Consider the following 288,358-nt stretch of genomic DNA (forward strand, 5'->3'; position numbering starts at 1 on the left):
TATTTTTAGGATGGGAAGGCACCAATAGCCATGAACCTTCACATCCTGATAATATCGCTGTTGGTTTTCCTTGGCTGATTTTGGAGATACGGGGGCACTGCACATTGTTTTTTAAAATATTTTTTTATATAAGATTTTTGGGATTTTCATAAAATAATTTTTAAAAAGTGACGACCCTCTTGTATTTCCATAATCAGCATTTTATATTATATTTTATTTTGTAGCATAAACAGCTAATGTTTGGTTAAAAAACTTTTTCAGTTAAATTAAAAGTTTGTCTCCCCCTTTAACCACATTGTACTACACTGAGTGTTTCCTCCTTATATTGTAATTGTATCTCACACGAAGCACAAACTACACTACAAACATACAACTTCCTATTATGCAGTCTACTGTTTGCTGATAAACTAGAAATTCTGCATACTTTTATGTAAAACTTTCATTTAATGGGTACAATGTGAAAATAATGTTTTCTTAACCCCTTTCCGCTGCAGCCATTTTTCGTATTTTTACTTATATTTTTCCTCCCCACCTTCCAACAGCCAACTTTTTTATTTTTCCATCTATATAGCCATCTTAGGGCTTGTTTTTTGCGGGATGAGTTGTATATTTTCACGACACCATATATTGTACAATATAATGTACTGGGAAACTGGAAAGAAAGTCTTTGTGGGGTGGAATGGGAAAGAAAACTGTGATTCCTCGATTTTTTTGGGGGTTTCGTGAGGTAAATATGACATTTAACTTTATTCTGCGGGTTAATACAATTACGGCGACACCAAATTGATATTGTTTTTTTATATATATATTTTACTAAGTTTACAAGGAAAAAAAATATTGTTAAAAATAAAATGTGCCCTATTCTGAGAGCCATCATTTTTTTATTTTTCTGTCTATTGAGTGGTGTGAGGGTTTATTATTTGCAGGTCGAGCTGTAGTTTCTATTGGTACCACTTTGGGGTACATAAAACTTTTTGATCGCTTTTTATTTTGTTTTTTTTGTGGGAGATGAAGTGACCATAAAACAGCGATTCTGGCATTTACATTTATTTTTTGCGGCGTTCACCGTGTGGGTTAAATAATGTTATGTTGTAATACTGTAGTTCAGATTTTTATGGACGCGGTGATACCAGTTATGTGTGTAGTATTGTAAAGATATATAAAAATGCACAGTTCAAGAATAAGTGCTTTAACGCATTCAGTGCAAAATGTTCATAATGCAAAGTTGGCATGGGCGCCTGGAGTTGTGTCCGTGCCGTCACCACAGGGAGTTGTCTATGATTGACTGTTGACATCTTATAAATCAAATTCCAGCCATTTAACCTCATAGATGCTGTAGTCAAAAGCAACCACAACCAGTGACACCCATTGGTAGCCTGCAGGAGGTCACTATGGAAGCCGGGGGCCTGACACATAGGCACTAGGGCTGCCATCACTAAGTGCCTATTAGCCCTGCCTGAGGCAAGACCTAATAGGTACTAGTCAGTAGTATTTCAATGACAAGCAACAATTCGATAATACATATTTGGTTTCCCCGTAATTGTAACCACCCCTGTAATAAAACTAACATGTTATTTATGGCTACAATAAAAAATAAAAATTAAGGAAGTAGATTTTTTGGTATTCAATTACGTTATATGTTCCACAGAATGATTCCATTGAAAAATACAACTCCGTCTGCTCTCATACAGCTAAGTCAGTGCAAAATTATAGCATTTATGACTGTCGGCATGCAGCCCAATATATGGTGTGCCCTTAATGACAATGGCTGCATCCTTAAAGGGTTAAAGGGGTGTTCTGGTTTTAGCAAATAAAGCGTATTCATTGTATAATTTAAAAAAATGATATATTTTGTAATATACTTTATGTATCAATCCACCTTGTAGTCAGTGAAAGGGAACCTTCATTGTCTACTTTCAGGGGATGAAAATCTGTCCTGGTCATGTGATGATCACACAGGTGCCAGGCTCTTTACAGTTAAATCTGCGTCTGTCGCACATACAGCAGCTCTTCATTCTGCAAACACTAGATGGCGCCCTTGCTTGTAAGGTAGAACTACTGTATGATGAGTGGGATTTTCCACCTTCTGTTCTTGTCTCAGAAAACATCTAAATTTGAGCGCTACAAATCAGAAGACAAGTCTATAAACTTACGTCTCTCTGTTTTTTTTTTTTTGTTTGTTTTTTTTAAATAGTTTGTCTCCTTTGTCTAAAATGAAATGGATTGTGGTAGATCTAAAAAATGAGTTATGGCGTAGTATCTTATGATTTCTTTGAGTTATTTCCATCAGTGCTGAGAGGATAACTTTATTTACAGGACCCCGAAATACAGCTATATCAGACAGGACCTGATTATAGCCTGGGCAGAAGGGGTAATTGTCCTGGCCCACCAAGTGTCTCCATCACCTTACCAACTCTGTCGTTGCCATTCACTTTCTGCGCCATTGCCAACTATTGCTGAGTTGTCAATACACGGGTGTACTTCTGCTCTCAGCCCAATTATAGAAGTACACCGGGCAAAACTTGATATATTGTGTTATGCCTAGTGCGGGGCATGAGGATGCAGCTGTAAGGCAACCGGCTGCAGCAGGAGCCCTCCCCCATTGCTGTGTCTGCTATAACACCCAGCAAACATCAAAAACACTCCTTTTTAAGCAAATTAGCACAAATCCCATTCCTTTTGTGGTCCGGCTCACAGCACAGTCCCATGGAAATTGTGACTGTTGGCAAGTACGTTAGAAGTCACGAGGAGTTTTGTGACCATATAACAGCACAAAGCCACCAGCCCAGTGCCTTTATACAGGTTATGAGACTCCCCAATGATTTATAATATTCTATATCATTTATAGTAGACAGGCCTTCTAACTGTCCCATTTTTTTGTGGGATTGCCTCAGAGGGGTGAGGGTTGTGCAAGTAGAGTCTACTCTACATTATTCCTTCTAAGGTCTTGTTCACACAGTGCAGATTTGCTGCAGATTTTGCATGTATTTTTTAAGTCAAAACCAGGAACGGAACCTAAACAGAAGAAATATATAAAGAAAGGTCTTTTATGTCTGCTTTCCTGGATCCAATTCAGATTCTGACTTTAAAAAATAAAAAAAAATGCATGCAAAATCTGCACCGTGTGAACAAGACCTAGTACACACCACCTTGTCTCTGTTGTGCACCGGACCCGTCGTTTTGTCAGAAGCACGCTATTGCTTCCGGCAATATGACGGATCCGGGGCACAATAGAGACAAACAGAAACCATGGGCACCGGATCCGTCACCATTGAAATCAATGCTGATGGAAACAGAAACGTGTCAGTATGTGTCTGTTCAGGGTCCCGTACACTGCAGCTGCTGAAGAAACTCTTTCTGTTTTGTTTTTTTTTAATTGAGATGGACCACTAACTGTCAGTCAATCAGTTCTTGGCAGAGAAGTAACTTCCCACCAAAGCGATCTGTGACTGCCTCTGGAGGAAGAGATAAGCAGTGTCTATGTAGCGCCACTCATCCCTGTATATAGGACCAGTAAACCACGTGCCCAGCCGGTATTTTCACCGGGAGGACAGTTAAAGTAAAATATTTAAGTGGCAATAGCAAGTGCCCGAATTTTTGCATATTAAAACAGCGTGTGTGCAGTCAGATTTGGATTAATACTTTTCTATTACCAGGCCCATCCCTAAGAACATCAGCAGCTAGATTAAATATGAGATTGGCGCCGACGAAAGACAGCAATGGGTAAGGCCCCATGCACACGCCCACCCATTCAGTTCTATTGGCCGCGGATACCTTTCCGTAGCGCTACGGATGGGTGTCCGTTCTGTAGAAATGTTCAGAAAATTATGGAACATGTCCGTTCTTTTGCATTTTGCGTGCCATGCACCCATACTTTGTATGAGAGCATGACCCGAAAATGCGGACGGCAGTCGGCGGTCGGCCGTGCCCACGGGCCGTGATTACAAGCACGACCGTGTGCATGGGGCTTAAGGCAGGAGGAGGGTGATATGAATGAGTTAAAGTCATTGTTTGTCTGCAGCTCCTAGGCATACAGTAAGTGGCAAGTCACGCTCAGAGTGACGTCATGCCCCCAAAATCACCCTCACTTTTTACACACGCCGATTCTGTGATGTGTTTTGTTTTTTCGCAATTTTGACCAAAATTTGTCACAAAATTGCAGCAAAAAACGCCAAGAAACTGGCATGTGCAAATACACCCTGAACCTGGCCCTTTTTTTGGGCAGAAAAGGTGACAAATCTAGTTGTGCCACCATATAAGTGGAAAATGTCGTGTTTTACATGGGGAAAAATATCTGCTACACATGCACCGCGTTCCAAATTATTATGCAAATGTTATTTTTTGCTGATTTTCCTAAATAGTTGATGCAAATGACAGTCAGTATAATCTTCAAGCCATCAACCGTTGGAGTATAAAGCGAATTGTATTGAACAAATCTCCTAATGAGAACAGATTTTATTTTAGAAGTAAAAAACTCAAAATGCACTGTTTCACATTATTATGCACAACAGAGATCAAAACATTTTAAAGGTTGTAAAGAGAACTAAAATGGTAATTTGTTGAATTTGCAACATCATGAGGTCATATTTACAGAAATCAAAAGCTCTTTCAATAAAAAAAAACATGGCAGGCCAAGTTACATGTTAACATAGGACCCCTTCTTTGATATCACCTTCACAATTCGTGCATCCATTGAATTTGTGAGTATTTGGACAGTTTCTGCTTGAATATCTTTGCAGGATGTCAGAATAGCCTCCCAGAGCTTCTGTTTTGATGTGAACTGCCTCCCACCCTCATAGATATTTTGCTTGAGGATGCTCCAAAGGTTCTCAATAGGGTTGAGGTCAGGGGAACATGGGGGCCATACCATGAGTTTCTCTCCTTTTATGCCCATAGCAGCCAATGACACAGAGGTATTCTTTGCAGCATGAAATGGTGCATTGTCATGCATGAAGATAATTTTGCTATGGAAGGCACGGTTCTTCTTTTTGTACCACGGAAGAAAGTGGTCAGTCATAAACTCTACGTACTTTGCAGAGGTCATTTTCACACCGTCAGGGACCCTAAAGGGGCCTACCAGCTCTTTCCCCATGATTCCAGCACAAAACATGACTCCGCCACCTCCTTGCTGACGTCACAGCCTTGTTGGGACATGGTGTCCATTCACCAACCATCCACTACTCCATCCATCTGGATCATCCAGGGTTGCACGGCACTCATCAGTAAACAACACGGTTTGAAAATTAGTCTTCATGTATTTCTGAGCCCACTGCAACCGTTTCTGCTTGTGAGTATTGTTTAGGGGTGGCCGAATAATAGCTTTATGCACACTTGCAAACCTCTGGAGGATCCTACACCTTGAGGTTCGCGGGACTCCAGAGGCACCAGCGGCTTCAAATACCTGTTTGCTGCTTTGCAATGGCATTTTAGCAGCTGCTCTCCTAATCCTATTAATTTGTCTGGCAGAAACCTTCCTCATTATGCCTTTATCTGAACAAACCCATCTGTGCTCTGAATCAGCCACATATCTTTTCACAGTACGATGATCAAGCTTAAGTTTTCTTGAAATATCCAATGTTTTCATACCTTGTCCAGAGTATTGCACTATTTCACGCTTTTTGCTCGCTACGTGCAGCTAATAAAAGTCTAAATATAAAATAAACATGACTATATACACTACCGTTCAAAAGTTTGGGGTCACCCAGACAATTTTGTGTTTTCCATGAAAACTCACACTTATATTTATCAAATGAGTTGCAAAATGACTAGAAAATATAGTCAAAACATTGACAAGATTAGAAAATTATGGAACATGTCCGTTCTTTTGCATTTTGCGTGCCATGCACCCATACTTTGTATGAGAGCATGACCCGAAAATGCGGACGGCAGTCGGCGGTCGGCCGTGCCCACGGGCCGTGATTACAAGCACGACCGTGTGCATGGGGCTTAAGGCAGGAGGAGGGTGATATGAATGAGTTAAAGTCATTGTTTGTCTACAGCTCCTAGGCATACAGTAAGTGGCAAGTCACGCTCAGAGTGACGTCATGCCCCCAAAATCACCCTCACTTTTTACACACGCCGATTCTGTGATGTGTTTTGTTTTTTCGCAATTTTGACCAAAATTTGTCACAAAATTGCAGCAAAAAACGCCAAGAAACTGGCATGTGCAAATACACCCTGAACCTGGCCCTTTTTTTGGGCAGAAAAGGTGACAAATCTAGTTGTGCCACCATATAAGTGGAAAATGTCGTGTTTTACATGGGAAAAAATATCTGCTACACATGCACCGCGTTCCAAATTATTATGCAAATGTTATTTTTTGCTGATTTTCCTAAATAGTTGATGCAAATGACAGTCAGTATAATCTTCAAGCCATCAACTGTTGGAGTATAATGCTAATTTTATTTAACAAATCTCCTAATGATAACAGATTTTTTTTTTGGAAGTAAAAAACTCAAAATGCACTGTTTCACATTATTATGCACAACAGAGATCAAAACATTTTAAAGGTTGTAAAGAGAACTAAAATGGTAATTTGTTGAATTTGCAACATCATGAGGTCATATTTACAGAAATCAAAAGCTCTTTCAATAAAAAAAAACATGGCAGGCCAAGTTACATGTTAACATAGGACCCCTTCTTTGATATCACCTTCACAATTCGTGCATCCATTGAATTTGTGAGTATTTGGACAGTTTCTGCTTGAATATCTTTGCAGGATGTCAGAATAGCCTCCCAGAGCTTCTGTTTTGATGTGAACTGCCTCCCACCCTCATAGATATTTTGCTTGAGGATGCTCCAAAGGTTCTCAATAGGGTTGAGGTCAGGGGAACATGGGGGCCACACCATGAGTTTCTCTCCTTTTATGCCCATAGCAGCCAATGACACAGAGGTATTCTTTGCAGCATGAGATGGTGCATTGTCATGCATGAAGATAATTTTGCTATGGAAGGCACGGTTCTTCTTTTTGTACCACGGAAGAAAGTGGTCAGTCATAAACTCTACGTACTTTGCAGAGGTCATTTTCACACCGTCAGGGACCCTAAAGGGGCCTACCAGCTCTTTCCCCATGATTCCAGCACAAAACATGACTCCGCCACCTCCTTGCTGACGTCACAGCCTTGTTGGGACATGGTGTCCATTCACCAACCATCCACTACTCCATCCATCTGGATCATCCAGGGTTGCACGGCACTCATCAGTAAACAACACGGTTTGAAAATTAGTCTTCATGTATTTCTGAGCCCACTGCAACCGTTTCTGCTTGTGAGTATTGTTTAGGGGTGGCCGAATAATAGCTTTATGCACACTTGCAAACCTCTGGAGGATCCTACACCTTGAGGTTCGCGGGACTCCAGAGGCACCAGCGGCTTCAAATACCTGTTTTCTGCTTTGCAATGGCATTTTAGCAGCTGCTCTCCTAATCCTATTAATTTGTCTGGCAGAAACCTTCCTCATTATGCCTTTATCTGAACAAACCCATCTGTGCTCTGAATCAGCCACATATCTTTTCACAGTACGATGATCAAGCTTAAGTTTTCTTGAAATATCCAATGTTTTCATACCTTGTCCAGAGTATTGCACTATTTCACGCTTTTTGCTCGCTACGTGCAGCTAATAAAAGTCTAAATATAAAATAAACATGACTATATACACTACCGTTCAAAAGTTTGGGGTCACCCAGACAATTTTGTGTTTTCCATGAAAACTCACACTTATATTTATCAAATGAGTTGCAAAATGACTAGAAAATATAGTCAAAACATTGACAAGATTAGAAATAATGATTTTTATTTAAAATAATAATTTTCTCCGTCAAACTTTGCTTTCGTCAAAGAATGCTCCATTTGCAGCATTTACAGCATTGCAGACCTTTGGCATTCTAGCTGTTAATTTGCTGAGGTAATCGGGAGAAATTTCACCCCATGCTTCCAGAAGGCCCTCCCACAAGTTGGATTGGCTTGATGGGCACTTCTTGCGTACCATACGGTCAAGCTGCTCCCACAACAGCTCTATGGGGTTGAGATCTGGTGACTGCGCTGGCCACTCCATTACAGATAGAATACCAGCTGCCTGCTTCTTCCCTAAATAGTTCTTGCATAATTTGGAGGTGTGCTTTGGGTCATTGTCCTGTTGTAAGATGAAATTGGCTCCAATCAAGCGCTGTCCACAGGGTATGGCATGGCGTTGCAAAATGGAGTGCTAGCCTTCCTTATTAAAAATCCCTTTTACCTTGTACAAATCTCCCACTTTACCAGCACCAAAGCAACCCCAGACCATCACATTACCTCCACCATGCTTGACAGATGGCGTCAGGCACTCTTCCAGCATCTTTTCAGTTGTTCTGCGTCTCACAAATGTTCTTCTGTGTGATCCAAACACCTCAAACTTCGATTCGTCTGTCCATAACACTTTTTTCCAATCTTCCTCTGTCCAATGTCTGTGTGCTTTTGCCCATATTAATCTTTTCCATTTATTAGCCAGTCTCAGATATGGATTTTTCTTTGCCACTCTGCCCTGAAGGCCAGCATCCCGGAGTCGCCTCTTCACTGTAGACGTTGACACTGGCGTTTTGCGGGTACTATTTAATGAAGCTGCCAGTTGAGGACCTGTGAGGCGTCTATTTCTCAAACTAGAGACTCTAATACTTGTCTTGTTGCTCAGTTGTGCAGCGGGGCCTCCCACTTCTCTTTCCACTCTGGTTAGAGCCTGTTTGTGCTGTCCCCTGAAGGGAGTAGTACACACCGTTGTAGGAAATCTTCAGTTTCTTGGCAATTTCTCGCATGGAATAGCCTTCATTTCTAAGAACAAGAACAGACTGTCGAGTTTTTCTAGCCATTTTGAGAGTTTAATCGAACCCACAAATGTAATGTTCCAGATTCTCAACTAGCTCAAAGGAAGGTCAGTTTTATAGCTCCTCTAAACAGCAAAACTGTTTACAGCGGTGCTAACATAATTGACAAGGGTTTTCAAGTGTTTTTGAATCATCCATTAGCCCTCTAACACAGTTAGCAAACACAATGTACCATTAGAACACTGGAGTGATGGTTGCTGGAAATGGGCCTCTATACACCTATGTAGATATTGCATTAAAAACCAGACGTTTGCAGCTAGAATAGTCATTTAGCACATTAACAATGTATAAATTGTATTTCTGATTAATTTAATGTTATCTTCATTGAAAAAAACTGTGCTTTTCTTTCAAAAATAAGGAAATTTCTAAGTGACCCTAAACTTTTGAACGGTAGTGTATATCTGATATATGCTGTATACCATACCTGATGGAAGATTAAAGCACTTTAAAATAAAATAAAAAACTTTGGCAAATGCGCTGCAACCAGAGACTTGTGAGCTGTGCCTTACATGTCAGTGACAGCTACGGCCAACCTTAGGATAGATGGCGCCTTGTGTGAAATCTCCTTTCGGCACCCCATCATAAAAAAAAAATGCCCCATAAAGAAGTATAATGCCCCCACACAGTATAATGCTGTATTTAGTGCCCCCACACAGTATATTCCCCCACCACACACAGTATAATGCCCCTTTAGTGCCCCCACACAATATAATGCCCTTTTAGTGCCCCCCATACAGTATAATTCCCTTAGAGCTGTTCCATACAGTATAATGCCCCATAGTATAATGCCACCTTTAGTGCCCCACACACAGTATAATACCCCCTAATGCCCCCACACACAGTATAATACCCCCTTTAACGCTCACACAGTATAATGCCCCATAGCTGCCCCATACCGTATAATGCCTCCATAGCTGCCGCCCCACTATAATGCTCCTTTAGTACCCCCATACAGTATAATGCCCCCATAGCTGCCCTATACAATATAATGCCTCCATACCGGCCCCCAAGTCTAATGCCCCTTATTGCCCTCCTCCACAGTATAATGTCCCCTTTAGTACCCCCCATACAGTATAATGCCCCCATAGCTGCCCCATACAGTATAATGCCTCCATAGCGACCCCCCAAGTATAATGCCCCTTATTGCCCTCCTCCACAGTATAATGTCCTCTTTAGTGCCCCCCACACAGTATAATGTCCCTCAAGTATCCTCACAAAGTATAAATAATACCTTGGAGCCCTGGGTAGCGATCAGTGTTTGGTTTTAACTCACCACTTATCACTGGGCGCTCCTTCTCTGCTTCGGCCCCGACGCTGCACTGAGTTTGACATACATTCCTTTGTAATGTCACGTGACACGTCACATGTCAGTTTCGGAGTAGCGAAAGTCAGCTGCAGAGTCGCCAGGCCCGGGCGTCAGGCCTGTGTGGCCCTAGGCAAAGTTAAAAATGGAACCCCAAATGCTGAATTATTGTATCAATAATGCATCAGAAGGCGGTGTGCAGAGAACTGCATCGTTGATTTCTGGCGCGTCCAGGATTGTTGCAAGCATATGTCCCTCCTCTTACACAAAAAAATTATCTATATACAAATACAGTTATTATATCATACCACTATACCAGATTAAATATTACCTGCATACTGTTAATGAACACAACTCACTATTAAAAGAACAATATTACCAGTAATAACAGAATACAAGGTCCAAATAATACCGCCACACCATAACCACATAGTGACGGAATAATACCGTCATAGTGTTACTGAATAACATCGCCAAATCATAACCACATAGTGACTGAATAATACCCCCATACGGTTACCGAATAATACTGACATACTGTTATTGAATAATACCCCCATATTATTACTGAATAATACTGCCACACCATAACCACATATTGACTGAATAATACCCCGATACTGTTACTGAATACTACCTCCACACCATAACCACATAGAGACTGAATTATACCCCCACATGGTTACTGAAAAATAACACCGCACCATAACCACATAATGACTGAATAATACCCCGATACTGTTACAGAATAATACCGCCACACCATAACCACAAAGCAATTGAATAATACCCACATACAGTTACTGAATAATACTGCCACACCATAACCACAGTGACTGAATAATAACGCCACACCATAACCATATAGTTATTGAATAATACCCCCATACTGTTACTGGATAATACCCCCACACCATAATCACATAGTGACTGAATAAATACCCCCATACTGTTACTGAATAATACCGCCATACTGTTATTGAATAATACCCCCATACTGTTACTGAATAACACTGCCACACCATAACCACATATTGACTGAATAATACCCCAATACCGTTACTGAATAATACCTCCGCACCATAACCACATAGTGACTGAATAATACCCCCCATACTGTTACTGAACAATACCTCCACACCATAACCAAATAGTGACTGAATAATACCACCATACTTGCAATGGATTTCTTTGTCGACGCCCGTGATTAATCAGCCTGCATCTGTGCCTAGGTCTGTTAGAGTGACTCGATCTGCTACCACTCAGGCTGGGAGGCTGAGGAGTGGGAGAACCTATCACAGCCTGGCCAGACGGAGCTAGCTCCCGCCCTCTGTCTATTTATACCTTCATTTCCTGCTCCTCCTTTGCCTGTGATTCTGTCCTGTTTCCTGGCTCTGCTGCTCCTGCTTGTTCTATTGTCCTCTGCTTCAAATTGACCCTGGCTTTACTGACTACTCTCCTGCTCTGCGTTTGGTACCTCGTTCACTACTGTTGTTGCTCACGGTGTTGCCGTGGGCAACTGCCCCATTTCCCTTAGCTTCTGGTACCCTTGTCTGTTGGTCTGTCGTGCACTTATTGAGCGTAGGGACCGTCGCCCAGTTGTACACCGTCGCCTAGGACGGGCCGTGCAAGTAGGCAGGGACTGAGTGGCGTGTAGATTAGGGCTCACATGTCTGTCTCCCTACCCCGTCATTGCAATACTGTTACTGAATAATACCTCCATACCATAAGCACATAGTGACTGAATAATACTCCCATACTGTTACTGAATAATACCGCCATAGCATAAGCACATAGTGACTGACTAATACTCCCACACTGTTACTGAATAATACCCCCATACTGATACTGAATAATACCGCCACACAATAACTACATAGTGACTGAATACCCGCACACTGTTACTGAATAATACCACCGCACCATAACCACATAGTGACGGAATAATACCCACATACTGTTACTGAATAATACAACCACAACATAAGCACATAGTGACTGAATAATACTCCCATACTGTTACTGAATAATGCCGCCACACTATAACCACATAGTGACTGACTAATACCACATAATGTTACTGAATAATACTGCCACACCATAACCACATAGCATGAATAGTATTAGTATAGTATTATTCAGTCACTATGTGGTTATGGTGTGGCGGTATTATTCAGTTACAGTGTGGGGGTATTATTCAGTAACGGTATGGGGGTATTAGTCAGTCACTATGTGCTTATAGTATGTCGGTACTATTCAGTAAAAGTATGATGGTATTATTCAGTCACTGTTACTGAACAATACCGACACACCATAACCACATGGTGACTGAATAATACCCCCATACTGTTACTGAATAAAAAACACTATACAGACCAAGATTACCACCAAATAGCAACCATATAGTGTTAGATGCCAGTTATACACAAGAGCTCTGTAGACGATATAAGTGAATACAGCACATTTATATCCAGTGACTCCCAGGTGATGTTTTCTCTGATTAGAGTCGTTCACTTTCCCTTTTTTTCTCCATCCAGCCCAGACCACTGTGATGACTTATAACAGCCACGACTCATCTCTGCAGAATTTGACACACAGACATGTTGGTTTCTCGCTTCTCCAGCACCCTCCACACCTATGCCACATCCTCTAAACAAACTAGTAATTCAAAGTGCCCAAGATGGTAATAATGATCCCTCAGTGCTCGACACAATAAAAGTGCACCTCAGTAACCGTGTCCCTTTTGTGCCCCCACACAGTAATAAAGCCCCCTTTGTGCTCCCTGTCGATAGTGCTACTGCGTCCCCTGTAGATAGTGCGACACACACAGCCCCCCTCTTGAATATAGTGCCACACAGCCCGCCCTTGCAGATAGTGCCACCCAGTGGCGTAACTACTGCTGTAGAGGATGTAGCGGCTGCTACGGGGCCCATGCCGCCCGCTGACACTGCCCCCCATGCCTGGTGGCGCCGCTACCAGCCGTTATGACTGCTACATCAGTATACAATGCCACTACGGGGCCCGTGCCGCCCGGGCCTCTAACATTTATGGGCCGGGGGGCACTGGCCCTCTCTTGCCCAGTGGCGTCGCTAGCACCGGAGGGGGCCACGGTGCTAGTGACAGCCACCGTCTCTTGCAGTAATTGTACCTGCATCTATAGCACACAGGTACAAATACATGAATGGCACCCGACCTTTCAGTGCCTTACAATGTCGCTAATTGGCGGGGCAAAATGATTTGCCAAGCCAATCATCGCCTTTCAAAAACGGTTGTTGATAGGAGCTTTTTGACGGGGCAAGTCATTAAGCCCTGCCAATCAGCGCCTTTCAATGATGCTAGCGACGAATTGTGCCGCTTACGTCGTTCAGCCCTGTAACATCTATGGCCGTGGTCCGTCGTTCTATCTTACCCTTCGATGACCGCGGCCATGGACATTCTGCTGCTGTGCTGCGTCGTCCCCCTGTGAGGCGCCGGCACTCACTTCCGGGTATCGAGACTGTCTCCCGGAGGGTGCGCGCACGCTCGTGCCCGCTCTTAAAGGGCCAGCACGCGCGCATGAAATCATCATCAACTCACATGATTTCCTGGACTATGAGAAGGTTCCTGCCCTTCTGATCCTCGCCTGAGCATTGTTGTTGTTTCCCAAAGTCTGTCTTGCAAATGGTCTCCTAAGTGTCTTCCAGCTTCCCAGTATTCCCCGTACCTGGATCCTGTTTCCCGTGCTATCCAGTACTATCCTGATCTACTGCCATGCTGAACTGTTGCCGTGCTGTGCTGCATTTCCACGCCTGCTCTGCTACTCCACACCTGATGTCTACCTGCCGCCTGGTCCCAGCCGTGCCTGCCTTGGTACTCTCTACATCGCCTCAGTTAACCTTTCTGCACTATTGACTCTGGACCATACCTGTTTGGCCAGCTGCCATCCCACTACACTGTATTTTCCAGTGGGTCCACACCCCGCATCGTGACAGTACGCTCAGGTCATGGACCCCGCTGGTCAATTTAAGGGCATGTCACCCTCCAAAGCCATGCAGGCGGACCTGCAGGACCTCCGAGCAAGACAGGATCAACTTCTTGTGGCAGTGGACTCCATGACCCTGCATTGACTACCAGGGCCTCAATCGGATCACGGTGAAGAACAGGTACCCATTGCCTTTGATTTCGGAACTGTTTAATCGCATACGGGGGGGGGGGCAATATTTTTTTCAAAACTGGACTTGCGGGGGGCCTACAACCTGATTCAGATTCGTCAGGGTGAGGAGTGGAAGACCGCATTTAATATACGTGATGGGCACTATGAATACCTAGTTATGCCCTTCGGCCTGTGTAACGCCCCCGCGGTGTTTCAAGAATTTGTCAATGACATTTTTCATGATCTCCTCTATGTCTGTGTTGGTTGTGGTGTATCTCGATGACATTTTGATTTTTTCCCCAGATTCGGTAACTCATCAGAGTCATGTCCGCCAGGTGTTGCTTCGTTTAAGGGAGAATCATCTTTATGCCAAGCTGGAGAAGTGCATGTTTGAAAAAAGATCTCTTCCCTTCCTGGGTTATATCATCTCTGATCAGGGCCTCAAGGGTGGACCCTGAGAAGGTAAAAGCTGTCCTGGAGTGGCCACGCCCCCAAGGCTTAAGGGCCATACAACGCTTCCTGGGATTCGCCAACTTCTACCGGCTGTTCATCTCCAACTTCTCGTCATTGACAGCCCCCATCTCTACCCTCACAAAAAAGGGTATGAATGCCAAAATGTGGACTCCGGAGGCAGAAGCTGCATTTGAGACCTTAAAAAAAGCCTTTACGTCAGCCTCTATTCTTCACCATCCTGATGTGTCCCTACAGTTTTCTTTAGAGGTGGACGCTTCCTCTGTTGATGCAGGTGCACTGTTGTTCCAGAGAGGTTCTAAAGGCAAGACTGGGGTATGTGGCTACTATTCCAAACAGTTTTCTTCCGCAGAGCGCAACTACTCGATTAGGGATCGGGAGTTACTGGCCATCAAGCTGGCCCTGCAGGAGTGGAGACATCTATTGGAGGGCGCAGTCCATCCTATCCTGGTCTTCACGGATCACAAGAATCTGACCTATTTACAGACGCTCAACGGTTGAACACTCGTGAAGCCAGGTGGTCGTTGTTCTTTGCTCAGTTCCGGTTCGAACTCCACTACCGACCAGCCGACAAGAATGTGAGGGCCGATGCCTTGTCTAGGTCATTTGAAACAGAGGACACTGTGGAGTCCCCACAGAATATTATCGACCCTTCCTGCATCTATTCTGTTAACCCTCTGTAGGTTAGTGACATTCCTCCAGGAAGAACTTTTGTACGTCTGGCTAACAGAAGAAGAATCATTCGCTGGGGTCACAGTTCCAAGCTGGCAGGTCACGTGGGTGCCCATAAGACCCCAGACCTAATGGCCCATCAGTTCTGGTGGCCCACAATACCCAAAGACGTCATGGACTTTGTCTCCTCCTGTACGGTGTGTGCAGAAAACAAAGTTGCCCACTCCAGACCAGCCGTTCTGCTCCAACCACTGCCTGTGCCCGATGCCCCCTGGCAGCATGTTGCTATGGACTTTGTCACAGATCTGCCTCTCTCTGCGGGATGCAGTGTGATCTGGTTGGTGGTGGATCGATTCTCTAAAATGGCTCATTTTGTTCCCCTGACTGGCTGACCTCTTCATACGACACGTTTTCCGTCTGCACGGCTTGCCTCTGCATATTGTCTCGGATCGAGGGGTCCAGTTCACCTCGAGGTTTTGGAGAGGTCTCTGCAGCCTCCTCGGTGTAAAGTTGGACTTCTCTTCGGCCTATCATCCCCAGTCCAATGGGCAAGTCGAGAGGATTAACCAAATTATGGAGAACTATCTACGGTACTTTGTTTCCAGGCGACATGATAACTGGGATAAGCTGCTCCCGTGGGCAGAATTGTCCTATAATAACCATACTAGTGAGTCCACCACCTCCAGCCCGTTCTTCATAGTCTACGAACAACATCCTTGAATACATCTTCCCATCTCTACTATGTCCCAGGTGCCTGCAGCTGACTCGACCCTCAGGGACTTTATGCAGATATGGCAACAGACCTGATCTTCTATTCTACTGGCAGTTGACCGCATGAAGAAAAAAGCAGATACTAGAAGACGGGATCCTCCTCAGTTTCTTCCAGGTACGAAGGTCTGGTTGTCCTCAAAGAATATCCGGCTGAGGGTGCCGTACTGCAAATTTGCTCCCAGGTTCCTCGGACCCTTCGAGATCCTTCTACAAATTAACCCGGTCTCTTACAAACTGCGGCTGCCTCCTACCCTTAAGATCCCTAACTCCTTCCATGTCTCCTTGCTGAGGCCCGTGGTCCTGAAACGCTACTCTAGGACTCTTAGTTCCGCAGTGGCTCTTGGCGGCTCGTCAGGGACTTTCGAGGTAAGGGAGATTCTAGCCACCAAGAAGGTGGGAGGAAGGACGTTTTATTTGGTGGATTGGAGGGGATTCGGTCCAGAAAAGAGGTCTTGGGAGCCAGAGAAGAACATCGATGCCCCTGTCCTCATGAGGAAGTTTCTCTCCCGCTCTGGCCCCAAGAAGAGGGGGAGTAAGAGGAGGGATACTGTAACGTCTATGGCCATGGTCCATCATTCTAACTTACCCCTCAACGACCGCGGCCATGGACATTCTGCTGCTGTGCTGCGTCGTCCCCCTGTGAGGCGCTGGCACTCAATTCCGGCCATCGAGACTGTCTCCCGGAGGGTGCGCGCGCGCACTCGTGCCCACTTTTAAGGGGCCAGCGCGTGCGCATGAAATCATCATCAACTCACATGATTTCCTGGACTATAAGAAGGCCTCTGCCCTTCTGATCCTCGCCTGAGCGTTGTTGTTGTTTCCCAAAGTCTGTCTTGCAAATGGTCTCCTAAGTGTCTTCCAGCTTCCCAGTGTTCCCCGTACCTGTATCCTGTTTCCCGTGCTATCCAGTACTATCCTGATCTACTGCCGTGTTGAACTGTTGCCGTGATGTTCTGCATTTCCACGCCTGCTCTGCTACTCCACGCCTGTCCCCAGCCGTGCCTGCCTTGCTACTGTCTACATTGCCTCAGGTAACCTTTCTGGACTATTGACTCTGTACCATACCTGTTTGGCCAGCTGCCATCCCGCTATGCGGTACAGCCCAGTGGGTCCACACCCCGCATCGTGACAAGCCCCAGCAGATCTGCTCAGAAGAGCGCAGGTCTGCATTGCCACCGGACGGCGCGGAACGGGATCATGTGAGTATGTAAAGTTTTATTTTTTTATAATAAATCTGTGAGTGGTATTATCTACAGGGAGGGGGCTCTATCTACAGGGGGGGTCTATATGTGGGGATGTGGAGCACTATATATAGGGGGAGCTATATCAGGGACACTATATACAGTGGTGGGCTATATGTGGAGCACTATCTATAGGGGAAGCAATTTGTAGGGCACTATCTATAGGGGTGTGCTATATGTGGGACACTATATACAGGAGTGGGTTACCTGTGGGCACTATCTACAGGGGGCTATATGTAGGGCACTGTCTACAGGGATGGGCTATATGTGGGACACTATATACAGGGGGAGATATATGTGAGGCACGATCTACAGAGGTGGGCTATATGTGGAGCACTATCTATAGGGGAAGCTATGTGTAGTGGTTAGCACTATTGCTTGCAGCTCTGGAGTCCATATGTGGGCACTATCTACAGGGGGCACGGTGTGTGTGTTGGACACAGTGTATGGTACTATTATAATCAGGGGCACAGTGTATGGCGCTATTATATTTAGAGGTGTTGAGAATTGTATCTTTGTATAAATGTGCAGAAATGAGAAGCTGAAGAAATCTGAACGGAAAACTGCAGAAATTGTTCGTGGCCGGGAGAAGTCTTCATAGAGGTCTGGACCTGATGGAGAATAAAATAAATAAAGAACTAGAATATGAGACGTTACCAGTGAGTCCATTAATGTAAATGTTTATTCTGCCTCTAATTAGTAATGTGGTCACTGTATGATCTGCAGCAAGTTGATGGGTGGTTTGATTTTGATATGATTTTTTGGCACTATATACAAGGGGGGGGCAGGGTGGCACTATATACAAAGGGGGGAGCAGGGTGGCACTATATTCAAGGGGTCTCAGGGTGGCACTATATACAAGGGGGGAAGCAGGGTGGCACTATACACTAGGGGGCTGTGGGACACTATATACAGGTGAGCTGTGTGGCACTATACACAAGGGAGAGCTGTATGGCACTATACACAAGGGGGAGCTGTGTGGCACTACACAAGGGGGAACTGTGTGGCACAATATACAAGGGGCTGTGTGGCACTACTAAGGGGGCACTGTGTGGCACTATTAAGGGGGGCTGTGTGGCACTATCTACTAGGGGGCTGTGTGGCACTCTTTACAAGGAGAGGGCTGTGGCGCTATCTACGAGAGGCTGTGTGTGGCGCAATCTACTAAGGGCGGGACTGTGTGGCACTATACACAAGGGAGGGGGGCTGTGTGGTGCTATATACAGGGGCTTTATGGCGATATCTACTGGGGGGCTGTTTGGCACCATCTACAAGCGGGAGGTGGGGGCGCTATCTACAAATGACGTGTGACACTGTCTACAGGGGGGGGCTGTATAGCACTGTCTACAGAGGGGCAGTATGGCACAATCTACAGGGGGCACTATCTATAAGGGGCACCTGGGGGGGCCCCAGTCAAAAGTTTGCATTACGCCCTGTCTTTCCTAGTTACGCCCCTGTGAATACCCTTCATAACGCCCGGTGCCCGGAGGCAACCGGAGCGGCTGATCGATGCGGGGTCCGGGTGTCGGACGCCCACCGATCATATACTGATGATAGGTCATCAGGTGTATGTGCTTGGACAACCCCTTTAACTGTAGCAACCAGTGTCATTCAGCTGCGACCAAGGCAAATAAGATCAAGGGGTGACATGCACCTGATGAGAATAGGCCTACCACTTTATAAATCTCTAGTCAGACCACACATGGAATATTGGGGCAGATTTACTATTTAAATTGAGCCAGAATTTTGCAATGCACCACATTTATTAACTTTTTTAGATAGTTTTTTCTCCATGCTCGGCAAGGGGCGTGGTTTAGCGGGAAATGGGGTGGTCTAAAAATGCAACACTGCGCCAAAAAAATGCTAGATTTGTGACACAAAAAACTGGCATAAACTAAGCCAACTAATATGTGGTTTAAGAAAGAGAATTGTGTCTTGCATGTCTAGCAAGATGCACCAAATTTATCATACAGTGTGCCCCACTTTAATAAATTTGGCTAATTTTTCCATAGGATTAGAAATGTGGCTTTTGCTTCATGGGGGTTTTGCCTTCCTCTTGATCAATATTGCAGAATAATAGACTGAACTGGATGGACATATGTTTTTTTTCCGATCTTACAGATTGCACATATAGTATGTCCGCCCTGCATGATCTGCACTCTTAGGCCCCATGCACACGACCGTAAAAAACCTCTGTTTTTGCGGACTGCAAACGCGGTCCGCAAAAACGGAGCCATTGACTTTCATTGAACACTGACACCTTTCCGTAGCACTACGGAAGGGTGTCCGTGCCGTGGAAATGTTCCGGGAATTATGGAACATGTCCGTTCTTTCGCATTTTGCGGGCCGTGCTCCCATACTTTGTATGGGAGCACGGCCCGAAAATGCGGCTGTCAGTCAGCGGCCGGCCGTGCCCGCAATCGCGGGCCGTGATTGCGGGCACGGTCGTGTGCATGGGGCCTTAGTCTGTAAGACGTCTTAGGCTGACTTTACATTTTGCTTCTGTATGTGATTTTTCTACAATAATAGGAGTAGAGCCTACTAGAAAGGGAAATGATAGTGAAAGTTTCTCTTCTTCTTTGCACTAGGATCAAGTACAAGACAAAGGATCTAGTGTTAAGAAACATCAACGCCTCATATACATGGCAACGCCATTTGCAGGGAACCTTTATGGTATGTTCACACGCTAAAGTAAAAACGGCTGTAAAATATGGAACGGTTTTCAAAGGAAAACAGCCTTTGATTTTCAGCCGTTTTTAAAGCATCAAACGTTTTTTGATGCGTCCTTTTGAGCCGTTTTTGGAGCTGTTTTTCTACTGACACAATGAAAACCGTCTCCAAAAACGGCTCAAGAAGTGACATGCACTTGTTTTTTCGCAACATTTTTTCAAACGGCCGCATAAAAAAAACTCACCGTTTGAACGAAACGCCGTTTTTCCCATTGAAATCAATGGGCAGATGTTTGGAGGTTTTCAGCTTTCGTTTTTTCAGGCATTTTTCGAGGCGTTTACGTCACGAAAAATGCTTGAAAACACTGCACGTGAACATACCCAAACAGTGACACCTGTGGCTTCATATTACCGTTCCATAAGTACTCTGTGTGCTGCCATATGGTCCCTCTAAATGAAATTACAGGCATACAGACATACAACAGGACCTCGTAAACTTTATGGAAGCCTTATTATGGCTTTGTACAACTCATGGGTTGTATGGAGAAGTAATATTACCGTGTGCATGAGCCGTACTCTTAAAGGGTAACTAAATTTTCCAAAAACTTCTGACATGTCATAGTGACATGTCAGAAGTTTTGATGAGTTGAGGTCCGAACACTGAGACCCCCCTGATCACTAAAACAAAACGACAGAAGAGCTCGGGTTAGCGTTGTGCCGCTTCTTTTCTGATCTGATTTTCTCGGAAAGTCGATCAGTTGGTCTACTCAAAGACGTTCTATTGAGTCCGTACACCAATTGCTCGGCTTTCCGAGAAAAGTTTGTGGGGAGAATTAACACTGTCGGTGACTCAATGGATGAGACACAACTTCTTGGTTCAACTTCTTTTACTGTAATGAACACGCAACAGGAAATTCTCTTCTGTGGAGCAGACAGGAATGCTGAGGTTGGGGACTTCGAAGCCGCTGGAAATCCCCCAGAGAGAGATCGTGCCTGAACCCCACGTTGCCAAGCTTGGCAGGGAACACACCGCTGTCAGTTACAGTGGGAGCTACCCACTACTGTCAGCATACCCCCGGGTAAGAGTCACACTCTCGGCCCGGGGGTCGCGTCGTGGGAATCAGTGGACTACCCGTACCTACTGGCACCGCCACGGGTCCTTGCGGAGCTATGCGCTACCTTTCGTGACAAACCCTCTCTCGCCTCAGTCGGCGGCCCGAATGTCAGACGCACCTAGGATGCAACTGAACAGGTGAGGTTGACAAGTCCGGTGAATAGTCCAATAAAGTAATATGTGGAAACCACCTATCACACAGTGTATCGCAGATCACATTGGTGTACACCACCCAGTATAACTATGAGTATGAGGAAAGGGAAGAGGGAAAAGATGTGATCTGATTTAATATTTAACTTGTATTGATATGCATTAATATGTAAAAAATGATGAAAATGAAATAAAAAATCCGTTGGTGCAAAAGGTATCTGTGAGTGACCCCCAAACTCACATACCTGAGGCCATGTAATTGTTGGTGAATTGTGATAACTATCAAAGGTGTTCAGACAAAAAACACATGTAATGGTATACTTGCAAAATGGCGAGCATATGGTCTCAAATTGCGTGGATGCAGAAATGAGAGCAGTGGTAGCTTGTAGCACTACCAAACGGCTTCACTGCGGTGAAGTCTTAACATGTGCCTACACACTGCGCCCTTACTTTGAATCCCCTGTGTACCAGGGCTAAAGCACCAACCACAGCCAGGTACGTATTGCCGTGATGTGCGGAAGAGCATGGGTGTTGATACATTTGTATCGCTGCTATATAGTATTCAATTGAACTGTAAGTCAATTGCAATATGGTAGGAATTGTAAGGGCCAATGGTGATACACCTGCAGAGTGTGATCGTGCAGTGGATCAGGGCAATTGTACCACCGCACGGCCGTGCATGACTGCCGTAGGTGATCTAAACAGTCAGCAAACAGCTGCACTCTCACGCCGCCGCTTCTGTGTAACAGAGCAGCAGCGTGGGGAACAGCCGCTGAGCTCTGCTGTGCCCGCGTCCAGCTGTCAAAGAGGACGCGGCACAAACAGCGTAAATAAGTGTAACTCCACTGTAGGTGGACTTGGGCTCAACGTACAGCCCTGACCCGTAGGTAAACGGGGTAGGCAGTGGTAGAGGAGCCGCACGGCAAGTGCACCAGAGGTCAGATTAAGCCGTGGCGGCTGGATAGAACAACACACCCAGCCGCTCGTATTAGCAGCAGTGTGTGCTACGCTTACAGCACTGTTATGCTGCAAGCTGTCAGTGCTGTAAGCATAGCACACTCTGCTGCTAATACGAGCGGCTGGGTGTGTTGTTCTATCCAGCCGCCACGGCTTAATCTGACCTCTGGTGCACTTGCCGTGTGGCTCCTCTACCACTGCCTACCCCGTTTACCTACGGGTCAGGGCTGTACGTTGAGCCCAAGTCCACCTACAGTGGAGTTACACTTATTTACGCTGTTTGTGCCGCGTCCTCTTTGACAGCTGGACGCGGGCATAGCAGAGCTCAGCGGCTGTTCCCCACGCTGCTGCTCTGTTACACAGAAGCGGCGGCGTGAGAGTGCAGCTGTTTGCTGACTGTTTAGATCACCTACGGCAGTCATGCACGGCTGTGTGGTGGTACAATTGCCCTGATCCACTGCACGATCACACTCTGCAGGTGTATCACCATTGGCCCTTACAATTCCTACCATATTGCAATTGACTTACAGTTCAATTGAATACTATATAGCAGCGATACAAATGTATCAACACCCATGCTCTTCAGCACATCACGGCAATACGTACCTGGCTGTGGTTGGTGCTTTAGCCCTGGTACACAGGGGATTCAACGTAAGGGCGCAGTGTGTAGGCACATGTTAAGACTTCACCGCAGTGAAGCCGTTTGGTAGTGCTACAAGCTACCACTGTTCTCATTTTTGCATCCACGCAATTTGAGACCATATGCTCGCCATTTTGCAAGTATACCATTACATGTGTTTTTTGTCTGAACACCTTTGATAGTTATCACAATTCACCAACAATTACATGGCCTCAGGTATGTGAGTTTGGGGGTCACTCACACATACCTTTTGCACCAACGGATTTTTTATTTCATTTTCATCATTTTTTACATATTAATGCATATCAATAAAAGTTAAATATTAAATCAGATCACATCTTTTCCCTCTTCCCTTTCCTCATACTCATAGTCCAATAAAGTCCTGTCAACCCGACCGTTCCTTCTGTCTGCTCCTGATCCAACAATATTCGCCAATAACAGTTCAAAGCATTACTTACAGGCTGTGATTACAGAAGTGATACACTCTTGGGTAAACGCAGGGACACCGGCACGAGTAATGAGGTAGCGAGACTGTACTTGGGCCTAATTCTAGGCTAAGTCATCTGTTTCTTTCAGGACTAGTCTCCTATGTGCGCTGTGACCAGGATGAACGAGTGACGTCACTTTCTGTAGAGAGTCACTGGCTATAATACTGGTACTGGCTCTGAGGAGGAATCTAGGATCCTCGGTCAGGGGATTTACTGTCTATGTCCGGTACCTGTGCCTGCTGCAGGTGGCACACTCCGCTCCTGCCCGGTCCTCTGTTACTGCACCGGCGCTGTACCTGTGGTTGCTGCAGGTGGCATGCTCCGCTCCTGCCCGGTCCTCTGTTACTGCACCGGCCTCTGTTCAGCTGTCAGGCAGCCCTTGCTGCGGACCCTTTGTTTCTCGGTCCTGGACCTCGGCCCCTGTTGCTCTTGCTTCCGCACGCTCCTGCTCTTTCAGACACTTTCTCCTCGCGCCCTTTCTCACCTTCCGCGCGCTCTCACACACACGTCACCGCCCACTTCTGGTCCTCCTCCTCTCTTTCCTGCGGCCACGTGTCGGCATCTCCCAACTTCCTACCTCTTCATACACAGGTACGTGTATTTATGGCACCCGGCGTATTAGCCGTTGCCACGGCGACAGTGACGCTCCTCCGCTCGAGAGCCGACCTCCCGAACTAGCACTGGCCAATGTCCCTGCGTTATTCCCTAACAGGAACAGTAACAATTAAGTTAAATCACCCTTACAAGTCGATCAGCAAACAAAGTGGCTCAGCGCTCACCCGAACGCTTCTGCCGCTTTGTTTTAGCGATTGATGGGGTCTCAGTGCTTGGACCCCTCACCGATCAAAACTTCTGACATGTCACTATAACATGTCAGAAGTTTTTTTTAAAGTTTATTTATCCTTTAACTTTTTTCCAATTGTGAGTCACATTCATATAGTAAGTGGTGTCAATTCAAATTAAAGGGATTTCCCGGCCACAATGTTTTATGATCCGTTCAGAGGATCGGTCATAAATTATAAATCAGTAACTGCCCGGCTGCTGGGACCCTCACCCATCCAACCATTGGTCCAATATCACACTGTGAGGCCTATACAGATATTGTTTCCATTTCTATATATGTGTATTATAGTAATACTGTATATTACGTTTTCACATTTCATGGTAATGACATAATCCTACAACAACGTATACTGGTTTTTGCTTTGTTTATTCAATAAAGCTTTATTTACTTGGTTTTTACAAAAAAAATACAACTTTGTGTTCTGTACTATGTATACTGTATAGTATTTGCAGTTATCTTACAATGATATCATAACTTATATAGATAATGTATATGGCTTCTAGATAAACATCTGTATAATTTGGGGTCACTGAATGATTTGCACATCTGTATTTACCCTCCATGACGGAAGTCATCACATTCCCGCTGTCTCTTATATAGAAATAACATGGTATAATCATTGGTGGTTACAGTTTTAATATATGAGGTATGTGATATATCAGGTGAAATATTTGTTCTTTGGAGGAGTCATTTTAAGAAAGGCCGATGTAAGAATGAAGATATCCCAAGCCAACCCCATGGTGACTATGTAAAGCCAGATCTGCGCCAATTCAGCCTTCACCTGGTGGCCCGAAAAACAAAAACAGACTGGTTGCTAGGGATACGTTACTTGACAAGCTAAAAAAAAAAGGCCATAGCAACCAGTCTGTCTCAAATGAAGTTGGATTGTCACTGTATAGACAACATGGATGGGAAAATTAAATTGGCAGTACCATTTCTTATGTCAGGCTGCATTAATACAACTATTTTTCTAAGAAAAAAAAAGAGCGTCCTGAAGGGTAATGAAATTTGGAGTTTCCAAAGAGATCAGTAGTAATTTCTGGGCCCTATACAGCTAAATTGTGTGGGTCCAAGGAACCCCCCCCCCCCAGGTTAGGGGAGAGACAGAAGTTTGCAAGGGCTCTGAGCTTGGAGAGGCCTATGTTGTAAGGGGGGTTTGAACTCATCTCTCTCAGAGGAAGAAAATCGCTGCTGGGGTGGGAATCTAAGTAGGATGGGATTGACATAGCCACCAATTCAGGATTAAAATATAGAAGCCGAACAATAAGGCTAGGGGGTTCAAGGCATTACCCACGAGTCGCAATAAATTCAACCATGTTATGATCTTTTGGGATGGTCAGTAGGCGGCTTGTGATTTTTTTCCATTGAAAAATATATTGAGGCAGCGTTCCAGTAATTCAGAGATTTTTTTGCAACTCGTTGGTGACACCATGTGACCGTAGAGCCTAAGCCTAATGCTAATTCGTGGCTAGTGGGACCCCTGTTTACCTTTATTGTGGAAGCAGCTGGCTACCTGGTAGGTAGCAATATGCTCAATGCATGCTGAAAAAAATGGGTTCTGCAGGAACCATGTTTTATTTTAATTTGCATACTTGGCATAATGACCTGTAGACAAAGCAGATGAAATATAGGCATGTACTGTATTGCTCAAGGTGACCTTGACCTAACATAAAGGACGTTCCTAAAAGCTAAAATTTGCACCTCATTTGGCAGAAACCAGGACAGCTGGTGAGAAAACCTCTAAGTTGGCCATAGACTGGAGATACATTTTCGACTGTTTTTACTGATTGCTGGCCATCAATAACAACTGATGTTCTGTCAAAATTTCTATCCAGAATTGGATATTTTTCAGTTGCTAGTCGGCCATAACCTAAACTTTAGGGTAAGACTGATCGGGAGTTAATAGGTTTTTTTCCTTCATTTTTTCCCCCCACCCTTACTGTATATATGCATTTTTGACTGTGCAGTTATATATGGTCATATTGCTATTGGCCAAAAACATTACCGTTGGTTCAGACAACTCAAGTCTATGGGCAGTTTTAGGTTTGACAGATTAGGTCGATCCAACTATTCTCTTACCTTTATTTACCCAGGATCAATGTTTTTTTATTTTTTCAGTGTGGGAAGAGAACATTGCTGTAGCTGTAAACTATGAAACTACACCGTACCGCAACTATCAAAGCCCTGAATAAAACCTAAATACGACCAGCTTCTGATAATGGTCCCTTTTTTCACTCTTAAAGAAGTTGGCTCAATATGATAACCCCTAATAGGGCATATGGAAGTCATAGAGTTGGGTCCCCTGGTTGGGATCCTTTTCTATTAGCGAGTGCTCTGACAAAGAGTGACTCTGGATCTGAAAGATGCGGCTTATGCATTACAAATAAATGGTGGTCATGTAATACTTCAAGTATGGTGTACTGCCATTTCGATCTCAGATGCTTGCCAAGGGTTTCAGTAGGCCGGACCATAGGATATCATCTGATAGCCAAGAAAGCTTCATGTAAAAAATGTGTTTGTGCTGATGAGACAACTTCTTTAAAATGTTATTGAGAGTGATCTGTAATTGTGACATTTAATGCTTCACTAGTCGCTATTATAATGAGCATGGACGAATCCCAATAGATTTCTTCCCAGGTCCATCTTTGGTCTGAACCGGACAGTGCCGTTCCCACCAGTTAGTAAAATGAATGCAGGAACAGGACCATACGAGTAAGAGCAGGACCACATTAATGGTGCTCACAAAGTAGTGCCATCTAATGGTTTCTTTCACCCACACTCCAGCCTTGCTACTGCTGTCCTCTCCCTACTTAGGAGGCTCCCATGGTCATGGGAACCTAGAGCAGATGCACCAGAGCTAGAGATTATCTGACCTTAGACAAGAGCAGGATGACCTTAAGACTCTAACCGGGACAAGTCAAGTTTCTCCTTGAAGGACATGTGAAATAAACAATGGTCATGTCACTCACTATCCCACATAGTGAAAAACAGAAGAGCAACGTATTACAGAAGACTAAGAGGTGAGTTTGGATTTATTTGCGCCATCCAATAGATCAGGTTTCCCCCGACAGAAAAATGGTCAATATGGTGAACTAAGGCAGCGACTTTGCCAGGAGGAGCATTGCCCGGCTTAATGTTTTTTAGGGTCAATAGATAATCTTTCCCCAAGTTTTCGGATGAGTTCTGCAAGGTCCTCTGTGTTGTGTGTCTTCTCCTCAAGGAGCTCATAGCGCAGACTTGAAATGTCTTGTTTTATTTCCTTCAGTTCACCTGAAAAATAATATTTAAATTAAATGTAGTATTGCAAATAAAGACTAAGGCCTCATGCACACTTCCATCACCGTTTTCACGGCCGTTTATCATGGATCCGTGTGTTCGTGATTGGAACCGTGTGCTTCCCGTGTGTACTCCGTGTACACTTCCGTGTTTCAGTTTCCGAGAGGTAACTGAAACCCATTCACCTATGTACACGATATTGTGAGCGCTGCACATGCTATTCCCTGTCCAGCGGTACTCACTGTCCAGGGTGCTGAAAGAGTTACTGCCGATCAGTGCAGCCTCTTAACCCTTTCAGCACCCTAGACAGAGACTACCGCTGGACAGGGAATACCATGCGCGGCGCTCACAATATAGATTAATGGTTCATTAAAAAAAAACCTGCAACAAAAAAATAGTTACTACTTACCCAGAACTCCCTGCTTGCCTGCTTCTTCCTCAAGTCCGGCCTCCTGAGATGACGTTTCAGACCATGTGACCGCTGCAGCCAATCACAGGCTGCAGCGGTCACATGGACTGCCGCGTCATCCAGGGAGGTCGGACTGGATGTCAGAAGAGGGACGCGTCACTAAGACAATGGCCGGAGTACGTATGAAATCAGTGCTGACAGAGAGAAGGGGCTGCCGATTAGTGCAGTGCAGTATCTGTCTGTATGTGTACCTCTGCCCGCCCGGCCGTTGCTAGGCAACGGCTCCGTCACACACGGACGGCACACGGATGCCTTCCGTTTGCCTTCAGTTTTTTTTGACGGCCCCATTTGACTTCTCACGGTCACGGAATCTCGGACCAAAGTAGGACATGCTCTACTTTTGACGGAACGGAGCAACGGGACCGTCTTAAAAACTGAAGTGTGCATGGCCCCATTGAAATGAATGGGTCAGGGTGCTAGCCGTCTGAAAAACGGCTAGCACCCTGAAGAAAAAGACTGAAGTGGGCATGAAGCCTAAAAGGTCATTTCAAATGATACATCTCATGGACCTCAGACATTGTAGGATATTGGTCTTATGTGACAGAATAAGTTGGAGTTGTCCACTTTCAGCAAATTCTTATTTTGAGCATAATTAAAAGTTATACAATTTTCCAATATTATTTCTGTATTAATTCCTCATAGTTTTCAAGATCTCTGTTTGTTGTTATTCAGTAGGAACATTCATTGTTTATTTCCAGTGGATAAAATTCTGTCCATGGTCATGTGATGGACACACAGGTGTATGGCTCGTTACAGTTACAGTATGTATCAGTGCTGTGTCTTGTAATGATCCCAGCACTTGTGAGTCCATCACATGACCATGGACAGAATTTTATTGAATTAATACTGAAAGTATATTGGAAAATGTTATAACTCTTAATTATACAAAAAATAACATTAATTTTATTAACCCAAAATACCCCTTTAAGCAGATCACAAAGTCTTCCCCTGATAGAACACTCAGCGATCAGCTGTAATCTCTGAGGAAACCTGGCGTAAGTGTTCAATTTCTCTGCAGCGCCACCACAGGGGAAATTAGGAATGACATAGTGTTAATTGGGTATCAATGGGTTGTCTGGACAGGACAGGTCCTCCAGATCATGAGACGCTCTTTCTACCAATCTGCCCAAGTGATGAGGATCCTGAACCAAACGCAATAATAGAATAGTATACAGTAAGTAGAATAATAAGTCATATAATATTATAAAAAGATAAAATAACTGTAATATATAAAAATATTGATAGGGTTTAGGAGGGTGTGTAACAAATGATGAACTCACCTTCATTGACTTCGTCACTCTCCTTGTCGACCTGAGCTTTCAGCACATATCGTTTGATAAGACGCTTCATTATTTTCTGTGAGAAAAAAGTATTGCAATATGAATTGCTGCGGACCCCAGTAATAGCATCTCCACTATATTCTTGCCAAGTCACAACACTGAATAAGCGCCTAGCACTTTAAGGGTAGGCTCAACTTAAGAGAACCTACATTTAGGGATTAGGGAATAGCATAAATAACAATTTTATAGCATATCTTTATTATCGGAATTCTCTTATTTCCAAGTGTTTACATAATAGAACCAGGCAGCAATGGGCAATGCCCACAAACTCTTCAGGAGAATGACAAGCTTGGTTGGATTTTCCTGCAGCTTATGAATATTTCTGCTTGTAAAGGGAGAGATTCCCATAATAAGTATATATTAGGATATAATAAGTATATATTAGGATATAATAAGTATATATTAGGATATGATGAGTATATATTAGGATATAATAAGTATATATTAGGATATAATAAGTATATATTAGGATATAATAAGTATATATTAGGATATAATAAGTATATATTAGGATATCATGAGTATATATTAGGATATAATGAGTATATATTAGGATATAATAAGTATATAAAAGGATATAATAAGTATATATTAGGATATAATAAGTACAGTGAAGGAAATAAGTATTTGATCCCTTGCTGATTTTGTAAGTTTGCCCACTGTCAAAGACATGAACAGTCTAGAATTTTTAGGCTAGGTTAATTTTACCTGTGAGAGATAGATTATATAAAAAAAAAAAGAAAATCACATTGTCAAAATTATATATATTTATTTGCATTGTGCACAGAGAAATAAGTATTTGATCCCTTTGGCAAACAAGACTTAATACTTGGTGGCAAAACCCTTGTTGGCAAGCACAGCAGTCAGATGTCTTTTGTAGTTGATGATGAGATTTGCACACATGTTAGATGGAATTTTGGCCCACTCCTCTTTGCAGATCATCTGTAAATCATTAAGATTTTGAGGCTGTCGCTTGGAAACTCGGATCTTCAGCACCCTCCATAAGTTTTCAATGGGATTAAGGTCTGGAGACTGGCTACGCCACTCCATGACCTTAATGTGCTTCTTTTTGAGCCACTCCTTTGTTGCCTTGGCTGTATGTTTCGGGTCATTGTCGTGCTGGAAGACCCAGCCACGAGCCATTTTTAATGTCCTGGTGGAGGGAAGGAGGTTGTCACTCAGGATTTGACGGTACATGGCTCCATCCATTCTCCCATTGATGCGGTGAAGTAGTCCTGTGCCCTTAGCAGAGAAACACCCTCAAAACATAATGTTTCCACCTCCATGCTTGACAGTGGGGACGGTGTTCTTTGGGTCATAGGCAGCATTTCTCTTCCTCCAAACACGGCGAGTTGAGTTAATGCCAAAGAGCAAAATTTTAGTCTCATCTGACCACAGCACCTTCTCCCAATCACTCTCAGAATCATCCAGATGTTCATTTGCAAACTTCAGACGGGCCTGTACATGTGCCTTCTTGAGCAGGGGGACCTTGCGGGCACTGCAGGATTTTAATCCATTACAGCGTAATGTGTTACCAATGGTTTTCTTGGTGACTGTGGTGCCAGCTGCCTTGAGATCATTAACAAGTTCCCCCCGTGTAGTTTTCGGCTGAGCTCTCACCTTCCTCAGGATCAGGGATACCCCACAAGGTGAGATTTTGCATGGAGCCCCAGATCGATGTCGATTGACAGTCATTTTGTATGTCTTCCATTTTCTTACTATTGCACCAACAGTTGTCTCCTTCTCACCCAGCGTCTTACTTATGGTTTTGTAGCCCATTCCAGCCTTGTGCAGGTCTATGATCTTGTCCCTGATATCCTTAGAAAGATATTTGGTCTTGCCCATGTTGTAGAGGTTAGAGTCAGACTGATTAATTGAGTCTGTGGACAGGAGTCTTTTATACAGGTTACCATGTAAGAGCTGTCTTTAATGCAGGCACCAAGTTGATTTGGAGCGTGTAACTGGTCTGGAGGAGGCTGAACTCCTAATGGTTGGTAGGGGATCAAATACTTATTTCTCTGTGCACAATGCAAATAAATATATATAATTTTGACTATGTGATTTTCTTTTTCTTTTTTATATAATCTATCTCTCACTGGTAAAATTAACCTAACCTAAAAATTCTAGACTGTTCATGACTTTGACAGTGGGCAAACTTACAAAATCAGCAAGGGATTAAATACTTATTTCCTTCACTGTATATATTAGGCTGTTTATGTAATAATCTAATATATCGAAAGTGGAACACACACGTTATTACTTTTAATGACCAGCATTTGCTTAGTATAGGAGGCCAATGCTTTATTGGTGGGGTCCGACCCCTGCCAATCATCCTCACTCACTAGAGCATCAGGGTCCCTTCTTTATCTAATGATAGGACATAATTGGGGCAGATTTACTAATACTCTAAACTTTAGACAGCAGAGACTTCTACAAGGCAGTCAGAAAATCCGAAAAATGTATCAAAGAGGTGCATGTTGTATGATAAATTTGTCGAATCTTGCTAGTCATGGTCCACTTCTTTATACCACCTATTAGTTGGCTTAGTTTACGCCAGTTTTTTTTTTTTGCACCAGAATTTTGGCATGCAGTGTTGCATTTTAAGCCACGCCCTTTCACTAGACCACACCCACTTTCCTGCTAAGCCACACCTTGTTGGAGAAAGTGTCTAAAACCGTTAATAAATGTCACACACAGCATGTATGCCAGAATACGGGAACATTTTTAATAGTAAATCTGCCTTAGTTCGTTTTCCCAGAAAACCGCTTTAACATAGTGACTTACTATGATGTATAAAAAAATGCATTTTACAAACTCTGCTATGCTATAGCTGAATCATTTTGCATGGAATTATTTTCCTGAGGTCATATGAGCGATTTTAAAAAGTTCATTACATAAAAGACAGACGAGGTCTTACTAGAGGACGCATCCAAAACTTGTTAAAATAAGCAGAATTATTTTTAAAACAAAAAGTGTAATTGATAAGAACTAAACCTTAAAACAAACACCAGGTCCCCCTCTTAAATTAATAATTAGATTTAGAATTTTTCTTTAGCCCTTTTATGCACTTTAACATTTCTCTTTACCATTTTATTATCCAATCCATTGATATTTATTTTTAACTTCACTTTTTATTACACTATAGCCCACATATAAATTGTAATACAAGAAAAACTAAAAAAATAATAATAATTCTCACTATATCTCTAGATGAATACCATTAAGGAAAGATCCTCCACCAAAAAAAATAATTCTCGCTATACCCCTAGATGAATACCTGGTCCTGCAAATGACGCGTTTGTGAAAAAAATAAAACAAAAAGAAAAATTTATTTATTAACTATGCTTGTATTAATTCCTATAACAAAATGTTGCCTTAAACTACTCACTGCTCCGCTAGATAAATAACTTAGGGGTGTAGTTTTCAAAATCTGGTCACTTTTGGGGGTGTTACATTGTTCTGCCAGCTCAAATCCTTTGTAAAGAAGGAGTGAGGCCTATAAATCATTCAAGTTAAGATTATGTCCTGACAACCATAGAGGGGCTCCTGTCATTTTGGGCCCCACCATGTGACCAGGCAATAGATTGCATCCTAAGTGGGGGTATTTTTGAAACAGTAGAAGCAGGGCAATAAATGTTGGGGTGCATCTGCTCAGTTTTATGTACTGTGTACTAGAAATATGTCCTGTAAATTACGCATTTGTGGAAAAAAAGCAAACACCGTTTATGTTTTACACTGTCTTTGCATTAATTCCGGCAAAAAAAAAACTGTGGGTTCAAAATGCTTACTTCACCCCCTATTGAAAGCTTGAGGGGTCCCGTTTTTGAAATAAGGGCATTTTTGTGTTGTTTCTTATGTTCTGGAACCTCTGAGCCTGTGCAAACCTTACTTAGTTCAATAAAATTTGTAAGCCCTGTAATATGTTTAAAAATTTAATTTTTTTTAAAAAAAATACATTGCTGTCAAAATAAAGTAGACCTATGGAAATATACATTTCTAAACACATTAGTACAGTATATACATACATTTGTGAAATATTATACTTTAAATATGAAAAATACCTTTTTTTTTAAGTTTCTTTATATTTTGTGTTTTTAATTATGTCAGAATTACTTGGACATCCAAAACCCTTACCGAGTAATTCTCTGATAAAGTCATACATACCAGATTTTCAAAACAGGCCCGGTCATTAAGGGGTTAATGTGACTCATTTGACTGATCTATGTCAAGGAGTTACCAATACAAATAAGTTATTCTGTCCTTGAGAGGATGAAACTTGTGGTGGGCTTGTGCTTATCTACAGAAGGAAATCAGAACAAGCAGATCTGCAGTAAAATTATGTTGGTATATAGAAGCAGCCTGAGCCACTGGTGAGGCAGGAGATGTGTTTCAGACTACCCCAGGCTTCCTTATCAGCTTAGACTTACCTGCAGTCTCTGGTCATAACTGTGTATTAAAAGAGAAAAGCAGCCGACCGAAGGAAATAAATAGCAGGTAAGCATCACCTATGGGGTGGTGTCTTAAATGTGATTTTTAGGACCTAATTATTTACTCTTACCTGATATCTTGTGGGTGGGTGACTTATGTTATTCAAGTTTCCATCTTCAGAACTTCTAATGCTCGAGTGTTTGCTCTGCCCAAGCTGCAATTCAATTAAACACATATTCACATTACAATAGTGACTACAGAGATTACACATCACATAAAACATGATCTAATACCAGGGGCGTAGCTATAGGAGGTGCAGAGGTAACAGATGCCTGAGAATTCCCGAAGACCCCCTTTTTCTACATAAGACGATGCCAATATTATAAATGGCACATGGTACAGATGTAGCCATCTTTATCTTGACTTTTAACGCATTAAAAACGCAGTGTCAAGAAACTTTAACTTGACTTTTTCAATGACTTTTCAATGGTTTTTGTTGTATGATATCACGCTGCAGCTAGATATCAGAGTCAAGATAAACTTGGCTACATCTGTAGGTGGATGCGTCCTATTACAGATTTTGCGTTGGGTCCCTGGAGCCTAAAGTTTCTGAAATGTGACTCATTTGCCACCCTCTGATATACTGCATTGTGTGTAATATAGGGGTGGCATGATTTTCTCCCATGTGTGCTGCTAGTAGAGGTGATGGGTGAGGCGGCATGAAGTGGATATTTCTGCTGAATCTCAGTAAGAGAGCCCCTGAGACAAGTCAGCAGGCTGGGGGTATATGTAGCTGGGGCAAAACTTTTACTTTACAGTAGGTCTAAAAAGAAAGGTCTAAAGTCCAAAGTTGGATATTATGTTTGGTAAAAAGGGGGCCCTAAACCTGCATGGGGTATCTAATATAATTAGAGCCCAATGTGCAGTGGCATACCTATTATAGAGGCAGGGCACGCGGCTACTATGGGGCAAGTGGTGGGATGAGGGCTAACACTAAACTGATTCTCCTGTTTGCCATGACACTATCATATGTAGCAGCTACTTGCAGAAGCCACTAGGGGGAGCTTACTGCATACATATTTATATGGCTCCCATAGAGTTCAATACTAGCTGTATAAATCCATATGCAGTTAGCTCCATCTAGTGGTGGCTGCGTGTAGCCAGAATTATATAATTTATCAAGTCGAAAAAAAAACAAAGCCCTCATATAAAAATATAATATAAAATAAATCGGCGCAGAATAATGGACCTAAAAACTGAATATTAGACATTAACTTTAACAAAGGTGTAGTACATTTGGTGGAGCTCCCCATAGGAAGTGGAGCCATATGTATGGCCCCTGACAATATGTGTCATAAGTGAGAGTTAAATAATTGTATAAATTTTGTGCTTTTCTTTTTCCTGAGCGCCATTTCAGAGGCCGGATTTGCAAATTTTGAATGCAGTTTTGGCAGGGAGAAAAAATACGTAACCTCATTACTATCTGGGTAGAGAGCATCTCTGCGAATCTTGTGTTAAACAATGAACTGTTAGTCCAAATTATAAGTATCACCGGGATATAAGAAAATAAAACGGGTAGCGATTAGTACTATACAATGCAACCACAATACTCTGGCTCAGCTGAAGAATTTTCAGTTATTTCCCCAGTTTCACCACTAGGTGGCAGTCACACACCACTGCTGAGTTACCTACTTTAAAATTCAGCTTTTAACCCCTTGATAAAGAATGCATGTTATTAATGTATACGATCACTTTGTCTGCGTGCATAATAATATTAACAGTAATTGCTATCAGTGACATTATCATTATCTGCTACCGGAGATACTGACGACGGATCATATCGGAAACTCAACAACTCTATGTAACTATATTACTGTTGAAAAATTGGCAGGTACATAGTAGATACATGTCTAGGATGTTGGGCATATGGACCTTTATTAACCCCTTGGAGACGCAGCCATTTTTGGGCTTTTCATTTTCTTTTTTTCCTCCCTGCCTCCCAAAAGCCATAACTTTTTTATTTTTCCGTTGACAGAGCCGTATGCTAAATAAAGAGGGGGGGGGGGAGAGTTTCTTGAACTTATATATATATATGTTTTAATTTTTTTTTACTTTATTTAACTGTATTTTACTTATTTATTTTTTTATGAGTCCCCCTAGGGGACTTGAATCAGTGATCGTTGCATTGCTTGCATGATATACTGCAATACTAATGTATTGCAGTATATCGCTATACGGACAGTCTCCTATGAAGCCCTGCCTGAGTACAAAGATGGCAGACCTGGGGGCCTTCATTAGGTCAAAAGGTTACAATAACAACCATCGGCACCCTGTGACATGTCGCCAAAGGGTTAAAGATATTGTCTCATCACAGACAAACCCTTTCAGAATTCGGCCCTTGTGGCCATCAGCTGATCGCCCCGGGTAACTTTTCCCGTTACCCCTAGCAAACCGCTAATTTTGCCAGGGGAAGCAGTGGCCAGCCGGGCATTGTAGGGGAAAGTTAGTATTACATGGCGGACATTCAGATGAATTTTGGGAAAGGTTTTCCTGCCTTGTTCTGACAGAACCCAATGCCGTTCCTAGCACTATGTCAATCCCTTTTAGATATGAGTTCTCTGATAATAATCTGATCTCAAGGGATCCCATTTATGGCACCCCCAGTGATCAGCTGTTATCTGTAGGGAAATCTGACAGTTAAGTGTTCAATTCTGCTGCAGCGCCTCCACAGGTGCAATGAAGAAGGAGACAATTCTCATTACAATCAATGGGCTGTTAGTGTAACCAATGGCGGATCATCATAGGGCGTTTTGGGCGGCCGCCCAAAGTACAATGTAGTTTTGTTGCGTTTTTGCAGCGAATTGCGGAAAAAAACGCGATGAAACGGCATTGTATGTGTTCTACAAAAGGACCTTTAGACATACATAAGACACTTCTGTATTGCAGTGTATTACTGCCTGTCCGTGTAAAACGGACAGGCATCTGCTAAGTCATGCCAGAGGCATGATCTAGCAGGCATTCATTACAGGCAGACCTGGGGGCCTTTATTAGGCCCCCGGCTGCCATCGGAGACACAGACACTCGGCGATCTTATCGCCGGGTGTCAGTGGGATGAGAGGGAGCTCCCTCCATCTCTCCAAAACCACTCAGACGCGGTGCACGCTATTCAGCACCGCATCTGAAGGGTTAAACAGGTGAGATGGATACTAATATCGATCTCACACGTTCGAGCAGGGACGCTCCCAGCCCTCAGCTGCCTCTGGCAGCCGAGAGCAGGGAGATTTGACAGCTCAATGCTCTGTTTACTTATTCCGATGCAGCGACGTAAAAAGGCTATTGCATCGGAATAAGACCCGTTAGTGACCGACGTAGAAACACTATGGGGCGGTCACTAACGGGTTAAGGGATTTGTATTTAGGGGGTCTGGTTTGGGGACTGTATTTAGGGAGCCTGTTCTAGGGTCTGTATTAGTTTAGCGGTCTTTATTTAGTGGTCTGTATTTAGGGGTCTGGTCTGGGGTCTGTATTACTTAAGGGAGTCAGGTCTGGGTCATTATTAGTGTAGGGGGTCAGGTCTTGGGTCTGTATTTAGGGGTCTGGGATCTGTATTAGTTTAGGAGGTCTGGTCTGGGGTCTGTATTAACCTCTTCCCGACCACCCCACGTAGATTAACGGGCTGCAGAGCTGGTCCTTGGGCCTGCAGCCCGTTAATCTACGTGTGCTCATAACAGAGCACACAGGCGTTCCCCGCAGCCTGGCATCTCCCAGTGCAGGCTGCTACTAGCAGCCTTAGTACTGGGGGAAAACATCGGGTTGGATCACAGCAGTGATCCCAACCGATTAACCCCTTAAATGCGGCAGTCAATAGCGACCGCCGCATTTAAGTTGTTACAACAATATCAGCACCCCGCTACTCGATTGCGGGGGCCGATTGTTGCTATGGCAACCGGAAGCCTAACAAAGGCTTCCGGTCTGCCATTTATGGAAGGTGATTAGGTCCTGCCGGTGGTATTGCAGGGTATTATAACAATGATCCAACAATTGGATCTTCAAGTCCCTAGTGGGACTAGAAAAAAAAAAAAGTCAAAAAGTTAAAAAAAAATGTACAAAAGCAAAAAAGAAAAATGTAAATATAACAAAATTAAAAAATCGCCCTTTTTCCCTTTATAAAGTCTTTTATTATTAGAAAAAAATAAAATAAATAAATAAAACTGTAATGATGGGGGTAGGGACACTGACAAGTGAGCCCTAATCTACCCGCCACTCTGTCCCTGCCTACTTGCAACGACACGCCCTAGGCGACGGGGTACAACTGGGCGGCGGTCCCTACGCTCACTAAGTGCAGAAGACAAATATACAAGGGAATATAAAGCAAAGGGAAAGGGGCAGTTGCCCACGGCAACACCGTGAGCAACAGAGTGGTGAACGAGCCAAGTCAAACCAGGAGAGCACGAGGTACAAAACGCAGAGCAGAAGAGTCGTCAGAAAGCCAGGGTCAGAATGGAGCAGGATCAAATTGTTAGGAGCTGTAGCTGGGCCAGGAAACCACACGGAAAGAATCACAAGCAAGGAGGAACAGGAAAGGCAGGTATAAATAGACAGAGGGTGGGAGCTAGCTGAGTCTGGCCAGGCTGCGATAGGCTCTCCCACTCCTAAGCCTGCCAGCCTGACTGGTGGAAGCTGGAGTCAGTCTCAGAGAGATAGACTCAGGTGAAGACCGATTACCTCTGGAAGTTAACCCCGAAGCTGTGCCTAGCAGATCCTTTACAGTACCCCCCCTTTTATGAGGGGCCACCGGACCCTTTCTAAGTGGACCTGGTTTACTGGGGAAACGAAGGTGGAACTTCCTGACCAATACCCCAGCGTGAACATCCCGGGCGGGAACCCAAGTCCTCTCCTCAGGCCCGTATCCACGCCAATGGACCAGGTACTGGAGTGAGCCTTGGACCATCTTGCTGTCCACAATCTTGGCCACCTCGAATTCCACCTCCTCAGGGGTGAGAACGGGAACAGGAGGTTTCCTCGAGGGAGCCAAGGACGGGGAGCAGCGTTTAAGGAGGGAGGCATGAAACACGTCGTGTATACGAAAAGATGGGGGTAACTCCAGCCAGAAGGAGACAGGATTGAGGACTTCAATGACCTTATACGGCCCAATAAACCGGGAAGCAAACTTCTTGGACGGGACCTTAAGACGCAAGTTCCTAGATGATAACCACACCAGATCCCCGACCATAAACAAGGGGTTAGCAGAACGTTTTCTATCAGCCTAAGTTTTTTGTACGCTCTGGGACGCCTCTAGGTTCTTCTGAACCTGGGCCCAGACTGTGCACAGTTCCCGATGAACGACCTCTACCTCGGGATTGTTGGAACTACCAGGTGAAACTGAGGAGAACCGTGGATTAAACCCAAAATTACAGAAAAAGGGGGAGACCCCTGACGAGTTACTGACCCGGTTATTAAGGGAAAATTCAGCGAGGGGAATGAATGAGACCCAATCATATTGACAGTCAGAGATAAAACACCTTAAATATTGTTCTAGAGATTGATTAGTCCTCTCAGTTTGGCCATTGGTTTCAGGATGGAAAGCAGAGGAGAAGGACAGATCAATCTCCAACTTCTTACAGAAGGCTCTCCAAAACAAAGAAACAAATTGTACCCCTCTGTCCGAAACAATATTGACAGGGACCCCATGGAGACGCAGGATGTGTTTCACAAACAAGGTAGCTAACGTCTTGGCGTTGGGTAGTTTCTTGAGGGGCACAAAGTGGCACATCTTACTGAAGCGGTCTACTACCACCCACACCACCGACTTGCCTTGGGATGGAGGCAAATCGGTGATAAAATCCATGGAGATATGTGTCCAAGGTCTCTGGGGAATGGGCAACGAACGTAGTAAGCCCGCTGGTCGGGACCTGGGAGTCTTGGACCTAGCACAAACCTCACAAGCGGCGACGTAGGCCTTAACGTCTTTAGGCAACCCAGGCCACCAATAGTTTCTGGCAATGAGGTGTTTGGTACCCAGGATGCCTGGATGACCAGATAGTGCGGAGTCATGATTTTCCCTAAGTACCCTTAGCCGGTATTGCAGGGGAACAAACAGCTTGTCCTCAGGAAGGTTCCCGGGAGCTGAACCTTGATCAGCTGCAATTTCAGAGACTAAATCAGAATCAATAGAAGAAATGATTATACCGGGAGGCAAAATACAAGCAGGATCTTCCTCCGAAGGAGGGCTAGCCATGAAGCTACGCGACAGTGCATCAGCCTTAATATTTTTAGACCCAGCCCTATAGGTAACCAAAAAGTTGAATCTGGTAAAAAATAGCGCCCATCGAGCTTGTCTCGGGTTCAGCCTCCGGGCAGATTCTAGGAAAACCAGATTCTTGTGGTCGGTAAGGACCGTTACCTGGTGCCTAGCCCCCTCCAGGAAGTGGCGCCACTATTCAAATGCCCATTTAATGGCTAAGAGTTCGCGGTTGCCAATATCATAGTTACTCTCAGTGGGCGAAAACTTCCTGGAGAAGTAGGCACAGGGACGGAGATGGGTGAGGGACCTGGTAAAGACTGCCCCTACTCCCACCTCGGATGCGTCAACTTCCACGATAAATGGCTCCATTTGGTTGGGCTGAACCAGCACCGGGGCCGAGATAAAGCACTTCTTAAGGACCTCAAAAGCCTGGACAGCCTCTGGAGACCAGTGGAGGAGATCAGCACCTTTGCGAGTGAGGTCCGTAAGAGGCTTAGCGATGACCGAGAAGTTAGCAATGAATCTCCTGTAATAATTAGCGAACCCCAAAAAACACTGTAACGCCTTCAGGGAGGCAGGTTGGACCCATTCCGCCACAGCCTGAACCTTGGCGGGGTCCATGCGGAATTCATGAGGAGTGAGGATTTGACCCAAAAATGGTATATCTCCTGTACCCCAAACACACATTTTTCGGTTTTTGCAAACAGTTTGTTTTCCCGAAGGACCTGGAGCACCTTCCTGACATGCTCAATGTGGGAGGGCCAGTCCTTGGAAAACACCAGTATGTCATCAAGGTACACTACAAGAAATATCCCCAGGTAATCTCTCAAAATCTCATTTATGAAATTCTGGAAGACCGCCGGCGCATTACACAACCCAAAGGGCATGACGAGGTATTCGAAATGACCTTCGGGCGTGTTAAAGGCAGTCTTCCACTCATCCCCCTCTTTGATGCGGATAAGGTTATACGCCCCCCGTAGATCAAACTTAGAGAACCATTGGGCCCCCTGAACCTGATTAAAGAGATCAGGAATCAAAGGAAGGGGATACTGGTTCCTTACAGTGACCTTATTCAAGTTACGGTAGTCAATGCATGGCCTAAGACCACCATCCTTCTTCCCTACGAAGAAGAAGCCAGCACCTACCGGAGAAGTAGAGGGGCGAATGTAACCCTTGGCCAGGCATTCCTGGATATACTCTCTCATGGCTTCACGTTCGGGACAAGAAAGATTAAATATCCTACCCTTAGGGAGCTTAGCTCCTGGTACCAATTCGATAGCGCAATCGTATTCTCTATGAGGAGGTAACACTTCGGAGGCCTCCTTAGAGAAAACATCAGCGAAGTCCCGAACAAACTCAGGTAGCGTGTTCACCTCCTCAGGGGGAGAAATAGAATTAACAGAAAAACATGACGTCAAACATTCATTACCCCATTGGGTAAGCTCCCCAGTATTCCAGTCAAACGTGGGATTATGCAACTGCAACCAGGGAAGGCCTAAAACCAAATCGGACGATAATCCCTGCATCAACAGTACAGAGCACTGCTCCAAATGCATGGAGCCAACAAGGAGTTCAAAAACAGGGGTATGCTGTGTAAAATAACCATTAGCAAGAGGAGTGGAGTCGATACCCACTACCGGGACAGGTTTAGGCAAATCAATCAAAGGCATAGCAAGAGACATAGCAAATTCCACAGACATGATATTAGCAGAGGACCCTGAATCCACGAATGCGCTGCCGGTAGCAGACCTACCACCAAAAGAGACCTGAAAGGGAAGCAAGATCTTATTACGTTTCATATTTACGGGAAATACCTGTGCGCCCAAGTGACCTCCCCGATGATCACTTAGGCGCGGAAGTTCTCCGGCTGCATTCTTACGCTTAGGACAGTTTTTCACTTGATGCTTGTCATCCCCACAGTAGAAGCGGAGACCATTCTTCCTGCGGAAATCTCTACGTTGTTGGGGGGACACGAAGGCCCCGAGTTGCATAGGTACCTCTGAGTCTTCCGGGGAAGAACGAAGCGACGGAACCTCGGGAGGCATCATGGGGGAGTCGGAGGAGAAAACACATAAACGTTCGCGTTGTCGTTCCCTGAGACGTCGGTCAAGTCGTACCGCTAAAGCCATAACCTGGTCTAGGGAGTCAGAAGAGGGATAGCTAACTAGCAGGTCTTTCAGGGCATTCGACAGACCCAACCTAAACTGGCACCTTAAGGCAGGGTCATTCCACCGAGAAGCTACGCACCACTTCCTAAAGTCAGAACAATACTCCTCAACAGGTCTCTTACCCTGACGTAAGGTCACCAGCTGACTCTCGGCAAAGGCAGTCTTGTCAGTCTCGTCATAAATGAGTCCGAGAGCAGAAAAGAAAAGATCAACGGAGGAAAGTTCAGGGGCGTCAGGAGCCAAGGAGAAGGCCCATTCTTGGGGCCCGTCCTGGAGCCGGGACATAATTATACCCACTCGCTGGCTCTCAGAACCTGAGGAGTGGGGCTTTAAGCGAAAGTAAAGCCTGCAACTCTCCCGAAAGGAGAGAAAAGCCCTCCGGTCCCCTGAGAACCGGTCGGGCAACTTGAGGTGGGGTTCAGGAGTTGAGGTGAGGGGAACTACCAAGGTAGCATCAGGCTGGTTGACCTTCTGAGCCAGGGCCTGGACCTGTAGGGAGAGACCCTGCATTTGCTGAGCCAGGGTCTCAAGGGGGTCCATAGTAGTGTCAGGGACCAGGGTAGACAAGGTATATGGGCTTGTGATTATGTAATGATGGGGGTAGGGACACTGACAAGTGAGCCCTAATCTACCCGCCACTCTGTCCCTGCCTACTTGCAACGACCCGCCCTAGGCGACGGGGTACAACTGGGCGGCGGTCCCTACGCTCAGTAAGTGCACAAGACAAACATACAAGGGAATATAAAGCAAATGGAAAGGGGCAGTTGCCCACGGCAACACCGTGAGCAACAGAGTGGTGAACGAGCCAAGTCAAACCAGGAGAGCACGAGGTACAAAACGCAGAGCAGAAGAGTCGTCAGAAAGCCAGGGTCAGAATGGAGCAGTTTCAAATTGTTAGGAGCTGTAGCTGGGCCAGGAAACCACACGGAAAGAATCACAAGCAAGGAGGAACAGGAAAGGCAGGTATAAATAGACAGAGGGTGGGAGCTAGCTGAGTCTGGCCAGGCTGCGATAGGCTCTCCCACTCCTAAGCCTGCCAGCCTGAGTGGTGGAAGCTGGAGTCAGTCTCAGAGAGATAGACTCAGGTGAAGACTGATTACCTCTGGAAGTTAACCCCGAAGCTGTGCCTGGCAGATCCTTTACAAAAACTATGCATAATTGGTATCGCTGCATCCGTAACGGTCTGAACTATAAAAATATAATGCACCCCCTGAGGAAGCACACACCGCGAAACGCACGTTGGGGTTCTATACATGCTATCCAGGCTTCCATGACTTTTGATATGGGTAAGGTGTTTTTGATTCTTTCATTAACTTGGCTTCCAACGTATTTCTTCCGAGGACCATTGTGTCCATAACTTGAAGGGTTGTTTTACATGTGGGGATAGCAATCTGCTGAGCAATATACCACCCATTCCACATATCCTTATTTTAAGGACTATAATTTGTACTGTATTTTCATCAATACATGGAAAGCCTGATCTCATGTTATAACTTGTAACATTATAGAGTCTTCTTACTCATCATGTACTTCTTTTAAATGTTTGTCTCATTTTTGTGATTAATAAAATGTTGATATTTTATATATATATATATATATATATATATATATATATATATATATATATATATATATATATATATATATATATATATATATACATATGGCTTTATACTCCTTGGCTATATTTCTTCTTTGTATAAATGTATATTAAGGAGTTTCGATTGCATTAAAAGAGGGAGGATGTCTCTTTAGGACCATTGCCTAGCCCATTACTATAATGCTTTAGGAGTTTATATAATGGTTATAAAAATATAATGTAATTTATCCCGCACGGGGACCGCCATAAAAAAAAAAAAAAAAAACAATACCAGAATCGCTATTTTTAGTCACTTCAGCTCCCAAAAAATTGAATAAATAGGGATAAAAAAGTTGCATGTATTCAAAAATGGTATCAATAAAAACTACAGTTTGTTCCGAAAAAAACAAGCCCTCACACGGCTTTCTTGATGGAAAAATAAAAAAGTTGTGGCTCTTAGAATATGGCGACACAAAAACACAATTTTTTTTCAAAACCATGATTTTATCGTGCAAACACTGTAAAACATAAAAGATCTGTATACATATGGTATCGCCGTAATCGCATCGACCCACAGAATAAATTAAATATGTCATTTATAGCACACGGTGAACGCCGTAAAAAAAAAAGAATAAAAAACAATAGAAGTTTTCACGGCCTAATTCCACTAAATTCAGCAAATAACCTATGGGATCAAAATGCTCACTATACCCCAAGACAAATTCTTTTTACGGCTGTAGTTTCCCAAATGGGGTCACTTCTGGGGGGTTTTCCACTGATTTGGTCCCGCCGGGGCTTTGCAAATGCGACATGACACCCGAAAACCAATCCAGCGAACTTGAGCTCCAAAAGCCAAATGGCGCTCCTTCCGCTCTGAGCCCTACCGTGTGTCCAAACAGCCGTTTATTACCACATATGGGTTATTGCCGTTCTATATTCCTTGTAAAAATTGATCATTTCCAAGTTTTATTGGAAAACATTTCGATTTTCATTTTTACGGACGAATTCCACTAAATTCAGCAAAAAACCTGTGTGGTTAAAATGCTCTATATCCCTTGATGAATTCCTTGAGGGGTGTAGTTTGCCAAATGGTGTCTTTTTTGGGGGTGTTTCCACTATTTTGGCCCCACAAGTCCTTTTCAAACCTGACATGGTGCCTAAAATATATTCTAATAAAAAGGAGGTCCCAAAATCCTCTAGGTGCTCCTCTACTTCGGAGGCCGGTGTTTCAGTCCATTACCGTACTAGGGCCACATGTGGGATATTTCTAAAAACTGCAGAACATGGGTAATAGATATTGAGTTGCGTTTCTCTGGTAAAACCTTTTGTGTTATAGAAAAAAAATGGATTAAAATGGATTTTATGACAAAAAAAAAGAAATTTGTAAATTTCCCCTCTACTTTGCTTTAATTCCTGTGAAACACCTAAAGGGTTAAGAAACTTTCTGAATGCTGTTTTGAAAGCTATGAGGGGTGCAGTTTTTAAAATTCGGTGACTTATGGGGGTTTCTAATATATAAGGCCCTCAAAGCCACTTCAGAAATGAACTGGTACCTATAAAAATAGGTTTTGGAAATTTTCTTGAAAATGAGAGAAATTGCTGCTAAAGTTCTAAGCCTTGTAACGTCCTAGAAAAATAAAAGAATGTTAAAAAACGATGCCAATCTAAAGTAGACATATGGGAAATGTTAATTAGTAATTATTTTGTGTGGCATCGCTATCTGTTTTACAAGCAGATACATTTAAATTTAGAAAAATGCTAATTTTTGCAAATTTTCTCAAAATTTTGGTGTTTTTCACAAACAAATACTGAACTTATTGATCACATTTTTCAAAAACATAAAGTACAATATGTCATGAGAAAACAATCTCAGAATCGCTTGGATAGGTAAAAGCATTCCCAAGTTATTACCACATAAAGTGACACGTCAGATTTGAAAAAATCGGCTGCGTCCACAAGGCCAAAACAGGCTCAGTCCTGAAGGGGTTAAGGAAGTCAGGTCTGGGTTCATTATTAGTGTAGGGGGTCAGGTCTGGGGTCTGTATTTAGGGGTCTTGTCTGGGGTCTGTATTAAGGGAGTTAGGTCTGGGGTCATTATTAGTGTAGGGGGTCAGGTCAGGGGTCTATTTAGGGTTCTGGTCTGAGGTCTGTATTTATTTAGGGTGCTTGTTCTGGGGTCTGTATTTGTTTAGGGAGGTCTGGTCTGGGGACTGCAATGGTTTAGAAGGTCTGGGGACTGTATGTATTCTATGATCTAGTCTGGGGTCCAAATTTATTAGTCTGAGTAAAAGGGGTTGTCTGGGCACATCGATAGGTCATCAGTATAAAAAACGGTCTGTGCCCGAACAACCCCTTTAATGTATGGGCCTCGGCCTTGGTGTCTAAATTTGTGTATTTCTATAGAAGCAGGAAATGGATGCAAAAGTGATGGGCAAAGATGTCTCATCAGGAGAAGGGGATCTCCTCTCCTGACATGTCTGTTGCAGGTAATCCTTGTATTCTCCATATCTCTATCAGTGGCGTAACTAGTGGCTGCTACGGGGCCCACAGCATGAGGGGGCCCGTGCCGCCCGCCGGCACGAGCCGCTATGGCTGCTACAGCGCGACGCCACTGAAGGGCAACAAGAGAAACTGTCAGGTGATCGTGCATCACTGACAGCTGAGAACCTCTCACACTACGAGAGGCTCAGGATCACGTCAGCGGCTCATATCACTCACCCAGCCCGGGAACTTCATTCTCCTGCTGCCTGTCGCTCCTCCCGTCTCCGGCAGTGTGGAGGATTTGACATTTGACTCAGTGCCTGCAGCGCGGCGGCGACACTGATAACCAAGTAAGTGCGTTCTTCGTGCTCACAGCTGCTACACCTCCTATACAAGGGAGCCGGCAGCTTAATTTGACATGACCTAAAACTCTATAACTCAATGTCACTTTGTGTCTATAATAACATAGACACAAATAAAGGTCTAAGCATGTTTCAACTAATATAAAAGGGAGACATTCAGACATTGATACGATCTTCCCGTGCAACCGGCACTGATACTCTTGGCAGAAATATTTCTTGGTTGGTTGTTTTACACTAATTCACTGCCAGATAGCAACATTGAATAACATACAATTTATGAGGAAAATTGTGTCCTTTAATAGTGTAGGATTGGGGGTCATCTGCACTACAATACAATTGGACCTGCGTTGGATCATTTTAAATATTCATAATATTTGTGTATAAATAGTTGTTTGTTTTTTTCAATTGTTCAATTGAACCACAAGTCTTTCCCTTCTTTCCCCTTCCACAATTAATACTTGTTCCTTCAAAAGACATGCATTCCCTATCCACAGGATAGGGGATACATGTGGGATCGCTGGGACGCCCAGCGATAAGGAGAACAGGGGACCGAAAGTCCCTCGAAGTTCTCCATGACAGACCTCGGACTTCCGGGGTCTGTCTGCAGCTCCATAGAAATTAATTGTGCACCGGTCACGCTTGTGCGCATGCGTGATCAGCGCTCCTTTCATTTTTTATTGAACTGCGCAGACCCCGGAAGTCAGAGGTTTGTCATGGATAAACTTTGGGGGACTTTCAGTCCCCCGTTCTCCCTATCACTGCCAGCGATCACACATGTATCCCCTATCCTGTGGATAGTGGATGCATGTCTTTTGTAGGACAAACTATAGGCCGTTTTTTTTTTGGGGGGGGGGGTTGGGGACTGCATGGCGTTACCTACATGGGGGGGGGTTTAGGGCTGTATGGCGTTATCTACAGGGGGAGGGCTGTATGGTGTTATCTACAGGGGGAGGGCTGTATGGTGTTATCTACAGGGGGAGGGCTGTATGGCGTTATCTACAGGGGGAGGGCTGTATGGCGTTATCTACAAGGGGCCTGTATGATGTTATCTACAAGGGGCTATATGGCGTTATCTACAAGGGGGCTGTATGATTTTATCTACATGGGGCTGTATGGTGCTATCTATAGGGGGCGCTGTGTGGCAGAATCTATAGGAAGGCACGATGTACAAGGGGGGGGGGGGTTGTGTGATACCCAGGGGAGGGGGGGGGGCCCAGTCAAAAGTTTGCTATGGGGCCCAGTCTTTCCTAGTTATGCCCCTGATCTCTGTGTACCCAGAGCTAATAGACAAATGTGTGTTACCATTCCCATTGTCAGGAGGATGTGTCCCTACACAGTGCGATACAGTCAGCAATGGTTGGAGACTGTCAGTATGTAGGGACACAGCCCTGTGACAAGAGGAATCATAACATCCATTTGACAATGCTCACACAAAAAGGTGGTGTTCACTATAGACACGGCAGAGCGGCGGTGGGGAAGGGGGGCCCAAGTTTGTGGAACAGCCCAGGGCCTATGGGCTACCTAATCCGCCACTGAGTGTAACCTAAGGCCGAGCTCGGTCCTCCAGAGCAAGAGACGCTTTTTGTAGAGGCTCTTCATTCTGGCTAATAGATGGGGGGGGGGGAGACCTGCGAGGGAACCCCATGGCTACATTCAAATACTCTAACAGGGCATATAAAAAAAGGGGTGGTCTATCGTAGACAACGCACAATGATACGTTTACGTCCGGCACATAATCAAGTAAAAAAACGTATTTTATTTCATCTGCTTTAAAAAAAAAACAAGTAAAATTCCCAGAAAAGACACTTATGCTTTTCAAACTCATAGCTAGTCTCCCTATCTAGTGTGTCCAAATTTGAAACGGGTTGAAAAGGTGCAAACGCATGCTTAACCACTCCGTTGCCATATAAGGTTATGTTCACACGCTTAACAAAAAACGGTTGAAAATATGGAGCTGTTTCAAGAAAACAGCTCCTGATTTTCAGCGGATTTTTAAGCAACTTGGGTTTTTGCAGCGTTTTTTACAGCCGTTTTTAAGCTGTTTATCTATTGAGTCAATGAAAAAGGGCTACAAAAACAGCTCAAGAAGTAACATGCACTTCTTTTTACAAGGAATTTTTTTTACGCGGCCGTTTTTAAAAACGGCTGCGTAAAAAACACCCCTTGCTAATGGAAAGCCGTTTTTCCCATTGAAATCAATGGGCAGTTATTTGGAGGTGTTCATCCCCCGCATTTTTAGAAGCTTTTCGGGGCGTTTACGGCCCAAAAAACGGCCGAAAATAAACTGTGTGAACATACCCTATCAGTGCCATAAGGTTACAATATAATCCTTAAAATTTAGAGGAAGATCGTGTCGCTTTTTATTTTTCTGACCACTAGGTGGAGGTCACTGATCACTTTTACTACTTCTTGTGTTTTTGCTTTCAGCACTTCAGTATATACTGCTCAGATCTCATAAACTTCTGTCTTAGGGTATGTTCACACGCAGTAGCAAAATACGTCTGAAAATACAGAGCTGTTTTCAGGCGAAAACAGCTCCTGATTTTCAGACGTTTTTGTAGCAACTCGCGTTTTTCGCTGCTTTTTTTACGGCCGTTTTTGGAGCTGTTTTTCAATGGAGTCAATGAAAAACGCCTCCAAAAACGTCCCAAGAAGTGTCCTGCACTTCTTTTGATGAGCCGTCATTTTATGCACCATATTTTGACAGCGACGCGTAAAATAACCACTCGTGGGAACAGAACATCGTAACTCCCATTGCAAGCAATGGGCAGATGTTTGTAGGCGTAATGGAGCAGTTTTTCAGGCGTAATTCGAGGCGTAAAACGCCCGAATTACGCCTGAAAACACTGCGTGTGAACATACCCTAACATTAAATTCAGTTGGGTTTTCTGCTTTAGGCAAATAGTCCACGGTTCACCTATGACCTATCAGGGATGGTGAGCGGATATCAATGTGCGGTATAATCTATCATTTATGCTGCAATTACATGATATTTCTCCAATGGAAAATAACTGATCACATGAACAACCCCCTTAAGCCAAGTTCATATTGTGTATTGGGCAGGAGTTGAGCAAACAGGTCCGGCCTTAGGGTATTGTGCACAGAGTGTTTTTTGCCAAATAGAAAAAAATTGCCTCAAAATTCCTTCAGGATTTTTGAGGCAGAATTTAAAATGCAAGCGTTTATGAAATTTTTTTATGCATTTTTTTTTTTAAAGATAAAGCAAATGCATAATCTGCGGGTAACAAAAAACCTGTCAAAAAACATTCCACATGAACGGCGCATTTATTCTGCCTCTCATTGATTTCAATAAAGGTTCAGAGGCGGAAACAGCACCAAGATAGGGCATACTGCTTTTTTTTTCCCCAGAGCCAGGGCCGGCTCCAGGTTTATGTGGGCCCTTGGGTGACACAGACTTAGTGGGCCCCTTTGCGGGGGAAATTACTGCGGCAGTAAAATGGCAGAAAACTTCATTTTGTGCCCCCATATAGAAATTAGGCCCTGTTTATGCCTCCATTAATAAGTTAGGCCCCCAGTTTCTACCCCCATAAATTTAGTGCCCTCTGTAGATAGTGTCACACAGACCCCTCCCAGGTAGGGCCACACAGCACCCCTCCCTGGGAGTGCCACACATCATCTCCTCCCTGGGAGTGTCACACAGATCCTCCTCCCAGGGGGTGCCACACAGCTCCTCCCAGGGGGTACCATGCAACTCCTGCTCCCAGGGGGTGCCACACAGCTCATCCTCCCAGGGAGTGCCACACAGCTCCTCCTCCCAGGGAGTGCCACACAGCCCACCTCCCTGGTAGTGCCACACAGCCCGCCGCCTTGGTAGTGCCACACAGCCCCCCTCCCTGGTAGTGCCACACTGCCCCCCTCCTTGTAGGTAGCACATTTGGGGCTCCCTCTAGGAGTGGAATCTCCAACTAGAGCATTTCCGACTTTCTGGCCAGGGATTCCGCTTCAGGAGGAGCCCCTGACATCACTGTCCATATATGGACAGTGATGTCGGGGGAAACCCCACAGCCATACTCCCTGGCAAAGCACTACTAGCACTCTGCCTGGGACTCCTGCTCTACTCCTGACATATATGGATAGTGATGTCAGGGGCAATCCCAGAGCCAAGGTCCCGGGCAGAATGCTACTAGCACTCTGCCTGGGACACTGCTCTGCTCCTGACATCACTGTCCATATATGGACAGTGATGTCAAGGGCTTCCCCAGAGACAGAGTCCCAGAGCAGAGCCACTTCTAGCGCTCCACCTAGGATTCCTTCTCTCCTCTGGTACAGTGATGTCAGGGGCAACCCTAGACGCCGGCCCTGCCAGGAGCGGTCAAAATCCACTCCGAAAAAAATGCCTATACTGTAAAGGATCTGCCAGGCACAGCTTCGGGGTTAACGCCCATAGGTAATCAGTCGGCACCTGAGTCTATGTCTCTGAGACTGACTCCAGCTTCCACCACTCAGGCTGGCAGGCTTAGGAGTGGGAGAGCCTATCGCAGCCTGGCCAGACTCAGCTAGCACCCGCCCTCGGTCTATTTATACCTGCCCTTCCTGTTCCTCCTTTGCTTGTGATTCTTCTCGTGTGGTTTCCTGGCCCAGCTACAGCTTCTGACTATTTGATCCTGCTCCATACTGACCCTGGCTTACTGACTACCCTCCTGCTCTGCGTTTGGTACCTCGTACACTCCTGGTTTGACTCGGCTCGTTCACCTCTCTTGTTGCTCACGGTGTTGCCATGGGCAACTGCCCCATTTCCCTTAGCTTTGTGTACCCTTGTCTGTTTGTCTCGTGCACTTACTGAGCGTAGGGACCGCCGCCCAGTTGTACCCCGTCGCCTAGGGCGGGTCGTTGCAAGTAGGCAGGGACAGAGTGGCGGGTAGATTAGGGCTCACTTGTCCGTTTCCCTACCCCTATCATTACATCTACCTTCCATTGACATCAATGGAGGGAGATTTGGGGCATTTTTTGGCGCTGATGCGGTTTTCCCATCAAAATCTGCACCAAAACTCTGTGTGAACTGTGCCTTAGGTTTCTTCAAGCCGTGCAGATGCACATTAGCCCCTGCTGGAGGGGGCACTATGTATGGCATGGCACCCGAGGCTTGTGACCACTACAAATCTTACTGTTATATGTATAGTAGTATTATTTATATTAGATTACTTTATGTATTGAGCGGTGATATTTACTTAGGCATTGTAAGGTCGTGTCGGTGTGTTCTGTAGTTCTGCTCTATCAGAGGAGCAGATAAAGAGAATAACGGAAGCAACGGTTCCATTGTACAACGGACACCGCCGACGGCCGACGAAACCGATTGACTTTAATGGGTTCCGTCAGCTTTTTGTCGGGGTGTCTGTCAATGTATGGAACGGTTATATGGGATCTATACTGTATGGTGCAGTTTGGTTGGTTATTTGTATATTGTTTGAGAATACACCATCTAAATGGCCGCGATGTACAGTAGTGCTACAATTCCCTGCAGAGAGGGCTAGCGTCCATGGTCATGTGATGGACACACAGGTGCAGGGATCATTACAGTATAGATATCAGAGCTGTGCCTTGTAATGAGCCGTACACCTGTGTGTCCATCACATGACCATGGACAGAATTTTATCCACTGGAAGTAAAAAATGAATGTTCCTACTGAATGACAACAAGCAGAGATCTTGAAAACCGTAAAGAATTAATACAGAAGGTATATACTTTTCTCCTCTTTATATCTCCACTTGGTTGGTTTAGTTGACATGAGTTTTTTGCGCCAACATTTTGGTGGTTTTTGGCGTATTTAAGCCACACCCCTTTTTGCAAGACCACCCCCCTTTCATCTAAACCATGCCTCTTGTCCAGCGAGGTGCAAAATGTGTCTAAAATGTAATAAATGTAGCACATGGCATGTGCGCTAGAATTCTGACTCAATCTGGATAGTAAATCTGCCCCATTATGTTTTAGGGGGTGGTCTTATTATGACAAACCCCAGGGGAAGCTCCATCTCGCCATACATGTCCCTGCAGCACCCACTTACATGCCAGCAATTCAAATGTAGAGAGGTAATATTACTTTTTAACACTAAACGTTGGTTGTTATCAAATTTGTCACAATGAGATGAGAATGCCCAAGTTTATTTCCTCATCATTTCATTTTATTTATGGTAAACCACAGATGTAGCAGAGTTGAATTTGTGATAAACTCTTTAAGGGCTGCGTTGTGTTCATAATGATACAAAGTGCAGTCCCTCTATTTGCATTCACTTGTAAAACCACGGATCTCATATTATATCACCATCGCCAAATCACAATTTGAGCTCTGCTACATCCGACACACACATCTTTGACATCTGTGCATCCATATATCATTACCGTCAGGATTTTAGAATACGTCCCTCTCTAATGTCACTTTATAGACTGTCTACGACAGTCTCCACATCATTACCATTGCTGTATTTACCCAGATTGAGCCAAATGAAATATATTCTAGTCAATCCACATAAACCCGGAGCATCTTCCGTTATGACAATCTCAATATAGACGAAGCCTCCTTTGTTGTTTAATTTGCTGTGTTATATTATTTGTCTTTTCACGCACCGCTGCAGGTTTATCATAATCAGCTCTCGGGCAGCTGTCACATACAAGTCCTATGAGCACAGACAGGGACGACGCTAATAATCCCGACCGTCAGCTGAATACCTATGTGCACGGGGTGCTCATAGCCAATGCAGAAAGCAATTTGTACTCGGCTTCAGATAAGGCGTAATTAGTTAAAGATTTACATTGCCACAATCGTGCTTCAGGCTCTTTGTGTAACCACAATATTAATTATTCATATGCTGGTTTTATATGACCAACATGTATTTTTATCACTTCCTTTGTTGCCTTTGGGTTATTGTGACGGTTTCTAAGAAGTAAAACAAAGATAGAATTGAAAGGAGTTGTGTGATTAGAAAAACATGGCTACTTTTTTCCAGAAACAGCACCACTTTTGTCCACAGTTTGTGTCTGGTATTGCACCTGGTGGGAGGATTTAGTCCCAGTGTTACCCCTTATGTAATGCTCAATAAAAACCCCATTGACGGGGTAAATGGAGATGGTTGAGTCAGGGAATATTTTCCTTGTTTTCCTGTTATTGAGCCGTATTTGCCGCATATAGGACATATAGGTTCTCCGTAATAACATTTTTCCTGATTTGCTCAACTGTACTCATAACCAAACTTCTCCATGTTATAGGATATGGAGACATTATCTTCCTGATAAGACTACTATTGAGTCATGATTCCTCGTGATGGTTTATGAGATATTCTAAAGATAGTCAATGAGACACGTCAGAGGGTTTGGTACCCTGCCAACTCAGGACACTGCCAGTCCTCGTTTACCCCGCTCCAGCGATGAAGAAGAGGCTGGACGCAGCCCGCAGGGCTTCAGGGGGAAGCCTCCATGACAGGACCTAGGAGGGAAAGGGTTAACAAGAGGGAGATGCAGGGGGAGGTAGACGAGAGTTAGGGAGGAGTTAGGGGACGTTACCAGTCTTCCCGCTGTTTTCGGCATTGAGCCGGAAGCAGCGGGAGGAGAAACACTTAATTTCATAAGCTCCCACTACTGCCCCGCTCTGTGCTTACCTGCCATGTCGGAGGTCGGCATGCTCGAGCAGCAGTTCGGTGTGTCAGCAGCATATGGTGCGTGGCTGCGTGATTTTCGCGCAGCCAGCATCATTATGACACTCTGTTTTGATGTTACAACACAGTAAAGAAGGAGGGGCTTTTAGGTTTCCCTTCTCTTCTTTACCTTCTGTAGTGCGAGTCACGCGTGTCACCCGGAAGTGCTTCTGTATGCCGAGCGCGATTTGCACGCACCCAATGACTTCAATGGGTGCGTGCTGCGCGAAACACGGGCAAAGTATAGGACATGTCGTGAGTTTTACACAGCGCACATACGCTGCGTGAAATTCACTGACAGTCTGAACGGCCCCATTCACTAACATAAGTCCGTGCGATGCCCGTGAAAATCACGCTAGTAGCACGAACGTATAACACGTTTGTGTGAATAAGGCCTTATATTGTAATTTGTAGTGAATTTTCAGTGCGCAATCAGCACCAAAAATAGGAGGCAGCTGCATTCCACGGTCCTGGCTGGCTAGAGGAGACCGTGGCTGCACTGGCAAGGATCCCGGGGGCTGAATCGTCTCCACGTCAGGCCCGGCGCTCGAGGTCTGTTGCTCAGGGGGACAGGCTCCCCTCCCCCGGCCCCCTCACTAGTGCTAGTACTGTGGCGGTGGGGGGGGGGGGGGAGTTGGCAGTATGCGCTCCTGCTCGCATGAGGCAGAGAGCGTCGTCAGGGGCGACGGTGGCTCGGGCCAGGTCTCCCCGTCCCGCCCTCCAGAACGCCTCAGCCCGGAGGTGGTCCCGCGGGCACGGCGTCGCAAGGGGAGCCCTTCAAAGGACGCTGCAGGCCAGGCAGCTGGGAGGGCCGCCTCTTCCCAGGCCCTGCGTCCTGGCAGGAATCCCCAGCCGCGACGAGGTCCGGCGGTAAACAGGGGGTCGCAGGCCGGGCTCCCTGTCACCCCTCCTCCATCGGATGCAAGAACTGGAGAACAGTCTACGGCCGCCCCGCATGGTGATGTTCCGGCCAGGGGGCAGGCTTCCTCGAGACCATCGAGGAGGACGCCTAGAGCTGCAGCGGCGACGAGGCAACAGGTCCGGTCGGAAGTCTGGGTCCCCGCGGTCGGGCGGCAGGTGGCCGGCCCATCTGTCAGCACGTCGTTGTCCCCGTGTAGGAGATGTCGGTGGGATGGCCAGTCGTCTGCGAGAGAGGATCTGGAAGAAGGCGAATTGGACGATTTTCGGCGAGGTCAGGATGGTCCGGCTGACGGGAACACAGAGCCTGTGCAGCCTGGTGAGTGCATAACTCCTTCTTTGCCGTATCCAGCGATTTTTATGTCGGGTGTCAGTGGGGGGGCAGCAAGCGTGGCATCGGCTGCCGGTAGCGGCGCGGTCGGGCGCGACGGGCTTAGCTGATTTAGTAGGTTGCTTACGCGAGCTGGTCGGGCGTCTAGATAGGGCGGCACCGGTAGTTACGGCGGTGTCTCTGGCGGTAGTTTGGGAAGGTCCCCGGGAGGTTGGATCGTTACAGTCGCGTCCCGGGATTGTGGAAGGGCTGGCGGCGTCCAAGGAGGCGGTCGCGGTATCAGTCCAGACCGAGGCGCAAAAAGATGGCGATAGGGTGCGTCTTGACGATCGTGCTCGCGGCGAGGTATATGTTTGCTTCGAAGGTCCGTTAGGGGCTCACTTAAAACAGGAGGTCCGCGAGCGGATTTGGAAGGACGAGTATGTGGAGATTTTTTCTCTTCTGCCGCTTGCTAAATTCAATTTGGATAAAGGCAAGCGGGACGAGAGTAAGAAGGAGGAGGAGGAACGTCGGCGGTATAGGCTTATCCCGCAGACGTTCGTCAATTGGTCGCAGGCGTTTGCCATATTAGCCAGCGTGATCGGAGAGAAGGCGCCGGAAAATTGCTCGGCGTTATTTTGCTATTTTGATGCCATCGGTGAAGCTCACAGGGCATACGGGGGGCAGGCGTGGTTAAGGTACGACGAGCAATTCCGTCAGCGAAAGGCGGTTCGGCCGACGATTCGGTGGGACCAGAAGGATATTGCGCTTTGGTTGAGGGTCACGGCTCCGGTGAAGCAGTCCTTTCCCGGGAGCGTTGGCCAAGGAGGTCAGTCCAGCCAGGCCGGGCAAGGTCCAGGGGCAAAACTGGGATTCTGCTGGCAATTTAACGATGGCCAGTGTAAGTTCGGGGCCACGTGTAAGTTCAAGCACGTGTGTTCAGAATGTAATGGTTCATCCCACGGGGCTGCAAAATGTATGCGGAAGAAGCGGTCAGGGAACCAGTCCTCCTCGGCTGGTCAAGGGGTTGTCGCCGGTGAGGTTGGAAAGGATGGTCCCGTATCTAAATGAGTATCCGGATAGGGTTGCGGCTAAGTTAATTTATGAAGGTCTTTGTGTTGGTTTCATTATTCCTCCGCCTCCTTATGAGGTTCCGGTGACGCGGCGCAATCTTAAGTCGGCTTACTTGCATGCCGAGGTCGTGTCGAAAAAACTGTGTAAAGAAGTTTTGTTGGGTCGCATGGCGGGGCCTTTTGTTGATCCGCCAATAAAGGATTTAGTCGTGTCCCCATTGGGTATTGTGCCGAAGCGAGAGCCTCGAAAATTTCGTTTAATTCAGCATTTATCGTTTCCCAAGGGTTCATCGGTGAATGATGGAATTGATCACGAGTTGTGCTCCGTTGTGTATACATCATTCGACAAGGCGGTGGGACTAGTTCGCGCTGCAGGGGACCGGCGCGCTGTTAGCAAAAACCGACATTGAGGCGGCTTTCCGGTTGTTGCCGGTTCATCCAGAAAGCCAACGGTTGTTGGGTTGTTTTTGGAATGGGGCCTTTTATGTGGATAGGTGTCTTCCGATGGGGTGTTCCCCTTCTTGCGCGTATTTCGAGGCATTTAGTAGCTTTGTGGAATGGGTGACGAAGGGAGTAGCCGGGGTCGACTCTTTGATACATTACCTGGATGATTTTTTGTGCGTCGGCCCCGGGGGTTCGCCTATTTGCGGTAATTTGCTTTATTCATTGCAGAAGGTTGCGAGGGATTTTGGGATCCCCTTGGCGCCAGAAAAAACTGAGGGCCCGGTCTCGACCATTTGTTTTTTAGGAATTGAAATTGATTCGGTGGCAATGGAGTGTCGTCTTCCTGCGGATAAGCTAGGGTCATTGAGTCAGGAGGTACGTCGGGCTTGTAGGTTGAGAAAAATTACGTTGCGCGATCTCCAGTCGCTGCTGGGGAAGTTGAATTTCGCTTGTCGGATAATGCCAATGGGGAGGGTTTTTAGTAGACGTTTGGCGGCTGCGACGGCGGGGGTTCGTGCGCCACATCACTTTGTGCGGCTCAGGGAAGAGCATCGGGCTGATCTGAAGGTTTGGGACGATTCTTTGGGTCAGTATAATGGTCGCTCGCTATGGATGGCTCCAGCGCAGGATACGAGTGACTTACAAATTTTTACGGATGCGGCTGGTGCAGGTGGGTTTGGAGCGTACGGGGGTGGTCCTTGGTGTGCAGGTAACTGGCCGGCTAGCTGGGTGTCCAGTGGACTCACGCGGAATCTGGCCCTGCTCGAGCTGTTCCCTATCGTGGTTGCGGCAACCATTTGGGGGGACAGGCTCAGGGATAAGAAGGTTCGTTTTTACTGCAACAGCATGGTTGTGGTGCTGGCCATTAATAACATCACTGCATCCTCTCCTCCGGTAGTTCAGTTGTTGCGACATTTAGTTTTGGTGTGTTTGTCGTTGAACGCGTGGGTGGTGGCGGTACATGTGCCGGGTGTACGGAAGTGTACGGATGCTCTTTCTCGCTCGCAGTGGGATCGATTTCGTCTATTGGCACCGGGAGCGGAGCGTCTGGGTTTGGCTTGTCCAGGAACATCTCTGGGATCTGGTTTCGGTCCCGTAGAGCGATTGGTGGAAAGGTCATTGGCACGTACGACGTGGAGTGCTTATTCTGCTTGTTGGAAGCAGTGGGATGAGTGGGTAAGAGAGTTGGGTAACGTCAGTACGGATCAAGACAGGTTGGTGGCACTTTTGTACTGGTTGGGGGACGCCTGGGAGGCGGGGTTTTCGTTGGCAAAGGTCAATCGTTTCATTTCTGCGTTGGCTTTTGGTTTTAAGTTGCGGGGCTTTCGGGATGTGTCTAAGGAATTTTTAGTGGGACAGGCTTTAAAGGGTCTGCGTCGAGGTAGGGTCGAAGCGGATTGTAGAAGGCCCATATCGTTTTCTCTTCTCATCTCTTTGGGCGTATCGCTAGTGTCTGTCTGTCGTTCTTCGTCCGAGGTGAAGTTATTTCAGTTAGCATTTTCCTTAGCGTTCTTTGGGGCACTTAGAATTGGCGAGCTGGTTTCACCTAGTACCAAGCGGGCAGGGGGGTTGAGACTGGAGGAGGTGAGCCTATATGGGGATAGGCTCGAGGTATGGTTGTGGCGGTCAAAAACTGACCAACTGGGTAAAGGTAAGCCGATAGTTTTGTTTGCCCTCCCGGGATCGGCGATGTGTCCGGTCGCTTGCATGCATGTTTTTAAACCACAAGTGGGGTCTCCCGAGTTGCCGTTGCTATGTCATGAGGATGGTTCATTCTTGTCCAGATTTAAATTTGGCGCAGTATTTAAAAAATGCTTGGCGGTGGTCGGCGTCGCGGCGGGCCCTTACTTATCTCATTCCTTCAGGATTGGCGCAGCAACCGAGGCGGGGCGCTGGGGGCTGGATGACGAGGGGGTGCGGCGCATTGGCCGTTGGGAGTCCAACAGGTTTAGGTCCTACGTGCGCCCCCATTTGTTATGAGTTGAAAACGTTTGTGTGCTTGTATTTAACTTTCTTTTCCATTTCAGATCAGCTTCCGTGTCTTGTGTGGTTGTTGGGCCACTCTTACGTGCATTGGGGGGCTTTGAGGGCGGACGTCCGCCCTGACGGTCGCCAGCTGCGCATTCCGCGGCAGGACGCGGTTTTGCATTGGCTGGGATTTAGAGGTATGTTGTGGAGCAGGGTGTTAGCGGAATTTCAGACATACTCTCGGCTGGATAGGGTTCCTGAAGTCTTGGTGTTGCACGTGGGTGGGAATGACTTGGGTGTTCGCCCGTTTCGTGAGTTGGTGCGGGATATCAAACACGATATGTTGTGTTTGTGGGTTTCTTATCCCGGCTTAGTGATAGTGTGGTCTGACATTGTTCCGAGGAAGCATTGGCGGCTGGCTAGGTCAGTGGAGAGGGTCAATAAGGCTCGCATCAAAGTGAATCGGGCGGTGTCCCGTTTTGTGGCCAAGAATGGGGACATTTGTGTGCGGCACAGGGATTTGGAGTCAGGAGTGGGGAACTACTGGAGGAGTGATGGGGTTCATCTGACCGAGGTTGGGATTGATTTGTGGAGTCTGGCAATAGCAGAAGGAATTGAAAGGGCGGTGGTGGTGTGGCGGAACTCACAGGCTTAAGGTGGTCAAGGCCTGTTTCGCTGTGGCGGGGGGAGTCCTTGAGGTCGGTCAGTACGAAGTGGTGGGGGGGTCGCATCGGGGGTATGCGTCCCCCAAAAAAGGTACATGGTTTGAAGACTTCATAGGGTGTTATCACTTTGAAGTGGTCTTCTGGTGGTTGGAGCCATCTGCAGAGGTGAGCGGTGCCTCCGAGCTGGTTTACGGCTGGAGGTAATGTGTTGGTGGTGTTGCAGATGGCTAACTCGAGGTAAAAAAGGAATATCTGAAAATGGCTTCAAGGACTTCCCCTGCTCGGATTAATGTTAACGTTAATTGTTATTTATGATTCTGACCCATGTTGGGTCATGTGAATTATTAGGAGGAATTCTCTGGTTGGATTCCTAATTAGTTATCCGAATGTTTCGGATCAAAATTGCATACACGTTGTGCCTCATGACGTACACACTATCCCTCCATGTTTCACTCACTTGCACCCCATTATCCATTTATTTCTATTGAGGCACTTCATTTATTACTGCCCCCTATATTTCACTTATAGTATTACACTTGCACACACACTATTCATTTATTATTTCTTACTACACATCCCATGCACCACACACCACTCCCCTCAAGACTAGTGGGAGTGGCTATTATTATTTAAAGCACCTGCTCGCCCTTTCATCAGCATTTCTGGCCTGGCTGTGTCCATTTGTAAGTATGGCCTTTTTCGGTGTTTTTGTATATGTCCCTGTGTTTTTATCGGTTCTGTTTGTGCATCAGGAACGTTCTGTTCCAGTTTAGGATTTAGGGACTCGCAAGTCTGGGGATCCTTGTCGTGGATTGCGAGCTTGCGTCCTTTTGGCCAAAATGATTACCAATACCCCAGGTATTTTTCATTATTATGTATATCCGCTTCTCTTGGACACAGCCGGGTCTTTGATGCTGGGAGAGCATGGTGTGTTGTTGTTTGGCATAGCAAGCAGGGTAGCCCGCTCTATGAATTATCAAGGCGTCACAAATAGGCTTCTACCTGGCTATACACGTTGTGCCTCATGACGTACACACTATCCCTCCATGTTTCACTCACTTGCACCCCATTATCCATTTATTTCTATTGAGGCACTTCATTTATTACTGCCCCCTATATTTCACTTATAGTATTACACTTGCACACACACTATTCATTTATTATTTCTTACTACGCATCCCATGCACCACACACCACTCCCCTCAAGACTAGTGGGAGTGGCTATTATTATTTAAAGCACCTGCTCACCCTTTCATCAGCATTTCTGGCCTGGCTGTGTCCATTTGTAAGTATGGCCTTTTTCGGTGTTTTTGTATATGTCCCTGTGTTTTTATCGGTTCTAAAATTGCATTTTAAAAACTGTGAAAATTAATAAACGGCTGCTGTGGCCATTTCACATCCAACCTCGGTGTCACGTGTCTTTTCTCAAAAGGTAGGGGTTGGGGAAAAGAAGGGATAAAGTGAAGGTTCAATAACACACGACTCTACTTAGGCAAGTCATGTGTCGTCTCGACACGTGAACGCTGCAGCTAATAACTGGCTCTAGCAGTGACCTGTCGACCCCACTGACATCATCGCTGCTGCCAGTGATTGGCTGCAGTGGTCACATGTCAAGACGACAAGTCATCGCTGGAGCGGGGTAAATGAAGACTGGCAGGGTACCAGGGAAGTGTTGCCATGGGAGCGGCATGGGATTGGTGAGGTGAGTATTACTCCTTTTGTTATTTTATAGCCATGTACCCTGTTTGTAAAAAATGTCGTGGCATTGGAAAGGAAAACTTAAAGGGGTTTTCCCATGAAATAAATTGGTGTACACAGGATATGTTATAAATGTCTGATAGGTGGGCGTCACACCTCTGGGACCACCACTTCCTAGAAGATCAAGTGTCCCCTGACCCATATTCTGTAGGGCGATGCAGAGAAGTGGCTGCAGGGTTGGGTTGAGGGGTAGGTGTAGAAGGCAGTCGCCAAATGCGCCATTTAAGGGATGGTGCAAATTACAGATTAAAAAAATTAAGAAACAAGTAATGTTATTTTCGTTAACCCCTTAGTGACCACCAATACGCCTTTTCACAGTGGTCACTAAGGGGCCTTAGGCTAGGCCGTCGCCTATTCACGGCGGCCCAGTCTAAGTCCTGCACGGGTGTCTAGTGCAGGCTGGAGCCAGAGGCATGTCCTAATAGATTGCCTGTCAGAGTTAGGGCTTATTTAGACGAACGTTTAATACGTCCGTGCAACGCGCGTGATTTTCAAAGCGCGTGTGTCCGCTGCGTGAAACTCACGACATGTCCTATATTTGTGTGTATTTCGCGCATCACGCACCCATTGAAGTCAATGGGTGCGTGAAAATCACGCGCCCCGCACGGAAGCACTTCCGTGTGACGAGCGTGATTTGCGCAACAGCAGTAAAAAGTATGATTGAAAACGGAAAAGCACCACGTGCTTTTCTGCTTACAAACATACAGAGTGTCATAATGATGGCAGCTGCGCGAAAATCACGCAGTCACGCATCATACGCAGCAAAACGCACACGCTCGTGTAAATTACACTGACAGGCAATAATGCTCAGATATACGAAGTATACCAGAGCATTATAGCAGTGATCTGAAGATCGCATAGTAAAGTCCCCTAGTGGGACTAATAAAATAAGTAATAAATGTGAAATAAAATTAATAAAAATGACATAAAAAATATATATATTTTTTTTCCCATAAAAAGTGGTTTTATTTAGTAAAAGTGTAAAAAATAAATAAAAGTACACATATATGATATCGCCGCGACCGTAATGACTGAAACAATAAAGTTAATATCTCATTTAAACCGCAAGGTGAACACCGTAAAAAAAACCTGCAAAAAACAACGGCGACATTGCTATTTTTTTCCATTTCCCCCCAAAAAAGTCATAATAAAAGTTAATCAATAAGTCCCATGCACCCCAAAACAGTAGCAATCAAAACTACGTCTCGTAGAGTTTATATTGTGCAAAAGTAGTAAAACATAAACCTCTACATATGTGGTATCGCCGTAATTGTACCGACCCATAGAATAAAGGTAATGTATTACTTACGCCGCACAGTGAACGGTGTGAATTTAAAACAAGATAGAACAAGGGCGGAATTTCAGAGTTTTTTCTATTCCCCCCAAATAAAAGTTAATCAAAAAATGATATCCACCCCAAAATTATGCCATTACAAAATACAACTAATCCCCCCAAAAAAATAAGTCCTCATACAGCTATGGCGACGGAAGAACAAAAAGGTTATAGCTCTTTGAATGCGTCTATAGAAAAACGAAAAAAAAAAAAATTGCTTGTTCATTAGGGCCTAAAATAGGCTGGTCACTAAGGGATTAAAGGGTTACTCCCATCTTAGACATTTATGGCACATCCATGAGATATGCTGTAATGGCAGGGGGTAGGGGTAGGGAGACGGACAAGTGAGCCCTAATCTACCCGCCACTCTGTCCCTGCCTACTTGCAACGACCCGCCCTAGGCGACGGGGTACAACTGGGCGGCGGTCCCTGCGCTCAGTAAGTGCACGACAAACACGACAAACATACAAGGAACACAAGCAAGGAAAAGGGGCCGTTGCCCACGGCAACACCGTGAGCAACCAGAGTGGTGAACGAGCCAAGTCAAGCCAGGAGTGTGCGAGGTACAAAACGAAAAGCAGAAGAGTAGTCGGTAAGCCAGGGTCGGTATGGAGCAGGATCAAAAATAGCAGGAGCTGTAGCTGGGCCAGGAACCACAAGGAAAGAAACAAAAGCAATAACAAGCACCGAGGGACAGGAAGTGCAGGCTTAAATAGACCGAGGGCGGGAGCTAGCTGAGTCTGGCCAGGTTACGATAGGCTCTCCCACTCCTAAGCCTGCCAGCCTGAATGGTGGAAGCAGGAGTCAGTCTCAGGGATGTATTCTCAGGTGCTGACTGATTAGTTCTGGGAGTTAACCCCGCTGTGCCTGGCAGATCCTTTACAGTACCCCCCCTTTTATGAGGGGCCACCGGACCCTTTCTAAGTGGACCTGGCTTACTGGGGAAACGCAGGTGGAACCTCCTGACCAATACCCCAGCGTGAACATCCCGGGCGGGTACCCAAGTCCTCTCCTCGGGCCCGTATCCTCTCCAATGGACCAGGTACTGGAGGGAGCCTTGGACCATCTTGCTGTCCACAATCCTGGCCACCTCGAATTCCACCCCCTCCGGGGTGAGGATGGGAACAGGAGGTCTCCTCGAGGGGGCCAAGGACGGGGAGCAGCGTTTGAGGAGGGAGGCATGAAACACGTCGTGTATCCGAAAAGACGGGGGTAACTCCAGCCGGAAGGAGACAGGATTGAGGACCTCAATGACCTTATACGGCCCAATAAACCGGGGAGCAAACTTCTTGGACGGAACCTTGAGACGCAAGTTCCTAGACGACAACCACACCAGATCCCCGACCATAAGCAGAACGTTTTTTATCAGCCTGAGTTTTTTGTACGCTCTGGGACACCTCTAGGTTTTTCTGAACCTGGGCCCAGACTGTGCACAGTTCCCGATGAACGACCTCTACCTCAGGATTGTTGGAACTACCAGGTGAAACGGAGGAGAACCGTGGATTAAACCCAAAATTACAAAAAAAAGGAGAGACCCCTGACGAGTTACTGACCCGGTTATTAAGGGAAAATTCGGCGAGGGGAATGAAAGAGACCCAATCAAATTGACAGTCAGAGACAAAACACCTTAAGTATTGTTCTAGAGACTGATTAGTCCTCTCCGTTTGGCCATTGGTTTCAGGATGGAAGGCAGAGGAGAAGGACAGATCAATCCCCAACTTCATACAGAAGGCTCTCCAAAACAATGAAACAAATTGTACCCCTCTGTCCGAAACAATATTGACAGGGACCCCATGGAGACGCAGGATGTGTTTGACAAACAAGGTAGCCAACGTTTTGGCGTTGGGTAGTTTCTTGAGGGGCACAAAGTGGCACATCTTACTGAAGCGGTCCACCACCACCCACACCACCGACTTGCCTTGGGATGGAGGCAAATCGGTGATAAAATCCATGGAGATATGTGTCCAAGGTCTGTGGGGAATGGGCAACGAACGCAGTAAGCCCGCTGGTCGGGACCTGGGAGTCTTGGACCTAGCACAAACCTCACAAGCGGCGACGTAGGCCTTAACGTCTTTAGGCAACCCAGGCCACCAATAATTTCTGGTAATGAGGTGTTTGGTACCCAGGATGCCTGGATGGCCAGATAGTGCGGAGTCATGATTTTCCCTAAGTACCCTTAGCCGGAATTGCAGGGGAACAAACAGCTTGTTCTCAGGAAGGTTCCCGGGAGCTGCACCTTGATCAGCAGCAATTTCAGAGACTAAATCAGAATCGATCGAGGAATGATTATACCTGGAGGCAAAATACAAGCAGGATCTTCCTCCGAAGGAGGGCTGGCCATGAAGCTACGCGACAGTGCATCAGCCTTAATATTTTTAGACCCAGCCCTATAGGTAACCAAAAAATTGAATCTGGTAAAAAATAACGCCCATCGAGCTTGTCTCGGGTTTAGCCTCCGGGCAGATTCTAGGAAAACCAGATTCTTGTGGTCGGTAAGGACCGTTACCTGGTGCCTAGCCCCCTCCAGGAAGTGGCGCCACTCTTCAAATGCCCATTTAATGGCTAAGAGTTCGCGGTTGCCAATATCATAGTTACTTTCAGTTGGCGAAAACTTCCTGGAGAAGTAGGCACAGGGGCGGAGATGGGTGAGGGACCTGGTACCCTGGGACAAGACAGCCCCCACTCCCACCTCAGATGCGTCAACTTCCACGATAAATGGCTCCATTTGGTTGGGCTGAACCAGCACCGGGGCCGAGACAAAGCACTTCTTAAGGACCTCAAAAGCCTGGACAGCCTCAAGAGGCCAGTGGAGGAGATCAGCACCTTTGCGAGTGAGGTCCGTAAGGGGCTTAGCGATGACCGAGAAGTTAGCAATAAATCTCCTGTAATAATTAGCAAACCCCAAAAAACACTAACGCCTTCAGGGAGGCAGGTTGGACCCATTCCGCCACAGCCTGAACCTTGGCGGGGTCCATGCGGAATTCATGAGGAGTGAGGATTTGACCCAAAAATGGAATCTCCTGTACCCCAAACACACATTTTTCGGTTTTGGCAAACAGTTTATTTTCCCGAAGGACCTGGAGCACCTTCCTGACATGCTCCACGTGGGAGGACCAGTCCTTGGAAAACACCAGTATGTCATCAAGGTACACTACCAGAAAAATCCCCAGGTAATTTCTCAAAATCTCATTTATGAAATTCTGGAAGACCGCAGGGGCATTACACAACCCAAAGGGCATGACGAGGTATTCGAAATGGCCTTCGGGCGTGTTAAACGCAGTCTTCCACTCATCCCCCTCTTTGATGCGAATAAGGTTATACGCCCCCCGTAGATCCAATTTAGAAAACCATTGGGCCCCCTGAACCTGATTAAAGAGATCAGGAATCAAAGGAAGGGGATACTGGTTCCTTACCGTGACCTTATTCAGGCTACGGTAGTCAATGCATGGCCTAAGACCACCATCCTTCTTCCCCACGAAGAAGAAGCCAGCACCTACCGGAGAAGAAGAGGGACGAATGTAACCCTTGGCCAGGGATTCCTGGATATACACTCTCATAGCTTCACGTTCGGGACAAGAAAGATTAAATATCCTACCCTTAGGAAGCTTAGCTCCTGGTACCAATTCGATAGCGCAATCGTATTCTCTATGAGGAGGTAACACTTCGGAGGCCTCCCTAGAGAAAACATCAGCGAAGTCCTGAACAAACTCGGGTAGCGTATTCGCCTCCTTAGGGGGAGAAATAGAATTAACAGAAAAACATGACGTACAACATTCATTACCCCATTTGGTTAGCTCCCCAGTATTCCAGTCAAACGTAGGATTATGCAACTGCAACCAGGGAAGACCTAGAACCAAATCGTACGATAATCCCTGCATCAACAGTACAGAGCATTGCTCCAAATGCATGGAGCCAACAAGGAGTTCAAAAACAGGGGTATGCTGTGTAAAATAACCATTAGCAAGAGGAGTGGCGTCGATACCCACTACCGGGACAGGTTTAGGCAAATCAATAAGAGGCATAGCAAGGGACATAGCAAATTCCACAGACATGATATTAGTAGAGGACCCTGAATCCACGAAAGCACTGCCGGTAGCAGACCTACCACCAAAAGAGACCTGAAAGGGAAGCAAGATCTTAGTACGTTTCATATTTACGGGAAATACCTGTGCGCCCAAGTAACCTCCCCGATGATCACTTAGACGCGGAAGTTCTCTGGCTGCAACCTTACGCTTAGGACAGTTGTTCACTTGATGCTTGTCGTCCCCACAGTAGAAGCAGAGACCATTCTTCCTGCGGAATTCTCTACGTTGTTGGGGGGACACGGAGGCCCCGAGTTGCATAGGTATCTCTGAATCTTTCGGGGAGGAACGAAGCAACGGAGCTTCGGGAGGCATCATGGGGGAGTCGGAGGAGAAAACACATAAACGTTCACGTTGTCGTTCCCTGAGACGACGGTCAAGTCGTATCACTAAAGCCATAACCTGGTCTAGGGAGTCAGAAGAGGGATAGCTAACTAGCAGGTCTTTCAGGGCATTCGACAGACCCAACCTAAACTGGCACCTTAAGGCAGGGTCATTCCACCGAGAAGCTACGCACCACTTCCGAAAGTCAGAGCAATACTCCTCAACAGGTCTCTTACCCTGACTTAAGCTCACCAGCTGACTCTCGGCAAAGGCAGTCCTGTCAGTCTCGTCATAAATAAGTCCGAGAGCAGAAAAGAAACAAACAATCAACGGAGGAAAGTTCAGGGGCGTCAGGAGCCAAGGAGAAGGCCCACTCTTGGGGCCCTTCCTGGAGCCGGGACATAATTATACCCACCCGCTGGCTCTCAGAACCTGAGGAATGAGGCTTTAAACGAAAGTAAAGCCTACAACTCTCCCGAAAGGAGAGAAAAGTCCTCCGGTCCCCTGAGAACCGGTCGGGCAACTTGAGGTGGGGTTCAAGAGGTGCGGTGAGGGGAACTACCAGGGTAGCATCAGGCTGGTTGACCCTCTGAGCCAGGGCCTGGACCTGTAGGGAGAGACCCTGCATTTGCTGAGCCAGGGTCTCACGGGGATCCATAGTGGTGTCAGGGACCAGGGGTAGACTAGGTATGGGCTTGTTATTATGTAATGGCAGGGGGTAGGGAGACGGACAAGTGAGCCCTAATCTACCCACCACTCTGTCCCTGCCTACTTGCAACGACCCGCCCTAGGCGACGGGGTACAACTGGGCGGCGGTCCCTGCGCTCAGTAAGTGCACGACAAACACGACAAACATACAAGGAACACAAGCAAGGAAAAGGGGCCGTTGCCCACGGCAACACCGTGAGCAACCAGAGTGGTGAACGAGCCGAGTCAAGCCAGGAGTTTGCGAGGTACAAAACGAAAAGCAGAAGAGTAGTCGGTAAGCCAGGGTCGGTATGGAGCAGGATCAAAAATAGCAGGAGCTGTAGCTGGGCCAGGAACCACAAGGAAAGAAACAAAAGCAATAACAAGCACCGAGGGACAGGAAGTGCAGGCTTAAATAGACCGAGGGCGGGAGCTAGCTGAGTCTGGCCAGGTTACGATAGGCTCTCCCACTCCTAAGCCTGCCAGCCTGAATGGTGGAAGCAGGAGTCAGTCTCAGGGATGTATTCTCAGGTGCTGACTGATTAGTTCTGGGAGTTAACCCCGCTGTGCCTGGCAGATCCTTTACATATGCCATAAATTAGTAATAGATGCGGTTCTCACCTCTGGGATCACACCTATATTAAGAACAGGGGTCATCCAAAACCCAAGACCTGCCTAAATTCGCCTGCTGCATACAGGCAGAGAATAAATGGACGGCTGCTACATACTTGCGGTTCTCTAGTGCGTTCTATGGAATTTATGGAAAGAGCCGAGCTGGCCACCTCTCCATTCATTCTCCGCCTGGATTCAGCCCCCGTTCTCAACATGGGTACTGGTTCCAGGGCTGGGTCGTGTATCTATCAGACATTAATGTCAGATCTGATGGATATACCATAAATTTCTAACCCTTTAATAATGGACGTCCTGCTGACTGGTCATAACCTTGTTTAAAACAATTCACTGTCTGCTATAGATTGTATCTTATTCAATCTCATTAAAATAGCGAGCACGAGCTTGTCGGCAAACATTGATATTCATTACATCTGGGAAAGTCGTTCATACTGTGCAGATAACAGACAATGTCTGCTGCCAAAAATCAGCCTCCCTTTAGCTCCAGTATATAGACATGAGTTCAATGGGAAATTATTCATGCATCAGGCACCTAGGAGGCTTTTAGACTCCGATATTGTAGACCTTGCTGGAATTGCATAAATCTGATGAAAATATGGCATTGTAAATCATAAAGCACACAGCAAGAATATTACAGACTGATAACATTATAACTAGTACCTTACATACGTATATGCACCCAAAAAAACGCTGTCTTGGTGGGTGCATTGCGACCCACGGAACAGGCGAGCGTAGGTTGACCCCATAGATTTTCCCAATGGTTGATGTGAACAACATATCAGCCTTTCAAACGTACAACCTACCGCAGCCCGCTCTCCGCTACGACTATTCGCACGTGTTTAGAACATTTCTACTGCCCCACTTTCCATCACTTTCCCTTTTTCCTTGTGGATTGTAGATGTCAATGTAGATGTTTCGCGATCCTACCTCAACTGTTGACGTGGTATAAGATTTACATCGACCTCCATAGGCGTAGGATGGCCATTCAATAATGTTGTGTCAAACTTCTTTTGCAAAAGATGGGGACGTATGGGCACCACTATGTAGAAAATAAATCTATATGGGGTGCTGCAGTAACATGCAAAAAATATGCATACTAGGAGAGAGGAGAAGGCACATGTACAAAATTGCGCACACCCAAAATATTAAGAAAGGGATACGAAAAAACGGGAATGAAAAAACCAAACTTTATTATACACTATATACAAAATATAAAACCATTTATAAAACAGAAAGAATCAGCAAACCTGTAAAAATCTAACAGGAAGCAAATCACAGACAGAAATCTCAAATAGGATTCCAAATGGGACAATATCAAAAGAATATAATACAATAGCCGTATAAATGTATTATGTGCAACTAGTAAACCTGGAAGGTAACCACATGCTGAACCACACAAGAATATAAAGTGCAAGATAATATCTATACCCCAATGAGAGGAAACTATAGCCACATAAATATGAAAAAATACATACATATATAATATATATGCGTATCTATTTGCTTGGTGAACCTAACTGCAATAAGCGGGTACAGCCCTGACCACTCGTCGTCACAAGCAGTACGGTCCTAGGCATAAAACGGGCCGTTTGTCCTTATTCCACAGCCTTTTTGGGCCATTTATCAATTTTCTCTATCGTGATCATTTCTCTTTAGATCCAATAGCATCGGCTTTTTATGCCTAGGACCGCGCTGCTTGTGACGAGTGGTCAGTGCTGTACCCGCCTATTGCAGATATGCATGCACCCTGAGCCGAGCATGCACGTGTATGGGGGAGTCGGGAGGAATAGCTGTCAGCCGAATGGTCTGAGATGTATGGCCAGCCTTAATCTTACCCAATATTTCTGCAAAATTGTATCTAAAAGTCTACTGAGGGGCTGAGACCTCTGCCCTTCTGTGTGATGACTGACAGCGGTATTAACTCTGGGGAAACAAACCTTCTTCACTTCGATGCCGAGGTCCATCTCTTCATGGTGTAGTGTGATGTAATCGGCGCATGCACAGTACATGATTAGACCGGTAAAACTCCAGGGATTTAGTGCACATGCGCTGATTCGGAAGCAGAAGCGCGGGCGCGTTCAGGAGAATACAGGGTCAGGCGTGAAAACAGCTTTTACACTGCCTGGCCCCTGTCAATCAAAAAAGGAAGGGACGGACTAGAAGAGGCTGGACGCAGCCTGCAGGGATTAAGGGAAGCCGACATGACCGTCCTAGTAGGGAAAGGGTTAATTAGGTGAGGGAGAGTTGGAGGGAGTTGGAGGGGGGACGGGGAGGAGTTAAGGGGGACGGGGGGCCGTTACTGAGCTTCCCGCTGTTTCTCGGCATTGAGCCGGAAGCAGCGGGAGGAGTAACACAGAATCAGTAAGCTCCCCCGTTGCCCGTGCTTTTAGGGATGGCAGAGGCCTTAATATTGGAGCAGCTGCGTGCCGCTGCTGTGCACCACGGTCCCGGATGGCTAGAGGAGACCGTGGCTGCCATAACGAGGATCCCGGACGCCGTTTCGCCACGTCGGGCACGGCGGTCGGGGTCTGTTGCAAAGGACAGGCTCCCCTCCCCCGGCCCCCTCACGAGCATGGCTATGGCGGCGGGGGGGAGTCGGCAACAACCGCTCCTGCGCTGGGCGGGCAGAGAGCGTTGCCAGGGGTGACGGCGACGCAGGCCGGGTCGACCCGTCCCTCTCGGCGGTCCCGACCTCCAGAGCGCCTCAGCCCGGAGGCAGTCCCGCGGACACGGCGTCGCAGAGGGAGCCCGATCCCGGACGCTGCAGGCCAGGCAGCTGGGAGGATCGCCCCTTCCCAGGCCCTGCGTCCTGGCAGGAATCCCAGGCCGCGACGGGGTCCGGCGGTAAGCAGGGAGTCGCAGGCTGGGCTCCCTGTCACCCCTCCCCCATCAGATGGAAGATGTGGAGTACAAGGTACGGCCGCCCCGCATGGTGATGTTCCGGCCAGGGGGCAGGCTTCGTCAGGATCGTCTAGACGGACGCCTAGATCTGCAGCGACGTCGAGGCAACAGGTCCGGTCGGAAGTCTGGGTCCCGGCGGTCGGGCGGCAGGTTGCCGGCCCATCGGTCAGCGCGTCCTCATCCCCGTTCCGAAGATGTCGTTGGGATGGACAGTCGTCGGCGAGAGAAGAATTGGAGGAAGGTGAACTGGACGTGTATCGTCGAGGTCAGGATGGTCCGGCTGACGGGAACACAGCGCCTGTGCAGCCCGGTGAGTGTATAACTCCATCATTGTCTTATCCAGCGATTTTTATGTCGGGTGTCGGCGGGGGGGCTGCTAGCATTGCATCGGGGGCCGGTAGTGGCGCGGGCGGACGCGACGGAGCGGGTTTGGCAGACTTAGTGGGTTGCTTACGGGAGCTGGTGGGGCGCCTGGACACGGCCGCGGCGCCGGTAGTAACGGAAGTGTCCCCTGCGGTAGTTTGGGAAGGCCCCAGGGACGTGGGATCGTTACAGGCGCGTCCGGTGGCGGCGGTTAGAGAGGCGGTCGCGGTGTCGGTACAGACCGAGGCGCAGAAGGACGGCGATCGAGTGCGTATTGATGATCGTGCTCGGGGGGAGGTGTACGTTTGTTTTGAAGGTCCGTTGGGGGCGCATTTAAAGCAGGAGGTGCGCGAGCGGATCTGGAAGGACGAGTATGTTGAAATTTTTTCTCTCTTGCCGCTCGCTAAATTTAATTTGGATAAGGGCAAGCGGGATGAGAGTAAAAAGGACGAGGAGGAACGGCGGCGGTATAGGCTTATCCCGCAGACGTTCGTTAATTGGTCGCAGGCGTTCGTCATATTGGCTAGTGTGATAGGGGAAAAGGCGCCGGAAAATTGTTCGGCGTTGTTTTGTTATTTTGATGCCATTGGGGAGGCTCATAGGGCGTATGGGGGTCAAGCGTGGCTGCGATACGATGAGCAATTCCGTCAGCGGAAGGCGGTTCGGCCGGCGATTCGGTGGGACCAGAAGGATATTGCTCTCTGGTTACGGGTTACGGCTCCGGTTAGGCAGTCCTTTCCCGGGAGCGCCGGCCAGGGAGGCCAGTCTAGTCAGGTTGGACAAAGCGGCGGGGGAAAGGCGGGGTTTTGCTGGCAATTTAATGAAGGTCAGTGCAAGTTCGGGGCCACGTGCAAGTTCAAGCACGTGTGTTCCGAGTGTAATGGTGCATCACACGGGGCGGCAAAATGTCTGCGAAAAAAAGAGGTCAGGTAACCAGCACGCGGCTGGTCAAGGGGGTGTCGCCGGTGAGGGTGGAAAAGATGGCACCTTATCTAAATGAGTATCCGGATAGGGCGGCGGCTAAGTTGCTTTATGAAGGGTTTCGTGTTGGTTTTGTTATTCCTCCGCCTCCTTATGAGGTTCCGGTTACGCGGAGGAATTTAAAATCGGCTTACTTGCATGCAAAAGTCGTGTCGGAAAAGTTGTTAAAAGAAGTTTCGTTGGGCCGCATGTCGGGGCCGTTTGTTGAGTCGCCGGTAAAAGATTTAGTTGTGTCCCCGTTGGGTATTGTCCCTAAACGCGAGCCCGGAAAATTTCGTTTGATTCAACATTTATCGTATCCCAAGGGTTCGTCGGTAAATGACGGGATTGATCACGAGTTGTGCTCCGTAGTTTATACCTCATTCGATAAGGCGGTGGGGTTAGTGCGGGCTGCGGGTCCTGGGGCGCTGCTAGCAAAAACTGACATCGAGGCGGCGTTCAGGTTGTTGCCAGTTCATCCAGAAAGCCAACGGCTGTTGGGTTGTTTTTGGAATGGGGCCTTTTACGTGGATCGGTGCCTTCCGATGGGGTGTTCCCTTTCTTGTGCATATTTCGAGGCGTTTAGTAGCTTCGTGGAGTGGGTAACGAGGGGAGTATCCGGGGTCGACTCGTTGATCCATTACTTAGATGATTTTTGTGCGTTGGCCCGGGGGGTTCGCCGGTTTGCGGTAATTTGCTTCATGCTCTACAGAAGGTGGCGAGGGATTTTGGGATTCCTTTGGCGCCGGGAAAAACGGAGGGCCCGGTAGCGACGATTTGTTTTTGGGAATCGAAATAGACTCGGTGGCAATGGAGTGTCGTCTCCCGGCGGATAAGTTGGGTGCTGTGAGGCTGGAGGTTCGACGGGCTTGTAGAATGAAGAAAATGACGCTGAGGGAGCTTCAGTCGCTGCTGGGGAAGTTGAATTTCGCCTGCCGGATTATGCCGATGGGGAGGGTGTTTGGTAGGAGGTTGGCGGCGGCAACGGCGGGAGTGCGTGCGCCGCATCATTTTGTGCAGCTCAAGGAGGAGCACCGTACTGATCTTCAGGTTTGGGATGACTTCTTGGGCCAGTACAATGGTCGCTCGCTATGGATGGCCCCAGCGCAGGATACGAGTGATTTGAATATTTTCACGGATGCGGCTGGGGCGGGTGGTTTTGGAGCTTACGGGGGAGGTCCGTGGTGCGCAGGTCAATGGCCGGCTAGCTGGGTGTCCAGTGGACTCACGCGGAATCTGGCCCTGCTCGAGCTGTTTCCCATCGTGGTGGCGGCTACCATTTGGGGGGACAGGCTCAGGGATAAGAAGGTCCGTTTTTACTGCGACAACATGGGGGTGGTGCTTGCCATTAATAACATCACGGCGTCCTCTCCTCCGGTAGTTCAATTGTTGCGACATTTAGTGTTGGTATGTTTGTCGTTGAACGCGTGGGTGGTGGCGGTGCATGTCCCGGGTGTACGGAATTGTATCGCTGATGCTCTTTCTCGCTCGCAGTGGGACCGGTTTCGGCAATTGGCACCGGGAGCGGAACGTCTCGGTTTGGCTTGTCCGGAGCATCTTTGGGATCTGGTCTCGGTCCCGTAGAACAATTGGTACAAAGGTCTTTGGCGCGCACGACGTGGAGTGCTTATGCTGCTTATTGGAGGCAGTGGGAGGAGTGGGTAAGAGAGTTGGGTGACGTCAATACGGATAGAGACAGGTTGGTGGCACTTTTGTACTGGTTAGGGGACGCCTGGGAGGCGGGGTTTTCAGTAGCGAAGGTGAACCGGTTCATATCTGCGGTGGCGTTTGGGTTTAAGTTGCGGTACCAAACGGGCAGGGGGGCTGAGATCTGGGGAGGTGAGCCTATTCGCAGACCGGCTGGAGGTATGGTTGAGTCGATCTAAAACTGACCAAGTAGGGAAGGGTAAACTGATAGTTGTTCGCTCTCCCGGGGTCGGTCATGTGCCCAGTAGAATGCATGCGGGGTTTTACGAAAAACAGGGGGTCTCCAGAGTTGCCTTTGTTACGTCATGTGGACGGGTCGTTTTTGTCCAGGTTTCAGTTTGGAGCTGTATTTAAAAATTGTTTGACGGCGGTTGGTGTTGCGGCAGGCTCATATTCATCTCATTCCTTCAGGATTGGCGCAGCAACGGAAGCGGGGCGCTGGGGGTTGGATGATGAGGGGGTGAGGCGTATTGGTCGTTGGGAGTCTAAAAGGTTTAAGTCCTATGTCCGCCCCCATATGTTATAATTTTGTTGTTTACGCTTTACAAATGTTATATGGTGGTGCCTAACTGTGTTTTCCGTTTCAGATTCGCCTCCGTGTTTGGTGTGGTGGATGGGTCATTCGTACGTGCACTGGGGGGCTTTGAGGGCGGACGTCCGCCCGGATGGTCGCCAGTTGCGCATTCCGCGACAGGACGCGGTTGTGCATTGGCTGGGTTTTAGAGGTATGTCATGGAGCAGGGTGTTGGCGGAATTCCAGACATATGCGCGGCTTGATAGGGTTCCGGAGGTCTTAGTGTTGCACGTGGGTGGGAATGACTTAGGAGTCCGCCCCTTTCGTGAGTTGGTGCGGGATATCAAACGTGATATGTTGTGTTTGTGGGTATCTTATCCCAAGTTGGTGATAGTGTGGTCGGACATAGTCCCAAGAAAGCATTGGCGGTTAGCTAGATCTGTGGAGAGAGTCAATAAGGCTCGCATTAAAGTTAACCGGGCGGTGTCCCGTTTTGTGGCAAGAAACGGGGGCATTTGCGTGAGGCATAGGGATTTGGAGTCAGGAGGGGGGAATTTCTGGAGGAGTGACGGGGTTCATCTGACCGAGGTTGGCATTGATCTTTGGAGCTTGGCGATAGCAGAAGGCATAGAAAGGGCGGTGGTGGTGTGGAGGAACTCACAGGCTTAAGGTGGTCAAGGCCTGTTTCGCTGTGCGGGGGGAGTCCTTGAGGCCAGTCAGTACAAAATGGTGGGGGGGTCGCATCGGGGGTATGCGTCCCCCAAAAAAGGTACATGGTTGAAGACTTCATCGGGTGTTATCCCTTTGAAGTGGTCTTCTGGTAGAAGGTATATCACTTGAAGGCTTCATCGGGTGTTATCCCTTTGAAGTGGACTTCTAGTGGTCGGTATATCACTTGAGGGCTTCATCGGGTGTTATCCCTTTGAAGTGGACTTCTAGTGGTCGGTATATCACTTGAGGGCTTCATCGGGTGTTATCCCCTTGAAGTGGACTTCTAGTGGTTGGAGCCATCTGCAGAGGTGAACGGTGCTTCCGAGCTGGTTTACGGCTGGAGGTAATTGGTGGTTTGCAGATGGCTAATTCGGTGTGTTCTTTAAAAAGGACTATCTGAAGGGGCTTCAAGGACTTCCTCTGCTCGGGTTAATGTTAACGTTAAATTGGTATTTACGATTCTGACCCATGTTGGGTCATGTGAATTATTAGGAGGAATTCTCTGGTGGATTCCTAACTAGTTATCCGAATGTTTCGGATTTAAATTGTTTTTATAAAACTGTGAAATTAATAAACGGCTGCTGTGGCCATTTCACATCCAACCTCGGTGTCATGTGTCTTTACTAAAGTGGGGGTGGGGGGATAGTATGGTATAAGGTTAACACACGACTCTACTTAGGCAGGTCAAGAAGAGGCTGGACGCAGCCTGCAGGGATTAAGGGAAGCCGACATGACCGTCCTAGTAGGGAAAGGGTTAATTAGGTGAGGGAGAGTTGGAGGGAGTTGGAGGGGGGACGGGGAGGAGTTAAGGGGGACGGGGGGCCGTTACTGAGCTTCCCGCTGTTTCTCGGCATTGAGCCGGAAGCAGCGGGAGGAGTAACACAGAATCAGTAAGCTCCCACCCTCCCGCCCGTGGTTTGTTACTCCTTAGGTCTTATGTACGTCCGTCTATGAGCGTTGGTTTTTATTTGTGTGCTTATTTAACATGTTTTTCTTTTTTCCGGAGTAGGTTCTGTTGTCATGGCAGCTGGCGGGGGGAGTCCTTGAGGCCAGTCAGTACAAAATGGTGGGGGGGTCGCATCGGGGGTATGCGTCCCCCAAAAAAGGTACATGGTTGAAGACTTCATCGGGTGTTATCCCTTTGAAGTGGTCTTCTGGTAGAAGGTATATCACTTGAAGGCTTCATCGGGTGTTATCCCTTTGAAGTGGACTTCTAGTGGTCGGTATATCACTTGAGGGCTTCATCGGGTGTTATCCCTTTGAAGTGGACTTCTAGTGGTCGGTATATCACTTGAGGGCTTCATCGGGTGTTATCCCCTTGAAGTGGACTTCTAGTGGTTGGAGCCATCTGCAGAGGTGAACGGTGCTTCCGAGCTGGTTTACGGCTGGAGGTAATTGGTGGTTTGCAGATGGCTAATTCGGTGTGTTCTTTAAAAAGGACTATCTGAAGGGGCTTCAAGGACTTCCTCTGCTCGGGTTAATGTTAACGTTAAATTGGTATTTACGATTCTGACCCATGTTGGGTCATGTGAATTATTAGGAGGAATTCTCTGGTGGATTCCTAACTAGTTATCCGAATGTTTCGGATTTAAATTGTTTTTATAAAACTGTGAAATTAATAAACGGCTGCTGTGGCCATTTCACATCCAACCTCGGTGTCATGTGTCTTTACTAAAGTGGGGGTGGGGGGATAGTATGGTATAAGGTTAACACACGACTCTACATAGGCAGGTCAAGGGATAGAAGCCAGAGCGGTTTGGAGAAACGGTGACACCCTCGCTGCTCCAAAACACACTAAAACAGTGTTAGGTTCAGGTGAGGCTGCACTGCGTATATTACTCTGTTTCGGGGTTTGATAGGCAAATTTCTGGTGACTCCCTTGAAGCCCTCATGCACATGGCCAGATGAATAATCTGTACCATACGACCCTCTGTACAGATGAGATGACTGCACTTGTGAAGTTCTCTATGGTACCATATTTTTTACTGTAAATTTTCGTATGGTGTTCTGTACAAGCACGGTACAAGTCCCCAGCACTTTCATATGAATGCCATATTGTGTTCTGTATTGGCACCATATTAGTTCCAGGAAATTTTCTGCTTTGAACCCCGTCATCGTTGTCAGTAGTTACAGGGAGAAAAACGGCGCCTGTATGTGAGTTGTCACACAATTCTGCCTTTATGGAATAGTGACTTTTTCAGTATCCATTAACTTCTAGTGGAAAATATGCGCTCATGCGGCATACAATGGTACATGGCCTCATATTTGTTTTATATGGCTGCACATGGAGTAGGTACAAAAAAAAAGCCTCCTTGCAAAGACACATGGAGGTATGGAAACTGGGGAATAACTAGGAGTCACAAAGTTTGCAGTTACAGTGGGGCCCTAGAAGGGGCCCAAAAGGTCTCTGCTCCAAATGATGATACTAGGACTATAAAGACCATATTATAGTTGGAGAAACCTGTTAGACATTACATTCATGTTAAGTTGCTTCAACTTATTCCTCTGTACGGAAACCTAGGATAACACCACCGCTGTATAATGGCACCATATACCTTATACATAGCCATAATACGATCATGTGCACGAGGGCCGAGGCCTTATATATATATAGATATGTCCATCCTTACTGTATCTTTTCTCAGATCTCTGTACCGTTGCTTTATTGACAACAGACAAGATACAGGAACGGATAAGCAGATTTCAGGATAAAGCAACATAATTTATTAACTTGGGTAGCGGATACTTGAACTGCAAACAGTTGGCAGTCGGAAGCAGCAGTGACAACACCACAAGCACAGGGCTGCAGAAACAGGTAATGGGAGGCCGAACAGTCCATAAACAGAAGACGTGGCAAATACCGGAGTGGTAGTGATGAAGCGCACCTCAGAAGGAACCAGGAGCAGATCTTGGATGGAACCAGGAAACACCCAGAGCTGCGACCAGACAAAGAAACTAGACTTGGAACCAGGAGATGCCAGGAACAGAGTCCAGGAGAAGCCAGAATCAGAACCAGGAGATATCAATATCAGGAGCAGGTGGTGTCACATCACGGGGTGAGGTCCTGGTACAGGCAGGTATGGGTCACATGAACCAAGACTGGTACACTTAAATAGCTGCAGGACTGGAGCACAATCACAGCAGCAGAACAGGAGATCAAACACAGTAGCCAATACTAGGAGCACAGGGACCAGGAACAGGACTAGGAACATAGAGGCGAGAGGCAGCATCCACAAGACTGGCCAGGTCAACATTCAGGAACAATAGACATTCCTCAAGCAAAGGCTGATGGTACAGACAGGGTTAAAATAGCAGAGTTCATCAGCAGCATCCAATGGAACAGAAAAAGTTGCAGAGCACAAGAGTCCTGCACTGGAGGGGTTAATTACTGTTTAGCTGCTGCAGGGTGAGGTTGTGTAATGTACCTGAGTATATATGAGGCAAAATAGGTAAATGTAGCAGGCCTGACTTTGAAGTAAAACACTTAATCCCGCCAGGGTCCAAAAACGACGTTGCCAGCAGGGAAGAAAGGACGTGATTTGTAACAATCTCAACATATCTAGAGATGTGTGGCGTGAGATGACCAGTTTTGAAAAAAAAAACATGATTTTGCGGTATTCTGTCACGAGATGTTTATGTAACATGTGTCGATGTGTGGCCACTCAGTGGTTGTGATGTGCGTTGCAGCCCTTTCCAAGCATGTCGCTATATTGTATGGAATTTGTTTCATGAGAAATTGGAGACCTTAACCAAACTCAAGCAAAAGTAAGTGCTCTTGCACACGACCGAGCTCGGGCCATGAAAAACGTCTAAGATGCAAGGAGTCCCATTCACCTGTACCGTGGTCGGCCGGGAAATCCAGCCGATACTCGGTCCGTTTTTCCCAGCCCAAACTCAGTCGTGTGCAAAAGCACGAAGGGTGGACACATCTGTAGATAATATTTGTACTTGTAAGATAAAAACATTTTCTTGTGTTCCTGCTGGGAATAAATTCTGAGCTATAAAAAAAATCTGGAAAAAAGAAAAAATAGAATCTCAAACTTATAAACTTCTGAGGCTGGTACTTCAGTTCAGTTACAAAGAACAGTCTGAGTGTGACCCCCAGCAAGCCTGACACATGGAGAACGGCAATTAAGTCCATTTTCCTTATGCTGTGATATGATCTGGCAAAATTAAACAGGTTCAAATTGTCAAAAATGTGAAACCAACGAATCTGAACACAAGAGTCCTTGATTTTAATTATATTGCAATGCAGAGAAAAAATACAGCTGAACCATTGCTGGGTGATCAGATATCATAGACACTCAAAAGAGCCATGACATTTCCTTCGGCCAAAACTGGAGTAGAGTTCAATGTGGAGATAAGTCCAGTAATTAAGTTCATTATTTCAGTTTTAACAGAAAATAAGAGATAAAAATGGGCTGTAATTAATGTGAACTCATCTGTAATCGCAATGTGGATATTATATGGGGAGAATGGAACGCCACCAAAACAAATGTGAAGGTTTCCAAGGTTCTGCAAGTATGAAACTAATATTCCATCAATGCAAAGGATTGTGGCACATAGTAGAGGTGGAGTGGGTGTATAGGAGGGTGACCAAAGAAACTAAAGATATGGGTGGATTACAATACCAAGAAAAAGTGTCGTACAAAGAAGAGAGTGGGCCCTATGGCAAATATCAAAATGGGCACACATTGCAGTGTTAGATTTTGCAACCTAGTACAGAAGGGAGGGACCAGTGTTGCTTTCCCACTCCACACCCACCACATGACACAGGGGCCAATTCCCCACCTCTTTTGAAGTCCTACACAGGTTCTTGGCACCAAATAGAAAAATGGATGGGACAATCCCGGTTCTGGGCCCCCTCTCCCCATAGGCCCAATAGCAGCTATTTTTTTTTTTTTAAAAAGAGGGTCATAGAGTTGACCTAATCATTATGTAAAAATACATAAATGATCAGTATGTAGATGGTTTTCTAGTCTTTTTTTTTTATACCTAGGCCTGTAAACATGTTGAGGGAGCAACCATAACATCTAGACAAGAAAGGGTTTTTCTCATCATCATATAAGGGATTCTTTACTGTAAAAGCAGTAACACTATAAAACTCTCTGCCACAGGATGTTGTAATGGTTAATTGGTTGAAAGAGTTAATTATATAAAGCCTGGATGCCTCAAAATATCATAAGTTATGGGTACTAGATTATTGGAGATGGGCTATCGTTTCTGGGACTTATTTTGATGGACAGTAATGGACCGTAATTGTGCCCATTAAACAGATTGCATTTCAATTGGCGTGCTTCTACGCTATACAATGCATTCCGGAAGTCTTCAGACCCTTTCACTTTTTTCACATTTTGTTATGTTGAGGCCTTGTGCTTAAATAAAAAAAAAAACATAACTTTTTCCCAATCATTCTGCACTGAATACCCCATAATGACGAAGTGAAAATAGAATGTTAGTAAATCTTTGCTAATTTATTGAAAAGGAAAAACTAAAATCTTGCATTGACCTAAATATTCAGACCCTTTACTCAGGACTTCGTTGAAGCACCTTTGGCAGTGATAACAGCCTCCATTTTTCTTGGGTTTGATGCCACAAGGTTTGCACACCAGGATTTAGGAATTTTCTGCCATTCTTCTCTGCAGATCCTCTCAAGCTCTGTCAGGTTGGATGGGGACCGTCAGTGGACAGTTATTTTCAGGTCTTCTCCAGAAATGTTCGATTGGGTGCAAACCAGGGCTCTGGCTGGGTCACTCAAAGACATTCACAGAGTTGTCACTTAGCCTCTCCTGTGTTGTGCTGGGTCATTGTCTTGTTGGAAGGTGAACCTTCGGGCCAGTCTGAGGTCCAGAGCATTCTGGATGAGGTTTTCATTACAAATATCTCTGTACTCTTCTTCATTCACCTTTCCCTCAACTCTGACCAGTCTCCCTGTCCCAGCCACTGAAAAACACCCCCACAGCCTGATGCTGCCATCACCATGCTTCACTGTAAGGCTATGTTCACACGGAGTATTTTGGGGGAGGAATATCTGGCTCAAAATTCCGTTTGGAACTTTGAGGCAGATTTTCCTCTCCCTGCACGCCGATTTTCGCGGCGATTTTCGCGACGTTTTTCGCCCGCGGCCATTGAGCGCCGCGGGCATAAAACAGCGCGAAATACGCTTTCTCTGCCTCCCATTGAAGTCAATGGGAGGTCAGAGGCGGAAGCGCCCGAAGATAGGGCATGACGCTTCTTTTTCCCGCGAGGCAGTTTTACTGCTCGCGGGAAAAAGACGCCGACGCCTCCCATTGAAATCAATGGGAGGCGTTCTCGAGCCGTTTTTGCCGAGTTTTGCGACGCGGTTTCCGCGTCAAAAAACTCGGCAAAATACCCCGTGTGAACATAGCCTAAGGATGGTATTGTGCAGGTGATGAGCAGTGACTGGATTCCTCCAGACCTAACACTTAGAATTGAGGCCAAAAAGTTCAATCTTAGACCTTCTGGAAGTTTGAGTTTTTAATTTTTATTAAATTTGCAAAAAATTCTACAACTCTTTATTCACTTTGTCATTATGGGGTATTGAGTGCAGAATGATGGGGAAAAACTTGCTTTTTTTATTTATTTTAGCACAAGATATCAACATAACAAAACGTGAAAAAAGTGAAAGGGTCTGAAGACTTTCCCAATGCATTGAATATGCTACTAGGTAATTTTTTTTCATTGCTTTGCCCCCTACGGTAGCTTTCCTTCTTTTTGAAATGAGAAACATTCAAACCACTCCACCTACTGCACAGTACAGTAATTTTATCCCCAGCTTACATACCATGGCTAGATAATAGCATATGTGGTGCGCTGTTCAATGGCATACTGGAGAACAATAACTACCTACTATTTCTATACTTTCAAGGTCAGTAAAACACGCCCATTGATGCCCACTGTCTGGTTTAAGATTTCCTTAGACCTGCTGCGATGTAATATTTACTGCATGCAGGAGCGTAACTAGAATTAATTGCAAAATGAGATGGGCCTTCACCACCTAGTGACAAGAAACCAAAATAGCAGCATAAGTAGAATTATTTGCAGGTATAGTAATAGCGCCAAATATTATAGAACTGACATAGAAGTGCTAGATAGCAGAAAGCTACAGTACTCACTTGTCATTCCCCTAAAAAAGAAACAGGGCAAATTTACTACTGTGTGTACGTCTAGAATGCGTCGAAAAATGTGAAAATGTTTGCGCAATTTAGCACATATCATTTTTAACAAATTTAAGAACAGATGTTTGCATCTCACTAGACGCTTACAAAAAGGTGTCTAGAAAAGGGGTGTGGCTTAGCAAAAAGGGGCGTGGCGTAGCAAAATTCACCAAAGTGTGCCAAACAAAAACTAAGCCAACCAAGTGGTGGTATAAGGAAGCGAAAGTGTCTAGCGCGTCTACCAAGATGCACTAAATTTATCATGCAGCGTGCACCAATGTGATAAATTTGGCGCCTCTTCTGACTGCCTTGTCTACGTTTATGTTGTCTAAATTTTACACAGCCTAGTAAACCTCCATCAATGGATTCACCGTTTGGCAAAACTCATATTCCCATATATAGTGACACCTGCTGGTGGAGCATGTCTTAAGGCTTCCTCACATCTGCGTTGGAGGCTCCGTTAGGGGCCTCCATCACAGATCCGGCCAAAAATACCAAAAACAATAGCGCAGCATGCTGCACTATTGTTTCGGGCAAAACTAGGAACACCCTGATGAAAACCCGACGGAACCCATTAAACTCAATGGGTTTTGTCGGTCACCAATGGTGTCTGTAAGACAACGGAAATGGCGCTTCCGGTATTTTCGTTGTTCTGCTACTCTGACGGAGCAAACCAATGGAAACACCAATGCTGGTTTGAACCCGGCCTTACGGAGTCGTAGCTAGGCTTTCAAAATTTGTGGCAAATATCTTGTTTGCTGGCCTACTGTAGGCCCGGGTCTAAATACCACTTACAAGGCAGAGTGACTTGTTGAAGCAGGAGCGTAACTAGAGCATGCTGGGCCCCATGCCACACTTATATATGGGTCCCCCAAAACAAAGACCCCCCCCCAGACCAGAACCCAGTCCACTTAATCAAACAACCGGTATCTACTTTCCACTCCTCGCTCCCGGCTTCTCGTCTTCAGGGCCTGGCACACAAGGCCCTCCTGCCACGTCAAGGTCTGTGCCGTGGCACATACAAGGTCCTGCTGTCAGGCAGCTTCAAGCCCGGCCTGATGTGACAAGTGGGGTCTGTGGGGATACTGCGTTACACCACTGTGTTGAAGATTTCCCTGGCACTTAGCACATGCCCCCTTGCCCTTCACCCCTCCTCCTACTAGCTACGCCCCTGCCTGGATGTCTACAATAACAATTATTGTACTGTGTGAAAAAATAATAATATATAAGTCACTATATGTGTAAAAAAAAAAGTGCATCAAAAATAGCACCACTTACCTTGTTCATCTCTGAATCTTCCTGTAAACTTTTGGAGTGGCAGGAAAATATTCTAGGAAGGATTGATTTAATTTTCAGCGCAATGTAAACAAATGACTTAGGACTTGGAACCAAGTTGAATGGCACTGGAAGAGTCCTCCCTTCCTCAAAGTACGAAAACCAAAGCTTGGCCCTGGCAAATTTCCACTCTACGTCAGAGTCATCCTGGAAATAAATAAACATAAAAAGCGAGACAATTACTACAATAAGTCTCATGTATAAAAACAAAGACCAGTGGTGTTGCCATTGTTCTTATTTGTACTAGATTTATATTTTATGTTATATTGTATTTAGTCAATTACGGAATACCTATGAAAATCAGTGCTGAAGAAAACTGTGGTGTTGCCCATCTAATTATTTTTAGTGGGTTTCTACGAGCGAAGCAACTTCGAATACTGAATTGAAAAAAATAAGCAGTCCATCTAGACTCCATCTAGAAGCACTCATATCTCCCAACAGCCCCGTATCTCGCAGGACTGTGTTGCAAACGGGAACACAAAGAGGCGGGTCTTATGCAGATTCACATAAAAAGGAGTGTTACTATCCAGTTTCTGGGCAAGGGACGTGGCTTAAATGTCCCACAAATTGGGATTTTAATGTTGAGAGATAGGAGAACTTCCTAGACAGACGGGCAGACATATCATATGTGCAACCTGTGCAAGGGGCCCTGTAGGCGATGGGGCCCATCATCACCTTAAATAGAAAACAATAACACTTTGGACAGTCTGTTAGATGGCATGTAAGGGACGTTGCTAGTGGTTCTTATGGCTTTAATTACTGGTGGATTAAGGGAGGTGATCTATGACGAACTTTGACTCACAAAAAATGAGCAGATACTGTTCTTGGACAGTGACCCACAGCTCTCTGTATCTTCTCCTAGTACCAAGCAGCAAAAGAACTTTCAGTCAAATAATACTTTTTAAAAATATTAATATTTTTGGAGTATGTCCCTTTTACTTGAGCTCACTTCTTTTGGAAAATCCACCCCTGCTGGACCTTATGTAAAACCTTAACGTATGTAAAGCTTCTAATAATTTTGTCTTTTTTTCCTTCTTTTCTTGAGGCTATACATATTAAGAGGTTTTTTTTTCCATGGTAACCAATTGGGTTGCTGCTTATTGTCCTGTATTTTTTAGAAATGAACAGCTGAAATTCAAAAAGTTGCCGTGTTTGTTTGTTTTTTGTCAAAGTTAATGTCCACCCTTTTATCTAAATAGGTCCAAAATTCTTTGTTGATCAATTAAATATATATCCTTATAGTTATCAGGGCTCCATTTTCCGCATACAGAACTCCATATCCCTTGCATAGATATAAAGTTAAATGATAAAATTCTGACTGCCTGCAGTCACCACTAGGGGGAGCTTAGAAGCTTGCTTACATTGAGCTCAATAAACCAGTATGCACTAAGCTCCACCTAGTGGCAGCAGCAGGCAGACAGAATTGTATCATTTAACTTTATATCTATGCAGGGTATATGAAGCTCTGTAAGAGAAAAATAGAGCTACAGTACAACCGCTATAAAGCTATATTACTTTAAATTTAAAATATGTTTGACATGTTTGATTTTTAAAGAAAAACTGGAAAAACTTTTCTGCCGTTCTTCTGCTCCAGTGTCCCCACGAAAAACTTCTTGCCATGTGCTCTGATGCAACATTCTATGTATCCAAATCACTCTATTGGGGGAAATAGCAGTGGAAAAACACTAAATAGGAATTTTAAAGAGGACCTGTCACTTGTATAGTAACGCCCAATCTCCTAGCTAATCTAAGAGGCGCTGTCACACTGATAATACTAGTGAAAATTGTGTCCCACAACATTTATTATTTTAAAAGTTATGAGCATTTTTCTAAATATGCACTTGAGGCTATACTAGACAAGTGGGAGGTAACATTAGCGATTCTCCTGAGGTGGAGCCTCCTCACAGCCTCGGACACTGTCCTATCAGCATGAAGCTGCTTCACACAGTGTGAGAGACTGAGGCTGGAGGGAAGGGGGATCACTTCAAACAGCCATATCTCCAGCTGTGAACCACCTAGAACCGCGGTTCTGGTGGCATATAAAAGATAAGATTCTAATCTTTCATATGGCACCAAGATTGCACTTCTAGTGACAGAACCGGATATATCGCCAGTTGACAACAGTCGGGAATGGAAGCTGTATACTATATGGTCACACTGTGTTGCTGGGCAGGGAAGGGGGAGAAGCTGTATGCTGATTGGACAGCATCATACAGAAAACATTACACCTCCCTGAGTGAAAAGAAAGATTAACCTCCCATTTGGCAAATATAGCCAAATTAGAATATTTAGAAAAATTAACATACATTTGCAAACGTTTTTGGAGGAAAAAATTACACTGCAGTTATCAGCATCATAGCGCCTATTAGATTAATTAAGAGATAGGGAATGAATAAACTAGTGACAGATGCTCTTTAAATCTATCCTGTGATGTCATAAAAACTTGTCAGAAGGTTACATCGATGCCCAAACTCATTCTCAAAAAAGAAGACGCAAAACACAGAACTTTCTAGGAATCAGCAGGAATTAATCTATTGATGATCTCTTTTGATATGTTTCTGTATTGTCGAGGAAGTCTGGTTTGGCTGAGACATGTTTCAAGGTGTCTGACGTTGACTTACAGGGTAGCCACCTATAGGTGGCACTAGACAGTTTTATGCAGGCATGTCTCTGCGGAACTTTTGTTGACATTCCCCTTTAAGGAGGACCTGTTCTTTCATAATAACATGATGGCTTGAAAAACTTCAAACAGCTTGACATCTGTTCATATTCCGATACTAAATCTAAGAATGTTTATTTTTTGGAAAATTTTTTGACTGCAGTGTCTCCAGACGGTTTTGATGCTTCCCTTTGATAAAGGCGAGGTTTTATTTCCTGTTTGACACCCTGTTTATGTGACAAATCTACTTCCACCTCTTCATCTTTGTTCATTCTTGGCAACATATTGAGTATTCCCATTACAAGAGCGGCGTTTTATTATCTGCTGATTCTTTTTGATGCTCATGACTTTGTAGCGTTGTTTTATACCGACGCTGATGGATACACAACAAACGGGAACGACTTTAATGAGCGATTGGTTAAATGTTCCTGGCATTAATTCACAGGACAGCGGTGATTTTTCAGACTTTATGTGTATGTTATAGAGCAGCACCAATTATTTTTAGTTCATTCGAGAATGGATCGGGGACAATCTAATGCAGCAGAAAGTACATTATAATGATGTGATCATTGTATGTCATTCACCGCGCTGGGGACTGTTTAATAATCCCCAAACTGTTTGTTAAATGACATATATCTGTCACTTCTACAGGAAATTACAGGTGTGCCTATATGAATATATCACATTCAGCATGTGAAGACAAGACTGTCAGACAGAGGATCAATGTGTCTGTAATAATGTTTCTAACTTTCAAACTTAATAAAGCAAGAAGAGTAGGGAAACTTTTTAAGGCAATGCAACCAGTGGCGGATTAAGTGTACCATGGGCCCTGGGTTGTTGACACAACTTGGGCCCCGTCCTTCCCCCTCACACGCAATTCAACCCCCCCCACTGACACTGTACCCATAAGTGCCACTGACATGACAGATACAGGTTTTAGCACTAGATACAGATGCTCTGTATACAGGAAACAAAGCAGCTGTATCTCAAAAAGTATAAATCATTTTTAACAAAAAGTATTTAGAAAATTGCACCAAACACACTGATACACTGTTTTATTAAAGAAAATAATAATAATAATAATAATAATAATGTAGATAGCGTTTTACATATAGAACCCCTGTATATAGTGCCCCACATATAGCCCCCCTGTAAATAGTGCTCTACATATAGCCCCCTGTTAATTGTTCCCCACATATAGCTTCACCCGTGGATAATGCCACTCACACTTTTAAGTGAAAAAAACCCCAAAACTTTACATACTCACCTTGATCCCGTTCCTGCGCCGCCCTGTATCAATGCAGGCCTGCTCTCTTCTGAGCAGGTCTGCTGGGGCTGAATGACGCAAGAGGCATGATTATGTCATCACGCCGCTTGCATCGTTGAAAGGCGCTGATTGGTGGGACAAGTCATTCTGCCCTGCCAATCAGCGTCATTATATGGCGCTAAATGGTCAGGCACGGAACGTACCCAGCCATTCAGTGCTTAGGCATGTAATTGTACCTGCATTCTATAGATGCAAGTAGAATTAGTGCAGGAGGGGGTGGTGGTGGCTGGTTCCAGTTGCGCCGCCGCCCCCTCAGAGAGGCAGCAGGCCGGACGGTGCACCCTGCCCTCCCCATCAGCAGGACAAGCTGTATTTTATATGGGATACATATAATTTATTGATGAACTTAATTATTAACTTTTTTTTTGGTAAGTAATGGATAAAAAACTAAATACATTTTTGTGTCTTAAATTTACACCGTTTACCATGTGGCATAAATAACATAATAACTTTATTCTGCAGGTTGTTTTGATTATGGGAATACCAAATTTATAGACAATTTTAATGTTTTACTACTTTTGTACAATAAATCCACTTTTTTTTGTATCGCCATATTCTAAAACGTAGTTTATATTTCCATAGTTGCAACGGAAAATCAACAAAAACGCAGCATAAATTGACATTCTGCAGAATTAAATTTCGCACCGCAGGTCAATTTATTAATGTTTACGCTGCATTTTTTTTCTCAGCGTGGGCATGAGATTTTCTTCATCTCATCCACTTTGCTGCTACAGTAAATGCTGCGGAATATCCGCACAGAATTCCGTTGCGGGAATTATGAAGCATTTACGCTACATGAGAACCCAGCCTACAAGGCAGGATAAACAGAAAACAGCAATTCTAGCATTGGTTTTTATTGTAATTTTTTACGGCATTCACCAGGCAGGCTAAATATCAATAGTTTTATAGTTCCAGCCGTTACTAATTACGTATAGTTTTTTTTTTTTTTTTTCTTCATAATAAAGCATTTTGTAAGGGAATTTTTTTAGTCCCACTAGGGGTCCTTACTATGCTATAATTTGATCACTTTTATAATACACTGTAATACTTCTGTATTGCTGCGTTTTATGCTTGTCCGTGTAAAACTGCCTCTGGCAGGGCCTACTAGGCAGAAACTGATTGGTGGGGGTCCTGGCAGTCACACCCCGACCCATTAGCTATTGTTGGTCTTTCCTGAGGATAGGCCATACATTTTTAGGGACTGGACAACCCCTTTAAGCCTACGATGTTTTAGGCTTAGATGGTGTCATCCTGTCTGCTGGGCAATGTATCTAAACCAACCACACGGTAGGCTTAGATACATGGCCCATGTGTGATCCTGTCTAATTGGCCCTGTATCCAAACCTACCACATGGTAGGCTTAGATACAAGGCCCCAGCAGACAGTAATCTTATACTGTATAAGACTACTGTCTGCTGGACCCCGTCTCTAAGCCTACCTTGTGGTAGGCTTAGATACAAGGTCCAACAGACACTATCACACATGGGCCCTGTATCTCAGCCTACCACATGTTTTACTAATGTTTTTTTTTTTTTTTTTGTGTTTTTATACAGGTTCGGTTGTTGGACTACTTCGGATTCGGAGACTACTGCGATGGCAGCTTTTTTTATTCTCAATAAAATGGTAAACAGGGATTGTGTAGGGTTTTTTATTTCAATAAAATATTTTTCTGTGTACTTTGTATTTTTTTTAAACTTTATTACTGCTGCCTTAGTAATGGTAGCTGGTTGATTGACAGCGTCCATTACTAAGGCGGGGCTTAGTGTTAGCCGGTGCAGATTATTACGCCTGTACCCACCGCCACAAGGGGTGCGGGGAAGAGCCAGGTATGATACAGTACTCGACCATCTGTAGTGATGGTCGGGTACTGGGGCGACTGAAGGCTTGTATTATTAGGCTGAGAAAGTCCAAAAATAGTGTCTCATCCTGGTAATGCTAGGCTGCTGCTGCTATGTTGTACCTGGCTGATTATGAAAAATGGGGGGACCCCATATCGTTTAAAATAATAATAATAGGAAAAAACAATGTGGGGTTCCCACATTTTTCATAACCAGCCAGATACAATACAGCAGCAGCAGGCTAGCATTACCAGGGTGGGATGGCCCACTGTTTCTGGCCTTTCCCAGCCTAATCATACCAGCCTGCGGCGGCCCCAGTGCCCGACCATCACTACAGATGGACGGGTACTGGATCACACCCGGCACTTCCCAGTACCCCCGGTGGCGGTGGGTACAGGGGAAATAATGGGGGGTTAGTGTTAACCTTTTCACCAGCTAACATTAAGCCCTGCCTTAGTAATGTACGCTGTCAATCAGCCAGAGACCATTAATAAAGCGATAGTAATAAAGTTTTTAAAAAAATACACAGATATAGAAAAAATATTTTTGGAAAAAAAAAACAAAAAACACGCAACCCTCATTAACCATTTTATTGAGAATAAAAAAAACGCAGTCATTGAAATAGTCCTCGAATCCGAAGAAGTCCAACAAACGAACCTGCAAAAAAAAAACAAACACAAAAAATAATTTGTAACACATAAAAAAGCAAAGCAATTATTATTCTTACCTTTCCTGGGTCCTGCGCTGGAGCCGCAATGTCAGCGAGCTGGGCCCTATATCTAATCCTATCATGTGTGATACTGTCTGCTGGGCCCTATATCTAAACCAATTATGTGTGATACTCTCTGCTGAGCCACATGTATCTAATCCTATCATGTGTGATACTGTCTGCTGAGCCACTGTATCTAATCCTATCCATAGCTATAGGGTCGTAGTGCTACAGATATGCTGTCTCCTATATACACACATATACATATACGCACACACATTTTTGGGGGGACACATATGTATTGGGGATATTTCCCCTGACGTTTTAAGACCTTAGTGACGCCCCGGCTGCTGGTGCTGCATCGCTGGGTAACTTAGGAGACCCAGCAATGCAAATGAAAGCTGCGGGCTGTCGGCCATGAGAAGAAGTTGGTAGGGGGGCCCCCAAGAAGAACTTTTGCACCGGGGACCATGAGCCTTTAGTTACGCCCCTGATAACCACTACTAATGCTAACAATTAGTACTACCACTATCACCAGCTACTACTGCTATGGTCAGGACCACACGCACAGTTTTGATGCAGTTTTGGCTCCGTTTTTTTAACCAAACACAAGAGTGGACACAAAAGAAAGGAGATGTATTAGTCTTTTCTTTATACCTTTCCTCGCTTTTGGATCCAGTTCTGGCTTTGGCTAGAAAAACGGAGCCAAAAACTTTGTGTGTGGTCCTGGCCTAATGCTTACAACTACTGCTAATTATTCAAGATATTGTAAGGGGGGAAGAGGGGGGGAGGAGGACCTCCAGCTCACCATTCGTTGTGTCTGGGAAACAACAGGAGAAAAAAGTGAACCACAATCCAGCGCTGGGTGAAAGTAAAAAGGAACTCCTGTTCCAATTTTATTGATATAACAGTAAAAAGAACTAAATAGAATAGTTCTGCGATGTGGAGAGTACAGGGATGAGTGATGGGTAAAGGATCAAAGTTTTCCTTGTTGGAATGTGCCTACGCGTTTCTGACACGTCTCGTGTCCTTATTCATGGCATGCAAGTTATTAGTATTTAGTTATTTTTACTGTTATATCAATAAAATTGGAACAGGAGTTCCTTTTTACTTTCACCCAGCGCTGGATTGTGGTTCACTGCTAATTATTACTACTACTCTACCACTACTGCCAAGCATTACTTCTACCACTACAACTATTACTACTAATACTAATATTAACTCTTACTAATAAATATTATGATACGATTTCTTTATACATTTTTTATAACACCTAATATTTCAAGCTTACCTCAATCTCTTGGTAGGAGCTGTTGATCATGGCAATCAGCATGTTTAATAGGACAATTACCATAGTAACATTGTACACCCCATATAGGACATATCCAATATTTTCTATGAATTTGTGTCCATAGTTGATAACGACTGACTTCACTTCAGAAAGTCCAAAAATAGCCCAGAATAAAGTCTTAAAACTTTCTTCAACTCTTAAAAGAAGAAAAAAAAAGAATCTTAATCAGATTATAATCTCTCTTTGGAAAATCAGCATGTTCAACCATTGTAATTACAATTTATTTTGGGCTGCGGTCAAATAAGTATCCTACCGCCCGCCAAATGGTTGTATTACAATATCATGAGATTGCTTTATGCGGTTTGTAACGACAACAGGCCACAACCTGCTACAGAAATCAAGAATAGAAGGAGTATATGTACCGTAATTGCACAGATGCAGCAGACCTGAGTGAATAATTATTTAACTCTTTATGACTGTAGTGTTTGTACATTGTGATTAGTTAATGAATTAAAGGGCAAAAATGTAAGAATCTTTCTAATATACATTATACAGTATGTCCTCTCCATTTTCAAAATCTCTGTTTGCTGCTATACCTACCACAGAGACAGGGCATGCGACTGCTATAGGGCTGCGGTAGAAAGGGCGGGTACTAAACTGTTTTCTCTGCCACTAGGGGGAGCTCAGTGCAGACAGCTCCTACAGAGTTCAGTACTATCTGCACCAATAGATATGCGGTCAGTTACCCCTGATTGTGGCAGCCAAATTAGCATAATTTATCATAAAAAACAGAGATTCCCTAAGATTAAAAAAAAAAACACAAAGAATCAGATGTACTACAAGTTTTTTCTATTTAGGTGGAAATATTCCATTATTATCTCCTTAAGAACTAAACTATTTTTGGGCTCAAGGAACAGACATATTTTTAGTTTTTTTTTTCCTGCCATTCTTATATAATTTTGACATTTTTTGCATTGAAGCACCTGAATGTTGCCATGTTGTACCATATTGCAGAATGTATAATGTAGCATTTCATTTTTATGACTTTAATTTTGGGGGGTACAAGCAAAAAAACACAATTCCTTCATATTTTTTGTTTATTTTTTTACCTCTTCATCGTTGACCTAAATTAGGTAAATGTATTTACAGTATAGGTTGTTACATGAATGAGGACACCAAATATGTGGGGTTTATTTTATATAAGATTTATTTTATTTAAAAATACATATTTTATTTAAAAAAATATTTAGTATTTTTTCTCCATATTTATTATTACTAAGCTTTTTATTTTTGCTTTTTTTTTTTAAAAAAAAAAGCTTTTTTTAATTAATAATATGTTGGCAGAAATATGCACGGGCACCTAGAGGCGTATTTCAAGATTGCCCTAATAGGCGTATCCATGAGACAGTCTTGGGGACATTTGTCAAGTCCTAGGCTCTCTCATTGGTGATGTCTGCCCGATTGAATATGCTGCTGGGACTGGCGATCACCTTTACAAGGGGGCTTCCACCATTGTACCGTGCTATAACCATGTTTGCAGCAGGAGCATCGCTCTGTATTACAGCCCCGCTCCCACCACTGATCTTGTTACACTGGAGGTGCCTGTGAGATCATCATATGAAAATGGACGTCATGGTGAGGCAACTGACGGCCGACCATGACGTACATTTTTGTTGTGGGACGGGAAGGAGTAAATGTATTATTATTATTATTATTATTTAATCGTTTTATTAATTATTGTTACTTTTGTATAATTTATTCTACCTCCTTTGCACCAATTTATGGTGAAATTATAATTTTTTCTTACTTATTCCATTGTCGAATAAGAAATAAAGGCGAAACGGCTAATAAAAGAACACTGTAATAAATTAGATGAACCCTTACGTGGTGAAGGCATCATTTTGCTTGGCTCCGAGATAATAAGAATAGAGGTTAAACATTCCAATCATGAAGGCCACAAACACCATAATAAAGATCACCATGAACTTGAATATGTCCTTCACTGTCCTTCCCAGTGATATCTGTAAAGGTCCAAAACTTTCATTGGCTGGTAGAATATAGGCGATCCGGGAAAAACTCAGAACAACAGCAATCGCATACAAGCCCTCAGAGATGATTTGTGGGTCTGATGGCAGCCATTTTATTCTAGCTACAAGGAAGAATAAAAAGAATGTGACTCATAATGATACATACATGTGTGTCCTCCCTGACCTTTCCTTCTATCTAAACATATCCTTAAATGTGTGGTGCGAGATGACAGCTTTGAAAAAAACATGATTTAGCGATGCGCTGTCACAAGATGTCTATGCTATATGTGGCCACCCAGTGGTTGTGATGTGATTTGCAGCCTGTAAGGTGTTTTGCTAGCATGTCCCGATATTGTATTGAAAGGGTGGACATCTGTACAGTGGCATCCATCACTATCATTGGTAATGTACATATCATATCCATACAGGAGCATATATAACAGAGGCAACCCATGTGACTGCTATGGGCCCAATATGGGGTGTGGTGGTTTGACCTGCCTATGTTTTCAGTATTACTCTTTAATTCCAGCGTAAGATCTTCTCCTGAGAATTCTGCAATATTAGTGGAGTACTAAATAGCGACCTAAATTGACCACTAAAGAGAGGTTTTTCAGCACTGAATGGTGGCATTAACTGACGTCTGAATGTATGAATTATTGAACTGTCGCAACATAATGTACTAAATAGAATAAATAGAGTAGTAAATAGAATAGAGTAAATGGAATACTAAATAGAATAAATAGAGTAGTAAATAGAATAAAGAGTAGTAAATAAAATAGAGTAATAAATATAATAGAGTAGTAAATATAATGGAGTACTAAATAGAATAAATAGAGTACTAAATAGATCAAATAGAGTACTAAATAGAACAAATAGAGTACTAAATAGAACAGAGTACTATATAGAATAAATAGAGTACTATATAGAATAAATAGAGTACTAAATAGAACAAATAGAGTACTGAATAGATAAAATAGAGTACTAAATAGAACAGAGTACTAAATAGAATAAATAGAGTACTAATTAGAACAGAGTACTATATAGAATAAATAGAGTACTATATAGAATAAATAGAGTACTAAATAGAATAAATCAGAGTACTAAATAGAATAAATCAGAGTACTAAATAGAATAAATCAGAGTACTAAATAGAATAAATCAGAGTACTAAATAGAATAAATCAGAGTACTAAATAGAATAAATCGGAGTACTAAATAGAATAAATCGAATACTAAATAGAATAGAGTATTAAATAGAACAAATAGGAGTACTAAATAGAACAAATAAAATACTAAATAGAAAAAATAGGAGTACTAAATAAACTGAGCATTTAATTAGGGATATGTAATAATGACTGAATGGAAGCATTAACCTAACTCTGTAATTAAACACTAAATCGTGGCAATAATTGAGCACTAAATGGTCGTATTTACTGATTACTGAATGTCGGCATTAATTAAACTCTGTATGGCGGTAACTGAACATAAAATGGCACCATTAATTTAAAGAGGACCTGTCATTAGGTACTTAAATCTAATTTACATATGTTATCTTTACGCCGCTTCTTCCCTGTTTTCATCACATTTTTTCTTCCTGCTTCTCCCATGTCTGAGTTAGGCTGGGTTCACACACACTATTTACGGACGTAATTCGGTCGTTTTAGCCCCGAATTACGTCCGAAAATACGGCTCCAAAGCGTCGGCAAACATCTGCCCATTCATTTGAATGGGGTTACGATGTTCTGTGCCGAAGGTCATTTTTTTTACGCGCCGCTGTCAAAAGGCGGCGCGTAAAAAAGACGCCCGCGTCAAAGAAGTGCCTGTCACTTCTTCAGACGTAAATGGAGCCATTTTCCATGGACTCCATGGAAAAACAGCTCCAATTACGTCCGTAATGGACGCAGCGAAAGACGCCTGCACATGCCATTACGTCTGAAATTCCGGAGCTGTTTTCTCCTGAAAACAGCTCCGTAATTTCAGCCGTAACGGAGGCTGCTGTGTGAACATACCCTTAGGCTGGGTTCACACGACCTATTTCCAGGCGTAAACTGTTAGGGATCTGCCAGGTACTACGTCTAGGTATACTCCTGGGATTAATCAATCCACACCTGAGGCCAGACCTGTTCGACTGACACCATCTCCCACCAACCAGGGTGGCAGGCTCAGGAGTGGGAGAGCCTATCGCGGCCTGGTCAGTCGGAGTTAGCTCCGCCCCCTGTCCTTTATTACCTGCCGTGTTCTCTTCCTCAGTGCTTGTAATTCTTCTGGATTCCTGGCCTCACTGCTGCTTGCTCCAGCCTGCTTCTGCCGTGCTTCTACCTTGCTGCAGTTCCGCTTAACCTGCTTTGCTTTGCCCCTGGCTTGCTTCCTTCTCCGTGCTCACTTTGGTATACTCCACTTCATCCTGGTCCTGACTACTCATTCACCGCTCCGTTTCCTCGCAGCGTTCCGTGGCTACTGCCCCTTCCCTTGCGTGTTCCCTGTTTGTTCTCCCGTGCACTTAGACAGCGTAGGGACCGCCGCCCAGTTGTACCCCGTCGCCTAGGGCGGGTCGTTGCAAGTAGGCAGGGACAGGGCGGTGGGTAGATTAGGGCTCACTTTCCCTTCACCTCCTTCCTGCCATTACATAAACGAGGTGTATTATGCCTCGATTTACGCCTGAAAATACGGCTCCAATACGTCGGCAAACATCTGCCCATTCATTTGAATGGGTTTGCCGACGTACTGTGCCGACGACCTGTAATTTATGCGTCTTCGTTTGACAGCTGTCAAACGACGACGCGTAAAATGACTGCCTCGTCAAAGAAGTGCAGGACACTTCTTTGGACGTAATTTAAGCAGTTTTTCATTGCATTCAATGAAGAACAGCTCAAATTTACGGCCGTCAATGACGCCTCGCAAATTGCGAGGAGGAGCAATTATGACTGAAACGACGGAGCTGTTTTCTCCTGAAAACAGTCTGTAATTTCAGACGTAAAAGGCAGCTATCGTGTGCACATACCCTTATTGTCCCACATTCGCCCGGTATGTAAATTCACTTTAGTTAGCCAAGGGGAAGTGAACTACAGTGAATCTCCCCGGGTAGAGCCTTATTTACAGCCTCTGACACTGTCCAATCAGAGCGAGGCGGCTTATGACGAGCCTTGCCCGGTGTGATCTCGCGAGACCACACCAGGAGAAGGCTTCTCGTCAACTACATGTTCCTCTGACTAACACAGTGGAGTCTGTGCCACAATGCCCGCCAATGCCCTCTGCTGCGTTAGAGGAAAATGTGGTTGATGAGAAGTCTTCTCCCAGGGTGATCTCGCGAGATGTGTCAGAGGCTGTAAGAAGGGCTCCACAAAGGAAGATTTACTGTAGTTCACGCCTGGTTCTGGTTGGCTAACTAGCGTGAATGTACATATCGGGTGCCAAAAGAATGGGGGACAATAACTCTGGAGCGGCGGTAGCAGGAAGAAAAGAATAACGGCGATGGAAACAAGAAGGAAGCTGGCTAAATGGAAACATACGTAAATTAGATTTTAGGACCTAGTGACAAGTCCTCTTTAACGGAGCATTAAATGGTGGTATATGAGCACTCAATGGATGCATTCATTGAATCATGTGGCGGCAATAATTGAGCACTAAATGGGTGTGTTATTTGAGCACAGTGTTGTGGGACTAAATGGGCTATGGGCTAAATGGGCTATGTATTGCAGGATTAACCAGAGATGAACCTTCACATTGAGGGATGAGTGACATCAACCTTCTGTGCTGATTTTAATTTTATTTTTTTACTGTTGATAGATTTGTATATCCATTGGCACTAATGGGCACACTGCAGTGTAAAATGCCATCAGTTCAGCAATTTTGATCAAGATCACAACGGACATTTGCGTTTCTTTGAATGGGGGCTACTTGACATAGAAAGGTTGAGATTGATCCATAGCATGAAAGCTACAAGACCCCAAATTATGTGTCCAAATATCTTTTGGTGTTCCATGATTAAAATACCTTCTATTAGTAATCGAGTTTTGGGATCTGCAATGGTAACAAACTTTATTTTCTGAGCTATTTAGTGGATGATCTAACCCCCCCCCCCCCTAGAATCCTGATTATCCTCCATGCACATACACTGGATTCTATTTTACCTCCTTTTTTCGTAATTTATTTGCATTCAGAAAAGATTTGAGTGCATTCACAATACAACTGATTGCCTATAAAATAACATAAAATAAACTCAAACTGCCTGACGGCTGTTTATTTTCCCTTATATGTAAGAGCCACTGAAGGAAAGATAACATTTGTAAAGCCTTTTTATGATTTTTCATTACTGCTCCTTTAAAAGAGTCCTGAACAATAGACTCCAATACTTCACCGCACACAATAACGAAGTTCTAAGCAATCAGTAGGAAATGTTCTGCGGAGCAGCCAGACAATGGGGCACGTTTATAATAAAGAGTAGCTTTAGGTCATTTTGAGAAGACGGACAAAATGTAATGGCCATGTTCTCAAAAGTGGTGAACATGGGGTGCAAGTACAATATATTGGTGTATAACTCTGATAACCTAATTACTATGTATAAATATATCAATGGTAAGTACAGAGATCTGTTTAGTCATCTATTTTTTCTACCCAAAAAACCATGACAAACCATAAAGAAGGTTTCACCATATGAATAGAAGAGGATATTTAAGGACCTTTTACACCGGCCGACACTTGATCGGTGCTCGTTTGCTCCTGTCACACGGAGCTATGGATGGGGACGAGCGGTCGTTACTCCGATCGCTCGTCCCCATAGATTATCATCATGGCGGCAGCGCGTCTCCCTGTCTACACGCTGCTGACAACGATAATCTTTTACTTTTTAAAACGATACGACCAGCAGATGATCGAGTGTTTGCTCGTTCATCTGTGGATCGTTGTCCTTTTTACACAGGGCAATTATCGTCAACGAGCGTTATATTAACACTCGTCTGCCCGATAATCGTCCAGTGTAAAACCCCCTTCACTGTAAAGGCCTTTTTACACCGGCCGCCGATATCGGCCAGTGCCGTGAGCGCCGATCAACGAGGCATCGTTGATTGGCGCTCGCTTGCTCCTGTCACTCGGAGCTATGGATGGGGACGAGTGGTCGTTACTCCGATCACTCGTCCCCATCCATTATCATGTCGGCAGCGCGTGTTTACACAGGGGGATGTGCTGCCGACATCAATAATATCTTACATTCTTAAAACGATACGACCAGCAGATGATCGAGCATTTGCTCGGTCATCTGCTGATCGTTCCATTGTTTACACAGGGCAATTACCGGTAACGAGCGTTATATTAACGCTTGTCTGCCCGATAATCGTCATGTGCAAAACCCCCTTGAAAGCAGTGACCCTATAGAACTTTGTATTCACCTCAATGTCATGTGGCAGAGGGTTCTATAGTCTAATTGGGGGTAATAATTGAGCACTTTATGGCAGAATTGAGCACTGTATTTGGGTACTAAGTGGTTGAATCATTGAATGATTTTAAAAAGGTTTGGATGCCCTCTTAAAAGATATAATATTACAAGTTTTACTACAAGATGGGTCATTGATTCAGTGACTAATTCTGGTTGCCACATTTGGAGTTGAGAAGTAAACACTTCCCCCATTCCGAGGCAATTAACACCGACCTTTTTGTGTTTTTTTTTTGTGCTTCTTCTTAAAGGGTTTGTCTAGCTTGGAAAACCCATTTTCATACACCCTATTAGGTAATTCTGAGTTAATAGAGGGGGGTGCTCTGTTCAGGATCCTCATCCCTTGGCCAAAGTGGAGAGTGGTTATAAAAATGTCTCTCGCTCTTGGGGGGCCTGTCCTGTCCAGTATTACACAGAGCATTCAATGAACAAGAGTAAAAATAAAAAGTATACATGTATTTTGGGCAAAACGTAATGAGAACATAGCCCAATTACAGTGTCTTTTTCCAATGTGGGCTAGTTCATCCTTCACCCATGGAAAATTGTTCATATTGTCTGAAAAATTATGTCTTTGCATTTTCCTATTAGTGCTTTTCCTTAATTATAATAAAACATACCCTTAAAGAGGAGCTGTCACCTTCCTGGCATGTCTAATTTAGTAAATTCTTGTATTCCCCATTAGATAACAATTCTGGAACATATTTTCTTAGAACTCTGCGTTGTGCCGTTCCTCTGTTATTCCTCATAAAAATGTATGAATAAATTGACAACTGGGTATTCCCTTGTCAAAGGGGCGTCTCCCTCCAGTCTCACTTTGTCAGCTCCGTATTGGACATAGCCAGACTTGGTAGGGACACACCCCCAACTGGTAACACACAGTTGTCACTTTATTCATAAATTTCTAGGAGGAATAACAAAGGAACGCAACAACGTAGAGTTCTAAGAAAATAAGCGCCAGAATTATTATTTCACAAAGAATACAATTATTTACTAAAACAGAAATGTCAGGATAGGTGACCGGTTTTCTTTAAGATAGGGACACATGTAGCTGTGGCACGGACCTACACCGAGCCACGATGCGGTTTTACTGAAAAACAGCACGGTCTTTCATCTGATGACACTCATGGTGATATACAGTATCTGTGATTTTACGTAAGATTCCAGGTAAAGCTAATGCATTTGATTAACTGGAGTACCATGATGCACAAATAATGTGACCCCAAATAGTTAAATAACAAATTGAGCTTTGCTACATCGGCATCCTTACTTATAACAGAAAATGTTGCTGTCACATCTCTACATAAAGAGAAGATTGTCTGATATGGTAGATCCTCTTCAAAAATAATAAAGGTCCTTATAAGTAAAAAGGAAAATCAGCAGCAACTCACTTACCCAAAGTGTAGTATTTTATCTCAGGAGGCAGTGTGGCATTTGTCACGTCCTTGATATTTTCATCATCATCAACATAGTTCTGTGCCCGGGATGCATGCCAAAAAGCCATGAACCTAGCGATGAATGATGCCGCGAAGATGGCCAGCATCCCGAAATCCAAGATATTCCACAGTTCAAACATGTATTCCCTGGGTCCTTGTGACCAAATTTCTTTACATTCGGACCAAATCATACCTGAGGAAAGTCACAAGAAAATCCTATTTAGAAAGACACAACGAATGTCAGACACTTAAAGTATTATCAGTGTAGTCCCTGCAGTATGTGATACACTCGCTAATATACATTCCGGTCCTCCGTCGCACTGATTCAGAGATTTTCATCGATTTTTATAGCGCTGCCAGGGGAGCGGAAATCTAGTTGCACAGTCTTCTTTGATGGCGATACGAACTCTTAGTCATGTGACCACTCCTGTGTAATCGCTGTAGTATTGCTACTGCCTGTATATAGAGTTCATTGGGATCGGTCACATGACGAAGAGTCATATCGCCATCAAAGAAGACTGTTCCTCTAGACTTCCGGTTCCCCCGGCAGCGCTATGAAAATGTATTCAAATCTCATAATCAGCGCGACGGGGGACCGGAATGTATATTAGCAGCGTACTCACATACTGCAGGGACTACACTGCTAATAATTTTTGGTCTCCGCATAACCCCTTTAAGAAGGAGGCTCGGAACAGATGCAGACCCGGTCTATTCTGAGAGGATGCAAATCATTTGGGATAGGACGGTTTACGACTGGAGATGGATTCAGAAATATTATGTCTATTGCTGAAGATTCTTGGGAGCAACAATAGTATAATGTATTGCAAGGAAAAGACAATCACATGGAAAACTCATACAAAGGTTTATATTTATACATATAAAGGACTGGGAAACACGTAGCCATTTTTATTTTTAGCATGCGTGAGTTTAATGACTATAATGTTTTTGTTTTTTGCGGCTAGCAACGTGATTTTTGCTGTTTTTTTCATGATCAATGCTTTCTTTTCTTATGATTTTTATAGAAATAATTTTTGCTTTTTAGCATTTTTAGGCTCATAGTTTGATAAAAATAGAAAAAAAATGTATGCTTTTTGTACTTTTTAGCATTTTTTTTTTGTGGTAATAATACAGTGTTACCCTAAAATTTGTGATTATCGTTGTCTTCCATAAATTTTGATATATTACTTATCTATTTTATTGTCATTTATTCAGGGCTAGCGTTATGACAATGATTAACTGGAGTAGAGTTTTTTTGGGGGTGGGTATTTAATGCTTATTTTTTTTATACTTTTATTTTTTTATTACTCTTGCCTGTCTCTCAAAGGCCATAAAAGAACTTTGGGGGACTTTATTATTTCATACATTTTTGTTTTACACTATACTTTTCCATCAGACCTGTTATAGTGACTATTGTCACTGCTAGGGCTGTATTGGGTCTAGTTACACCCAGTAGCAGCCTCCTACTTCCGAAAATCTGGCAACCATGTGACCAGTCATGGTACCAATAGAGGTAGCGGCCTCTTATTTTATACACTGCGCTGTCTAAGTGAGTACAGAGAAGATAGAAGCTACAAAAACCGTGTTTGACTGCCGGGCACCCAACATTCAACTACCCAATCGCTCGGTCCTCGACCGGTTAAAGTAAAATTGTCTATCATGTCAAAGATACAAGTCAGAATATCACATTGTTGGAGTCCAGAAACTTGGACCATCACCGATTTCCACAGCATGTGGACTGGGGCACTCTAGAGAACCTTGACTCCTTCTCCTCAGGCTTCATTTACTAAAAATGTCTGACACATGTTAAAAGTTGATTTGAATTCTGTGTTGGCACCAGTGGTTTTTCTGACACTCTATAACAGTCATTCCCAACCTTTCCCATGGGGGAACCCCTGACATTTCTTTTCACTCTTGGGGAACCCCTGCTCCCATTCCTACCTCAAAGTAGCTTTGTGTAGGGGTGGGTAATGTATTTTTTTGGCTACGACTTATTGACTGCCAGGCGTCTATGAGCAGACTCCGTTTGTTACCCCTGCAGCTATATTCTAGGGAACCCCTGACCAAGTTCCAAAGAGCCCCAGGGTTTCGGAGAACCCCGGTTGGGCATCACACAGTTTTGGAAATTGGCCAATGCTCACACAATCACGCATTGTGATCTTCTTATAAATCTCTTAGACATATCAGACATATGACAACCAATATGGCTTCACTTACTTTTGAAACTTTTTGCCAAAATGGCCGCCACAGCTGAACAGAGAAATGCCAATATCTTTGTAAGTAAATAAAACATCATTTACAAACTTTGGCTGCTGCTCTAACTTCTGATTTACTGAAATATGACCAATTTTACGCTATGGGTAAAAATACACTTTAAGGCCCTGTTCAAACAAAGTTTTTTGCAGGCAGAAAAAAATCTTCAGGAATTTTGAGCCAGATTTTGACCTGCCTGCACTTTTTTGCCAAGGTTTTGGCTCCGTTTTTCGCCCGCAGGCATTGCAGCTAATGCAAGTACCACGGACAAAAACGAACTCCGCAGGTTTTTTCTGCCTCCCAGTTTCAATGGGAGGTCAGAGACGGAGCTGCTTTTTTCCTGTGATTTTCGCCGTTTTTTTGCGACAAAATATTCTGTGTGAACAGGGTCAAAGAAAAAAAATGCACTGCTGACTGCAACAAAACTGAATGTATGTGTGTGAGTATGTGAGTATGTATGTATGAATTTATCACACCCTGCTGTTGGTTGAAAACCCCATTAAGCCGGGCTCTGTTACAGGAGACTGGAGGACAAGCGATTGCACTTTCATTTAGGGATATAGGATTTTCTATTTAAATGTCAGTTCCCTGGCAGCCTTGTGCTCCCTCCGTTCTGACATGACATAGCCCTCTATCCCCGAGCGTCTGCTTAATGTTGCTCGCAGCATAGATACACTGACACACAGTATAAACCTCCATCTCTTGTCAAGTGTTCCTGCCAGGGCTCTTAATTGAGGTTTTGCGGAATACAGCATCAAAGGACCAGAACCTCAGGACGTCTAGCTATTTTATACTGCAGAACTAGTATCACTAAGTCCACTCCATCTGTATATTTCGTCAATATTTCAGGTGAAGGAATTCTTCAAGAACTGTTCATGTTAACCCTCTTTTTAATGTCACTATTAGGACACAATTAAAGGCCTCTTTCCATCCACTCGATATGCCATAAAGGCCTAATAGGAGGGGGACCCACCTCTGGAACCCCCACGTATTGGGATTCTGTCGGTCAGCGACAACTTTTACCATTATGATTAATGTAGAGGTGGCTGCCTGCGGCTTTCTCCATTATAATCCATGGAGGTTACAGGAATAGCCGAGCAAGCAGGCCTCAGTACTGTGCGTAACTAACATCGACTTCAATAGAGAGAGTTACACACAAGCGCAGCCACAACTCCTTTGATGCCAATGCAAAAAGTAGCATCTGCCCCCCATTAGGCATTTATAGCAGTGTTATGTATAGTGCAAGGTCTGAAAGGGAAGCACATGACTCAGACATTCAAAGAACACCATAGATGAGAGTCATGTGCCGCCCCTTCAGGCCCTGAACTAAGCATAACACAATGTTTCTTGGATTGTTCCTTAACTATAGGACCTAACATCTATCTGTGTTAGTAAATATGTGTCCCCGGAAAATAACAATGCTGGAGCATCTTTTCTTAAAATGTTGTGTTCTGCCATTCCTCTGTTATTCCTCCTGGAAATGTATGAATACATTGACAAATGGGTGTCATTATCTCGTCCCTACACAGCCTAACATTTTCAGCACTGATGGACATTGTCAGAGTGTGTAGGGACATGCATTTTTTAAGAATAGTCATACCTTGTTGTCAATTTATTCATACATTTCCAGGCAGAATAACAGAGGTATGTCAAGACTCAGAGTTCAAAAAAAAAAAAAGCTTTTAATTCATGCAGTCTCCATGACAAATTTTTTTTTACTGCAGAGTAAATTATCTACCAAAATTGCGTATCCATCTTATTGTGATGGTGCTGAAAATGCGTCTGCTACATATTTTTATCATTTCTCACAAAACATGCAATTTTTTCTCTACATAACCACTATGACCGTAGAAATGTAATCCCTTAAAGGGACTGTCTGCTTTAAAACCCATTTTCAAATACCCTATTTATGCAGCCATCATGTCTGCAATACATATATTTACATCAGTGCAGAGTTAGGGTATGTGCACACACAAAATTAAAAACGTCTGAAAATACGGAGCCGTTTTCAAGGGAAAACAGCTCCTGATTTTCAGACGTTTTTTAAGCCACTCGCGATGTTCGCTGCGTTTTTTGGAGCTGTTTTTCTATAGAGTCAATGAAAAACGGCTCCAAAAACATCCCAAGAAGTGACATGCACTTCTTTTTCGCGGGCGTCTTTTTACGTACCTTTTTTGTAAACGAGGCGTAAAAAAAACAGCCCTGTCGGAACAGAACGCCGTATTCCCCATTGAAATCAATGGGCAGGTGGTTGGAGGCGTTCTGCGAAATACCCCGAAATACGCCTGAAAACATGTAAACATACCCTAAGGCCTCCTGCACACGACTGTTGCCGTTGATAGGGCCGCAAACTACGGATCCCAGTGTCCATACTTGCGTCCGTAACGCCTCCATGTTGTTTCAGAAATTGTTCCGTATGCCCCTATATTACAGCTGTGTTGTTTCTGTGTGTTATCCGTGTTTTGCGGTTCGCAATTATAAGAAGGTCACGTGATCGGATATCCCAGGTGTTTCCTAGCAACGTATCCGCAAAATGCAGAGAGCACACGGATGGCCTCCGTTTTTGTGGACGCAGACTTGAATGGCAGCACGGGTCCGCAAAAACAGATAGGGATAGAACATGTTTTATAATTTGCTGAACGGAACAATGGATAGGCTAGTGTGCTATCCGTACAAAATGTGAGAATTGTGTGTATTTGGGGAGGGTGTGGGACTTATTTATGCCATTTTTGTTCTACACAGATTAATACATAAGCCGCTAATGTTTTGCCATCAATTTAACAAAAGCCTGTCATGACTAATCTAAAGCTTCCACTATCTACCATTACATTTTTCCCTTCGTGCATCAATCCACTCATTGCTAGGGATCCAGCTGCTGAAACCCTGGAAAACTGTGATAGATATGAGATGATAGATAGATAGATAGATAGATAGATAGATAGATAGATAGATAGATAGATAGATAGATAGATAGATCATACCATATTTGCAACCCGTGAGGTGGCACAGGGGCCCTGCAGGCAAGGGAACCAGTGCTACCTTAAAAAAACAAAAAGTACAGTGCTCCCTACTTCCTATTACATCATACATATGTGTCGTTCCTTACTTTTCCAGTTATCTCAACATATTGAGTTGTGTGGTGCAGATGACAAGTTTTTTTTAAAAAATAACATGATTTTGTGATCAGGGCCGCCATCAGGGGGGTATTAGGATACTCTCACGAGATGTCTCTGCTATATGTGTCTATGTGCGGCCACCCAGTGGTTGTGATGTGAATTGCAGGCAATCAAGAGCCAGTCGTGATATTGTATTGAATTTGTTCATGAGAAATTCAAAGGTAAGGTGCACACATCTGTATGTAAGGGGTCATGTTCCTTCCTATCCACACCTCATATTTACTGGTAGATTGGTAGATTGGTACAAGGGTGAAGTAGATCAGTGGTTCGCACTGGAGTCCTGGGTTCAAATCTGACTACAACATCTGTATGGAGGTTTTTATGTTCTTCCTGTGTTTGCGCAGGTTTTCTCCTTCAAAAACATACAGATAGGGTACTTAAATTGTGAGCCCAAATGGGGACAGCCTGTGAGGACATCTCTTGTACAGCACTGCAGAATAAATTTGCGCTATATAAGTACCATAAATAAAAATAAGGACTTTCTGGAGAGTCATGAATGAGGTGGTCTATGGTTAGCATCCCTCTGTCATCAAATTAGCAGTTGGGAGAAACCTGCCAGCGATGGCTTGTCTATTATGTGGATATTGTAAACCTGCGAAATTGTATACCCTATAACACACTCCCTCTCCATATATCACCAGAGTACAACTACTAGAAATAGACAGTGTATGGTGAGTTGATTCCTTATTCATCAGACATGTAAAATTAGAGAAGCAAATGGTTAACTTTTAACAATAGCACTAAAGTTCTTTTGAAGGTGTTTAATAATATAAATGAGTATTTAATAAAAGTTACGTTATTATTAAGTTACTATTAAGTACGGTGGATTTACGGTGCCTAAAGGCAAATTGTACAATGTTTATATAAGGTGAATTTAATTTCAACCCTAACCCACTACTGGGGTTGGAATTACATTTATAACATATACAGTTCTTGTTTAGGTGTGGGTTTCAGCCAGGTAAGCTCGTGGGTGGATATACCATATGTACAATGAAATAAGCAGTTGGAAATGAAGGGACCCACATATTGCTCTTGCACAGGGGCCTTCTGTTGTTGGTGTCCACCCCTATATAGTTAGATATTCAAATTTACATATAGTCACCTGACGACCTTGTACACATGGTGCAGTTTTGATGCAATTTTATGTTTTCAGCGTATACTACAAACGCATCTATAAACACGCATTCATCCGGCATATGCCAAGAGTGTGCATCGGCGTAACTTATATTTTTTGTCTATGTATATAGTACCTCTGCCATAGTGCTCTGCTGGTTTGATCAGAGGGGTAGTATTATGCTTTTACTTACTTTAGGATCCACTCTTGGCTTTAGTTAAAAAAAAGAAAATGGTATCCAAAAAAATGAATCAAAATTTCACTTTGTGAACTTGGCCTCAATCAGAAGTGAATTATTTTTTGATGCCTTAGCGGATTCATAGTTGCAGTAATATTTTAGGAATATTATTAATGCAACACGCGATCATTCAGCCAACAGCTATTTACTCCATCACTAACACACTTGTTCAGCATGTTATTTCTATGGAGGTGTTGGGTATCTCATGTATAGCAAAAGGGTCAGAAAAGTTGAAATCCAATCTGGCTAATCCCTATTTCATCGGTATGGTAGACATCTGAGCACAGTAGGGCGTTCCTCATAGAAATTAGATTCTTGGCGGAACCTGTTATACCTGTGGAAACTAGAAGTGACGTCATGTCTATGGCCAGAGTTCAGGTCAGTTCATGAATCCACCATCAGAAAGAAATGGGCGAAATGGTATTCATGGCAAAATACCAAGGTAAAAATGTACGCTATTCAACAGGAACAAAAAGGCTTGTTTCACATAAGTAGAAAAAATGGATGATCCCAAATGTTCTAAGGACCAAAATATCTTTCTGTGTGGGGGACAAATGTTCCACCAGACTAGAGGGACTGCCATGGGCAGTCCCTGTGCGCCCAGTTATGCCAACCTTTACTTGGGCTGGTGGGAGGACCAAGTGGTATTCTCGGATGGCCTAGCATCATATACCTCGCCCATTACCCTGTGGGTGAGGTATATAGATGATATTTTGATAATCTGGAATGGCACTGTTGAGCAGTTTGATAAATTTGTCAGCATGCTTAACATTAATGGACTAGGCCTTTACTTTACCTCGGAGATACATATGACAGCAATTAATTTCTTAGACATAACCATCTCCAAAACGGAAAGAGGGAATCTAACAACCACCCTATTCCGTAAACCCACAGCGACAAATAGCCTTTTAGCACGGGATAGTCATCATCCCACTAAACTTAAAAAAGAGATCCCCAAGGGACAATACCTCAGGTTAAGGAGAAACTGTTCGGATCTAGGGGATTTTATGGATAAATCCAGACAATTACGATATAGATTCCAAACGAGAGGTAATCCGGACAAAACTTTAAGGGATGCATACCATCACGCCTTATTAAATAACAGAGCTGAATTATTGGTCCCAAAAAAAATCAACAGTGGGAGAGATGACAACTAAGATTAGAATAGTGGGTACATATGACAATAAACATAAAGAGATTAAGAATATCTTTCAAAAATTTTGGGGGATTCTAATCGAAGACCAAGATCTCAACAAAGCAGTTGCCCCATATCCACTAATTACATATAGGATGGGAAAAAACCTCCAGGACCGGCTGGTACATAGCCACTTTACTGAATGTCCGTCACAGACAGGATGGTTACCGGATAAAGCAACAGGCACATATAAATGTGGATCGTGCAAAGCATGTAAATACGTAACCGAAGGTAACACCTCTCAGAGTGCAGCTACAGGGCAATCTTTCAAGAATAGGGAATTTGGTAACTGTAAATCCAAGGGGCTAGTGTACATGGTCACATGCACCTGCCCACAAAACTACGTGGGAAAGACCATCCGGGAGTTTAGGCGAAGAATTCTGGAGCACATGGGAAATATCCGTAGAAAATAAGATACGTGTCTAGCGAGACACATGCTAGAGAAACATAATAACAACACTGAGGAAATTACTTTTCAAGTAATAGAGGTAATGAGATCGTCAGTACGTGGAGGGAATTTCGATAGACTCCTCCTCCAAAAAGAATGTAGATGGATCTACCGATTAAAAACAACAAATCCTGAGGGTATTAATGACTACATATCCTATACTAGCTTTATTTAACATTATACTTCACCCAGTCTGTTTATCTTAACCCCTTCAAGAGTGAGCCTGTTTTGGTCTTAATGACGAAGCCGATTTTTCAAATCCGACATGTGTCACTTTATGTGGTAATAACTTGGGAATGCTTTTACCTATCCAAGCGATTCTGAGATTGTTTTCTCGCGACACATTGTACTTTATGTTAGTGAAAAAATTTGGTCGATAATTTAATATTTATTTGTAAAAAAAAAACACCAAGATTTGGAGAATATTTGTAAAAATTTGCATTTTTCTACATTTAAATGTATCTGCTTGTAAAACAGATAGTAATACCACACAAAATAGTTGCTAGTTTACATTTCCCATATGTCTACTTTATGTTTGCATTGTTTTTTTGAACATTCTTTTATTTTTATAGGACGTTACAAGGCTTAGAACTTTAGCAGCAATTTCTCATATTTTCAAGAAAATGTCAAAAGGCTATGTCTTCAGGGACCAGTTCAGTTCTGATGTGGCTTTGAGGGCCTTATATATTAGAAAGTCCCCATAAATCACCCCATTTTGAAGACTGCACCCCTCAAAGTATTCCAAACAACATTCAGAAAGTGTTTTAACCTTTTAGGCGTTTCACAGGAATTGAAGCAAAGTAGAGGTGAAATTTACAAATCAAATTTTGCCAAAATTCATTTGTAATAAAAAAAAATCTGTAACACAGAATTTTTTACCCGAGAAATGCAACTCCATATTTATTGCCAAGATTCTGTAGTTTTTAGAAATATCCCACATGTGACCCTAGTATGCTAATGGACCGAAACACCGGCCTCAGAAGCAAAGGAGCGCCTAGTGGATTTTATTTTAGGCACCATGTCAGGTTTGAAGAGGTCTTGTGATGCTAAAACTGTGGAAACCCCCCAAAAGTGACCCCATTTTGCAAACTACACCCCTCAAGGAATTTATCTAGGGGTGTAGTTAGCATTTTGACCCCACAGTTTTTTTCCTAAATTTATTTGAATTAGTAAACATGAAAATCTACTTTTTTTCTGAATTTTTTATTTATTTTTATTTTTACAAGGAATAAAGGAGAAAAAAAAACAACATATGTAAAGCAATTTCTCCCGATTATAGTAATACCCCATATGTGGTAATAAACTGCTGTTTGGACCCACCGTAGGGCTCAGAATAGAAGGAGCACCATTTGGATTTCTGATTTTGCTGGAATACTTTTCAGTGCCATGTCACGTTTGCAATGTACTGCAGGGACAAAAACAATGGAAAGCCCTCAAAGTGACCCCATTTTGGAAACTGCACCCCTCAAGGAATTTTTCTAAGGGTGTAGTTAGCATTTTGACCCCACAGTTGTTTTGCTGAATTCATTGGAATTAGTCTGTAAAGGTAAAAATCTACTTTTTTTCTGAAAAAACGTAGACATTTTTAATTTTTACAAGGAATAAAGGAGAAAAAGCACCCCAACATTTTTAAAACATTTCTTCCGATTACGTAAATATGCCATATGTGGTAATAAACTGCTGTTTGGACCTACAGCGGGGCTTAGAACGGAAGGAGCGCTATTTGGCTTTTGAAGCTCAAATTTAGCTGAAATGGTTTTCGGGTGCCATGTCGCATTCTGCAAAGCCCCTGAGAAACCAAAACAGTGGAAACCACACAAAAGTGACCCCATTTGGGAAACTACACCATTTAAGGAATCTATCTAGGGGTATAGTGAGCATTTAGACCCCACAGGTCTTTTGCAGAATTTATTAGAATTAGGCCCTGAAAATTAATATCAACATTATTTCCACTAAAATGTTGAATTTATTTCAATTTCACAAAGGATAAAGGAGGAAAAAGCCGCCCAACATTTGTAAAGCAATTTCTCCCGAGTACGGCAATACCCTACATGTGGTTATAAATGGTTTTTCATTAGAAAGTAATAAACCCTTTCCAGACTGATCCATTTTTGCTTTTTCTTTTTCGTTTTTCCCTCCCCGCTTTCCAAGAGCCATAACTTTTTTGTATTTTTCCATCAATAGAGCGGTGTGAGGGCTTATTTTTTGCAGTACAAGCTGTAGTATTTATCTGTACAATTTTTTGGCACCTACAATTTTTTGAGCACTTTTTATTACATTTTTTTGCTAGGGACAAGGTGAACAAAAAACAGCGATTTTGCCATTTTAAAGTCTTTATTTTTCACGGCGTTCACCGTGCGAGTTAAATAATGGTATATTGTAATAGTTTGGACTTTTACAGACACATCCATACCAATTTTGAGTATTTTTTTTATCTTTTTTACATTACTTTAGAGAAAAAATGTGAAAAGGGTTTTTTTTTTAGACTTGAAATATTTATTACATTTTTTTCACTAATAATAATTTACTTTTGTTTTTACACATTTTATTAGTCCCTCTAGGGAACTTGAACCAGCGATCATTAGATCACTGGTACAATAAACTGTAATACTAATGTATTGCAGTATATTGTAATTTTTACAGGCTCCTGTAACAGCGTGATCGCTGTTCCTGTCCGTTAGTCCCGGGAGTCAGCTGTAATACACAGCTGACACCCGCAACGTATGGCGCAGGCTCAGCACGTGAGCCCGCTCCATACATCACCCCCACACCACGACATGCTATTAAGTCGTGGTGCGCGAAGAAGTTAATGCGCAACGGATGGGGCGGAGTGAAAATTTTCATTTTCTGCCGATATGCCATTTAGTGCACTATATGTTATGCCCAGTTTGTGCCACTGAAGACAAATACCTCATAAAATATTGAGCAGGTTCTCCCGGGTATGGCGATGCCATATATGTGGACATAAACTGCTGTTTGTGCACGCTGCGGGGCTCAGAAGGGAGGGAGCGGCATTTGGCTTTTGGAGCGCAGATTTAGCTTAGTGGTAGTTCTGTTTGGGGTTTTACTGGTATTTCGGTTTATAATGTGGGGGGCATAGGTAATCTGTGCGGAGTACATCAGGGCATAATAAGAGGGTATAATAATGGGGTAAATAAATAATAATGTGTGGCCGGTGTCGCACTGATAAATGGTGCCGGATGTTACCCGCTTTTGGACACTGCACATTTTGCATCACCATATTCTGAGAGCCAGAACTTCTTTATTTTTTCTTCACCGGAGCTGTGTGAGGGCTTATTTGTTGCGGGACAATCTGTAGTTTTCATTGGTAGCATTTTGGGGTACATGCGATTGTTTTGATCACTTTTTATTCCATTTATTGGCACGCAACGTGACCAAAAACCATCAATTCTGACATTGGTTTTTATTATTAATTTTTTACGGCGTTCACCCTGGGCTATAAATGACAATATTACTTTATTCTGCGGGTCGCTACGATTACGGTGATACCATATGTATATAGTTTTTTATGCTTTGCCGCGTTTGCGCAATAAAATCACTTATTTATAAAATAATAAATTTTTTGTGTCACCGTATTCTGAGAGCCGTAACTTTTTTATTTTTCAGTCAAAAAAGCGGTGTAAGGGCTTGTTTTTTGCGGGACGGGTTGTAGTTTTTATTGGTACTATTTTGCCGTGCATGCAACTTTTTGATCACTTTATTGTATATTTTTGGAGGGGTGGTGACCAAAAATAGTGATTCTAGCAATGTTTTTTTACTTTTTTTTTGCGGTGTTCATCGTGCGGGAAAAATAATATTATAGTTTTATAGTTTGGGTTGTTACGAACGCGGTGATACCAAATATGTGTACTTTTTTAACGTGTTCATTTTTTTCCTATAGTAAAAAAGTAATTTTTGGTTTATGTCACTTATAACTTTTATTTTTACACTTTTTTAAAACATTTTTATTATCTTTTTTTTTATTTTTTTACTTGTGCCTCTAGGGGACATTTAGAATTTCAGCTCTGATCGCTGCTAAAACACATTACACTACCTACGTAGTTTAATGTGTTTTGTCATTGTGTTGGGACAGTCAGTCACGCGCCATCTTGAAGATCCGGATCAGGTACAGGGGGGGCGGATGGGGGGGTTGATTGGGGGTGTAATAGGGTGGTGCTGGCCCTTATTTAGACCATTTCTCTCTTCTCTCACAGAATATATTCTGTGAGAGAAGAGAGAGAACGAACCGCCGCTGTTTTTACAGCGATCGCCGTTATTCGTTGAATAACAGCGAACACGTGACTGGAGACCGGACAAAACGGTCCGCAGTCTGTGCTCCGAGGCCTCAGCTACCTACGTAGTAGCTGAGTCCATAGAGTTTATGCGCTTCCCGGGGCGCTATCTTATGCCAAAGCGCCGCCGTGAAAAGGCAGCGCTCTGGCATAAGTACCCTTAATGGCCGCCGTGAAAACACGTATAGGCGGTCATTAAGGGGTTAATCTCTGACTCACCCATTAATCTGAGTTATTGCTATGATTTGTATAACACGATCTTGTTATCTGCGCCTATCATTTCAAATCTAGAGCATCATAGCCCCCTATGTTACCCCCTTACCAACATTCACTATGTGGACACAGCGCATATATACTTAGAGAAGCTATTGCCTGTCACATTCCCCTGATGTGGAGGGGTTTTCGGAACAGTGTTTCAGCCCACTGCATCTGGGGACGCTCCATGCGTTGATTGACAGTGCATAGTCTCCAATCACAGTGTTAGGGATCTGCCAGGTACTTCATCTAGCTATACTCCTGGGATTAATCAATCCACACCTGAGGCCAGACCTGTTCGACTGACACCATCTCCCACCAACCAGGGTGGCAGGCTCAGGAGTGGGAGAGCCTATCGCGGCCTGGTCTCTCGGAGTTAGCTCCGCCCCCTGCCCTTTATTACCTGCCCTGTGCTCTCCCTCAGTGCTTGTAATTCTTTTGGATTCCTGGCCCCACTGCTGCTTGCTCCAGCCTGCTTCTGCCGTGCTTCTGCCTTGCTGCAGTTCTGCTTGACCTGCTTTGCTTGCCCTGGCTTGCTTCTGTCTCCGTGCCCGCTCGGGTGTACTCACTTCGTCCTGGTCCTGACTGTTCGTTCACCGCCCCGTTTCCTCGTGGCGTTCCGTGGCTACTGCCCCTTCCCTTGCGTGTTCCCCGTTTGTCTTCCAGTGCACTTAGCCAGCGTAGGGACCGCCGCCCAGTTGTACCTCGTCGCCTAGGGCGGGTCGTTGCAAGTAGGCAGGGACAGGGCGGTGGGTAGATTAGGGCTCACTTTCCCTTCACCTCCTTCCTGCCATTACATAATTACAAGCCCTTACCTAGTCTACCCTTTCTCCTACGCTGACGCTATCATGGACCCCCTTGAGACCCTGACCCAGCAGATGCAGGGCCTCTCCCTACAGGTCCAGGCCCTGGCCCAAAGGGTCAATCAGGGTGACGCTGCTTTAGTAGTACCCCTCACCTCACCTCTAGAACCCGACCTCAAGTTACCTGACCGGTTCTCAGGGGACCGTAAGACGTTTCTCTCCTTCCGGGAGAGTTGCAGACTGTATTTCCGCCTAAAGCCCCACTCCTCAGGTTCCGAGAACCAGCGGGTGGGTATCATCATATCCCGACTCCAGGAAGGGCCCCAAGAGTGGGCCTTCTCCTTGGCTCCTGACGCCCCTGAACTTTCCTCTGTTGATCGTTTTTTCTCTGCCCTCGGACTCATTTACGACGAGACTGACAGGACTGCTTTAGCCGAGAGTCAGCTGGTGACCTTACGTCAGGGTAGGAGACCGGTTGAGGAATACTGTTCTGATTTTAGGAAGTGGTGCGTAGCTTCTCAGTGGAACGATCCGGCCCTAAGGTGCCAGTTTAGGTTAGGATTATCTGACGCCCTGAAGGATCTGCTGGTTAGTTACCCCTCTTCTGACTCCCTTGACCAGGTTATGGCCCTAGCAGTACGACTTGACCGACGTCTCAGGGAACGTCAGCTAGAACGCTTCAGTGTGCTCCCCTCTGACTTTTCTGCGATTCCCCCCGAGGTCCCGTCTCCTCGCCCCTCCACGGAGGACTCGGAGGTACCTATGCAACTCGGGGCCTCCATGTCCCCTCGACAACGTAGGGAGTTTCGCAGAATGAATGGTCTCTGCTTCTACTGTGGGGACGACAAGCATCTACTGAACACCTGTCCCAGGCGCAAGAATAAGAAGCCGGAAAACTTCCGCGCCTAAGTGATCATCGGGGAGGTCACTTGGGCGCACAGGTATTTCCCGTTAATGTGAAACGCAATAAAATTTTGCTTCCCTTTCAGGTCTCGTTTGCTGGCCGGTCTGCCACGGGCAGTGCTTTCGTGGATTCTGGCTCATCTGCTAATATCATGTCTGTGGAATTTGCTATGTCTCTAAAGATGCCTTGTATTGATTTACCTTATCCTATCCCTGTAGTAGGAATCGACTCAACCCCCCTTGCTAATGGTTATTTTACTCAACATACCCCTGTTTTTGAACTCCTGGTTGGCTCCATGCATTTGGAGCAGTGCTCTGTACTGGTGATGCAGGGATTATCGTCTGATCTGGTATTAGGTCTTCCCTGGTTGCAGTTGCATAATCCCACGTTTGATTGGAATACTGGGGATCTCACCAAATGGGGTAATGAATGTCTGATGTCATGTCTTTCTGTTAACTCTATTTCTCCCCGGGAGGAGGTAAACACGCTTCCTGAGTTTGTTCAGGACTTCGCCGATGTGTTTTCCAAGGAGGCCTCTGAGGTGTTGCCCCCCCATAGAGATTACGATTGCGCCATCGATTTGGTGCCTGGTGCCAAGCTTCCTAAGGGTAGGATATTTAATCTTTCATGTCCTGAACGTGAAGCGATGAGGGTATATATCCAAGAATGCCTGGCCAAGGGTTTCATTCGCCCCTCGACTTCTCCTGTAGGTGCTGGCTTCTTCTTCGTGGGGAAGAAGGATGGTGGTCTTAGGCCGTGCATTGATTATCGTAACCTGAATAAGGTCACCGTAAGGAACCAGTACCCACTTCCTTTGATTCCGGATCTTTTTAATCAGGTTCAGGGAGCCCAGTGGTTTTCTAAGTTCGATCTACGGGGGGCATATAACCTTATCCGCATCAAAGAGGGGGATGAGTGGAAAACTGCGTTCAACACACCCGAGGGTCATTTCGAATACCTGGTCATGCCCTTTGGGTTGTGTAATGCCCCTGCTGTCTTCCAGAATTTTATTAATGAAATCCTGAGAGATTACCTGGGGATATTTCTTGTTGTGTACCTTGATGACATACTGGTGTTTTCCAAGGACTGGTCCTCCCACGTGGAGCATGTCAGGAAGGTGCTCCAGGTCCTTCGGGAGAATAATCTGTTTGCTAAGACTGAAAAATGTGTCTTTGGGGTACAGGAGATACCATTTTTAGGGCAAATCCTCACTCCTCATGAATTCCGCATGGACCCTGCCAAGGTTCAAGCTGTGGCGGAATGGGTCCAACCTGCCTCCCTTAAGGCGTTACAGTGTTTTTTAGGGTTCGCCAACTATTACAGGAGATTTATTGCCAACTTCTCGGTCGTCGCTAAGCCTCTTACGGACCTCACCCGCAAGGGTGCCGATGTCCTCCATTGGCCCCCTGAGGCCGTCCAGGCCTTTGAGACTCTCAAGAAGTGCTTTATCTCGGCCCCCGTGCTGATTCAGCCCAACCAAGAGGAGCCATTTATTGTGGAGGTTGACGCTTCCGAGGTGGGAGTGGGGGCCGTCTTGTCCCAGGGTACCAGCTCCCTCACCCATCTCCGCCCCTGTGCTTACTTCTCTAGGAAGTTTTCGCCCACGGAGAGTAACTATGATATTGGCAACCGCGAACTTCTAGCCATTAAATGGGCGTTTGAGGAGTGGCGGCACTTCCTGGAGGGGGCCAGACACCAGGTAACGGTCCTTACGGATCACAAGAATCTGGTTTTCCTAGAATCGGCCCGGAGGCTTAATCCTAGACAAGCTCGGTGGGCACTATTCTTTACCAGATTTAATTTCTTGGTTACCTATAGGGCTGGGTCCAAGAATATTAAGGCTGACGCTCTGTCACGTAGTTTCATGGCCAATCCTCCTTCCGAGAAGGATCCCGCTTGTATTTTACCCCCTGGTATAATTGTCTCTGCCACGGATTCTGATTTAGCTTCTGATATCGCGGCTGATCAGGGTGCAGCTCCCGGGAACGTCCCTGGGGACAAACTGTTTGTTCCCCTGCAATACCGGCTGAGGGTACTCAGGGAAAACCATGACTCCGCTCTATCTGGTCATCCTGGCATCTTGGGCACCAAACACCTCATTACCAGAAACTATTGGTGGCCTGGGTTGCCTAAAGATGTTAGGGCTTACGTCGCTGCTTGTGAGGTTTGCGCTAGGTCCAAAACCCCTAGGTCCCGACCTGCGGGCCTACTACGTTCCTTGCCCATTCCCCAGAGACCTTGGACCCATATCTCCATGGATTTTATCACCGATTTGCCTCCATCTCAGGGCAAGTCGGTGGTGTGGGTGGTAGTCGACCGCTTCAGCAAGATGTGCCACTTTGTGCCCCTTAAGAAGCTACCTAACGCCAAGACGTTAGCTTCTTTGTTCGTGAAACACATCCTGCGTCTCCATGGGGCCCCAGTCAATATCGTTTCTGACAGAGGGGTACAATTTGTTTCCTTATTTTGGAGAGCTTTTTGTAAAAAGTTGGAGATTGATCTGTCCTTCTCCTCCGCCTTCCATCCCGAAACTAATGGCCAAACGGAAAGGACCAACCAATCCCTGGAACAATATTTAAGGTGTTTCATCTCGGACTGCCAATTCGATTGGGTCTCATTCCTTCCCCTTGCTGAATTTTCCCTGAATAACCGGGTCAGTAACTCGTCAGGGGTCTCCCCGTTTTTCTGTAATTTCGGGTTTAACCCAAGGTTCTCCTCCGTCTCCCCTGGTTGTTCCAATAATCCTGAGGTAGAGGAGGTTCATCGGGAACTGTGCACTGTCTGGGCCCAGGTTCAGAAGAACCTAGAGGCGTCCCAGAGCGCACAAAAGATTCAAGCGGATAGTAGACGTTCTGCTAACCCCCGGTTTGTCGTCGGGGATTTGGTCTGGTTGTCGTCCAGGAACTTGCGCCTTAAGGTCCCGTCCAGGAAGTTTGCTCCCCGATTCATTGGACCTTATAAGATCATTGAAGTCCTCAACCCTGTATCCTTCCGTCTGGAGCTCCCCCCATCCTTTCGCATACATGACGTCTTCCATGCCTCCCTCCTTAAACGCTGCTCCCCGTCCTGGTCCCCCTCGAGGATACCTCCTGTTCCCGTTCTCACCCCTGAGGGGGTGGAATTCGAGGTGGCCAAGATTATGGACAGTAGGATGGTCCAGGGCTCCCTCCAGTACCTGGTCCATTGGAAAGGATACGGGCCGGAGGAGAGGACTTGGGTACCTGCCCGTGATGTTCACGCTGGGGTATTGATCAGGAGGTTCCACCTCCTCTTCCCCACTAAACCGGGTCCCCTTAGTAAGGGTCCGGTGGCCCCTCATAAAAGGGGGAGTACTGTTAGGGATCTGCCAGGTACTTCATCTAGCTATACTCCTGGGATTAATCAATCCACACCTGAGGCCAGACCTGTTCGACTGACACCATCTCCCACCAACCAGGGTGGCAGGCTCAGGAGTGGGAGAGCCTATCGCGGCCTGGTCTCTCGGAGTTAGCTCCGCCCCCTGCCCTTTATTACCTGCCCTGTGCTCTCCCTCAGTGCTTGTAATTCTTTTGGATTCCTGGCCCCACTGCTGCTTGCTCCAGCCTGCTTCTGCCGTGCTTCTGCCTTGCTGCAGTTCTGCTTGACCTGCTTTGCTTGCCCTGGCTTGCTTCTGTCTCCGTGCCCGCTCGGGTGTACTCACTTCGTCCTGGTCCTGACTGTTCGTTCACCGCCCCGTTTCCTCGTGGCGTTCCGTGGCTACTGCCCCTTCCCTTGCGTGTTCCCCGTTTGTCTTCCAGTGCACTTAGCCAGCGTAGGGACCGCCGCCCAGTTGTACCTCGTCGCCTAGGGCGGGTCGTTGCAAGTAGGCAGGGACAGGGCGGTGGGTAGATTAGGGCTCACTTTCCCTTCACCTCCTTCCTGCCATTACACACAGCCCCACACAACATCTCAGGGGAGGCGACACTACGCTGCACTATGATTGGCTGACCTGGACGCGCCCCCACCTACGAGGGTGTGACTGCCGTTACGCCTAGGTGTGGTTATTGGGCCCCACCTATATCTCTGATATTCTATGTCCAGTTTACAAATATATACAAAAACAAATAAAAATATATCGCTACGAAGATACAAACTGGATATGAATATATGTGATGTAAATTTTTTTTAGCATTATTACCTACCACACTAGATTCATTTATTTTGTGTCAATGCGAAGTGCGAAAGCACTAGACACATATGCTTGATATATTGTATAATTTATCTTATGTAAGCGGACATATCTACGATACAAACATTGGCAGTGAAGCGTTGACTGCCAAGTTATATATCCCCTAAACGACTCAGTCAAAATAATCTTAACTATTCATGTTGGTGGAAACTGAGAATTACTGACAGTGATTTAATGTCCACCCATCTGTCAGATGCAGCTGAAGTGTAATTTCGTTAGTGAATAAGGCTATGTTCACACGCGCAACGAAAAACTTCTGAAAATACGGAGCTGCTTTCAGAGAAAACAGCCTCTGATTTTCAGGCGTTTTTGAAGCTGAAAATGAAAATTGGAGCTTCTTTTGAGGCTTCTTTTCAGGCGTTTTTTGAGGCGATTTTCATAGTGTTCAATGTAAATCAGCTCCAAAAAACGCCTCAGGAAGTGACATGCTACTTCTTTTTACAGAGCGTCTTTTCACGCTCCGTTTTTTTAAACAGTGGCGTAAAAAAAACGCCCCGTATGAACTAAATGCTGTTTTTCCCATTAATTTCAATGGGCAGATGTTTGTAGGCGTTCAGCTTCCGTTTTTTCAGGTGTTTTTCGAGGCGTAAACGCCCCGAAATACGCCTGAAAACACTGCGTGTGAACATACCCTTAGGCTCCAGACGGTTTTTGCACAGTGGTTTGACAAAAACTCGTTGCTCGTCGAGGCGTTTTTTCCCTCTTTCTGACTGATTGAAATGGGGTTTTGGAGGCGGAAACCGCCTCAAGATGGGTCATGTTGCTTCTTTTACCGCGACGCGTTTTTTTTGCTTGCGGTAAAAAAACTCGTCCAACTCCCATTGAAATCAATTGGAGGCATTTTCGGGCGTTTTTTGACGAGTTTTGCGGAGCGGTTTCCGCGCAAATAAACTTGTCAAAAAACTCAGTGTGAACAGGGCCTTAGACAATGATCCAAAATACAAAACGAAGTCTACGTCTGAGGAGGTACGAAATGAATACACTGGACTGGCCAACAGGGCCAGTTTATAAGGAGGGCAAAAGGGCTATGGCCCAGGGCTTTCCATGGCCCAGATACCTGAAGCACTTCCGAGTTCAACTCAAGGGAATTTAAAAAGATTTAAAGTGCACCTCCAATAATATATATTTTTTAATAAATAGCAGCAGAGGTAATTATTCGGCTTTTACTCGAATACTTAGGCTCGGAGCTCCATTCTCCTTGCACAGAGCTCCGATGTCCTATATGTCTGTACTAGAAGAAATCTGATGGTCGAGAATGTGTATTTACTGCCCTAGGGGGAGGGGGATAAACAACTGTCGCTCCGATTATTTCCTTGTTGAACACAGAATTAGGCATTTCACCCCCCCCCCCCCATTAGCCGACATTGCGACTGATGTCCAACTCTGTCGATATTGCCGGGATTCGCCGACATTTATCTAATGTATTAGTCCAGTATAAGTTATCCATGCATTATATGACACTGCTACTAAGGAGGAGGGCCATGCCAACATGCCAAGGAGCTGACACCAAACTTGATCAGTTCTTGCTGGTCGATGTCCCTAAGGAGAGGGCAATACCTGAAATGAGCAGATCAGATACAAAAACCTAACATTGTGTCTGAATTAAAGTATTTCTGAAAAAAAAAATGGCAAGGAAGAGTTTGGTTGCAGTTACTGATGCCTAAGGTGACACACAACCACTTATTGAACGGAAGTGCTTATACTGCCAAATAGGAAGTCCTCATTTGTCAGCTCTGGATGTGTAAGTCCATATGGGGAATGGTAAAACCCAGTTGTCAATTTAATCATACATTTCTAAGGAGGAATAACAGAGGAACGGCACAAGAAAATATGTTTCAGAATTCTGATTTCACGGTGAATACAAGTATTTTGTCCAGGAGAGGGGATTGGTCCTCTTTAAACAGCTCCCATTGAGTTCAATACTAGCTATATACATCCATAGGCAGTTAGCTCCCCCTAATGGTAGCTACCTGCAGCCATAATTATATCATTTATCAAATCAGAAAAACAGAGGTCCCCCCTATACAGACATACTATGAAATTACTCAGCACAGAATTAACATTAATAAAAGCGTAATTAATTTGGCCTAGCTCTCATTGGGGCCCATGGTCCTATGGGGATCTTCGATTTCTATGTACAGCCCTAAATATTGACTAATAAAGATGTACAGAACAGTCGGCATTACCAATAGATTAAAGTCTCAATTTGCTGAACATGTCTTTAACATATCAGCATTGTGAGAAACTAGACATGGACCGCACAATCCACAATATATACTTTGATCTGAGCCGCTAGGCATAATTTAGAAACTTGAACATGAGTTTCTTTGTAAACATTTTGATCAAACTGTATAAGCCCACTTGCCACTTCACGGCGACCTCTTTTAAGTGGGTCCCTACTCTATTGGCTGCAGCACCGCATGGCGGCCCCCGCCACCGCAGCACCGCTCCCGCAGAGGGAGCAACCCAGTGGTCCAAAAGCGCCCATGCTAACAGACCGTGCCAGCCTCCTTGGCTCTGGGCCACGTCTCCCCACAAGTGCAGCACTACAGCAACAGACACCACCATACAGCACCACAACATGTGAACAGATGGAATGAGCTCACCTTGCCATGCGCCCCCAGTGGCCAACTGAGAGCACAAGCAAGAGCAGGAACACTTATGAGGTCATTCCTGTCTTTAACATAATAAACAGATCTTGTCATCATTGTGACCTGAACATCAATACAATCTATGAACCTTGGCAGACAGTGATGGATAAGTAACCTCCTCCCTAGACGTATCTATCTGATCTTACACTGCGGCTGGTATCTATAACACAGGCGTAATAACCAGTTATGGGCCTAAGTGCCTGACTTCATCTAATTTCTCATTAAGGGGAATAAGACATAAAAAAAGGAACGATTTTCTATTGAATTTATAAAACGCTAGTGTAACAATGAACCTAATCAGAAGCGCAGCTCATAAATATCAGAGGGCCAAATATACTGCTTGTTAGTTGGTTTTTCCTCATTAACGTTCTGCTATGGAATCTGATCTTCCATGTTACTTATTTGAGACTGCATACAAAGATAATGCATCGGGTATTTATTGTACTTGTTGTTGACCTGTATGCCTGGCTAGTGTTGGAAATGTAGTTATATAGCAGATACAGATGTTATCCACATACACATTTCAGGGTCACACTGGCCCACTGGAGTACCAGGGGACCCTCTGGGGGCCTAGGATCTGACATAATGATGCGCCTGTTTTTATTAAAATTGTGAAGTATCAGATATCTTTATGAAATTCACATGTAAGGCACGCAGCCCTAGCACATAAGACATGATAATATATCTTGGAAATGGAAAAACAGTCCTCTTAACAAGAATACACATTTTCAAGTTTGGGGGCTCCGTTAGGGTCATCTGTGTTGGACCCGACCGAAAATACCTAAAACAATAGCGCAGCATGCTGCGCTAATGTTTCAAGTAAAACCCATGGACACCCCTACGGAAACCTGATGGGACCCATTAAAGTCAATAGGTTCCATCATGCGCCGGTCATTTAATGGAACAGGTGTTTATGGTATTTTCGTGGTACTGCTCCTCCGACGGTGGAGAACAACGGAAAACCAAAAACAGATGTGAACGAGGCCTCTGTTGAGAACCTTAGTAACAAATTAAACATAAGATATAACACATAACATGTGTGACCAATGACTCCTATATAACATTCACAGAGTATCCACAAATGTGTCTGAGTGCCAGAACCTACTGAGTGCCAGGATCTACTAAGACATTAAAGGGTAAAGGTGCCAGGTAAAGTCAAAGTTTTGAGTTTTAAGAAAACCGGACCAGGGTTTCCAAAGGGTAATATATTTGGTATGAGTTCCAATTCCCCAACTGGTTAGTTCCTTCTTCCTAGAGATTTGGTGAACTCTATCTAGCCACTGGTCCAGGTTCGAATGTTCTTCAGACTTCCATTTGAGGGGTATGAGGAGCTTTGCTGCCATCAAAAGCATGGTTGGTAAATTATTTTTAGATGGTCGGAAATGTGGCTTTATATTGTTTTGCATATTAGATTAATATATTTCGTCACAATAGCCCAAAAATAATATCTGTGAAAAAACACCATATGTGGCAGAGGGTCCCTACTACGAATCTGCATGTCCAACATTTCTCATCTTGTGTGATTTTCATCTTTGTGATTTGTTAGGGTAACGTATACCAACTTCTTATGGTTTTATATGAGTTGTCTGGTTATTTTTTTGCAGCGGGAAAAGCCATGTGAGCTTTTTGAGAATTATCAACACTGTAGTTGGGGTAAAGGAAGTATTAAGCTTTTTAAAAAGTTGGGTTTGTCTTGGGCGGTTTTCAATAATTGTTAACTGGATATCCTTGAGAGAAGGCCCTTTGGGAAGTTTCGGGAATCAGAGTCAGTTCTCTAGCCAGTTTTCGATCCCATATGGGTTTTGGCAATTTATCTATAAATTCCTTACATGTGTGATCGAAATTTATTTCGTGTAGGAATGATGTAGTGGAACCCTACTTGTCTGGTAAAAACTATGATAGGGGAGGCTTGATTTTATTTTCAATGTTGGGGAGATGGCAGAATCCCTGAGAGTTTCGACCATGGCCATGGGAAGCATACCGGGGTGGAAGTGGAGTTGACGTACATAGGAAGGATGCTTAACGGCATTAAAAAGGAAAGGGCAATTATCCGAGCTAATATGTAAGAAAAAATGTTGCGACACATCTACCGTGCCTTTAATAGGTATGACAGTCATGGGATGTTCAGTTGGTTTATTTGACCATACGTGTCCACTATGGGTCTATTTCTAATGGGATGATTCACAAATAACCTATAAGACCTTATTGATGATATGTTCTGTGTGTACAATGATAGCAACAAAGATTACGATGCAATTAAAAACTTTTTAAAAAATATTTTACATTTAAAAGCTCAAACTTTGTAAATGTTTCCGTACCGTTTTCTGTATACACCACTTATGCAGACCTATGGTTACAGACTACAAATAAATCCTGTTTGTAGTCTGACCCTGTAGGCATGTAAACTATACTAGGCAGAAGGAGGAGAGTAACATATGACTGCGGGATCAGACTACATAGGGTCTTTTTGTAGCCTGTAGACCAAGAGCATATACACTAAAGGGCAGCCTATTGTCGCAGGTGCTTTGTAGTGTGGTGGAAGCAAGCTGAACCTGAATAGGACTCCCTGTTCATTTTGTACACCACTGATTTAGACACATCGGTCTGCATTGGAGCTGCATACACAAAACGGTAAGAGATTTTTAATAGACACCATTGAAAGAATTGCTTCATTATTTTTTTTAGATGCATGGCAGCAATAAAAATACATTTTTCAATACTTCACATAGACTTTCAGTCACACAGTTTTGTAAAACATATATTTAGGAAAAATAACATACTCAAAGGACTCTAAGAGTTAAATAAGACCTGGTCACTTGGCCTTTCTGTTCTCTTACAATATGCGTCCGGAGGTTCTAAAAATAATTGACGTACTGGGCACTTGGGAAAGGAAAAAATATCTTTACCTATTACCCAAGAGATAATGAGCAATTCCATCCAGGAGAAGCAAGACGTTTTCATCCTAAAGAGCTGCTTTGCATTATCTGTGATGCTTTCGTTAGGAAGGATCTTGGTGCCTTCGAATCTGTCGGCTGCATTCATCACTAGCAGACCAAGGAAAATAGTAAATGAGGCCGCATGAGCTACAAACTTCATGAAAGGTCCACGCATTATCTTACCAAGCTGTAAAAGACAAGATATCATATAAACTAGAGAACCTAATATACAATTAACACTCATACATTATGCATGGGGCATCTTGTCTATGACGTGATAATATTACCAAAGCAACCCAGTCGTACTTTTATTCAAAATATCAAGACAACATAAAAAATATTAAGATTCCCACGTTAATAAAGGCAAGTAACGCAATTTTTTACCACAATTAGGTCACTGCTTGGTGTCTATGAAGACTTTGTATGGGGCCCCTACTTTTATGGATGTTAAGAGGCACAGTGCTTAATGCAGCACCATGTGCCCCTTCTGGAATTTTCCATGCACAGCACTGCAGCACCATGTGCCCCTTCGGAAATTTTCCGTGCACAGCACTGCCTCATCCAAGCGCTAATCTGTACTGCATCTCAGGGCCATTCACATGAATATGGCGGAGTTAGAATTCTCTTCTGAGCACGGACAACGATGTGCAGAGAAAATACAGAAGAGACCTCGGCCCCTTAATTCTTGCGATTAAGTGGATATGCCCATAGTGGAATCTCGACAATCAGCAAATGATGGTTTATCCTAGCAATATGCCGTCACATACAACTATAACACCCCTTGTAGTAAAGTTGTAAGGTCCTGTTCATATCTACAGTATCCAGCACTTATGTCCATTTCTGACATTTTCACCACAAATTGGTCATGGATGTCACCTGATCCTATGGATTTCAATGGGACTCAGATTTGGTCACATGTGCTTCTAATGTTAACCATTAAGTTGATGGACAGTTTTTTTGACAGGGAGACGTTTGTCATCTCATCCATAGTTTTAATATTTAATGGTTTGTGTGCTTTAGAAAACCCCTTTCCACATATCCTGTTCGGGTGAATGGATGTAATAGTTGAGGGGGGGGGGGGTCCTCCACTCATGACCTCCCTCAGTCACTATGAGCAGAGAGCTGCTGCAAAAAACAGCTCTCCCTTCTGAGGAACTAGGGGACTTCTCCCTCTGGCAGACCCATGTAATGCATGGACGGCCCATTGATTTCCCAGATAGGCAGCTGCTTTCCATACAGAGACAGATGTGGAAGCTGCTGCATGGAAGCATAACTATTAAGAGTAGATGCCGACCACAGAAAGGACTTGGGTTGGATCTGTGCTATATGTAGTCATTCAACACCCATCAAACCCAACCCCAAGTCCTTTCTATGGTCGACACAGAGGTTCCTTAAGCGGGAAATCCAGTTAAAATGATGTTCTAATATTTCAAACATACATGTGAGAAGATCACACTGGTGAAATCTGTGATCACTGACTACCACCGATTTCCAGAGCAAATAAAGTCCTGAGCACTACTCAGAGATTTCTGTTACTGAAAATCTGACTAAATATTCTAATTAACATTCAGAATATTTTTCTAGAATATAGCCCAAGTCTATGTAAGGCTATGTTTACACTGCTTTTTCCCTCTACATTAACATATGTTTCGGGAAAGCTCCTGGTGCATATGTCAAATGTACCCATAGGCTCCTATCATACCAACGAAGGCCAAAAGACTGTCCTTTTGGCCTCCATCAGGCGGTATACATCGGGTATACCATTTTTTTGCTAGATAGAATAGTGTAGTCGGCTATTCTATCCAGACGCATCCAGTAAAAAAAAAACATGTAGGTTTAACTAATCCATAATAACCATGGGTGATGATTGCCACTGTATGGCCTCCGCCACTGGCCACCATTAGACATATACATCGGTAAGCTCCAATGATGTAACTATCCATATATGAACAGTTATCAGGAGCTTCACCGAGCGGAGTTAACCGCTCACCACTAAGGAGAATGATCCTGATCCAGGACAGAGGGAGGGTGCTGGGATTCTGTCACCTGACACTAATGCCTTGAATCCCAACACCTGACACTGCTCTGACAGGTCAGGCGGGGGGATGGAGTTACATGGTCACTGCGGTCAGGGCAGCAGCAGTTAGGAAAAGTTAGTGCTGTGTTGGGTGACGGGATCCCGGGGAGTAGTGTTGGGTGACGGGATCCAGGGGAGTAGTGTTGGGTGACGGGATCCAGGGGGAGTAGTGTTGGGTGACGGGATCCCGGGGAGTAGTGTAGGGTAACGGGATCCCGAGGAGTAGTGTTGGGTGACGGGATCCCGGGGAGTAGTGATGGGTGACGGGATCCCGGGGAGTAGTGTTGGGTGACGGGATCCCGGGGAGTAGTGTTGGGTGACGGGATCCCGGGGAGTTGTGTTGGGTGACGGGATCCCGGGGAGTAGTGTTGGGTGACGGGATCCCGGGGAGTAGTGTTGGGTGATGGAATTCCAGCAACCTTCCTCTATGCTGCCCAAATATGGACAGTTACGTCACTGGGGCTACCCTAGGAAAGCTCCAGTGGCGTAGCCTCCACAAGCGGAGATAAGCATCCGGAGACTCCAGCTGCTTTAATAATATTGAAGGGGGAATAGTCGGGCCACTGTGCGGGTGGGTGTGGGGTACAACACTGTGAAAGTTGTGGGAGAGCTACCCCGGCAGCGCAGAGCTGTCAACTGGAGCATGGGACTGGGTCTGACAAGGAAGCTCCAGTGATAAATGTCTATACATGGACAGTTATGTCACTGGTGCTTCGTAACGTATACGTTAAACGAAGGCTGTGATGGATGCCATACAGTGGCATCTGTCATCCATAGACTATAATGGTATCCCCTTAACGTATACGTCATGAATAGAGTAATGAGAGTTCATGACATACCCATTAAACGGATAACACTATAGTCAATGGGTGACAAATGCCACTGTATGGCATTCATCACAGTCTCTGTTTAACGCTTTATTATTGGAGTTCTGCTTTAAACCAGAATGCAGTCCAATGAGTGACCAACCTTTTTTACCTCAGTTAGCGCCTGTTGTAGTATGATATAATGATTACCTTGCTGCACGGTGCGACCCAGTAAACCATAGCAAGAAATGGCAACCCAACCGCTACAGCCAAAACAACCAGAAATTTTACTGCTGTGGTCTGTTGCCGCAAGCCGGATAAATTTTCATACCAGATGGAAAGAAGCTGCTGCTGACAATTGGGATGAGCTACAAACTAAAAAAAAAAAGAAAAAATGTAAATACAATATATATATATATATTCATATTGCTAAACAGTAAGTAAATGTAACTTCTCAGACGCTAGTAAGAGTCTTCCCTTATACCCACACTTCTATATTTGGGAGTTGCATGAGCAGGAATTCCCTATTACAGTGGTTGGTTCTAAGACTCTTTTAGCACAATGAGCCCTAATAATGTTCCAGAACTTACTGAGGATGTTAATTAATAGTAAGTCATGTGAGCAAGTAATCGAATGTGTCACATTCTGAATGTTCCGACCAGTCTCATGTAGTTATAAGTTGGCGTTGATATCAAGTCTTTCTCATAAGATGATGGATTTGCTTGGACATTCCCGCCATGAAAGTACTACGAAGCAAGGATGTGCACAGATGAAGGGTGTATCATTGGACTGACCAGACTCAATACTCAACGCTGGTAGCCTACAGAACGTGCCTCATAACACATCGGGCCAATAATGCAGGGTCTGCTGCTGCTCGCTCCAAAGACAGTATACTGTAGTGGTCAAAAGGTTATTATAATGGTCTGTTACAGCGATTCTACCGTGTATTACAGTAACCCATCACTGAGAGTGGTGACTTACTGTCTACCTATGTAAAGCTGTGAAGAATCGATCAGTGATGGATCTCTCCTTGTGAATAACTGGCAAGACAGAATTGGTGACATGTCTCCCATTCCTTCTCCAAAATCCATTTTTATCTTGGAGAACCCAAGCAACACCAAGGGCAGCATATTATGCCTCCAGGTCTTAAGGGTTAATACAACAAACTACACAAAACAACATTGTGCATATTATGCGTCCAGCCCAACAACCTCTTTAATGATGAATTCTTCTAATGTTCAATGAGGGAGAAGCATGAAAGTGGTATAGGTAGCAGTACTAGTGGGTACATGATCTCCAAGTCTAACCAAGGTCCCCCTGCCTCTTTAAATATTTTTAAATAGGAGTAGCAGAAAGATTTCCCCCTTTTTCTACGTGTTATACAAAAGTATTACAACACCGAGGGCATATTGTTCACCTTTTCTTCAAGGATAGTCAAAGTTTTTGAAATTTGGAAATTCAACTCATTCTTGGCATTGGTCAAATACATAATGATATCCCTCATACATAAAGCGCACTATACATGATAAGATGTGCCCCCATTCACCAACATCTATGGTTGGTAGGACAACAGCCCTTCTTACATCCCCTGTACAGCTCATCATTCCCTTTTCCACAGTATTACATGAGAACAATGCTATCCGCATAGTCAATATAGAAATATTGTAAAAAGCTGAAGAGACACAATGCACACCTCAATTCATGTAATCCTTATGGGCTCCAACTTGGAGACCTCTACTGATGGTATATTTTTTGACATATGCCGGTATGTCAAAAGATATCCCATGGTACATGTAACCGGTAATAGGAATACAATATGGAATTGCTCTTTTTAACAGTAGCTTGATAGCTCCAAGTATAGTATTTGGTACAATTCGCAGACAAACCATCGACTCAAGCCAAAAAAAATAAATACAAAATCACACCATGCATTGCCATCAGTTTATGTGTGGTCCTATCAGTAGAATAGGATCTTTTACATGTTTTCATAGGGTAGGGAGCGTACCTAATTGGGGAGTTGCAACCCAATGCACCTCATATGCCAATGACCATTATGGTGAACCTAGGCAAATGGGCCCAATACTATGAGTAGTCAAAGCTTGTCTAAGCATGAGTCAACCAGAAATTTTCCTGCCTAAAAAAACACCAATTACCATGAAGGGAAATAATTTTCCGCTACTACATAATGATTTATTTATAAATCGGCCTTGGGAAGAAACATTGCTCCTACCTTTTTTACTTCATACTTAATAGCAAGCTTTAATCGGCAGAGGCTCGGTCGGTCGTTCGCTTCTTCAGAGCTGTGGTTCATGTCTACATCACCATTTAATATCGCTTCCACCTCCTCGGTGTTTCTGCACAAATCAAGAAGTCCAACAACAAAGTCCTTGCATTGCATAGACAATTTTTTGTAGTCATTCTAAAAAACATGTAAAACATATTGGAGAAGTGACTATAAACAGTCAAAACATGGTTAATAATAAGGGCAACTCATCAAAAGTTCCTGCTCATCCAGTGTGCCGGGTCTTCAAAATGACTGCAAAGTTTTGTTATTTTTGCTAATTAAGCTTAGTGAATATTATATTTAGTAGTGTTGGCTCTGTTTTTGTCGCCTTATTCCACAGGGTTTATGAAGTTAGTTTAAGGGCTTGGCATCTATAAAATGACAAAAAACATGAAAATATGCCTATGACACTCAATGACAGGAACCTGATGAAAAGGCCCATATGCTCATGTAATTGTATTAAATATCCAATTAAACAAATATTGTGATTTGCTGATTATATGTAAGGACCTGACAGAACAAGCCTAATTTGAATGTACATTCATACAATAATACTTCTTCTCTTCCCCAAAGGCCAATTGTTCATCTGATGAAGGACAAAAAACTATGGGGAACTATAAGTCAGTAAGAATCTGTAACAGTAAGGCATTGTGCACAAATCCGTATTTGGGATCCCGAATCAGATGGTAATGCAATTCAATGGGGCACTGTATTCAGAAATTCCACATAAAATAAATTGCAGTACTCCATTGAATGCCATATATTGGATCAAGTATCCCCCTAGAAGGACTGTTTTTTTATACTTCTAATGAAAAACATATGACAACCCACACGGAAATAGGTGGGCCACAATGGTCATTATGGAAAAGAAGGCTGAACCTCAATTCAATTAATAGTTATTTGCAATGACTGGAACCCAGTTCCCCTTCTCAATAAGGTTCTGCAGCAGCTGGCCCAATATGCCTTGACTTATCACGCCAGCTACCGAAGAACTTCATTGAGAAGAGCAAGGAGGAATTTCAAGGTAATCACTGGGAACATCCATTAATAGATTGAATGACATGGATTGTGGATAATGTCTAAATGTAAGAGGCCATGTGCTCCTATGGAGTCATGAAATTTCATTAATCTAATAATATTAGCTAAAGCTATCCATCATGGGAAAACCACAGGTTAATGTATTGTAAACAGATGGCATGGGCATACTCTTATTTCAACGGTGCCATACTGGGCATACATATTGTGACTCTCGTAGTGCAAACTACTGATTGGGGTATTCAGAGGTCCCATCCCTGTTATCAATTTATCAGAGGAGGAATTCCAGTATATGGGGTTAAAAGAACTGGATGACCCCTTTAATAACCATAATTTGTTTGAATCAAAACATTCATAAAATAATTCAAGACAAAGCAAAATTTTTAATTTGTTTTTGCATTTTTTTGTGTGCAATTTTTATATTTACAGAATGTTGTTGCTGCATTTATTAGACACATAAAAAGCTATTATTGCCCTTATACCCCCAAAAGTAATTACATTCTGATCCGACTTAATTAATACCGTAACGAGCAAGCCAAGAATTCCAATGCAAACATTAAGCTGTGTTTGTATATTAATGAATTATTTTCTGTCTTGCAAACCCCTTCTTAACTGCTCTGAGCTTTATTTATGACCTTCTCAATCAAATTCCATCCATCTTGACTGTAATGCCTTCTGCCCGGTGGGGCTTTTATACCATATTATATGTGCATTACATAAAAAAGTAATGATTGACCCACAATGCACTAAACTGAGGCTTATGTAAAGACCCGAGCACTGTAGTCAGTGACAATATATGCGTGAGCATAGGACCTGGCGTGACAAATTACATATTTTCTAAATTACATACTGACAAAATTGCAGATTTCTCTCAGATAAGACTCTTTGGAGAGGTTTGGTGTTACTAGCATGTGACGGGGAGGGGGATAAAGACCTTTAAAAGGTTAAGTGATGACTGGTCCTCAATTATTGTTAATAATTATAGTCTAATGCAGTGAACGATGCATTAATTTCCATGTACTGTTAATGCAAGAATTGATGATATTATGAGAGAAAGAAAGAAAAAAAAGAAAAGAAAGAAAGAAAAGAAAGAAAAGAAAAGAAAAGAAAAGAAAAGAAAAGAAAAGAAAGAAAGAAAGAAAGAAAGAAAGAAAGAAAGAAAGAAAGAAAGAAAGAAAGAAAGAAAGAAAGAAAGAAAGAAAGAAAGAAAGAAAGAAAGAAAGAAAGAAAGAGAGAATCTTCTTTTGTTTGGATCGTTATAGTGGATCTTGGATCGCGGTCCGGATTTTTTTGTGTAATGAAATGCATTAATTTCAATGTACTGTTGATGCAAGAATTGATCATATTATGAGAAAGAAAGAAAGAAAGAAAGAAAGAAAGGAAAGAATGAAAGAGAATGAAAGAGAAAGAAAGAGAAAGAAAGAGAAAGAAAGAGAAAGAAAGAAAGAAAAAAAAATCGTCTTTTGCTTGGATCTTTACAGTGGATCTGGGATCGGTTCCCTTGTTCCACAGCAATACATACAGGGTTCAACCTTCCCACCGATCAGCACAATGAAGGGGCTGTGGCGCTCTCATTATGAACACATTGTCAGTTCAGGCTGCTGTGCCTGGTACTGCAGTTCATCCCAATTCCCGACGTCAATGCTAAACGTGTCCATAGGGCTCCATTAGCCCAACAGAGGCCAAAAAAGTGTCCTTTTGGCCCCCGTTGGGCATTATGTGTCTGGATTTCTTTCTGTATTGAAATGCATTCATTTCAGTGTACTGTTGATGCAAGAATTGATGATATTATGAGAAAAAGAAAGGAAAAATAGTTGATCCCAGTTCCCCACGTCAATGCTAAACGTGTCCATAGGGCTCCGTTGGCCCAACAGAGGCCAAAAAATTGTCCCTTTGCCCCCTGACGGTACATACATTTTTTTTTGAGGATCGAAAAACGTAGCTTATGTGTGACGGATGCCAGTGTATGCCTATACAGCGGGATACATTGCTACTTTCCATCACAGGTATATGTCGGGATTTCTCCCAAAGTATACCTCCGACAGAATGAAAAAAAGTGACGTGCACCGACCCTAAGCTCTGTTTTCTTATTTTCTGTTCTCTACACTTCTGTGCGGCTTAGGATCTAGTGTGTTTTAAAGTCCAAAAAATGATATATGTAAATGAAAAGATGAGTCATCACTCCAGAGATATAGTGGAAAGTCAAAGTCTTTTTATTCACCCATATGCAACGTTTCAGTCCAGCACTATTGGGGCCTTCTGGAGCTGGGGTGAAATATTGCATATGGGTGAATAGAAAGCATTCCACTTTATTCACTTTATCTCTGGAGTGATGCCTCATCTTTCGATTTTTTTATAATGTTGGGACAGGAGGACAGGAGTCCTATGAAGAATTGCACCCCTAATCCAGTAGCTGTGCTAATTTCTTTGTCTCATACAGTATATGTATGTAAATATACAATATATCAACAAATAAATGATCGCAGCACTCCAGAAGTAGTTTAAAAAATAATATAGTTTATTTAACCCATGAAGAAATTGCTAAATTTCAGTCCTCTCAGCAGGACATTTCTCAAGCTAAAGCGTCACCCGTTGCTATAGTGTTTGCACATCTTGGCCAATCACGGCTTAGTACAGGCCGACGTCAAGGCAACGCTGTCACTCATCCTCGCGGCGCTTGCGCACCACACGCTTTAAACGAAGTGTATGCAGACTTCAAATAGGCCGTGATTGGTCGAGATGTGCAAACACTACAGCAACGGGTGACACTTTAGCCCCTTGTTAGAGCATATAGAAATAGTGGAAAAAGGGAGGATCCTATGAGGCGCTGCTGCGTGGCTGTTGCAGGAGCCACGCAGCAGCGCCTCATAGGATCCTCCCTTTTTCCACTATTTCTATATGCTCTAACTAGCGGTGACCACTCGGTTTTCCGGTTTGGATCCTGGCAGCAGCACCTGTGGACTTATCCATTGTCTTTACCAAGCACTAACGTGGTGAGCATAACAGACCATGTCGAACATCCCTTTTAAACCCTATTGACCTGCACCATGTGGCGCCGTGCTTTTTGCTTTTCTGTTCACTTTAGCCCCTTGATATCCATTGCATAATCTGTAATGACGCATGCGCTGCTGACTCTGGTAGACGCCGTGAAACTAGTTGATCATCAGGGATATTATTCCCAATATGTGTCCAAGACTGTGGGACTGGGGAGCGGCTCGTATCTCCTCCTCCTTATGAATATGCATGAATTTGACAATTAACTAATTTGAATGTTTAAAACGATTTATATAATGTATTTTCACTGTGCACGTTATTTGACCTATGTATAACATGTATATACCATGAGTGTATATTTTTATTATATGTAAACTACGCTGTTACACTGATGATGTCATTACAAGTGAAGAGTATAAAACCCTGGTTGACACATATCACTATTGCTTGAGAAAGGTCCTGCTGAGAGGACTGAAACGTAGCAATCTTTTCATGGGTTAAATAAACCACATTCTTTGTTGCTACTACTTCTGGAGTGCTGCGATCATTTCTTTGTTACTGTATCTAAAGGACCGTGTGGATGACGGGTAAGTACGCATAGCACCGTCCACTCTGTACATTTGAAGTGCTGATTTTTTTTCTACCTTTTATATATAAAAATGACTTGTCATATGTTAAGAATGAAATGTGTTGAACCAAGAATTATGTTTTTGACATTCATTAAGCCTCATTGTGAGCATAATAATGTCCAATATATAATTCTATGGAATCCCGGGGGAGAAGTTCTGTACTGTATGTGTTTAAAGACAAATTATAGAGATATTCCAGACACTATGCCAAGTAATTTGTTAAAATGTTTAGGTATTTATGAGTCTATTATAGTTATAATGTGGTTAGGGCACATGCTATGACCAGTTTCAGGAACTGGCAAACAATCCCATTGGCCAAATAAAATGTCCATCTAAAAAAACAACGTTGTTGTTTACTTTTTTTTTTAACACGTAAGAACATCAACTAGCCCAGAAATTAACAAACTTTCTTGACATAACAGGCCGACAGGCAATAAACGTCAATTTATTTTGTAAGGTCTCCTATCTGAGGGCAGCACATGTTAGAAAGGAAGATGCTGACCTCAGGGATATATGATTTTCTATGATTTAATTCAGTATTTTCATGTAAAAAAGCTGTATAACTGTTGCCAGAGAACGTCTGTGAGTCCTGCTTCCTTCGCCCACATAGAGGGGGCTTGTGAGTCCTGCTTCCTCCGCCCACATAGAGGGGGCCTGTGAGTCCTGCTTCTCCGCCCACATAGAGAAAGCCTATGAGTTCTGCTTCAACCGCCCACATAGAGAAAGCCTGTAAGTCCTGCTGCAACGACCCACATAGAGAAAGCCTGTGAGTCCTGCTGCAACCACCCACATAGAGAAAGCCTGTGAGTCCTGCTTCAACCGCCCACATAGAGAGCCTGTGAGTCCTGCTTTCCCCGCCCACATAGAGAGAGCCTGTGAGTCCTGCTTCAACCGCCCACATAAAGAAAGCCTGCGAGTCCTGCTTCAACCGCCCACATAAATAAAGCCTGTGAGTCCTGCTTCAACCACCCACACAGAAAGAGCCTGTGAGTCCTGCTGCAGCCGCCCACATAGAGAAAGCCTGTGAGGCCTGCTTTCCCACCCACATAGAGAAAGCCTGTGAGTCCTGCTTCAACCGCCCACATAGAAAAAGCCTGTGAGTCCTACTTTAACCACCCACATAGAAAAAGCCTGTGAGTCTATATTATTGCAAACTCATACAAGAAATGCCCCTCTATCCTATGCTGTCCTCACATAGGAGACCAGACAGAAAAATACGGCTATCTTTATTCTTAATTGGCAACACAATTAGGTAGTGGCAATGTTTATCTATAGTACATATATTATGTTCAGTGGCGTACGCAAGATTTCCTCAATTGAGGCTCTTTACACACTACTACTTCTGTTCTTAACCGAGCCATAACTGGCATGACGGATCCATATAAATCAAAATAAAACCCTTTGATTTATAATAGGGTCCCTCAAGTTTCTGTTGAGGTTTTAGTGTTTTTTTTATAGTAAAAGATTATCTTATCCCTGCAGATGCTATACTTGCTATCAAAACCATCAGAACCCTGCCAAAACAGGAAAAACCAGATGTGAATAGAGCCTAAGGGTCATGGTCAATAGGGTCTGGTCTCAAAACTAAAGGTAACATGCATAGACAGCACCAAATGACCATGGAAATGATGCCGACTCAGTCTCTCTGGTTCCATGCAAAATGTAGTCACAGGACACAGAGATAAGCCATACTTTTATGGGACAATGATCCTATGACCCCCCCCCCCCCCCCCACACACACACACACGTTTGCAGCTCTATTCCTCTGTGCACCCATGTTTGCTTGCCATTTTCCAGTGCCTCTCTTTGTCAATAGTATTTTATTCTTAGAAAAATTCACGAAATATAATATTTTGATATCGAGCTCCTTTCACCAATTCAATAGCTTTGCCATGGTTATATACATTTTTATGAATTCGTTCGACACTAATATACTGCACCCACCTTGAATTCTTTTTCGATATTTGCTAATACAGCCAGTTCATTGCTGAGTTCTAAAGCCGTCATAACAGGATCTTCACTAGACAAAGACAGATATGCTGGACTGGCAAGACCTTTATATGCATTAATCCTGGACCTGGAATGGCTAAAAGAGTCATATTTTTGTTGTTCACTACATTCACTGCATTTACAAAAATAGTCATGAGGTCTCTCAATCCTGGCTCCTTTTCTTAGAAGGGTATGAACTATCTCATATTCCTGGCAATGAGCAGCCAAAATGATGGGAGTGATGTCTTGAGAGAACCTTGTTCCATCTTCATCGTAGGCATAGAAGTCATCATGTTGGAATTCGGCTTGACTCGGACTTGTGGTGAGCCGTTTACCCTCAGCAAATGATGGGTGTCCAAGTATAGCCTCTACTATCCGTACGTATCCTTTGCTGATGGCAAGAAGCAAAGCATCCCCCACTCGGGCCAAGTTTTCTTTCTTAAGTAAAAGTTCGGTAATCTCCAAGTGCTCGTTGGCAACAGCTAATTGCAAAGAATTTTGACCCATATAATCCACGCAATTGACATTTAAAGTGTGACACTCTTCCATCATCTTCCTAATTACAGGAATGTTACCATATTCTGCTGCCTCCAAAAAGCGTTCTTCTTCTGCTGTAAGGCTGGTGGAGCGGTCATTAAACATGTAAGCTGGTCCTCTGTTGGCTTGTCTTCTTCCTTTTTCCCGAAGTAATGTTTGCCTTCTATGAGATCTATTATCTGTGACACGCCTGTGAAGACAAAAAAGAAATTAATCAACCATGTCAAAGAAATCTACAATTTATGGTGTTACGCAGGTACTCTCATAGAAAGATAAAATTATGGCTCTCAGAATATGGTGACACAAAACAAATAAAATTTGTAACAATTTGTTTTTTCCTTGTAAAATTAGTAAAACATTAACCCCTTAATGACATGTCACATACTGGTACGCGGCAGCCATTAAGGGGAAGTATGGAGCGAGCTCACGGGCTGAGCTTGCTCCATACTCAGCAGGTGACGGCTGTGTTACACAGCCGACATCTCACTGCAACTTGCGGAATCAAAGATCACTTTGATTCCGCCCGTTTTTCACCTTAAATGCAGCGGTCGATCGCGACTGCGGCATTTAAATTGTAAGAATCAGGGGGGCGCCCCCTTAAACACGCCACTGCGTTGTCGTCGTCCCCCCCCCCGCCATCGGTGCGATCGGCAGTGAAGGCCCTAATGAAGGCCCTCACGTCTGCCATCTTTGTACTCCGGCAGGGCTTCAAAGGAGACTGTCAGAGTCACGATATACTGCAATACATTAGTATTGCAGTATAGCATGCAAGCGATCCAACGATCGCTTCAAGTCTCCTAGGGGGACACAGTTAAATAAAGATTTTTATAATTTCCCAAAAAAAATAAAAATATTAAAAGTAAATGTTAGAAAAAATAAAAGTTAACATAACTGGTATCGCTGCGTCCCTAAAATTCCGAACTGTCAATATAGCGTTGTTTAACCCGCTCGGTGAACGACGTAAAATAAAAAATATATAAAACATGCAAATTGCTGTTTTTTTGGTCACCCTAGCTCTCCAAAAAAAAGGAATAAAAAGTGATAAAAAAGTCGCATGTACCCAAAAATATGGGTGAAAACTACAGCTCGCCCCGCAAAAGTTAAGCCCTCACACCTCTAAATTGATTAAAAAAATAAAAAAGTTATGGCTCTCAGAATACGGCGACACAAAACATTTTTTGTTTTTAAGCAAATAGTTTTCTTTTTTTAAAAGTTGTACAACATAAAACAAAACGTATAAATTTGGTATTGCCGTAATCGTATCCACCTGTAGAATAAGGTGAATATGTAGTTTTTACCGCCTGATGGACGCCGAAAAACCAAACTCGCCCAAAAATGTTGTAATCGTTGTTTTCGGCCTATTTCACACCACAAATATTTTTTTTTCAGATTACCAATACTTTATGCGGTACAATATATGGTGGCATGAAAAATTACAAGTTGTCCCGCAAAAAAGAAGTCCTCACACGGCTATTTTGACGAAGAAATAAAAAAGTTATGGCTTTTGGAAAGCGGGGAGGAAAAAAACAAAAATTAAAAAACTCAAATTGGACTTGTCTGGGGTTAAGAAAAAAATATAAATTTGGTATCGCCATAATCGTATCAACCCTTAGAATAAAAGAAACCCAAAATACTATGGCAGAATATCTGTTTTTTTTTTTTGTCTATTTCACCCCACAAAGATTTTTTTTTTGCAGTTTCCCAGTACATTGTATGGTACATTAAATAGAACCAATAATCTCGCCCCACAAAAAAACAACCCCTCATATGGCTATGTTGACGTAAAAAATGTAGATGGAAAAAGTTGACGAAAAAAAGTATGGCTTTTGGTAGGTAGGAAGGAAAAGCGAAAATGAAAAAACGAAAATTGGCTGCGCCTCCAAGGAATTAACAAGAAAGTTTTGTACAAGGGTTTACCAGAGCCCATTGCACCCGTATTCAGTCCCCTCTACCTAATAGAGGAAAGCACACTTATTATCTATGGCGTGATACAAAAATATTCAGCTTCACGTTACATAGTTACCATCAAGTTCAACCTTTCTCAATTAATTCCTGTCATTCATTGCTAGATTACTCATAAGTCATAACCCTCAGTGCCATTTGTCAGTAAATAATCATCTAGAGTAAATGCTGACTATAGTATCTGCCATCACTACCTCTTAGGGTCGGGCATTCCATAGCTTGACCACCCTAACTGTAAAGAACCCTTTCCTATATTGATGTCTGAAACGTCTTTCTTCCACACACAGTGAATGTCCCCTGTTCCTTTGCAGAGTCCTTGGAAAGAACAGATCATGTGCTAGTTAATTTGTTTTAATAGTTTAAATTTAACACTAATCGGTGCATTTTACCTGTATACAATTCCCATGTCCCATCCGCTTCATAACAACATGTGTCAGCAATATATAAAGAGGCGATCTGTCTTCTTGCTGAATGTCTTCTATTGGACTGATGGCAGTGCTAAGATAATAGATTGTATAGTCAGTGACTGATTGGGCTCTATCAAGGGCAGGGGAATTTGTATTGCAAATCGTAGAGAAATGAAAGGACCTGGTGTGACGTGACAGATGTATATCTACGAGCAGCCATCATTCATTTATTCATCTAATGGGCTGCTTGCTGGACGGCGAAAATAAGATAGAGAGCGTGATTCCCAGGGGACCTGATTCCCATGAGTACCATCATTCAGTTTGCATTTTCTTATGAACAAGCAGGAATATGATAATAGTTTAAAGCAGAACAATAAATATAGCATTGCATGTACTATAATCTGCATGTACTATAATCTGCATGTACTATAATCCGCTATAAAATAGTAATTCCAATTATACATAGAAATATAGAAACATGCTATAACATGGGTAACAAACATTTTTATATATCATAGCATCAGGGGTATATGCAAGGGTAAGGAGTTATGGGGTTAACCCCCTCCCCCATTAAATTCCCAGTTTTTTTGCTGAAATCACATTCAGCAGATCAGTTAACAGGACCCACTAGGGCGAGTTGACTGTAAATGTATTTATACACCTCCTATTGACTTCATGGGAGATTTAGAAATCCATGTAAAGTGAGCTCCCTCTAGTGGTGACTGTAAGCTGCCAGAATTGCATCAATTAAAAGATTTGTCTTTTATATAGATATTGATATAGTATATTGGTGGCATATTTTTAGCCACCAATGTCCAATCAGCAGGAGTTTGACCGCTGTGATCACGGCTGATTGCTGAAACAAAGTTGAAGCATGGTGCCACTTTATCTCCAATAGGGTCCACTTTTTTTGAAGGCCAAATTGTCAGCCTATTATAGTCAGTGGCAGTGGAGCCGAAAAGTGAACAAGTGGCGTGGCACTTTCATAGCCACTGCCATCACTGTCTACCCGGAGACAATCCCTCTAACTCTAGAGGTGTGTCAAGAAAAAGGTGATTTGGGCAGAGTTTCGACCCCATAAAGATAAATGACAAAATGAATCACAGAATTCTGGATCTATTATATAATAAACTGACATTGACACTAAACACTTCACTACTCTAGACCACCAGGGAGGTACTCACTACCCACTTTACTGCCAAAGACAACCACAGCTTATAAACATTCTGCTGGCACTATTGTGTAAGGGTAGCACTCAGATGATGGTACTGTTCGTAGAAGGCACTCTGCTGGCTATGATGTCACTATTATTCTGATGGCGCTGTCATCTGTTGTTAAAATGGCATGTTATTTGTGTACTGTATAGTGGTATTATTTATTTGTACAGTATGGCAGTGTTATTTATATGTACTAACTATGTGTACAGTATGGTCTTTATCCACAAGGGCACGTATATACATACCTGCTGTATCGGAGAACAGCTGCAGCTGAATTTAATACAATATGCTTTCACCATAGAAAGCACATCTCACATAGGCGAGTTCAATACTGATGCACCACATCTATCTATATGTTTCACCGCATTGATCCGCACTATGTGGCACCAGGTCTTTTTTTTTTCTTTAAACACAGTTCGATATGGGTACAGTATGGCACCATTATCTATGTAAACTAATTCTGTCTAACAAGTGCCTGTGCATCTATCTGTATGTGCACATACCACATATGTATAACCAAACCGGTGTACCTTTCCTTGACAAAGTCCTGCGTACACCCCCTGCATAGCATAAACTGTTATTCAAATTTTAACATCCTAAATATGTTAAAATTAATTTTTATGACCATAAATTAAACGTTCCACCATAAATTGAATCTCCAAATTGCAATTTATACCTGTCTTATAATTCCCTATTGAAGAATATAATCAAAATACCTTTAAGGTCACATTCAACTATTCATGACAAGATTTATCACTCCAATAAAAACGCTAAAATGACCCATAAATCTAAATTAAACAGAATAGAATTCTATCATAGATTCACTGCTGCTTGTGACACAATTTTGCTTCTTCATGGTTCATGTATTGTGAGCTGTAATTCAAAATTAAATGACGTTTTTGGCACTTTATTCTGAGGATCTGTGTCCATATTCTTTCGTCTAATTGATTACGTACTGAGTATGAAATCGAGCAAGACTTGTAATTCTAATATAAAATTAATTTAAAGTGTAGCTGAACGTTTGACAAACTTCTGACATGTCATAGTGACATGTCAGAAGTTTGGATTGGTGGGGGTCCGAGCACTGAGACCCCCACCAATCGCTAGAACGAAGCAGCTGAAGTGCTCGTGTGAACGCTCAGCCGCTTCGTGTCTGTTCGGCTATTTCCGAAAATAAATGTATCGGTGTACGGACCCAATAAAAAGTCTATGAGCCCGTACTCCGATACATCGGCTTTCCGGAAAAATCCGAACAGACATGAAGCAGCTGAGCGCTCACACGAGCACTTCACCTGCTTCATTCTAGCGATTGGTGGGTGTCTCAGTGCTCGGACCCCCCCCCCCCCCAATCCAAACTTCCGTGCCAACCCCTGCCCCTATGCCTTATTAGGCCATATGTATATCATAGATGGGCGTTATCTGTTCAGGATCCCCCTCTTTAAGGCATACCTCCGGATATAAATAACTTTGCATAAATCAATAGTGCAAGCGTATGTAAAAAACGTTGTAATATATCTTCTTAGAGAAAAATGCCTCTTTCCCCGCTTATCAGACTCCTTTCCTCCACATCCCTGTTTTCTTAACTGTTTACTCACACAAGTTCACTCATTGAGGCAGAGAGGAGACTGTTTATAAGCTCTACTGAGAGATCAGGTTACAGCTGAAAATACAAGTCTATGGAGAGGGGAGAGGGAGGAGGGGGAGCTACAAAGTGAGAGAAAGTCAAAGACATGCTGCAGCTTCTTAAAAGAGTTATTTGTCTCCCCATGCTGGATTTACAGCTGCACTGTTCCTGACTGAAGCGTAATGTCCTCCATTGTTCTGCTGCTTCTGATAAGTGTAGTCCTGTAATTATTCATTGTCTGCTACTGAGTGTAACGTCCGCGGTCACAGACCGCAGACTCCTATCTTCCTGCAGACGTTGTCTTCCCCAGAGATGCGTTGTTTGTACCTACCCGTGTCTGTCTCTGCAAATGGTCCCTTGAGTGTTTTCCAGTTTCAGTGTTCCCGTTCCTGCTACCTGTACCCTGTATCCCGTGCTATCTTGTTCCAGTGCCGTGTAGAGTTGAAGTCGTGTTGTGCTGTATACTACGCCTGTCTTGTTACACCACACCTGGTGTCTGCCTGCTGCCAAGGAGCCATCCGAGCCTATCCTGCTACTGTCTGACGTTACCACAGGTACACCTATACGAACTATAGACTTTGACGTGTATCCTGTTGGCCAGCTGCCATACCGTCAAGGTGGTATGAACCAGTGGGTCCACAATACCCACAGATCGTGACACTGAGACACAGCTCTACTGTTCTGTTGCTAGACCCTTCATGATCTGCTGCCCAGCATATGAAACACGATCCCTCTAGAGACAGGCAGGGGGAGAGCTAGGGAGCACTGGAGATAAAAGGAATGTGATGTATGAGATCCCGTACTACAGGGAAGCGAGAGAGGGAAGTTAACCATGTGTTCAGTGTAAGGGACCTCACATAAGCAGGAAATAAACACCAGAAATATGGTCATGTGACTGTATGTGAGACTAGCTTACAGAGGCATTTCAGTTCCAGAAAGTACAATACAAACTGAATAATCTTACTGCAGTTAAACCAACTACACACATTTTATAAAGATCGGAAAACCCTATTAATTTTTCAAAAATTCTTTAACCTGACAACACAAAACAAGAACACAGCAGAAAATATTCAATGTACTGGCCGAACAGAAACATTTTTCCTCTGCTCATCCTCTGACGATTACTCACAGACCCTCCTGACCACACATTTGTTTTGACAGTATTTGTAGTATTTTCAAGAGCTGGGAAGCTCAGGATTAACAGTGAGATAGGCTGGAAGCCTTGGAATTTTAGAAGGATAAAAAAAAATCTAAAATACTCTTTTTAAACAAAAAGATTATTCTACTGCTAATCTGTCTGAAGTGAATCCAAACTTGCCAACAGTCCCAACAGGAAGAAGTGGGGTTATGCAAATCTACAAAGGACGTATCAAAGGGGTGGAGCAGAGTGGGCCTTAAAAAGTCCCACAATTTTGGATTCAAATTTGGTAGATATGGTAAACCAACAAGGCGGAAATTAAATCTATGCAAAAGTAAAATCACAGAGCTCAAAATGATTGCTAAATTTCATCGTCAATTTCCTGAGACCACATTCTTAGTTTGTATCTAGAAGTACATATGGGCAGTAGTGGAAATACAGATGGAAAATACAGTTTGAATTGTTCATTAATGCCAATAATTTAAGCAAGGGACTGTGATAAATAATTCAAAATGACCTCTGATAAGATTTACTTAATCAATGGGACTGAGTGTATAAATGAGAGTCCCTTGGGTGCTGTATACATACTAGTGTTTGCTTATGTCAGGATAAGGGCTGAGATCTCGCTTAATTAAAATGAACTGAGACCTTTATGAGTCTCGTCCTGTCAATAACTGACCCAGGGTTCAGGTCCTCTCGACGAACGGCAGTTCTATTAATACTGCAATGATGACTGTCAAGGGACAATGAAAGTTAAAAAGCGCTGATGACCTCCTACTGTCTTTATCGCACCCGGAGACTTCTCTTGCGGCAGTCTTGGAAAGCATTCAGTTATTTGGAAATATTTCTTTATATAAGCTTAATACCCAAAAATCGCAGATCCTCCCCTTATTTCTCTCTCCATCCACATTAAATTTTTTACAAACCAAATATCTATTAGATTGGAGAAAAGATAAGATCGCATATTTTGGGCTTAAATTGACTACTTTGCATAAGTCTTTATACGTAAGTAACTATGTACCGCTTCCTTAGCGATATACAAAATTAAACTGATAGACCACAGAAATGCGATATCTCCTGGATGGGTAGAATCAGCTCCTTTAAAATGCTTCTACTTCCAAAGCTTTTATATTTATTCCGCAGCCTTCCAATACAGCTTCCGAAGACATTTTTCCAACAAATCCAGAAAATGTTATCATAGTTTGTGTCGGCAAAAAGGAAACCTCGGATTGCTTCTCACATTTTGACCCGGGACAGGAAATTGGGGGGTATGGGGATCCCGAACATATATGGATATTATATTGCTACTTTGGTTGCTCAAGTTTCTCCTTGGTGGAAATCTAGTATAACGAAGCACTAGGTTAATATTGAAGCCTCATATAGTTTTCCAGTTACGCTTAAAGCACTTTTATTTCTCCATTACTGGGATTTACCTTGTACGTCAGATATATCTCCGCTTACTTTAGCTGCCTTACAGTGCTGGAGGTGTTTGCATACACATCCCATAGATTTTCTGCCTTTACCTAAATCTTATATCCTTCTGGACTTTTTTTGAGTTAGTTATCCCTAATTGTAATATTGCCATGTGGAAACGAGATGTGGTATGGTGGATCTTTCTCATATCCTTGAGAATAATCAACTACTAGACTTTCTTTGTTTGAGGTCCAAATACTCCTTGCCTATGAGTGACATGTATAAATACTTCCAAATTAGACATTTTATGACTAGTCATAATAACTTGGACTCGCTCTGCAACCTTAAATTGTTTAGCTGGCTGAATAAGGGGTCTAAAGATCTTAACTATATTTATGACTTAAATCGATACTCAAGCTTCTTTTGTAAAAAACGTATCCTATTAAAATGTGGGAGAGAGACTTAGGGACAACATTTGAGGACAGGGAGTGGCTCAAGGCTTTCAAATTACTGCATACCTCCTTATTATGTTCTTCTCATGCGGAGGCCGCGGTTAAAACGGTTTTAAGGTGGTATAACGCACCAGACCATCTTCAGCTGATGTTCCCCCATGCCACATCCCAATGTTGGAGGAGTTGTGGTTCTAAGGGTACGCTGTTACATATCTTATGGGAGTGCCTTATTATCCAGGATTACTGGAAGCAAGTATTTGACCTTTTAGAAGAACTGATTGGGACTCGGATCCCCATGTCTTCGCATTTAGCCTTACTTTTTCTTCATAGGTCCAAAATCAGTGATATATAGGTATACGTTTAAATTTATTGAAATACACTTGTTCTACCTGTATAAACGTTTAAAATAATTCTTTAATGATAATTTATTAAAATGTAGTAGGGCACAGAGTGCCAAAAGATCCAAATACAGGCGTTGGCAGCCAGATCAAGAGTGCACAGTAAGAGGAATGTGAAGTAGACAATCAACATGCACTGATTAAACAGTGCCTGACAAGTCTGATGTAATTTTCAACACCTCTTGAGATGTGCTGGCAAATATTGGTAAGATCTGATTGCCACAGATTACAGGCACACTTCCCTACGCGTTTCTGCACCACATTAGGGGAGCGTCCTCAGGGGTATGAATTGCCTGATATTACTCGTATTTGTTCACGAGATGCCGGTCAGCTGATATTCAGCTGTTCAAGTAGTATAACGGCGCATACGAGACACTGATGTCGGTCTAGCGCGCGCCGGGGAAATAAGGAAGCTTTAAAGCCCTGGCCCCACCTCCCAGGCATTGCGTAGCAAAGTGCCGATCCAATGGGAGAGTAAGACGTCGACCAGCGACGCCCACCCACAGGTCGGCTCCCTAGTAACCACGCAGCCAATGGAACAGATGCAAAAAGCATCTATGGTAACAGGGGGGAGCTACAGGCGGCCGAGCATACAATGCCGATGGCAAAAAATGAAAACAAACGCCATGTGAATGACAGGGCGATCGGGGAAGCACATAAGCAACCAAGCCACAGTGCAAGAATGTGGCGAAGATGACCATCGCACATGAAGAGCAATGATTTAGTGAAGGAAACTGACAACTAAAGCACTAGACCATACACGAAGAATAATACAGTGGAGACTAAGTGTCAGTAATTGACAGGAGTAGTTGAAATAAATGACTAAATGTCAATGATTGCCAGGAGTAGGAGGAGTGAGACAACCGGACTAGAAACAAATGAACTTCTTATAAGAAAGGAAGATATGAGATAGAATCATTAAGGCCCAGTGGTTTGATGGTTTGCATCCTAAAAATCCACTGGGCCTCCTTTTGTAGAATACGTTTGTCCCAATCTCCTCCCCTAATAGGTGGCTTGATGGATTCCATCCCTTGGAATTTAATGACGGAAGGATCCCCCAGATGGTGGTCCCACACATGCCTAGATACAGAGGTATCAGTTTGATTCTTAATATCGCACATGTGGTCTCGGATTCTCCGTCTAAACTCCCTTTTGGTTTTACCAACGTACTGCATTCCACAATGGCAAGTAATGAGGTACACTACCCCCTTTGTGAGGCAATTGATGAAAGACCTGTTATGAAAAACCGCTCCTGTAACAGTGCTCTTAAAGATTTTACTTTTCAGCACAGAGGAACAGGCTTTACACCTCCCACATTGGTACGAGCCAGTAACGTTGGTAGGGAGCCAAGTCTTGGCACCGGTTGCATCCAAGTGGCTATGCACCAGTCGATCCTTCAAATTGCGGCCTCTTCGAAAGGTGATCTGAGGTCGGTCCCCCACCAAACCACCCACATCGGGGTCAGCTTTAAGGATATCCCAGTAGGAGGTAAGTATTTGTCTAACCTCCCAGTGTGCAGCATCATAGGTGCCTATTATTCTCATGACATTGTCCTCCTGTGTGGGTGTCTTTGGATTTAACAGAGACTCCCTATCCGCTGTAATGGCATGTTGGTAAGCCGATTTCAAAACACCACTGGGGTATCCTTTATGTTCAAATCTCCTCCTCAGGTTATTGGCCGACATTTTAAAATCTGCCAAGGTAGTGCAGTTGCGTCTAGCTCGAATGTACTGACCCTTTGGTATACCCATTTTTAAGGGTGTGGGATGACAGCTATCCCATCTAAGAAGGCTATTAGTGGCCGTACTCTTCCTGTACATTTGTGTCTGGATGTGACCCTGGTCGGTCTTATCTATTTGAATATCAAGAAATGTGATCTGTTTGTCCCTGATTTCAGAGGTAAAATAAAGACCCAGGTCATTGACGTTCAAGATTGAGACGAAATCGCCGAACTCTGCTGTTGTACCAGACCAGAGTATGAAAATATCGTCAATGAATCTTAGCCATAATAAAATGGACGGGATATACTTCTCCATCTTATCACAGAATACAAACTCTCTCTCCCACCAGCCCAGATAGAGATTGGCATAGGTGGGAGCACAAGGGCTACCCATAGCCACTCCTCTTAGCTGGTGAAAGAACCTGTGCTCAAAGACAAAAAAGTTATGCTCCAATACGAAGCGTAATAGGCTGAGTACAAATTGGTTGTGTACGCTGAATTGGGCCCCTCTCTCATTGAGAAAATACTCAACAGCCCCACATCCCAAAGAATGGGGAATGGAGCTGTAGAGGGCCTCCACATCCAGGCTCGCCAAGAGGACATTGGATTCAACCTTAATCCCTTCAAGCTTCCTGAGTACCTCCATGGTGTCACGTACGTATGACGGAAGCGCTGTAACAAAGGGCCTCAGAATCCTGTCCACATAGATACTCGCATTCTGTGTTACACTATCTATCCCAGAAACAATCGGTCTTCCCTTGAGTGGACTAAGACCCTTGTGGATCTTAGGGAGGCTATAGAAGGTAGCTACCTGTGGACATTTGCCCACAATGAATGCTAATTCCCGCGCATCAATGATCTTCAAATACTTAGCTTCCCCCAGGATCACCTTGAGCTCAGCCAAATATCTCATTGTGGGATTGTCAGCCATAATCTGGTAGCACATTCTATCCTTCAGAATATTAGTACACATAGTTACATATTGTGCACGGTCCATTACAACGACATTACCCCCTTTGTCTGAGGGTTTGATAATAATGTCATTGTCATTTTCAAGTGCCTTGAGTGCCATTATTTCCTCCCGGGACAGATTATAATGCAAGTATCTATCTACCTCCAATTTCTGAAGCTGGTTAGTCACGACCGTAAGGAAGACATCCAGCAGAGTATTATCATTGATTGGGGGATTAGTGGTTGAGGGAGCCCTCAAGTCGGTGAAGGGGCCCTCACCCACACCTCGCTGACCCTCATCAAATAACTCCTGCAATACCCTAACATTGGCAAGATCCTCTTCCTGAATACCAAGTTCAGCACACTGTCTCCTGTCATGTGTACAGAAAAATTTCTTCCATTTCAGTTTCCTGATGAATAAATTGAGATCCTTGACCCAGGAGAAAAGATCAAATCTATTGGTTGGAATAAAGGATAGACCCCTCTTGAGTACTGCGGTCTCAGAATGGGACATAATCCTTCCAGACAGATTGACGATCTGCATTTCATCATCATGACAGGGAATACCCAAGGTTACATGTCCCTGGGGTCCCTGTGTAGATAATCGAGAATGGGGTGGCTCTTGCATAAAAAACCATCCCTGGTAGGTGCTCTCCCTCTCGTTCTCCCTCTTTGTGTGGAACGTACAGACACTTTCCCCTGAGCTCTATTAGTACGAGTAGTTCTCAAAGGATACCTCTGCGTGTCTGTATCCGATACGTCTGGCTCAGAGGAGGATAACTCAGTATCAATCTCCTGGTGTCCCATCTGTTTAGAACCAAATTCAAAAATTCTACCTTCCTTGAAGTCGGTCGTATCACGAACGTATTGAAAGTGCTTACGTTCCTTGATATGTGCAGTGAATTTTTCAACAGCTTGTTGCAGAGTTGTTTCTTTTCTTTCATATTCTGCACTACCAGAAAACTTCTGAACTTACTCAATTCCATCCCTAAGCTCCTTGGAACTACGTAAAAGCAAATTTTTCTCCTCTTCAAGAAGAATCCCCATGAATCTGAGAGATGAGTCAATCGACTCTTTCTCCCATCTCTTGAGCAACTCAGCTGACCGCAGCCTAGGCAATTCATACCCCTGAGGACGCTCCCCTAATGTGGTGCAGAAACGCGTAGGGAAGTGTGCCTGTAATCTGTGGCAATCAGATCTTACCAATATTTGCCAGCACATCTCAAGAGGTGTTGAAAATTACATCAGACTTGTCAGGCACTGTTTAATCAGTGCATGTTGATTGTCTACTTCACATTCCTCTTACTGTGCACTCTTGATCTGGCTGCCAACGCCTGTATTTGGATCTTTTGGCACTCTGTGCCCTACTACATTTTAATAAATTATCATTAAAGAATTATTTTAAACGTTTATACAGGTAGAACAAGTGTATTACTTTTTCTTCAGATGGAAAATGTTCCTCCACAGTGTAGGATATTAGTATGTAAGCTTTTAGTAATGGCTAAATTGGTTCTAACTCGTTATTGGAAATCTGCTAAGGTTCCACCATTGCCTATATAGCTGATTAATATGTCTTATGTCTATGAGAGGATTATTGCGGATGTTAATTTTACTTTTGATACCTTTGCTAAGAGATGGAGTGTGTGGGTTCATAGCTCTTATTGCACTTCCACATGATGGGGGGTTCACTCTCTCTCTCTCTCTTGTGAATGCTCTACTGCCTTCTCACATTGATATGTAATACTAGTTTTTGATTTGTTCTGTTTATGTTTGTACTGCTGTTCATATGCAAATTTTTGTATTTCATGTTGCTACTATCAACGGTCATGATATGCTTTTCTTGTAACTGGTAAACATGGTAAACCTGATATATGACCTGTCACGCTTTATGTCGATTTACGAAGATGCACATTTCTTTGTATGTTCAAATGTTTTGTAAAAACTCAGTAAAAAATTATTGAAACAAAAGTTAAAAAGCATCTAAAGACTTAATTTAGACAATGCAGATAGGGCAGTAGATCATGCCCAGACCGGTATGGCATGTTCCAATCAATCCGGCCTATTAGAAGTAAATGAAGAAAAAACTTGACAGGAGTATTCTATATTGTATATTGTCTTATGTATTGCTCAGATTGGAAATGTTCTTATTTTTTGATAAATTTGTGCACTTTTACATTTATTTTTATTGTGCCTTTTGCATTGAAAATGAAAAATTAACCAACTTTACAAACAGACTTCTCCTACCATTTTACATAATCAGCTCTTATGCAGAACTATTTGTTATGAATCTCACAGAAGAGAATTCTTAAAGCCGCAATCGGTTTGGCGTTGGCTAGACTGGGGTGCGGAGTCTAAGAAATCTCTCCGTTCTTCACCCTTAACCCTCACAAGGATATATGGAGTTTCCCAGTCGTATATCCAGGTCGTGGTCACCAGAATAGTAATCGATTGATGTCGCTTGCACTGTAGCGGAGTCAACGAACCTAGCCAGGGGTCGGCAGCAGATTAGTAGTCAAGAAGTATCAAGCCAGAGGATGAGACAGAACTGTAGTCAGGAGTCGATACAGGAGCAGAACCACAGGAACCAAGCGACAAATCAAAAGGGCGAGACAGGAGCGTAATCCAGGAACAAGGCCGAGCTCAATGACAGGATCAGAGTCAGTAAATCGCAATAGCAATAAGAATAAGAGCCAAATAAAGTATATACCTTGATCTGGAGGCGAAGAGTGAAGACTGGAGTCCCCTTCAAACAGCTTGTTGGGACCAGCCGGACAGAAGAGAAGGGCCGCGGTTGTATCTAGCAGGGTCGTGGTTGAAGACAGGAGCAGAAGAGGAAGAAAGATGCGCCACTGAAGCCAGGTGAGAAGTAACGTTACTACCAAACACCATATTTTTCAATGTATTTATGCCAGGCAACTGGCGTAAATACATTAATAAATCTTCCCCATTGTTTCTTAAATATTCAGCAGTTGTGTCAAATAAATGGACCAGGCTATTTTTAAACTTAGTTTTAGGTCTAATCCGTTAGTGACCGCCAATACGCCTTTTCACGGTGGCCACTAATGGGCTTTATTCCGATGCATATGCCATTTCACTGCGCTGCATCAAAATAAATAAATAGAGCAGGGAGCTGGTAGCTAAGGGCTGGGAGCAGCCTGCTCGATTGGGCGAGATCGATTTTAGTATCGATCTCGTCAGTTTCACCCCTCAGATGCAGCGCTCAATAGTGGAGCTCCCTCTCTCACACCACCGGCACCCTGAGTGGGATCGCAGGGTGTGGGTGGTTTCTATCGCAGCCGGGGGGCCTAATAAAGGCCCCCAGTTCTGCCACTAGTTATGCCAGAGGCATGGCCTAGCAGATGCCTGTCCGTTTAAAAAGGGCAGGCAGTAATACACTGCAATACAAAAGTATTGCAGTGTATTATAAGAGATCGGAGGATCACATAGTGAAGTCCCCTAGTGGGACTAGTAAAAAAGTAAAAAAAAAGTTTAACAAAGATAATTTTTTAAAAGTAAGTGAAAAAAAATGAAAAACCCACTTTTTCCCCTTACAAAATGCTTTATTATTCAAAAAAAACGAAAAAGTTACACATATTTGGTATCTCAACGTCCGTACCAACCCCAACTATAAAAAAACAAATGCAGAAATTGCTGTTTTCTGTGAATCCTGCCTTAAAAAAAAGTGATCAAATAGTCGCATCTACTCCAAAATGGTACCAATAAAAACTACAAGTCTTCCCTCAAAAAAAAAAAAGAAGCCCTACAACTATACAGCTGTATCGGCAGAAAAATAAAAAAGTTATGGCCCTTCAAATATGGAGACACAAAAGCAAATAAATGTTAAAAAAAAGTGTTTTTACTGTGTAAAAGTAGAAAAACATACAAAATATATACAAATTTGGTATCTTTGCAATCGTAACAACCCGATGAATAAAGTTATTGTGTTATTTATATCACATGGTAAACGGAGTAAATTTAGGAGGCAAAAAAGTGTGAAAATATTGCTGGGTTTTTTTCTATTTAAAAAAGTTAATCAATAAATTCTATGTATCCCAAAATGGTGCTATTAAAAAATACAACTTGTCCTGCAAAAAAACAAGACCTTATATCCTATATCGACGCAAAAATAAAAAAGTTATAGCTCCCTGAATGAGACAATGGAAAGACATAAAAAAAATTGCTTGGTCATTAACTGGTTCCCGACCGCTGGCTGTATTTTTACGGCCAGCGGTCAGGATCCTTAAAACCCGCGCCATAGACTATTTACGGCGCGGGTTTTTACTTTCTGCCCGAGCGATCGGGCAGCTTAATGTCGGGTCTCCGGCTGTCAGTGACTGCCGGGGTCCCTGAGGAGAGGATAGAAGCAGCTTTCGCTGCTTCTGTCTTCTCCGATCTCTTTTACACAGCGCTCAATGAACGCCACATGGCGCCGCTGTCTCTATTGCTTCCGGTGTTCATGTGACTGGTCACATGATTGCCGGGTACCGTTACTGACAGACTGATGCTGGGTCTTACTAGACCCAACACAGCCCTATTAGTGACAATCGTCACTATGAGAGGGCTGATTTCCCCTGTAACTGGGGCTGTGCAGCTCCAGTTACAGTGGAAAGCGATGGTGTAAAAGAAAGAAAAAAAATATATCAAGTTCCCCAAAGGTCTTCTTTGACCTTTGAGGGACAGACCAAAGTAATAAAAAAATAAAAGTAAAGTGCAAAAAGTTTTTTATAATAAATACACATAAAATACCCATCCCAAAAAAAAACCACGTCCACCCCCCCCCCACCAATCATCGCCGTAATCCTAGCCCGGACCCAATTACCCTAATATAGACATGTAATATATTACAATTTACGGTAGACAATGACGATCACAAATAAAAGGTCTATTTTAGGGTAAAACTATGTTATTACCCAAAAAAATAGTTGAAAAGTAAAAAAGCTTATTTTTTTACTGTTATTTTCAAACTTTAAGCCTAAAAATTCTAAAATAGAAAAAAGGTGTGTATAAAAACGATAAAAAAAAAGAAACCTGCATTGTCTATGGAAAAAAACAATGCAAAAATCATGTCGCTAGCCCAACAAATAAAAAGGTTATAGCCATTTAACTTACACGTGCTAAAAATGGCTAAACGGTGTCTGGTCCTGAAGGCTCAAAATAGCCCGGTCCTGAACTGGTTACATGCAAATGTTTAGTGTTAATAAGGTATTATTTGGCTTACATTACATCATTTTAAACTTGTACAACCTGTAATTAATGTACAAATGTATTTATGGTGTTCATAATTTTTTTTAATGTCATTCAATGAAGACTGAAAAATAAACTATGAGCTCTGAAACGACAGAAAAATGGTTTAACCCTTTAGTGACCAGCCTATTTTAAGCCTTAACCAGTTCAGGACCGGGCTATTAGGGTAATTGGGTCCGGGCTAGGATTACGGCGATGATTGGTGGGGGGGGGGTGGACGTGGTTTTTTTTTGGGATGGGTATTTTATGTGTATTTATTATAAAAAACTTTTTGCACTTTACTTTTATTTTTTTATTACTTTGGTCTGTCCCTCAAAGGTCAAAGAAGACCTTTGGGGAACTTGATATATTTTTTTTCTTTCTTTTACATCATCGCTTTCCACTGTAACTGGAGCTGCACAGCCCCAGTTACAGGGGAAATCAGTCCTCTCATAGTGACGATTGTCACTAATAGGGCTGTGTTGGGTCTAGTAAGACCCAGCATCAGTCTGTCAGTAACGGTACCCGGCAATCATGTGACCAGTCACATGAACACCGGAAGCAATAGAGACAGCGGCGCCATGTGGCGTTCATTGAGCGCTGTGTAAAAGAGATCGGAGAAGACAGAAGCAGCGAAAGCTGCTTCTATCCTCTCCTCAGGGACCCCGGCAGTCACTGACAGCCGGAGACCCGACATTCAGTTGCCCGATCGCTCGGGCAGAAAGTAAAAACCCGCGCCGTAAATAGTCTATGGCGTGGGTTTTAAGGATCCTGACCGCTGGCCGTAAAAATACAGCCAGCGGTCGGGAACCAGGTAAATAATCCTATACCCATTAAGTGAACCTGATTTGGCATCACAATGACATGTAAAAACATCTGTGGGATATTACCAAAGGGGTTCAGCGAGGGCAGGGCTTAATTTGTAATTGACGTAAATTTAGGCCCCCTGCACATGGCCGTTGACCGTGATTACAGTCGCGGATGGCCGTGGACAGTCACCCGCATTTACAGGCTGTGCTCCCATTATAAAGTATGTGAGCACAGTCCGTAAAATCAAAAAATGGGACATGTCCTATTTTTTACGGATGCTTTCTAAATATACGGGAAGATGTCCATTGGCCATCGAATTGAATGGATCAGTATTTTTACGGACCGTAATGGCGGATCAAAATTACGGTCGTGTGCATGGGGCCTTAGTAAATGCCTTTTTTTAATTAAAGCACTTCTGTTCTGTCTCTAACAAAAAAAATGAGAAAGCCTGTAAAATCCCTTTAACTTTTGTGTTATACCAGAAGACATATATTATTACACCATAACATTATCTTGGACTCAGTGCACATCCAGGCTAATGGTCCCTAACAAAAGTTAGGACCTACCACGGTTGATGGCATCACTAGAGTTTCCTCTATGACACCAGTACGAGGAGGGGTTTCATTTGAGGTAAAAAGCTGAGATGTTGTTAAATAAATTCTCTACAAGTGCGTACATCGCATAGAGACAGGCCATGTGGCTGCCAGGGGGACCCCATTTCAGTTAGATCTTATCCCCATTTTAATGGGTGGTAAGAACCTGAACAGAAACGTAGTCCCCCACATGTGCTATAATGTTTGCAAAAAAGGTATATGTAATCAATGAAAATGGGATGGCGGCATTAGGACTTCCTGTCCCTGGTCGTTAGGAGTGTGGTAGTGTCAAGCAGCTCCTGAAAGGGGCCTAATTTTTATCTTTGCTATGGGGCATCCATATCTTCTATGCATTATCATCAAAATAGCTTGGATGCAAAATATTATCATACCCTTTATATAAAAGTATTTCATTTAAGGACGATTAAAATAAATGTAATTGAAATAAAAAGATGATTCTTTGTATACATATAATTACTGAGGGTTAATCTGGAAATACCAATTAAGAAACCAGTCAACGAACCTATCAGGAGTAGAATTAATATCTCAGTGTAATTATACTTATACGTAATTAGAAAACCCTTTTCTTTATCTGATCTTATTTTCTGCTAATTATATCATGAAATGAAGCGTCTCAGTGGGAATGAAATTATTACACAATGAGAATGTAATAACATTGTGGAAACAAGAAGCTGCGCATTGATGTTACGCGTTTTTTAATTAATATTACATTAACGTTTAACTCAAATTTGCAGCAATTAGGAAAATATTTACAGTCGGTGCTCCCCTCGGCTCTCCGTGCCTTTATCTAACTAGATTAGCAACATTACATGGTCTTTGCTCAACAGTCGATTATTATAAAGAGAAACTGAGAGGAACAAAGTAGAAGAAAAATGTCATGTCTGGAACTGTAATGTACATCGCACTAGTCTTCATCAGCCGATCACAGATGTAACATTTTAACCGCTCCACAATAACCAAACCGTTTTTATAGATTTTGTCTTTTAACGGCTCTAACCTTTTTTTTTATTTGTTGGACTATCCAAATCATTTTTGTATTGCTTTTTTTTTTTTTTTTTACATACAAGAGTGTGTTTTATTACCAGTTTTCTAGTATTTTTATTTTATTGTCGTTTTTTTTTTAAACTAAATCCTAATAATCCAAAAATGTTTCTCATTTCTATTTTACTTAGGCTATGTTCACATCTGCGTCAGAATCTTCGTTGGGGGCCTCCATCACAGATCTGGCAGGGTTTGCCGGAGTTTACCGGAGACAATAGCGCAGCATGCGATTGTGTCCATAAAAATCACGGACACCCCTAGGAAAGACGACGGAACCCATTAAAGTCAATGCGTTCCATCGGCAACCAGTGGTATCCGTTGTTCAACGGAACAGTCGGTACCATTAATCCCTTGTTCTGCTCCTCTGATGGAGCAGAACAACAAGTGGCGGATTAAGTAGACCATGGGCCCTGGGCAATTACCCAAACTTGGGCCCCCTTCCGCACCGCCGCCGTGCCGCGCCGTAACTATTTTTAACACTACCTTTTTAGGCAAGCATTAACAAATGGGTGTTACGATTCCCCTTGTCACAGGGCTGTGTCCCTACATACTGACAGTATCACACTGTGCAGGAATACATCCTCCTGACAAGGGGAATTGTCTATCAGTCCTGGACTGCAGAAAGACTTTTTGTGAAATACAAGGATTTCCTCTAATAAACATGTCAGGAGAGGTGAGAGATTCTCTATATATCTAGTGACTCACAGGTGACGACGTCTCAGATTCTAGTAGTTTTTTTCCTCTTTTCTTATCCAACCGGTACAGAGCTCATGACGACTTCTCCCGGCCATGACCCATTTCTGCAGAATTTGGCACTCAGATGTCTGCGGCTCCTCACTTTTCCAACATTTCCACACCTATAAACGAAAACAAAATTATCATGGTGCCACATACTGTACCCCTAAATATAATAGCACCAGACACTAAGCGCGCCTGAATATAAGAATACCAAACGCTGTAAAACATCACATATGCACAGCCCCCTGTACATAGTGCCACACACAGCCCCCTGTACAAAGTGCCACACACAGCCCCTGTAGATATTACACACCCCCTATAGCTAGCACCACACACATCCCCCCGTAGAGAGCGTAACACACAGCCCCCTATAGATAGCGCCATACAACCCTTCCCGCTTGTAAATAGCGCCACAGAGCCCCCCCCCTGTAAAGAGCACCACACACATACCGCTGTGGATAGCGCCACACAGCCCCCTCCCCCTAGTATATAGGTCCGCAAAGCACTCCCCCCATGTATATAGGGCCACATAGCGCTCCCCATAGGGGATGTAGGGCCACTTAGCGCTCCCCTCTTGTATATAGGGCCGCATAGCGCTCCCCCTTGTATATAGTGCACACAGCGCTCCCCTCCCCCTTGTATATAGTGTAACAGAGAACTCCCCCCTTGTATATAGTATCACAGAGCACACCCCCCTTTTGTATATAGTGTCACACAGTGCCCCCTCCCCCCTTGTATATAGGCCCACACAGCGCTACCCTCCCCCTTGTATATAGGGCCACCGAGCACTCCCTTGTATATAGTGTCACAGAGAACTCCCCCCCCTTGTATATAGTGTCACAGAGCACTCCCCTCCCCTCCTTGAATATATGCACAGCGCTACCCCACCTGAAGAAATAAATATATATTTTACTTATCTTGCTGCGTTCTCGTGGCGGGCGCTCAAGCTGGACGCATGTGAAGCCTCCTGACTAGACGCATGCACAGACCGGCATGATGCAGTACCTCATCACTCCGGCCTGCGCAGGGAGTCTTCCCAGCGCCTGATAGACTGCAAGCCTAATGTGGCCTGCAGCCTATAATATTCGTTTGTATCTGAGGACTCAGATACAAATGAATGTGGCTGCTGCTAGCATCGGGGCCCCCTCCGGTGCTAGCGACGCCACCGGGCATGAGTGGGCCTGTGCAGTCTTGTGCAGTTCGAGATGCCATGGGCCCCCTGGGAGCCTTGGGCCCCGGGCGACCGCCCGAACCGCCCTAATGATAATCCGCCACTGAGAACAACGGAATACACCGACGCAGGTGTGAACCCAGCTTTAGTTGTTTTGATATTTACTATGTGTTGTTTTCGTGATCAGTACAGGCTATTGTTATATAGTAATAAATTTTTCTTTTTCTTTTTTCTACTGTGTTCTTTTGTTTTTATTTTTTTGCTATTTTATTATTCTCTTCACATAATATAAAATAAATACCTCTTGGGGCATTTAAACTTGCTAAGCAGTTTTCCACTGTAACCAGGGCACCCCTGAAGAAAACATCCCTCTATTTTCAGGGGTGCTTTAACCATAGGGAACATTTGTGCTTCTACTCCGGGCCCCCTGGCATTGCCACAACTTTTACAGTTGAAAGCTATGGCAGAGCTGGGATACATCGCCGATGATATCACGGGCCAGAAGGTGCCCAGGCTCTGCTTGGTGTGAGAACGTGATTAAGGAGGTATCAGGATTTTTTTTATTTTCAGGTTACTATTACTGTGGAGGAGCACAAAAGGGGGCATCAGTGCTGTGTGCGGATACAAAGCGGGCCATTTTCTATGTGGCACACAAAGGGAACATTAATACTGTAGGGAGAACAAGGATTGGCACTATTGCTGTGTAGGGCCTAAAAGGGGGCACTCTTACTGTGTTGGGTTCACGGTTAACCTGGATCGGCCGCATCATGTACGGGCACCGTAAATATGTACAATTGTTTTTATGATGTCTAACTGACTGTTGACATCATAAGACAATTCAAGATTTTCGGAGGTGAGGCACTCATGAAACCTTTACACTGGGCCTATCAATGTGTTAAAACAGTCCTATCTATCGTGACAGTAACCACAGGCACAGCTGATCTGGATCTGCCAAGTGAACATTCACGTGATAACCGGGCCCACTCCACATTTCTATAGTAAACAAATGGGCTGCTGATACTTCTATGTACATGTAGAAATGAGAAAAGATTACTTAATCAATGGGGTCAATCACTAATGCTCTATTATATAAATTGTGCCGCTACCAAAGACCATTAGGTGTAGCTCAATGATAAAAGAGGTCACACAAGGGCCAGCTCATTTGTTATATTGGTAATCGTTTTTTCTTTATTACACAAGATCTTATTGCTTACTTGAATCTTTCCCCCTATAGTCTGTGCAGCAAGATAATGTCTGGTCCCTTTCATGCCTTTTTGTTATCAGTAAATGTTTTACAGATTATATAATAGTCAGGGCAGGGTTATAATTAAAGTAAATATGCTGCAATCTGATTGGTTACTATAGACATCACCTTTACATGTTGTCATAGACCATATTGTATACATCAGGTCAGAGTCGTACCTAGACTTTCCTTCACCCAGGCAAACATTCAAGTTTAAGCCCTAGCCATGCATTTAGCCATGACAAGGGCAGAGTAGCTTGTTTGCACCCCCCAAGGCCCTATATGATATTCATGTATGAGGGCATATCGAGCATCTGCCCACCCTACATCTATAGAGAACATGTCCACATCCACTTGTATTGTAGACTATGCTGTTATTACATACTTGCCAAGTTTTGGAACTTTTTGATTGTCTTCACATGGATTTGGCAGTTTTGGACATAAGCCACGCCCCTTTACAAGACCCCTCTCCTCACACGTTCCACGTTATAAATGTGACTTGTATCTCCTTATTTATAAAAACTGGTGCAGAGAAAACATAAAGCAGTTGCCTATAGCAAACAATCATCCACTCAGATGCTTGGATACTTTTTCCAAGGATGGCCATACAAGGCCAAATGGGATGGTCTGATCTGATGGGTCAGTGAGGATCTGAGTATATGTTAAACTCAATATATGCTCAGATCCCCACCAATCCATCACATCAGACCAGCCAGTTGAATATGAATTTATGTATGTATATTCATTTATGTCTATGTATATGGGATTTTTTTGTGCGTGCTCCAGCTGTCCAGTGATAATGTTTCAACTACCTTGAGAGATACCCAGGTACTCGGGAGTACCGACTAATGTATTAACTATGCTTTCACTATTTATATGTTTTCCCGGGGTAGATTGTTTTAGTGCTATATACGGCACTCCTGGTCAGTACATGACCTTTATCCCGTGTTTGGGCTTCTGGCATAACTGCCAGGCTCTAAAATGGCCACTAACCCTTTCCTGTATAATGCCAGCCCCTCCCTTTAGTCTTTTTGCAGCGTGCATGCGCAGTTTGTAGTTTAAGTCCGTGGCACAGTTTCCGACATCCGGATCAGTGCCGGTGCGCATGCGCCAAGCAGGTGTGATGGCGTCCGCAGAGACGAATGTGGCTTCCGTCATCCGTGCACATTAATGGTGCCTGCAGCATGGTAGGTGTAATTTGATCTGTGATTGCAGATCTCCATATGCTGTGAACACTGCTTAGAGTTTGGCTATTCGTGTAGTCCCCTCCCTCTGCATTTTATATTTAAAACAACCACTATCCCATCAGTAAGTACCCCTTGAGAAAGCGGACGGCGAAACGTGCGTCGGGGGCGGTCAGTGTGGAGTGTTCCTGCGTGCTTCCTATAATGCAGTCCATGGGTTTGTGCAATATCCTTTATTTATAAAGCATGGTCTTTGTTTTGGGTGCAACTTGGAGCTTTAGCTGTATACTTTTATATGTATGCACAATTGTGTGCTCTTCTGTTAGGTGCTAAATATATTTATGTGCTTCTGTTGTCCAAATACTTGATCTATATGATTATCTTTTCTATAGATATCTGCATTTGTTACCACATCACAGGATGTTTATAGTATGGTAGCATATATATTGGATTATTCACGTAGCTCCTCCATACTCTCCTTTTTAACTGTGTGCTATATTGTTTTTATATTTTGATGGCCAATGTGTTATGTATATTTCAATAAAGTTTATTTTATATTGTCATGGTACATGACTTGTGCTATGTGTGTTTCATTTTCTTGATATACTAGTAGTCTTCACAGTCTGGTATAGGTATTGAATATGAATTTGGTCATGCTGGGAAAAGCTCCCAATGTCATACAACATACTCTAATAGGGCAAAGATTAATTTTACAACTGATGTACAGTATCTCTGGAAAGATCCTTGAGGAAGTCAACATGTCCTTGAGGATGGGCAGATGTTTCCCTGTTTTAATCTGAAGGTAAAAACTCAATTACTTGGCCAACCTAAGCTATTATTTCTGGACAAAAATACAGCATTCATTTGGTTTAAGGCCATATTCATATAATACATTAGACTTGCTGCCACGAGCAGAGACTGTTCTTGCTGCCAAGGCTAGCGGTACCACCCTCTGAACGTGCATCCCGATGCCTGGCTAAGACTGATGACACAAAATCCCAGCAACATGTTTGGCCATTCATTTGATCAGTCACCTGTAATACTACATGTCCACATGTAATGATCACTGCCCCGATTATAACCGCTGATCACCAGGGGTTAGAGAAGCTGGACTTGCGGTGATCAGCTGATTGCAGTGCTGTCTCCTACTGTATCTATGTTACTAATTGGGAAATTTTTTAGCAGAAAGGTCAGTAAATAGTAGAGATGTCGCTAATATAAACTCACAATATGTAAAATATATAATAGAATAGAAAATGTAAAGTGATAAAATATGGAAAAATGGGAGCAGTTGACTTTAAAATTAACCTGTAGGCCCAAAATCAACCGGTTAGACTGACCATACACTTATGTGTCTTATGTGTCTATGTGTGGCCACCAAGTGGTTGTGATGGGAATTGCAGCCTTTCAATGGTTTTGCTAGCATGTCGTGATATTGTATTGAATTTGTCTCATGAGAAATTGGAGTCCTGAAGCAAATTCAAGCTAAGGTGAGGGTGGTCAATTCTCTACTTCTAGAGTTCTTCAAATTAGTGACATATCACATAAAGTACATGATTTTATTACCTGTAAAACTGAATGTGTTGTTGATGTGTTTTTTTCATCCGTGTGGGTGTGAGGCAAAACTATCCGACCTACACTACCGTTCAAAAGTTTGGGGTTACCCAGACAATTTTGTGTTTTCCATGAAAACTCACACTTATATTTATCAAATCAGTTGCAAATTGACTAGAAAATATAGTCAAGACATTGACAAGGTTAGAAATAATTATTTTTATTTGAAATAATAATTTTCTCCTTCAAACTTTGCTTTCGTCAAAGAATGCTCCATTTGCAGCAATTACAGCATTGCAGACCTTTGGCATTCTAGCTGTTAATTTTCTGAGGTAATCAGGAGAAATTTCACCCCATGCTTCCAGAAGCCACTCCCACAAGTTGGATTGGCTTGATGGGCACTTCTTGCGTACCATACGGTCAAGCTGCTCCCACAACAGCTCTATGGGGTTGAGATCTGGTGACTGCGCTGGCCACTCCATTACAGATAGAATACCAGCTGCCTGCTTCTTCCATAAATAGTTTTTGCATAATTTGGAGGTGTGCTTTGGGTCATTGTCCTGTTGTAGGATGAAATGAGCTCCAATCAAGCGCTGTCCACAGGGTATGACATGTCGTTGCAAAATGGAGTGATAGCCTTCCTTATTCAAAATCCCTTTTACCTTGTACAAATCTCCCACTTTACCAGCACCAAAGCAACCCCAGACCATCACATTACCTCCACCATGCTTGACAGATGGCGTCAGGCACTCTTCCAGCATCTTTTCAGTTGTTCTGCGCCTCACAAATGTTCTTCTGTGTGATCCAAACACCTCAAACTTCGATTCGTCTGTCCATAACACTTTTTCCAATCTTCCTCTGTCCAATGTCTGTGTGCTTTTGCCCATATTAATCTTTTCCTTTTATTAGCCAGTCTCAGATATGGCTTTTCTTTGCCACTCTGCCCTGAAGGCCAGCATCCCGGAGTCGCCTCTTCACTGTAGACGTTGACACTGGCGTTTTGCGGGTACTATTTAATGAAGCTGCCAGTTGAGGACCTGTGAGGCGTCTATTTATCAAACTAGAGACTCTAATGTACTTGTCTTGTTGCTCAGTTGTGCAGCGGGGCCTCCCACTTCTTTTTCTACTCTGGTTAGAGCCTGTGTGGGCTGTCCTCTGAAGGGAGTAGTACACACCGTTGTAGGAAATCTTCAGTTTCTTGGCAATTTCTCGCATGGAATATCCTTCATTTCTAAGAACAAGAATAGACTGTCGAGTTTCACATGAAAGCTCTCTTTTTCTAGCCATTTTGAGAGTTTAATCGAACCCACAAATATAATGCTCCAGATTCTCAACTAGCTCAAAGGAAGGTCAGTTTTATAGCTTCTCTAAACAGCAAAACTGTTTACAGCGGTGCTAACATAATTGCACAAGGGTTTTCAAGTGTTTTCTCATCATCCATTAGCCTTCTAACACAGTTAGCAAACACAATGTACCATTAGTACACTGGAGTGATGGTTGCTGGAAATGGGCCTCTATACACCTATGTAGATATTGCATCAAAAACCAGACGTTTGCAGCTAGAATAGTCATTTAGCACATTAACAATGTATAGAGTATATTTCTGATTAATTTAATGTTATCTTCATTGAAAAAAACTGTGCTTTTCTTTAAAAAATAAGGAAATTTCTAAGAGACCCTAAACTTTTGAACGGTAGTGTATGTTTAATTTAGAGAATATAATATCAATATATGACCATACCTCCCAACCGTCCCATTTTCCGTGGGATTGTCCCTCTAATGTGTTGAAAAGTGGGCGTGGCCTATATCAATTTTCAGAAATGTGGGCATTTAAAGAGAAGCCCAATGGATTCTAAAATTAAATGTCTTGGGTTCAGTAGGGTTATATAAGTGGATTGATTTCAGTATGTTCTTAATTTATAGTACTCAGATTTGTATAAAATGTGTAATATTGATACAATTTTAGATAAGAATGTAGTGACGCAACAGTAGCTTTGATGAAGCATGACTCTGTGACAAAGAGATGTCCCCTTGCTTTAACTCCATCCTAACCAGCTATTGATGTGAATATACTACAATGAGGACAACCTTTGGATGAGTGCTGCAGATTGAGTCTTCTTCTCTCTGGATTCATTATAAAAATGGTTTGTCTTGCGGAGTCAACGCCTTTGCTGTAGGATTACAAAAATCTCTATTGACCATTGTTGGTTCAATAATTGTTGCACACATCACAGGAGTAGTTTGGCAGCCGGCATGAGCAATGAATGACATTAAAGGTTATTAACTTGGCGCAGGCTAACTTGGAGTGTGGAGTCAAACGTATCCCCCTTTCTTCACCCTTAACCCCCAGAAGGATGTATGGAACTTGCCGGTAAGATTCCCATGTTGTGGTCCCAGGTTAGTCCCCAATAGACGGTCAGGCTGCAGTGCTCAAACAGATCCAGGCTGCTAATCGGCGTGCAACATCAGTTCCAGTGTTTAGAATAAGGAGTCAAGGCCATGGTCAGGTCAGAGGTCGGTACACAGATAAAACAGATCAAGTGGAGTCATCGCGTAACCCCGGGTCAAATACAGGAAAATCACAGGGAACAACAGGTTAATGTCTCCCTTTTCCTACTGGGTGATTAGAACCTGTGTAGGACTCTCCTCTCCAGAGGATTGTTGGCAATGGCCCAAGAGTCATGGAAAGGGAAACCAACACAGGACCTTCTGTCCTGGGCAGCAAAACCCTGCACCATCATGGGTGGCCCATTTTGATGAATCTTATGGGGCCCTTTCTCTTCTATGTACATATGTGCCCTTCCTTACCTTTTGTCTTAACTCAACATATCCGGACATGTGTGGCGCGAGATAACCGGCTGTGAAAAAACAAATCATGAAGAAGTTGCGTTACTCTGTCACGAGATACCTATGCAATATGCGTTTATATGTGGCCATCCAGTGGTTGTGCTAAGAATTGCAGCCTGTCGAGGGTTTTGCTAACATATCGCGATATTGTATTGAATTGGTTTTATGAGAAATTGAAACTAAATACAAGCAAAGGTCTAGGTGGACACATCTGTACGTCACTGCTGGCAAACATACATTTCCTCCTCCCAATAAAGGTCAATAAGCATACTTGCTTGAAAGTTATCTATCTTTGCCTAAAAAAATGAATGGGGCAGAGGTGTAAACCCTGCAAACTAACCACAAGTGTGCACATACATAAACAACTCAGTCTTGCAGAGGCTAGGCCGATCATAAATTATTTCGTAGGAATGATGGAGCATGTAGTGCTACTCTGTTCTCAGACAGGGACAACATCATTTACACGATGCTCAGATAAACCAGCTCCGCAGCAAAATAGGTGCTAATACTTTTTATTTTAATGCCTCCCTCAGTCAAGTAGAACCAGAGATAAAGGTGTTAAAGTTTCGCTACAACTTTCTTTGCCGTTAGCAAACATAAAAAGCCGAATCTCAGCATTTTGTACGTGTACTATTCCTGTAAAGAATTTTTGCAAAAGCGAGTGGTGGAAGGGTCATTTGTGAGTCATAGACTTCTATTGTCAGAATGAAGAATCCCCATTATTATAACTTAGGGAGATGACAGCTCCTGACTGCTATCCTCTCAGCAGAATAGATGCAGACATCAGGATGACAGCTGAACATCACACACTGCTCGGCGATCTGTCACAAGCTATCATAGGAAGAGCTGCAAAACTGTGGAGTGGATTTATTTCTTCTATACAGAGAATGACACATATTGGGATAGGGTAAATGATGGTCTAGATGTGGGGCAGGATCAATATGAGATGGAAGACTGAATGCATCTGTGCAGGGGCTATCCTGATCGATGACTGGAATATAGGACTTCAATTGTCAAACATATTATCTTGTAGTCAATTCTGACAATTACCTTCAATTGTGAAACACCAACAACCTGATAAGAAGCTGTAAGTAAAGTGGATGCAATCATAACAAGTAGATATGAAATAAAGTTGAAGAACATTGGATAGTGCTGAGTGTATCCCAGGCACAGAGGTAACGTTAAGCTCCAGAGGGCTCCTTTGCAAAATTTGATTAAATATCATTTATAATACTGGCCTCCTCATATTGGACAGAGGATGCTACAGTATAACCTTCTGCACCGGCGGAGACATCAACAAAAGTTGGCCCCTGTGCAAGAACAGTACATGAGCTCTCCAGAAAGCCTTGTCGGGCCCCCTGACAGCACCACAACTTTAAACTGTATCTGAAGTCACTGCATCGCGCCAACCTAGACAAGGGTCCCGGCTCGGCGTCTCATAGGCTGCTGGCCTAACGTGGCTAGCTGCTCTGTTCATTGTGGAATTGGGGCTAGGAGAGTATAAGTTTTATTATTTGTTTGGGGTCACTTTTGCTGAATGGGGGCACTGTGTGTGGCACTATCTACAGGGGCATTGTGTGTGGCACTTTCTGTGACACTCTACATGGAGCACTGTGTGCGGCACTATCTATAGGGGTCAATGTGTGTGACTATCTTCACAGGCACTGTGTGTGGCACTCTCTACAGGGGGCACTGTATGTGAACCTCTCTATAGAGGAAACTGTGTGGGACACTCTCTATAGAGGACACTCTGTGTGACACTTTATACAGGGGGCACTGTGTGTTACACTCTCCCCATAGGTATCTTTGATTAGGCCCCCAGACATAACTTTGCTTGTGGCCCAAGGAATGCCAAATCTGCCCCGGCTGTACCAATTCACCAGATATCTTTGATTAGGCCCCACAGACTTAACTTTGCTTGGGGACCCAGAAATGCTAAATCCGCCCCGGATGTACCAATTCACCAGTAATTATAAGACATGGATAGGAGGGAGCATAACCCTTTAAATATTTTCTAATAGACAGTAGGGACCACTATTATTATTTTTTAAGGTAGCAGAGTACCCCCTTGCATGCAGGGCCCCTGTGCTGCTACACAAGTTACACTATTGTTATGTTTGACCCTGCTCTGCACCCTGTATAGTTACGCCTTAGTTTTAGGACTACCATGGAAAACAAGCAAGACTAAAATTAAATATACCCTTCAAAACTTTCATGAGAACAATCTAAAATCTGCAGATAATAGACACCTGGACACTTTGCATTGAGTCCGATGACAATAAAGTTAAAGACTTTTGTTAGAAGGGTCAGGGTTATACTGATCACAGGGCATCAGATGTAATGTGTGGTAGAGTCCAGCAGCGGGCGTTTAATTCCTGTGCAGCACTATCACAGGGGAACAAAAAAATCACAAATGTAAAATATTAGGAAACTAACATGATACAAAAGCTTCAGTCCATTAGAGAAAATCAAGTTTGTACACTGCAGCATAGGAGATTATAGAGAGATCTGCAAATGTTATTCATGAATTTACTGGCAATCCACATTATGTAAATTCCTCTTAAAATTTCCATTAATCTTTTACTTCCTTTTGTCTCCATTATCAAATGATTGTTTAAATAACTACAGAATTATGTTAAGTGCTGATAGTGTAGACCAATTACTGCTCAAAAACATAAATTAAACAGCTTAAAGAGGACATGTCTTAAATTCCCCCTTGAAATAACAATTCTGGAGCATCTTTTCTCAGAACTCTGCATTGTGTCGTTCCTCTGTTATTCCTCCGGGTAATGTAAAAGTAAACTGACAATTGAGTGTTACTATTCCTTGTCAATGGGGTGTGTCCCTACACATTCTGACACTATCCACCAATTTATGGCATTGTCAGAGTGTGTAGGGATACACCCTATTGACACGGGGAATGGTAACACCCAATTGTCAAGTTATTCATAGATTACCAGGAAGAATAATAGAGAAACCGCACAGCACAGAGTTCTAAGAATAGATGCTCCAGAATTGTTATTTAATGGGGAATACAAGTATTTACTAAAACAGACAATCCAAGAGTGCTGACAGGTCCCCCTTAATATTGGTCTACAATAGATAAAAGCCTAATGAAGCAGCCTGTAACATCCACGGCCGCGGACCAACAGGACTACTCACCCCTAAACGGCCGCAGCCATGGACTTGTGAGCGCTGGCCCGTATCTCCTCCCTAGGAGATGCCAGCACTCACTTCCGCTCCGCACTGCTGTGTCCCGTAGGGTGAACACGCACACTCGCGCCCAGCCTTAAAGGGCCAGTGCGCGCACATGTAAAATATCACTAATTAGCCCATGATCACCGTGGATTATAAGAAGGGCTCTGCCCTTTTACTCCTTGCCTGAGCGTTGTTTGTATTCCTCTGTTAGTCTTGCAAATGGTCCCTTAGTCGTATCCTGTTCCCTGTGTTCCCGTGCCCTGCTACCTCTATCCTGTGCTGTATTTGTTCCTGTGCCATCTCTAGTGTTGTAGTCATCTTGTGCCATCTGCTACGCCTGCTGACTTACACCACATCTGGTGTCATCTGCCACGTTTTGCATCACCTGCTACCAAGGTCCCATCTGTGCCTAAGCCGTTGCTACTGTCTGGACTATTACAGGTACCCTTGTGCTTGGACTTTATATTGATTTGGTACCCTGTTGTTCAGCCAGCTGCTACCCTGATACGGTGGTGCGGACTAGTGGGTCCACATACCCACAGATCGTGACACAGCCGGCTAAGGGCCCATATTTTACCTCAGCATGTCTCCAGAATCTTATGTAAATTTGTGGCATGCAATACTATGACGAGTACAGAGCCTCAGGGAACGACTATAAGGCAGTACACGGAGGGCCTACAAGTCTATGATACGGACCCATAGGGAGTACATTTGCCGCCGTACAGGGTCCGTGCACCTGTCAATCCTTACTCCAATACTGACTGTACTGTAATGGCAGGAAGGAGGTGAAGGGAAAGTGAGCCCTAATCTACCCACCGCCCTGTCCCTGCCTACTTGCAACGACCCGCCCTAGGCGACGAGGTACAACTGGGCGGCGGTCCCTACGCTGGCTAAGTGCACTGGAAGACAAACGGGGAACACGCAAGGGAAGGGGCAGTAGCCACGGAACGCCACGAGGAAACGGGGCGGCGAAAGAACAGTCAGGACCAGGACGAAGTGAGTACACCCGAGCGGGCACGGAGACAGAAGCAAGCCAGGGCAAGCAAAGCAGAACTGCAGCAACAGTACAGAGCACTGCTCCAAATGCATGGAGCCAACCAGGAGTTCAAAAACAGGAGTATGCTGAGTAAAATAACCATTAGCAAGAGGAGTGGAGTCGATACCTACTACAGGGATAGGAAAAGGTAAATCAATACAAGGCATCTTTAGAGACATAGCAAATTCCACAGACATGGTATTAGCAGATGAGCCAGAATCCACGAAAGCACTGCCCGTGGCAGACCGGCCAGCAAACGAGACCTGAAAGGGAAGCAAAATTTTATTGCGTTTCACATTAACGGGAAATACCTGTGCGCCCAAGTGACCTCCCCGATGATCACTTAGGCGCGGAAGTTTCCGGCTTCTTATTCTTCCGCCTGGGACAGGTGTTCAGTAGATGCTTGTCGTCCCCACAGTAGAAGCAGAGACCATTCATTCTGCGAAACTCCCTACGTTGTCGAGGGGACATGGAGGCCCCGAGTTGCATAGGTACCTCCGAGTCCTCCGTGGAGGGGCGAGGAGACGGGACCTCGGGGGGAATCGCAGAAAAGTCAGAGGGGAGCACACTGAAGCGTTCAAGCTGACGTTCCCTGAGACGTCGGTCAAGTCGTACTGCTAGGGCCATAACCTGGTCAAGGGAGTCAGGCGAGGGGTAGCTAACCAGCAGATCCTTCAGGGCGTCAGATAATCCTAACCTAAACTGGCACCTTAGGGCCGGATCGTTCCACTGAGAAGCTACGCACCACTTCCTAAAATCAGAACAGTATTCCTCAACCGGTCTCCTACCCTGACGTAAGGTCACCAGCTGACTCTCGGCTAAAGCAGTCCTGTCAGTCTCGTCGTAAATGAGTCCGAGGGCAGAGAAAAAACGATCAACAGAGGAAAGTTCAGGGGCGTCAGGAGCCAAGGAGAAGGCCCACTCTTGGGGCCCTTCCTGGAGTCGGGATATGATGATACCCACCCGCTGGTTCTCGGAACCTGAGGAGTGGGGCTTTAGGCGGAAATACAGTCTGCAACTCTCCCGGAAGGAGAGAAACGTCTTACGGTCCCCTGAAAACCGGTCAGGTAACTTGAGGTCGGGTTCTAGAGGTGAGGTGAGGGGTACTACTAAAGCAGCGTCACCCTGATTGACCCTTTGGGCCAGGGCCTGGACCTGTAGGGAGAGGCCCTGCATCTGCTGGGTCAGGGTCTCAAGGGGGTCCATGATAGCGTCAGCGTAGGAGAAAGGGTAGACTAGGTAAGGGCTTGTAATTATGTAATGGCAGGAAGGAGGTGAAGGGAAAGTGAGCCCTAATCTACCCACCGCCCTGTCCCTGCCTACTTGCAACGACCCGCCCTAGGCGACGAGGTACAACTGGGCGGCGGTCCCTACGCTGGCTAAGTGCACTGGAAGACAAACGGGGAACACGCAAGGGAAGGGGCAGTAGCCACGGAACGCCACGAGGAAACGGGGCGGCGAAAGAACAGTCAGGACCAGGACGAAGTGAGTACACCCGAGCGGGCACGGAGACAGAAGCAAGCCAGGGCAAGCAAAGCAGAACTGCAGCAAGGCAGAAGCACGGCAGAAGCAGGCTGGAGCAAGCAGCAGTGGGGCCAGGAATCCAAAAGAATTACAAGCACTGAGGGAGAGCACAGGGCAGGTAATAAAGGGCAGGGGGCGGAGCTAACTCCGAGAGACCAGGCCGCGATAGGCTCTCCCACTCCTGAGCCTGCCACCCTGGTTGGTGGGAGATGGTGTCAGTCGAACAGGTCTGGCCTCAGGTGTGGATTGATTAATCCCAGGAGTATAGCTAGATGAAGTACCTGGCAGATCCCTAACAGTACTCCCCCTTTTATGAGGGGCCACCGGACCCTTACTAAGGGGACCCGGTTTAGTGGGGAAGAGGAGGTGGAACCTCCTGATCAATACCCCAGCGTGAACATCACGGGCAGGTACCCAAGTCCTCTCCTCCGGCCCGTATCCTTTCCAATGGACCAGGTACTGGAGGGAGCCCTGGACCATCCTACTGTCCATAATCTTGGCCACCTCGAATTCCACCCCCTCAGGGGTGAGAACGGGAACAGGAGGTATCCTCGAGGGGGACCAGGACGGGGAGCAGCGTTTAAGGAGGGAGGCATGGAAGACGTCATGTATGCGAAAGGATGGGGGGAGCTCCAGACGGAAGGATACAGGGTTGAGGACTTCAATGATCTTATAAGGTCCAATGAATCGGGGAGCAAACTTCCTGGACGGGACCTTAAGGCGCAAGTTCCTGGACGACAACCAGACCAAATCCCCGACGACAAACCGGGGGTTAGCAGAACGTCTACTATCCGCCTGAATCTTTTGTGCGCTCTGGGACGCCTCTAGGTTCTTCTGAACCTGGGCCCAGACAGTGCACAGTTCCCGATGAACCTCCTCTACCTCAGGATTATTGGAACAACCAGGGGAGACGGAGGAGAACCTTGGGTTAAACCCGAAATTACAGAAAAACGGGGAGACCCCTGACGAGTTACTGACCCGGTTATTCAGGGAAAATTCAGCAAGGGGAAGGAATGAGACCCAATCGAATTGACAGTCCGAGATGAAACACCTTAAATATTGTTCCAGGGATTGGTTGGTCCTTTCCGTTTGGCCATTAGTTTCGGGATGGAAGGCGGAGGAGAAGGACAGATCAATCTCCAACTTTTTACAAAAAGCTCTCCAAAATAAGGAAACAAATTGTACCCCTCTGTCAGAAACGATATTGACTGGGGCCCCATGGAGACGCAGGATGTGTTTCACGAACAAAGAAGCTAACGTCTTGGCGTTAGGTAGCTTCTTAAGGGGCACAAAGTGGCACATCTTGCTGAAGCGGTCGACTACCACCCACACCACCGACTTGCCCTGAGATGGAGGCAAATCGGTGATAAAATCCATGGAGATATGGGTCCAAGGTCTCTGGGGAATGGGCAAGGAACGTAGTAGGCCCGCAGGTCGGGACCTAGGGGTTTTGGACCTAGCGCAAACCTCACAAGCGGCGACGTAAGCCCTAACATCTTTAGGCAACCCAGGCCACCAATAGTTTCTGGTAATGAGGTGTTTGGTGCCCAAGATGCCAGGATGACCAGATAGAGCGGAGTCATGGTTTTCCCTGAGTACCCTCAACCGGTATTGCAGGGGAACAAACAGTTTGTCCCCAGGGACGTTCCCGGGAGCTGCACCCTGATCAGCCGCGATATCAGAAGCTAAATCAGAATCCGTGGCAGAGACGATTATACCAGGGGGTAAAATACAAGCGGGATCCTTCTCGGAAGGAGGATTGGCCATGAAACTACGTGACAGAGCGTCAGCCTTAATATTCTTGGACCCAGCCCTATAGGTAACCAAGAAATTAAATCTGGTAAAGAATAGTGCCCACCGAGCTTGTCTAGGATTAAGCCTCCGGGCCGATTCTAGGAAAACCAGATTCTTGTGATCCGTAAGGACCGTTACCTGGTGTCTGGCCCCCTCCAGGAAGTGCCGCCACTCCTCAAACGCCCATTTAATGGCTAGAAGTTCGCGGTTGCCAATATCATAATTACTCTCCGTGGGCGAAAACTTCCTAGAGAAGTAAGCACAGGGGCGGAGATGGGTGAGGGAGCTGGTACCCTGGGACAAGACGGCCCCCACTCCCACCTCGGAAGCGTCAACCTCCACAATAAATGGCTCCTCTTGGTTGGGCTGAATCAGCACGGGGGCCGAGATAAAGCACTTCTTGAGAGTCTCAAAGGCCTGGACGGCCTCAGGGGGCCAATGGAGGACATCGGCACCCTTGCGGGTGAGGTCCGTAAGAGGCTTAGCGACGACCGAGAAGTTGGCAATAAATCTCCTGTAATAGTTGGCGAACCCTAAAAAACACTGTAACGCCTTAAGGGAGGCAGGTTGGACCCATTCCGCCACAGCTTGAACCTTGGCAGGGTCCATGCGGAATTCATGAGGAGTGAGGATTTGCCCTAAAAATGGTATCTCCTGTACCCCAAAGACACATTTTTCAGTCTTAGCAAACAGATTATTCTCCCGAAGGACCTGGAGCACCTTCCTGACATGCTCCACGTGGGAGGACCAGTCCTTGGAAAACACCAGTATGTCATCAAGGTACACAACAAGAAATATCCCCAGGTAATCTCTCAGGATTTCATTAATAAAATTCTGGAAGACAGCAGGGGCATTACACAACCCAAAGGGCATGACCAGGTATTCGAAATGACCCTCGGGTGTGTTGAACGCAGTTTTCCACTCATCCCCCTCTTTGATGCGGATAAGGTTATATGCCCCCTGTAGATCGAACTTAGAAAACCACTGGGCTCCCTGAACCTGATTAAAAAGATCCGGAATCAAAGGAAGTGGGTACTGGTTCCTTACGGTGACCTTATTCAGGTTACGATAATCAATGCACGGCCTAAGACCACCATCCTTCTTCCCCACGAAGAAGAAGCCAGCACCTACAGGAGAAGTCGAGGGGCGAATGAAACCCTTGGCCAGGCATTCTTGGATATATACCCTCATCGCTTCACGTTCAGGACATGAAAGATTAAATATCCTACCCTTAGGAAGCTTGGCACCAGGCACCAAATCGATGGCGCAATCGTAATCTCTATGGGGGGACAACACCTCAGAGGCCTCCTTGGAAAACACATCGGCGAAGTCCTGAACAAACTCAGGAAGCGTGTTTACCTCCTCCCGGGGAGAAATAGAGTTAACAGAAAGACATGACATAAGACATTCATTACCCCATTTGGTGAGATCCCCAGTATTCCAATCAAACGTGGGATTATGCAACTGCAACCAGGGAAGACCTAATACCAGATCAGACGATAATCCCTGCATCACCAGTACAGAGCACTGCTCCAAATGCATGGAGCCAACCAGGAGTTCAAAAACAGGAGTATGCTGAGTAAAATAACCATTAGCAAGAGGAGTGGAGTCGATACCTACTACAGGGATAGGAAAAGGTAAATCAATACAAGGCATCTTTAGAGACATAGCAAATTCCACAGACATGATATTAGCAGATGAGCCAGAATCCACGAAAGCACTGCCCGTGGCAGACCGGCCAGCAAACGAGACCTGAAAGGGAAGCAAAATTTTATTGCGTTTCACATTAACGGGAAATACCTGTGCGCCCAAGTGACCTCCCCGATGATCACTTAGGCGCGGAAGTTTTCCGGCTTCTTATTCTTGCGCCTGGGACAGGTGTTCAGTAGATGCTTGTCGTCCCCACAGTAGAAGCAGAGACCATTCATTCTGCGAAACTCCCTACGTTGTCGAGGGGACATGGAGGCCCCGAGTTGCATAGGTACCTCCGAGTCCTCCGTGGAGGGGCGAGGAGACGGGACCTCGGGGGGAATCGCAGAAAAGTCAGAGGGGAGCACACTGAAGCGTTCAAGCTGACGTTCCCTGAGACGTCGGTCAAGTCGTACTGCTAGGGCCATAACCTGGTCAAGGGAGTCAGGCGAGGGGTAGCTAACCAGCAGATCCTTCAGGGCGTCAGATAATCCTAACCTAAACTGGCACCTTAGGGCCGGATCGTTCCACTGAGAAGCTACGCACCACTTCCTAAAATCAGAACAGTATTCCTCAACCGGTCTCCTACCCTGACGTAAGGTCACCAGCTGACTCTCGGCTAAAGCAGTCCTGTCAGTCTCGTCGTAAATGAGTCCGAGGGCAGAGAAAAAACGATCAACAGAGGAAAGTTCAGGGGCGTCAGGAGCCAAGGAGAAGGCCCACTCTTGGGGCCCTTCCTGGAGTCGGGATATGATGATACCCACCCGCTGGTTCTCGGAACCTGAGGAGTGGGGCTTTAGGCGGAAATACAGTCTGCAACTCTCCCGGAAGGAGAGAAACGTCTTACGGTCCCCTGAAAACCGGTCAGGTAACTTGAGGTCGGGTTCTAGAGGTGAGGTGAGGGGTACTACTAAAGCAGCGTCACCCTGATTGACCCTTTGGGCCAGGGCCTGGACCTGTAGGGAGAGGCCCTGCATCTGCTGGGTCAGGGTCTCAAGGGGGTCCATGATAGCGTCAGCGTAGGAGAAAGGGTAGACTAGGTAAGGGCTTGTAATTATGTAATGGCAGGAAGGAGGTGAAGGGAAAGTGAGCCCTAATCTACCCACCGCCCTGTCCCTGCCTACTTGCAACGACCCGCCCTAGGCGACGAGGTACAACTGGGCGGCGGTCCCTACGCTGGCTAAGTGCACTGGAAGACAAACGGGGAACACGCAAGGGAAGGGGCAGTAGCCACGGAACGCCACGAGGAAACGGGGCGGCGAAAGAACAGTCAGGACCAGGACGAAGTGAGTACACCCGAGCGGGCACGGAGACAGAAGCAAGCCAGGGCAAGCAAAGCAGAACTGCAGCAAGGCAGAAGCACGGCAGAAGCAGGCTGGAGCAAGCAGCAGTGGGGCCAGGAATCCAAAAGAATTACAAGCACTGAGGGAGAGCACAGGGCAGGTAATAAAGGGCAGGGGGCGGAGCTAACTCCGAGAGACCAGGCCGCGATAGGCTCTCCCACTCCTGAGCCTGCCACCCTGGTTGGTGGGAGATGGTGTCAGTCGAACAGGTCTGGCCTCAGGTGTGGATTGATTAATCCCAGGAGTATAGCTAGATGAAGTACCTGGCAGATCCCTAACATGTACACTATACATTCCACGGGGGCGGTGATCCAGTGGCAGTGGCCACCATGTGGTGCTGCAACCGATAGAATAGGGACCCTCTTTAAAGAGGTCGCCGTGAAGTGGCAAGTGGGCTTATACAGTTTGATCAAGATGTTAACAAGGAACCTCATGTTCGCATTTTTGCCCAGCAGCTATAGATCAAAGTATATATTGTGGATGTGCGGCCCATGTCTAGTCACACAATACTGATTGCTAGGTGGATTACTTTGTTTTCTGGGGTTCCAGCGTTTATACAATACCATTGTAACACATATTAAAGGGGTTTTCCAATGAAGGACATTTATGACATATCCACAGGATATGAAAAAAATGTCAGATAGATGCAGGTCCCAGCTCTGAACGGGAACCCCATAAACCCCATTCTAGCTCTTTGTGCTCACGCTGCCTCCCGGCCACATAGTGATTACATGGTCGGGAGTTACGGAAACAGCGTAACTTGCTCAGCTACGCTGTTTCCGTAACTCCCATAGAACTGAATAGTGGTTACGGAAACAGAATAGCTCAGCGAGTTACGCTGTGTGCGTAACTCTGGACCATGTCATCAGGAAGTGTCTGGGTATTAGCGAGAGTACAAAAAGCTAGAACGGGGTTTAATGAACCCTGTTCGCCCATAGGTGGGACCCGCATCTATCTGACATTTATGACATATCCTGTGGATAGGTCATGAATGTCCTTCATGGGAAAACCCCTTTAAGTAAGTCTGAGGGTAGTTTGAAATGAGGGTCTAAAAATGTGAAGTCAAGTCAACAAATTTCCCCACCAAATTTTCAGACACTGACCTATACACCTCTAGTCTACCCATGAACTTTTTACTTTCCACTACTTTAATCTGCTCCTCACATTCTCAAATCCGGGAATTCAGACATTCCTCACCTTCTCTGGAATTCCTTCCTCATTGCATATGCCACTGGCTTCTAACTTGGCATAAGGACCCTCTTCAACCACCATATCTTATGCCAGTCTGAGTAAAAGAGTTTGTTGAAGTAAATTGTACTAAATAAATACTTAATAAATTTGGCATATTTTGCACTCTGAGAGTCAGGAAAAATGTGGGCCTTTTTACAAATAGTTTAATAGATGTAGACTAAAGATCCTATTCTTGGAGACTATGCTCATTTTTCTTGTCCCATTACAAATTTGACAGTTGACAAGAAAAGCTACAAATGTATCATATATTATGTAAAAATAGTCAGCGACTTTGTTTTGTAGAGTTTACGCCCAAAACTGGTGTGAACTGCTTTGTAAATGTAAATTTTTTTAAGCCACTTTTTATTGCTCCAAAGCAACTAAAGTAAAAAAATGTAAAGTCATTTTGCAAATAACCTGGTTTACAAAATATCCATGGCCATACCTATGGCTACAGACTACAAACAAACCCTGGGTAGTCTGATCATGCAGTCATGTGTTACACCACACCATGTATCACTCCTTCCTGACCTGCAACACTAGAAGAAGGGGCAGAGGAAAGGGAGTATCTCATGACTGCAGGATTAGATAACAGGGTTTGCAAAATTAAATTAAGACTACTTACAAAATTGCCCAATTTTTGTTTTAAATGCTTTAAAAATATATATGTTACAAAAGTGTACATACCCTTTAAAGAACATGTTTTATAGAAAGGCCCATCTGTCATTGTGCTTGTTCTTCATTCAGATACAAATTTTAGGCTGTAACTGAGCAGTTACTCTGTTGTGTTTCTTGTAGTCATAAGGAATTTAGTCTTAGCCTCTTGGCTAGAATCAACTTGATGAGTTGGAAGAGGCAACCCACTGAGCAGATTCCAGTTCAACAGGCAGTACGGTGTTAGACGTCCAACATGCTGGTTATAGTGTATTACAGAGCGACTATTCAATGCTATTTCATGTTTATTGATACCATCTGTATCAAATAACCATCCAACAAGTCAGTTTGATCAGTCGAAAATGTTGCCCATCTCCTAGGACACGGCACAATCTTATGAAATGCTACATCATGAACAAGTATAGCATTCATGCAGGGTTGGATTATAGGAAGGACAATAGAGGCAATTGCCCAGGGGCCTTTTCCAACTAGTGGAATCCACCTCCAGCCAGAGCCTTCCAGATTCTGTCAACAGCAAGACACATGGTCTTGAAAAGTTTTTTAAGTATATCTCCAACAATATAAACTTTTTGTAAGAAGAGGTGAATATTACTATTACTAATATACATCTGCCCGCACTTCTGACTAGAAGAAATCCTGTGGCCAAGCATTCATGCTTACTGCCCTATATCATGACATGGGAATAGGTAGCCGTCACTCTCCTCCGATTCTGCTGATCTGTTGGTGGACCAAAGGATTGTGCATGTTAAAATCCAACATGCTCCATTGTTATTTCCGCCAATGGCAGACATTGGGGCATAGTCAGGTTGCCCTTTATACATTAGATTGTCTATGGATCTTGGTGGCATGTGGCAACAATCATATACATATATTTGGCAAGGACGTGGTGTCTGAGGCACAGTTAGCTTCGTCCACAGCCTGACCTGCAAGAAGCCTGTGAGGAAGGAGATGTGAGTGCTCAGTCGGTCTGTTGTTTGTGCCTCTATTTGTCTGTGTGTTTGTGTGTGTGTATAAGTTCCAGTATGTGTGTCTTTGTGTGTGTGTGTGTGTGTGTGTGTGTGTATTTGTGAATCTAAGTGCCTATATATGTATCTGTAAAGTGGCGTAGCTATAGGGGTCGCAACACCCCAAGCCTGTGGAGCCCGCAGGGCCCCCGTTGCCACACACCGCTGACTGTGCTTCCAACTGTGTTTGCATCCACAGGATGCAAATACAGTTCAGTGCACTGCTGGAGCCTTGCTCCATCATTCACTGTGCCGCGAGCGGCTCGGCACAGGCAGGCGCAATGTAGTGATGTCATCGCGCCTGTCTGCGCCAAGTCACTCACAGCACAGACCGGAGGAGAAGGATTCTCCACCAGTCGTGGTAATGGGGATAGGTAAATAATTCTGTTATTATTTTTCTATTAAGTACGTATATATGGGGGCATTATACTGGGTATGGGAGGGGGGCTCATATGGTAGCAGCTGAGTGAGAACTATACTATAGGGGGGCATTATACCCTATAGGACAGCTAAGGGGGGCATTATACTGTATGGGGGCATTATACTGGGTATGGGAGGGGGGCTCATATGGTAGCAGCTGAGTGAGAACTATACTATAGGGGGGCATTATACCCTATAGGACAGCTAAGGGGGGCATTATACTGTATGGGGGCATTATACTGTATGGGACAGCTATAGGGGGCATTATACTGTATGGGGCATTATAATGTATGTGGCAGCTATGGAGGGCATTATACTGTATGGGGGGCATTATACTGTATGGGACAGCTATGGGGGCATTATACTGTATGGGTGGCATTATACTGTATGGGACAGCTATGGGGGCATTATAATGTATGTGGCAGCTATGGGGGGCATTATACTGTATTGGGGGATTATATTGTATGGAGTGCATTATACTGTATGGGGTCATTATACTGTATGTGGCAGCTATGAGGGGCATTATACTGTATGGGGGCATTATATTGTATGGAGTGCATTATACTGTATAGGGGAATTATACTGTATGGGGCAGCTATGGGTGGAAATATACTGTGGGGGCAGCTATGGGGTCATTATACCGTTGGGGCAGCTATGGGGGGCATTATACTGTGTGGGGGCATCTATGGGGCATTATACTGCGTGGGCAGCTATGGGGGACATTATACTGTGTGTGGGCAGCTATGGGAGCATTATACTGTGGAGGCATTCATGGGGTCTGTCGGGCAAGGCGGCTGGGCATAGGCATGCGCAGGGGTCTGGTGCTATTGGGAAGGGGTAGGGGGGCCCAAGCTGAATTCTTGCACCAGGGCCCATGAGCCTTTAGCTACGCCCCTGTATCTATAGGTGTATATATTTCTGTGTGTGCATCTACTACATTACCTGTACTCAGAGTTATAACTGTGTGTTATCTGTGGTGTTACATAGGACTGCAGGTAACGTCTACTACATAATCTGTACTCAGAGAGTTATCACTGTGTGTTATCTGTCCCTTAGCTGCTACGTGTGATCACGCTCACTTATAAAAGGGACAATGCTGATAATCATCATATCTATATTTGGCTCAGAGAATAAGAAGAGCAACTATGAGTGCAGAGGAACGCCAGGACAATGAGAAACCAATTCCCAAAACAAGGCGTTAAAAGGCAGAACCCTGAAGTACGACAAGCCTGTAATGAACAATGTCGTTCTCAAAGAGCACAATTATAAATACTTATTCCTTTTGCTAGCAAACCCGTGTAACAGGTTTTCTATACTAGTTATCTAATATAAATGATTATTATTACTACAGGGATCTAAGTTAGTCACATATTATATGTCAATGTTATTGGGGAGGGTGCCTCCACCAAATTTTTGGCCAAGGTCATCCACCAACCATGATCTGGCCCTGCACGCATGACACATGAATTATTATAATAAAATAGTATACTTACCTGTGGATATCTCAGACGGACAACACATTGAGCACATACGGTGGGGTAACCCTTGTCAAATATACCATATAAAAGAGTCAAAGTGAAGCAAAATTGCTCTAATTGAGTCCTATTCATCTGTGGATTTTGGACTAAATCCAAATCTGGCAATATGTAATGTGATATTTCGGATGAAACGATGGGGCCGATAAGATGAACATGGGCAAATATCATGTGCCATAAGGTATATTAAGATTTCCAAAAACACAGTATTAAGGAACACACAGGGTAAATCTGATACACTGTGTTATGTCTAGTGCAGAGCCTTAGGGGCGGTGCATGACACAGGGATGCAAATAACCCAAGAGAGATTCCTTGTGTCATGCACCGCCCCCTCCTTTAAACAAATATAATATTGTAGGAATGGCTTCTTCTTGCTTAGTTCTTTTTAGTAATATTCTTCTCATATATTTTATATATATTTATATACATATATTATACCTAATAATTTTGCAAGGTGTATTTTTTTTTAGACCATTTTTTCCAATTCGTCAAAATGTGGGGTGAAATATATGTTTGAATTAGCAAGAAACTAATGAACTAATTCAGTTTCAAAACCGTTACAACTATTAGACGCTGATGGCAAGGAGTCAAGATATGTACTTAAAGGGTAACCTGCTACCAGGGTAGGCTCCGTATAGATTAAAGGTTATGTAACACTCAGATTTGACCAACCACACAATACAGCTGACCCATGCGGTGACCCTGGTCATTCACCGCCACAAAGCAGGGCGACCTCTTAGGGTATGTGCACACACTAAATAAAAAACGTCTGAAAATACGGAGCTGTTTTCAAGGGAAAACCGCTCCTGATTTTAAGACGTTTTTTATTCAAAGTCGCGTTTTTCAGAGCAGACGTTTTTGGAGCTGTTCTTCTATGAAACACGGCTCCGAAAACAGCTGAAGAAGTGACATGCACTTCTTTTTCGTGACCGTTTTTTTTATGCGGCCGTTTTGAAAAACGGCCGCGTAAAAAGCGCCCCTTCAGAACAGAACGCCGTTTTCCCATTAAAATCAATGGGCAGATATTTGGAGGCGTTCTGCTTCTGATCTTTCGGCCGTTTTGAACATACCCTTAGGCTGATTGTTTCCTCTGTCTGCCCATGTTATAACCTTCTCCCTACCGAGTCTATCAATATAGAATCGGCTGGAAGGTGTGTGCCGCACCGGAGGAGAATTGCTGTCTGTGCAGTCTCCCCTTTTTTGGGAAGTCTCCTGAAATTTTTGGAGAGTAGGTAACAATGGCTAATTTGTTGAGGGCTCACAGAGGGGAGCGACATATTTAGCAACATGCTGTTCTGGCTGCTGATTGACACTGGCTGCTCAATTGGTTAAATTGTACTCCTGGTTTGGAATTATAGAGGGTATGTGTAAAATAATGGGATCATAATATAAAGGGGACAGTTGTCAGTACCTCTTTAATTTCCAGCTCTCAGACACATCAGGCAAGTTAAATGTCCATCAAAAAAGAATCACATTATATTATTCTACTGCATTTTGCCTTTTATTATTGCACAAGTCATCAAAGAGCTGAGTAGCAGGTGATGGATGAGACTTTACTGTGTATTGATCCAGCGCTCTGCTCCTCTCAGTAACTACCTGGTGTTGGAGAGCCATTTCTTTGAACTCTATTGTTCATCTGTTTTCATCTTTGCGTGTGTTGTATTTTTCGGAGGGGGGGGGGGGGGCGGCGGTGCGACTCCCTTACCAGAAAGTGATTATCTATCCACAAAGTTTTCATTTTCTGGTCGTATCTGTGAACAGTGCACTGACCGTTTGCAATACATTTTTGCCATGCATGAGCGGAGAAGCCTCATCAAGCTTGTAATGAAATATTGTGGCCATGATTCTGAATTCAGTCCATGTATTTTAAACCCATTGAAGACGCTTACATACTTGTATGCTATGATAAGATCACTCTTGCTGGATCCTGCCGGTTACATATTTTTTTAAATTCTTTTTTATTTGCATAGACAAAATTACAGATAAATTATAATTGCAGATACACTATATATTTTTTCCCACATCTTACTGACCATGATCTCTGAATATAGAAACTGTTTGCATAATCGGTGAGTGACGAAACGTCTGTTCTGCTTTTAAAGATACACTATATATTATATTGTCACCATCCTTCCTGACTGCGAGGGACAACAGAAAAAAAAACAACAAATAATTTCTACTGATTACATATTGATATACAATACCCTGTTCTTATATAGTAAACTACACTCAATGCAAGAGGAGAAACAAGGAGGCAGTAGTATCTGTGCCTTCATTATTTACATGAAGAGACAAAGAGGCAGTACTATCTGTGCCTACATGATTTACATGGAGAGAAAAGGAGGCAGTACTATCTGTGCCTACAGATGTAGCCATCTTTATCGCATTAAATGCACAGTGGCAAGATCCTTTATCTTTTCAATAGCTTGTGATATCACACAGCACCAAGTTATCAGAGTCAATATAAAGATGGCTAAATCCATACATTATTTACATGGAGAGACGAGGCAGTACTATCTGTGCCTACATTATTTACATGGAGAGACAAGGAGGTAGTACTATCTGTGCCTATATTATTTACATGGAGGGATACGGAGGCAGTACTATCTGTGCCTACATTATTTACAGGGAGAGACAAGGAGGCAGTATTATCTGTGCCTACATTATTTACATGGAGATATACGAAGATAGTACTATCTGTGTCTACATTATTTACATGGAAAGAGAGGGTGGCAGTACTATCTGTGCCTACATTATTTACATGGAGAGACAAGGAGGTAGTACTATCTGTGCCTATATTATTTACATGGAGGGATAGGGAGACAGTACTATCTGTGCCTACATTATTTACATGGAGAGATAGGGAGGCAGTAGTGGTCAACCACAGACAAACAGTCCTCTCTGTACCTGCCTAGTACTGATTTGTATGAATAATGCAAGAAGGGGAAGCTATCATATTCAGCTTTCTGACACAGAGACAGAGCAGACTTTGCGGGAGCCTGATGAGGCAAGAAAATTGCTGGACAACAGAATTTAACCCCTCTACTACCCTTAATCACCGGGGAAGCAGACATTAACCCCTCTTTTACCCTAGGCCACCAGGGAAAGAGGCATTAACCCCTCCACTACCCTATATAAACAAGAGAGCAATAATTAACCCTTCCACTATCCTAGAGAACAAGGAGAGCAAGCATTAAGCATTCTACTAACCTACCCTTATTTTCTGTTGTTTAAACTTGGGTATGTCTTAGGGTATGTGCACACACACTAATTACGTCCGTAATTTACGGACGTATTTCGGTCGCAAGTACCGGACCGAACACAGTGCAGGGAGCCGGGCTCCTAGCATCATAGTTATATACGATGCTAGGAGTCCCTGCCTCTCTGCAGGACAACTGTCCCGTACTGTAATCATGTTTTCAGTACGGGACAGTAGTTCCACGGAGAGGCAGGGACTCCTAGCGTCGTCCATAAGTATGATGCTAGGAGCCCGGCTCCCTGCACTGTGTTCGGTCCGGGACTTGCGGCTGAAATACGTCCGTCAATTACGGACGTAATTAGTGTGTGTGCACATACCCTTATAGTCCTATACTCCAAAAAATATGGTACATTTCTCGACTTTTATTGTTTACAGACAGATGTTCTACTCATATAATTAACAATATCAATAGCACAGAAATGTTCACATACATATATAGAACTTATATATTAAAAAACACAAGGGTAAAAGAAAAAAATCCCAAACTTTTTTTCCTTCCTGTTTTTATGGAGCATGTTTTCATAATAAGAATTGCCATATTATCTTAGTGTTAAAACATCTGGTATAAAAGCAAATTTTTCTCTTTTTTATTACACATCCTACAAGCTCAGTAGTGTCATTTTTGACACTACAAGGTGATACTTGTGGTGCCATTCTTATGCACAGAAGTGACGTTGACATCAATGACTAATTTGTAAGTGTCAACTAGGTATTGCAGATGATAAACTAACACATTAATCACAGGATCGTCATGTTTCCATCATTGATTTCAGAATCTATCACATGAGATCGTCCCGTCTGTAATTCATTCATAGCCATGCTGTTTTTGCTTACTTGGATTAATCCAGTGGTCAAGCAACACATGAAAAGTATCCATGTCTATGAACTTTGGCATTTGGCACTTTGGCAATCATAATGTAATAATAAAAAACATATAAGTGTCCATAATACACATACTGTGTAATGTGGTATATAAAATATCCTAATCATATAATCTACAAAAGAATATACATACATTTTGTATAGTTTGTAAAATTTGCTGAATTACAGCTGTAACGTCCGTGGTCGCTGACCACGAACTCCTTCCATCCGGTTGATGCCCTTCTCTCCAGAGATGTCTGCACATGCGGCCGTCCTGTTCCACAGTCACCACCAGGGTGCGCTCGCGAGCTCAGTCCAGACAAGGAGCCAGGTCACACATGGGGGGAGATTGAGCTGATTGCTCCCAGAGCACCCTGGACTATAAGAAGGGCTCTGCCCCTTTCTACCCTCAAGATCCCCAACTCCTTCCATGTCTCCCTGTTGAAGCCTGTGATCTTGAACCACTACTCCAAGACTTCCACTCCTGCAGTGGCTCCCAGCGGTTCATGAGATACTTTTGAGGTTAAGAGATCTTGGACACTAAAAAAGTAAGAGGAAGAATCTTTTGGTTAAGGAGATCTTGGACACTAAAAAAGTAAGAGGAAGAACCTTTTATTTAGTGGATTGGAGGAGAGGTCCTGAGAGCCAGAAGAGAATCTCAATGCTCCTACCCTCATTAAAAAGTTTCTCTCTCGTTCTGGTCCCAAGAGGAGCTGGGATCTTCTTCGTCAAGTAAAAGGATGGTTCTCTGCGGCCTTGCATCGACTACCGGGGTCTCAACCAGATTATGGTAAAAAACAGATATCCGTTGCCATTGATCTCTGAACTGTTTGATCACATACGAGGAGCCCACATTTTTTATAAGCTAGACCTGCGGGGGGCTTATATTCTAATCAAGATTCACCGGGTTGATGAATTGAATACGGGAAGGGGTGTAAGAGAGGGATACTGTAACGTCCGTGGTCGCTAACCACAAACTCCTTTCATCCAGTCGACGCCCTTCTCTCCAGAGATGTCTGCACATGCGGCCATCCTGTTTCACAGTGACCACCAGGGTGTGCTCGCGAGCTCTGTCCAGACAAGGAGCCAGATGCCGCACAGGTGGGAGATTGAGCTGATTGCTCCCAGAGCACCCAGGACTATAAGAAGGGCTCTGCCCTTTCCTACCTTGCCTGAGCCTTGTTGTCGTTATCCTAGTATGTCTATGCAAATGGTCTCCTAAGTGTTTTCCAGTTCCCAGTGTTCCCAGTTCCTGCTACCTGTATCCCGTGCTATCCTGGTCAAGTGCCGTGTTGAGCTGAAGTCGTGCTGTGCAGTGTGCCACGCCTGCCCTGCTACACCATGCTTGGCGCCTGCCTGCTACCTTGTCCCGGCTGAGCCTGTCTTGCTACTGTCTGAGCTACCACAGGTACACTATACGAACTATAGACTGTGACTTGTGTCCTGTTAGCCAGCTGCCATACCATCAAGGCGGTAGTCGACTACGGTATTGATCCGGTCAAAACGACGGAACCCTTGCACAACGGAGACAAACTGAAACCATTGGCACCGGATCCGTCACCATTGAAATCAATGGTGATGGAAACGGAAACCTACGGTTTCAGTTTGTGTCAGTCACGGAAAGCTACGACGGAACGGAGCCCTGACGCAGATGTGAACATAGCCTAAGGTGTTTGAAAATGGGTTTTCTATACCCCTTTGGGCCTCGTGCACACTTCCAACACCGTTTTCACGGCTGTTTTTGACGGATCCGTGTGCCCGTTTTAGCGGTCGTGTGCACTCCGTGTTTACGTTTCCGAGCGCCGAGCATGGTACTGTCCAGGGTGCTGAAAGAGCATGGTTGTTCAGCGCTAGTCATTGTACAGGGTGCTGAAAGAGTTAATGGGCTGCACTGATCGGCAGTAACTCTTTCAGCACCCTGGACAGTACCATGCTCGCCGCTTGCCTACTCACTTTCCTCCTGCGCGGCCTCCTTGTATGACGTTTCATCCCATGTCACTGATGCAGCTAATCACAGGCTGTAGTGGCGGTCACGCACATCAGGATGACGTCAGAAGGCCGGCCTCCAGGGATGACGCTTCATCCCATGTGACCGCCTCTGCAGCCAATCACAGGCTGCAGCGGCCGCTGCAGCCAATCACAGACTGCCGCATCATACAGGAAGGTCGGACTGGAGGAAGAGGGACTGGTCACCAAGACAACGACCGGGTACGTATGAATTGCTTTTTATTTTATTTTTAATCAGCAGCCTCTTTTCTCTATCAGTGATTGATAGACAAGTGACTGCCGATTAGTGTAATATATCTGTAATGTACTTCTGCCCACCCGGCCGTTGCTAGGCAACGGCTCCATCACACATGGACGGCACACGGATGCCTTCCGTGTGCCTTCAGTTTTTTTGACGGCCCCATTGACTTGCATGGGCCTCACGGTCACGGAATCTTGGACCAAAGTAGGACATGCTCTACTTTTGATTGGAACGGAGCAACGGGAAAGTCAAAAAAACTGAAGTGTGCATGGCCCCATTGAAATGAATGGGTCAGGGTGCTAGCCATCAGAAAAATGGCTAGCACCCTGAAGAAAAAGACTGAAGTGGGCATGAGGCCTTAAGCTTTACCTAATTGTGGATAGATTATGAGAAGACAGATGTCATTGCAAAATATAATTATGATCGGATGAGTTAAACAAGAACATAAGAAGGAAGACATCCAGCAGCCGAATGGATGGAGACAATCAAGAAAATCATGAACATGACACTGAGACGATCAGGAGGCAGGACAATCTAGAGAAATCCTTATTATGGTCAACATTAGTTTAAACTGGCTTCATGTATATATTAGTCATTCCAAAAGTAATATATGTTACCAGAGAATTCTTAGTGTCACAATTTATTTGCTGCATCTCCTGACAAAATTTGCAACGGGTGGTGGGAGATGCAGCGTCAGACTGGGCGGTCTAGTTGCAAAGTGAACATCACAAAATATTTAAAATATGCCCAGTCCATTTATATAGAACAGGCCCCAACCTAGAGCATTTGAAGTACTGCATATGACCCCGCTTTATCACACCCCAAAATGAATATAGACCCCTACACAAATACAGATCTCAAACCAGACCCCCCAATAAATACAGACATCAGGCCAGACTTCCTAAATACTGACATAAAACCAGACCCCCTAAACAAATAGAGAATCCAAACAAAACCTCCTAAATAAAATATAGACCCCCAGAAGACTAGACCCGCTAAATACAGACCCTGGATCCACTAAACAAATAGAGACCCAGACAACACACCTTAAAGTGAAACTAAACGTTTGACAAACTTCTGACATATCATAGTGACACGTCAGAAGTTTGGATTGGTGGGGGTCCGAGCACTGAGACCCCCACCAATCGCTAAAACGAAGCAGCTGAAGCGCTCGTGTGAGCGCTCAGCCACTTCGTGTCTGTTTGGCTTTTTCTGGAAAGCCGATGTATCGGAGTACGGGCTCATAGACTTTCTATTGAGTCCGTACACCGATACATTTATTTCCGGAAAAAGCCGAACAGACACGAAGCAGATGAGCGCTCACACAAGCGCTTCAGCTGCTTAGTTCGAGCGATTGGTGGGGGTCTGAGTGCTTGGACCCCCACCAATCCAAACTTCTGACGTGTCACTATGACCTGTCAGAAGTTTGTCAAAGTTTAGCTACACTTTAAATAAATATAGACCTCAGACCAGACCACCTGCACAAAGTACAGTCCCCAGTCCAGATCCCTAAACAAATACTGACTCATAGATTTATAGATAGATAGATAGATAGATAGATAGATAGATAGATAGATAGATAGATAGATAGATAGATAGATAGATAGATAGATAGATAGATAGATAGATAATTATACTTACGGGTGTTATGTTTGTGAGTTCACATCACCGTAGTTGCAGTTTGCCTAAAAATCCTTTATTCCTCTGCGCTGCTTATAAATAATCTGCAGATATTCCAGTATAACTTGCATTATAAAAATCTAAATTCTAATGATTTTTTACATGATGCAATCTTACAGAATTAAAACTCATGCAGACCTCCCGCTACTGTACAGCATTTTCAGCATATGCGCTGAAGCATAACTTCACACGACTAGTTGGCATATGATCCTGGCACACTCCTGGGTAAAGCATATGTTACATTGCTGGTGGCTTTCGTTCCAATTGTACTTTTCTCTGCGGGCAGACACGTGGAGACACAAAGCCCCCTCACTGGTGGTTATTTTCCACCTCTATGAATTTATTTTTGGCACGTTTGTTTCTCTCCCCTCTCCACAGGCCGTGTGATTATAAACAGAAAATAACTATGGGGTTTTTGTACTTAATCAATGCTTATAAGAGTTCTGTCACCGTCAGCTTCTGCGGAGCCCACACCATTTAAAACTTTATGAATATGCGTGTCACTCATTCCCTGCAGTTCAATATGGGACAAATTGAGGCCTTAATGTATTTGGAACAGCAGGAAGACTTCTGTAATGACTACACCGCTCAATGGGAAACTATTCATGAGGATATTGATTACTTATACATAAAAATAACCTTTCATACTTGACACATTGATGTTTTATATTATTTACAATCCCTAATCAAGTGCCCTTTGTTGCCCATAAAGCAACATGGACTCTATGTGGCCGTAGGTGGGTACATTATATACAGTGAAGGAAATAAGTATTTAATCCCTTGCTGATTTTGTAAGTTTGCCCACTGTCAAAGACATGAACAGTCTAGAATTTTTAGGCTAGGTTAATTTTACCAGTGAGAGATAGATTATATTTAAAAAAAAAAACAGAAAATCACATTGTCAAAATGATATATATTTATTTGCATTGTGCACAGAGAAATAAGTATTTGATCCCCTACCAACCATTAAGAGTTCAGCCTCCTCCAGACCAGTTACACGCTCCAAATCAACTTGGTGCCTGCATTATAGACAGCTCTTACATGGTCACCTGTATAAAAGACTCCTGTCCATAGACTCAATGAATCAGTCTGACTCTAACCTCTACAACATGGGCAAGACCAAAGAGCTTTCTAAGGATGCCAGGGACAAGATCATAGACCTGCACAAGGCTGGAATGGGCTACAAAACCATAAGTAAGACGCTGGGTGAGAAGGAGACAACTGTTGGTGCAATAGTAAGAAAATGGAAGACATACAAAATGACTGTCAATCGACATCGATCTGGGGCTTCATGCAAAATCTCACCTCGTGGGGTATCCTTGATCCTGAGGAAGGTGAGAGCTCAGCCGAAAACTACACGGGGGGAACTTGTTAATGATCTCAAGGCAGCTGGGACCACTGTCCCCAAGAAAACCATTGGTAACACATTACACCGTAATGGATTAAAATCCTGCAGTCCCCGCAAGGTCCCCCTGCTCAAGAAGGCACATGTACAGGCCCGTCTGAAGTTTGCAAATGAACATCTGGATGATTCTGAGAGTGATTGGGAGAAGGTGCTGTGGTCAGATGAGACTAAAATTGAGCTCTTTGGCATTAACTCAACTCGTCGTGTTTGGAGGAAGAGAAATGCTGCCTATGACCCAAAGAACACCGTCCCCACTGTCAAGCATGGAGGTGGAAACATTATGTTTTGGGGGTGTTTCTCTGCTAAGGGCACAGGACTACTTCACCGCATCAATGGGAGAATGGATGGAGCCATGTACCGTCAAATCCTGAGTGACAACCTCCTTCCCTCCACCAGGACATTAAAAATGGCTCGTGGATGGGTCTTCCAGCACGACAATGACCCGAAACATACAGCCAAGGCAACAAAGGAGTGGCTCAAAAAGAGGCACATTAAGGTCATGGAGTGGCCTAGCCAGTCTCCAGACCTTAATCCCATCGAAAACTTATGGAGGGAGCTGAAGATCAGAGTTGCCAAGCGACAGCCTCGAAATCTTAATGATTTACAGATGATCTGCAAAGAGGAGTGGGCCAAAATTCCATCTAACATGTGTACAAACCTCATCATCAACTACAAAAAACGTCTGACTGCTGTGCTTGCCAACAAGGGTTTTGCCACCAAGTATTAAGTCTTGTTTGCCAAAGGGATCAAATACTTATTTCTTTGTGCACAATGCAAATAAATATATAGAATTTTGACAATATGATTTTCTTTTTTTTTTTAAATATAATCTATTTCTCACCGGTAAAATTAACCTAGCCTAAAAATTCTAGACTGTTCATGTCTTTGATAGTGGGCAAACTTACTAAATCAGCAAGGGATCAAATACTTATTTCCTTCACTGTACATACTACAGGGTTATGCTCCATAGCCCATCACCTTTTTCCTGCTGCAAAAATGTAACTGTAACCAGGGCCGTCCATAGGTTGGATGGCGCCCTGTGCGGGACTCTCTATTGCTGCCCTTCACAAACCAAAAATTCACCACATATATAGACATGCACATACTGGACAAACATAGAGGGACAAATTTAGATAAACAGGCGAATATATATACACACATTCTGGAATATATACATACATAAATGTAAATATATAGACATACAGACACATACTGTATATAGACACACACACACACACACACACACACACACACACACACACACACATAAATACACAGACTGGAACATATACAAATACATAAAAGGCACATATATACAAGCACAAAGACACATTCACACACAGATCCATATATACACAGTGCAGATAATGTAGTAGATGTTACCTGCAGTCCTATGTAACACCACAGATAACACACAGTGATAACTCTCTGAGTAGAGATAATGTAGTAAATGTTACATGCAGTCCTATGTAACACCACAGATAACACACAGTGATAACGCTCTAAGTAGAGATAATGTAGTAAATGTTACTTGCAGTCCTATGTAACACCACAGATAACACAGTGATAACTCTACAGATAATGTAACAGATATATATATATATATATATATATATATAAATACACACACACAAACACAGAGATACATAGGCACACATAGACACTTACCATCTCTCCTTGCTGACAGGCTTCTTGCAGGACGGGCTGTGGGCGGAGCTTCCTCCTCGGCTCTTGTTTCCTCCGTGTGTGTAACGAGGAGCAGAGGACAGAGCAGAGGCAGAGCCCAGTGGCGCCCCCTTGGTGCTGGGAGCGTGCAGCACCCTGTTCACTCGCACAGGTCGCACACCCCTAAGGCGGGCCCTGACTACAACTTTATTTATGCCCTGTAGGGTGGCATTATTTGGCCACTATATAGAACTGGTATTTGGGCATTAAAGGCTATGTACACTTTTAACCCATTAAAGACTGAGCCATTTATTTATTTTTATTTTAGTTTTTCACTCCCCGCCTTCCAAGAGCCATAACTTTTTTATTTTTCCATCAATAGAGTGGTCTGAGGGCTTATTGTTTGCGGGAGGAGTTGAAGTTTCTATTGGTAGCATGTAAAGTGTCATATAATGTACTGGGAAACAGAAAAAAACATTCTTTGCGGGCTGAAATGGGAAAAAACTGTGATTCCTCCATTCCTCAGTTTTTTGGGTTTCGTTTTTACGGCTTTCATCGTAAATACGACAACTTAAATTTATTTTGACGCTCAATACGATTACGGTGATACCAAATTTATAGTTTTTTTGTATTTGACTAATTACTAAAAAACAAAGCTTTTTGTACAAAAAAAATAGTTTTGTTTCACCACATTCTGAGAGCCATGACTTTTTTATTTTTCTGTGGATCGAGCGGTAAGAGGGCTTATTTTTTTGTAGGACGAGCTGTAGTTTTTATTGGTACCATTTTTTGGTACATACAACTATTTTAACACTTTTTATAAAAAAATTTTTTAGAGCTAAGTTGACCATAAGGGTATGTACACACATACTAATTACGTCCGTAATTGACGGACGTATTTCAGCCGCAAGTAGAGGACCGAACACATTGCAGGGAACAGGGCTCCTAGCATCATAGTTATGTACGATGCTAGGAGTCCCTGCCTCTCCGTGGAACTACTGTCCCGGACTGAAAACATGATTACAGTACGGGACAGTTGTCCTGCAGAGAGGCAGGGACTCCTAGCGTCGTACATAACTATGATGCTAGGAGCCCGGCTCCCTGCTGTGTGTTTGGTCCGGTACTTGCGGCCGAAATACGTCCGTCAATTACGGACGTAATTAGTGTGTGTGCACATACCCTAAAACAGCGATTTTGGAGTTTTAAATTTTTTTACCGCATTCACAGTGCTCTTTAAATGACGCTATATTGTAATAATTCAGACTTTTACGGACGCAGCAATAGGCTGCCACAGGCAGGGCTTAACTGAGTTAGAGAGAAGGCAGTCCTAGGGGACTTCATTAGGTTACTGGGCTGCCATGACAACCATCGGCACCCCACGATTGTGTTGTGAGGGCACCGATGAGCTTTCGGAGGGGGCCGCGTGAAGGGGTTTAAAATAGTTTTGTTTTTTTAAATAAAAATTTCTATCAGTATGTTTGGTGCAACTTTCTAAATGCTTTTTTTAAATTATATTTACTTTTCTAGATACAGCTGCTTTGTGTCCTATATACAGAGCAGCTATATCTATTGCTGAGACCTGAATCCGTCAGGTCAGCGACACTGACGGGTTCAGTGTCAGCTGGTCCGGCATCTCTGACACAAAGGATCGAGCTGTTACCTATCACATCTATGTTCATAATATAGATGTGATCTATATACCCGCTGTCATTGAACCCGTCAGTGCCGCCAAAGCAGCTGGATCTCAAAAACTAAAAATAATTTTTAATAAAAAATGTTGCACCAAACATTATAGACATTTTTATTAAATTAAACTCGCTATCCAGTAACCTTGCACTTATTTTTTGCCGTAAATCAAAACATGGACACTATGTGGCCCTAGGTGGGTACATTATATACAGTACATACTGTAGCCCGAAACCCCTTCTCCATTATTCTTTTGTCTGCACTAGTATTTGGGCACTATATGTAAACCACTATACTACAGTATTACATGGGCACTGTATAGTACTGCTCAGCACTGTATGATGGTATTATTTAGGCACAGTACGGAACTATTCTATCGCTAGCTTTATTCACCTTTTTATCCTTTCTAAAAATGAAAACGTATTTTGATGAACACAGACGTAATGATGTAATGATGATTTACAAAGGATCAAGTCAAGATATACTGTATGACGAATCAGCAAATTTAAATGTAATGATGTATATGTAGAAAACTAAAACGAAGAATAGTCTTTTTTATAAGAGGAAAAACATCGAAACGTTCGACAACAGCAGTAGCCAGAACCCATTGGGTTTGGGGGTCCATAGTGATGTGAGTAAACATGCTTTAGGCTCATAGTAGGCCCGCTATGACTGATGCCTTCGGGGCCATATCCACTTGGAGCCATTACTTTCTTTGAACACTGGTTTTGGGGAGATGTTTCAGAAGAATGTGAATACGGAAAACAAACAAAAGTAGATTTTGGACCAAATAAAATGTAAAATTCTACTTGAAGAAGAAATAGACCGACTGAATCAATGTTTCTTAACACTTATGAGAAGCCACAATCACAGAGACTCATTGAAGAAGACATTTATACTTGGTTGAGTTATTTTTTTAAAGGAAATAGCAGTAAGATGGACACAATAATAGAAATCATGAATGAGATCATTATCTTCATCAAGAAACTTAGAGATCCAAACAGAAGACATTACGTTCTGTAGAAGGGCTATCCATAGGGTCACGAGAAGTAACAATCGACCTAACAGCCTAACCCCACTCACTTTTCTGTGATATAATAACTGCACTGCCCTATGATATGCTACTCTGCAGTATGTGCCAGACCCAGTCCATAGACAAGAGTGGCACTGTTTCTAGGGGGGGTTGGGAGGAGACCCTTTTTTTCATCCTAGACAAACTCTTTAAATCTGGAATCATTAATTCTATAGGTTTCACTGCATCGGTCACACCAATTATTAGACGTTCAAATTGCAATGAAGTTATGGCTCATTACGATTTTTTTGGTTCTAAGAAAGATCAAAGAAAATCTTTCTACGACAGAGTCTGTAATACTGCAAAATATCACTAATATGAATTCATTCTCTATAGACTGAAACCTTTTTTTTTATTTATTCTACAAAAAGCTTTAGCTAAAATGACATCATTGAACAATTAAAAGTGGTTATTCGCATCACAAAATGTTATGGCATAAAGCTAGGATATGCCCTAATATTAAGATTGCGGTGGGTCCGACTTCTGGGACCCCCACTGATCCCTGCACACCGGTGCTTCCTGGACAGGGTTTTATGACAAGCCACAATTTATTTAAGTGCCATATTATAAAACAATTGCCACTGGCTGGCGATTTAGAGCTAAAAATGAGTTTGGCATTGATCCATTGATCCTTTCTTCCTTTTGTATTTGATACAAAAAAGTATCTATTATTTGTTCTTTGCTCCAATGTATCTAAAAGAAGAAAATGAAGCAACTTTTGCGAATAGTTTATTAACAATATCCTGTCGTTTTGTGTATACAGCTCCGGTGCAGACCTATATGTCTTCATGGAGACAGTATACAAGCAAATCTTGTGTATAGACTGATCCTGCAGTGGTGTATAACCCCCTCTGACTCTTGCTCACTACCTGCTCATGTAGATGGATCTGCAGGTCAGTATTATTCACACATGGACTGTTATATATCCCTGAGAAGACAATGAGCTGTATTTTCTGCCAGTAATCACAGCTTATACAGGCATATTAGTGTGAGAGAGGGAGGGTGGAGGAAACACAGGCACACAGACTCCAGAATTTAGAGGTGGGATGAGTAGAGAGAAGGGGCATTCTTCACAGTGAACAGACATTGAACTCTCAACTTGCCGCTCCACAAGTAGACACGTCAGAGAAAGCAGGACTTGTAAAAAAACACAAAAAAAACCTATAAATAAAACCGCCAACAACATTGTGCAACTTGAACCTCTCCAGATACTAAGATACATATCTAAAAAAAAAATTTAAGCTGCACATCAATTTTAAAGCAGCCATTTTTAGTAGCTATAATAACTTGTCACGGAGTCGCCTATGCTTCATAGAAATGAATAGTGCCTGTTCTCTCCTTCCTCTCTGTATGTTATTCGTTATGCAGTGCCGGAGTTAAAAATTAGATTAGTATTTTTTTTTTTTTCAATAAACCCATAGTATTTCAATATAGCATCCTGAGGGACATCTGCATATGAAGTAAAGACTAGAGATCCTCTAAAAATTAGGCCATTGTGACTATCATTGGTCAATAATCAAGTACAGTATCACCAGCATTTAGCTTCCCCCAACAGGGGTGTTGTTAGGACTCCTGATATAATTGGGGGTGCGGTGCAGGATAGGTTGCTTTGCTGTGGCATAGAACATAGCGCAATTTTGTTTCCCCACCGGTATAGGTCCCACTATAGCCCCACTCCTGCATAATTTGTCCGATTATCAACACATATGGCATACCACTAAATTATAGTCATATAGAGACTAAATAAAATCAATGTGCAAAATCTAATAATCCTCTTCATTGCTACGGAAGAAATCAATGCCATGGTGCATCAATTTACACTTTACAAAAAAAAAAAAAAACAGTAAATGTAATACTGTCATACCATGATAAATTAATACCGCCATACCATGAGTGAATAAAACTTGAATACAGTTACTGAATAATACCACCCACGACGGAAACTGCTGGCGTGGGACACCCATAGTACTGGGAAAGGGACCCAGGGAATGCCCACTGGTGCATGGGCCTAACAACACCACTGTCCTCTAACAAAGGGGTAGCAGTAGCAAGAGTTGGGATTGCAGGATTTTTACATTTTCTAAAATTTGACAACTCTACACCTTTTCCCTATGGTTCACGACTGTCTCTGCTCTTAAAAAAGGCGTAAACCGAAAGTGTATATAGAGTTCATTTTATTTACAGTTGAACGCAAGCATTGCTGTCTGTAAGCAAACATGACCACTAGATTTTTAAGCATATTTGGGGAGGCTGTAATCCATAAATGCATTTTCCACTTTAAAGACATGCGTACATCTTAACATATGAGTATTACAGCAAGCAAATGATGCATTAATGAAATTGCCACATCCATATCCTAGATGTACAATTCAGCAAATGCTTATTCTGTAAATGGAGCTTAATGTAGCATTGTCTAACAGTACTTATGGTGATGAACCCTAAATAGATTATGTTAACATCGTCACAGGCAGTGATCACCGCTAAATACAACAACTGCAATGTATATAAAGTAAATCAGATGTGGAACATCGCATCTGGGAAAGCAACATGGAAAATGCATTAAATATGTCAATTACATACGTTTATACTTTGGGGTAAGATTTATAATCCTCTCTACCCACCTTGAAAAAAATTGTTCAGTCAATAGGAAACATCATGAAAAAGTGATTTTGTCCAACACATCATTCCTGGACTTTAATGAAAAAAAATATATATTGAAAACTTTTAGCTTCTGCTAATAATCCGTAGAAGGCCATCCTACTATCATTTCCGATTTTTTACCTCTCCCCGGACCGTGCGACACAGGCATCATTGAATTAATGCACTGGGCCATACATCTAAAGATGCGGTAATGAGCTCTTGTTCCCTACGCCATCAGTAGCAGCTGTCGCGCGTCTGATATATACTCTGATCATGGCCATTTACCCCTTAGATACCATGGTCAATAACTATTGCAGTAGTAGTCACATAGTACGGTTGAAAAAAGACAAGTCCATTGAGTTCAACCAGAGGAAGGGAGATGATGCAGATGAAGAGAAGGGGAAAGGATAAATCTTAAAGGGGTTGTCCACTACCGGACAACTGTTGACCTATCCACCGGATAGGTTATTATTATATCACTGGGCACTAGATGTTATTGCACAGTATGCAATATACGGACCCGGAAGCAGATGGTGGATAGGTCATCAGTTGTCGAGTCGTGGACAACCCCTTTAACGTCTCTCCTGAAAACCAAATAAATGTTATTTTAATCTTTACTCAGAACTAAGATTTGTCATGTCCCTTATGAGTTTTGTTGCTCTTCATTGCAACTTTTCCAACTCTAGGGCCACCTTTATGAATTGGAGCCCAGAACTAAATTGCATATTCAAGATGTAGTCACACTAATTCTTTGCAATGTGGTAATATTATGTCCCTGTTCTATGAGTCCATGCCTAATTTTAATACACGACAGAATTCTGCAGGCTTTAGTTGCAGCTGATTGACACTGCATGCTGTTATTTAGTTTATGATCTACAAGTACACCCAGATCCTTCTCTACAGGTGACTCTCCCAGTTTACCTCCCTGTAGGACATATGACGCCTGCAGATTATTAGTACTCAGATGCATGACCTGCCTAGGTAGAGTCGTGCGTTAACCTTAGATCATCCTATCCCCTCACCCCCATTTTAGTAAAGACACGTGACACCGAGGTTGGATGTGAAATGGCCACAGCAGCCGTTTATTAATTTCACAGTTTTATAAAAACAATTTAAATCCGAAACATTCGGATAACTAGTTAGGAATCCGCCATAGAATTCCTCCTAATAATTCACATGACCCAACATGGGTCAGAATCGTAAATAACAATTTAACGTTAACATTAACCCGAGCAGAGGAAGTCCTTGAAGCCCCTTCAGATGTTCCTTTTTAAGAACACACCGAATTAGCCATCTGCAAACCACCAATTACCTCCAGCCGTAAACCAGCTCGGAAGCACCGTTCACCTCTGCAGATGGCTCCAACCACTAGAAGTCCACTTCAAGGGGATAACACCCGATGAAGCCCTCAAGTGATATACCGACCACCAGAAGTCCACTTCAAGGGGATAACACCCGATGAAGCCCTCAAGTGATATACCGACCACTAGAAGTCCACTTCAAAGGGATAACACCCGATGAAGCCTTCAAGTGATATACCTTCTACCAGAAGACCACTTCAAAGGGATACCACCCGATGAAGTCTTCAACCATGTACCTTTTTTGGGGGACGCATACCCCCGATGCGACCCCCCCACCATTTTGTACTGACTGGCCTCAAGGACTCCCCCCGCCAGCTGCCATGACAACAGAACCTACTCCGGAAAAAAGAAAAACATGTTAAATAAGCACACAAATAAAACACAACGCTCATAGACGGACGTACATAAGACCTAAGGAGTAACAAAACCAAGGGCGGGAGGGTGGGAGCTTACTGTTCTTGTGTTACTCCTCCCGCTGCTTCCGGCTCAATGCCGAGAAACAGCGGGAAGCGCAGAACAGCCCCCCCCGTCCCCCTTAACTCCTCCCCGTCCCTCCTCCAGCTCCTACCAACTCTCCCTCACCTAAGTAACCCTTTCCCTACCAGGACGGTCATGTCGGCCTCCCTTAATCCCTGCGGGCTGCGTCCAGCCTCTTCTTGACCTGCCTAGGTAGAGTCGTGCGTTAACCTTAGATCATCCTATCCCCCCACCCCCATTTTAGTAAAGACACGTGACACCGAGGTTGGATGTGAAATGGCCACAGCAGCCGTTTATTAATTTCACAGTTTTATAAAAACAATTTAAATCCGAAACATTCGGATAACTAGTTAGGAATCCGCCATAGAATTCCTCCTAATAATTCACATGACCCAACATGGGTCAGAATCGTAAATAACAATTTAACGTTAACATTAACCCGAGCAGAGGAAGTCCTTGAAGCCCCTTCAGATGTTCCTTTTTAAGAACACACCGAATTAGCCATCTGCAAACCACCAATTACCTCCAGCCGTAAACCAGCTCGGAAGCACCGTTCACCTCTGCAGATGGCTCCAACCACTAGAAGTCCACTTCAAGGGGATAACACCCGATGAAGCCCTCAAGTGATATACCGACCACCAGAAGTCCACTTCAAGGGGATAACACCCGATGAAGCCCTCAAGTGATATACCGACCACTAGAAGTCCACTTCAAAGGGATAACACCCGATGAAGCCTTCAAGTGATATACCTTCTACCAGAAGACCACTTCAAAGGGATACCACCCGATGAAGTCTTCAACCATGTACCTTTTTTGGGGGACGCATACCCCCGATGCGACCCCCCCACCATTTTGTACTGACTGGCCTCAAGGACTCCCCCCGCCACAGCGAAACAGGCCTTGACCACCTTAAGCCTGTGAGTTCCTCCACACCACCACCGCCCTTTCTATTCCTTCTGCTATCGCCAAGCTCCAAAGATCAATGCCAACCTCGGTCAGATGAACCCCGTCACTCCTCCAGAAATTCCCCACTCCTGACTCCAAATCCCTATGCCTCACGCAAATGCCCCCGTTTTTTGCCACAAAACGGGACACCGCCCGATTAACTTTAATGCGAGCCTTATTGACTCTCTCCACAGATCTAGCTAACCGCCAATGCTTTCTTGGGACTATGTCCGACCACACTATCACCAACTTGGGATAAGATACCCACAAACACAACATATCATGTTTGATATCCCGCACCAACTCACGAAAGGGGCGGACTCCTAAGTCATTCCCACCCACGTGCAACACTAAGACCTCCGGAACCCTATCAAGCCGAGCATATGTCTGGAATTCCGCCAACACCCTGCTCCACGACATACCTCTAAAACCCAGCCAATGCACAACCGCATCCTGTCGCGGAATGCGCAACTGGCGACCATTCGGGCGGACGTCCGCCCTCAAAGCCCCCCAGTGCACGTAAGAATGACCCATCAACCACACCAAACACGGAGGCGAATCTGAAACGGAAAAAACAATTAGGCACCACCATATAACATTTGTATAGCGTTAACAGCAAAATTCATAACATATGGGGGCGGACATAGGACTTAAACCTGTTGGACTCCCAACGACCATTACGCCTCACCCCCTCATCATCCAACCCCCAGCGCCCCGCTTCTGTTGCTGCGCCAATCCTGAAGGAATGAGATGAATATGAGCCTGCCGCGACACCAACCACCATCAAACATTTTTTAAATACAGCTCCAAACTGAAACCTGGACAAAAACGACCCGTCCACATGACGTAACAAAGGCAAATCTGGAGACCCCCTGTTTGGCGTAAAACCCCGCATGCACTCTACTGGGCACATAACCGACCCCGGGGCGCAACCCCTTCAAAGCCTGCGATACCAGAAATTCCTTCGATACATCCTGAAAGCCCCGCAACTTAAACCCAAACGCCACCGCAGATATGAACCGGTTCACCTTCGCCACTGACAACCCCGCCTCCCAGGCGTCCCCTAACCAGTACAAAAGTGCCACCAACCTGTCTCTATCCGTATTGACGTCACCCAACTCTCTTACCCACTCCTCCCACTGCCTCCAACAAGCAGCATAAGCACTCCACGTCGTGCGCGCCAAAGACCTTTGTACCAATTGTTCTACGGGACCGAGACCAGATCCCAAAGATGCTCCGGACAAGCCAAACCGAGACGTTCCGCTCCCGGTGCCAATTGCCGAAACCGGTCCCACTGCGAGCGAGAAAGAGCATCAGCGATACAATTCCGTACACCCGGGACATGCACCGCCACCACCCACGCGTTCAACGACAAACACACCAACACTAAATGTCGCAACAATTGAACTACCGGAGGAGAGGACGCCGTGATGTTATTAATGGCAAGCACCACCCCCATGTTGTCGCAGTAAAAACGGACCTTCTTATCCCTGAGCCTGTCCCCCCAAATGGTAGCGGCCACCACGATGGGAAACAGCTCGAGCAGGGCCAGATTCCGCGTGAGTCCACTGGACACCCAGCTAGCCGGCCATTGACCTGCGCACCACGGACCTCCCCCGTAAGCTCCAAAACCACCCGCCCCAGCCGCATCCGTGAAAATATTCAAATCACTCGTATCCTGCGCTGGGGCCATCCATAGCGAGCGACCATTGTACTGGCCCAAGAAGTCATCCCAAACCTGAAGATCAGCTCGGTGCTCCTCCTTGAGCCGCACAAAATGATGCGGCGCACGCACTCCCGCCGTTGCCGCCGCCAACCTCCTACCAAACACCCTCCCCATCGGCATAATCCGGCAGGCGAAATTCAACTTCCCCAGCAGCGACTGAAGCTCCCTCAGCGCCATTTTCTTCATTCTACAAGCCCGTCGAACCTCCAGCCTCAACGCACCCAACTTATCCGCCGGGAGACGACACTCCATTGCCACCGAGTCTATTTCGATGCCCAAAAACAAATCGTCGCTACCGGGCCCTCCGTTTTTTCCGGCGCCAAAGGAATCCCAAACTCCCTCGCCACCTTCTGTAGAGCATGAAGCAAATTACCGCAAACCGGCGAACCCCCCGGGCCAACGCACAAAAAATCATCCAAGTAATGGATCAACGAATCGACCCCGGATACTCCCCTCGTTACCCACTCCACGAAGCTACTAAACGCCTCGAAGTATGCACAAGAAAGGGAACACCCCATCGGAAGGCACCGATCCACGTAAAAAGCCCCATTCCAAAAACAACCCAACAGCCGTTGGCTTTCTGGATGGACCGGCAACAACCTGAACGCCGCCTCGATGTCAGTTTTTGCCAGCAGCGCCCCAGGACCCGCAGCCCGCACTAACCCCACCGCCTTATCGAATGAGGTATAAACTACGGAGCACAACTCGTGATCAATCCCGTCATTTACCGACGAACCCTTGGGATACGATAAATGTTGAATCAAACGAAATTTTCCGGGCTCGCGTTTAGGGACAATACCCAAAGGGGACACAACTAAATCTTTTACCGGCGACTCAACAAACGGCCCCGACATGCGGCCCAACGAAACTTCTTTTAACAACTTTTCCGACACGACTTTTGCATGCAAGTAAGCCGATTTTAAATTCCTCCGCGTAACCGGAACCTCATAAGGAGGCGGAGGAATAACAAAACCAACACAAAACCCTTCATAAAGCAACTTAGCCGCCGCCCTATCCGGATACTCATTTAGATAAGGGGCCATCTTTTCCACCCTCACCGGCGACACCCCCTTGACCAGCCGCGTGCTGGTTACCTGACCTCTTTTTTCGCAGACATTTTTCCGCCCCGTGTGATGCACCATTACACTCGGAACACACGTGCTTGAACTTGCACGTGGCCCCGAACTTGCACTGACCTTCATTAAATTGCCAGCAAAACCCCGCCTTTCCCCCGCCGCTTTGTCCAACCTGACTAGACTGGCCTCCCTGGCCGGCGCTCCCGGGAAAGGACTGCCTAACCGGGGCCGTAACCCGTAACCAGAGAGCAATATCCTTCTGGTCCCACCGAATCGCCGGCCGAACCGCCTTCCGCTGACGGAATTGCTCATCGTATCGCAGCCACGCTTGCCCCCCATACGCCCTATGAGCCTCCCCAATAGCATCAAAATAACAAAACAACGCCGAACAATTTTCCGGCGCCTTTTCCCCTATCACACTAGCCAATATGGCGAACGCCTGCGACCAATTAACGAACGTCTGCGGGATAAGCCTATACCGCCGCCGTTCCTCCTCGTCCTTTTTACTCTCATCCCGCTTGCTCTTATCCAAATTAAATTTAGCGAGCGGCAAGAGAGAAAAAATTTCAACATACTCGTCCTTCCAGATCCGCTCGCGCACCTCCTGCTTTAAATGCGCCCCCAACGGACCTTCAAAACAAACGTACACCTCCCCCCGAGCACGATCATCAATACGCACTCGATCGCCGTCCTTCTGCGCCTCGGTCTGTACCGACACCGCGACCGCCTCTCTAACCGCCGCCACCGGACGCGCCTGTAACGATCCCACGTCCCTGGGGCCTTCCCAAACTACCGCAGGGGACACTTCCGCTACTACCGGCGCCGCGGCCCTGTCCAGGCGCCCCACCAGCTCCCGTAAGCAACCCACTAAGTCTGCCAAACCCGCTCCGTCGCGTCCGCCCACGCCACTACCGGCCCCCGATGCAATGCTAGCAGCCCCCCCGCCGACACCTGACATAAAAATCGCTGGATAAGACAATGATGGAGTTATACACTCACCGGGCTGCACAGGCGCTGTGTTCCCGTCAGCCGGACCATCCTGACCTCGACGATACGCGTCCAGTTCACCTTCCTCCAATTCTTCTCTCGCCGACGACTGTCCATCCCAACGACATCTTCGGAACGGGGATGAGGACGCGCTGACCGATGGGCCGGCAACCTGCCGCCTGACCGCCGGGACCCAGACTTCCGACCGGACCTGTTGCCTCGACGTCGCCGCAGATCTAGGCGTCCGTCTAGACGATCCTGACGAAGCCTGCCCCCTGGCCGGAACATCACCATGCGGGGCGGCCGTACCTTGTACTCCACATCTTCCATCTGATGGGGGAGGGGTGACAGGGAGCCCAGCCTGCGACTCCCTGCTTACCGCCGGACCCCGTCGCGGCCTGGGATTCCTGCCAGGACGCAGGGCCTGGGAAGGGGCGGTCCTCCCAGCTGCCTGGCCTGCAGCGTCCGGGATCGGGCTCCCCCTGCGACGCCGTGTCCGCGGGACTGCCTCCGGGCTGAGGCGCTCTGGAGGTCGGGACCGCCGAGAGGGACGGGTCGACCCGGCCTGTGTCGCCGTCACCCCTGGCAACGCTCTCTGCCCGCCCAGCGCAGGAGCGGTTGTTGCCGACTCCCCCCCCGCCGCCATAGCCATGCTCGTGAGGGGGCCGGGGGAGGGGAGCCTGTCCTTTGCAACAGACCCCGAACGCCGTGCCCGACGTGGCGAAACGGCGTCCGGGATCCTCGTTATGGCAACCACGGTCTCCTCTAGCCATCCGGGACCGTGGTGCACAGCAGCGGCACGCAGCCGCTCCAACATTAAGGCCTCTGCCATCACTAAAAGCACGGGCAACGGGGGAGCTTACTGTTCTTGTGTTACTCCTCCCGCTGCTTCCGGCTCAATGCCGAGAAACAGCGGGAAGCGCAGAACAGCCCCCCCCGTCCCCCTTAACTCCTCCCCGTCCCTCCTCCAGCTCCTACCAACTCTCCCTCACCTAAGTAACCCTTTCCCTACCAGGACGGTCATGTCGGCCTCCCTTAATCCCTGCGGGCTGCGTCCAGCCTCTTCTTAACTTTACATTTATCCACATTGAATCTCATTTGCTAAGTGGATGCCCAAACACTCAGTGAGTCCAAGTCGGCTTGTAATTTATGAACATCTTCAATAGACTGAACTATACTACATAGCTTGATGTCATCTGCAAAAATAGAAACAGTTCTATTAATCATATTTTCTATTGTATATAGTTAAACAAGTTAAATAATAGCGGACCAGCACTGAACTTTGAGGTACACCGGGGACCATTCAGATTAGGAATCATTTACCATAACCTTCTGGAACCTTCGGGAACACTGACAAGAATAAGACATTACAATAAATTACTATTGTAATATATTATAGAAGCGGTTGCAGAAGTGTACAGTATGTATGCCCCATTGCAGGGGCCCGTTTTTTCCTACCAAAAGAATGTCGCGGCAGTTGCCGGGCCCCCCTTTCAATTAGGTTTGGCCGGGCCCCTCACACCAGTACCCCTACCCCCCTGATGGCGGCCCTGCCAGTGGGCATTCCCTGGGTCCCTTTCCCAATACTATGGGTGTCCCAGGCCAGCAGTTTCCGTCGTGGGTGGTATTATTCAGTAACTGTATTCAAGTTTTATTCACTCATGGTATGGCGGTATTAATTTATCATGGTATGACAGTATTACATTTAGTGTTTTTTGTTTTTTTTTGTAAAGTGTAAATTGATGCACCATAGCATTAATTTCTTCCGTAGCAATGAAGAGGATTATTAGTTCTTGCACATTGATTTTATTTAGTCTCTATATGACTATAATTTAGTGGTATGCCATATGTGTTGATAATTGGATAAATTATGCAGGAGTGGGGCTATAGTGGGACCTATACCGGTGGGGAAACAAAATTGCGCTATGTTCTATGCCACAGCAAAGCAACCTATCCTGCACTGCACCCCCAATTATATCAGGAGCCCTAACAACACCCCTGTTGGGGGAAGCTAAATGCTGGTGATACTGTACTTGATTATTGACCAATGATAGTCCCAATGGCCTAATTTTTAGAGGATCTCTAGTCTTTACTTCATATGCAGATGTCCCTCAGGATGCTATATTGAAATACTATGGTTTTATTAAAAAAAAAAAAAAAAAACTAATCTAATTTTTCACTCCGGCACTGCATAACGAATAACATACAGAGAGGAAGGAGAGAACAGGCACTATTCATTTCTATGAAGCATAGGCGACTCCGTGACAAGTTATTATAGCTACTAAAAATGGCTGCTTTAAAATTGATGTGCAGCTTAAATTTTTTTTTTAGATATGTATCTTAGTATCTGGAGAGGTTCAAGTTGCACAATGTTGTTGCCGGTTTTATTTATAGTTTTTTTTTGTGTTTTTTTACAAGACCTGCTTTCTCTGACGTGTCTACTTGTGGAGCTGCAAGTTGAGAGTTCAATGGCTGTTCACTGTGAAGAATGCCCCTTCTCTCTACTCATCCCACCTCTAAATTCTCGAGTCTGTGTGCCTGTGTTTCCTCCACCCTCCCTCTCTCACACTAATATGCCTGTATAAGCAGTGATTACTGGCAGAAAATACAGCTCATTGTCTTCTCAGGGATATATAACAGTCCATGTGTGAATAATACTGACCTGCAGATCCATCTACATGAGGAGGTAGTGAGCAAGAGTCAGAGGGGGTTATACACCACTGCAGGATCAGTCTATACACAAGATTTGCTTGTATACTGTCTCCATGAAGACATATAGGTCTGCACCGGAGCTGTATACACAAAACGACAGGATATTGTTAATAAACTATTCGCAAAAGTTGCTTCATTTTCTTCTTTTAGATACGTTGGAGCAAAGAACAAATAATAGATACTTTTTGGTATCAAATACAAAAGGAAGAAAGGATCAATGGATCAATGCCAAACTCATTTTTAGCTCTAAATCGCCAGCCAGTGGCAATTGTTTTATAAAAGTCATTTTTCATTTATAATACGGCACTTAAATAAATTGTGGCTTGTCATAAAACCCTGTCCAGGAAGCACCGGTGTGCAGGGATCAGTGGGGGTCCCAGAAGTCGGACCCACCGCAATCTTAATATTAGGGCATATCCTAGCTTTATGCCATAACATTTTGTTATGCGAATAACCACTTTTAATTGCTCAATGATGTCATTTTAGCTAAAGCTTTTCGTAGAATAAATAAAAGAAAAGGTTTCAGTCTATAGAGAATGAATTCATATTAGTGATATTTTGCAGTATTACAGACTCTGTCGTAGAAAGATTTTCTTTGATCTTTCTTAGAACAAAAAATCGTAATGAGCCATAACTTCATTGCAATCTGAACGTCTAATAATTGGTGTGACCGATGCAGTGAAACCTATAGAATTAATGATTCCAGATTTAAAGAGTTTGTCTAGGATGAAAAAAAGGGTCTCCTCCCAACCCCCCCTAGAAACAGTGCCACTCTTGTCTATGGACTGGGTCTGGCACATACTGCAGAGTAGCATATCATAGGGCATTGCAGTTATTATATCACAGAAAAGTGAGTGGGGTTAGGCTGTTAGGTCAATTGTTACTTCTCGTCGTGACCCTATGGATAGCCCTTCTACAGAACGTAATGTCTTCTGTTTGGATCTCTAAGTTTCTTGATGAAGATAATGATCTCATTCATGATTTCTATTATTGTGTCCATCTTACTGCTTCTTCCTTTAAAAAAAACAACTCATCCAAGTATAAATGTCTTCTTCAATGAGTCTCTGTGATTGTGGCTTCTCATAAGTGTTAAGAAACATTGATTCAGTCTGTCTATTTCTTCTTCAAGTAGAATTTTACATTTTATTTGGTCCAAAATCTACTTTTGTTTGTTTTCCGTATTCACCGTCTTCTGAAACATCTCCCCAAAACCAGTGTTCAAAGAAAGTAATGGCTCCAAGTGGATATGGCCCCGAAGGCATCAGTCATAGCGGGCCTCCTATGAGCCTAAAGCATGTTTACTCAGATCACTATGGACCCCCAAACCCAATGGGTTCTGGCTACTGCTGTTGTTGAACGTTTCAATGTTTTTCCTATTATAAGAAAGACTATTCTATGTTTTAGTTTTCTACAGATACATCATTACATTTAAATTTCTATGTGTGCTCTACCAAGTGCCGGTTCGTCATACAGTATATCTTGACTTGATCCTTTGTAAATCATCATTACATCATTATGTCTGTGTTCATCAAAATACGTTTCCATTTTTAGAAAGGATAAAAAAGGTGAATAAAGCTAGCAATAGAATAGTTCCGTACTGTGCCTAAATAATACCATCATACAGTGCTGAGCAGTACTATACAGTGCCCATGTAATACTGTAGTATAGTGGTTTACATATAGTGCCCAAATACTAGTGCAGACAAAAGAATAATGGAGAAGGGGTTTCGGGCTACAGTATGTACTGTATATAATGTACCCACCCAGGGCCACATAGTGTCCATGTTTTGATTTACGGCAAAAAATAAGTGCAAGGTTACTGTATAGCGAGTTTAATTTAATAAAAATGTCTATAATGTTTGGTGCAACTTTGTAAATCCTTTTTATTAAAAATAATTTTTAGTTTTTGAGATACAGCTGCTTTGGCGGCACTGACGATTTCAATGACAGCGGGTATATAGATCACATCTATATTATGAACATAGATGTGATAGGTAACAGCTCGATCCTTTGTGTCAGAGATGCCGGACCAGCTGACACTGAACCCGTCAGTGTCGCTGACCTGACGGATTCAGGTCTCAGCAATAGATATAGCTGCTCTGTATACAGGACACAAAGCAGCTGTATCTAGAAAAGTTAATATAATTTTAAAAAAGCATTTAGAAAGTTGCACCAAACATACTGATAGAAATTTTTATTTAAAAAAACAAAACTATTTTAAACCCCTTTAAGCTCATCAGTGCCCTCACAACGCAATCGTGGGGTGCCAATGGTTGTCATGGCAGCCCAGTAACCTAATGAAGTCCCCTAGGACTGCCTTCTCTCTAACTCAGTTAAGCCCTGCCTGTGGCAGCCTATTGTTGCGTCCGTAAAAGTCTGAATTATTACAATATAGCGTCATTTAAAGAGCACTGTGAACGTGGTAAAAAAATGTAAAACTCCAAAATCGCTGTTTTATGGTCAACTTAGTTCTAAAAATTTTTTTTTTAAAAAAGTGTTAAAATAGTTGTATGTACCAAAAAATGGTACCAATAAAAACTACAGCTCATCCTACAAAAAAAAATAAGCCCTCTTACCGCTCGATCCACAGAAAAATAAAAAAGTCATGGCTCTCAGAATGTGGTGAAACAAAACTATTTTTTTTTTAACAAAAAGTTTTGTTTTTTAGTAATTAGTAAAATACAAAAAAAAATATACATTTGGTATCACCGTAATCGTATTGAGCGTCAAAATAAATTTAAGTTGTCGTATTTACGATGAAAGTCGTAAAAACGAAACCCAAAAAACTGAGGAATGGAGGAATCACAGTTTTTTCCCATTTCAGCCCGCAAAGAATGTTTTTTTCCGTTTCCCAGTACATTATATGGTACTTTACATGCTACCAATAGAAACTTCAACTCCTCCCGCAAACAATAAGCCCTCAGACCACTCTATTGATGGAAAAATAAAAAAAAGTTATGGCTCTTGGAAGGCGGGGAGTGAAAAACTAAAATCAAAATAAAAAAATGGCTCAGTCTTTAATGGGTTAAAAGTGTACATAGCCTTTAATGCTCAAATACCAGTTCTATATAGTGGCCAAATAATGCCACCCTACAGGGCATATTATAATGTTGCAGTCAGGGCGCGCCTTAGGGGTGTCCGACCTGTGCGAGTGAACAGGGTGCTGCACGCTCCCAGCACCTAGGGGGCGCCACTGGGCTCTGCCTCTGCTCTGTCCTCTGCTCCTCGTTACACACACGGAGGAAACAAGAGCCGAGGAGGAAGCTCCGCCCACAGCCCGTCCTGCAAGAAGCCTGTCAGCAAGGAGAGATGGTAAGTGTCTATGTGTGCCTATGTATCTCTGTGTTTGTGTGTGTGTGTGTGTGTGTATATATATATATATATATATATATATATATATATATATATATATATATATATATATCTCTCTGTTACATCATCTGTAGAGTTATCACTGTGTTATCTGTGGTGTTACATAGGACTGCAGGTAACATTTAATACATTATCTCTACTCAGAAAGTTATCACTGTGTGTTATCTGTGGTGTTACATAGGACTGCAGGTAACATTTACTACATTATTTCAACACACAGTGATAACTCTGAGTAATCTGTGGTGTTACATAGGACTGCAAGTAACATTTACTACATTATCTCTACTTAGAGCGTTATCACTGTGTGTTATCTGTGGTGTTACATAGGACTGCAGGTAACATCTACTACATTATCTGCACTGTGTATATATGGATCTGTGTGTGAATGTGTCTTTGTGCTTGTATATATGTGCCTTTTATGTATTTGTATATGTTCCAGTCTGTGTATTTATGTGTGTGTGTGTGTGTGTGTGTGTGTGTGTGTGTGTGTGTGTGTGTGTGTGTGTGTGTGTGTGTGTGTGTGTGTGTGTGTGTGTCTATATACAGTATGTGTCTGTATGTCTATATATTTAAATTTATGTATGTATATATTCCAGAATGTGTGTATATATATTTGCCTGTTTATCTAAATTTGTCCCTCTATGTTTGTCCAGTATGTGCGTGTCTATATATGTGGTGAATTTTTGGTTTGTGAAGGGCAGCAATAGAGAGTCCCGCACAGGGCACCATCCAACCTATGGACGGCCCTGGTTACAGTTACATTTTTGCAGCAGGAAAAAGGTGATGGGCTATGGAGCATAACCATGTAGTATGTACAGTGAAGGAAATAAGTATTTGATCCCTTGCTGATTTTGTAAGTTTGCCCACTATCAAAGACATGAACAGTCTCGAATTTTTAGGCTAGGTTAATTTTACCAGTGAGAAATAGATTATATAAAAAAAAAAAACAGAAAATCACATTGTCAAATTTATATATATTTATTTGCATTGTGCACAGAGAAATAAGTATTTGATCCCTTTGGCAAACAAGACTTAATACTTGGTGGCAAAATCCTTGTGGGCAAGCACAGCAGTCAGACGTTTTTTGTAGTTGATGATGAGGTTTGTACACATGTTAGATGGAATTTTGGCCCACTCCTCTTTGCAGATCATCTGTAAATCATTAAGATTTCGAGGCTGTCACTTGGCAACTCGGATCTTCAGCTCCCTCCATAAGTTTTCGATGGGATTAAGGTCTGGAGACTGGCTAGGCCACTCCATGACCTTAATGTGCCTCTTTTTGAGCCACTCCTTTGTTGCCTTGGCTGTATGTTTCGGGTCATTGTCGTGCTGGAAGACCCAGCCACGAGCCATTTTTAATGTCCTGGTGGAGGGAAGGAGGTTGTCACTCGGTACATGGCTCCATCCATTCCCCCATTGAAGCGGTGAAGTAGTCCTGTGCCCTTAGCAGAGAAACACCCCCAAAACATAATGTTTCCACCTCCATGCTTGACAGTGGGGACGGTGTTCTTTGGGTCATAGGCAGCATTTATCTTCCTCCAAACACGACGAGTTGAGTTAATGGCAATAACTTTTAATACTTTTGCACAATAATTATTTTTTTTCGACTTTGGGCACTTTATTTACGTGACTTTTTTTGGTTTGTTTAGCCCCATTAAGGGACTTGAACATCATACAGCAGCAATAGAGTATTAAATCAAATGAATGGATACCATGTATTATATGGCTGGATTTGCCAAAGCGAGAGCTGTTAATACTAATAATAGGGCATATGGGCAGTATTAGTGAGACAACACCTTTAAGCATCCTCTTGCCTGCAGTAACATACCACACCGAGGAGGAAATGGAATGGACTATATGCAATAGTAACTCTTCTGCTAGCAGTTTTCTGAACTTATATAGAAAGTCTATTGGCCCGTACACCTTTACATCGGCTTTCCGAGAAAAGCCAATCAGATACGAAGCAGCTCAGTGCTCACCCGAGCGCTTCTGCCGCTTCGTTCTAGTGATCGGTGGGGGTCTCAGTCTATGACACGTCAGAAGTTTTCTCAAAGTTTAGTTACCTTTTAAAGAGTAACTATCACTAGCAATACCTTATGTTTTAATTAAAAAATGAGTACCCGAAAAAATATTTCTAAATATAAGTTATTACAAAGAAAAATTAAATTAAATAAACGTGGCAATGTGCCCAATTTATGTGCCCAATATGCAAGCGACCAACTGACCCAATTTTTCCTCACAGGAGTCGGGTCCCAACTTTCTGGCAGTGAGATTCCAGCATGCCCAGGAATAACTGTTGTATTAATGCTGTGGACAGGTCTCTTTTATGGGAACACACTGGGCATGCCAGGATTCCCATACCAAGTAGTCCAGACCTCACTGCGGATTCGGGTCAAATCATACTGGGCGTGCCACTAATACACAGGGGTTTTTTTGTTGTTGTTTTTAATGACATATGTTTTGGGGGGTGGGATAGTGACTTTTTGTATTAAAACGGTATTACTGGTGATTGATAGGATTTAAGTCAATCGGTTGAAATACGGAATAGGTGAAGCGTAAACTTGAAATCAAAGCAACGGGATTGGGCGCATTCGGTAGCTGTTATACTTTACTTAACACTTAGAAATTATTGTTATTAAACATGTTTCCAGCCTTAGGAATATTCATTACATCAAAGGGCAAATCATTTAGTGCCCTGTCTGCATCCGAAAGCTTTTAATGCTGCAGCGGTCACATGGGATGAAACGTCATGACAGGAGGCGGGGCTGCGCTAAGAATAGAGGATCGCGTCACCAGGACTACGGCCGGGGTAAGTCTAAACTTTTTTATAAATTTAAAAAAGTGCCTTTTTTTTTTTTCTCATTTGTGATTTTTGTGGCAGAACCGCAGCATTTCCGCAACAGAGGAGCGGCGATTCAACAGAATACATTGACATGCTGCGGCTTAAAAAGCCACACTGCAGGTCCATTTTTTTTGCAGCGTGTGGATGAGATTTGTTCAAATCTCATCCACTCTGCTGCGACTGTGATACGCTGCGGATTTTCCACAATAAAATGTGCTGCATAAAATCCGCAGTGTTCATGCCTAGTGTGTTCCTACCCTAAGGCCGGATTTACACGAGCATCTGCTTTTTGCGCGCGCAAAAACGCGGCGTTTTGCGCATGCAAAAGCTTTATAACAGCTCCGTGTGTCAGCAGCGTATGATGCGCGGCTGCGTGATTTTCGCGCAGCCGCCATCATTATGACACTCTGTTTGTATGTTTGTAGCACGTGGTGCTTTTCTGTTTTCATTCATAGTTTATACGGCTGCGGAAGTGCTGGGCGTGATTTTCACGCACCCATTGACTTCAATGGGTGCGTGATGCTCGAACAATGCACAAATATAGGACATGTCGTGAGTTTTACGCAGCGGACACACGGACACACGCTGCGTGAAAATCACTGACAGTCTGCACGGCCCCATAGAGTAACATAGGTCCGTGCGAGGCGCGTGAAAATCACGCACGTTGCACGGACGTATTACACGTTTGTCTGAATAAGCCCTAACAATAAGGCCCAGTTCACAGAGTTTTTGGGCCTTGATATTGACTCGGACACTGCGTCAGAATCAGCACCAAACAACTTCCAAAACCGCCTCCCATTGATTTAATCTGAAATCAATGGGAGCCAGTCGCGGAAAAAACAAAAAGCAGCACGTCCTTTCTTGCCGCGGTTCTGCCTCTGACCTGCCATCGAAATCAATGGGAGGCAGAAAATGCATTTTTCGCTGCGTTTTCTGTCTGCTGTCCTCAATCGCCGCGGGCAAAAAACGCAGCAAAAAAACACGGCAAGATAGTGTGGGCAGGTCAAAATCTGCCTCAAAATTCGGTGCGCGGTTCCAGGCGGTCGCCGGTGCGCATGCGCGGGAGTTTGCGGGTGCGCGCGATCGGTCGCACGGGCGGCGGTATTTGACGGCCCCCATGACGACCCCCATGCTACCCAGGGCCGCTATCAGGGGGGGTATTAGGGGTACTGATGTGAGAGGCCCGGCCAAACCTAATTGAAAGGGGGGCCCGCAGCTCATGACATTCTTTTGGTGAAAAAAACGGGCCCCATTCCATTGTTTTTTTTCTACCAAAGGCAAGTCGCGGCAGTTTGCCGGGCCCCCCTTTCAATTAGGTTTGGCCGGGCCTCTCACATCAGTACCCCTAATACCCCCCCTGATGGCGGCCCTGGGTACCATGATATAGTGCTGGACGGAGTACCGTTAACAGGCGGTGCCACGGTAGGGGGGCCCAGAAAATTTAGCTGTAGGGGGCCCTGAAATTCCTGATGGCGGCCCTGCCCACTGGTGCATGGGCCTAACAACACCACTGTCCTCTAACAAAGGGGTAGCAGTAGCAAGAGTTGGGATTGCAGGATTTTTACATTTTCTAAAATTTGACAACTCTACACCTTTTCCCTATGGTTCACGGCAGTCTCTGCTCTTAAAGAAGGCGTAAACCGAAAGTGTATATAGAGTCCATTTTATTTACAGTTGAACGCAAGCATTGCTGTCTGTAAGCAAACATGACCACTAGATTTTTAAGCATATTTGGGGAGGCTGTAATCCATAAATGCATTTTCCACTTTAAAGACATGCGTACATCTTAACATATGAGTAATACAGCAAGCAAATGATGCATTAATGAAATTGCCACATCCATATCCTAGATGTACAATTCAGCAAATGCTTATTCTGTAAATGGAGCTTAATGTAGCATTGTCTAACAGTACTTATGGTGATGAACCCTAAATAGATTATGTTAACATCGTCACAGGCAGTGATCACCGCTAAATACAACAACTGCAATGTATAGAAAGTAAATCAGATGTGGAACATTGCATCTGGGAAAGCAACATGGAAAATGCATTAAATATGTCAATTACATACGTTTACACTTTGGGGTAAGATTTATAAACCCCTCTACCCACCTTGAAAAAAATTGTTCAGTCAATAGGAAACATCATGAAAAAGTGATTTTGTCCAACACATCATTCCTGGACTTTAATGAAAAAAAATATATATTGAAAGCTTTTAGCTTCTGCTAATAATCCGTAGAAGGCCATCCTACTATCATTTACGATTTTTGACCTCTCCCCGGACCGTGCGACACAGGTATCATTGAATTAATGCACTGGGCCATACATCTAAAGATGCGGGAATGAGCTCTTGTTCCCTACGCCATCAGTAGCAGCTGTCGCCTGTCCGATATATACTCTGATCATGGCCATTTACCCCTTAGATACCACGGTCAATAACTATTGCAGTAGTAGTCACATAGTACGGTTGAAAAAAGACAAGTCCATTGAGTTCAACCAGAGGAAGGGAGATGATGCAGATGAAGAGAAGGGGAAGGGATAAATCTTAAAGGGGTTGTCCACTACCGGACAACTGTTGACCTATACACCGGATAGGTTATCATTATATCACTGGGCACTAGATGTTATTGCACAGTATGCAATATACGGACCCGGAAGCAGATGGTGGATAGGTCATCAGTTGTCGGGTCGTGGCAACCCCTTTAACGTCTCTCCTGAAGACCAAATAAATGTTATTTTAATCTTTACTCAGAACTAAGATTTGTCATGTCCCTTATCAGTTTTGTTGCTCTTCATTGCAACTTTTCCAACTCTAGGGCCACCTTTATGAATTGGAGCCCAGAACTAAATTGCATATTCCAGATGTAGTCACACTAAATCTTTGCAATGTGGTAATATTATGTCCCTGTTCTATGAGTCCATGCCTAATTTTAATACACAACAGAATTCTACATGCTTTAGTTGCAGCTGATTGACATTGCATGTTGTTATTTAGTTTATGATCTACAAGTACACCCATCCTCCTCTACAGGTGACTCTCCCAGTTTACCTCCCTCTAGGACATATGACGCATACAGATTATTAGTACTCAGATGCATAACTTTACATTTATCCACATTGAATCTCATTTGCTAAGTGGATGCCCAAACACTCAGTGAGTCCAAGTCGGCTTGTAATTTATGAACATCTTCAATAGACTGAACTATACTACATAGCTTGATGTCATCTGCAAAAATAGAAATAGTGCTATTAATCATATTTTCTATTGTATATAGTTAAACAAGTTAAATAATAGCGGACCAACCCTGAACTTTGAGGTACACCGGGGACCATTCAGATTAGGAATCATTTACCATAACCTTCTGGAACCTTCTGGAACACTGACAAGAATAAGACATTACAATAAATTACTATTGTAATATATTATAGAAGCGGTTGCAGAAGGGTACAGTATGTTCAAGTCCCTTAATGGGGCTAAACAAACCAAAAAAAATCACGTAAATAAAGTGCCCAAAGTCGAAAAATAAAAATTATTGTGCAAAAGTATTAAAAAATGTAAAAAAAAATTAAAATAAAAAGTTATGGCTCTAGGAATGCGGTTATGTGAAAAAGAAAAAACACTCTGCGTCCTGAAGGGGCTAAAAAATTGGCCATATCTTTAAGGGTTGAAGTATATGTATTAAAAAAAAAATTCTGTTAATTATAGACCCAACATATTCTGAAAGAATAAAATAGGGCCAGAACATTCTGTGTACACATGAGAAAAAAGGTACAACAAAAAAAACTAACAAAAAGAAGGACTAAGATAGGCTCTGTTCACATTTGCATTGTGGCTTCTGTTTATAACTGAAGCCACAACACTTTGCCAGATCCGTTGTACGACCGATGCCACCAGTGCTCATTGAATTTCAATTTTGACCTACGTTTTGAAAGAACGAATAGCGCTGCATCGCTATTCTTATTGTCAAATTTGCCAGGGCCGCAGTCTGAACATAGCCATACTGGGCCAGATACCAGTGCCAGTGTATGTCATTAGAAAAATGATGGAAAAATACACCACCATTATAACATGATGGTAGAAGCGGGCCCCTGTGCAGGAAAGTATTTTGGCCAATGCAGTCCAGAAACTGATTTTACAAGAGTGTGATGATCACCATAGAGCGCCTCCCTATTGGTTCTCTGGTATATCACAACACAATGATTAACACAGTCCCTGACTTGCAATCAAGTAGAAACTAGAAACTGCAATTTTTTATGGTGGTGGCCCCCCTTGCCTGTAGGGCCATCTGCACAGACTGTACACATGACATGTTTGCTCTTGAACTGGAGATATACAGTGGAGGAAATAAGTATTTGATCCCTTGCTGATTTTGTAAGTTTGCCCACTGTCAAAGTCATGAACAGTCTAGAATTTTTAGGCTAGGTTAATTTTACCAGTGAGAGATAGATTATATTAAAAAAAAATAAGAAAATCACATTGTCAAAATTCTATATATTTATTTGCATTGTGCACAGAGAAATAAGTATTTGATCCCCTACCAACCATTAAGAGTTCAGCCTCCTCCAGACCAGTTACACGCTCCAAATCAACTTGGTGCCTGCATTAAAGACAGCTGTCTTACATGGTCACCTGTATAAAAGACTCCTGTCCACAGACTCCATTAATCAGTCTGACTCTAACCTCTACAACATGGGCAAGACCAAAGAGCTTTCTAAGGATGTCAGGGACAAGATCATAGACCTGCACAAGGCTGGAATGGGCTACAAAACCATAAGTAAGACGCTGGGTGAGAAGGAGACAACTGTTGGTGCAATAGTAAGAAAATGGAAGACATACAAAATGACTGTCAATCGACATCGATCTGGGGCTCCATGCAAAATCTCACCTCGTGGGGTATCCTTGATCCTGAGGAAGGTGAGAGCTCAGCCGAAAACTACACGGGGGGAACTTGTTAATGATCACAAGGCAGCTGGGACCACAGTCACCAAGAAAACCATTGGTAACACATTACGCCGTAATGGATTAAAATCCTGCAGTGCCCGCAAGGTCCCCCTGCTCAAGAAGGCACATGTACAGGCCCGTCTGAAGTTTGCAAATGAACATCTGGATGATTCTGAGAGTGATTGGGAGAAGGTGCTGTGGTCAGATGAGACTAAAATTGAGCTCTTTGGCATTAACTCAACTCTGCGTTTTTGGAGGAAGAGAAATGCTGCCTATGACCCAAACAACACCGTCCCCACTGTCAAGCATGGAGGTGGAAACATTATGTTTTGGGGGTGTTTCTCTGCTAAGGGCACAGGACTACTTCACCGTATCAATGGGAGAATGGATGGAGCCATGTACCGTCAAATCCTGAGTGACAACCTCCTTCCCTCCACCAGGACATTAAAAATGGCTCGTGGATGGGTCTTCCAGCACGACAATTACCCGAAACATACAGCCAAGGCAACAAAGCAGTGGCTCAAAAAGAAGCACATTAAGGTCATGGAGTGGCCTAGCCAGTCTCCAGACCTTAATCCCATCGAAAACTTATGGAGGGAGCTGAAGATCCGAGTTGCCAAGCGACAGCCTCGAAATCTTAATGATTTACAGATGATCTGCAAAGAGGAGTGGGCCAAAATTCCATCTAACATGTGTGCAAACCTCATCATCAACTACTAAAAATGTCTGACTGCTGTGCTTGCCAACAAGGGTTTTGCCACCAAGTATTAAGTCTTGTTTGCCAAAGGGATCAAATACTTATTTCTCTGTGCACAATGCAAATAAATATATATAATTTTGACAATGTTATTTTTTTTTATTTTTTTTATATAATCTATCTCTCACTGGTAAAATTAACCTAGCCTAAAAATTCTAGACTGTTCATGTCTTTGACAGTGGGCAAACTTACAAAATCAGCAAGGGATCAAATACTTATTTCCTTCACTGTACATATATTCTCTGTAGATGCTCTGTGCTTTCGTCCAAACAAACTGAAGGTGCCCCACCTAAAAAGGAGATGGACCACAACCCCATGTTTCTGCCCAATGGCCTCCATCAATGTTAATCTGAGTCTGTTGAATGCCCTCTATACAGTGGCATACGCAGGAGGGGTCTCCAGTTTCCCGGAATCCCCCCCTGTGAACAAGACCGGGAGGCCCTAATATACTATTGTATTGAATTGAATTTGCGTCCTTAAGATACAATTGACAGCACCGGCGAGCCAAGGAAGAGACCATGCCTGCATCGCTGAAGGACGGCGCCGGAACGAAGACAGGTAAGTGCTTGTTGAACTTGAGGCACTATATACATGGGCACGGTGTGTGCCATTATCTCAAAGTGTGGCAATATCTATAGGGGGCACTGTGCTAATAACTCCATGGGGCACTATTAAGAGGAAGCACTGTGGCACTATCTATAGGGCTCACTGTGGTACTAACTCCATGGGGTACTGTGTCACTATCTACAGGTGGCAGTGTGTGGCACTATCTACAGGGGACACTGAATTTGGCACTATCTTAGCTGGTTTTTACGCTACGGGTAGTGGTTAGCACATATCCACCAGCCTAGCACTTTATATTAAAGCTTGTAATATAAAAGGCTTGGCTGGTGAATACCAATACTCATAGCATAAAAACCAGAAGGTAGCAGGAACATGGCGAAAATAACTTGATTTAGAAAGTATACATTTCGAACCCCCCTCTAAAAATGTGCCCTCACTATAAGTGCCAGCATAAGGGCGGATTTACACGAGCGTGTGCGTTTTACGTGCGCAAAAAACGCAATGTTTTGCGCGCGCAAAAGACACTTAACAGCTCCATGTGTCATCACCATATGATGCGCGGCTGCGCCATCATTATGACACTCTGTTTGTATGTTTGTAAACAGAAAAGCACGTGGTGCTTTTCTGTTTTCATTCATACTTCTTATTGCTGTTGCACGAATCACGCGCGTTCCACGGAAGTGCTTCCGTGTGGTGCGCGTGATTTACACGCACCCATTGACTTCAATGGGTGCGTGATGCACGAGAAACGCAGAAATATAGGACATGTCGTGAGTTTTACGCAGCGGACACCCGCTGCGTAAAAATCACGGACTGTCTGCACGGCCCCATAGACTAATATAGGTCCGTGCGAGGCGCGTGAAAATCACGCGCATTGCACGGACGTATATCACGTTCGTGTAAATACGCCCTTAGAGCATACAAAAGCAAGCAGAGGGGGGCAGCATATGGGACCTGACAAAATGTTCCCAGCCCAGCGATCAGCTGATCAGCACAGTTCAGTTCTGGCTTCCAAAACCACCGGTGACAAGTTGTTCTCACCAGATTAGGGCAATCATACAGCAGCAATAGAGTATTAAATCAAATGAATGGATACCATGTATTATATGGCTGGATTTGCCAAAGCGAGAGCTGTTAATACTAATAATAGGGCATATGGGCAGTATTAGTGAGACAACCCCTTTAAGCATCCTCTTGCCTGCAGTAACATACCACACCGAGGAGGAAATGGAATGGACTATATGCAATAGTAACTCTTCTGCTAGCAGTTTTCTGAACTTATATAGAAAGTCTATTGGCCCGTACACCTTTACATCGGCTTTCCGAGAAAAGCCAATCAGATACGAAGCAGCTCAGTGCTCACCCGAGCGCTTCTGCCGCTTCGTTCTAGTGATCGGTGGGGGTCTCAGTCTCGGACCCCGACCGATCAAAACTTCTGACATGTCACTATGACACGTCAGAAGTTTTCTCAAAGTTTAGTTACCTTTTAAAGAGTAACTATCACTAGCAATACCCTATGTTTTAATTAAAAAATGAGTACCCGAAAAAATATAAGTTATTACAAAGAAACATTAAATTAAATAAACGTGGCAATGTGCCCAATTTATGTGCCCAATATGCAAGTGACCAACTAACCTAATTTTTCCTCACAGGAGTCGGGTCCCAACTTTCTGGCAGTGAGATTCCAGCATGCCCAGGAATAACTGTTGTATTAATGCTGTGGACAGGTCTCTTTTATGGGAACACACTGGGCATGCCAGGATTCCCATACCAAGTAGTCCAGACCTCACTGCGGATTCGGGTCAAAGCATACTGGGCGTGCCACTAATACACAGGGGTTTTTTTGTTGCTGTTTTTAATGACATATGTTTTGGGGGGTGGGATAGTGACTTTTTGTATTAAAACTGTATTACTGGTGATTGATAGGATTTAAGTCAATCGGTTGATATACGGAATAGGTGAAGCGTAAACTTGTAATCAAAGCAACGGGATTGGGCGCATCCGGTAGCTGTTATACTTTACTTAACACTTAGAAATTATTGTTATTAAACATGTTTCCAGCCTTAGGAATATTCATTACATCAAAGGGCAAATCATTTAGTGCCCTGTCTGCATCCGAAAGCTTTTAAAGCATGCATTCATCAAAGTAATTGTACTGCTAGCAAATCTAATTAACATGCCAGAAAATATGGTGCGGAAAGAGGACTGGAGATCATATAACATGCTGTAGGAAGAGAGAGTAGGTGTCACACTAAACTGACCATAGACATAGGATAGCTGTTCTCCATACAAATTTTTGGTGATCTTCCTTAAAGGTGTTCTCCGCTGCTTGTTAGAAGGGTCCCATAATAATGAACTGAGTACAATAAGTCCCGCTGCTGAGCTCCCCAACGATCTAATGTAATCTGTGGGGAAAACTGGCAGTAAGTGTTCAACTTTCCTGCAGTGCCACCACAGGGCAATTTAAGTATTACATGGTGTCTATTCAAACCAGTGGGTTATCTTTGTAACGCAGGACAGCACAGGTCCGAAAGAGTGATAGTCACTCTTTGAAACCGCTCTCCACTCGGACCATGAGAAAAGGATCCTGAACAAAGGACCCCCCTCTATCACCTTAGAATTCCCTAATAGGGTATATGAAAATGGGTTTTCAAAACTGGACAGCCCCTTTAATTTCCCCAGTAACATGCTTTAATGGCTCAACTAAATGGACGTTATTTCTGTAAAAGGAGGTGGATAGGCACCTGCTAGACTGAGACGTACGCCTCCTATCATAATGGACACAAAGGATTAAATAATTCCTATTACAGCCAGGTAGTCCCTATAGACATGAAATTATGAGTCGATCCCATGAAAATCTCCGGTATTCACTGACAAATGCCTAATATGGCATCTGGTATAGTCTAATCCTGCAGATAACCTTCTTAATGTTAGTAAGAATTAGAGGACCAATGGAAGGGAATATGACTGCAAGATCAGACTACACAGATTTTGTTTGTTGTCTGTTACCACGGCAACATATAGGCCTGTATACGAGTTGGAAACAGAAAACAACATTTCAATTAAGAGAATTTGCTAAATTGTTTCATTTTTTTATTTTGGCTGCGTAGGTATACACAGCATTTAATGCTGAGTACAGATATGAGTAAAGATATTGTAGTACCGTACATTTATCAGCAGTCCTATGAGTCTACATTGTTATGTTAGAGTAAACTGCGCCAAATAACAAACTCAGCTCTACTACAACAGTTTATACTGTATACACCCTCCCCCATCCAAAAATAACCATCTGTCTGTGAGGAGACATACAGTAGTCTTCAGGGAGAAGATTGGAAACGGTCTGCACTTCCACCCTAGTTCTTCTTATCAGAAAATGGCCTACGTCTTGTCTGTTTTTCTACAGATCCCTCCCGAGCTTCCCGTCCGTCTCAGTCTTAAAAGACTAAAAATACTCCATTTGTCTTCTTTGATGTACAGGAAAAACGCTACGTGAATGTGTAAAGTCTGCGAGACAGCGGCAGGTTATTTGGATGCATTAAAATAGTAACGTACAAAATGGGTGGCGAGGATTGTTTGAGGTGCCGCCATGTATAAACATCCCATAAGGATCATTGTACCGCTACAAGTACTGTGTATTTATATATATATGTCGTTTCTATGCATTTTCTGCCATTAAGGCCGCACAGATGGAACTGCCTTCAGGGGCCTGGCTGAGAAAACAAAGGGTCAGCCAGGCACCACAGGGCTCATATCGTTTCATAAAATCAACAGGTCCTATAATGTTGTGGTCCTGTTTTTTTTTTAACCTAAGTAAATTAATGCACGCCGCGAGCAACAGCGCTCCTGTTGGCTCCTCCCACCCCCTCTTCTCCTTTCCTCGCAGGGACACGTAATGAGTCTGCGTGTGGGGAGGTGGAGATCTCCTTGAGGTGGGCCCCTGGTGGTCTTCCACCCCACCATGTCCCTGTCATGTTTTTGGGCACACTATAGTGGAATTATATGGCAATGTTATTTAGCCATTGTATGGCACTGTTATATGGGCACTGTACAGCGGTATTTTCTTGTGTAAGTAGGATATGGCAGTGTCATGTGAGAACTGGATATCACTGTTATGTTACAACTATATGGCAGCATTCATTTTGCACTGTATGGCACTATTATTAATCCATTGCTATTTAGGCACTGTATAATGGAAGAATTTGGGTAGTTATATGGGCATTGTACAAGGGTACTTGGGCACTTTATGGCTTTAACATTTGGGAATAGCGGCATAAATGAAGACATAACTTAAGCAGTTTCTGGTCCCTCCCAGGGACCAGTCTGAAGGGCCCCATATGAAAACAACAGCAATAATGTAACGAGAGGAAATAGATTTATTATAGCAGCGGTCTTTTTAGAAACGCAGCCTGCTCTGGGTATGGCGTAATTTATGGAGTTTTTTTCCGTTTGCTTCTGTAACGCATGTTATAATTGTAACAAAATAAAAAAACGCCACCAAAACAATTGTAAAAAACATTAGGAAAAACGCTTGAAATCGAGGGTGTTTTTTACAAGCATTGAAAAAATAAGTGTGTGAAGGAAGCCTTGGGCCTTGTTCACACAGTACAGATTTGCTGCAGATTTTGTCTGCATTTTGTAAGCCAAAACCAGAATTGGATCCAGGAGAGCAAACCTATAAGGCCTTCTTTTATATATTTCTTCTACTTAGGTTCCGTTCCTTGTTTTGGCTTAAAAAATACATGCAAAATCTGCCACAAATCTGCAGTGTGAACACGGCCTTAGAGAAAATGTAATAACTGAAATATTAATTGAGCTGTGAAACCCACATAATTAAAGTCCATCATTACTTCTATATTCTCAATTAGTGGATTTCAAGAAACATGAAACCTTTAGTCATTTAGACAAAATCTGGATGCCCACTTCCGGGCATTTGTACGTTGTGTACAAGTAATTTCTTCCATAAAAGCTTTTCTAATAAAAACAATGGATTTATACGGGCGTTTTCTTCATCTGAAACTTTGCAATTTGCTGGATTCCCAAGAAATCAACATAATCTGCTCCACGAGTGAAAGAAAAGGCCAAAGTGATGTTACAGTATATAATCATCATATTCCAGGTTATAAAGTATAACCCCATATTAAATGCCCTATTAGGGCTTTCTGAGTCAATAGGGCGGCCCAGGTGATTTTATTTTTACCCAAAAACACCACTCTTGTCTATGAAATGTTTCCGGTATTGCCCCAATCCCCATTCACTTTAATGGGGTGACCTGCAGTACCAGAAACAGCCCATGGACAAGAGTGGCACTGTTTCTGGGAGAAAAACAAACAAACACCTTTTTCCCCTTAATGACCAGGTCAGGTCATTTTTGTCTCTCTGCCTGTCAGCAGCCAGGACTGTTTTCATTTTTTATTGACGTGGCTGTATGGGGCCTTGAAATATGCTAAAAAAATTTTTTTTTTTTCTGCGCATTTTGAGTGTACAGATAAATTACTCTGTTATTTATGTCATTTCTTTTTGCGGTGTGAAAATAGAAAAAAGTGAATTTCGCCATTTTATTTTTTAGACTTTTCACACTAAACAATCTGTTAAATAATTCTTCAGGTTATTACGGTCGTGTAGATAAGTAATATGTGTAGGTTTTTTTGTTTTTATGTAATGTATGGGAAATAAAATATATTTTATACTAATTACTTTTTTTGTGGACGTTGTTTCTTTAATACTTTTTTTTGTTACTTTTGTTTTTAAGCCCATGAAGAGAGAACTTTTTAACAACTTTATTTTATACTTATAATGAATTTGCATACTCCTGTATTCTAGTACATTATACTGTGTCACTATGACAATGCTTGTGTGCCCTAAATGCAGGCTTAGGCCGAGTTCACACGTAGTGTAAATACTGCAGATTTTCCGCAACAAAATCTGCAACAAAAGGGCTTATTCAAACGAGCGAGTGTAAAATCGGACTTTACAAACAGATCCCTCATAGATTTGAGTCTATTGAGGGATCCGTGAAAACGGACAAAAATAGGACGTCCTATCTTTTCACAGGCCCGTCACACAGTCCGTTTAAACAACGGCCGTGTGAACAGCCCCAAAGAAATACATGCAGCGTCGTGAGAGCCGTTAAAAAACGTCCGTCACACGGACTATATATACGTTCGCCGGGAATAAGCCCTAATACAGTAGCAGCAGAGAACAAATCTCATCCACACGCTGCGTAAATAATAAGCGGAAAAAACGCTCAGAAATTGCCCTCCGGTGCGGTTTTTAATTGCAACTCAGAAAAAAAATATCTTCTATCTATCCAGAAATTACAAGATGCAGCAGTCACGTGGGATGAAAAGTCTTGGCTGAGTAAGGGTATGTTCACACGCTAAACAAAAAACGGCTGTAAAATACGGAGCTGTTTTCAAGGAAAAATAGCCTCAGATTTTCAGCCGTTTTTTAAGCATCGAGCGTTTATTTTTGGAGCTGTTTTTTTATTGACCAAATGAAAAACGGCTCCAAAAACGGCTCAGGAAGTGACATGCACTTATTTTTACGGGGCTTTTTTTTATGCGCCGTTTCTTCAAACAGCCGCTCAAAAAACCGCCCGACGGAATAAAACGCTGTTTTTCCCATTGAAATCAAAGGGCAGATTGTGGTGCGGTTTTTCAAACAGAATTTCCACTGCGGAAAGCATACATACCCCCTCCCTCTTCTCTGCGCATAGTCCGGCCCCCTACGAGAACGTTACAGGCCATGTGACCTCTGCAGTCTCTGATTGGCTGCAGCGATCACATAGGATGAAACAACACCCCGGAGGCCGGACTGCAGGAAGAAGGAGGGCGTTCTAGGTAAGTATGATTTTTTGTTTTCGTCCTGTGTTGCGATTTTTGTGGCGGAATCGACATGCTGTGAATTTAAATTCCGCACCGCAGGTCAATTTATTAACGTTTTCGCTGTGCTTTTTTTCCGCAGTGTGGGCATGAGATTTTCGAAATGTCACTCACTTTGCTGCTACAGTTAATACGTGGGAACCCGGCCTAAGGGTGTGTTTACACGCAGTGACCAAATACGTCTGAAAATACGGAGCTGTTTTCAGGCGAAAACAGCTCCTGATTTTTAGACGTTTTTGTAGCAACTCGCGTTTTTCGCGGCGTTTTTTACGGACGTTATTGGAGCTGTTTTTCAATGGAGTCAATGAAAAATGGCTCCAAAAACGGCCCAAGAAGTGACATGCACTTCTTTTTCGCGGGCATCTTTTTACACGCCCTATTTTGACAGCGACACGTAGAAATACACCTCGTGGGAACAGAACACCGTAAAACCCATTGCAAGCAATGGGCAGATGTTTGTAGGCGTAATGGAGCAGTTTTTTCAAGCGTAATTCGAGGCATAAAACGCCCGAATTACGTCTGAAAACACTGCGTGGGAACATACCCTTACACTTGCCCATTGAGGCTGGGTTCACACGCGCATGTTACGTCCATAATGGACGGAATGTATTTCGGCCGCAAGTCCCGGACTGAACACACTGCCGGACAACTGTCCCGTACTGTAATCATGTTTTCAGTACAGGACAGTAGTTCCACGGAGAGGCAGGGACTCCTAGCATCGTACATAACTATGATGCTAGGAGCCCGGCTCCCTGCACTGTGTTCGGTCTGGGACTTGCGGCCGAAATACGTCCGTCAATTACGGACGTAATTAGTGTGTGTGCACATACCCTAACTCCGGTAGATATTGTGACAGGGTGATACCTGAAATATCTAAGAGGACTTTCCAGAATGAGAAATCTGTGCCCGGCCCTACAGCAGTGGTGTGGAGTGAAGCCATCTCATAGCTCCTAGGCCGTTGTGGCCTCTATGGCGTAATGAATCATTAAGCGGCCGGCATCTTCCACCTTACCGACAATGTTTTGGACTTGATGGAAGGCTCAACATACGCGACTACTAGAAACATATAATCCCTTTGGAAAATTTAATATGGGTGATGATTGCTATTTAGTAGACAGAGGACCATAGAAGATATTACCTCATGAATGATCGCCCTTGCCACCATTTTTGGTATGAGGGTAAATGAATGTCGGTGTGGTCACATTATTGGTGTATCTATGACTAGCTGTAGTTCCATGGAGTATGGAGGAATACATCTCTTCCTGATGTATATTCACAGCAGAGCGGTCCAATACGTAGATGTATGGGGTCAGGGTTCACGTCCCACAGTCCCTTGGGGCCCATTCATTGCTGCAATTCCAGGTCTTACTCATCGCCAGAGCAGCACAAGCCTAAGAATGATTAGGATATTAGTACCGAATCTCGTAGTGCCCTCCAGGGAGAGTCTGGTGCTAGACATTACTTACTCTGATTGACTTGTTCTATCTCCTGCATCTAGAATTGATAAATGGTGACTGTTTCAAGGGCCAAACCTTTCCAGAGATCTCATAGTTGATTTTCCAGAGCACTGTATTCGAATGTCCACGTTGACTGTCTTGTCTTATCTCCATGTATGGTAGGGAAATATTTACACCCGATATACAGTACAGATGTAGTAGAGCTGACTTTGTCAGATAGTCGTATTATGATTACAATGCATAAATAATGTTGCCTTACAGAGTTAAAGGATGGACTCACTTCTGCTACATCACTGCTGTTGGTAGATCTATAGTACCTTTATTTATTTGCTTCACAAAATGACTGACAAGGGTAGAGTGCGCCATATAGTGATGTAGCACCATGTTAACGGAATTAATGCGGTGAATCAAGGATTAGAAAGCAGAACTTCTCTATCTCCATCAACAGCGCTACTCTAGTCTATGGGCTGTGCAAGTGAATGGGGATGAGTTGCAATACCAGTCACAGCCTATGGACAAGAGTGGCGCTGTTTATAGAAAAATAAAAAAGAAACCTTTTTCATTCATTCTAGACAACTCCTTAACTATAATGTAGTAGATTTACCTGCAATCTTAATAAATGGAAAAAAAAAGACAGATAATCAAATCATGATATCAAAATGAGTTGTGCAATTTGACACACTCAACTCTGCTACATCTGTAATTCATTTTTATTATAAACTCACTTCTCATACTGTGTATATTCCCAGTTAAGTGGCTTTGCTATCTAGTTTCCACTCTAGCCATGAAATACATCACTGAGATTCATACATTTGCCAGCTAATGTTTCCCTCCATACCGTACAGACCGCTATTGTTAGTGTAATGGTTGTAGCGTTCAACTAGACGGCAGCACGGACGTCGTATAAACATAGTCACAATGTAAGCTTATTACCTAGATCAAAAGGTCTTAAACCTATGACTCTCCAGTTATTGCGAAACTACAACTCCCAGCATGCCCTGAACGATTGAAGCTTTATGCTGGGAGTTGTAAATTTGTAAAAATTTTGATTTATTTTTTTTAAAGTAAATATGTGTCCCTTTTTCTGTGGTATGCCATATTTGTGTTTCAATTTGCGATTTTTCTCTCCTTCCGACACATTTTGAAAAGTGATGAGAAAAGTGGGTGGAGTTAAACTGGAGGGGGCGGGGCCATCAAGATTTCAACAGATTTATATATGGTTTTTAAAAGACAGAAAATTTTGCAATTTGCATTGCAAATGATACAGCTACTCTTTTAAGTCATTTTCTATCTTAGGGACTCCCCGAGAGGCGTCCTTCACCTCAATGTACTTCAGTATGAAACGCCAGTCTAAGGCTTTATTCGGATGAACGAGTGTAAACTCAGACGTAAAAAACATGGACGATATTTACAATTGTCTGAATAAAGCCTTAGGCTAAGTTCACACTTGCGTTGTATATACTGCGTTACTCTGCGTTACATCCGTTCAAAAAAACGGATGCCTAACGAAAGGGTAATTTTTATCATTGGTGTCAACGTAAAACGGATAGAAATGGATTGTCCGCTTGCATCCGATATTTTTATTTCTATAGGATTTTTAACGCATCCGTTTTTATCTTTATTCTGATCTAAAAATGGATCAGAGTAACGGATTATACAACGCAAGTGTGAACTTAGCCTTAAAGCCTATGTACACCTTTGACATCATTTGCTTTTATTTTTTTCTTGATACATTTTCCATCAGTGTGATTGGTGCAACTTGCTAAATACATTTTATTAAAAATTATTTTAACTTTTTCAGATACAGCTGCCTTGTATCCTGTATACAGAGCAGCTGTATCGTGCGCTGAGACCTGAATCCGTCAGGTCAGTGGGACTGACGGGTTCAGTGACAGCGGGTCTACGCAGGATCTACCTGTTCTCCATCACATCTAAGTTATAAACACGGAGCGGCCCTGACACGGTCGCAACACGGCCAACAACTGCGCAGGCACTATGTATCTCGCTCTATTCATGCTCTATGGGAGCGCCGAAGATAGCCAAGTGCAGTCTTCGGCTTTTTTCGGCGCTGCCATAGAGAATGAATAGGGGGTAAGTTGTTGTCATTTGCAAACTCGTGCGACCATAAAGAGTGTATTAATTCATGGCCGCACGATTTTACAGATAAAGGGACGTTAACATGTGGCCACTAACATGCTGTTTGATAGCTGCACTGAACATGGTGGCGGCGCGGTTGTTAGCCGTGTTGTGACCGTGTCAGGGCCGCTCCGCGTGGCCTTACCCTTAGATGTGTTCGGTGACAGCTTATTCCTGCGTGTCAGGACCTGCTGACACTGAACACGTCAGTCCGGTTGACCTGACGGATTCAGGTCTTAGCGAAAGACACAGCTGTTCTGTCTATACAGGATACAAAGCAGCTGTATCTCAAAAAGTAAAAATAATTTTGAATAAAATGCAATTAGGAAGTTGCACCAATCACAATGATGGACAATTTTATTAAGAACAAAAAAAAATCATTTTCAAAGGTGTTCATAGCCTTTAATAAATTCTCCTCACTGTGTTTAGCTAAATTCAACAAGTCCCGCTGGTACAATGTACTGGATATGGAGATCACTGTTAGTCTAGAATCGTTCTACGCTCGGGTATTACGTAAAAAGCCGTCAGCCGAACGCATGCCCTAGACATACGCAACGGAACGCCTATACCTCTGCCATTGACTCCCATTTAAAAAAATGGGATACGGTTTGTTTTGCTTACAGTTGTATTGAAAAGCGTGTGCTGCGTTGAGTCAAACGTATGCCAAATGGGCACTCCTTTGGCATACGTCTGGCTAATGATAGCCTGTGGGCACTGGATATATACACCAAACATGATGTGAACCGAGCTTTAGCTTTGTGTGTTTGCAGAAAAAAATGCAAAATACAATGTAACAATATAACAAAGACAAAGTCCAATATATACAACCTCACTGCATTACTCTTCCACTCATTTATATTCATCTATGCTAATTAGATCACCGATACACAATTATCCTATACGTGTCTAATATAAATGGATGGTTTAACCCTTCACAGTACAGTATAATACTAGACTATACAATACATAAGTGTATCAAAGGCAAGTCACCTATGATTTTAAAACAGGTGCAGAATTACAAGACACAGCATGCATTTTTTTTGGCAGAATCTGCTAGGAGTTGTAGTTCTAGAAAGCCTGGAGGTTGCTATGTCTAATGCACAGAGTTAATACTACTTATAATAGATAGATTACAATAAGGCACTTACATATGACAATGTCCATAGTGATGTGAAGATTTATCAGCCCCATCCTCCACCTCCATAAGTAGGTAATCCTGGCTCTCATTCCTTACTGCTGTAATGGGACAGTTGTTATTCCTTGTCACATAAGGCTCACACTGGCTCATGGTAATTCCAAAAATTCTCTAGGAAAACTCTTGTCCCCAGGACTGGCATGCAAAACAAGGGCACCTCAGTGTGTCTGCATCCACAGAGATGACAATGATGTTCCCTGTATCCTGAGACAAGGAGCACAGGCAGCCTCTGCTGCTCCACTAGCCCCCTGCATGCTTATATTCACTCTCTCTGGTCCCCCAGCTCCAATTTTTTGACTTTCTGTCTTCATACGCCCTCTAGCGGTGAAAAGTAGAATGCAGCTACAGCGCAGGGATTTGTTGCAGCTGGTGATGCTCTGGAGTCTGATTGCTCATTATTGTTTTTCATCCTGTCGCCAAATACATTTTATATTTTTCCAATTTGGAACATGATTGAAAAGATAAAGTTTAATCAACAGCCATAACCAATCAATTGTAAATTCTGAGGAAATTGCGTAGAGACAATATTCTGTATCAAGATAAATCTGCATTGAGGTGTATAAGCCTGTTATTAAAAGAGAAACAATAACTGAATGGTTAGAAACACATGTTCATTATGCAAATATTGTAGCAAAAAACGCGATCTGACTGCAACATGTGAATACACCCTAATACACCGCTAATTGACTTCTATGGACCCCACTTTACACAACTTTCATATCGCTCCAATTTCGAACAAATACAGAGATCTTTCAGATTTTGTATGAATCATACAGAAAACAAATTGCGGCCTGTTCCATCAGATGCTATATTAGGTCTTGTTCACACACACAATTTATCTGGCTATTAAACTGCATCAAAAAACGCTTCTAAAAACTCTAGTGTTATTCGATGGGTCAAAAAAAAAAACAATCCCCAAAATACTTTCAACATATTAAATTATGTTTTCCAGTGAGTAAAAGTTCTTTCATAGGTACTCACCGAATCCGGAGATCGCGGCAGACATGGTCCTACACTTCTGCGTCTTCGTTTTTCAGTGCTTGCTAAAAAAAAACTACAAGTCCCAGAATCCACCTCTCTCCTCTCAGCACGACTCCCCACTGGCTAGGGCCCCATGCACACGACCGTAAAAATTGTTCGCAATTACGGACAAGTTCAGTTCTATTGGCCGCGGACACCTTTACGTAACGCTACGGATGGGTGTCCGTGCCATAGAAATGTTCTGAAAATTATGGAACATGTCCGTTCTTTTGCATTTTACGGCCCGAAAATGCGGTTGGCAGTCGGCCGGGTGCATGGGGCCTAAGGAAGGGATCAGTCACATTGCCAGCCCCTTTGCTTGATGACACATCGACACGAACGGGAGCGGGAGGCAGTTCTCGGTCAGGTGGTGCTGTGTCGGCACGTCATCAAACAAGAGAAAACTACGGTCGTTCTGGCACCACGTAACCAGGTTCTGACTAGGTGTTTCGGGACACATTTCAAAAACAAAGTATTTTGGTTAGTGACTTGTTTTCTTATAATCTGAGGAATAGTAAATCATTTTAGGTCCCCTTTAAAATGTAACATGCATTATATAAGGTGTTTTTAGTGGCGTTTTTCCTTTGGAGTTATTTTGTACATGGTTTTTTTTCCTGTAGTTTTCGAAGTCCTATAGAGAAGCCTATTGGAAAAATGCCTGAAAGAAGCCATATGACCACAACATTGCCTCAAAAACCAAACCCAGTTGTGTGTAGTGCATTTGATATTTTAGCGTAAACTTTAATATATAATCTGGCCGCACTAAAAACGCATTAAAATACGCCATTAAAAGTGCTTGGAAAAACACACCAAACCGCTGCAAAATGCTGTGTGTGAATACAGACTTAGGGCCCCACTGTAGTGCACCTTCCCGTGTCTCTAATTTCAAAGATATAGGGTCAGTTCACACATTGCGTAAATACTGCCGATTTTCCGCAATTAAATTCGCAAATCCGCAGCATAATACAGTAGCAGCGAAGTGGATGAGATTAAACGCTGCGTAAATACTGAGCGGAAAATTCCGCAGCATGTCAATTGTATTTGCGTAAACGCTGCTTATATGTTCCGGGTTTTCCCCATTGAATTCAATGGGAAGGTAAAACCCGCAACAAATAGCAGTTGTTGCGTTTATTGCGGCGGAATCACAGCAATTCCGCCGCAAAAAAACGCAACTCAGAAAAATAAAAAAATCTTATACTTACCCAGAAGTCTGTCTTTCTTCCTCCAGGCTGCAGCGGTGGTCACATGGATGAATCATCTTCCTAGGAGGCCAGCCTGGATGACTTCAGAGGACTGGTCTCCTGGGATGACGCTTCATCTCATGTGCCAGGCGCTGCAGCGGTCTCCTGGAATGAAACGTCACCCCAGTAGGCCGGCCGGCTAGCAGTTTTCCGCATCAGACATTTTGGGAGAAAAATTGCACCACACTTGGGCGCATTTTTTTTCCTGGAATTCCCTGCGGCCACCGGGGCGGATAAGCAGTGTAACTTTACGCAGCGTATCTGCCCTGTGTGAACTCCTAAGGAGGTATTTTATGGTCAGATTTCGCATGACTCATACAGAAAATAAATCGAAGCCTGTTCCATCAGATGTCATATTACAGAGGTGTTCTTCCTCTATTGCTCTATATGAATGACTGACCTACTGGCAGACAGCAGTTTTACTGACACATTGGGGAAGATTTATAAGTAGTGTTGTAAAATGCATGAATTTATAAGGCGCGTTGGTGGACGAGCGACAAATAACTCGGCAGTTGTTGCGATTAACTCTATCAGTCATATCAGTCAGTCCGTTATTCGGGTGACAGTGATAACCAGGATACTGCAATATATTGGGAAGTCGCTATTTGTATTAGAACAGTCTCTTACATGGCCTAATATGTTTGACTCAGATCATTGGGGGTTGTGTTCACATTTGCGTTATTTGCTTTCAGCAGGGGTTCCATTGTTTTTTTTTTAAACGGATCCTTCGTAGCTGTCATAGCTTTGATATGAATGGAAGCCATGACGCTAGTGTGAACTGACCCTTAGGGCTGATTCAGATGAACGTTGCGTTTTTGCGCGCGCAAAAAATGCGGCGTTTTGCACGCGCAAAAAACACTTGACAGCTGCGTGTGTCATCCATGTATGATCCGCGGCTGAGTGATTTTCACGCAGCCGCCATCATAGAGATGAGGCTAGTCGACGTCAGTCACTGTCCAGGGTGCTGAAAGAGTTAACTGATTGGCAGTAACTCTTTCAGCACCCTCGACAGTGAATGCCGATCACAATATCGAGAAACCTGTTAAAAAAAAAGAAAACGTTCGTACTTACCGAGAACTTCCCTCCCGGCCGTTGCTTTGGTGATGTGTCCTTGGTGACGCGCCTCTCTTGACATCGGGCCCCACCTCCCTGGATGACGCGGCAGTCCATGTGACTGCTGCAGCCTGTGCTTGGCCTGTGATTGGCTGGAGCTGTCACTTGGACTGAATTGTCATCCTGGGAGGTCAGACTGGCGGAAGAAGCCGGGAGTTATCGGTAAGTCAGAACTTCTTTTTTTTTTACACGTTCATGTATATTGGGATCGGAAGTCACTGTCCAGGGTGCTGAAACAGTTTAACTTCGGTTCGGTTGTCCGGGTTCGCTCATCTCAAAAACACTCCGTTTGGATGTTTGGAAACAGAAAAGCACGTGGTGCTTTTCTGTTTACATTCATCCTTTTGACAGCTGGTGCGCGAAACAGTCGGTTCGCACGGAAGTGCTTCCGTGCGACCTGCGTGGTTTTCACGCACCCATTGACTTCAATGGGTGCGTGATGCGCGAAATACGCAGAAATATTGAGCCTGTCGCGCTTTTTGCGCAGCGGACAAACGCTGCGCAAAAAACACGGACTGTCTGTATTGCCCCATAGACTTGTATTGGTCTGTGCGTGGCGCGTGAAAACCACACGGCCCGCACGGACCCAATACACGTTCGTGTGAATCCCCCCGTAGACACTTCTTTTCCTTATGCACCCTTATGGATGACGTAAATGTATTTGCATGAATTTGTTTGAATTTAGTGAATTTGAATTACAAAAATTGGTACATTTTATTACCCCTCTGAGCTGCACCCGTTCATCTTAGCGCCTACTCTTAAATCACATTTAGGCTATGTTCACATAGAGTTTTTTGCAGGCAGAAAATTTTGCCTCAAAATTCCTTTTGGAATTTTGAGGCAGATTATGATCTGCCTGCACGCCGTTTGCCGCGTTTATAACTGCGTTTTTCGTTCGCGCCCATTGAGCGCCACGGGCAAAAACGCAGCAAAATACGCTTTCTCTGCTCCCCATTGATGTCAATGGGAGGTCAGAGACGTAAACGCCCAAAGATAGGGCATGTCGCTTCTTTTTCCCGCGAGCGTTTTTTTTTCCGCTCGTGGGAAAAAAAACGCCTCCGCCTCCCATTGAGAACAATGGGAGGCATTTTCGGCCGTTTTTTGGCACGTTTTCCGACGCGGTTTCCACGTAGCAAAACGTGTAAAAAAACTCAGTGTGAACAGGGCCTTAGTATTTAATGAGAATTTAGGTGCGGATTCCATGCCTGAATCATCATCAAATCCACTGACATTCCACATCCAGTGCAAGTCAATGGGATAATTTATACCCCATTTACATGCAGTGGACAAATCAGCGCAGAATAGGGACATATTAGAAACTTGCAGAACTTTTCATAAGCTTTATTTACATAAAACTAATTTATAGGAGAAAAATAATAACATTTGTATAATAAGAAAGTTCTGGAGAACGCACAAGAATTAAAATTTTAGGGAAAAACGCTTGAAAGGGATTTCTGAGTTAAACAAATAAGCTTTTATGTGCTTAAATCTCTGCCACTGGTTTCCGTGGGATCCCGCGCTGCTTCCTTGTTTCGAATTCGGCATAATCACGTGTCGACCATGAAACCCCACGGCAGCAATTGGCTGTCGTAAATATGGACAACGCATCATCACACCGAATTCCAAACCACCGAGTAGTGGGGGATCCCACAAAGAACCGTGGGAAACCAGATTATTATTCTAACATATTACTGTGTGTTCTCCAATGATAAGACTGTACTAAAGAGAATGTTTATTTTATATAATTATGTAGGTTTTTTTGCTAATATTCTGTGCTGATTATTTTTTTTTAATATTTTGTACAGCAGTCTGAGCTCCGTTTTATTATATAAAGTTACAATCCACTTCCTAGACAAGTTAAATTATAACATTCTGGCCGCTTACCACCACCACTAGGGAGAGCTTAGCAGCTTACGGCACACTGTGCTGTTATTGAGTTCAATGTATGACAGTATGCAGTAAGCTCCCCCTAGTGGTGGCAGAAGGCAGCCAGAATATTATAACTTAACTCAGATTTGCTGGAGTAAAATGCGAGTCTTTGGCTGTCAGTGATCCAGAAGTTCAAATAGTTGAAATAACAGGCGTAGATTTGTGGCGTAAATTATAGTAAATCTGACGGTGTGTTGGTGGTGCTGCCAGTTTGAGTGTAAATCCCCTTTAAGTGTAAATTTTACTGTCCATAAAGTATGAACTTGTATCTTTCTTATATGACCAAGTCTCAATAATGTTTAGCTTCTTAAAGAGGCTCTGTCACCAGATTTTGCAGCCCCTATCTGCTATTGCAGCAGATAGGCGCTGCAATGTAGATTACAGTAACGTTTTTAATTTTAAAAAACGAGCATTTTTGGCCAAGTTATGACCATTTTTGTATTTATGCAAATGAGGCTTGCAGAAAAGTAAAAGTACAAGTGGGCGTGTATTATGTGCGTACATCGGGGCGTTTTTACTACTTTTACTAGCTGGGCGTTCTGATGAGAAGTATCATCCACTTATCTTCAGAACGCCCAGCTTCTGGCAGTGCAGACACAGCGTGTTCTCGAGAGATCACGCTGTGACGTCACTTCCCCAGGTCCTGCATCGTGTCAGACGAGCGAGGACACATCGGCACCAGAGGCTACAGTTGATTCTGCAGCAGCATCGGCGTTTGCAGGTAAGTCGATGTAGCTACTTACTTGCAAACGCTGATGCTGCTGCAGAATCAACTGTAGCCTCTGGTGCCGATGTGGCCGACACGATGCATGACCTGTGAGTGACGTCACAGCGTGATCTCTCGAGAACACGGCTGTGTCTGCACTGCCAGAAGCTGGGCGTTCTGAAGAGAAGTGGATGATACTTCTCATCAGAACGCCCAGCTAGTAAAAGTAGTAAAAACGCCCCGATGTACGCACATAATACACGCCCACTTGTACTTTTACTTTTCAACACGCCCAGTTGTACTTTTGCAAGCCTCATTTGCATAAATACAAAAATGGCCATAACTTGGCCAAAAATGCTTGTTTTTTAAAAATAAAAACGTTACTCTTATCTCCATTGCAGCGCCGATCTGCTGCAATAGCAGATAGGGGTTGCAAAATCTGGTGACAGAGCCTCTTTAACACAAGATAAATGTGCTGATTTCCTATAACTAGGTAACAGCAAAAAAGAAAAACACAGCGCACATAGTGCATCAAACAACACAGGGACTAGACGTAATAGCGTGTGGTCAATTATTCTGCTGACCTGATAGAGTTGTGCTCGGAGCACAACATCCGATGAAGCAGTATATCATATGCCCGCGTGGGCTGTAGATCTAGATTGGTTGCAGCCTGGGTTCCAGTCTGGACCGTGAAACGTCCAGAAATATTACAAGACAGGGAGTAGAAAAAAACAGACAGTCACCCTGGCGCAGCTGAAATCTAGAGGTTCTTATCTCAGTTCCGGAATGAACGAACAGTTGACCAGAATTTAGTCCAAAGGTAATTTATTTGCTCAAAGAAACAACGCGTTTTGATGCCGGACTCGCTCTTCATCAGATAAAGTACAAATGATAAAACAATAGCACATTCAAGCAATTTATTAAAGGACAAGGAAATGGGGAAAAAAAAGAACCAATAAAGCTAGGTCATTTTTTTTTAGAGAGGTATTCTTTGATCTACGAGATTATTTTAAAGATCTCATTATTTGAGATTTTCTTGTTGCAGCCCATAAATCCATATATGATCGGCCGGGATGTCTGTGACCTTGAGGTCACACATCAGGACCTAGCTTTATCGTTTCTCTCTTTTTTTCCCTTTTCCTTGTCCTTTATAAATTGCTTGAATGTGCTATTGTTTTATCATTTGTAATTTACCTGATGAAGAGGCGAGTCCAGCCTCAAAACGCGTTGTTTCTTTGTGCAAATAAATTACCTTTGGACTAAATCCTAGTCAACTGTTCGGCGATAAGAACCTCTAGATTTCAGCTGCACCAGGGTGACTGTCCGGTTTTTTTCAACTCCCTGTCTTCTGATTTCCTATAAGTTAGTATATATTATGCATATACAGTAAATATATAATTACTTTACTGTACCTTTACTCATATGACAATAATTATATAGACGGCTGTGACAAATTATAGAAACGTGATAGACGTATAATACCAGATATATTAGTATGCAAAATAAACCATGCAAGGATACAATGAATTTAACCCAATAATGTACTTAGGAGAGTGTATCCAATACATATGACCCCTGGTGTCACTTGACGCATATATTGGTATAAATACGGTAATAAAATTGTAAGTGATTGATGAATGAGATGCTCGGAGACTGGGCAGTGGCCACTATAATGCACGTTTAGCAGATAGAACAGGCTACACACATCAGCAGTAAATGAAATAATGAGGTCCAGACACAAGCCGGGCGCTCATTGTCCATAGGCGGGTGAAGCACTATCAGAGATTCAGCTGCTTCCTGTAGTCACAGTCTCATTAGTGACATCCAGCATACGGAGGGAGGTCATAAGTCAAGTGTATTTTCAGCATAAATGTTCCATTACTACATGGAGGCCTGGTGTATGAGGACTGACAATGACTGCATTGTGTGTATGGCAAGATAGATTATTGTATATACTGTACTACATTCATCAGCATCTGATTATAATGCACTCAAAGAGGATCTTTCCGCTCTCCTGACATGTCTGTTTTAGTAAATACTTATATTCCCATGCCTCCAACAGTCTCGCAGCAGTACGGTCCCAATTTCCTGTGCCAAGCCACACACAGTCCAGACCAGAGGAGACCGGAGGAAACCCCCAGAGGGATCTCCTACATTCGCCATAGGAACCGGGATAGGTGAGTATTTGTTTTATTACTGTGTGGGTGTCATATTGTGTGAGGACGCACTCTGGGGACATCATATTGTGTGAGGGGGCACTCTGGGGACATCATATTGTGTGAGGGGGCACTGAGGGGGTTCACACGTACCGTGAAATACTTCAGATTTTCCGCAACGGAATTCGCTGCAGAAAATCCGCAGCATAATACAATAGCAGCACAGTGGAAGAGATGTGAACAAATCTCAAACACACGCTGTGTAAATACTGAGCGCAAAAAACACTCAGAAACTGACCGGCGGTGCAGAGTTTTATTCCGCAGCATGTTAATTGTATTTGCGTAAACGCTGTTTATTTGTTGCCGGTTTTCCCCATTGCTTCTCTGACTTATCATTCAGATACAAACTAGATAAAACTCAATTCTACAAATTTCTGCAGATAAGAACGATTATGAGAGATTCCTTATCCATTACTCTCCCTACCTATGCCGGCCTCTACGTACTTAAATAACCAATTAAAAACAATTAAAGGTATTCACACGTTTTATCAGATTGGTTCCCAATCACTTACCTTTGAAAATCAAACACATATATCTAAATGGCATAGAGATCTGAACGGCCAATTTTCAAGAGACCAGTGGTTAAGAGCGTTCTCCATCTCTCTTAAAGAGGCTCTGTCACCAGATTTTGCAACCCCTATCTGCTATTGCAGCAGATCGGCGCTGCAATGTAGATTACAGTAACGGTTTTATTTTTAAAAAACGAGCATTTTTGGCCAAGTTATGACCATTTTTGTAGTTATGCAAATGAGGCTTGCAAAAGTCCAACTGGGCGTGTTTAAAAGTAAAAGTCCAAGTGGGCGTGTATTATGTGCGTACATCGGGGCGTTTTTACTACTTTTACTAGCTGGGCGTTCTGACGAGAAGTAACATCCTCTTCTCTTCAGAACGCCCAGCTTCTGGCAGTGCAGATCTGTGACGTCACTCACAGGTCCTGCATCGTGTCGGACACATCGGCACCAGAGGCTTCAGTTGATTCTGCAGCAGCCTCGGCGTTAGCAGGTAAGTCGATGTAGCTACTTACCTGCAAACGCTGATGCTGCTGCAGAATCAACTGTAGCCTCAGGTGCCGATGTGTCCTCGCTCGTCTGACACGATGCAGGACCTGTGAGTGACGTCACAGCGTGATCTGGCAGAAGCTGGGCGTTCTGAAGAGAAGTGGATGATACTTCTCGTCAGAACGCCCAGCTAGTAAAAGTATTAAAAACGCCCCGATGTACGCACAAAATACACGCCAACTTGGACTTTTGCAAGCCTCATTTGCATAACTACAAAAATGGTCATAACTTGGCCAAAAATGCTCGTTTTTAAAAAATAAAAATGTTACTGTAATCTACATTGCAGCGCAGATCTGCTGCAATAGCAGATAGGGGTTGCAAAATCTGGTGACAGAGCCTCTTTAAGTCCTCTTCCTGTACTAATCATCAAGAATTATATTATAAAATATTCGATAGATGGTATCTCACTCCGTATAAACTTTCCAGAATATATAGTGATGCATCTCCCCAATGTTGGAGAGGTTGTAACCATTTGGGATCCATACTTCACATATTTTGGGAATGTCCTTTATTATTAACCTTTTGGCAATCAATTAGCGCACTACTAAATGAGATTACAACTCAAAATATCAACCTCACGCCGGAACTTGGGTTACTACGGCTTGGGATTGAGGTTATTCCCAAACAATTCCAAATTGTAATATGTCATGTATTAATATCTGCCACATCAGCTGTAGCGTTCAGATGGAAAACATGTAACGTCCCGACCATCACAGACATCATTAAAAAAGTCAATACAAACTATCAATATGAATATATTTATGCCTGTAGCATACAAAGACATGACCGGTTCTGTAAAGATTGGATGTGCTGGAATAATTCTGTATATGCCGTACCGCTCCCTCTCTAGTGGGAGCTCATACGTTGTCTATTGTATACATTTTATTTTTTCTTTATGATGACCTGTATACGTTCTTCACAACATTTATTTTATTTACCTTTTATTATCCATATTATTTTGAATCCCATTTTCTCAAAATGTTAAAACTTATAGGAATTAACGATTTAATTATTATTTGAGACTAACTATTTACTTCTACCTGCGAGTAGAACTGTTAGGCCTCATGCACACGACCGTATTTTTTCACACCCGTAAATACTGGCGTAAATACGGGTCCGGTGTCACACGTATTCCACCCGTTTTGCACCAGTATTTACGAACCCGTGCTCGTAAATATGGGCCCGGTGTCACACGTATTCCACCCGTATTTATGAGCACGGTTTTGGCGGCAAAATAGCACTGCACTAATCGGCAGCCCCTTCTCTCTATCAGTGCAGGATAGAGAGAAGGGACAGCCTTTTCTGTAATAAAAGTTAAAGAAATTCATACTTACCCGGCCGTTGTCTTGGTGACGCGTCCCTCTCTTCACATCCAGCCCGACATCCCTGGATAACGCGGCAGTCCATGTGACCGCTGCAGCCTGTGATTGACCTGTGATTGGCTGCAGCGGTCACATGGCCTGAAACGTCATCCAGGACGTCGGCCCGGATGTCGAGAGGGACGCGTCACCAAGGCAACGGGCGGGAGACCGGACTGGAGGAAGCAGGAAGTTGTCGGTAAGTATGAACGTCTTTTATTTTTATTTTTTACAGGATAGGGGATACATGTCTTGTTTATGGCAGAGCGGGGAGATACCTCCCCGCTCTGCCATAGTTTTCATTGTAGTCCCGGCGGTAGTTACGCCACTGGGCTGTGGCCTGCAGACCGGGTAGTCCCCTGACCTCACCTCACCTCGCAACGCTCCCGTAATCACGGGTGAACACACGCAGCCACCCATGATTACGGGAGCCCCATAGACTTCTATGGGATGCCCGTGCCGTTATTACGGCATGAAATAGGGCATGTTCTATCTTTTTTAACGGCACGGGTACCTTCCCGTGAGCAAACGGGAAGGTACCCGTGGCTAACAGAAGCCTATGAGCCCGTTATTGCGGGTCGTAATAACGACCCGCAATAACGGGTGTTTTTACGGTCGTGTGCATGAGGCCTTATACACATATATTTTCTGATGTCTCAACTGTTTAATAAAGACATATTGAAACAGAATTCAATGGGGAGGTAAATACTGCAACAAGTAGCAGTTGTTGCGTCATTTCCAGCAGGTTCGCAGCAATTCCGCCACAAAAAACGCAACTGTATAAAAATAAAAAGTCTGATACTTACCCAGAAGTCTGTGTTCCTCCCTCCAGCATGGCCTCCTGGGATGACGTTTTATCCCATGTGACCGCTGCAGCCAATCACAGGCAGCAGCGGTCTCCTGGGATGAAACGTCATCCCAGGAGGCCAACCTAATTAGTTCCTATCGAATTTGTGATGAAACTAATAAATGGTAGATAGATAGATAGATAGATAGATAGATAGATAGATAGATAGATAGATAGATAGATAGATAGATAGATAGATAGATAGATAGATAGATATGAGATAGATAGATAGATAGATAGATAGATAGATAGATAGATAGATAGATAGATAGATAGATAGATAGATAGATAGATAGATAGATAGATAGATATGAGATAGATAGATAGATAGATAGATAGATAGATAGATAGATAGATAGATAGATAGATAGATAGATAGATAGATAGATAGATAGATAGATAGATATGAGATAGATATTAGATAGATAGATAGATAGATGATAGATAGATAGATAGATAGATAGATAGATAGATAGATAGATAGATAGATAGATAGATAGATAGATAGATAGATAGATAGATAGATAGATAGATGATAGATAGATAGATATGAGATAGATATGAGATAGATAGATAGATAGATAGATAGATAGATAGATAGATAGATAGATAGATAGATAGATAGATAGATAGATAGATAGATAGATGATAGATAGATAGATAGATAGATAGATAGATAGATAGATAGATAGATAGATAGATAGATAGATAGATGATAGATAGATAGATATGAGATAGATAGATAGATAGATAGATAGATAGATAGATAGATAGATAGATAGATAGATAGATAGATAGATAGATAGATAGATAGATATGAGATAGATAGATAGATAGATAGATAGATAGATAGATAGATAGATAGATAGATAGATAGATAGATAGATAGATATGAGATAGATAGATAGATAGATAGATAGATATGAGATAGATATTAGATAGATAGATAGATAGATAGATAGATAGATAGATAGATAGATAGATAGATAGATAGATAGATAGATAGATAGATAGATAGATAGATGATAGATAGATAGATAGATAGATAGATAGATAGATAGATAGATAGATAGATAGATAGATAGATAGATAGATAGATAGATAGATGATAGATAGATAGATATGAGATAGATATGAGATAGATAGATAGATAGATAGATAGATAGATAGATAGATAGATAGATAGATAGATAGATAGATAGATGATAGATAGATAGATAGATAGATAGATAGATAGATAGATAGATAGATAGATAGATAGATAGATAGATAGATAGATAGATAGATAGATGATAGATAGATAGATATGAGATAGATAGATAGATAGATAGATAGATAGATAGATAGATAGATAGATAGATAGATAGATAGATAGATAGATAGATAGATAGATAGATAGATAGATAGATAGATAGATATGAGATAGATAGATAGATAGATAGATAGATAGATAGATAGATAGATAGATAGATAGATAGATAGATAGATAGATATGAGATAGATAGATAGATAGATAGATATGAGATAGATATTAGATAGATAGATAGATAGATAGATAGATAGATAGATAGATAGATAGATAGATAGATAGATAGATAGATAGATAGATGATAGATAGATAGATAGATAGATAGATAGATAGATAGATAGATAGATAGATAGATAGATAGATAGATAGATAGATAGATAGATAGATAGATAGATAGATGATAGATAGATAGATATGAGATAGATATGAGATAGATAGATAGATAGATAGATAGATAGATAGATAGATAGATAGATAGATAGATAGATAGATAGATAGATAGATAGATGATAGATAGATAGATAGATAGATAGATAGATAGATAGATAGATAGATAGATAGATAGATAGATAGATAGATAGATAGATAGATAGATAGATAGATAGATAGATAGATAGATATGAGATAGATATGAGATAGATATGAGATAGATAGATAGATAGATAGATAGATAGATAGATAGATAGATAGATAGATAGATAGATAGATAGATAGATAGATAGATAGATAGATAGATAGATAGATAGATATGAGATAGATAGATAGATAGATAGATAGATAGATAGATAGATAGATAGATAGATAGATAGATAGATATGAGATAGATAGATAGGAAGATAGATATTCGTCCAATAAGAGACAGCACTCCAATTTGTGATAGAATAAACGGCTTTTTATTAGCCCCTGTGCGACGTTTCGGCTCTTTACATGGAGCCTTTCTCAAGCATACAAACAGTGTAAAAGCATGTGCTATATATGGAGACCACACAACTGCTCTCATTAGGCAAGTGATTTAACATAAAACATAGATAAGTACAAAGATACAGTCATGTTGCATCAGTAAAAGTTATAAAATACAAAGAAGTGCCATTGTGTATATATGATGGTCCTCTATATACAGGGAAGTGCCATTGTGTATATATGATGGTCCTCAGATCAATCCGGGCCATCCAGTTTACAGCAGAAAAAATGCTAATTGGTGAACAACTTTAAAAAGAAGTGCAGGTGCACATAATATAACAAATTAAAAACATGAGCCTTGTGTTTACCTCGGATCCATGTGTTCGGGTTGTAGTTCCGGTGCCTGAAAAGTGGGGTGGCGACTATCTATGACAGAGTAGTCTCTTGCTACAGCGCACTTTTGTGCATGCACAGTGCCACTATGAGGCAGGCGGCGGCCATCTTAGTACAGCATACAAGGCCAGCAGCGGCCATGTTTGTATAATCTTATTGTCAAAATGAAAACTTTATTCTAGGAACCATGCACACAGTCGGTTGCGTCCATGTACAGCGTAAAGGGAACTTAGAAGATACCAAAAAATGCAATTTAATGGAGATGACAGGGAATACACCCAGTCACCAATCATAACTGCACTGTGAGATATAGACTAATAACTTTAAGAGTCAAGAATATGTTGCGCTAAAGAGGCGCATATAAATGAGAGCAGTTGATAAAGAGACTTAAGGTAGCCATTTATAGATAAAAAAACGGCAAAATAAAAGGGAAGACAGTCATCATACATATCCAGAAAGGATTATGATGATTATGATAATGTTACCCCTGGGAAGATAGCAAAAAAAAAAAGTTCTTAAAACGCATGAAAAACGCTGTACAAACGCATGGTGTGCACAATATCCTTAAAAATATATTTTTTTTAAAAACTTTAAAAAAAAAAAATTTTTGGTAGATATATTCATATATAAAGTATTATTTAATGCAATTGAATAAGATACCGTAAGAAGCAAATCATAACAATATGTGATAAAGATGGTCCGATACCCCGAAATTGTGGATCCAAGTTAAGACACAGGTGATACTTGATATTTTCTGTTTATCAGAGATCTGGAAGAAATGAAATCACAGGCAGCAGCGGTCTCCTGGGATGAAACGTCATCCCAGGAGGCCAACCTAATTAGTTCCTATCGAATTTGTGATGAAACGAATAAATGATGGATAGATAGAGATAGAGATAGATTAGATATTAGATAGATAGATAGATAGATAGATAGATAGATAGATAGATAGATAGATAGATAGATAGATAGATAGATAGATAGAGAGAGATAGATAGATAGATAGATAGATAGATAGATAGATAGATAGATAGATAGATAGATAGATAGATAGATAGATAGATAGATAGATAGATAGATGATAGATAGATAGATAGATAGATAGATAGATAGATAGATAGATAGATAGATAGATAGATAGATAGATAGATAGATAGATAGATAGATAGATATGAGATAGATAGATATGAGATAGATAGATATGAGATAGATAGATAGATAGATAGATAGATAGATAGATAGATAGATAGATAGATAGATAGATAGATAGATAGATAGATAGATAGATATGAGATAGATAGATAGATAGATAGATAGATAGATAGATAGATAGATAGATAGATAGATAGATAGATAGATAGATAGATACTGAGATGGAAGCCTGGACTTTTATCCTCCATTTTATATATTATTCTCAAGTTTTAAAACTACTGATTCAGTTATACAGTATAACACTTTAACCTTTGTTCTTCCTTTTAGATGTCTCACCGCAACCTAAAATGATACTTCCTCTTTCTTAGACAGACTATCAATCTGCTGCATAGCTAAAAAGAAATATAATGACTCTGAGCATGTAGCTAAAATATGCTGATTACAATTACAACAAAACATGTGATATAAAATTATATAATGTGATACAATGTGATATAATGTATACGTGTTCTTTTATGATGACTACAGGATAAAATCCCTTGTGATTTAGAGAAGGAGGAGACATGGTCAATATTGATTGGATAGACTGAAGGCCATGACCCCTCTTATGTGATTGGAGAGGGAGACACGGCCAACACCCCTTTTAATGATATTAATCTATGTATTGTTTGCTAATAAACTAGAGAATCTGATTGCACTTACAAAATGTGTGAAGTGCGTAGTTTCTCTCCGATGCATCGTCAAGCTCTCCCACATATATGAAACCTGATAAGAGACATCGAGGTCCAGTTGATGACCTGCCTAAATTGATGACCCTTAACAATACTTAAAGAGGCTCTGTCACCAGATTTTGCAACCCCTATCTGCTATTGCAGCAGATCGGCGCTGCAATGTAGATTACAGTAACGTTTTTATTTTTAAAAAACGAGCATTTTTGGCCAAGTTATGACCATTTTTGTATTTATGCAAATGAGGCTTGCAAAAGTACAACTGGGCGTGTTTACAGTAAAAGTACAACTGGGCGTGTATTATGTGCGTACATCGGAGCGTTTTTACTTCTTTTACTAGCTGGGCGTTAGGAATGGGAGTGTATGATGCTGACGAATCAGCATCATCCACTTCTGTTCGTTAACACCCAGTTTCTGGCAGTGCAGACACACAGTGTGTTCTCGAAAGATCACGCTGTGACGTCACTCACTTCCTGCCCCAGGTCCTGCATTGTGTCGGCTACATCGGCACCAGAGGCTACAGTTGATTCTGCAGCAGCATCAGCGTTTGCAGGTAAGTAGCTACATCGACTTGCCTGCAAACGCCGATGCTGCTGAAGAATCAACTGTAGCCTCTGGTGCCGATGTGTCCTCGCTCGTCCGACACGATGCAGGACCTGGGACAGGAAGTGAGTGACGACACAGCGTGATCTCTCGAGAACACGCTGTGTGTCTGCACTGCCAGAAGCTGGGCGTTCTGAAGAGAAGTGGATGATACTTCTCGTCAGAACGCCCAGCTAGTAAAAGAAGTAAAAACGCCCGATGTAACACACATAATACACGCCCAGTTGGACTTTTACTTTAAACACGCCCAGTTGGACTTTAGCAAGCCTCATTTACATAAATACAAAAATGGTCATAACTTGGCCAAAAATGCTCGTTTTTAAAAAATAAAAACGTTACTGTAATCTACATTGCAGCGCCGATCTGCTGCAATAGCAGATAGGGGTTGCAAAATCTGGTGACAGAGCCTCTTTAATACCTAATACTGGCCTCCCGGTCAGCCAGCAATTGAAAGCCTCCTAAGCCCCGCTCGCTGGCGGGGTCTAAAAGGAGGGGGCTATAAGGCTTTCGGTACCGGTACTTGCTTTCGGCAAGATGGCGCCGGCTCAGAAGCTGAGCCAGCGTCATAAGCAGTGGGTGTCTGCTGTAACGCCAGAAACCGGAGCTAGCTCCGATTCCTGCCATTAACCCCTTTGATACAGCCATCCAATGCGATCGCTGCATCTTAGTGGTTTGTAGAAAATCGGCAGCCTGCCATGCAAAGTGACCTCCAGTCTGCCATTACGGAAGCCGATTAGGCCCCGACCGGAGCCGGAGCTTGATCAGCTTGATGTCAGTGAACTAAAGACAGTTCTAATACATTGCACTACATAAGTAGTGTAATGTATTAGAATATCAATCAAACAGTTGGACCTTCAAGTTCCCTAGTGGGACTAAAGAAAAGTGTAAAAAAAAAGTGTAAAAAAAGTAAAAATAAAAGTTGTAAAAAAAAACACAAAAGTTTCAAATAATAACATAAAGCACAATCGCCTTTTTTCCCTTATCAAGTCATTTATTATTGAAAAAAAAACACATTTGGTATCGCCGCTTCCGTAACGACCTGAACTATAATAATATTATGTTATTTGTCCCGCGCAGTGAACACCGTAAAAAAAACCTAAACAATACTGCCAGAATTGCTGTTTTCTGGTCACTTTGTCTTCCAAAAATTGAAATAAAAAGATATAAAAAAGTTGCATGTATCCAAAAATGGTATCCATAAAAACTATAGCTCGTCTCGCAAAAAACAAGCCCGTCATACCGCTCAGTCGATGAAAAAGTTAAAAAGTTATGGCTCTTACAACATGGCGACAGAAAAAATACATTCTCTTTACAAAAGTAATTTTATTGTGCAAAAAGTTGTAAAACATAAAAAAGTGCTATAAATTTGGTATCACCGGAATCATACTGACCCGCAGAATAAAGGTAACACGTAATTATGAGGCGTGGTGAACGTTGTATAAAAAAAACGATGCCAGAATTACTGTTTTTTGATCACCTTGCCTCCCCAAAAAAAGGATAACAATTGATCAAAAAGTCACATGTACCCCAAAATGGTGCCAATAATGACTACAGCTCGTCCTGCAAAAAAACAGCCCTCGTACCACTACGTCTATGAAAAAATAAAATAAGTTAAGGCTCCAATAAGTCAGGAAAGAAAAATATGCGGTTGTGCAGGCCCGAGGGGAACATTTCTTCAGTTTCAAGAGGCGAATTATCAAGGCACTAAAATCAGGGAACCAGGAAGGGGAGGGTCAAAACATATCTGCTGAAAGCGAGGGCGCCCGTATTATACCAGGACAATACTTCCCAGCTAAGTTCCCCAAACTGCAAAGGTGCGGAGTGTGGACCAAAAGGGGGATAAGAAAGTACATTTATCAGTGCGACACTGGCCTGTGCATAAAGGATTGCTTCTCAGCGTAACAAATATTTATGGATTATTTTATTGTTTACCCCATTATTATACCCCCTGACGATGCCCCTAATGTACTCTACCCGGCTTACATATGCCCCACATTATAAACTGAAATACCAGTAAAACTCCAAACAAAACTACTACCAAGCAAAAGCCACGCTCCGAAAGCTAAATGGCGCTCCTTCCCTTCTGAGCCCTACAGTGTGCCCAAACAGCAGTTTACTGCCGCATATATGGCATCGCCATACCCGGGAGAAGCATTTTAACAATTTTTGATGTGTGTGTCTCCAGTGACATTAAATATTTCCCACTCAAATGGCATATTTGGGAAAAATTTTAATTTTTACTTTGCACCATTCGCAGCGCAATCATTTATGGAAAAGACCTGTGGGGTGAAAATGCTCACTACACCCCTTAATAAGTGCCTTTAGGTGTGTCGTTTCCAAAATGGGGTCACTTGTCAGGGGTTTCTTTTATTACTTCACATCAGAGCCTCTGCAACTGTGAACCAAAAAGGATTGAAGAAAAAGGATTGTTTTTATTTTCACTGCCCGATCCCAATAAAATCTATGAAATGCTCACTACAGAGTCACTTTTGGGGAGTTTCCACTGTACCGCTACCGTAGGGGCTTTGCAAAAGCAACATGGTTCCAAGAAATCAATCCAGAAAAATCTGTACTCCAAAAGCCAAATGGCGCTCCTTCTCTTCTGATCCTTGCCATGAGCCCAAACAGCAGTTTATGACCACATATGGGGTAGTTCCATACTCCAGAGAATTTGCTTTACAAATGTTGGGGTTCTTTTCTTCCTTTATTTGTTGAGAAAATAAACGTCTTATTGAATAAAAACGATTGTTTTTATTTTCACTGCCAAATTCTAATAAAATCTATAAAACCCTGTGGGTCAAAATGCTCAATACACCCGTAGATTAATTCCTCAAAGGGTGTAGTTTCCAACATGGGGTCATTTGTGGGAGGTTTCCATTGTTTTGTCCCTTCGGGGGCTTTGCAAATGTGGCATGGCCTCCGCAAACCATTCCTGCTAAATTTGAGCTCCAAAAGCCAAATGGCGCTCTTTCCCTTCTTAGCCCTGCCCTGTGTCCAAACAGATATTTAGGACCACATATGGGGTATTATTTGAAATTGGGAGAAATTGCTTTACAAATGTTGCTTTTTCTCCTTTAGTCCTTGTGGAAATGAGAAAAAATTAGCTAAACCTACATTTTCTTTGAAAGAATGTAGATTTACATTTTCACGGCCTACTTCCAATAATTTCTGCAATAAACCTGTGGGGTCAAAATGCTCACTATACCCCTAGATAATTTCCTTGAGGGGTCTAGTTTCCCAAATGGGGTCACTTTTAGGGGATTTCCACTGTTTTGGCACCGCAAGGACCCTTCAAACCTGACATGGTGCCTAATATATATTCTAATAAAAAGGAGGCCCAAAATCCTCCAGGTGCTCCTTTGCTTCTGAGGCCACATGTAGGGTATTTCTAAAAACTGCAGACTCTGGGAAATAAATATTGAGTTGCATTTCTCTGGTAAAACCTTCTGTGTTACAAAAAAATGGATTAAAAATAAATATCTGCAAAAAAAGTGAAATATGTAAATTTCACCTCTAATTTGCTTTAATTCCTGTGAAACGTCTAAAGGGTTAAAAAAACAACTTTCTAAATGCTGTTTTTAATACTTTGAGGAGTGAAGTTTTTAAAATGGGGTGACTTATTGGGAGTTTCTAATATATAAGGCCCTCAAAGCCACTTCACAGCTGAACTGGTCCATGTAAAAATAGCCTTTTGAAATATTCTTGAAAATGTGATAAATTGCAGCTAAAGTTCTAAGCCTTGTAACGTCCTAGAAAAATAAAACGATATTCTAAAACCGATGCCAATCTAAAGTAGACATACGGGGGATGTTAATTAGCAACTATTTTGTGTGGTATAACTGCCTGTCTTACAAGCCGATACATTTAAATTTAGAAAAATGCTAATTTGTGCAATTTTTCACCAAATTTTGGTGTTTTTCACAATTAAATACTGAATGTATCGGGCAAATTTTGCCAGTAACATAAAGTCTAATGTGTCACGAGAAAACAATCTCAGAATCACTTGGATAGGTGAAAGCATTCTGAAGTTATTACCACATAAAATGAATGAATGAAACAGATTTGAAAAATGAGGCACTCTCAGGAAGGTCAAAAGTGGCCAAAGATGGAAGGGGTTAAAAAAGTTATATATTTACATTGCTTTAGCCAAACATAAACCAGTAGAAATGTCTTTTTTTTTTAGAATAATGGATTTTGGTTTTTTTGAGAAATTGTCACTTAGGTCTAGCGAGACGGAAACATTTAACAGAAAGACACAAAAAAAGTGCTAAGTGTCCAAATCATTTTACTATGTCACTTTGATGAAGATGGTGACAAGGTGCTAATTGTTATAAATGGAATATATATATAGCAGAACTGACAAAATGTTGAAAGCAGAAATTTCGAGTTACACAGTGACATAATGGAAATATATATATAAAAAAATACATTCTCTATTTTTTGAAGACAAAAAAAATTCATCTTTTTTTAATAATCATAGTTTATTTTTACACATAAATTTTTCATGACACTGATAAATGTAATTGAAATAATTGAAATTTTTGTTGCAGATTTGCTGCAGAAATCTCTGCAACTGAAAATAATTTTGATACATGTGAATGGGGTGGGGGTATTTGAAGCTTGCACATATACTAACTAGTCCGTCTCAATGAATTAGAATATCATCAAAAAGTTCATTTATTTCAGTAATTCCATTCAAAAAGTGTCTCACATATATTATATGGATTCATTACACACAGAGTGATCTTTTTCCAGCATTTTTTTCTTTTAATGTTGATGAGTCTGGCTAACAGTTAATGAAAACCCAAAATTTAGATTCTCAGAAAATTAGAATATTATATAAGCCCAATTTTAAAAATGATTTTTAATACTGAAATGTTGGCCTACTGAAAAGTATGTACAGTATCTGCCCTCAATACTTGGTCGGGGCTCCGACTCTGCATGTATTACTGCATAAATGCGGCGTGGCATGGAGGCGATCAGCCTGTGGCACTGCTGAGGTGTTATCAATGCGGTGTGGCATGGAGGTGATCAGCCTGTGGCACTGCTGAGGTGTTATGGAAGCCCAGGTTGCTTTGATATCGGCCTTTAGCTCGTCTGCATTGTTGGGTCTGGTGTCTCTCATCTTCCTCTTGACAATACCCTATAGATTCTCTATGGGGTTTAGGTCAGGCGAGTTTGCTGGCCAATCAAGCGCAGTAATACTGTGGTTATTACACCAGGTATTGGTACTTTTGGAAGTGTGGGCAGGTGCTAAGTCCTGCTGGAAAATGAAATCAGCATCTCCATAAAGCTTGTCAGTAGAGGGAAGCATGAAGTGCTGGGAAATGTCCTGGTAGACGCTGCGCTGACTCTGGACTTGATATAACACAGCATTACCAGGGTAGGAAGGGCCACTGTTTCTGGGCTTTCCCAGCCTGAATCGAACCCAGCTCTTCCCGGCACCCCTGGTGGTGGTGGGTACAGGGGAAATAATGGGCGTTAGTGTTAGCTTCTGCACCGGCTAACACTAAGCCCCGCCTTAGTAATGGACACTGTCAATCTAAGCCAGTAGCTATTAATAAGGCAGTAGTATTAAAGTTTAAAAAATTACAAGGACATAAAAAAATATTTTATTGAAATAAACCCCCCCACACAACCCTCATTTACCACTTTTTTGAGACTAAATAAAGCCCTCATCGAAGTAGTAATCGAATCCGACGTAGTCCAACGGCCGAACCTGTATAAAAACACAAAACACAAAAAAAATTAGTAACACATAAAAAAGCAAAACAATTATTATTCTTACCTTTCCTCGTCCAGCACTGGAGCCGCAATGTCAGCGAGCTGGTCCCTATATCTAAGCCTATTATATGTGATACTGACTGCTGTGGCACTGTATCTAAGTCTATCTTGTATGATACTGTCTGCTGGGCCATGTATCTAAGCCTATCATGTGTGATACTGTCTGCTGGGGCCACGTATCTAAGCCTATCATGTGTGATACGGTCTGCTGGGGCCACGTATCTAAGCCTATCATGTATGATACTGTCTGCTGAGACAAGGTGGGTATGTGGGACTACCTACAGGGGACTGCATGGCACTGAATACAAGGGGGATGTATGGCAGGGGGACTGTGTGTGGAACCATACAGGGGGGTTGTGACACTATATACAGGGGCATTGTGTGGGGAACGCTCTACAGGTGTCTTTGATTAGAGCCCCGGGACATAACTTTCCTGGGGCCCCAGAAATGCCAAATTTGCCCCTGAGATTTAGTAGAAGGATACTTACTGCCGGGGCCCTGTATCTAAGGCTACATTCACACGAGTGTAAAAAAAATGCATGTAAATCTGGCCATGTGTGTTGCGTTTTGCATGTGTGCTTTGCGTGTTGCATGTGTTTTTCACGCACTTGCAAGCACTTTTTTTTTTCAATGTAATTGATGCGTGAAATAGGGACAGCACACGGATGTTGTCCGTGTGCTGTCCGTGGTTTTCACCCACCCATTGACTTTAATGGGTGGCTAGATGGGTGAAAACGCACTTATATTGGACATGCAGTGAGTTTCAAGCAACGGACACTCGCTGCGTGAAAACTCACGCATGTGTGAATAGTCCCATTGAAATCAATGGGTCCGTGTGCTGTGCGTTGTTTCAACACACAGCCCACGGACGAGAATCACGCTCGTCCGAATGAGCCATAAGTCTATCATGTGTGATACTGTCTGCTCGGGCCATGTATCGAAGCCTATCATGTGTGATATTGTCTTCTGGGGCCATGTATCTAAGTCTATCATGTGTGATACTGTCTGCTCGGGCCATGTATCGAAGCCTATCATGTGTGATACTGTCTTCTGGGGCCATGTATCTAAGCCTATCATGTGTGATACTGTCTGATGGGACAATACATGCATTTGGGGGTAAATATATGTCTCGGGGCTTGTGCCCCTGATCTTTTAAGACCCTAGCAACTCCCCTGGTCTGAAGTAATGTAGGGGTCTGGTCTGGGGGTTCTAATTTGGGGTCTCTTTTTTTTTGTGGGGCCCGTTATAGCGGTACTATGTGCTACTGTCAATCCAAATTGCAACTGCAGTCCCATTTTAACACTTCACTTAAGTATAATATATATATGAGTTACTTTACATTTTATGGGGTAAGGGGGGACAAATTTAGGTAAGTTCTAGGTGTGTGTGTGTGTGTGTGTGTGTGTGTGTGTGTGTGTACAGTAAGTGGGGGGCACACTGAATCTTTCCCCTGGGTGAAGGAAAGCCTAGCTATAGCTCTGCATTAGTCTGTATAAGGTACCTTTTGAAAACCCCCAAAAACGATTGAAATGCTAAAAAAAATTGCAGCAATAAAAATACAGCAAAGCCACCAAACATCAGCATACCTCAATTGTATAGTATTCAACATGTAGAAACCTCCACAAATTTATATCTTGAAAAATGCCACAATGCCCAATGTAGATGCTGCCACAGTGCCCTCTGTAGATGCTGCCACAGTTCCCTCTGTGGATGCTTCCGCAGTGCCCTCTGTGGATGCTGCCACAGTGCCCTCTGTGGATGCTGCCGCTGTGCCCTCTGTGGATGCTGCCGCAGTGCCCTTTGTGGATGCTGCCGCAGTGCTCTCTGTGGATGCTGCCGCAGTGCCCTCTGTGAATGCTGCCGCAGTGCCCTCTGTAGATGCTGCCACAGAGTCCTCTGTAGATGCTGCCACAGAGTCCTCTGTAGATGCTGCCACAGAGTCCTCTGTAGATGCTGCCACAGAGTCCTCTGTAGATGCTGCCACAAAGTCCTCTGTAGGTGCTGCCACAGAGTTCTCTGTAGATGCTGTCACAGAGTCCTCTGTAGATGCTGCCACAGTGCCCTCTGTAGATAATGCAGCACACCCCTAGATAATGCCACAGTGCCCTCTGTAGATGCTGCCACAGTGCCCTCTGTAGATGCTGCCACAGTGCCCTCTGTAGATGCTGCCACAGTGTCCTCTGTAGATGCTGCCACAGTTCCCTCTGTAGATGCTGCCACAGTGCCCTCTGTAGATGCTGCCACAGTTCCCTCTGTAGATGCTGCCACAGTGCCCTCTGTAGATGCTGCCACAGTGATGTCAGGGGGCTTGCCCAGAGCTGGAGTCCCAGAGCAGAGCCGCTTCTAGCACTCTGCCTGGGATTCCAGCTCTGCTCCTGACATCACTGTCCATATATGGACAGAGATGTCAGGGGCAACCCCAGAGCTGGAGTCCCGGGCAGAGCGCTAGTAGGCTCTTCCTGGGACTCCTGCTCTGGGGAAGCCCCTGACATCATTGTCGATGTATGGACAGTGATGTCAGGGTATTCCACAGAGTCCCGGAGCAGAGCCTATACTAGCGCTCTGCCCGGGACTCCGCACTGGGGAAGACCCTGCACACTGTCCATATATGGATAGCAATGTCAGGGAATTCCACAGAGTCCCGGAGCAGAGCCTGTACTAGCGCTCTGCTCGGGACTCCGCTCTGGGGAAGACCCAGACACACTGTCCATATATGGACAGCGATGTCAGGGAATTCCACAGAGTCCCGGAGCAGAGCCGATACTATCGCTCTGCACGGGACTCCGGCTCTAGGGAAGCCCCAGACATCGCTGTTCATATGTGGACAGCGATGTCAGGGAATTCCAGAGTCTCAGAGCAGAGCCGATACTAGTGGCTCTGTGTCCCGCGGGCCGCAGATGACAGCCCCAGGGGCCGCGTTCTTGAGACCCCTGGTCTAGATCAATACTGACTGGGCATAAATAAATGGGTGGCATCTCCCTGTTTGCATTACTAGGCTTTCCAGTGACATGATCAGGGGCTTTGCCATATATGAACAGTCAGGTCTTTACGTATTGCCTGTTGATAGGGCATACTTAGATAAGGCCTAACAACTATGACACAGCATATAGACATAGCCGATCAAAAGTGTTAATTCTTTAAAAGGGTTGTCTCCTTTTAGAAAGGATCTATGGTGATCAGCTGATTGATGCAGGTCTGGCTCCCAGCACCCACCTAATTTTTCCAGCGGAACCTGCAGCCAGGCAGGCAGGCAGGCATTCCCCCCTTTAGCTGCTGCTGCTGCAGGTAAAAATATAGTATTACATGGCATCCATTCAAATGCATGTAATACATGGACGGTGCAAATTTGTCAGAATGAGGGCTACTCTGTAATAGTGGCTCTTTATTCGCTCATAGAAGGGGATCCCGAATGGGGGAAACCCCTCTATGATGTCCATATACTCTAATAGGCTACATGGACAGCTCTTGTCTTCATGAGACAACCCCTTGAATGGAATAAAATCCATAAATAAAAAATCACAAGAAATAAAAATTAGTCGTATAGAAAAAGTAGTACAAAAAGAGAGAAAACAACTTGTTACCCATACCAACCAATCACAGTGCAGAATTCATATGTCCAGAGCAGCTAAAGAAATGAAAGCTGAGTTCTCATTGGTTGTTATGGCCAACAATGTTATTTTTCTTTCAGGCAGTTATGATAAATGATTCCCAATTTTTTTTAAATATTTTTTTTAATTATTATTAAAATCAGCTTTATTGCACATATTAAACCAGAACAAACATAAACACGTATTTGGCATCACCAATCAAAATTCTCTGTGTCTTTAAGAGTTTAAAAAAAATAATTATTGATTTTTCGTTATATTATTTGTGCTTTTAAACCCTTCTTTCCTGTAGACGGATAACTTAGATACAAAAGAAGTAAAGGTCATCATCAGAAATTGCGTGATTAAGTTAACGATACCGGAACAGAGTACAATGGACTGCACGTCATGAGACGTCAGATTGCTTTAGTCTATACATCTGGCACTCAGGTCCTGTTAGGAGGCTAAACGTAGGTTATTTGCATTGCATTATATTGTAGTGCGGCATATTTATATCATTTACTAGGTCAATCTGTCTGGGAACTTTAATTAAATATATAGTTATAGAAAACGTAACAATGGAAGGATTGCACATATGTAATTTCCTTCAGCCAGGACACGTTAGTAAATCACCCCGAGACCTTGAGACTAAAAAAAAATTGGTAACTTGGTAAATTGGAAACGAGATATGTTTTATGTTTTCCTGTGCGTTGCAGGGCTTTATGACAATGACACAGATATTGATTATTTTTTTAAGAATATCCTGTGTGCAGCATTTTAACCCTTTCAGGACAAAGCTCATTTTGGCCTTCAGGACCAGCCCCATTTTCTCAAATCTGAAGTGTCAATTTATATGGTAATAACTCTGAATGCTTTTGCCTATCCAAGCGATTCTGAGATTTTTTTCTCGTCACATATTGTACTTTATGTTAGTGGAAAAATTTGGTCAATAAATTCATTGCTTATTTGTGAAAAACACCAACATTTTGAGAAAATTTGCAAAAATTATGTTTTTTCTTATTTTAAATGTATCTGCTTGTAAAAAAGATAGTAATACCACACAAAATAGTTACTATTTCACATATTCCATATATCTACTTTATATTTGCATAGTTTTTTGAACATTATTTTATTTTTCTAGGACGTTACAAGGCTTAGAACTTCTCACATTTTCAAGAAAATTTCTAAAGGCTATTTTTACAGGGACCAGTTCAGATCTGAAGTGGCTTTGAGGGCCTTGTGTACTAGATAGACCCCATAAATCACCCCATATTAAAACGGCACCCCTGAAAGTATTCAAAACAGCATTCAGAAAGTTTCTTAACCCTTTAGGCGTTTCACAGGAATTAAAGCAATGTAGAGGTGAAATTTACACTTTTTTTTTTTTTTTGCTGAAATTAATTTGTAATCCATTTCTTCTGTAACACAGAATGTTTTACAAGAGAAACGCAACACAATATTTATTGCACAGATTCTGCAGTTTTTAGAAATATCCCACATGTGGCCCTATTGTGATAATGGACTGAAACACCGGCCTCAGAAGCAAAGGAGCACCTAGTGGATTTTGGGGCCTCCTTTTTTTAGAATACATTTTAGGCACCATGTCAGGTTTGAAGAGGTCTTGTAGTGCCAAAACAGTGGAAATCCCCCAAAAGTGACATGGTTTTGCAGAGGCGTAGCTAGGTTCTCCAGCACCCGGGGCAAAGATTCAGTTTGGCGCCCCCCATCCTCTTTCCCGACATCTCCTTCCCCCTCGCCGTGTTTGTTTTCTCTACCAATCGACGTGTCATTTCTTTTTATGTAACGCGAGCATAAAAACATTTGTACATTTCACAAGCAATATGGTTCTATACACAACACCAGAACCAAGCTCACTACATATATACAGCCCCAGAACCAAGCTCAGTACATACATACAGCCCCAGAACAAAGCTCACTACATATATACTACACCAGCACAAATACAGCTCAATTTAGTGCAACCCCTGCCGTATAGGTGTGTACGGCGTAAAACTACAGCTCCCAGCATAGCCCGAACAATGGTAAGGATATGCTGGGAGATGCTGTTTCACAAAAAATAAATCCTATCATAATCACACCACCATCATCTCACTGCAGATCATACAGTGACTACAGTGCTGATTAGAGGCAGAATAAACATTTACATTAAGTGACTCACCGGTGACGTCTCAGATTCTAGTTCTTTTTCTCCCTCCGGTCCAGACCTCTATGATGACTTCTCCCGGTCACAGCCCATTTCTGCAGTTTGCCGCTCAGATGTCTTCAGCTTCTCACTTTTCCAACATTTCTGCACCTATAAATAAATATAAAGTTATCATTATACACACACTACACCCCTAAATATAGCGCCATACACTGCACCTCTAATTATAATAGAACCATACACCGTGTCCTACACACACACACTGTGCCCCCTGTAGATAGTGCCTGCCATAGAGCCCCTGTAGATAGTGCCCCCATACAGACCACCCCTGTATATAGCCCCCTGTAGATATAGCCCACCCCTGTATATAGAGCTCTACAGATAGCCCAACCATGTATGTAGCCCCCCTGTAGATATAGTCCACACCTGTATATAGTGCTCCACATATAGTCCACCCCTGTATATAGTGCTCCACAGATAGCCCACCCCTGTATATACTATATACAAGGGTGGGCTATCTGTGGAGCACTATATACAGGGGTGGACAATATGTACAAGGGGGCTATATACAGGGGTGGGCTTTCTGTGGAGCACTATAGGGGGAGCTATTTGTGGGATACTATATACAGGGGTGGGCTATATCTACAGGGGGACTATATACAGGGGTGGGCTATATCTACAGGGGGGCCATATCTACAGGGGGACCATATCTACAGGGGGACCATATCTACAGGGCTGGGCTATATACAGGGCTGCTATATCTACAGGGGTGGGCTATACACAGGGGGGCTATATCTACAGAGGGGGGCTATATACAGGAGGAATATATCTACAGGGCTGGGCTATATACAGGGCGACTATATCTACAGCGGGGCTATAAACTGGGGTGGGCTATCTATGGAGCACCATATACAGGGGTGGGCTATATCTACAGGGGGTTATATACTATATAGCCCCCCTGTAGCTATAGCCCACCCCTGTATATGGTGCTCTATAGACAGCCCACTCAAGTATATAGCCCCCCTGTAGATATAGTCGCCCAGTATATAGCCCAGCCCTGTAGATATAGCCCCCCTCTGTAGATATAGCCCCCCTGTAGATATATTCCCCCTCTGTAGATATAGCCCCCCTGTAGATATATTCCCCCTCTGTAGATATAGCCCCCCTGTAGATATATTCCCCCTCTGTAGAAAACGCCCCCCCTGTAGATATAGCCCCCCTGTAGATATAGCCCCTCTGTAGATATAGCCCCCCTGTAGATATATTCCCCCTCTGTAGATATAGCCCCCCTGTAGATATAGCCCCCCTGTAGATATATTCCCCCTGTAGATATAGCCCCTCTGTAGATATAGCCCCCTGTAGATATAGCCCCCCTGTAGATATATTCCCCCTCTGTAGATATAGCCCCCCTGTAGATATAGCCCCCCTGTAGATATAGCCCCCCTGTAGATATATTCCCCCTCTGTAGATATAGCCCCCTGTAGATATAGCCCCCCTGTAGATATAGCCCCTCTGTAGATATAGCCCCCCTGTAGATATATTCCCCCTCTGTAGATATAGCCCCCCTTTGTAGATATAGCCCCTCTGTAGATATAGCCCCCCTGTAGATATATTCCCCCTCTGTAGATATAGCGCCTCTGTAGATATAGCCCCCCTGTAGATATAGCCCCCCTGTAGATATATTCCCCCTCTGTAGATATAGCCCCCCTTTGTAGATATAGCCCCTCTGTAGATATAGCCCCCCTGTAGATATATTCCCCCTCTGTAGATATAGCCCCCCCTGTAGATATATTCCCCCTTTGTAGATATAGGCCCCCTTTGTAGATATAGCCCCTCTGTAGATATAGCCCCCCTGTAGATATATTCCCCCTCTGTAGATATAGCCACCCTGTAGATATAGCCCCCCTGTAGATATAGCCCCTCTGTAGATATATTCCCCCTCTGTAGATATAGCCCCCCTGTAGATATATTCCCCCTTTGTAGATATAGCCCCCCTGTAGATATAGTCCCCCTGTATATAGCCCAGCCCTGTAGATATAGTTCCCCTGTAGATAGACACCCCCCGTAGACAAAGTCCCCCCCGTGTAGACAAAGTCCCCCCTCCCCCCGCAGATACAGCCACACTTCTATTACATTTAAAAAAAAATATTCAAACTCACCTTATTCCCGCTCCCACGCCGTCCGGCAGCCATGGAGACCTGCTCTCTTCTGCGCAGGTCTCCAGGGGGTTGAACACAGCGTCTATGAAAGGCGCTGATTGGCTGGGCAGGATGACTTTCCCTGCCAGTCAGTCAGCGCCTTTCATCGACGGAAGCGTCACTGGTACAAAAGGTACCAGTCGCTTCATTCGTGGAGAGGCGCTGAATGGCCGGGCACGGAACGTGCCCGGCCATTCATTGCTTCTAATTGTACCTGTGTCCTTGCGACACAGGTACAATTATAGTGCAGGAGGTGGGGGCGCTGGCGCCCCCCTCTGAACTGCGCCCGGGGCAAGTGCCCCGCCTGCCCCCCCCTAGTTACGCCCCTGGGTTTTGGAAACTACACACCTCAAGGAATTTATCTAGGGGTACAGTTAGCATCTTGACCCCACATGTCTTTTGCTATATTTATTGGAGTTTGTCTGTGAAAGTGAAAATCTACTTTTTTTCTAAAAAAATATTAAAAAAAATAATATTTGCAAGAAATAAAGATTAAAAAGCACCCCAAAACTTGTAAAGCTACTTCTCCTGATTACGCCAATACCACATATGTGGTACTAAACTGCTGTTTGGACCCACGACAGAGCTCAGAAGGGAAGGAGCGCCATTTGGATTTTGAAGCGCAGATTTTGCTGGATTGGTTTTCAGTGCCATGTCGCGTTTGCAACGCCCTAGAGGGAGCAAAACAGTGGAATGCCCCCAAAAGTGACCCCTCAAGGAATTTTTCTAGGGGTATAGTTAGCATTTTGACCCTACCGTTTTTTTGCTGAATTTAGTGGAATTAGCCCGTGAAAATGAAAATCTACTCTTTTCTGAAAAAACATAGAAATGTTTAATTTTTACAATAAATAAAGGAGAAAATCACCCCCAAATTTGTAAAGCAATTTGTCCTGATTACAGCAATACGCGATATGTGGTAATAAACTGCTGTTTGGACACACGGCAGGACTCAGAAGAGAAGGAACAATATTTGCCTTTTGGAGCTCAAATTTAGCTGGAATGGTTTTCGGGAGTCATGTCGCATTTGCAAAGCCCCTGAGGTACCAAAACAGTGGAAACCTCCCAAAAGTCCCTTTAGGGGACTGAAACGAGCGATCATTAGGTCGCTGGTACAATACACTGCAATACTAATGTATTGCAGTACAATATCATTTTTACAGGCTCCTGTAACAGTGCGATCGCTGTTCCTGTCCGTTAGTCAGAGGCGTAGCTAGGTTCTCCAGCACACGGGGCAAAGATTCAGTTTGGCGCCCCCCCCCAACTTCTTTCCCGACATCTCCTTCCCCCTCGCCATGTTTGTTTTCCCTACCAATGAATGAAGTGTCATTTATTTTCCACATTTTGTTTTATGTAACTCAAGCATAAAAACATTTGTAAATTTTACAAGCAATAAACCCACTTGGGCATTAAGAAACTAATTAGCATAAAGCCAAAATCGCTCATAACGTGGTAAAAATAGATAGTTTTTCTAAATAAAAAACACTGCTGTCACCTACATTACAGCGCCCATTTCTTATGTAGGAGATAGGAAACTTATAATGTGGTAACAGAGCCTCTTTAAGTGACTCACCGGTGACGTCTCAGATTCTAGTTATTTTTCTCCATCCGGTGCAGACCTCTAAGACTTCTCCCGGCCACAGCCCATTTCTGCAGTTTGCCACTCAGATGTCTTCAGCTTCCCACTTTTCAAACATTTCTACACCTATAAACAAAAATAAAGTTCTCATTATACCTCACACTACGCCCCTAAATATAATAGCGCCATACACTGCACCTCTAATTATAATAGCACCATACACTGTTTCCCACACATACACCAGGCCCCCTGTAGATAGTGCCTGCCATAGAGCTCCCTGTATATAGTGCCCCCATAGAGCCCCCTGCAGATAGTGCCCCCAACTGTATATAGTGTTCCACATATAGCTCCCCTTATAGTGCCCCCCGAGGGGGGTTCGCGGCAGCCGCAAAAAAAATGTGCCAGGAGACACAAAAGTTTCTAAAATCATAAACTAATGTCATTTATTTTATGATTTTAGAAACGCTAGTGTTCCCAGGCACTAAATTGTTTACATTGTGTACTCACCACTGTCCTGTGTTTCCTGTCCTCTGCAGTGCTCTGCTCCGGTGTGTCTACTCCCTCTCTCCAGGCATACTGCTGCATCATGGACTGTGCGGTGCTGGCGCCCCCTCTCTAAGTTGTGCCCGGGGCACATGCCCCGCCTGCCCCCTAGCTACGCCCCTGCCGTTAGTCCCGGGTGTCAGCTGTAATACACATCTGACACCTGCAGAATATGGAGCGGGCGCAGCGCATGAGCCCGCTCCATATATAACCCCTCACACCACGACATGCTATTAAGTCGTGGTGCGCAAAGGCGTTAATGCGCAGCGGATGGTGCAATTGAAAATTAAAATTTTACACTGATGTGCCATTTTAATGCACAATATGTTGTGCCCAGTTTGTGCCACTGAAGACAAATACCTCATACAATGTTGAGCGGGTTCTCCCGGATATAAAATATCATATATGTGGACGTAAGCTGGTGTTTGGGCACGCTGTGCGGCTCAGAAGGGAGGGAGCACCATATGGCTTTTGGAGCACATATTTTGCTTGGTAACTGTTCTGTTTGGGGTTTTGCTGATATTTCAGTTTATAATGTTGGGGCATATGTAAACTGGGCAGAGTACATCCGGGCATAATAAGAGGGTATAATATAAATAATAATCCGCAGGTATGTGGCCGATGTCGCACTGATAAATGGTGCCCAATCTTATCCGCTTTTGGACACTGCACAATTTCTGTCGTTATATTCTGAGAGTCAGAACTTTTTTTATTTTTTCTACACAGGAGCTGTGTGAGGGCTTATTTGTTGCGGGACAATCTGTAGTTTTCATTGGTACGATTTTAGGGTACATGTGATTTTTTTTATCACTTTTTATTAGATTTTTTTGGCAATCAAAGTGAGAAAGAAACATAAATTCTGACAATGTTTTTTGTCTTTTTTTTTACAGTGTTCACCGTGCGCTATAAATGACATTTTATTTTATTCTGTGGGTCGATACGATTACGGCGATACCATATGTATATCTTTTTTTATGTTTTGTGGCATTTGCGCAATAAAATCACTTTTCGATAAAATTATTTCTTTTTTGTGTCACCATATTCTGAGAGCCATAATTTTTTTTATTTTTCAGTCACAAAAGCTGTGTAAGGGCTTGTTTTTTGTGGGACGGGTTGTAGTTTTTATTGGTATTATTTTGGGGTACATGCGACTTTTTGATCACTTTTTATTCTATATTTTGGGAGGGTTGATGACATTGTTTTTTAAATTATTTTTTTTGCGGTGTTCACCGTTTGGGAAAAATAATATTATAGTTTTATAGTTTGGGTCGTTATGAACGCGGTCATACCAAATATGTGTACCTTTTTTAACATTTTCATTTTTTTCCTATAATTTTGTTATATCGACATATGTACAACATACATTTGTTGTATCGACATAGGAAAAAAAGCATTTTTTGTTTTTGTAACTTTTATAACTTGTTTTTACCCTTTTATAAAACATTTTTATAACTTTTTTTTTTTTTTACTTTTTACTTGTTGAACACTGGCAGCACTGATCGCTGCTATAATACATTACACTACCTAGGTAGTGTAACGTATTATAAACTGTCAGTGTGACGCTGAGAGTCACACTGACAGGAAGCTTATGAGGACCGGCCTCCGGCTGGTTCTCATTGGCTGCCGTGCATGGCAGACCCGGGGGCTGTTGTATGGCCTCCGGTTTTGCCTTATAACCGACTGCAGCACCCGCAATCGGTCCCCGGGAAAGTTTGTTGTAGCAACAAACTTTCCAGTTTGTTGCTACAACAAACTTTCCCTGCGATCACATGACCGGGACCTGAACCAATTAGGTCCCGGTCATGTCTCCGGGACCAGAGGCAGGGGATAACAGCACGATCCGGGTGTCAGCGCTATTCTGAGACACCCGGATCGCGCTTTTAACACCCACCGTGAATTCACGTTGGCGCTGCACAGAGCCCAGCAACTGCCGACGTGAATTTACTGTCGGGAAGCGGTTAAAGAAACTATTTAAAGTTGTTACAATGGCTTTAAATATCTATCTATCTATCATCTATCTATCTATCTATCTATCTATCTATCTATCTATCTATCTATCTATCTATCTATCTATCTATCTATCTATCTATCTATCCATAGGCATAACTAGGAAAGACTGGGCCCCAGAGCAAACTCTTGACTGGGGCCACCTCCCCCACGGGTGCCACAAGCAGCCCCCCATCATAAATAGTTCCCCCTGTAGAATGTGCCATACAGCCCACCTGTAGACAGTGCTATATAGCCCCGCCTATAGACCGTGTCACACCCCATATGTAGATAGCGCCCCCACCTCCCCTTGTAGATAGTGCCATACAGCCCCCTGTAGATATCGCCATAAAGCCCCCACTGTATATAGCGCTATACAGCTCCCACTGTATATATCACCACACAGCCCCCTCCCTTGTATACAGTGCCACACAGCCCCCCCCTTAGTAGAAAGTGCAGCACAGCCCCCCCTAGTAGAAAGTCCCACACACAGACCCCTGTAGATTGCGCCACACTCAGCCCCCTGTAGATAGAGCCACAGCCCTCCCGCTTGTAAATACTGCCATACAGTTCCCCCATGTGTATAGTGCCGCACAGCTCCCCCTTGTGTATAGTGCCACACAGCCCCCCTTTGTGTATAGTGTCACACAGCCCCCCCTTGTGTATATTGCCAAAAGGCATAGGCGCATCCGAGAAAGTTGTATCAGCCAGGGAGATGTCACTCAAACATGGAAAGGTGGGTTTGGAGGCAGGACTATGTGACTCTTCAGGATAGCGGCACCGCCCCATGACCCTCTAATGAGTAATTAGCATATAGTGTGTGCCGTTTTAAAAGTGGATTTTAAGGATTTTGATGCATCGGGAAAAAAACATACAAGGGAATGTTCGGGAATATTGTCAGGTCATGTATTACTGCATGGTGGCGGTTCAAGGGCTTAAAACTACCTGACAGATTCCCATTAAATATACAATGAATTGAGAACAATTCCATCTGCCCTGCAATTTTGTTATTATAAATATATCCTATATAACTACAGATCCAGAACCAAGCTCTGACATACATACAGTACCACAACCAAGCTCAGTACATAAGTACAGCACTAGAACCAAGCTAAGTACATACATACAGCACTAGAACCAACCTCAGTACACAAATACAGCTCCAGAAACAACCTCAGTACATAAATACAGCACTACAACCAAGCTCAGTACATATATACAGCACTAGAACTAAGCTAAGTACATATATACAGCACCAGAACAAAGCCCAGTACATATATACAGCACTAGAACAAAGCCCATACATATATACAGCACCAGAACCAAGCCCATACATATATACAGCACCAGAACCAACATCAGTACATAAATACAGCACCAGAACAAACCTCAGTAAATAAATACAGCACTACAACCAAGCTCAGTACATATATACAGCACCAGAACCTGTATATACAGCACCAGAACAAAGCTCAGTAATTACATACAGCATCAAAACCAAGATCAGTACATATATACAGCACCAGAACAAATACAGCTCAATTTAGTGCAACCCCTGCCGTATAGGTTTGTATGTCGTAAAACTACAGCTTCCAGCATGGCCCGAACAATGGTAAGAATATGCTGGAAGATGCTGTTTCACAAAAAAAAAATCATACCACCATCATCTCGTTGCAGATCACACAGTGACTACAATACTGATTAGAGGCAGAATAAACATTCACATTAAGTGACTCACCGGTGACGTCTCAGATTCTAGTTATTTTCTTCTCCCTCCGGTCCAGATCTCTATGATGGATTTCTACCAGCCATGACCCATTTCTGCAGTTTTCCGCTCAGATGTCTTCAGCTTCTCACTTTTAAAACATTTCTGCACCTATAAACAAAGTTAAAATTCTCAATACCTCTAAATATAATAAAGCACCATACACTGCACCTCTAACTATAATAGCGCCATACACTGTGTCCCTGATTATAATAGTACCATACACTGTCACACACACCGTGCCCCTTGTAAATAGTACCCCCTTAGCCCCCCTGTAGATAGTGACCCACATAAAGCCTATGTAGATTGTGACCTACATAGAAGCCCCTGTAGATAGTATCCCACATACAGCCCTCTGTAGATAGTGCCCACATATGGACTCCAAAGCTGCAAGGCAATAGTGCTAACCACTGAGCCACCGTGCTGCCCTACATATAGCTTCCCCTATAGATAGTGCTCCACGTATATCCCACCTCTGTAGACTGTTCCCTACATATAGCCACCCTTTTGCTAGTGCCCCACAGGTAACCGACCCCTGTATATAGTGTCTCACATATAGCCCACCCCTATAGAAAGTACCCTAAAAATAGCTCCCCTATAGATAGTGCTCTACATATAGCCCACCCCTGTATAGTGTCTCACATATAGTGCCCCACATATAGACCCCCCTGTAGATAGTGGCCCACATATAGACCCCCTGTATATAGTGGCCCACATACCCACATATAGACCCCCCTGTAGATTGTGCCCCACATCCCCACATACAGACCGCCCCTGTAGCTAGTGCCCCACATCCCACATATAGACCTCCCCCCTGTATATAATGGCCCACATATAGATGACCCCTCTGTAGATAGAGCCCCCACTATAGATAATGCCACTCACAGTTTTATGAGAAAAAAACAAAAAAACTTTCCATACTCACATGATCCCGTTCCCACACTGTGGCAGGTCTGCTGGAGCTGAACGAGCATCGTCCAATGACGCTGATTGGCGGGGCAGAATGACTTGCCCCGTCAATCAGCGTCTTTCAAGCATGGAAGCGGCACGATGATGTGTCGCTAGCCAATCAGCGTCATTGTAAGGCACTGAATGGTCGGGTGATTCAGCGCTAATACATGTATTTGGCTGTTGTTAGCATCGGGGCCCACTCCGGTGCTAGCGACGCCTACAGGCATGAGAGGGCCTGTGTTGCCTGGCCCATACTTGTTGGAGGCTCGGCGGCGCGGGCCCCATAGTAGCGGCGCTACCGCTGTAGCAGCCATAACGGCTGCTAGCGGCGCCACCGGGCATATGGGGGGCGTTTTGGCTGGCGGCACAGGCCCCCTTAAGCCTCGGGCCCCGAAGCAGCCGCTACGGCTGCTACCGCGGTAGTTACGCCACTGTATCTATCTATCTCATATCAATCTATCTATCTCATATCGATCTATCTGATATATATCTAGCTATATGTGTGTGGGTATATATACATATATATATATATATATATATATATATATATATATATTTTACCATTTTCAGCCATTTCTACAGTCTCAACAATATCAAGATTAAAGGGGTATTGCTAAAATCATAAGTTATCACCTATTCACAAGATAGGTTATAATTTTCTGATTGCTGGGGGTACCACAGGTCGCGAGAATTGGTGTCCTAAACCCCCAGATCCTCATCACTGCTTGACCGCAGCTTAGGAGCCCTTGAACGGCAGTCAAGCATGCACGCTGCTGCTACATTCACTGTCTTCGAGAATGGCAAAAACAGCCGACCACTGTACTCGGCTATTTAAGCCATTCCCATAGACTTTGAATGGAGAGGCAGCGTGCATGCTCGACCGCCGCTTCATTCAATGTCCTTCTCACTGCGGTTGAGCAGTCAGAAGTATATGGGCATTCGGGACCCCCATTTTCACGATCGGTAGAGGTCCAAATGGTGGGGCCAGCAGTGATCAGAAAATTATCACCTATCCTGTGGATAGTCTGAAATGTATTTGTCTAATCTTGCGTGAGTGTCGTATAGTTTGGTGCATCTTTAATTGTAGGTTGAGATGCTGTTCCAAATCAGATTACATCTGTTATTCTTAACATTGTGAAGAAAGTATATCAACACTGGATGGGTAATGAGAGATTGTGTTTTTTATCGTCATCTTCATTGTCGATCATTAAACTCTGCGCTATACAATGGTGTCAGGTAAACTCCTATGTATGTATAATTCATTTGATGACAGCTTATCCTACATAAATGTAAAGCACAACATATAAATGTATATTACATCGTTGCAAACATTATACAAATTGCCTTGATGCACTTCTTTAGGCTTTTAAGCCCTCAGAATTTCGCTACTGACTTGCTCGTAAAAATATATTTATTGTATGTTTGTACTTCTATATAAGACAACAGAAATCTTTATGTTGTAAGATTTTTGTAATCCAAAAAGCTTCATGGAGGCTCGGGAGAACAGTAAAAGCCTAAAAATAAACTAGACTCAGTTGTATGCTTGACTCAGCTCATCAGTGCTAGGTCGAATGAACCCAGTTGAACAAGTATGAATTTGGCCACTTATAGACATATGAGAAGTATTATACAAGCCTAAAAAGTGAATTACTGAGCATCTGGATGTTAAAAAATTAATATTTGCTCCATAACTTGGTCCGGTAATGAGAACGACATCTCTAGAACTTCTGGAAACATTTCTGACATTTTATTTCCACTTCTGACCCACCATGTATATGGACCTTCCACTCACTACTTGTTCCAATGAATAATTTATCATATGGGTCTGATAACCCATTACATCATGTCCAAAGGCAATTATACTAACACCTCTCAGCTTATGACATGACTTGAGAACGTGTTGACTGGTCATGGAAGAAACTATGTATTTCCCGCATCTCTGCTGGTTTTGAGGACTACAAGATTTGCATGAAGGAGACTCAAGTAGAATAGTAATGGTGTTCCTTTCATGAATATTGCTTATCTTGATGTATTTTGAGGTGGAATAAGCCGAGTTACTGTCATGTACCGTCAACACAATAGTGGCGGCTCCTCTACAAATTGGAAAACAAGATCATGAACGTCTGCAGTATCCATAAAATAAGAAGTGTGCCATAGATCAGAAATCTCAGGACAGTAGACCCGAAAGGAAGGAGCTACCAAGGATCCTCACAAAAATATTTTGGGCACATACCTTAGTTCACCCAGTCCAGATAAAGGTGTTTGAGATGCTTTGCCATAGTGCCAACAGAATTCTCATATGTCTGCTGGTTACATGCAACAGTCATAAATCCTTGCTTTGCCCTATCCAATTACCCATGGTCCTAAACCTATATAACCCAATTACCCTTTTGTGTTCAGATCCTCTCTACAATCCCTGACCTATACACTCTATGGCAGAGGCCAGCAACCTGTGGCACCAATAACACTGACGGAACATGGAGCATGGTTTGCTGGCACACTTCCCTGTACCGGTGTACAGCGCCATTGTGTGCTTGGCGGCACTGAACACAGGGAGAGAGAGTGGTGCTTTATTATGCGCTTGGTGGTGCTGATCATCAGGAGAGGGAGAAGTGCTTCATTTTGTTTGTTGCTGTTGAACACTTGTCAAGCACACAATGTAGCACTGCTTTCTCTTCCGGTCATCCGTGCTGCAAGGACAGAGCTCAGTAATAACTAGTAACAGAAAAAGTAAGTGAACGTTGGCAGCACTCTCTCCTATGTGCAGCCCCCCATGCTGGTGTTAAATAGCTGTGGTCTCTCCTATGTGCACCCCCCAAATCTGGTGTCCAGTAGTAGCTCTCTCCTCTGTGTGCAGCGCCCCCAAGTTGTTTTTAGTAGCCACAGTCTCTCCTGAAGTCAGCGCCCCCAAGGTGATATTTAGTAGTCACAGACTCTACTGTTTGCAGTTCCTCTAGCTTGTGTTCAGTAACCGCAGTCTCTCCTTTGTGCACCCCCCAGCTGGTAACCAGTAGTCGCAGTCTCTCTTTTGTGCACCCCCCCCCCCAGCTGGTGACCAGTAGCCTTGTATGCACCACAGATGAATCATCTTTGCAAAAAAAGTCAGGGATAAGGGTCAAGCTGAAATGTAAAATTAATTAGCTGATTAATTGAGTTATGTCACGTATTTTATGACTTTTATGTTTGCGTGGCACACTGAGTACTACATCATAGATTTTCTTTTTTTATCAGCACGCCATACAAAAAAGTTTGCCTACTCCTGCTATATGGTAATGGAATACAAACAATTTGTTAAGATTCTGGGATATGTGGACCCACTAGGCCGCTCCACCGTAGCGGAGTGGCAGCTGGCCAAATAACAGTCAATGAAAGTCTTAGCGCAAAAGTACCTGTGTGAGAGGCCAGACAGACATGAGATGGAGCAGACGCTTTGGCACAGATGATTCGTGGCACAGATGATGCTTGGCGTGGCAGATGGAACAAACACAACTCTAACACTAGACTTCAGCTCACGAACAAACACAGTTGCAGGATACAAGAAGCAGGATACGGGAACACTGGGAACAGAATAGAACTAAGGGACCATTTGCTTAAACTATCATGGGAAGTCAACAACTACTCTCAGGCAAGAAGGAAGAGGGCAGATTCCTTTTTATACAGCAGGGAGAGTAGGGATTGGATAGCCGGATTAAGGCCGAGAGTGAGAGCGCACGCACCCTAGCAGCAGCCGAGGACAGTACAGTGTGCCGGCGTCTCAGAGGAGGAAGACACCGACATTACTCCGCGACAACATTATATGTAACATTATAATAGTATAGTATTACATGGTGCACAGGGGCATAGCTAAAGGCTCATGGGCCCCAATGCAAAAGTTCTTCTTGGGCCCCCCCCCTCAAACTTCTCATGGCCTACGGCCTGCATCTTTCAGCTGCATCTCTGGGTCTCCTAAGTGACCCAACGATGCAGAAGTAGCAGCCAGGGGAGTCACTAAGGTCTTAAAACGTCTGGGGAAATAGCCCCAATTCATATTCTGTTGGGCTACTTCGGATTCCAGGACTACTTTGATGACGGCGTTATTTTTATTCTCAATAAAATGGTTAATGAGGGTTTTGTGTTTTTTTTTTATTTCAATAAAATATTTTTTCTATGTCGTTGTATTTTTTTAAACTTTATTCCTACCTCCTTAGTAATGGCCGCTGGCTGATTGACAGAATCCATTACTAAGGCGGGGCTTAATATTAAACATGAAGATGCTAACACTAACCGCCATTATTACCCCGGTACCCACTGCCACCAGGGGTACCGGAAGGAGCCGGGTACGATCCAGTACTTGAGCATCTGTAGTGAAGGATGGGTAGTGGCGCGGCCGTAGGCTGGTATCATTAGGCTGGGAAAGGCCAGAAACAGTGGGTCTTCCCACTCCGGTAATGCTAGCCTGCTGCTGCTATGTTTTATCTGGTTGGTTATGAAAAATGGGGGAACCCCACATCGTTCTTTCCAATTATTTAAAAATTAGTTTTTTAAAATTACACTTGCTCCCCCCTGTTTTTCATAACCAGCCAGATCCAACACAGCAGCCACAGGCAGCATTACCAGGGTGGTAAGGGGCCACTGTGTTTGGCTTTTCCCAGCCTAATAATACCAGCCTTTGGCCGCCCCAGTACCCGACCATCACTACAGATGGTCGGGTACTGGATCGTACCCGGCTCTTCACGGCACCCCTGGTGGTGGTGGGTACCGAGCAAATAACGGGGGTTAGTGTTAGCCTCTACATCGGCTAGCACTAAGTAATGGACGCTGTAAATCAGCCAGACAAGTTTTTAAAAAATACAAACAGAAAAAAAACATTTTTTTAAATAAAAAACCCGCACAACCCTCGTTAACCATTTATTGATAATAAAAAATGCTGTCACCGAAGTAGTCCTTGAATCCGACATAGTCCAACGACCGAACCTGTAAAAAACACAAACACACAAAATAAAAAACATTAGTAACACATTTGGTAGGCTTAGATACAGGGCCCATGTGTGATACTATCTGTTGGACCCTGTATATAAGCCTACCAGAAGGTAGGCTTAGATACAGGGTATAGCAGACAGTAATCTTATACAGTAAAAGCTTCCCCTTAATGTCCATGTCAGCGATTCACAGTGTGAGCAAGTGACCAGAATAAAGGGGTAGTAGCGCTCGTACGAGCGCTGCGGCCCTTTCAAAACAGCTGATTGGTGGGGGTCCCAGGAGTGGGACCACGATCTATCAGCTTCATCAGACAGTAACATTAAACTTACCTTCCTCTTCGGCCGCATCGGAGGTCCTCACTTCATCCAGCGTCGGGATGTTGTGCGCAGCGCACAGCGCTGTGACGTCAGGACCTCCACTGCGCTCCGTAACGAGGAGAGTCCTCCACTGCGCTCCGTAACGAGGAGAGTAAGTACTGTCAGCTACTATAGTAAAAGGGGCCCGTATAGTACATTACATAGGCCCCAGTTATTATAATAACTTTTTATAGATGTGGTGCGGGGGGCCGCGTGCCCCCCCCCCCCCCGGCTTCGGGCCCGGTCGCAATTGGTTACATCATTATAGTGAACCGTTATATGATACATGATTATAATACAGTATTAGAGACTACATTATTATAGTACAGTATAACTTAATATATTACTATAGTCCAGTATTACATGATATATTATTATAATACAGTATTACCTGTTACATTATTGTAAAAGTACAGCACATGTAACGTTATTATAGTACAGTATTACATATTTTATAAGATTACATGTTACATTATAATAGTACAATAGTACATGATACATTATTATAGTACAGTATTACATGTTACATCATTATAGTAGAGTATTATACAAAACCTTATTATAGTACAGTATTACATGTAATGTTATAGTACAGTAATACAAGATGTATTATTATAGTATAGTATTACAAATTATATTTTTATAGTTCAGTAATACATAATACATTATTATAATACAATATTAAAGGGAACCTTTCACCAGCATTTCACCTATTGAACTTTACTTCTCCCTCACTAGCTGCTGCTATAAAAAGTTCATTGCCGTTATCCCCTCCCCTAAACTCCTCCTCCGACTGTAAATAACGGTCTGCAAACGTTTCGCGCCTTTTATCGTAATAATCCGGTGTCCCTTTGTGCGCACACACCAGAAGAGGACATCAATGCACAAGCGCGGGATGTTGTATGCTGGGGGAAGGCGAGGAGCTGTCAATCAAAAGTAAGAAAGTGAGGTAAACTCGGAAAGACTTGAGGAATGAAGATTTGACTCTTTTCAAAACGAAGATTTGACTCTTTTCAAATGAAGATCTGACTCTTTTCTGCTCATTAGCACACGGTGTGGGAACACTAAAAAGCTAAATACTAAAGCTACAGAGCCGACTAAGAAGACAATTATAGGTTATATAGAAATTATTTTTCACCCACTACCACCAGGTATAGTCGGTTTAATAGGTGAAATGCTGGTGACAGGTTCCCTTTAAATATTACATTGTTGAAGTACAGAATTGCATGATATATTATGATAATACAGTCTTATTACATATTACATTATTATAGTACAGTAGTAGAAATTATATTATTCTATTACATGATCATAATTAAAGTCCAGTATTTCATGATATATTATTGTTATAGCTAGTATTGGATAGTATTACATGTTACATTATTATAGTACCGTATGACATTTTACAGAATCGTAGTACAGTATTACATAACTTGCTGCAGTGTGACACAACAAAAGCCATTGAAAAGTCATTGAAAAAGTCATGATAAGAGATCTAGCCACTGTTTATTTAATGTGTTAAAAGTCAAGGTAAAGACGGCTACATCTGTATTACATTATAATAGCACCGTATTACATGCATAAAATGTTACATAATTATACAGTACTAGGAATTACAATATATAATACAGTATTACATCATTATTATAGTACAGTATTACATTATACACTTTTATCATAGTATAATATTACTTGATACATTATTAAAGTAGCGTGAAACATGTTACATTATTATTATTATTACTACAGTATAGTATTACTTGATACATTATTATAGTATAATATTATTTGTTACATTATTACAGTACAGTATTACATATTACATTATTATAGTGCAATGTTGCATGATACATTATTATAGTACAGTATTGGGCTAGGCATTGTTCACATCTGCGTCAGGGTCCCGTTCTGACATTCCGTCGGAGCTTCCCGTCAGAACGGGACCCCGACTGAAACATAGGAAACCATAGGTTTCCTTTTGCATCACCATTGATTTCAATGTTGACGGATCCGTTGTAAATGGTTTCGGTTTGTCTCAGTTGAGCAAGGGTACCGTAGTTTTGACGGAATGAATACCGTAGTCAACTGTTTCAGTCAGAATGGGACCATGGCGCAGATGTGAACAAAGAATTACAGGTTACATTATTATTATTATTGTTATTATTATTATAGTATTACAAGTTACATTATTATTGTAAAGTATTAAATGTTACATCATTATAGTACTGTATTACATGGTACATTATTATTATAGTATTATGTGTTACATTATTATAGTACAGTATTACATATTACATAATTATAGTACATATTACAGGTTACATTATTCTTATTCTTATTCTTATAGTATTAGGTGTTACATTATTACAGTACAGTATTACATATTACATTATTATAGAATAGTATTGCATGTTACATTATTATTATAGTAGAATATTATAATGGTGCCTGAATTTTGAGTGACGTTTTCTGCAGGACTGCTGTCTCTTTTACATTATTTGTATTTATATTACATCAAACTTTGCTGTAGAATAATTTGCTTAATGCCGATTTTTAATTTTTTTTCAAAACGGTGCCCATTTAACATCACTTTCTGGTAAATTTGGAGCTTGTGGTAATATTGAAGTTTTGTTTTGTAGCAGGCTTTATGAATAAATGATACAACTTTTAGTACTACATCTTTAACAAAAGTATATTTTCACTTCACGCTCTAAAAATTTCTTCCACCTTACTAAGCTGGAAGAACAGACATGACAGATCAATGATGGAGGAAATGTAGTAGAGAACAGCATGCCGGACCCAGAAATATATTCAATTATATTTAGCTTTCCACCTACAATTATTTTCACAGAGTCCTGTCATTATTAATTAGACAGTGACTGGTTACATTTTTGTCTTAAGCATCACGCAGCAATCAACGTGGAAGATAGAATTAAGTTAACATGTTAATCCACATCTAACTAGATCCCAAGAGCCTCCAGCTCAGACACAGCTCATTTAAATAGCCACAGGAAGTTTCCATCGGAGAAACCATCCGTGTTCAAAGAAAAGCTAAAATTATGTATAAAATGTTCCTTAATATATAAACGATAAAAATGAAATGTTAACTTACCAGTCCTTTATACGGAATATACAGATGTATGAATAATATTGCCAACGCTTAATCACGGTTTTACATTTTCGTTATTTCCTCACCACCTTCCAAAGGCCAGGGGGGGTGGAAAAAAAACTGATTCCGCCATTGTTTTTCGGGTGTTTACCGTGTAGTAGAAATGAAATGATAACTTTATTCTGCAGGTCAATACGATAGCAGTGATGCCAAATATATATATTTTTTTATGTTTTACTACTTTTATGAAGAAAAGACTAATTGTTATAAAAAAATAATTTTGGGGAGTCGCCATATTCTGAGAGCCATACGTTTTTTATTTTTCTGTCGATTGAGCGGTATGGGGCCTTATTTTTTGCAGAGCGAGCTGTATTTTTTATTAGTACCATTGTGGGCTACTTTCGACTTTTTACAGACTTTTAATAAAAAATTTTTGTGGGAGACAAGGTGGTCAAAAACACAGCAATTCTGGCATTGTGAGAGGTGATGGGGCCATCCCCCTCTTTTTAACGGCTTAGATGCTGTGATCGCTATTGACCGCGACATCTAAGTGGTTAAATGGTCAGGATCGGAGTAATCTCCGATCTCGGCCGTTACAGTGAAGTGTTGGCTGTAACAGCCGATACCCGCTGTGTATGAAACGGGATTAGCCAGTGAGTGAGACAGCTTCATACTTCCCCTTGTCGGATATGACGTAACCTTATGTCAAATGTCGGCAAGGGGTTAAGATGATTGTCCACTCTAACACTATTTTGTTCATTTAGTCTAAATAGGTCCAAAATTAAGTGCTTTTTAATTATTTAAATTTTTCTTTATAGTGGTCAGAAATCCATTTTTCTGACACTGAGCAGACATATGAGAAAATTATGTCTGCCTGCAGCCACCACTAGGGGGAGCATATGAGCTTACTGCATACTGTTTTATTATTGAGTTTAATGTATAGGCCATTGGCACTCAGGTACTGCTCTACTGCCCGAATATGCATCCAACCAAATCTCAAGATGACCTTCAGGATATAAAACAAGCAAAACAAGGAGAGCAAGAAATATTGTAGGTTATGTATTATCCTTATATTGAGAGAAAGTATTGGAAGGACCATTGTATGGGAAATGGAGACAGGCTTTAAATAATCACTTCTCCATTTTAACTATTCACACTCTGCATGCTTTTGCCTACCTCCCAACTGTACGGTTTTTCGCGGCATTGTCCAGCAAAATGAACCTAAAAAGGGCAAAGCTTGTGCAAATATGTTCAACATTTTCTGGTAGGCTAGCTGGGCATTCCTGGGTGGAGCAGAGGTAGAGCTTAAAAAAGGTCCTATGAATGAGAATTCAAATGTTGGGAGTTATGGTTTTTGTCTTACACTTCTGAAAAGGAGTAAAGTAAGACTTCATAGTTCTTCTCTTCTAGGAAGATAACCTGGTTCTAGATTCTTACAAATTTGATCCATTTGAGCAAAGTCACCCCTCAGGCCATGAGCCCTCACCCCAGTCCGTCAAACACCTAATAAACCACTGATTCACTATCCTCCACATGTTATATGACAGGAGGGGAAGTGTTTGTTTGATATGAGAATTAGGGACTATTATATTGTGTTTTCCAGTGCTACAAGAATTAGAGGAATCTTGGAAAGGGACCTGGGCAGAACCCTTGAAGTTCAAGATTGGTATATGAAGTCTAAAAGCTCTTTGACAACGTGTATCAATGAGTCTCTAATAAAGGCTAATCTTATAGTGGCCTCCAGGCTACATACTGTACATTTTATCCTCAGATTTCTTCTAATTATTTTGGAGGCTGTGCGGTGGAGGACGCGATGTTTCACATCTGGTGGATTTGCCCTAGTGTTAAGAGATTGTAAATTGATGTCTTCAGTTTCATCCTAGGCTGGTTTCTAACGAGCGTATGAAACCTCGGACCTTAAAAAACGACAATTTTTCACATCCGAGGTGCATTCGTGCTGCACCCCTGCGGGATGCATTATCACGCATCCCGCATGGACTTGAGTCTATGGAGGGATGCGTGATGTACAAAAAAAATAGGACATGTCCTATTTTTTAACGGGCCCTTCCCACGGTCTGCTGAAACAATGGCCGTGTGAACGGCCCCATTGAATTACATAGGTCCGTGTGACGGACGTTGTTTTAACGGCCGTCACACGGATGTATAACACGTTCGTGTGAATAAAGCCTTATATTGACATCTTGCAATTTGAGGAGGGTTCAGGCCCAAGTCCTTCTAAATTAATGCATCTTCCAGATTCCAACATAACAGTCCAGCACACATCACCTCATTTCAAACAACTTTTTGGTGAATAAGGTCACAATAGTCCGCGTTTGTCTTCGACATCTTTTGGACAATTAATAAGGATTATGAATAATGACCATCCCGCCTGCTTAATGATCAGATTTCCTGATTTGATTTTTTTTTATTTCCCACAGATTTGAGTCTCTGAGATCTACTGGTATTTGGTATGACCATTTTTGCCTTGGTCTCTTCCTTTGTCCTTGTCTCCAGTATAGTTTGTCTCTCTGACCTTTTCTTGTCCTTGTCTTTGTCTTGGGCATTTGTGTATGTTTGCTTACTTTTTTTTCTAATTTTTCCCCACCATTTTTTTCATGACTCTCATGATCAACGTGACTTTCTCCCTTACTATGCACCAATGTTGCTCACTTTTCATAATTATTTAGACTTTTCTCCATTGTGTGAATTATTGCATATTTATGTACAAATTTCTACTAATCTGCTACTGGACCATCAAGTCCCTTCCTCATCTTTCTTATGATGTTCGTTGTGATCAATTTGGTTTTGTATTATATTTTACACATGAGAAATGAGAGCCTTGTATACTTTTTGTACTTTTCTAAATCTTTTATTTTAAAACCAATCTACAGCATGGCTAGGTTGGTGAAATTAGCAAAAATATTTTCCGCCAGGGGATCTACCATAATAGCTTACTGTATATGTTGAGTTACACAGGAGTCCACAGTGCACAGTCCCTTTAAGGAACAAACAAACATTAATCCTAACACTGAATATTTGGACAATTGTCCTCCGCATTATAATGCTTATTTATGTTTGTTACCTTTTATCTCTACTCATGTAGAGAAGAGTTTTCTTTCTTGTCACCTTCTCTTTTGTTTCTGTTTAATGAATACTTTTGAATGTGATTCCAAAGCAGTACGTTAATGGCTTCTTTATGTACATTATGTCCCTTTATGTTTTATGAGTTTGTCCCTCCTTTCAAGAAAAAGTACAGAAATAACAGTACAGACAATAACTTTTCTACCCTAATCCATCGTACCCAGACCCTGTTGTAGCATACAAATATGACCAATGTAATGCTATTTTCTCTAGCGATTTCGGATATTTTCTCTGGTGATTTTAGACATTTATGGCCTATCCATAGGCTAGGCCATAAATGTCGAATAGATGTGACTCTCAGCTCTATATCGAACGGGGGTCACACAACCTCGGCTTCGCCTGGTGCGTCGGTCAGTGACCGCAGATTCCAGGAGGGTAATAGTGGAAAGAGTACTCGCAACTTTCTAAATTCTGTTCAATGGGAGTTACGGAAACAATCGAGCAAGCGTTTGCTTGACTGTTTCCATAATCCCATAAATCAGAATGGAGAGCCGCGTCTCCCTCTACACTAGTCCCTGCCTGGAACCGGCAGCTTGCGGACGCTGCACCAGACCAAATGATGGTCAGGACACTGGCATTCTCAGTACTGGGGCGGGTCGCAGAGCTGGGACCCACTTGTTCGGTTGTTTCATGTGAGTATGCCATAAATGTCTAAATTAGGAATACCCCTGTAACAGCTATCTGTATTTAAATATCTTTCAAATATGAGTCAGATTATAATCTATTTACGCAAGGAGTCATATCCTGCTAATACTAAATTATAATTTCTTGGCAGATTTTCCCTGGGAATCGCTATGGAGAACGTGTCGTGTTCTGCTTTACACAGACACATTGATATGAATAGGCACTGTGTAATGCTTAGTTTCCCCAGTGGTGGCGCTGCAGGGAATTTATTTTCTTGCTGACAGGTTTCCCCACAGATAACAGCTGATCACTGAAGATCTGCAGGGGACACTTTGTGATCGGCAGAAGACAGTGGCCTTTTTTAGGATTTGCCACATATCAGATATACTGGCCAGTCCTTTTGTAAATGAGAATGAGGCCAGTCTAGAAGCCTTCATGACAACCTAACCAAAAACCTCGCACCAAAACAACGGCATGTAGTGGGGTCCCCTATAGCAATTAAACCTAAAAACGAACCAATTGGGACATATCCCTAAAAAGAATATTGTACTCAAAGTAAAAAGCACAAAAAATATCTTTAATAAATATAATGACAAAATAACACAATGATAGAAAAAGAGAAGTAATACAGCATATACGGAGACATATACAGCAGGGTCAGATGGAAAAGACCATGACCGACAGAATCAACCATATACTAATGATCACTAACACGCTCAAATAATATCCAATAATAACACAAGCCCAGGGGTGTGTAATATAAGTCCCACATGTAGCAATAGCAATGCAAAGGTGGCCTATATACTATCAAAGCCTATATAAAGTGTGATGATCCGTGGGAAGGGCAGGATAACATATGGCAGTATACATAAGGCAGCATACATATGATGGTACTACGTCAAAAACCAGCACAATGTATAAAAAGGTGCAGCTAAATAAATATGCATATGATAATGCGTAGAAGGTCAGCACAGTATAGCTAAATAGATATACGTATACTGCTAGGTTAAAGTCAGCGCAAGTAAAGAGTGCAGCTGTTGACGTGTGTCAAGAAATATTGTAGCTCAAATCTAGACATTTTTTACAGATGACTAATCATGACCCGGATCTTGTTGAGTTTATTCTATGCCTTCTCGACTTTGCACTAACACACAATTTTTTGTATTTAAGGACCGTCTCTTCCTACAGCTCCAGGGCACAGCAATGGGGGCCACCTGTGCGCCCTCATATGCTAATTTGTTCCTGGGGCTGTGGGAGTGGGAGACTGTGCAACAGACTCCGGGTCATGATTCAGTGCTCCTGTGGTCACGGTATATAGATGATATTCTATTCATCTGGCAGGGCTCCACATCTAGCTTGGTATCTTTCCTCGATTCCCTTAATAGGAATGATATCAATATCAAACTGACGTGGCAGTTTAGTTTAACTCGCGTTGACTTTCTGGATATCTGTATTTGCAGAGATGATAGCGGTTTTATTTCTACCGACATTTTCAGGAAAAAAACGTCCACAAATGCCCTCCTCCATGCTACGTCTGCCCACTACCCGAAGGTTACAACATCCATACCCGTGGGCCAGTTTTTGAGGGCAAAGCGTATCTGCTCCAGTGACAGCAACTTTGAGCGTCAAGCATTGGATCTTACAGCAAGATTCAAGAGTCGTGGGTATAGCCAGAGGGTCATAAAGAAAGGCTATCTAAGAGCCAAAAATTCAACTCGGGATGGACTTCTGGTGAGTAGACCCAAGAGACATAAAACAGATCAGAATGTCCGATTTATCACTACTTTCAACCCTCATTGGACTGAGATTCGTGATATTTTGCAAAAGCACTGGCGGGTCCTTCTCACTGATCGCGACTTGGCAGGGGTCTTACCCAGTTATCCCTCCATTACTTGGAGGCGGTCTAAAAATCTTAAGGACCTTTTGACTGCGAGTCACTATATTCCTAGTGCTCCCCCCAACCCGTTTGGGAGTAGAGGCCCTCCTTGGGGCTCGTATAACTGCGGTCATTGTTCTGCCTGTAAATACATTCTACGTACCTCTAACTTTCATAGCTCAAGTGGAAGGAAAGATTATAAAATTGTCTACCACATTACGTGTAACACCGTAGCTGTGGTGTACTTTGCTACCTGTCCGTGTGGGCTTATCTATGTTGGCATGACCACCAGGCAATTGAAGGTGCGGGTGCTGGAACACGTGAGTAAGATCAAATCGGCACTTAATGTCGTGGATATCGACAAACTCCAGCCTGTTGCACGGCATTTTCGCGAGTTCCACTCCTGTAATCCTAAGGGTTTTGAGGTACGTGGAATTGACAAGATCTCTCTGGGCTGTAGAGGTGGGGATGTACGTGTGGCGTTATTGAGAAAAGAGATGAAGTGGATCACGTTACTCAATACTGTAGCTCCATCTGGCTTAAACGAAGCCATTAGTTTTAGGCCTTTCTTGTAATTTTTTAACCTTGCGTGAATTTTATTTTCTCTAGGGTTTTTTTCTTGTGTTTTATATCTGCTTTTGTATATTGCAGTTTATCCTGTCCAGCGAGTGGGTCTACTTCTCTATATATCTACGAGGATCGCATATGGCTTTCATTGCAAACCAGAAGTGGAGAAGTTATACACATGTTGTGAATATAATTTTGATGTATTATGTATTTTTTGTATGATTATTTCTGTCAATATGTGTATTTTTCTAAATTTTTGGAGCGATTGCTGCGTTTTTCCACTAATTATATAGGAATACATTTCTATTTATATATATATATATATATGTAAAAAAATGTTTTCTAATATACACTATGTAGTATTTTTTATATCTATTTTTTGTATATTTGATTTCGCAGCATTTTGTACATCCACCAATATGTCCATATGTGTGTATTTATTGCCGATACTGTGGATTCCATTTTATTATATTATTTTGGGTCCCACATTGTCGGCTTTCCATTTGTTGTATATAATGGGATATATGGGATGGAGTATATTGATCTATTTTAAACTTATATCTTGATGTATTTCACTTTTTTGTTCATGTATATTTATTTATATATATATATGCATTCACTTGTCACTATTTTATTTTTATATATATTTTTCTGTATTATATATTTTTATAGGGTGTTTAGGTATTGCCCATTCACATTAATGTATATTTATTATTATTCTTAGTTTACCATAAATTCACTTTTCACATTATGTATTATATTTATTACTATACAAACATGCACCTGTTTTACATATCTACTGGATTACAGTTTATTTATTTTTTCACTTTTTTCTTATTGTGCACAGTCCTGTCATGTGAGCACTTCCCCCCGTTTTTCTCATTATATCTTATTATTTCTATTTTTTATATAAACATCTTGCTTTACCTGCATTTATTCTTTATCACTGGATTCCGTTGGATGTATTCCTTTCTCGTAGTTACTTCCCACTCCTAACTGCCATTGTGTTAGTCCTGTCTTTTGTTGTCTCCCCTGTGGTGTCCGCACAGACGCTCAGTGGCGCATGCGCAGTGTGGCCTACATCCGGGAGTGCCGCTTAGCGTCCTACGTCGCCATGGTGATTTTTCATCATGCGGCGTCTCTCCATCTGACGCGCGGCGCGTCCCGTGATGTGGGCGTCACTGGGCGTGTGTTCCGAGCGCCGATTTGCGCTCATCACAGGTGAGCCTAACTTTATGTTCTCTATTTATAACCCTGGAGTACCATTTTAAATTAGCCTCCTGACGAAGCCGGTCTATCGGGCGAAACGCGCGTCGAGGCGTTTGTTCACCCAGATCTTCTGATCCTCCACGCTCTCTCAACATGTCCCAGGGTATGTGTATGTGCTTTTGCTAAACCCGTACTTACTCTTGGGCTATTCTGTTTAACTATGGCAGCTGTACTTTTTTATGGCTATTTGAGCTACAATATTTCTTGACACACGTCAACAGCTGCACTCTTTACTTGCGCTGACTTTAACCTAGCAGTATACGTATATCTATTTAGCTATACTGTGCTGACCTTCTACGCATTATCATATGCATATTTATTTAGCTGCACCTTTTTATACATTGTGCTGGTTTTTGACGTAGTACCATCATATGTATGCTGCCTTATGTATACTGCCATATGTTATCCTGCCCTTCCCACGGATCATCACACTTTATATAGGCTTTGATAGTATATAGGCCACCTTTGCATTGCTATTGCTACATGTGGGACTTATATTACACACCCCTGGGCTTGTGTTATTATTGGATATTATTTGAGCGTGTTAGTGATCATTAGTATATGGTTGATTCTGTCGGTCATGGTCTTTTCCATCTGACCCTGCTGTATATGTCTCCGTATATGCTGTATTACTTCTCTTTTTCTATCATTGTGTTATTTTGTCATTATATTTAATAAAGATATTTTTTGTGCTTTTTACTTTGAGTACAATATTCTTTTTAGGGATAGAAGCCTTCATGGACAGAGTTCAAGTAGAGTGGTGACCAAAGACTACACAAATTATTGTATTTCAATTATTTAATTTCTGTTTCTTTGAGGTCCAGTGGTTGGTGGGCAAAATAAATCAACTCTGATAAGAAAATGTGTAAGGAATTCTAATTTAATTTCTAATTTAATTGGGAAGAAGCTGGGTGCTTAGACAACGCCACGAGAAATCATGACAAAAACAAGAGTGGCGAGTCTTATTGTCTGGAATGGAATTTGTCATGCGTGACAGCTCTCAGTCCTAAATATCTCTAACTCCTGATAATTGGGTTGAACATCATATAAGAAAAATAAAAGTTTGTTTCCTTCTAAGTTACAGAATCCACAATAAAAGACTGAAAACATCATGGGGGTCTGAGTTAACTAAGGTTAAAGAGAAATTCCAGCATGAACATTTGCACCAGTATTTCATTTCAGATGGATAGATGAATTCCGTGTCCAGCGGCGGTTACTCTCTTTTTTCTCCCTTCCTTTATAATAACAATTTTTTATATTTCTTTATTATTTTTATTTATTTATTTTTTCTTTTTTATTCTTTCTTTTTATTTTCTGGTTTATTCATTTTTTATTTATTTATTATTCATTTATTTTATATAATTATCTTTAGTTGTTCAGTACTTATTTTTAGTTTTTTGGTGACATGACACACACACACACACACACACACACACACACACACACACACACACACACACACACCCCTTTTGGTGTGTGGGTCTCATGCACCCTAATACTTTCTGATGTTTTAATCATCATTTTTTAGTACTTTTTAGTGATATTTCCATTTCAGAAACTTGATAATGATGATTTTCAGGTGCGCTCGTGCCCGCTCTTAAAGGGAGACAGGCTCGATAACCGGAAGTGAGTGCCGGCGGCTCACAGGGGGACGGCACAGCACAGCAGCAGGACGTCTATGGCCGGGGTCGTCGAGGGGTACGTTAGAATGACAGACCGCAGCCAAAGTCGTTACATATATGATATATGACCATCCGAAACGTATCCTATTTGATTAAGACGGGTATTTAGGTTGTCCTCCATATTGGTTTACAGTATATCTCTGCCTCCTGATAATTGGGTTGAACATCATATAAGAAAAATAATGGTTTGTTTCCTTCTAAGTTATAGAATCTGCAATAAAAGACTGAAAACATCATGGGGGTCTGAGTTAACTAAGGTTAAAGAGAAATTCCAGAATACACATGATATCATTCCCACCAAACCCCAACCTAACCCACATTATTCTCCGATTTCTTCCATGCCATCTCTAACTTTTTTTTTAGAAGAGAACAATCGAGCTTCTCTCCACCATATTGATTGTATAAATCCAGTCTGCTACCAGTAGCTCTTCTAATGTGCATTGATGCCTTGCCCAGGCATAACAAATATAGGTGTATCCAGAATACATCTAACAGATCATGTAGTTATAGATAGTATTCCAAATTGTGAGCAGGATGCTGGAAATCTGAAGAGGCAGGTTTAACGCACAGGAAAACACACAGGAGAGGCTGGAAACTGTGCGCAGTGCAGCAGCATTCATGTTACAGGCAACGTACAAACTCCAGCCCACTGCAGGGAGGACAGAGAAGATTGATTGGCAATATCCTTACATCATCTACAGCAAACAGGCAGAAGCCCTAAGCGGGTTGCCACCCTACTGGTATCCACCGCCGGTATTCACATCGGGAGGCTGGTGCCAATAAAGTTCTTCACTGTTAATAATTGTCAGTATTTTGCAAGCATAGATGGCTTGGACTAGGCATATATACATGCAGCCAGCAGATCAGAGCAAATTACGTGTTACCAATGTGTGGCTTATGCTGTGGATATATTCTGTCAGTGAAGTATGTCAATCTGTAGATGCAGAGCTGCAGTGGGCAGGGAGAGAGTAGCAGCCTGAAGGAATGATCAGACAGGAGGCGTGTCTCAGACTACCGTAGATTCCCTGTAGGCACTGTAGCTAAGCTGCAGTCACCGATTAAAGCTCTGTCCTAATGAAGCTAAGCTAAAAAGTAGTGAAGAGGCAACCACTGAGAAAAATAAAAAAAACAATCATGCAGCACCAATAGATACTGACTTATCATTTTAAGCTCGCAACTAGACAGTCACTATAAATTTGCTTCTGACATGTGGATTCAGAAATATTGTGTTCCTTGTACAGCCTACAGAAGGTGCTGAGCTGTTTATGACTGATGACTGGCATTGTGTTTTATTACTTAGAGATTTATACGTCTAAAAATATCACAATACCGTAAGATATTGACAGATAGATAAGAGCTTTGTTTTATTATTATTTCTTGCAGCAAGGATTTTTTTCTTATTAAGAATTGCGCTCCACAAAAGATTGTGTGATTTATTTTTATATAAATTAATTGCAACTTTAAACATAGTGGGAAATTATGAAGTATCGATGTAGTCCAGATCACATTCATTGATCTAGCAGTCTGCACTAGGCAAGTCTGGATTCTTTCCAAATGTATCTTTGTTCACTTTACACTAGTGTTTATGTTATATTTGTCCGATTTTATATGTATTATTTTGCCCAGAAATGTCTTTATGGGAAAGTCGAACTTGTAAATTGTCATCATGAGATTTTTATTATGAAAATGAACGGTCTTCTAATTGACCCTGAAATTATTTGTAAGAAAAGCAAATGAACTTTGAGCAATGAAATGTTTTTTTTATAAATTCTTTTATTTTCGTTTTCAAAAGAGCAGTACAGCATAGCGCAGCGCAAGGCTGCACCCACATCGGCTCACAGGCCAACAAGTAACAATATAAAGGCACCCTATTCATAGAAAAGTATAGCTCCAGCCGCTAACAATGTGAAGACTAGAGGAGCTCTGGTATGCATCCTGGACCCGCAGCCATGCATATATACCCATAGGACGGACCAGGAGAGCGTTGCAGAGCAACGAAAGAGAAAGGAGACCAGAAAAAGGGAAGGAACCGACCTGACCACTAGGACCCACTGAGTTGACTCAAGACGCCATGACGTTCTTGTATTCCTCTGAGGATTGAAAGCGAATCCATTCACGCCACGTTTTGAGGAAGGCGGCATGGGATCCTCTCATTGAAGCCGTGAGATCCTCCATTCTCATAATCTCCTGAATTTTACCAAACCACATGCCCACCGTCGGGGGGCAGGATTGTCTCCACAACGCAGGGACACACGCACCAGATGGCGCACCCCTGACCGTCGATAGACCGATAGAGGCATCTCACACAGGTGGAGCAGGAAGAGACCCGGTGTTCTTGGTAGGAGGAAATCCGTGAATTTCGAGGAAATGCGCCACACCTCAGACCAAAAGTCAGTCAGCTTGTGCCAATCCCAAAAAATATGTAAGAGAGTACCCACGTGGTCTCCACATCTCCAACACAGCGGCGAAACCGCAGAGAACATCACAAGCAATCTGGAAGGCACCCTATACAATCGAGACAAAATCTTATACCCTGCTTCTTGAAATCTGCTAGCCAATGATGATTTGTGTGTCATGTGGAACAGGTGTTCCTTATGCTCAGGAGTAAATGTGAGGCCTAAGTCCCGCTCCCAACTAAGCAAGTATGGAGGCATGGGCAGGGTGGAGGGGGAGATCAGGAGAGCATAAAGTCTAGACAATGCGTGTCGGAGTGTGCCCGTGCCCGCGCATAATAACTAAAAAAGGGGAGTGATCTCGCGAGTACGCCACTGGCTCTGCTAGAGATACGAGGAAGTGTCTCAATTGGGTGACCTGCCATATAGAAAAAGGGAGCGGATCCAACAAGGACAACAGCTGAGTACCA

General features: G+C 43.4%; 1 protein-coding gene across 1 annotated transcript; it reads right to left on the minus strand.

The window, feature by feature from the left end:
- Positions 1 to 24,699: 24,699 nt before the first annotated feature.
- Positions 24,700 to 231,146, minus strand: TRPC6 (transient receptor potential cation channel subfamily C member 6). Its single transcript, XM_075851522.1, has 12 exons — positions 230,742 to 231,146; positions 137,108 to 137,879; positions 130,452 to 130,640; positions 128,432 to 128,596; positions 125,309 to 125,525; positions 100,829 to 101,062; positions 93,867 to 94,131; positions 91,983 to 92,178; positions 84,102 to 84,305; positions 33,950 to 34,033; positions 29,332 to 29,407; positions 24,700 to 27,576 (listed from the first exon to the last, which is right to left on the minus strand). The coding sequence occupies exons 1-12, from the start codon at positions 230,879 to 230,881 to the stop codon at positions 27,437 to 27,439; spliced, it is 2,682 nt and encodes an 893-aa protein (XP_075707637.1). The 5' UTR covers positions 230,882 to 231,146; the 3' UTR covers positions 24,700 to 27,436.
- Between the last annotated feature and the right edge of the window lie 57,212 nt (positions 231,147 to 288,358).

The sequence above is a fragment of the Rhinoderma darwinii genome, chromosome 2 (genome assembly GCF_050947455.1).
Source record: "Rhinoderma darwinii isolate aRhiDar2 chromosome 2, aRhiDar2.hap1, whole genome shotgun sequence".
Classification (NCBI taxonomy): Eukaryota; Metazoa; Chordata; class Amphibia; order Anura; family Rhinodermatidae; genus Rhinoderma; species Rhinoderma darwinii.

What these genes read in the sequence shown, in the direction of transcription:
- TRPC6 (XM_075851522.1), bottom strand. Translation starts at nt 230,881, where the DNA reads ATGAGCCAGTGTGAGCCTTATGTGACAAGGAATAACAACTGTCCCATT. An exon ending in GATAAAATACTACACTTTGG is followed by an intron (nt 94,132 to 100,828) that starts GTAAGTGAGTTG and finishes TCTTCCTTGTAG; the next exon opens with CTAGAATAAAATGGCTGCCA. An exon ending in GCTCCTACCAAGAGATTGAG is followed by an intron (nt 84,306 to 91,982) that starts GTAAGCTTGAAA and finishes ATTTATTTCCAG; the next exon opens with GATGACTCTGACGTAGAGTG.